The sequence below is a fragment of the Syngnathoides biaculeatus genome, chromosome 2 (assembly GCF_019802595.1).
Source record: "Syngnathoides biaculeatus isolate LvHL_M chromosome 2, ASM1980259v1, whole genome shotgun sequence".
Classification (NCBI taxonomy): Eukaryota; Metazoa; Chordata; class Actinopteri; order Syngnathiformes; family Syngnathidae; genus Syngnathoides; species Syngnathoides biaculeatus.
This window is the reverse complement of record NC_084641.1, coordinates 7,422,142-7,709,343: the sequence shown is the minus strand read 5'-3', so window position 1 is coordinate 7,709,343 and position 287,202 is coordinate 7,422,142. Positions and strand designations below refer to the sequence as shown.

Here is a 287,202-nt window from a genome sequence, read left to right as displayed (position 1 = left end):
ATTCAAACATGTTCTTTTTCAAAATATTCAAAACAAAAAATAGATAGATAGATAGATAGATAGATAGATAGATAGATAGATAGATAGATAGATAGATAGATAGATAGATAGATAGATAGATAGATAGATAGATAGATAGATAGATAGATAGATAGAGATAGATAGATAGATAGATAGATAGATAGATAGATAGATAGATAGATAGATAGATAGATAGATAGATAGATAGATAGATAGATAATCATTCATTTTTTTAATTTCGCTCTGATCTTTGGACTGTTTAATTTTTTTTTTGTGTTGGGACCTTTATCATTGTCTTACAGCATTTTGTTTTTTGGTCATTTCATAAATGAGAGGCCCTGTAGCTCAGTGGTTTAGAGCACTGGTTTGGTAAACCAGGGGTTGTGGGTTTGTATCCCACTGGGGCCTCCATTCCCTGAGAAGGGTTGCGTCAGGAAGGGCCACTGGGGCCTCCATTCCCTGAGAAGGGTTGCGTCAGGAAGGGCATCCGGCGTAAAAATTGTGCCAAACATATATATGCGTTCATCTGAGATGACACGCTGTGGCGACCCCGAAAGGGACAAGCCGAAAGAAACTTGCTTGGTCATTTCATAAATAAAGGTGTAGACAAATGAAGTTCATTTTACAGCTTCTCAGTTATTTTCACCTGTTGCCCTTTTTGCTTTTTTCTCTGAAAATGTGAATTTTCTAGTTGTTCAAATAAACGTAGGACTGCTACAAGATAGTTAACTTTTTCAAACCTTAAACCTTTGCAGAGATGAAGGAAATGCAGAAAAAAATATCTTTGTTCTAGATCCATTTGGGCGGAGGGCGTTGAATCAAATCAAATGTTTTACCTGAAAGATAAATTCAAACATATAGACGGTGGGACTCGTGGTGCTTTTAACAAACCCTCGTTTTACTATATTGCAAGGGACATTTTTATTGCACTTTATGGCAGTAGTCTGGTCACACTACTTTAACCTAGATCGCCATCTAGAGGTCATGCTTGGTCCATCTCCCAAGAAAACAATCCCGCCGAGGAAAACCGCACTTTGTGTGCGCCTATCTGCAGAATGGACAGGAATATTTTATTGATGCTTTGTCACTCCGTGTGTTTTACTAGTGTATGTTGACTTGGGCGGGTTATTTAATGGTACAGATTTATATTCCAATTAGGCCAGTATTATCTTTATTTTTATGTTTTAATTTAATTGCAGCAATTAATGACTTGGAAAAAAAAGTCCACATGGGACTTTGTGTGTGTGTGTGTGTGTGTGTGTGTATTTAGTAAAAATAAAAAAAAATCAGCACCCTTAAACTCAAGTAGGCTACAAGTGCGTTGAGAAAATACACTTGATGCATGATGCATGGAATTGTGCACATGTGCAATGTTTCCAGAGGCAGTGCACCTCACCTCTCTGTAATGAAATCACACGGGTCAGCAAGGCCGCAAGGCTCAGGCAGGTCACCCAACAGATCGGAACTAAGCTGCTTTGACCTGGCCTGGTGCTGCATGCCAAATTTACACACACGCCCAAACACACAGACACACACACACAAACACGCTACACAATGGAACATCAACTCCAGTCAAGTGCTTCGCACACATCCGAGAAGGCTGACTTTTTTCAAAGATATATTCTTTTTGCCATTGGGAAGCTGTCCTTTAAGGAGAAAATTAAATCACCAGGCAAAGTGAATCATGTGGTTGTGCGCATAGAACTGCAACATCAGATTGGAATACAGCAACTTGTATTCCAGTAGGGTTTTTATGAGCTAAGCTTTAATCATTCCTCCTCTATTAGTCACGTCTCATATTTGCTCGGGGACCTCAATTAGAATTAAATTAAACAGTGGAAATGTACATATTGACAGCATGCACATTATTTATTCCATAAGCAACAAGATCAGAAAATTGCCACTGCATTGTGCTAATATGAAATATATATTTGCATTACGTGACAAAGTAAACCACGCATTACCAAATCCACCTTTACGGCCTCTTTGTGTGACTTTTACAGTCATCAGTATGTCTGAGGTTAGAAGTCAACAACTACAAGGCCATGCTACTCAGAAGCTTTGACGATTCTGGAAGAGAATAATCAATTACCACAAGGCGGATCTTGGCCGTCACGTTGCCGCACGGATCCGGCAGGTCCCTATAAATATGAATGGAAAACAAGCTTAGCAGTTCAGGGTTAAACACGTAATTAGTTGGGACAAGTCGATGCAAGGAGCAGCTTTACTCGGCAGCGGCCCTCCGAGGCATCGCGATCTCGCGTGGAGATATTAGAAATGCAATTGTCCTCTGCAGACGCCTGTTTGTCTGCAAATTGACTTTTTTATTATGCACTGGGTGCAATAATTAAATATTCGATGCCCTGGGTTGGCACAGCTACTGAACCACACCGGGGAGAGTTAACAGGTCCTGACGTTTGTTTGAAATAATGTTTATTTATCAGTACTAATATAAAGTGCCACAGTCCCGCTCCGCATTTCTGCAGGCTTTGCATAAACCACATGCATGCGACTACGCTGAGAACTTGACAAAAACTAAGAGTTAGCTTTTGTTTCCTTATTGTCTCCATGAAGCCACGTCTTGATGAAACAATTTGGCACATGGCTTAAATAATAAATGAATACATGAACACCCAGACACTATCCAGACAGGGGAATTAATACATAAATAGATGGCCATATTTATTCATAATCTCAACATGGATCAGATCAGAGAGGCTTAATAGACCAGATACGAAATATTCTGCACTATGTGTTTGCATGTGGACTTGTCTACCCCATTCAGCATCATGGTGTGATTTGCAAGTCATGCGGTTCGGAGGAGCCACCAAGGAGAAGATAAAAGTCCACCGAAGAATAGGAGGGGGACAAATGGCGGACTGAGAATGGAACGGCTTTCACGTAGGTAAGTCCTCTTCTCTTCAGCACTCTTTCTGTCAGTTTCTAGAGTAGGAGAAACTCGAGTCACGCAAGCCACAGTGGGTCGAGGTCAGGTTTACACCTGTTTCCATGCTCAGCCTCACGCACAGTTGGGTCTCTGGTGTTCATTTTTTCCACCGGGTCTATTCTTGAGACAAATATGGTGAGGAGGGAGGGCAAAGTTGTTGGAGTGCTATTGCTGACAGGAACCAACAACTTCTAATCGTCCTTCATTGCAGTGTTTGACAGATGTGAGTAGCACTTATGAAAGTGTGGGGGATGGAGGAGGGGGTGTGGGTGCATGGGGGCGGTTAGGACATGGGGGGGGCACGAGGGTGTCAATGCGGGGGCTGAGGGTGTGTGCGCGAAAGCACTGAATTAAAAAAAAATAAACAAATCAGAAACAATTAAGTGTGAACTCTCATGGAATATTCATAGGCGAGCAGCCTTTGCGTGACAAGCCATCACGCCACCTCCCGTCCATTTTTTTGGTTCCTGCTCTCCATGTCCTGTTTGTGGAGATGTGGCTGCCACTTAAATCAAATTAGTCATTAGCAAATTGAATCAACAATTAGAGCAAAAGAGCTACATGGAATTAGCGTCAGTTCAGTCACGTTTGTCAGCCTATCAGAAAAAGCTCTATTCTTGTTTTTCCTGCGGTCCTTTAACTCCTCGCCGGTGCGTTCAAAGTCACGGCTGTAGCTCAGGGCAGAAGGCCCCCGCACCCTTTTTCTGCCACGGTCACCTACCGTCACAGCAGCATTGGCGCCTTGTTTCTTTGCCAAAGTGAATTTGTTCCCTTCGCCGACTCTTTGATGGATCCGGTGGCTGCGCCCCTCTCACATGATTTCTATCGACATCTTTCACTCGTCGCCACTGCGACATTTTTGTCAAAAACATGGCTGGCGGAAAGGAACCCGTTCTCTTTATGTAAATATCACTGACAACATGTTCGCTTTTATAAATCAGAAGTCAAGTTGCATTTGAGGACCTTTGGAGATACTGTCAAGACTATTTCAATGCAGTTTTGCTGTTATGCTGACATTGAAACTAATGGAGTTTACTTTGAATGGGTTCATTTGGTGTGATGCAATATACATTTTGGGTAGCAATTGACAACAACCACAAGTTTTACAATGCATTTGCAAAACATTCTTAGAAGTCTCACAAAAATTTACAAGCTGTCCATAAAACGTCCTCAAACATGGCTGAAACAATGAAATAAATATTTTATTGCACCATACTGTATACAACAAATATGAATGAATAATGTTAGTATCACAAGACATGGATAACAATTTGTAAAATTATTATTCATGGAACAGTGCCATTAACCAGAAAAGGCTTTCAATATGTCAACATTAGTTGAATTATTATTTATTACATGTGAGGATTTTCAAATTTTGGTACGGATTTTGGCCAAAATCATGGAAGTTGACATTTTTTTTTTGCTTTCAGGGGCCAAGTAAAATGATGCGGAAGGAAAGATATGTTCCCCGTGCCTTGTGTTTGAACCCTTTGCCTGAAATTCTCAATACATTTAACATTTTTTAGATGTTCTTCAAACTGCAAGGTTTGAGAAAATCCATCTAGTAACATAACTTAGTAGTATTCAATTTCCTAATATGAGGACGACTGCCTTTCAGTACAATTCTGCATCACAGGAAGTGATTCCTTTGTGAGTAACACACCAGAAATTCCCCAAACCTCTCCTTGTACGCTTTAGTTCATCATCCCTGCTACAGTGTGCTTTTGCCAATGTCCACAACTGTGATGATTTACATTTTGTAGTATACATGTAAAAAAGTGTGACTCAATAATAATCATGATGACTCTTACTTTTTGCTCTTTGTGACCAAAATGCCAAGAAGAGGGGTAAAATTTGGGGGCTAAGGGTTTTCACTCCTTCATCTCTCAAAACAATACAAGAAAAGAAATGAGCGATAGTTAGAATAATAATAATTTTAAATCATAAAATGTTTCTATGGCCAATCATTGTCGCAATGAAAAACGCTAAGGAAAAATTATGCCTGGCTATTAGTCGGAAAAGCAGAAAAAGGAGAAAGTGAGAAAATAAAGAAAAAACATCAAGAGTTGATTTTAATATTCATGAATTTTCTACCAGCTCAGTTCAGCAGTTTCGATTAAGCATTAATTAAGAGCCAGAGGCGAAAGCAAACAAAAATAAGGAGCTGAATGACTAATGATGCTAGTGTAACTGTGGATCCGGCACAGGCACCAGCACCAGCACCGGCACCAGCGGTGTGGGCGACCAAGCATCGCTCTGACCATGGAAAGAAATTGTGGTTCTCACAGGCCACGAGCCTGCTGCACATTAAAATACAACTACATGAAATCTCTTCGTGATTATTATTTTCACTCTTGCACTTGGTCAAGACTTCCAAAGATTTTGCAATTGGTATAAAAGTGGGACTTCATTGAGTGTTTATTAGTATTCTTAAATGAGCCATCCAACATATTTGAAATGTAGGTCTATTATCTCAAAACACTGCTTCTAATTACAAACAAAACTAAGCTAAAATTAAAAAAAGCAGAAAAGAAAAGGCAATAAGATGAGCTGGTAATGGTAATGAATCCATTGCCATTTGGCGAGGGGGGGGTGTAAGGATAATTTTATTGAATCAAAATTGTCCTCTTTACAAAGGCAGTCCATTGAATTACATAACCAATACTTAATTCATCTGTCTTCATATATGAAAATATGTAAATGTTGTTTGTACAACATTTCTTGTATTCCATTTGCAAAATCAAACCTGGAGCTAACCTTTATCATTTTTGTTTGTTTTTTTTTTTTTTTGCAATGATCTAAAAGTCTTAACACAAACAAAATATGTAAAAAAAAAACAAATTCTAATGTTAAATAATATTTGATGAAATCAAATGAAGATGGCATTTATTTTGTATTTTCTATTCGTTCCAAATTGCAAACCATCAATTTGACAAAAAAATAAACAATAGTTTATTAATTGAGATATACACAAAACTCCAATTCCTTTCGCGTTAGCAATAATGTAAAAATGCATTGGCAGTGTACTTGATGCAGAATAACATATTTGCAAAATATGAATTTACATTCAAATCGTTCCTGTCATTGCTCCAAAATGTTAGTGCAGCCACATTTTTTTTAACCTCTTCCTAAATTGAATTAAAGTTATTTTGTTTTCTCATTCTGAGAGATGGGAGAAAATAAAAGTGTTTGAAAAAAGGCTTTGCAGTCTATGCTGCCGCAGAAAGCAGGGATGCAGGGAACAAGGAAAGAAATAATTGATATTGTTGCAGCGGTGTTACCCTTAAGCCTCCCCCTGATACTTGATTGTATTGGTGAATTGTAATCAGGTATTTCAGCTCAGCGGTGCCGGTGTCACACGCCCACCAGCTGGTATTGGACCGCAGTGTGACAGGGAAGAAAAAGCCGTTCTATCCCAGCTTGTAAATCTACACATTGTGATGTGTACGCACAGACAGGAAATGCCGAGCAAACGGCAGCTACGAGAAGCACATACGGATGGGGCAGCCATTTCAATCACGGCAACAAAATGGCAAAGCTCCAGCTTTAAAGTCTTCACATTATTCTTGCTTTTCTTTTTTTTTCAATCTTTGAGTCAGGATAAAGTTAATGTGTTTCAATGAATATAATTCAGTTCTGAGGTCATTTTGTGGGTTTGTGAACTTTACCTTTTTTTGGGGGTGGGGGGGTGGAGAGCGCCTCACTAGAGCATACACAGAGAGAGAGAAAATAAAGCATTGTCAATTTTTGCAAGATTTTGTGATAGAAAGTAACACTCTTACATATTAAAATATTGTCATTGCTGATTATTCTGTTAAGGTAAAACCCAAACATTGCTGAACAAATGGTGTTAGGTGGGGGAGCATCCTCACCACCTTTCACAATTCATTACCACAAATTAGGGTTCAATAAAATTGCTATTCAGAGATAATTAGGATTTCTTTTGGCGATAAGCTACAGGAGTGTGTGTGTTGGTGGGGGCGGGGAGGTGGGGCCTGCGGGATATCTGGCACTGCCAGATCAATGGGGTGGAAGGACATAAACCGTGTGACCCAAAGCGTCCGTGCGGAGTCACACACAGAAAAAAAAGGCCTTTTGCTCACCTGCTGAGCTTTGGAGACATTCTAAATTCAATGAATTATCTTGGGCCTCCCATTTTCGGCAACGAGCTGGAACATAGAGGGTGGCTAATAAGGTTGTACAAGAAGGTTGTTCTTTCAATAATTAACACTTTCCGCGGAGCACACGCTAACTGTCGTCACGTTGCAGCAGGAGCGAAATGTCTGCTGGGGTGACAGAATCCAACCAAGAGCAACTAAGTGTGCGAGACTGTGATTATTTGCAACCACTATGCTTTATTTTCTCGTGCTCTCTCCTTCATATTTACAGGTTAACCCATCAATTCATCTTTGAAGTTTTAATGTGACTAATTGATTCTCTGAAGCACGTAAAATAAGATAGAATTACTTTTTGGTCTAACAGACCATCCAAGAAAAAAAAAGTGGCATGTGATTGTTATTTGGAAGAACTAATAACAACTGTGTGGTCCTTAGTTTTGATTACTTTCAAGTGTCTTTGTCTGCTACTGTCATCTACTTTTTTCTTTGGGCTGTTTGTGCCCTTCATCCTCATCATTTAGTTTCTCCCTCTCCTCGGTCGCCTTAACGTCGGCTGCGGCGCCGATGCCACTGCGGGGGCCGTGTGAACCGGCGAGTCCGGTCACCTCGCATCAGTGTCGGCCCGGAATGTGCCGTGGACTGGCTCCGGCCATGGACGCCGCTCTGGGAGGGGGTACACAGGGAGGGGGTCGAGCAGGTGCTCAGTATAGAGTGGGCAGTCGTGTGGGGGATGGATGATGTTGACGTTACATCCCTGCTACCCATTGTGGTCGGGGTGAGGTGGACAGAGAGAGCCTGTGGGTGCCCCCCCTGCATAGGTCACCGTGCCAGATCGGAATCACAGGGTGTCTTTGCTCATTAAATGGCCTCCCGATGGTTCGCCGACACTACATGACAACCAAGCCTGGTCAATTCTTGAAAAAAAAAATAGAAAAAAAAGAACCAGGTGAAGGTATTTCCGCTCTGCTGTCATTTTGATCCTTTGGACTCATATGAAACCAGAGGTGTAGGATTACTTTTTTCCACTCCTTTTGGAATGAAAGAAGCCTTTTACTGTGGAAACATTGTGCACACTCTCTGATCAGCAATTATGCACTTTCAAGTTATTAAATACTGTTGGGGACCCTCTGGGGACCACCACAGCCTGTAAACACACTTCTCTCTACAACATGAAAGGAAGAAAACGACCATTCATACACATTAGGCGTAAGTGCTATAGTCAATGATATTGCATGCCTTTCCCTGATGAGTGTGAATGTCTGACAGCTATCACCGCGTATGTTTCTATGCTTTCCCCATGTATTAGGAGGCTTCTCACTAAAACGGTTTGGAACCTAAAAGAGAAATCGCCATTTCCTCCATCAACATCCGTGAAATGATGGTGAGAATATTGAAAACGATGCAGAGCCCCGTCATCGCCAGTTTACGTTCACTTTTGTGAGACGCACCGAGTGGACATACAAGCAACATACTGGAAAACATATTCACGTATGACACACGGGGGCTGACATACAAAACACGGAGGAGGTGAACGCACCCACACGGTGGGAAAGAGATCTGTTTGACCTTGACCTCACAGGAAACCCCAAGGAGCGCTATCAAGGTTGCTCTGGGCTCTCCAGAAAACACATTTATCTGCTGTTTAGAACGTGGTTACATAAACTCTATTTCCATCTTTTTTAGACTAAGAGCACATTAATAAAGCAAATACTGTAATCAGTTTTTAGTAGATGCCAGCACAACCGTTTGATAGGTCATGTTTTTCAAGGAATGATTTAACATTTAATGGCGTTTGAACTCAAATAAAAGTGTGCTGTGGTGCCCCTCACGTATGAGATGGCAATGCAAATAACCATTATGGTATTTAATGTTTTCTGCAATGTATTCATGCATTGAAAAAAAACAGCAATCAAACAATACAAAACAATTAAAAAAATCAAGTGAATGAACTCTCGATTTGAGCTGTATATTTCTTTAAAATAATAATAATAATAATTTTCTTGCCATTTTCCGCCCATCAAGTTACATGATACATGACATGACATGACATAATAGAGGCATCTATTTATTCAACTATAAATGGATGAATGATATCTGGTATAAAATGCAAATGTTTTTATATTGGTTGTTCACAGGTTACATTGGCGAATGAAAAAATGCTAAAAACGCGAAAAAAAAATTAAAGAACACAACCTCTCAAACAGCAACACACAATAAAAGTTCATTACTGTATTAAAGGACAATAAGAACATATACGCTATCTTTTAATCATCCTCTTATCCTCACGAGGGTCATAGGAGTGCTGGAGCCTATCCCATCTGTCAACGGGCAGGAGGCAGGGTACACCCTGAACTGGTTGCCAGCCAATTGCAGGGCAGACTGAGACAAATAGGCACACTCACAATCACACATAGGGGCAATTTAGAGTGTCGAATTACTGTTGCATGTTTTTGGGATGTGGGAGGAAACCGGAGTACCCGGAGAAAACCCATGCAGACACTGGGAGAACATGCAAACGCCACACAGGGGGCTCCGGGATTGAACCCGGGACCACAGAACTGTGAGGCCAATGCTTTCCAGCTGAACCACCGTGCCGCCTATTTTCATAGATATTTTTTAAAATCCTAAATATAATTAAAATGTAGATGCCGATGTTTTTCAAGTCTGTCATTGTTAGATATGAAACTTGTTAATGAATGACAAACTACTAAAAACCCTTGACAACCACCTTTTAACACAGAAAACATAGACAACAGATTCAAATGTTAATAAATATCCTATTAACATTGTGAAAATGAAAATACCATGTATCTGGCTGATTGATTTACTGATCACTTTCTATTGGGTTTGGGGCAAATTTATTGATGTGACCCAAAGAACTGTGTAAACAAGTCGAAACAACCAAAACTCATCAATAATGTGAGGAAGATTAGAGAAGGTTTGCTTGTTGCTGTTTTTCGGATTGTCCCATTAGGGGCCACTGGTATAATTTGTAACATTACAGTAATGACATGAAGAAAATGTCCTTTTCTCAATTTTACATATTTTGACATGTTAGCCGTTGAATTGAAGGCAATCTTTAAAATCTCGCCTAAGCCGCCACAGTGACCCTAGTTGCGAGTAGCCGAGACCTCTTCAAAGTTCACATGCCCAGGCCGTACAGCCAGGGTGTAACAGCAGGCTCAGGAGGTGGAGTTGGGGCGCTGACGTGAGGTGAAGTGACAGCTGACAGTTGCTGCGTACTCCATCAAGCTGCCAGTGTCACACCTGGCAGCTGTCAATCACAACGCTCCCGAACACCTCGCTCCCCGCCGCCGCCGCCGCCGCTGCCAAACACGCCGGGAGTGTTGACATCCATCCACACGCTAGTGCTGGCCTACTCCGACTGCGCTCATCTTGTCAGGGCGAGCAAGAGGGTTGGCGGTGGGGGTTAGTCCGAGAAAGGGAAGCGACCAGCTATTTACATATCACACAGAAAGGTCACAAATAGCCTGCAGGCACTGTGCTAATTACAGTACGTTACAAGAAGAAAAAAAAAAATAAGGCTACATTGAAAGACAAAAACAGAGTTATCTAAGTATGTGACGAGATGAAAACAGGTGATGAGCTGAGTGGAAGCAGACACCGAGTGGCAGCACCTCAAAAAAGGTACTCACTTCGAGGTCACAAGTTGGAAAAAAAGTATTTTCAGTGCAAATGTAAACAAGTGAAAGACTGTCGAAGCGTGGCAGCGGATGGATGACCACCGTCCCAAAGCGAACGTACGGGCACGGCCCTCCCAAAGTAGACGTACGCCATATGACACTGTTCAGACAGACGAGCGTGTGGGATCTCCTGTAGCCGAATAAGCGAATGAACCTTTATAATTCATTGTGACAAGCTGACAAGGAAAATGAGTGTAAAATTTTATACTTACATGAATTTTTGTGTCACATCGCCGTCTGTGCACTTGTTTTTCCGCCTGGCCATAGCCGAGGGCTTCTTTCTCTGTGGGCTCGGCGGACCTTGTTTCTAGGCCTTCAGACATATCGCCCTTCGCCCTAGTGAATTTGCTGATTAATTTTGGATGCAACCCTTAATTAACACCCCAAAGGAAAGTGTAGACTTCCTAGCCTGCATTTGCTGCAGAACAGACAAACTGAAAGAGTCTGGAGAAGGATGACCTCGGGGAGATAGTAGTGCTGATGTCCGAACTGACAACATGAAGGCCGAGTAACGCCGGGCCGAAACCTAAGCAAGGGCAATGCCTCAGGAGCTTCCAGGCCTTTTAATCAGCGGCTGGAAATGAGTTCCCTATTAGTCTCATTTCATTTGCTTTAGCCTCGCTAGAGAAGCAAAGCTCGCATGATGCCACCCGACGCTTGAAACATGCTGCTCCTGTGCCAGCGCTGGGGACGCCTCCGGCCCACCGTCATTAATTGGTGCCACTCTCTTACTTCCAGTGAAATTGGCAGGTGACGGAAAGGGGTGAAATAAAAATGTGATTTCACTCGTGTTGTTTTTTTTTTTTTTAATACCTCCTTCCGCCTCTCGTCCGAACATCAGAGCGGATTTGGCTAATTGGGTTGAATGGCACCCATCTCGCTTTGTGACAGCCAAGCACGATGCATGTGAAGCTGCGGGCAGCTTGGAGAGCTCTCACCCGGCTACACTGGCTTGAAAGCGTTGGAAGCGGGAAGTGTGTGTGTGTGTGGGGGGGGGGTCAGTCACAGGGAAACAAAGAACACAGAGAGGAAATGGCGGTCTCACTTTTGTCAGACCTTGAACTAACAAACTTGGGCTTTGTCTCAGTGAGATTGGGGGACGCACGCGTCTCACAGACAGCAAAAAATAAACACAAAGTGAAATGGGTGTGCGACGGTCCCCACACAGTGGGAGAAGCACTGACTACAGTATCCATATCTGCCATATCCAATTTGTGGTAATAAACACGCGTACCACCCACCTGTCATCTTGTGGGTATTCGCCTCAATTCCGTTGTGCTCCCATTCAAGGAGAAGAGGCAGAAAAGCAGAAATCCACTTACAAAAGGACAAGAAGTGCAGGTGTAATTGGGACGTTTGAGCGGTATCTGGTTTCAGGAACAGCAGTGAAAACCAAACCCGTAAGATGAGAGTGTCAGAGTGGCCAGAAAGGAGACCCTCATCACTTCAGTTTCAAGTCTCATTTTGCGTACATCAACTCTTGTGCACGGTCCTTGGTTGCAATGATCGGGCGACTATATGGGACAAATTTAAAGATGATATCAATTAACGGGACTAAAAGGGGCTCCTATTCAAGAGTCCAGTTGCACTAAATGATCTCCTCATCTTTTCTTTCCCTCCATTTGCAATCTCGCCATTTTCTAGCCCAGGACAATGCAGCTGATTGTTGCCAAAAGCCCGCACGGCCCTACAAAAATCTTTACCATCAGGAGTCAAGACGGTATGCGAGCGGGGTGTAATGGATCCATCCAGCTATCCTGCCCTTTTCTCTATGGCCCTATCTCAACATGATTGGTATCAAATTTGCTGCTCCTGATTGTCGATGACAAGTCATCCAGTAAGATCCCTGAAAGTGCACATTCAACATAGGATGCTCATGATATTACGGAAATACAGGTGCATCATATTGCATGAAAACATATGTCGAGAGGTGTCAAATCACTCAGCACTTTACCAGAATTCCTCTACTCCGCATTCCCATCTACCCATCTCATCAGAGTTTCTCAGGTGCACCTATTTTCTTTTCTTGGTCACGCTCCCAGCGAGCTTTTTTGGAGGAGTGCCATAAACAAACGTGGGAGAAATCACCAGCGGTTGTGGCAGAGAGGAACAAAATTATCAGGACCGAGCGGCTGGTTTAAACCTACGCAGTGAACCCTGATGAACGTCCACCATTCCATCCGTCTGCAACAGACACACAGAATTGTTTACGCTCCACCTTCCAATCACACAGGCTCCGCTGACAGGCCGCCATTCGCTCCGGCAGCGGGCCGGCTGCAATTTAGCCTCGAAAAAGAAATGTATGTATGAAAGGAAAAGCGGTGGGACCTCTCTGATACCTTATTGATGGAGCGTCAGCCCTGTTATCTTTGGGCCCAATTTGATTTCAAGAACTGTGATTTACATTTCACTGGGATTACACCTTTTAATGCTGCACCAGAAGTGGGCAGCGGCTGAAAGGAGGTGGCGGCAGGAATGATGGGATGAAAGGTGGAGGGAGCAGTCGGGGGGGGGTTCAAACGACGTGTTTCCAGGTCCTCAAGTGGAGAGGATTACAATTACAATTAAAAATCAAAGGCCTCTGCGTGTCCATCAAACAACTGTCCGCTGCTGCCAAGTGGCCGCAGATGTAAAACCGCTTTGCAGCTAATTGTTCTTTATTATCGTTTGTTGGGATGTTATGCAATAAGTGTTATTACAGGCAAGGTCCAAATAACATGCTCATGGGAGCGGGATGAAACAAATCCACACATCAACAGCTGTGCCACTATTCACGTTGAATGAGATTGTTATGTGGTCTGGTCCTTGACAACTTCAGCAGATCTAAAGAAATATGTATTCCTATTTGACGTGACATCTGCGTACCATGGGAAACCTCAATTGATTGAGCATTTTTGTTTGGTTGTTTGTTTTTTTTGGGGGGGGTGGGGAGTCTATTTTTGCCTCAACCACTGAAAAAAAGAGAAATGTGAAGAAAAGACTTTAGCATCATCGATCCTCTCACTGGGAAGTCGACATGTAGGATTTTACAGTAATTTACATTTAACCTTTAGTAGCAAATAAAGTATGAATACTTGAAGCTTTCAGATATCAGCATAATACTTTACTTTTACATCCTGCATTTGAAAACAGTTATCTTGACATTTTACCACTGAGTTCTAGCAAAATTTGGTGATTACTTGTTTCACCCTCCACAGATCAAAGAAAGTATGATTAATTGAAAGTTGGGGTCTTACAAAGCAGAAAATATAGGGATAACGTTCAGAAGTCATGTGTCAAGGGTGGGGGTAGCTTTTTCATACATTTTTCTATCCTCCCTTCGCCCCAGAACCCTTGGACAGTAGTCCACTTCACTCCCCTGCCATGACTGTTGCAAAGTCCAAACTATCTAGCAGAGATGTTGTTTGACCTAAGAGATTTCACTGTGTTATTATAATATTTCTGTTGAAATGTATTTCTTTATATGACGTTGCTCGTGGTCCATTTAAATTTTGGGGATGGGCTACGTCATATTTTTTTAGGGCACTTGTCAAAGTTTTGGTATCATCACAGAGTTTCAAATATCGTTCAAAGTTGATTACATTTACAGTAATTAAAAATAGTGTACAGAGTTTGAAATATTCCGATGCATTGCAGTGAGTTAACCAAATGATTTTTCTCAAATTAAAATGGAACTGATTGGCCGTCGGTGTCTTTGTTTGCCCTCTTTTTGGGCAAGAGGCCTGCCTGCTTACGACATCGTAATCATGCACATTAATTTTGTAATTTTGATCACAACATTGCACAGAATTTTTATTTATCTTCTCAGAGTCAGTGAAATTATGGAAAGCACTCTGTGTGCAAAACTACACGGATTATTATAATGATTATTTGTGATTCTGACACATTTCTTTATGCAGAGGCAAACACACCAAAATTACACTTAAATGGCACATAGTTTTATCCAAGTTTATAAAAATTGTTATAACTATATCCAAAATGTGCATTCTGAACATGGGCTGCAGCAGCTGGGAGGCTTGTGACAGACTAACACGACGCAGGCAAGTAGAGCACTATAAGAACTCCTTTCCTGCAAATGAAGAAAAACATTAGTCTTTGTTGAATTAATTTCTATCATTAGCTGAGCGTTCCAAGTAAGGCTGCCATGACCGCAGCATCTTGGTCGCCAACAGTCTATGATCCAATCATTTCTGAGCCAAGTTATAATAGCAAAAAGACGCCAAAACAAGGTGGTGACAGAGAAGAGTGAACTTATTTGCCACGTTGACGGCCCTTGTGCACTGTGGGTGAGCTTCTGTCTTCAATCAATACCCAAAATAGGCCCGTGTTGTGTGAATTAAAGAAGATTTCAGGAAGTAGCGTACCCAGTCAAAAACAAACAGCATGAGACATTACATGCCGAGGACGTCTCCCATATGGGTATGCGATGTGCTAAACGCAGGATGGATTAGTTCCATACAGATGTTCACCTCTGTTTCAGCAGCAGCCGAGTCCATCTGTCTTTACGGTGTGCTACTTAGCACGTCGCCATTGCAGGCATATGGACTTTTCACAAAAGGTTACCCCACATAAATTAGGCTGAATGGCAAGCTGTTGATGACATCCGTCTCACTTTCTCTATTGTAGGACTAAGTACATCACATTAGGGTGTACTGCTACAGGTGATAGAGGCTCCGCTGTGTAACCAATCGAAAGATGCTGAGATGGGAGGATACGGAGCAGTCAAATACCACTGACAAATAGAACGGTGCAAATAGGTTAATTAATACCGCTCTATTATTATCTTTTTGAAGGCAGAATATTTGATACAGCTCTGGTGAATATGAGATACTGTTGAGTCTGCTTGAAAATGACACAAAAAAGACACCCGCACCTATGCACAATTTAATAGTTAACTGATCAAGTTCTCTTAATTGTAAAACAACAATTAAAACATTGAAAATGACATTTGCTAGGATGGCATGCTTGTCTAATCATGAGCATCACAGCTACCACATACTTTGAGGAGCTTCTAATTTGAATTATACTTGATGGATTAAAAAAAAACAAGAAATGATAATATAATGATAAATGTTGATTGCACAGCTTCGCAATATTTTAAAAGCAAAATTAGGCTGACATCTAGTGGACACTTAACTCATGACACGCACGTGACACGCACCAACCACACTTTTCGAACAGTGCATCCTGAGTTTTGTTTTTTTCGTTTGAAAAAAAAAAACGAAGTGAAATCCCCTTAATGTTTTTTAAACTTTCTTAGGCATTAGCCACACCGTTATCACCAGAAATAATTCATCTAAACCTATAGGCCTGCAATCAGAGATGCATTGAGCGGGAAAGTTCCACCTCCTCCATCGCCAAGTGGTGGATTCATTGAGGTTTTGTTACGCAGATCAGTGTGGGGGAGGTTCAAAGGATGGCGCCGGCTATTTTGGGGTCACTTGGCGTCTTTCATGTGCTCCTCTTCTACCCAGGCCAGAAACAAGAGGTCATGGCAGCACAGATGCGTCATACCCACGGGAGAACCGACCACTAGAGCTCAAGTGTCTCATCCACGTCCCTATTCATGCAAAGATCAGATACAGTTGGTTTAACCTGGTCCTGGATGGCCAACTTGGCTGACCGGCTCAACGGCAGTGAAGGAAAGATTTTAACCATTTTTTTGGCTCATAAATATGAAACACAAATCACCATTGATATTATGTTAATAACGATAAGAATAAATCTGTTTGCAAAGTCGACAGGGAGCTTTGAAAATAAACATTTTATATCCAAAGCATGCAAGAGAATATTTGCTTAATGTTGAGTATTTTACAGAGATAATAATGGGAAGTGGCAGCATGGTGGTGGAACTGGTGAGAGAGTTGGTATGACAGTTCTGAGGACCGGGGTTCAAATCCCCACCCTGCCTTAGTGGAGTTTGCATGTTCTCCCTGTGCCTGCGGGAGTTTGCTCCGGGCACTCTGGTTTCCTCCCACATCCCAAAAACATGCAACATTAATTGGACACTCTAAATTGCCCATAAATGTTGTCTGTTTCCGTGGCCCTGCGATTGGCTGGAAACCAATTTAGGGTGTACTCTCCCTCCTGCCCGTTGACAGCTGGGATAGGCTCCAGCACTCTCATAACCCTTGTGAGGATACGCGGTGAAGAAAATGGATGGAGAGACAGTATTGAGTTAATGATGAGTAAAATCAACATGTTGATTTCTGATCTATGACACAACTTCCTGTTTGGGGGCAGCAACGTTTGCCATTAAGTCTGATGAAATTGTGACCTGCACAGCGTAGCCCTGTACAATCTAAAAGATATATTGCTGTGGTAGGACATCAAACTCCAGCACCCCTCCAGCCAATAATTTGTCATTGCGAAACAACTCCACCCCCATGAATGGAAGCCAAGTTCGCTGTATTGTTTTTTGTCCCATTCTTGCACCAGCTAGGGTGCAGCATTTGAGACCTAGAAAATTCCATGACTAAGAGAGTCAAATAACTATGTATTAGAGACAAGTGGACAATTTCAAAGCCATTTTGGAGGTAAGACACGGGGATAAATACAATTTCCACATTAAACAAATTGATTCTAACCAAAACCACAGGCCGCGGCGCTCTTAGATGGTCGAGGAGAGCATTCCAGACTGCGTGTGGTGGAGCAAAAGGTCCAGTCAACCGGAAACTGAAGCGTGGTCCTCAGAGGCTGGAGAATTTTAGCCTCTCCAAAGCAGAGCTGATGGGTGGAGAAATAGGAGCTAAGTAGTTCTTTGTGGAAGACGATGGCAATGCCATGGAGGCACTGGTGGGACAGCAGGATGACCTTGAATTCGATCCTGTTTTGGACAGGAAGCCAGTGGAAGGATATGAGGATGGGTCTAATGTGATCTTGCTTACGCACTCTCATCAGAATGCTGGCAGTGCTCTTTGGAAATTATTGCAGCTGCTTGTTGGGGATCCTGATGAGAAATGCATTGCAGTAATCCAGCCTGGAGGAGACCAAAACATGGAGAAGTTTTTGAAATCGGAGAGAGTGATTGTGAAGTGGAGTCTTGCAATGTTTCTGAGGTGAAAGAAGGAGGTCTTCCATAGGTCTACGATGTGGTTCTCAAAAGTCAGGTGACCTAGAGCATTGTCTAAAAGCTCAGGACGAAAATGTGTCTGCATGACATGCACTTGAAATTTGGCCTGTTTTTTGCCTAATTCCCACCTCGATAGTCCAATGTAATCATCACACACCACAATTAGGTGCCTTCTTTGTGGAGTGTGTCGCGCCGTCTCCTCGCCATGTAATTTCCTTGGAAAGAAAGCACCACCTCGGCAATTGAGCCTCTTTTTCAATGGATCATAATAGCCCCCAATTTTAATCAGTTTGATTTTTTTCTGAGCAACACAGAACAATTGGCCTTGATCTTTGCTACTCACATACTTGTGACCCTCCTCGTTTTAAGGCATCAATAAAGGAGCGCCCTCATTTGAAATCTACAGAGTTCATTCCGTTTAGAGGGTGATCTGGGAATACAAGAAAAAAATCTATTGAAACAATAAAGGTGGTTTTGATATGAATCTATGTAATGTACCACCAATAAAAGATAGAATAATATTAGCGTGACAGCTCTGAAACTGGAGAGTTGTCTTTTGGGGTTGATTTAAATTATTTTCATTCACCAGAATGGGTTCAGTTCCCACTGAGTGTAAATCTGAATTTGAATTGTCATCCAGCTCGATATACGCCTTGTATATAAAAATGAGAACGATTTGAAATGCATAGCAGCCAGTTGTTAAGACATCAATTAATAAAGAAACACAATATGCAACTGCCTGTTTTCTAGGGCCTAATCTATAACTAAACCCTGAAACGTGACTCATTTCATTTCTGGGGTTTGATCTCTCCACTTCAAGATCATGGAGAGCTTAACAGTTGTACGAATGCGCCTCGCACAAGCAGCTGGGTGAGCTGCCTTGTAAATTTCACGTTTCTGACATGTAGCATTTCCTTCAAACCTCCATATTTGACAAGTTCCAGGTTGAAGTTCTCTCAGGCTCTCAGTTTCTTATCTCTGCTCCTCCTGAACCAATCAATGAAGCACTTACTGGGACAGGGAGGCTTATTGCCCTATTTTGACTTCCAACGACAGTGGGTGCCAAATGATGAACAAACCATTGCAACTGTTGACACATCATTGCTCTTGATATGAATATGCATTTGAGGAAAGTCTCATTTGTCATTTCAGCACAATTTCCACGATAAAGGTTCTATTTGGGGGCACAAAAGTGTTTATAAACGCTGAAATGAGAGCAACGGGGTGGAAAGGCAACGCGGATGCGGGCCGATAGGCAAACACCTGCCTTCTTCTATAGCTCAAATAGATTGCTTTGGAAGAAATGCACCAGAGTAGCTTCACTTGTCAGAAATTCTACTGAGAAATTTTACAGAAAGAAATATCCAATAAATAAAAAGCTGTTTATAGATACACCTCTGAAAATACAATACTCTTTTTGCGACCTGGCAACATACTTTAAGATCATAAGAAGATTATGGAGATGTAAGAGATTTAAGATGGTGAGAGAGCTTCCTGATTGGCTGACCCAGCGGGCTTACAACAACCCCAAAGAACTGAAAAACAAACCTTTCTTATTTAACGACTACAAGGCTTGTCAAATGTTCAAACTCTTCAAAAATGTCAAATAGGTTCTCAGAAGGCAGCTAAGTCGCGAATTCCGTCTTGAACTCCTTGTTGGGCAGCACTCAAAGCATAAAGCAACAGTGATCACTTCAACCAAGCAAAGATGATTTTTGTTGTAGTATCAGAGAAGGATTATCTCTGACAGCACATTTTCCCTGCCAAGTTCTACTTTACTTAGGTCTGTTTCTTTACCAGGCTCTCTTCCTGCTTGGCACCTGGACTAATTTGGAGTCTTTATTTACCTACGGCGTCACAAACAGTTGTGAGGTAGTGACAAACTCAGTTTAGTTTGCGGGCCACTTTCACTGCAATTTCATCTCAAGTGGGCAGGACCAGCATACAGTATTCGTAGCCTGAGAAATAAATAGTTCCACCCCCACCCCATATACACTCACACATACAGACACATTTTTGGGGTGCAAATAATTACTAGTACATTTGGAAATACCGTATTCACAATCATCAGTATCCTATACCTTGTCCCCCCTCATTCATAATTGCCTATAGATGCCACAAGACTGGCAAATTACTGCATTTGTTAAAATTACTTGCCTAACATATGGTATGGTATGAGACATATGATACCAAATATCACAGGGTGGGTTGGTGATTGTTTTTTTATATTTATAAAAGCAATCACAAAAAAGCATGGTGGAGCAGTTGGAAGGTGTTGGGCTCACAGTTCCTAGGACCCGGGTTCAAACCCGACCCTCCCTGTGTGGAGTTTGCATGTTCTCCCGGTGCCTGCGTGGGTTTTCTCCAGGCACTCTGATTTCCTCTCACAACCCAAAAACATGCATTCATTAATGGGAGACTCTAAAGTGCCCCTATGTGTGATTATGAGTGTGACTGTTGTCTGTCTCTTTGTGCCCTGCGATTGGCTGCCAACCAGTTCAGGGTGTACCCTAGTTCACCCTAGTTCACCATTAGGTGAAGCTGAATTGAGGCTCAGATGAGGATCAGGTCTAGTTTATTCCAAAAGACTCAGACCAGAACACTTTCCCAGTGTATCTTCTTGTTTTCTCTTCTGAGTGACGATGGTTCATTACATCACTGCACAGGAAGACAACCCGTAAGTCTTTGTCACACATGCTACAGCAGAGATTATGTATTTTGGACATATTTGGAATCTCTGTGTGTTTACAGAGTACATCAGCACCCTCCCACCATTGGCTAATTCTCACCTTGCTGATGAATTCCAAGGCTGGCTGACAAATCACATAAGCCCAACAATCTCCAAGAGGTGGTTTAAGGCGACCAGACCGGCTCAATCAGCAAGTATGAAAGCAACATTAGATGTTAAATAAACATTAAGATGATAGACAGGTGGAATTCTGTCTCACAGCTTTTCTTGGGAGAAGGCCTTGTCACCTTCCAGGTGTTTCATGAACTACTAGTGATGAGAATGAAATGCATTTTAAGAGCAAAAAGAAGGACCATCCCTCTAAAACCTAATAAATGCAAAGAATATATTTCATCCATTAAAAACTATATATTTAGCTGTTATCCAGAAGCTCCGCCTCTGTTTTGTGATTGGCTGACCCATCTGTATGAGAGCGCAGCCTCCATCACAAACCTCCCATCCGAATTGTTTGGTCGGGAAATCTAGGCTCGAAAATTGTATTCCATCGACCATGGTTTCTATCAACACACAATTATCTGGGTTAATCATGTGGAACTGTGGTCAATTCACCTGGGGCTAAGGAACTAATGGCATTGGCATCCGGCCCTGCTTTGGCGGAATGGCACCTGGAGCAGGAACACTGAGATTTCCAAGGAAAATTTGGGCTTATTTTGTCCACCTTGACGCTTCCTCGCCATCCAACCCCTCCTCCTCCTCCTCCTCCTCCTCTCTTGCTATCAATATAATATAGTCACCCTACACCCTTCACCGTTTCCTCCCATTTGCCTTCCAACTTGTTCATCCTCCAGTTTTTATCCACATTCCTCCTTCTGGCATTTTTCTCACACGTTCAAGGACATGGCGCCCAATCTTCATCACAACAAAGTAAAAAATATATTCACACCTCATCTACTAAAAAAAAAAAAAAAAAAAAGCCAGCCTCACCACCTGTGTCACACTTGTACCAGCAGTAAAGGTGATATGGAAAATGATATCTCACAAAAACAAGTTAGAGACTCCGCTTCCGGAGAAACATCATCTTGGATTCTCACTGCATAATTAATAAGGTGATTGAGAGCAGTCAGGCGGGTTTGATGCGCATGCTCTCACCGACGCGCTCTTTGTCTTTCCAATGTGATGCAGACTCAATCCCACCAACTTAGAGGACACCAGGACTCATCATTAGACATCAATATAAACATATGTTTTCCAATCACAGATGTCAGCCATGTGTGAAATGAGTGTCACGCTTTTTGAGGTCTTATTATTTGGCCGCTGGTCATAGAATCTATGTAATGTACCTCCACCCCCTCTCAGGATCTCAAAACGTGACGGCCGGCGTGAAAGCCTCACACCGTTGGACGGTGGAAGATGGGTTGCTCACTGTTTTTATTCACACCTGCATGACAGATGAGACTGTGTCAATCTTTCAAGGGAGACTTTGAACCTAAAGCTGTAACCCCCCCCAAAAAAGTTAACGAATTATTTGTCGAACTCAGACTAAATTCATGAGGAATGGGAATGTTTGGAATCCTATCCGGTTGTTCCAGAAGTCTATTTGTACCCAAATATTTTGAAAGATAGATATTGATACTTGATTTATAATGTTAAGCGAGAAATCACGTTAAACCGGAAGTAATGCAGGATTTGCTGCTTTGATGAATTTATTTCTTAAATGAATTACATTTTATTCAAATGCCAATATACACTACAACAGTCAGCCATTTTGTTTTTTGTTGTGCGTGAGTCCATAGAACAGAGAAACTTCAAGGAAAGTTAATTGTTGATGAAACACAGTGACACCAGTCTATTCATTCAAATTTGGCAGGCTTGTTAACAACACAATTCCCCTTTCTATGTCAAATTTATAATATTCTTTTCATTTTAAAGGGATTTTAGGGAACCCTTCCAAAATGTGCCTAACTATACTGCTTTGTGGAAATTGAGTTTTATTGCAACCTTGATAACCAGACCATGATACACCTGAAACCAAGCAAGCTAGCACTCATCAGCCATACAATTTTACATTGTTGTTGCAGCTTTAAATAAAAATGTCTCCTCTCAGATGACACATTTGGGCACGGAGCAGTTTTGGGGACTAATTGAAAAACACTAAACAAAATAATCAAATTTAAAGCTTAAAGTTGCATGGTGTGCCGATGCACACAAACTAAAAGGGCTTGGCTCTTCGCTGTGGCGTCTGACATGGTTTAACATTCTCACAGGAGCTGCAAAACGCCCCTGAAGGCTCAGTTTAAGCTCCCCTCCTTTTACTGCCTATTAGGAGATAATGCAAGTGTGAAGCCCAATGAATCAATATGCAACAGCAGCTTTAGTTTGATAATTAATACCAGTGTCAAAAATAGATTTGAGATTTGGCGGCGTGGGCCTGATGCGACGGTAGTCTAATTCTCCACTCAATGGTGCTGATTCTTTCTGCTAAAGCCTGTTAGCTCACTTAGGCCCTGCCATAAGATCCAATGGCATTCTGACATCTGCACTCTATCCCATCCAAATTAGTCCTGACACACTTTTCAATGAAAAATTAAAAAAAGAAACAGTTGAGATAAGATGTCAAATATCACACAGAGGAAGGGATGGTGCCTGGGTGTGGGTGATTTGAAAATTTTCTACTCGGTTTTGTGGCATTTTGGGTTTGTGTGGCTCTGTTCATATTGCATCGAACTTGGCGACTTTTAGCCATAATGGATTTCCAGGTGGCAGGAAAATGACTGACTACAGCAGACTTAAACTGAAACAATGACAAAAACTTGCTTTGTATGGGGTTGCACCACCAGATATGACCTAAATGTTGTATTTTATTTATTTTTTTTACTTTTTTAATTATCCCTTAAGCATAGCAGAAAAGTATAAAGTATAGCAGAACATGTGGCTGAGGAGGAAAAATGTATTGGATATCGAAAAAATTCCAAGACTGTGTAAAGGCATAATATCTTAACTTCTAAATTTACTGGATGGGTACCAAACCTCCATCATTGGCTTTGTGGACATTAGACATTCCCTCAATGTTACACTAGCTACAGTATCTAAATTTCCCCCACGCATTGTTGAATAAATTTATCATTTAATATGTTGCAGTAAATTACAGCTGGTATACTGTTTCTCTTTAAAGCAAATTAACACATGTAGCTTATTATTTTTTTCACATATTCAAACTCAGTGGTAGAGAAGAAGGCTAAAATCATTTTTCAAGTCAATTTGCATCTGGGCATTCTGTCTTGGACAAATGACACACTGTAGATGCCATAAGTGCATGTAACTCTCACTCCGGCTCCCTCACAAGGCCTGTCCAATCGGATGAGCAACTGTACAAATACCAAAAAAAAAAAGAACAAAATGAGGAAAGCACTTAATAGGTGGGAAAAAACTATTCAGTTAAAGAATTATGGCATTATGACAAGTTGACAGTGACCAAATTAAGATAGTGTTCACAAGTCAGGCAAGAGCCATTCTAATAACTTGTATGTACTCCAATTTGTATGTCCTGTATATGCTCATTTGACCTCCTCCTTCTTCATTATCTGTTCATTTTTGTATTGTTTTAATCTTGCGCAGCTGAGCATGATTTTGGCCTGCTTGAGCTCATATGTATGGAAAAGGTTTGGCAAGGAGAGCCATTAGGGGGTTGATCTTCTCATAGCATCAGTCTGAGGTCAGAGACGAGGTTAGAACGTCTTCGATGAGCATGGGAGGCTAATTCTTCAACTTGGTTGAACAAAGTCCTGAATAATTGTGGCCCCTGGGTCAGCCTGCGGGTAGCAGAACACGATGGGAGGAGCAAAGGGGAAGGATTTTACAGCAGATTCTGTCCAGCTTTTATGTGTTTTAAATTTACATCTAAGTATAGTAAGTGGCATTTCTCACAGGGAGGATGGACAAAGTGCTTTACATGGTTAAAAAGCAATCACAAAGATTACAGGAAGTAGTAAAAAAAAAAAAATGTTTGTAACTGCTTGATAAAAATGTCTCCAGAGGAGGAGGCTCTGGAGTTGAAATGGAAGTGCAAGCCACAATTCTGGGCCCAAGAGTCTCTACCATAGTTTCACATCTTGTTTTAGTTGCACTAAGGTAATGGCAGTCAGCAGAACACAGTGAAGTAACAGGAGTGGACAATAAAATGACGCAAGAACCACCAAGTATAGAGGAGCTTGACAAATGAGAGCTTTGTACGTGACAATAAAAATACAAACCAGTTGGATGGAGATGATCTGCACAAAAATAAAGACATTTTGTTGAGAGGGGTCAAGGGAGAATTGCAAAAGTCAAGATGTGAAGAGGCAAAAGTATGACTGACCAATGAGAGGGGTTACAGTTATAATGTTTATTTATTATTTTGCAGCAAAGTTTCTCAAAGTTGGATGCACATTTTTAAGAAGTGCCTTCAAAAAGATGTTAACTTTAGGATCCAAAGTGCCAACAATTAATACTTCTAGTTTTCATGGCATTTGTTGCTGCCAATGGAGGGTCAAAAAATCCAAGTTAAATCCAAGAGTTACACAACTTTTACCTTCCCAGTCCTGTAATTTTTTACATTTCAGTCTCATTTTTGTGGGCTGTAAACACAAATCCTTTTTGAAGTATTATATTAAAAAAGAGGCAAAACACTCCAAATCTAATGGTGGCTTTGAACTTTTAGTCAGTATTGCGGTTTCAAAATACGTGCAAAAACATCACAAAGCAATTTCTCAGTCTTTGTTATCTGTCAATAAAGTTTTGTAGTTGTGTGCAACGTTGGCTCACATCCTGGGCCACTAACCCCTTTAAAACAAGAGTGACGACGCTGTATCGAGGTATCCATTTAATACTAAGTTTTATTTTAGGAGTTCTCTTTTGCAGTGGTTAGGACCTGGATTTAGCACTGTACTTTTTGAATTGGATCTCATCAGATTGTGTTGGTGTACTTACTTTTAAGTGTGCAGCAATATATAACAGCAATAATGGAGCTATGTTTTTTCCCCCTTCGTTTTCTTTGTCTTTTTTTGTTGGGGGGGGGGGTTGCACCGCCACACCCTCCCATGGACTCAGAAAGTCATCATGATGCATGTCAACAATTGAAGTTTGAGACGCATGTGGATTTAGATGACAGGTGTCGTGAATGTGTGTGGCACACTCAGGTGTCATAACACTCACCCAGCTCAGACAGCAGATTAAAAGCACAATTGAAGTGATGAAAAATGTCTTGAGAATTGCGTCTAACGGCCTGTTGTGTGGCTGTTTCCGAGTATTCACTTGTAAGATTCCCCTCATTCCATCATCCAAATTGCACTGAACTTGATAAAATGGTATTTTTGTGAGGGAACAACAACAAACAACAAATACAATGATTTCCATTTTACAGTTCTCGCGTGTTCGGTCCTCTGATGGCTCTCCAATTTTGGATGCCAATAAGGACAATTAGGACGAGGCAACACTGCTCTCTAGCGGCAGCGGCATAACGTACCCAATGCGTCGGGAAATGGATTGTGACAGTCTCATTTATTATCTCCATCCCCGTGACCCAAGCATCTCTCTCATGTCCGGATCGTGTGCACGTTCAAGCGCGGCACCCGTCTTTTCAGCACTTCTGTCAAATCCAATTGATCATTTACAATGAAGGAAGTGTGGCTCTATTCATTAGATATATATAAATATATATATATATATTTAAACTGAAAATTAAGAGTTCTAATTATCTTTAGTGATGGAGGTCACAAGGATCCTGTGGTTTATACTCGGTGAGAGATGGATGATGTTTGCATTTGATGATGCGATGTCATTTACACAAAGTTTGATCTTAAAAACAACAAACACTTTGGGCAGAATGATGCTAAAGAAGTGTAATTTCAAAATTATGCTGTTTATATCTTACATGATGTTCTGGTCAAATTTGATCCATTCTTCAATAAAAATAATCACCAAAAAAATCCCCAAATGTCTTTCTTTCACCATAAATTTGATGACTTTTACCAAAGTGAACCACATCTCATAAAAATGCAAATATTTTGTACAGGTCGTTCAAACGTTGTATATTACTGACAAAGAGGCTTTTCTGGGTCAATTTCAACTTCTCCCTACTGAAATGGATGTTAGATTTACCCATGTGTTCCAGAAAATCAAGAAGAATTGTGGGAATGATGGCTGACGAGTGGGTAGCACAGTGGATCAGCTGGTAAAGTGTTGGCCTCACAGTTCTGAGGTCCTGGGTTCAATCCCAGACCCGCCTGTGTGGTGTTTGCATGTTCTCCTCGTGCCTGCGTGGGCTTTCTCTGGGCACTCCAGTTTCCTCCCACATCCTCAGAAAAACATACAAAATGAATTGGACACTCTAAATTGCCCCTAGGTGTGATTGTGAGTGTGGTTGTTTGAGTCAATGTGCCCTGCGATTGGCTGGCAACCAGCTGGGATAGGCTCCAGCAATCCCTGCGACCCTTGTGAGGATAAGCGAATAAGGAAATGGATGGATGGCTGATGATTACCTTGCAATGGTAATATTTTACATGTTGTAGTATAAAATAGCTGTGTTTTTTTTTATGGGACAAAGATAACATCTCCCGAGAAAAATTCTTGAGTACTGACCGAGTTTCCAAAACATTTGTACATGTTCTTGCAGAAATATGTATAAAGTATAAATTAATTCAATCAAGAGATATTTTTCAAAAATTGGATCATAATGTATTTAGGGCCTTAATCAAGCAGACACCTCAATGACTCAGGTTATAACATATGGACAGTTGCTAGGAGATGTGGTTTTTTTTTATGTGATTGAAACAAAAAAATACACTTTCCCTTTTCTCTTACTCATTGATTGATTATTGATCATTACTTTATGATTGCCAAAATGGGCAAAAACATTTGGGGGGAAAGGATCTGTAATTTACAATTTGAAAAAGACAATAATTCTGAGGATGTTCTTGTTCGACTCGTAACATACTATATGTGCATGGAAAAGGAATAGTGGGCAGTACTTAAGCCAGACCACTCTTTACTCTTGATTGGACTTGAGTGACCTTCTGCTATTAATGGGGAAATATTTGTCTTGACTTGCCCCTCTTTAAACCATCTGGTGATGAGTTTCTTTTAGCACGACAAATTGAGATCCTGAAAGTCACAAGTCACAAGTCAGTTTGGAGCTCCGGCAGCTAGGGCATCTTGTCTCCGTGCTGTGGCCTGGGAGAGCGAGCGCACTGCGCAATGATGATGAAGAGCAGGCCGGACAGCATGCTAAAGAAGGAGGCCACGGGAGCCAGAAAGAACGACAGTCCGTGCTGAATGCTCAAGTGGAAGGACCCGCAGCCACTCACAAGCTGCCCTTCAGCAAACTCCTCCAGAGTGTCCAACACTTGGACCCATACCAGAAACATTAACACCACAGCCAATAGACACACACCTGCAGGACAGACAAACGGACAGATGAAACAGGGTGTGTGTACTTATAGTATTTGTCTTTTTCACTGGGGCAAATCAAGTTTCGGACACAACCTCCAACCAGACATGCACAACATCTGCATGAGCACACAAGCTAGGACGTGCTCACATCAACGTGGCTCAAATCAAGACCTGACCTCGAACAGACTGCGTTTTCCCTCACTGAAATCAGATTTATTATTTTTTTTTAATTCTGGTATTGGAAAATATTTTCCAATTGACTTTAAAATGAAGTATGATTTTCTGCAGTAAGTCCATTCTATTAATCATTGACATGTGTAAGGTGGCGCCTTACGTTTTCAGAAATGACTATTTTCAGGTATCCCGTGTTGTTATATATGTATATCATATCTGATTGCTGTATACAAATTTAATAAAACTAACTGTGATGGTTTATTTCCTGGCCAAATTAGTTGCAAAGTCAGTCGGTCATTAAGTATATGTTGAGGCAGAATCAAGTTTCCTGTAAAAACTCTCTTTATGGGATATCATAGAATCAAGCATAAATTGCGGCATTTGCGGAGGGAAAAAAAAGGATAATTATACGTACCACCGCAAAGGAGAAGGATTCCACCTACTTTGTAGAGCGTGTAGTTGGACAGAGAGGCAGTACAGATAACTAAGAGCCCACCAGTGAACACAGTGGCCACACCCGTGATGAGGAAGATGCTCCAAAAAGTTCTGAAAACTAAGAAAGTGCCACTAAGGTACACTGAAGACAGTGTGTGTGGAACACACGTGAGGGAGGAGATGTCCCACCAATGGCGGCGTGATGCTCATAGGGTTCTGCAGGTGACTCCCCTGAATTTACCCAAAACGGGTCCTTGGCAGGAAACGGGAAGAGGAAAGCAGACTGGCACACTTTGACATGTGGTGCTTTTACTGAAGAGTAAAAAAGGGGGAAAAAAAACATTATATAAAAGCTGAGTTGAAATTATGCTGGGAGGGTGGAAAATGACCTTACAGATCCAAACATCCCAAAGATTGTATTTAGGAGATGTTGCTGGGAAGGAGCAGCGCCAGAACAGACCCTCGTGGAAGAGTGTGTTGTCCACGGCCTTGGATCAGAACACCACTGGTTAATTATCAGGTATATGAATGGACATTTGTACAAACGTTTTCTTCCCATGACCTCACTGAAAAACTGAAGAATGCAAGGGCCACACTGAAATTCTTTGACTTAGTTTGAATAAAAACACAAAACGGATAATTGGGCGCCTATATAATATGTGCAGTATAACATTATAGTACACTTGTTCAGGCTTTCTGCCCAATGATAGCTGGGATAGGCTCCAGAACTCCCGCAACACTTGTGAGGATAAGCGGCTCAGAGAATAGTTGGCTAGATGAAAAATTGCTCCATCTAAGCTTTCTGTTAAAATCAAATATTTCAGGATTTTTCGGTGGCCCCCAGCCCTATATCTCACTATAATAGATCCGCCCATGCAATAAGCACATCAGCACTTTTAGAATCGAAAGCAACAATCTGCATAAAGACAGCTTTTACTTGAGGTTCATGAACAGGATGTATTCACAAATTGGATCTTGACACTAAGCAGAAAGTAAAAAACGAAATTCTTGATTCTGAAAAGGAATTACTATTCACTGTGATAAAGACACATTTTGTCACTGTTTTGTATTATTCATCCCATAATGGGCCCATTTTATTTTCAGTATTAGTTACAGTAGTGGTCAGGGGCATTGGAAAGCCTTGCAGAGGATACTTAATTTGCAAATAACGCCTTTAGATTAGTTCATCCGATTACCAGCAAAGGTTTTCCATCTTTCTGTAACAGTGATTTTCAATTGGTAGATCCCGGGCCCATTTTGAGTGGGTGGCTGATAGCTAGTGCCAAAATTGCATGTATTCACTTACCAAGTTACAATGGAACACATAAGGGAAGGACAAAAAAAATACTTTAATTTAACTTGTAATCATAAAAGTGCAACTCAGTCTCTGGGTAGTGGTCATCATGGCTAGCAGCATGCTTTTGGCGGTATGCCAGAGATGTTTCAAAACAACAAAAATCTTCACTGGATTAATTTTTATAAACCTGGGTCACAACTTTGCAACAATAGGAAAATGCAGGTTCTAGGGTGACTACAGTTGGGAACTCCTGGTCCAAAAGTATGCTGCACACTACCTCTGTCTGGATTGATCCACTTCTTGGACGGCAGAGCACGGCAGAACCCAGCAGCCAGTAGTCAGTCGCACAAGAAAAGAGCGTGGACAGAACTCCAAGTGCGCCGAAGAACAAAGCAAAGAAGAGAACCACACTTAAGCGGACATTCAGGCTCAAGCGGCACCGTTCTGACATGTTGACAGAAGCCTCCACGTGTTTCCAGGGTTGGGAGTGTAGCTACAGGACGTCTCCGTCAGTCGAGGGATGAAAATAAACACTCGGATCATGTGTCAGGAAGGAGAGGAGCAGATGCCACAACTAAATATAATGACATGCTAAGCAGAAAGTGTCAAAACATCTCAACTTTTATTGGAATGGCAGCAATGACACCTGGATTCAAAAAGTGCTACTCTACGTTAGTACATGAGTGCAACTGGTTTTAAGATGTCTGCCGGAAAAAGAAGAAGTTCAGGAGCGGAGTGATGTTGATTTTGCCATAGACAACTGCATTGGAGAATGGCTGGCTGCTCGGCTCATCATGGTGATTATGTCCCTCCCCAACATCAGAAAGACTTATTATTCATCTACTTTATCACTAATTCTTTGTATTGAAGTGTTAGGAATTATTCTTGTTCCAACATTTTTTGAAGGAAAATATTGCACATTTCTTTTCTCATCTTTTATTTAGTCCCACCTCCTGACAGACATGCTGACGCAGGTTTGTTCAAGCAGACTTATGTCGCGTTCGCCATGTTGCAACGCTGTGAGCACAAATTAAATATTTACCAGCGATTATTAAATTACTTGCAGGAAACGCGACTGGAGTTGTTGCTTGTCCCTTCTAATTGATGGAGGACGTCGCTCCCATTGGTGGCAGCTTGTTTGGTCCGCTGTCACTCGATCTGAATGAAGAGGTCTATCGGCGCACCAAAGGCTCATGAGACCGCCACAAATTTGCTTTCTCCATTTCCCCTCCAGCTCCACTCAACACGGCCCCCATGCCTTAAGACATGACCCCGAACACGGGGTTGTGGCGGCATATACTTGGACCGATTTCCTCATAGTCTTTCTTGGTGTGGCATACTTGGTAGAACTCGGGCTGCCAACACAAAGTCAGCATTAGGGGAAAAAAAAAGGAGGAGGGAGTGGAATGGGGAGCAAAATAGTTTTACACTCACTGTGGATGCCAACATGGAGCCCCCGAACCAGACAGCGTATCGCTGCATGTGATGTGTGATGACCTGCACATCAATGGGTTTTGGCTACAAAAACAAACAAAAAAATAAACAAATCTTAAATCAATTATCAACTCATTTGAACAGAAATGTTTTAAGTATTAATTGCCCAGAAATGTTCCCAGAAATAAATGAGTGATTAGCGCACCCCACAAAAAGGTTTAGAATTACTTAAAGATGTTACAAGATGGCTTCAGAGTACTACTTCTGCTTTGGTCCCATCTTGTGGAAGATGATACCTAGACTAGACGACAGGAGTTTATCTTAAGTTTTATTTTAGTTTAGCTTTACTGGGCCAATTAAGCCATCACAGATGATTAGCCGGGCATTTTGTGGGAAACAACAAAACTTCTTGTTGTGTGACATCAGTCATGACCAATGTTAAAAGTATGTGAACAAACCTCAAGCAATCCATCTTTCCAAACGTGCTCTTCTGATCACCCCACATTTTCCCTCATTTTGCTACCTCACATATTTTACAATTGAAAGATCTCATCAAAAAAAAAAAAAAAAGTGGATACATTAATTAGCGTGTGTATGTCCACATTTGTTGTCTGTCACAATGCCTGACTGGCATAAATATATGAACAAAGAAATTATTTCTTAGGAATCCAATTTTTTGAGCAATAAAGTACACAAGTATGTACAGCAAATGAACAAGTCGTTTAAACAGACTCATTGCAAAGCCTAGCAATTTATGTGAATTTGAACGTGACATTTAATGCAGTAAACTTTTCTGTGCTCTATACCTTTAACTTGCCACCACTCAGTTCCTCGCTGATTTTCAGCCGTGCGTCCACAGTGCGCTTGAGATCCCTCTGCAGGCGTCGACCGAAGTCTCGGAACATAGTGGAGCCTCCAGAGAGCACAATGTTCTGTGGGATAGTTGACATTTGAACACAAAGCGGATGCACATATTCCTCTTATCTGACTTTTCCATACCTTGTAAAGAGGGCGGCGGACATCTATAGGGCAATTCTGAATGACCTCATCCACTACCTCCGAGATTGGCTGTGTGAAATCTGGGTTGGCAAACTGCGTGAGAAGAAACGATTGTGGATTGCGTCTTTTGTGAACGCACATGCAAGCAGAGTCAAAGGCACCTCGGGGTGGAAGAATATCTCTGGTCCGAGGAAGCGCTCATAGCCCACATCTATCTGGAACTCTTTTTTGGTGATGGCATTGACACCTGTGTACTGCTTTATCCACTTGGACCCGTCTGTGTCGTACTTGTTAAACTCCTTTACAAGGTCAGGGCAGACGTAACTGAAGCGCTCCTGTAGTGACACACAATGGAGAGCCAAGCAGGACAAACTTTACAAAACACTCAAGACTGTTAATTAGATCGCCGTGTGATATTATGTTGTTGTACTTTTGTTCTGTTTGTTGTACTATTGAATTAAAAAAAAAAAAAAAAAAAAAAAAGTTGAGTTTTGCCACATGGCCTAGTCCCACGGCAAAGGTGAGAAACAGCGCTCCAAATTGCGCTCTGTTTATTGAATTTGTAAAACACTAAAACTCACATGCATAATGAATGCATGAGAACGTAAAGGGACATACTCAACTTGCAAGTTAAGGTCCCAATGTGCATTAACTTCTCTTTTCTCTTTATTACCATCAGAGTCACTCTACTGCTTTCTAGCAACCCAGCAGGGACATGAGCAGAACAGATGAAGAGAATTTTGAAATTCCAGGAAAGAAAAACTGACCTTGACAGCTTTGGCCGTCTCCAGGGATTGCTCAGGAGGGATTCCCACCTCTCGCTCCCTCAACAGCTGTTGGATGAAGTACGTGATATCGCGGCCCGCAATTGGGATGTGCTTGATGCAGCTGCCTATGACGTAACCTTCAGCCTGGAATGGAAGGAGGAAACAGAATGAGGATGGCAATGTGTGAAAATAATCAAGCACAAATACAGCAGTAAAACAAACCACTGGGATAACGTGGGTGACGCCATCGCCGCTGTCGATCACTGTCCCCGTCAGTGTCCGCTCGCCGACCTGCCGGGACGTCCAGGAGGCTGCCAGCGCCAGGACAGCCTGCAAACGATAATTTTACCATCATCTTGTAGTGGTGAGATTCCCCAAAAATGAAGATCTTGGTCCTATTTCGGTACCTGAACAGCAATGTAGAGACCTGGGACGTTGAAAGACTCAAACATGATCTCTGCTGTATACTCTCTATTTTCTGGTGTGTTTAATGGTGGTTCTGTCTGGAGGACGAGATGCAGAACACATTATCACAGAATAAAACAATCTAGCTATCTGTATGCTACACATGTAGGAAACCGAGGTTTTACCAAAAGGAAGTAATGATCTTCAGGTTCTGCCCGCAGATACTTGAAGATGACCTGCTCCATGAATCTCTCCATCAGGTCCCAGTCTTCCACTATTCCATGACGAATTGGCCACTGAGAAGGAGGAATGAAAAAAAAAAGTGTCAATCTTCCACTGATGTGTGTAACCAGGCTACTTCTGCATGGTCAAATTTCACCTTTGTTGCATATGACGGTTTATCGATGGCTTCATCCCCAATAAAAAAATCCAGATCATCAACACCCTTCATCATCCGCCGCTGTGCCTGGTCGCCAACCTTGGCTGACTCTTTGATTGCAATGCCTGACCATGAAATAAATGAGAAAAGAAAATGACAAAGCTTGTTCAGAAATGAGCTACTATGAGCCAAATGATAAGATCAGGGATTTAAAAAAAAGAATGGATTTAATTGAACCCATTATGCTGATGGATTTTAGCTACTGTGGAAAAAAAATGAAAATATGTATTGTAAGAAAATATTTTGAAATCTTATTGTTAATCTACAAACCTCAGACTGACCTTTTCAATTCACTGAAATTTACAGCCCCCACCCCCACCCCCCCTCGTTTGAATGTTTCCAAAACCAAAACAAAAATAAGACATCCAGCATTGTATTTTTATGCTCCTTCACTGTAAAACAAAACTTACACAATACCTGAGATTTGGTCAAACCATTGGCAAAATGAACGTGTTCTGATATTTTATTGCACACTGCTTCTTTTTCCATCAATCAAAAAGATTATTCATCATCTTACTCTTGTCGAAGTTGACTTTTAACGGGTGCTATACAAATAGTCACATCATTCAAATGGAGTTCTTTCACGTCTTTTGACTTACATGATGGCATAATGAACTGGGGTTCCGTGTTTCCAGCATAACCAAGCTTTGTGTACCTAGATGGAGAGGAAGATCAACAGTCACTGTAAATGTGCATTTCCGGCATTCAATGGGTATGCAGCGGCAGCTAAAAAAAAAAAAAAGAAAAAAAATGTTGACGTCGTGGTTTCCTGGGTGGAGAATGGACTCGGAAGTATGGTTAGCCTCAATAGCTCACGAAAGAAAACTGTTATAAAAGGCAGCACTATCCTACAAAGCAAACCGTGTCAACTTGGGGTTCCTCGCCCTACCCAACTTGTTTGGAAACTTTAACGGAAGATATCAGGGGGGGAAACGGCACCACAAAAAGCAGGGCGTTAGCCGGAAAAATGACACGCAAGCTGCAGCTAACAAGCACTAGCAAGTTCCAGACCAGACTTACCCTGTGCCACAGTCCACAACGCAAGCCGGCAGTCGACCAGCCATGCTCGCTCGCCTTCCAGCCAAATGCGAGGTTAATAGCCCGGGTGCCCGATTCCGACGGACGTGCCGATTGCAGGTTATTTTAAATCGCCGCTGCCTCAATGGACTCAGCAGCAGCCGCCACAATCGACGGATGAGCGCTTCCGGGTTCCCACAGGTTTGCTGCCCGCACAATGAGTACTCAAGGGCGCAATACTGAACTCCAGAGTATGGAACTAGTTACTGCATCAGGTTTAGTGCGTTGAGGTACGTGTTTGATTCTCCATTAACAGCGGACACACTCAAAACATACTCGTTGATTGTGTTGTGATTAAGAGTAATGCAAATAAACTTGACTTGACTTAATTCAATGCGTCGTGGGGCAGCGGGTGAACGAATTCAGTAGTATATTGTTGTCAGTCTTTACGCGTTTTCACCGCTTACCTTTGAACATATTTTTAATGTTTAGGAGCATTTACTTCAACTTCAAATGTTTCCAATACTACTAACTGTTACCATGTTAATCGGTAGTTTTAAATGGACAGTTTGGTTGTCTTAAAACTTTCTATACTTATGCTAATGAACTTCACAAACTGTTGATTTTGAACTGAATTTGTATTTTCCAACTTCAGCTCTTTAAACATGCAAATAATGCACATGAAATTATCTATCGTAGCCACTATTTGTTTAAAATAGTTTAAGAAGTGGCGATAGCCTGTGGTGACAATGGGCAAGAAATACATTTTCAATTAATATGACGATTCCCTCTGATGACTGTAGAAAAATTAAAAAGCTGGTGAATGAGAATATATTTTTAAAAAATAGTTTATGTTTTTTTTCCTAAACTGCACACTGTGCAAACGAACAATTTTGCAGGGTTAGAAAATAAAAATGACTGGATATTTCACTGCACACCAATGATAGAAATTGATATGAATTATGCACTTTAAGCAGGAAAAGTGACACAAAAAAAAAACACGGAAGACGTTTTTTGCACTTTGCAGTTGTTGTTCTGACTAATATGACGGGGTAAAATATGACGTCAGAGAAAGCCAGCAACCCATTATTTAAGGAATATGTTAACACATCAAGTACAGAGCAACGGTTTTTTCATATACACAAACGACTAATTTGTCCACATTTGTCAATTTTGTGGAGGGTAGCCACAATTTCCCGTGTCAAGTATCAAGGGCTCGTTCTAACAATGAAGAGTTTGAACGCTAGAGAGCAGTAATGTACAAGCCATCGTTTCCCTTTTGTATATTAAACACTGAATGCAATACTACAAAACAGTGATTCCCAACTTTTATCGTGCCGAGGCACATATCTTACATTTGAAACATATTACGGCACATCACCAAACAAAAATGTCAGAAAAAGTCGATGCACAAGTTGATTATGCACTTTTGTCCATTAAACAGACAAGAATTTACATGTATTTGTTCTGTCTGTCTTTATATGCCCCTGCCATAGATGGATGAACAAAGCTCCATTATTTGTGAAAATCAACAATATTTTGACCAACAAAGTGAAATTTGATCATTTCCCGCAGCCCCCCAGAAGAAATCTGATAGCATATTAATGTGCCACAACACACTGGTTTGAAATCACTGCTCTAAAAGACCATAGAAGCCATAATGCCAGCCATTTTGCTGAGGAACGATACATTTTACATTAGTCTGCAGCTTTCCTGGATCCGCACATTCATTTTCCTTAATCTGCCCCTGTAACTTATTCCATTCAACTGTCTACCTACATTTTATTGCAAGTAGTAACGGTTAAGTAGCTTTTAACACAGCTCGGCCAGTAGATTTAGGATCAATGTTAAATTGAGGAGCTATTTCATGTAGTTTATATCTATAGACCACAGATGTTTGACTTAGTCACAAATGGTGTGGTGATACACATGCCTGAATTTGCTGCGGGCAGTGTGGTCTCTATTCCTGCTCAGTGATGCTGTCAATATGTGCCCTCTGATTGACTGGTGACCAGTTCGGGGTGTAGTCACCCTTTTACCCGATATTGGCTGAGATAGGCTCTGACCCTTGTGAGGATAGGCGGCTTGCAAAATGTAATTGCAAAAAAAAAAAAACGTTTGAGTTATTTCACTTTGGCTCCTACTGTAGAGTTTTGAGTTAAGAGTTTATGTCTTTCTGACTGGTTTGTGAGCACATCATTAGAGCCAGTCTTTAGCTTCACCTTACCCTTATTATTTTTAATAATGTGTTCCTTTTACTCGTCCTCATCCCCTCTGGAGGTGTGCTGTGGGCTCACTAGTGGCCTATGACGACCTCCTCTGTGCTCTGTCCTCGTAGAGCCCATGTTGAGGCAGTATTAGAGCTGCGCAGTTGTTTTTGTGTAAACCAACTCATGTGATTTAACGAGTCATCAGAGTGCTAATAAGTCATCTGACTTGTTTCTCTACTTGACCCATCAAGTGGGAGCGGCTCTGTTGTGCCTGTGGCGATGCATTCCAGAATGTGGTTTGTGACAATTTTTATTTGCCCCTTTTCCACTTAATAGCTCAGGATTTTTGACTTCCTGGTAAGCAAAAAGGTTCCTATTATCCAAATGCATGACTACTGCCTGCACTTATGAGTTCTGGGTAGCTTATCCAAATGAGTGTCTGTTATTACTGTCACATGGTATCTTATCTTATCTGTCTATCTATCTATCTATCTATCTATCTATCTATCTATATCTATCTATCTATCTATCTATCTATCTATCTATCTATCTATCTATCTATCTATCTATCTATCTATCTATCTATCTATCTATCTATCTATCTATCTATCTATCTATCTATCTATCTATCTAACACACATGAATAAGTTAGTGAATGAATGAATTGATTAATTAAAAAAAATCACTCATACATCTTTTGTACTGGTTATCAACACTGGGTTTGTGGATGTGCTGGAGCCTATCCCAAGTATCTTCTGGCAAGAGGCGGACTACACCCTGAAGAGAACATGCAAACTCCACTAAGGCAGGACCGGGATTTGAACTCTGGTCCTCTAAACTGTGAGGGAGATGTGCCAACCAGTCACCCACCTGTCTACAGCAAAAGCAACAATAATAATGAAAAAAAATCAATATAATAATTTTATTACTTTTTCTTTTTTAATATAATAATTGCGGCACGCTGCCGCAGCTGCAGAGAGTTGGCCTCACAGTTGTGAGATTTGGGGTTCAAATCCCGGCCCCACCTGTGTGGAGTTTGAATGTTATCCCCATGCCTGCACGTGTTTTCTCTGGGCACTCCGGTTTCCTCCCACATCCCGATAACATGCAACATTAATTGAAGATTCTCAATTGCTCCTATGTGTGATTGTGAATGTGCTTGTTGCCTGTCTCCATGTGTCCTGTGATTGGCTGCCAACCAGTTCAGGGTGTACCCCGCCTCCTGCTCGTTGGGCTATTCAGGACACGAGTGGTTATGAAGCTGGTAAACAATTGACCCCTCCATGGATATTGCGCAATCCGCGTCACTGACCAATCAGAGGCCAGAGATCTGCATAGACCAAAGCCCGTTTTTGCTCCCGCCATTTTCTCTGACAACATTGAATGGTCCAGTATAGGTTTAGTTAGCGTTTTATCGCGTATTTGGGTTATTTAACAAAAAATATGGTTAAGAGGTGTAGTTACGGACTTTGTAATAGTGACGACAGGTATCCTGAAAGGCTAGTTGGTGGAGTTCGATTCGTACACTTTCCAAAACCGAAGACCCAGTACGAAAAATGCCTTCGATGGATCAAACTTTGTGGAAGACCGCATCATCAACTTAATCCATCTAATATCAACCGGAACACATATGTTTGCACGAAGGTATGCCCTATATTTGATTTTTAATAGATGTCTCGTATAAATGAATTCGAAGTTCTTCGCTAGCATAACACTGCTGCGTGTGAACGATTGGCACACTTATTCTTTGTTGAGCGATATTTAGCGATGATCGGACTGCACAAACGTATTGATTTCTTGCTGGCTCGTGGCCAGAAGCTTAACCAGACTCTGTTTGCACGAAGATATGCCCTAAATTTTATTTTTAATACACGTCTCGTATAAATGAATGAGACGTTCTGCGCTAGCATAACATTGCTACGTGTGAACGATTGACACACTTATTCTTTGTTGAGCGATATTTAGCGATGATCGGACTGCACAAACGTATTGATTTCTTGCTGGCTCGCGGCCAAAGCTTAACCAGACGGTGTTTGCACGAAGATATGCCCTAAATTTGATTTTTAATACACGTCTCGTGTAAATTAATGAGACGTTCTGCGCTAGCATAACATTGCTACGTGTGAATGATTGAATGAAATTAGAAGCATGGCGTCTCTCTCAGTTAAGAATGTATTGTATTTAGAATCTATAATATATCGTTGATTTGAATGAAATCAGAAGCATAGAGTCTGTCTCAGTTCAGAATGTATTGTATTGTATTTGCCATTTTTACTGTTTGTCTTACGTGAGCGCACGTGGCGTGACGTCACTTCAGGAGGCGTGGTTAAGTGCCCTGTACGGAGGGGTCAATTCCCTGCAAAAGTGCATGCTAGATAGCTTTAATGTCACAGAGTACAGTACAGAAGTGGTTTATCTATTGGGTTTATGTTTGAATTCTCTCTTCACCCTCCTGAGGTCACCATGAACCATCACGTAGTGTATGTGATTCTGCTCCCGACAAACAAGCTTTGTTTGTAGCCAGCTGAGGAGGAAATGCAGAAAATAATCAATCAAAGAGTAATTGGATGAGCTAAACATTCTGCGTATCTCTATAAATGAGTACTTTCATAACGCTTGGCTCTCCACCCTGACAGCGGGAAGGTTGAAAACAATAAGAGAACTTCCTCAGCAAAGATTTGCAGACTGAGACATCTACTCTCATATAGTTAGCCTTATGTCCATTTTGATGTTGTTGGAAAGTCCACTTGTGTCATTCAGTCACTCTCCAAAACGTAACTATAATGCTCTTCCTGCATAAAAAAAAGATTTTGTAAAATAAGATAAAGACTATCACTCTCCTGCATTTATGGCCTGAAAATATCATTCAAGTGATTGTAAATGCCATAAAAAGATGTTTCAACGCAACATTTATTGATAACTTAAATCAGAAGCTGTTTCACTCTTCATAGAAGAACATCAGAACAAAGCATTTATATTTTAGCATAGAAGCATCTAAACAAACAAATCTCTATGCATATTGAGGAAAGAATTTCATGCTTGCATGAAAGATTCATTGATTATGAAATGACTGATCAGTGGATCCTACACCAATCTGCCTATTTGAGCTTTATCTATTTCTAAGCACTAATAATATCCAGAAGCCTCTTTCAAGTGAAAGTAATATTGTTCTTATGGTCCTTGTGCTGCCTTCACCCAATTCCCAATTGTTCTTCTCCAGGTTAGGCTCCTAAACCAGGTGTAAAATACAGCAGCTGAAATAAGTATTGAACACGACACCATTTTTCTCACTAACTACATTTTCAAAGGTGCTATTGACCTGAAAATTTAACCAAATATTGGGAACAATCCAAGTAATCCATACATACAAAGAACGTTGGAAAAATGAGATCAGAAACTGAGTTGTGTGTAAAACTGTGGAATGACATAGGGAAAAAGTGCTGAAAACACGAAGAAAGGGAAATGCAAAAAGGCATGGAGAGCCAAGGCAACACCTAAGAACACTCAAAATCTATCAATAATCAAACAGTAACCCAGCTCCTTGTCTTTGAAAAGGAATATACAATGGTTCAGTTTTAATTGATGGCCTACAAAAAGGTCTCATTGCCAAGGTGTGAGTCAAGACACGTTTCATGATTTGTAAGAGCAAAGAGCTGTCTCAAGACCATCATTAACTAGCTGCTGCAAAACATAATGAAGGCATTGGTAAAGGTCACAAATTTAAGCTTCTGAACATTCTAGAGAGCACGGTTGGGGCCCTAATTCGTAAGTAGAAAGCCAATCATACCATCAAAAATGGCCCTCGTTCAGCTGCTCCTCGCCAAGTTTCTGACAGAGAAGGCCAAAGGAAAATCAGAAGAGTTGCGCAAGAGCAAAGGGGCCACCTGTGGATGGCTTTAAAAAGACCTGGAATTAGCACGTATTGTTATCCCAAGGAAAAGCAGGAGTAATTAGTCTCCTGCCCTTTGGACCACCCAGTTAAATATTGGGAGAATATATGCTAGTGTGATGAGAGCAAAATTGAACTGTTTGGATGCCAGAATGCACACCACATTTGAAATGGCACTGCACATCAATCTAAAAACATCATACCAACAGTGAATTTCTAAGGTGTGGGGCTGCTTTTCGGCAAATGGTACTGGTAAACTTCACATAATGACTGGGCTAATATACTGAGACATTCTTGACAAAAAATTGCTGCCAATTATGAGGATTATGATAATGAAATTAGGGCGAACATTTCATCATGATGATGATCGAAAAGATACTGTCAAAGAAACTGTCAATTGGTTTCAAAGAAAAACAAATAAAACTACTGGAATGGTCAAGTCAATTGAAAAACTATGGAAAGAACTGAAAGTCAAGGTCCTTCAAAGAAGCCCATGTACTCTTTAAGATTTGAAGGATGCTTGTGTGGAGGAATGGGCCAAAACCACAACAGATCAATGCAAGCGACTAGTTTCTCCATACAGGCAGCATCTTGAAGATGTCATTGCAAACCAAGGCTTTGGTAAAAAGTATTAAATAAATACCAGTTGGCATCTTCAATGCTTTTCCCCTGTACGATTTCGCATTATTACACACAACTTTATTTCTGAGTTTATTTGTTCTATTTTCTTTGTGCGTAGGAGTCGTTGTGTTGTGGTTGTGTATCTGCTTTGCGCGCACACACACACACACACACACACACCACACACACACACACACACATAAACAGTCAGCATTTTAGGCAGTGTCCATTATACCAAAAGATAATGTACATTTTGTGCATTCATTTGGCAAGTATAGAAGAAACACAACATGAAAGATAATTCATAAAACATACAGTAGCTGTGACAAATAATGATCAGAGCAAAATTCCACCTCATATTTGTCACACAAAACACAAAGTGTGGAGGATTCTAGTCCGCAGTACAGAAGGGGATTGAGAAGGTGTGTCCACTGAGATTCCCACTGGCGCTGGCAGGGTTCAGGATGTTCCTAAAGTACGTTTTGGATGTGTGCAGTAACAAAACCAGCAAATAAAAACCAGCCACAATCCCATGGTTCTGATCAAACAAGCATGCATGCGACGTGATGGAGGCAGTGTCTACGCCTGAGAAACAATCAGCAGAAGGAGAGCGAGGATGACGCTGATCTGTGGCCCTTGCGTTGCCATCGAGGGAACGGGCCGCTTCCTCTTGGCCCCATTGCAGAGTGCTGTGTTGCAGCAAGAAATGCAGACCGAGTTCAGCCTCCCAGTGCAGAACTGCTGGTAGCCAGAGGAAGCGATGAGGCACGCTGCGGACGATGCGCATGACTTCCGATAATGAATCCCTGCGAAGGAGGGTTGGTTGAATTGTTCATTTACTTCTTCTGGAGCCGATCAATTTGCTGCATAGTCTCATCACATCAAGGTGACGATAATTTATTTTGTTACTCTACAGAGCCAAGGTACGGTGTAATACAAAATCTGGAGCACAGGAACGAGAGGCGATTATTGTTTTCCTGTTTTTTTTATGCACTTGTCTTTGTGTCCATTTTGGCACGATCATCTAAGGCCCGCTGCACAGCGGGGGATGTGGCTGAAACCACCTGACCTGTCACGCAGTGTGCTGGGTTTGGCAACTAGTTTTCATGAGTAGCTTAACGTCACCCATTGGTGTTGCTGTGACCTGAAATTTGGGTTGCAGACGAAAGGCGTCGCAATGTCGTAGAATTTCTGTTGCAGTGAGTTGATGTATGTATGCCACCACTGGCGTCATTTTTGTAGTAAAAAAAAAGTGATACAAAACAACATTTTTGATTGGCCATTACCTCTGTGAGTGGCGAGACCATTCAAAATTTCACTTTGCATCAAAACTAGTAGCAGACACTCAGCCGCTCCTAAATAGTACTTGCAGAACAGTTCAGTCGTGTTGGGTGAGATTGAAAAGAAGTTTGCATCGACAAATATGATTTGTAGTGCTGTTGCCACGTCAACAGGGTGCCGTAATAGCCACTCACCATCAGGTTTGACAAGCACCTCCTTCTGGCACATGTCCTGCACGTTGACGGTGCAGTTGACAATGTACTCAGGCGTGGAGCAGTCATTGTGTTTCATCTCCTCACACTGGTAGCACTGGATCTGAAACGTTTCTCCTGTAAACACCAGTAAGGAAAGTGAAAACAAGATTGTTGATTTCTCCATAAAGGGAATTGTGTTTTGAGGGCTTGGGCTTCGGCCATGATGGAATCTATTACATGTCGATGATGATCTAGAATAAATAATGAACAGTGTATCCAATAGGTCACGTAATATGTACCCTATTTTGACAATGTGATGTTAAATCCTCTCTCATTTAGTAGTGTTTTGAGAAGATTTTTATCGACAATTACAAATTTTCAGGAGCGCTGCCATTTTCGCGAGTCACATGACCTACGTGCGCGGATGTGATGTGTACCGTGCCGCAACAAAGGCTCGATTAGATGGGACACCATTTATGCCCAGCGCCGATTTCTTTTATTTATCCTCATCTGATGAAGAAATAGCAGTATCGGTTGATCGGGAAGACGAAGGAATACTTCCATACAGACTTTAACCTGTGGCTATAATTAATTTTGAATATGCGGATGGTTCTTCAGGCGGAATGGCGCGGAGTCTGACTACTCGGAGTGTTACGCGCGACATAAATGCGTAAACAAAGGCCCCTGGAGCTCCGGGCTGGCAGCCGCAGATGGTTCTGTGGACGAGAATGACGCGGAGTCTGATGAGCGAGCTCCGGCAGCAGGCCTCAAGCCAGGCTTCCAGGTGGCAGAGGCCGTTAGCCCTGATGCCGAAGCTTCGGTGGCAACAGAGGCCTTTAGCCAACCTTCGGCAGCGGCGGAGGCCTTTAGTCGAGCTTCGGCGTCTGGAGCTAACGGGCTCTGCCGCCTGGAAGCCTGGCTTGAGGCCTGCCACCGTAGCTCGCTCGTCAGACTCCGTGTCATTCCCGTCCGAAGAACCATCCGAATATTCAACATTAATTACAGCCACAAGTGCAAATCTGTATGGAAGTGTTCTTCAGTCTTCCCGATCAACCGATACTGCTATTTCTTCATCAGATGAGGATAAATACGAGAAATTGGCGCTGGGCATAAATGGTGTCCCATCTAATCGAGCCTTTGTTGCGGCATGGTACATGTCACAACCGCGCACGTAGGTCATGTGACTCGCGAAAATGGCAGCGCCCCTGAAAATTTGTAATTGTCGATAAAAATCTTCTCAAAACACTTCTGAATGAGAGAGGATTTAACATCACATTGTCAAAATAGGGTACATACGACATGACCTATTGGATACACTGTTCATGCAAAGCACTGGATTTTCCCTTTAAGGTCCGGATTGAGGATACCCTCCCCCCACGCCACCCCCAACTTTTTGCTGCTGTTGACATTACAAGATTGTGTTTCATTTTTCCACATTTTCCTCCTGTATGACAACATCCAGGTTTTAGCAGGACCTGGGTATCCATGAAAGTTTGCAAGTCCAGTTTCATTTTCATTGTGGTTTCCTTTGTATTTATTCTGTCTGTGCTTGGTTTTCCTCTGGTGCGCGGGCTTCCTCACACATTCCCAAGAAAATTAACACTAAATTCTCCTGGTTTTCAGTGAGGATGTGAGTCGGTGTTTGTGTCGGTTCTGTGACTGGCAGGTGATCAGTCTATGCCACAGGTGTGCCGAAAGGAGGGACGTAATGACATTTTAAGGCCCCTAAAAAAAAAAAAAAAATCTATTTTCAATTTGGCACATTGACATGGTAGAGCCCTAGTGATATTCTTTTCTCAGGGCCGACAAGCACGGCACGGCTTTATTGTGACCCTGCACGGTGTAGCTACATCAAAAATTGATAGATGCATAGACAAAAGAGGGGGACTTACTGTATGGATAAATCTGGGATCTGATCTGGGCTGTCATCCACATGGTCATGCATTTTTTTCTCTTCATTTATTGTCACCTTGCTCTGGTTTCAGCACAAGTCATGTCTGCTTGCTTGTTGTCACACTCAAACGCCCCCCCCCCCCCCCCCCGCTCACAGTTTTCAAAGTCAAACCAAAGCCAAACAAAAGGTTTTGTTCCAGATGGGTCCAAACAAAACTAATGGGGTCTTCACTCTTACTGCTCTACTAGTTTGACGTCACCTTGAGCTGGAGGGCAGCTGAAGATTTTTGCAAAGGACGCTGAGCACATAATGATGGCTATGTCCATGAAGTGAGGAAAGGCCATAAAGTCACAGCAGTGGTATTTTTGACAACCAGCTTTCTTTAAGGTTGGTTAAGTTTCATTTACAATGCAAACAGAAGGAGCTTGATGCCGTGCCTGAGGGAAGTGGCACCATGGAATCTTGCAAACAACCCTTCTACTGAATATTTTTTTAAAGCTATGATGTATGTTTGTTCTAGCAACACCTCCGCAGAAGCCTGGGTGACTGTGGCAAAAGCACACGTAGACAATACATCCTGCGTGTGCACTGCATAACAACATCAGCGAACCGTGAGAGTCGTATACTTAAATTACTACCTCTAATGTGAACCAATCATGGAAGCCACACTCAATCAAGCCAATCACAGAACACCTGCTCAATGGTGTAATCATGGGAACGGTAGAACCCATTCATCTGTCACGTTTGTAATAGATAAACACAAGCAACATCAACAGAAAGCGAGTGAGTGGCTCCATCTGTCAATTGGGATCAGATAGTGGATGCAAGCGGCTTCTCATTATTTCAGAAAAACTCTGTCATGCTGGGAGGAAGAATGCTGCTTATCAGCATGAACAAATGGTGTTCAGTTATTCAACAGGGAGAGTTCAAATGGATAACTAAATAAATATAGTTCCTTCAATCCATGAGGCACTACAAAGGAAATTATTCTAATCAAACAGTAGAGCTTCTTTCGAAAGGAGTAGACCATCACTCTGATTTCAGTTATGAATAAAATAATACAAAACTCATGTTTCCATTTTGAAAAGCCATCATGCAATATTTCTTTTTTACACATATGCCCAAACTGCGCAAACGAGGCTGGGACCAACACAGCTCCAACTGTACGCATAGGTCATGTTTAAAAAACAAAAAAAAAACACACATGCAGCTGAGTTAAAGTTATGTCACACTGGTCACTCTTGTAATGGAAGAATAAAGATTTAAACATCGAGAACAGACATATTACAATGTAGAAGGCAGACGGTGTACTTGCATTTAAGTACAGTACAATAAACATGCACGTGCGCGTGGCTCCCCGAGATAGGGATTGGCCGCACCCACCTGCGTGAACCAGGACTCCAAAAAGAGTCGCCAAAACGAGCAGACCCATGTCTCCAGGGAGGGCATCCGACCGGAGAAAGTTGTTCAGAATGCAAACCAAGGGACGGAGCGCCAAAGATGAAGCGCGCACACGCTCGCGCTCGTCAGCATCCTCCACGCTCGTCGTGGGGCTCGGCAACCTCTGGACGCGCAAGGCGAGCGCGGGACCCTTATAGGGCGCCACGTGACGGAGGCGCGCATCGCGTCCCCGCTCTAAATTGGGACGTAAATTAGTGCGAGAGGGGCGAAAAGTTGTATCCATTTCTGAGTCTCCTGTTTGTTTCAATCAGCGTCAAAATTACTTTAGTGGAGGGGTGTCCAAATTAGCGAACCTGTTGCGGCTCACCATCAGATTTTCGATGACCTTTGCGGGGGTGATGGGGCAGAATATAAAGGGTGGGTGTCGGAAATGAGTATGTGGGGGGTGGACTTAGAACTTGGTAGTGGGGATCGTTGCCACACACACATCCATGGGTGCAACCCGCATAAGTACTACGACTACAACGAGGATACTCGTATGACTACCACCACTACTACTTTGGTTTTGTATACAGTGAAGAAAATGAGTATTTGAACACCCTGCTCTATTGCAAATTCTCCCACTTAGAAATCATGGATTGGTCTGAAATTCTCATCATACGTGCATGTCCAATTTGAGAGAGATAATCTAAAAAGAAAAATCCAGAAGTCACAATGTATGATTTTTTTAATGATTTATTTTTTTGATACAGCTGCAATTAAGTATTTGAACACCTGAGAAATCCAATGTTATTTGGTACAGTAGCCTTTGTTTGCAATCACAGAGGTCAAACGTTTCCTGTAGTTGTTCACACCAGGATTGCACAGGATTGGCCCACTCCTCCACACAGATCTTCTATAGATCAGACAGATTTCTGGGCTGTCACTGAGAAACACGGAGTTTGAGCTCCCTCCAAAGATTTTATATTGGGTTTAGGTCTGGAGACTGGCTGGGCCACATCAGAACCTTGATATTCTTCTTAAGGAGCCACTCCTTGGTTTTCCTGGCTTTGTGTGTCCGTTTATGGTCATTGTCATGTTGAAAACCCAGCCACGACCCATCTTCAATGCTCTGACTGAGGGAAAGAGGTTATTCCCCAAAATCTCACAATAAATGGCTGTGGTCATCCTCTCCTTAAAACTGCAGTCGTCCTGTCCCATGTGCGAAAAAACACCCCCAAAGCATGATGCTACCATCGCCATGCTTCACAGTAGGGATGGTGTTCTTGGGATGGAACTCGTCATTCGTCTTCCTCCAAACACGGTTAGGGGAATTATGACCAAAAAGTTCCATTTTGGTCTCATCTGACCACAAAACTTTCTCCCATGACTCCTCTATATCATCCAAATGGTCATTGGGAATCCAATGGTCCAAATCCATAAGGTCATTGGCTATTGGGAACTAACAGGTCTTTGAGGGTCAGATTTGTAGCTGTCATTAGACAGGTGTACAAATACTTATTTGCAGCTGTATCACACAAATAAATTGTTAAAAAAATCATACATTGTGATTTCTGGATTTTTCTTTTTAGATTCTCTCTCTCACAGTGGACATGCACATAGGATGAAAATTTCAGACCCCTCCATGAGAACTTGCAATATAGCAGGATGTTCAAATACTTATTTTATTCAGTGCAGATATGTAAAATAGGATGGTGGATATGCAAATATTAAATTGAACCTTTTACAAATAAAATAATAAGACCATAAGTGCATGTATGAAATCTCATTTTCACAATTTGCACCAAACCATCCATGTGAAGGGTTTCATTTCATTGAGTAATTTACTTATTTATGTTTGAATGGAATTTACCTTCAATCAGTCCGAGCAACTCCATTTCATCCAATTCCTTCATTTTGGTAGCTGTGTGCATCAGTGTAGTCGGTGTTCCAGAAAATGTTGCTCGGACGGATTTTCTATGTTGTCTGAAACAAAATGCAATTAAAACATGATACATTTTTAACTATTTAATTTGTCTGTAATACAGCTTTTCACGGAGCACAACTGAAGAAATATGACACTTTGCTCCAACGCAAAGTAGTCAGCTTGTATTACAGTGCGCATTCACTTTCCCCTTAAAATTACTCAAGACACATCCACCAGTTATAAAAGTGAGTAGATCCTAAGTGAAATTGTCCACATTTAGACATTTTGCTTCTCTGATGTCACTTTTTATTATCTCAGGTGTAAATGAGGAGCAGGTGTGCTGAATTTGATGTTTTTGCTCTCACTCACGCTCACAAATTGACTTACTTGGTGTGAAATTAAAAGCCTGTTTAATTAAAAGCAAATCTGATACACTCAAATAAGCCATGGTTATATTATATGATTTTTGACAACTGGATACACAGATTTAGTTTGCCATCTGTCATCTAACGAACAAACATTTCATTTGTTCTGCCTGTCACGATACATCATATGCCTATGGAGCAGCTAGATGACCAAAGATATATTTGTAATTTCTAAAATATTTTTCGACAAATGAAGTGCAATTGGGCACTTTCCCCTGTACGCCCGATGAGCTCCGAGAACACGTGTTTGAAATCATTGATTGGCGCAGGCTGTTAGATGTTGGCCAACACCCTCGAATGGAGCTGGGGCACAATGGCCAAGGCCGCATAACATTCAGAAGAGGAAGAACTTGGGATGCACTCACATTTGTAAGATGCTGTATTGCAGAGGTACAATAACAAAACAGACAACTACAGTGGTGTTCTGCATTTTGTACGACCTTGGCTGCCATTTTGTTTTATTTTTAGGGATGGTGATTTGTATACCCTCAGGGGCATTTAACTCCAGGTGTGCCACAACATTTTTGCTCTGTTTCTCTTAAAAATATTACACTGGGTGCTAAACCAAGAGAGATTAATATTGTATTCTGCTATCTCTCATTCATCCGTCCATGTCCCACTTATCCTTACTAGGGTCGTGCCCTGCTATCCGCCATTATCCTGATATCTCTGCTCTTGTTATCGTCTGAAAGGAAAAATTTCTCATTAGATCGTGAAGGTGTATGGAGTACAGTCCATATTGCGGTGGCACTGTGACCTGTTACCCCATGTCCAGCCTGCAAGCAGTAACTCTTATTGATAAACAAAGGCACACTTGAACATTCTATTGTCGCAAATGATCATTGCAGCACATTAGACATATTATGGTGCAAAATCACCATGATGGAGAATAACTAATTGCATTTATTCAAGCACTATAATGAAGCATCATGGGACCGCTTGCTTGGAAATCCCTGCACACTTGGCTCAAACTGTCTCCTCTTCACAGATTGTTAGTAGAAAAGTGATTACAGGCGTAGTCCTTTGGGGTTCTTTCGCTTGCTTCCTGGAAGACTCAAATGTGCATTCTGGGACAGAAACCTGGCTGCACCAGAAAATATTTTTTTCATATTTATTTAGGAAATAGATACATAAAATAAAGCATTAGTGTAACAGACAAGATTGCACACAAGAATAATTATCATAATGAATAATTAATAGTATTTAACAAAGTAACACTGCTGGTAATCATTTCCGAGAGAACATTTAAGGAAAGAGGTGAATCACACTACAGTCTCGTAGTACAAAAACATGGGTATAAATAGTCAACAGCTAGAAAAATACTCAAGCTTTCTGCACTCACACAATATCAACAGTTTCATACAAAATAATAATAATAATAATAATTGCGACACGCAGTCGGCTGTATTGATTAGCACCAGCTGGTCAAGTTCCAGATAGGAATTTGGCATAAAATCACATTTAAAATAAAATATTTTAGCTCTTTTTGATCAAAATAAAGATTTGTATTCAAACAAGAACCCTAAATGAATTCAATAAGAGACGTTACAAGCAATTTTTCAAATGCACATTTGAAATAATGGCAAAAACAATGCATGTTTCTTTTTTTGTGTATATTTGCATATATAAATCAGCAATGCCCATTCCAATATTTTCTCATAGCACTTTTATTTACAAAATAATCATACATCTGAGAGGTGATGTTTGGTTCAGGTTTGCTTCAGAAAATCAAGCATGAGTTTAACTTGGCGTCATGGAAACTGAGAAACAAACCATTCATGGTGTTTGTATATGTGTCAACATTTTCCTGATGGTACAATCAATTTGAGTTTAGTTTGTTCCCTGAGCTACCAACAGTCTGTTAATCTGCGCCAAATGAGGAAATGAGTAAGTAAAGAATAAGTCCTCATTTTTCTCAAGAAGATACGAGCTGAGAGACGTCAAAACTATTTTTATAGATGCATTTAGAAAACAAAGAACGTGTTGGGAGACACTTTGACCAAGTCAAACCAAGTGTCCACTTCCTGAATATTGGAAGAACTCATTAAATTAGTAAACAACAAAAGTGAGCCAGTTGCACTGTGAAGCAGCAGATTCAATTTCCTGGAAGATCCAAAGCAACTGCCAGTCTAGTCATTGGCTGGACGCTGCCAACAAACCGTGCTAACCCAAAGGTTGCCGGAAGTCTGAATGAGTAATGCATTGCTACCATCAAACTACTGGATTTAACTTTCGCCTCTAAGTGCTTTTCTTTGTTGGGCTCTTCATTTGCAGGAGAGGTGCAGGACTGCAGTCACTCAAATCAAACTCGATTCTTCAAGGCCGCAGCAGACAGCAGCAGCGCTCACAGCAGTCTTAAATCTCTGCTGGTGGACACCCAAATAATCACACATTGGGAAAAATCCTTTCACACATCGTTGGAGATCTGGCTGGTGCAGGACGAGAAGCTGTTGTAGAGCGAGTCACTGAGGGAGCCTATTGGATCAGCGCCAGGCTTGCCGGAGAAACCACTGGACGAGGCAGGCTCGTCCACCTTGCTGCCACACAAATCATCAAGCCTTCCATCATCTAGGATGGCCTCTTTCTTGACACTGAAGCTGCTGTGATTGAGCTTGTTAAGAGACTCCAAGGCGAAGCCCTGGGAGCCCGACTGTTTGGGGCAGATGGCCATCTTCCCCGACTGGATTTCCTTCTGTGGAGAAACAAACGTTTGAAATCCTCAGATCTCCTTACATTAAACAAGATCACACATCAACCCAAAGGAATTTTTGACATCATTTAAAGGTCAAGTGTCATGAAATGGATGATTTTTAGTATGTTATTAATGAAAAAACAGCAGCCGTTATGGACCCATAATTTTTTTTCACCACAAAACATGATTTTGACGGCTATGGCTTCTTATAACTACTGCCATGAAAATCTTCTCGAGGAATTTTTTTCGAGAAGAAGCAGGAAGTGATGTACGGGGCAGGAGCACCCTCCAGCAGACTTGTTTTTTTCTATTAGTTTTACCTGCGGGAAGCCAGCTCGTTGTTCCTTTGTGTTAGCCAAAATGCCGGCTTGTTGCATTGCTGGATATTGCTCGAACACTTGGGAGGATGGATTTACCCTTCATAAGTTTCCAAGAGACCCGGTTCTTCGTGATAAATGGATTGCCCGGGTACAAAGGACGAGAACTTCATGGGTTCCAAATGACAGATAGGTGTGTATACAGCTACAAAAAAATAGTTTGGGGCAGACCACGTAATCGGTCTCTCATAACGTAACAAAAGATCCGCGTACGCATGATAGGCGTGCTAAATGCGTCGATGTGCACGTCAGACGGCTTCCGCGTCGGGCTCGCTGGTGAAGGCTGGTGCGTCGGCTCGCGGATGGGTACAGCTATGAACAACGCTGCCGGCAATGGCGCACTCAGCCGCGTGCAACGACAACGCTGTAAAGTGGCCCAGCTCGGCGGTGTTGTTCATCGCGGACGGAGGCGGCTATGAACAACGCCCTGGTTGGTGGGGGCTATGAACAACGGCGTAAAGCTAATGATAAGCCACCTCGGCTGACAAGGCCGGCGGCCGGCTTGGCCATGTCGACAAGGCTGGGAAGGCTGCCGGCCGCCAGCCTTGTCGGCCGGGATGACTCATCGCTATCCATATGAATAAGGCTAGAAACAATAGGGTAATATTGCCCCGGTAACTTAACTCAGTTGTGAGATGTTTTCTTCTTTGAAAAGAGCTTCTGTGTCAGAAGGGGCATGTTCGTCTCCCACAGTCGGGGCCACAGCATGTTTTCAATGGCGAATGTCCGGGTGACATCACGGACAGGAGATGCAGCCAATATGGCGACCACTTGGATGTCGAATGACACTTCCGCAACTTTGCGGATGGATGACGCGCTCTCCGCTCATATTTATTTTTTCATATAGACATTGAAGTGAATCATGTTATATGTATTTTTCAATACAATATCCATTTTAGAATGTTTATAGGGATGACACTTGACCTTTGAGGTGCTTTGGAAAGCACCAGAACAATCATGCTTTCTCTTGAGGAGCCAGTAAATGAAACTTGGGAGCAAAAAAACAAATTACGACGGCATCGAATGAAACAAGTGGATTGGGTGGGGGTGTTTGAAATGTTCCAGACTACTACTAAATATGGGCTAGGGGGCTTTTTTTCACCTCCCTTAAAAATCTGAACAACAACCTGAAGCAGGAACACATTTTTACTGCAGCAACACATGCCTGGTGTTGACTTGCAGAAAGTCATTAGAAGTACTCTCCCTAGAAAACACTTGGGTATGTGCAAGGTAAAACAACACTTCTGTCTTACCCAGTCAAAATTACTATTTTTTCCCCTCGAATGAAATCTAAATAAAGAGTAAAATATTCCACTGTTTTATTTTTTTCTGATAATTTTGACTAAATTTTGCAGCTAATAGAAACCCCTAAATTCACAACATAAACAAGTTTGGATATTACAACAAAAATCAAATGTTTTTAAATATAAAAAGACCTTCTGAATTGTTTTCTTCCCCATGTGTTGAATGAATCAGCATATAAGTGGTACGTTTTGGAAATACCTGCTGAAATGGATGTTTATTACGATGCACCTGTATCTACTGTATATACAATTAATACTGCATATGAGGTGTTGTGGTTTTTAACTCCAGTTTTGGTCTTAAATCAGTGCAGGCAACTCATATTTCACGTTTTATATTGAAATGCAATGTTCCCTTTCAATTCTACATCCAGTCTAAAATTTCTCAAGGCAATGCAAAGCCTGCATTTAGATATTTTGTCTATTCCTTTGGTCCAAAACAACCAGGAATCTCTCCAACTCTATTCTTCCTGAGGCAATTATGTTCCCCGTCACTAACAAAAGGGAAGATGGGTACGAGCAGGACAAGAATGAAGGGATGAAAAGTCCAATGGGAGGAAGGATGATGAGCTGAAAACAAATGTCAGACAAACAGAAAAGAAAGACATAAAAGTGAGAGGAAGACAGCAGGAGACGTTCCTGAAAAGGAGGACTCAACGGAAAAGGGAACGAAGACACGGTTAGCAAGATTGTCAGGTGCTGTCAGGATGATGAATGGGAGGCCAACGTGGGCCATGAGGGCTCTGATGAGAGCCATTGAGCTTTGCATTGCTCTCCAGAGTGTTTGTGGAATGTTATTAAAGGGGCTCAAATCACAGATCTTTGACACCAGCCACCAAAGTTTCCCAAAATGTGGCCAATGGTAAGGCCTCACAAATGTGACGCTCCTGTGCTGCACCAGGTCTGGACGTGCATGAAGAAAGGCAGCAAAGATGCTTGCAATGCACTGATTTGTGTAAATAAAACCTGATGGTTTGCTGCATCAATTCCCACACAGACACTTGGAACTCATTTTACAATTTTGTAATTTGTGACTCCAACTAACTGTTTTGCAGTAGTTATATGTTCACTTGTCTGTTGTGTGTTTGGTGAATTTGACATTGAAAGTGCCTGCATTACTGCTGTCTGGTTGACAGAATTACGATAAAGTTTGATTTGATTTTAAGTCATTTCACTTGAGTTCATCAAAGGTCAAGAATAAAATTCACTGAACAAACTCGAATGTGTTGAGTCAGATGTTTTCCCCACTCCAGAATATCGATTTTCATGTCAGGGCCGGCATTGGGGCAGTCGAGGGTAGCACGGCTGTCCTGTGGTGGCAGCTGGAGGCCATTTCACGGTCTCTGGCCCTCATTTGTCATTGGGCGTTGTTAAATAAGGGTAGGCAAATACCCTCTGACACGAGATGGCGTGTTGATCGAAAGCAATTAGACAGCTATTGCCATGAAAATTTCCCAACATAAAGACTCATACTGAGCATGTCTCTTGTGTTGAGGGGTCTTTCTTTGTGCAACAGGTCATACTGGCAGAGCCAGAGAATTTTCCATGCTGGCACTTTTCAACGAATTAACAGAAGGCGAGTTCTGCATTTTTCACAAGTCTCAGTTAAATGAAGCAATGAAGAAAAGTGGGAAATGGGACATTGGGATTGAATGTTTTGCATTAATGATGGGCATCTGCGTGGGCATTGCCAAATCAGTGCATCCTGATGAAGCTAAGGCGGATCAACTTGGCCAAGTTCACTCGGAGGCAAACTTTGGGAAGCAATACAATTTTCTTCATTGGAGGTCTGAGAGGGCGACTTCCCTGTTTTCTACAAAGAATCACAATTTCTGACGGTTAGGCGCCTGACCTAAGGTAACCGTTTCGCTGCAGTTGATCCTTGAGCTTTGCAGGGGGCTCAAAGTGAATCCAGGTCGCTCAAGTTCAGTCTCAGTGTCACTGGCACTGCTGCTGCCTGAATACGTACACAATTGCACAGCTCTCTCCTGATTGAGAAACACTAGGATGATAAAAAGAAATGATGCATGAAGCATCTTTTAACATTCAGTCATTTGTGTTGTCACTACTAGCAATAATATTATGGCGAGTCCCCTTGATAAAAGAAGTACACAACCATCGCATATAATTTTGAAGCCTCATCCACTTTTCTCTCACTCTGTCAACTTAAGATATTGAGGCAGATGGCTGCCCTAACCGGAGTCTGGGGGTCTATTAAAGGTTTCTTGTTAGAGAAAAGTTCTTTTACCATTTTGGGTGAAGTGCAATGCATAGAGTGTGGTCCTCCTGAACCTACTCCATTTTGAAAAGTGCCTTTCAAAATGTTTTCGTGCACTAAAATAGGAAAGTGTAAAATGCAAACACAGGAACAGACCATTGTTAACCTTGCACGTGTATTCTATGCATATACATCACTCTAACTTACGGCAGAAATGTCATGCTCCTTCGCATTAATCCTTTGCCCAGTTTCATCGTCTTTGTCCTCAGTTGAGGGTGAACCACTTGTTTGTAGGGTAAACATACTAGATCTCTTGCTCCTGATTGCACCTGCAAGTCAGAAGGAAAAAAAAAGATGAGAAAAGATTGGTGTTGGTACTCATCTGTAGAGCCATTGCTGTGTGGGAGTGAAACAGGCTGCTGCATGAATCAGTCATCTGACTGCACCCTATGAACCATGCCAAGAGTGAGGCTGGAGATGGTTCACGATCCACATTGACACACTCAGTTGAATGCATTTGTTTGGTGTTTACAGAACACAGCGAGCAGCAGGAAAACATGAAGGTCCCGTTCTATTAGCATCGTGTGCTTAAGTGGCCAAACAAGCAGAACATTTAATCTCAGCTGCTCAGGCCTATTGGCTAGAATGTAAATAGGTAGGGAGGTACAGTAGATGCTTTATTGATCACATGGGAATTTCTGGATGGTGTTAAAAAGGATGGCATCAAATCTTTCCATTTAGTGTCCAAGAGGTACCTCCCGAATAAAATAATTCTGTTTGGGCCTCTAAAAGATGAAGGAGTTGATGACATACATAATAACAACTTTTTGATTGTTAGTTGCTCTTGACTTACCGGCTGGTTTACGCAATCGGGTCGGGGCATCCTGGTTGGAACCGCTGTAAGTAAGGGATGGATCAGAGAAGGAGTGACCCAAGATTCCAGGAGCATGCAGGCTGGTGTTGGGTACGGAAGGCACTTTGACACTGAGTTGTGAGCATTCTGGAGAAGGGGAGGGGGGCTCAGCTTGGAGTTCGGCAGTCACCCCATCCGGCCTGGAGTCACATTTTGGCACGTGGCGTCCGTTGGCCCTTGTGACAGGGTCAGGGAGTGGGAAGGTGCCAATCCCACTGTCCAGTGTTCTCATCTGACAGCTGGAACCTAGAGTGACAAGGAAATGTGACGACTAAGGGAAGCAAGGGTCAGCACAGATGAAGAGGAAAGAAGGGTTCACATGCAACGGAAAGGCTGGTGAGAGTACAAGCTATCTGTGGGGGGTTCAATCATCGGTACAAAGAAGAGAGAAAAAATACATTTTGGTCATGTTAAGAAGAATCAAATGAAAGGATGTGGCATTGCAAGGTTACATACTTTGCTAAACATGAACTGACACAGAGCAAGTTCCACAACAACCTGAGCGCACACTGGAGTGATTGGTCACAGCTTACGGATGCAATCAACAACATAAGGATCTTGTTGAGTGGGTGGCCAAAGGGTACATCTGTTCTGCTTATTAACTTTTGATTTTTTACCACTAGGTTGAAATCAAAGGTGTCACACTCAGAAACCCATTAAAAAGAAAAAAAAAGCCAAGGAAGAAAGTACACTTAACATAAAAATCTGAAAGGCAGATTCTCTGCAGCTAGCAAACCAGCATTATAAAAAGATCTGATGACAGAAGTGCATATTTTTGTTTTTATATTGATTGAATTCCCAGCAGGGTGTGTAGCCTCACAAACACATGCAGGGTTACAGGCAGAACCAAACAAAAAAATAATCACACATTTTTAGACTACAACTACCGGGGGGGACTTTATCTCTGGTATAGTTTCAAGTAAACATTTTAAAGGGTCGATGTGATGAGTTCTTTTGACTCCAAACTCATCAATGCATGCCTGTCTGGACCTTACACTGCGCACTGTAACAGAAAAAGGTCGTTACCCAAACTGCTCCTATATAACTGGAAGAAGACACAGTATTCAAAAAAATGTCTTACAAAGATGAAGATGAAGACATTAAGGCAAAACTAAATCGTCAGGCCAACCTCAACCGAAGTCTCATGCGGACTTGCATTCAAAAAATTTTGCCCAGCAAGGCTTTGGGAGTTATTCATTTGAATAACATTTGTGCCAGATGTACAACTGTGTACAAAAACATTGATGAGGTTGTTGCTGAGGTGCAGATTATACATTTGACATCTACAGATACGAGCAGCACCTACGAAAATCACTTGATGTAAACATGCACCGATAACCAGCTTGTTGCTTGACTCACTTGACGACACTCGCTGCACAGCATCAAAATTCAGAACAAATAACACAGGGGAAGGGTGTAAGTGTTGAGGGGATCTGGGGATGGGGTTGGTGGGGGTCTCCTTATATGTTGGAGGGAAAGCGCAGAGTGCAGGCAACCATAGATTACTAAGTCGTATAATCGAATGCCAGGGCTGACAGTTCAAAATGCCCTCTATAAGCAAACTATAACAAGTTCTACCGTAATTCCAGCCGGAGGCAACAGTGACTGGACGTAATGTAGTTTTTCATGAGCTGCTATCACATCCAGGCTGCATGCTTGGAGGCGAAAAGGCTGTGGTGATGATACTGTCTGATGGTTAGCCTTTATTTGTTTTGATGTATTCATTCTAATTTTGCGCTGGACCGTAAAAAAAACGTTGATTTATTGCTTTTGAAGCATAAGTCAAAACAAAAACAGACCTTCCAATTTACTGTCTTGCATATCTTTTTTTTAATCTAGATTATTTTGTGTAAAACATCACATATTAATTCATCGATCAATTCAGAATTTCGGTTTCTGGTTTGCTGCTGTTTCCGCTGAGGTTGTAAGCAGCCCCCAGTCTTCTCTTGACCTCCATCAATCTCCTCACTTCTGTATGGTTGTTATTCCTTTGGTCTCAAACATTTCATTTTCATTAATAAATGCTCAAGAACAGAATGACCTGAGATTTATTTTTTTTGTGTGTGTGACTGGACGCAATTTAAAATCTCTTCCATTGAAGGTGATACTTCATAAAGGCTACCTTAATACTTTCTACAATAAAAACTGTGATAATACAGCAGCCACTCAGTCATCACGACCTTTAAAGCTGGATGCCCAAGTGACAAACATGCTGTACATCCCATCTGCTGAATGAGAGTATCACGCTGCAATCATTACAACCATCATTTATAAGAGAATACACAGAGTTGTTCCCCACTTCATTGGCTAGGAAAGCATTGCCACGTCACGTGGCTTACTGTCATTCTGAAACACTCAACAGACAACAGACAACAGTAATGATCAACATTAACACTTACCCATCACATGGTCTTGACCAGCAACATCTGCCATGTGTTCCTCTTTGTCAACCCTTATGTTGAGCTTCTCACTCATTAGAAGGGTCTGTGAAGTTAAAATAAAAAAATGACCTCAGCGTGCAAAGACTACATGCTACACTTTCATCGTCAAAGTGGGTACATTAGTGTAGCTAATTATTTAGTAGTTGATATAGTGAAGTTGGGCGGCATGGTGGCGGAGCTGTAAAGTGTTGGCCTCACAGTTCTGTGGACTGGGATTCAAATCCCGGGCCTACCTCTGTGGAGTTTGGATGTTCTCCCTGTGCCTATGTGGGTTTTCTCAGGGCACACTGATTTCCTCCCACACCCCAAAAACAAGCATTAATTGGAGACTCTAAATTGCCTCTAGGTGTGATTGTGAGTGCGACTGTTGTCTGTCTCCATGTGCCCTGCGACTGGTTGGAAACCAGTTCGGGGTGTACCCTGCCTCCTGCCCAATGACAGCTGCGATAGGCTCCAGCACTCCCGCAACCCTCGTGAGGATAAGTGGCTCAGAAAATGGATGGACGGATGGATATATTGAAGTTGGCAACTGGGTTTTTTTAAGTGTGAGGCAAAAAATGTTGCAGAGGTCATAAAGTGTGTCTCTTTTGTGGTCTTTTGGGGTTAGAAGATGGATGGAAGGCTCATGGCATGGTATCAAATGGCCCCTTGTCAAATGGACTGCTTCTGATAAAGAGCCACCAGTGCTATCAAAAACCCCAATCAGGATTAAATTTCCTGTATTATTCTGAAAGGCTCTCTCTTTGTCCGTATTCAGTCCCACCTCATCCATGATTGGTAAAGAACAAATTAAATATAAAGTTCCAAATTTTAATTTACAAAGTAGCGTAGTGGTAGACAACCGGTTAGCACATTTCCCTCACAGTTCTGAGCTCTGCAGTTCGAATCCCAGCCCCGACTGTGTAGAGTTTGCATGTTCTCTCCGTGCTATGGTTTTTCTCCAGGCACTCTGCTTTCCTCCCACGTCCCAAAAACATGCATTAATTGGGGACTCTAAATTGCCTTTAGGTGTGAATATGAGTGCGACTCTTGTCTGTCTCTGTGTGCCCTGCAATTGGCTGGCAACTAGTTCTGGGTTTACCCTGCTTCCTACCCAATGATAGCCGGGATAAGGTCTAGCACTCTTACGACCCTTTGTGAGGATAAACGGCTCAGAAAATGGGTGTTGGCATGTGTCCTGAAATTTTAATTCGTGATAGATGTGAGCATATAAATATAGTGCCATCTATGAATTTGTGCTCATCCCAACAAAGCAAAATGTTCACTCACAGCAGCATCTGGACAAATCTTCATGTCTCCCTTAATCTCAGAATATTTCTTGGGTGTGGAGATCCCTGTCGGCAATGCAGTAACTAAGTTGCCCTTTCCAGCAGTCCTGTGAAGAGGTAACAATTTATCTTTATTTCAGGGTCTAGGCTGCTTAGAGGCTGCTTAAAATTTTGTCTGTTTGTCTGTGTGGACACAAAATACCCCAAAACATGCTTCTGAGAGGGTGTGAAAAAACAACAGATCAATGGAGTGAAGTGTGTGGGCTCATGTTTAAAGAGCCAACCTACAGTATTTGTTTGGAGGACTGGATACACTCGATTAAGAGACAGGAAGTAATCAGTAATTAATTAAGAGTAATTCATTCATTTTGTGATTGTCTTCTTCTTAATATACACACCTGCCAAGAAGCTCCTTCACAAACTGGTCTTTGCCAATGAACGCGGTGGTGCACTGGATCTGACTGGCGATCTGGCCCATTTGATTGTTGCAGTGGTCCATGATGGAGCTCAGCTTGTTGTTCATCTCTGAATGATTCTGCACCTCCAGAATGTCATTTTTCTTCTTCTCCTTCTTCTTGTCTAACTTTGTCTGTTTGGCTCCAAGCACCAATCCAATCTTCATCTCTTTCTTGTCCTCTTTGGCTTTGGGCAAGTCTGCCTTCTTTCCGGTTAGAGCTGGAAGTTTGCTCTTCCGAAAGCCAAACCAGTTTGCCAGCGAGGGACCCGTCTTTTGTTTGGCCTCACTAGCAACGACCTTCTCTTGTTCTTGACATTTTTGCAAATTTTCTTCAATTCCCATCATGACCTTCTCTTCAATAGTGCAAGCCGATTGGCAGATTTTTTTGTCCTCTATATCTGGGGGTTTGTTTGGTGAGTCTGTCTGGGTTTTTACTCCTGAGCTAAATTCTTCCTCATTAGGGCTTCTTGCTGTGCCTCCTGTCTCTTGCAGCAGGTTTTCTGAATTACAAGGACAAGAGGCTGGAGGCTGAAAGTGTGAGGTGATGTATCCAGGTTTACATACGTTATTCAAACCATTTTTTTCATTGATGGACAAACTGCATGCCTCTGACTGAGAGGGTGATGTAACTATCTGTCCCTTCACTGTGCTCTGAGATTCCTCACCTTTAGTGATTAATTTAGAGGTTCTCTCAAGTGGTGCATTTTGATTGTTGGGCCTCATCCTGACGGAATAGATTGGACTCTCTGCCAATCCACCGTTGGGTACCTCCAGGGAACTCTGTCTAGACAGAGAGTTTCCTCTTTCTGTTGAGTTGGTGATGATCTGAGTTCTGATTTTTCCTGGACCCTCCAGAATATTGGTGTTGGGTTTCTCAGTGTAATTGGTGCTGAAACTCTGGCTCCGGGCTTTGGCCCCATTCATTCCCAAGGCTGGCTTTAGATGGGATTTAGTACTAATGGATGTGGATCTAGAGAAAAGTTGACTACTCCTTCTCCCTTTATCACAGACATCCCTCTCCTCTGGTCTCAGCACGGGATTTACTGCCTCTTCCAGTAAGATACAGTGAACATCACCTTTCGCCTCTGTAGCAGACATCTTGGTTGGAGAATCAATACCGTAGGCAGACTGCAAGCTGTCACACTGACTAGGGGTGTTTGAAGTCACGGTCTCCTTGGAAACTAAATTGATATGATCTTTCTCTTGCTTGTCTGGCATAGAGGGACTATTTTTATGGCTGGGGGGATATTTTAAAAATGCTTTGAACCCCATTGAGATGCGGGTCTTTTGACCCTTTTCTGATGAGTTGGGGGAAGTCACAACTGGGTGTGGAGCACTGATAACATTTTTCAAGTTTTGTAGCTCTTTTTTTGCCTGAGAGGCTTCCTGAAGTGAAACTGATAAATTAACTGAGGGTTTCTGCACAGACTGATGGTCATATTCATGGGAGGACCCTCTCTTACTTGCAAATGAGCTATAAAGAGAGGACCCTCTGACGGCACTGTATGGAGGAGGGACATTCTTTGAGCTTTTAGGTGCATTTTCAGAATCCAGGTCAAAGTCTGAGTTTGTGGGAGGGAGGTAGTCTTTTGCGGTGATCTGCGTGGGAGGGCCTGTCATAGGTGTCATGCCAGAGGACTTTTGAAGGTGCTGACTGGTTTTGTCAACCAGTTTCTGAGGTGCAAGTGCAGTTCCATAGCCGGCATCCATGTCGACATCTTTATCTTTAATGAGCAGTGTAGGTTGCATATTTGGTTGGAGAGAGGTGTAGTAACTTGGAGGAGGGCCCCTCACAGTGGTTGGTGTGGGTGGCTGAGCCACCCCTATTTTATGTGCTTGAGGTGACCCCTCGTAATTTGGTTTTATCAGTAAGGAGGTGGAGCGACCAGGGGGAAGGGGTGGTGAAGGGGACCTGAGTTTGTTTTTTATGCTTTCACAGTGTTTATCTCTGGTTGGATGTTCAGAATTGTCAGCAAATTCTAAATGTCTCCTTGAGAGTCGAGGAGAACTGGGAGAAGAGCCCTTACTCCATTCAGACCTATTGGGAAGCTTGGAGTTCACCACCTTTGGGCTCAGGGAGCTCTTGATGAACCTGGACATTTTAGTTATTGGAGGTTGGGGTGTTCCCTCCTGAGTAGGAGTTCCTGAGTTCCCACTGTTCAGCTCAGTGGTAGTGGCCTTCGACAGTCTGATCGGGGATGCAGAAGGTTTATTACAACCTCGTAGTTTTGACCCAACAGATATAGAACTGGCAGGATCATTTAGAGGCGGGATAGAATGTCCTTTGTTAGCTCGGTTGCTGGGGGGTTTGATTAACTTTTTCTGTGAAGCAAGCTGCATTGAAAAACGATCTGATTTTCCCCGTCTGCTATTATTAGTTTTGCAAGTCCTGAGCTGATATTCAGATGGCTTCTCTGGAGAATCAAGGACTGTGTAGTTTCCTGTATGTGTTGATTTCTGCTTTGTGGGCTTCACCTGAGGGGCTAATTCGTTGTATTTATCCACTACTTTGATAACTGGAATCCCTATTATAGGTCCACCACCCTTTACAAGCTTCTGAGGACTTAGTTGAATTGGCTCCCCTTGTGCATCAAATACTGCCAAGATGCTCTCCTCGGACAGATAATTATTTGTCTCTTTAGGTGCCTTGACAGGTTCTGGTCTCCTATCTGCAGACTGGACTTGTACTTGGTCCCTTTGCAAGCATTTTGGCATGAGCACCTTGGTAGCATCTCGGGAAATTGTCTCCGCTTGCTCTATTCCTTTGCTTAAGGGCACCTGCAAATTCCTAGAATCACAGTTGAGTTCTTCTAGATCGTCCACATCTGAAAAGCAATTGGAACCTCCAGGGTCAGAAGGGGTAACAGGCAGCATCGACACTCTAGTGAAAGCTGATGGCCAGCCACTCTCGGTGAGACAATTGCTGATGAAACTTGTGAGTTTCTCCGGACGCTCGTTTGAGTCAAATTCAGCGGGGGGCTTTGTCTCCACACTTTCGCCTAAACTATTTTCACCCACACCTCTGCTGTCTTGTATACCCTCCCAGCTACACAGAGTGTCAGAAATACTCTGGGAGAGCCTCTTGCAGTAAAACCAGTTGTCCTTATTGGGGACGTCAGGTGCATGAATAGATTGCACAAGCTCATCATCTGCATCATCCGAATCATACATGAATTTTCTTTCGACAAGAACCGATGCTCTTCCAATAGGGGTGGGCTTAGTTAGACCTTTGCTGCAATTCTTGATACCAAGTGAGTAAATGCCTTCATTAGAGTTCATACAGTCTTTGTACCCTGACTTAGAGAACCTGGATGAAGATGAGGACCTGTGGTTCCTCCTCTGTAATTTTCTCAGTCCCTCGAGAATGTTAGTCTCCTTGCGCCTGGTAGGTGTATGTTCCTCCAGAGGGACGCTGATGTTACCTGGGGCAGATGAACCCAGACTTAGCCTCTTATCCCAGGTGAGAGATGAATGCTGAGAGTGGGTCAAATAAAATGAAAGAATATTAAAATCCTTATCAAAAAGGCACTTGAAGAAATAAAGAAAATATTTTTACCACTTTCCCACAGGAGCGCCCATCGTTCCAGGTGTAGGAGCCGCTTGAGAGTTCACTGCATGCACTTGACAGGGATAATTCACTGCTGCTACAGCTGCTGCGTGGGTACACTGGTATTGGCGCTGTCAGACTCAGCTGGCTCAGACACTTGGTGATTGGCAAACCTAACTTTCCGTTCAAAAGGATCTCCTGTGAGATATTAAAAATTAAGATTGTGAGATTTAGAACACCGAAAGCCTCTGTTGGACCAAATGTTTTTTTGTTGCTCTAAAAGAAAATGAGTTTAACTTTTATGTTTTGTATGTATAATGTAAATTTAATTGAAGTAAAACTTGGTAACCTGTACATAGATAACATAAGTTAAATGACATTTTGAGCATTGCTATTTCATAGCTGACTTCTTTTCTTGCCTTAATGCATAATATATAAGGTGAATAATACAGCATATAGTCCCATAGTCATCTTTAATCACAACCATCTCAATCGATTACTTTCTAGTAACATGACAAGGATTTATTTCTCTTAGTGTTAAGTGATACTATGAGCTATTTCTGCTAAGAGTGGGTAGGGGTCAGGTCTTGGGGTACTAAGTGCTGTATTTTAATATCATGTAATGATTTCTTCAGTAGCTTCAGGGCTCTGTTTCAGCACCAGTACCAAAAAGAGAAAAGCTGATTCTATTAAGCTTACAGTCGAAGCAGAATCTGTGTTCCTGGACAGTACGAAAGACTTGCTTCTCTCGGGCTCTTGGAGCAAATCAGTTGCAGACAGATCCATGATCCGTGACTGGAGTTTCTGGAACGCAAAAGTTTTGACCATTTGATGTCTGGGATTCCAGAGAATTAATAGGAGTCTTGAACTGAATTTTTGCAGCACATAGCACAAAATGCATGTTTAGCTTGAATGGGTTAATGTCATACAGTATATTAACATTATTTCTTCAAAGGGTCCGTCGGGTCCACCCTAATGGTTTCATGCACAGCCTGAATTCCAACTCAGACATTGAGTTGGAATAAAAAAAGAAGTGAACAAGAAGTAATTGCATCAGGGATTAAGGGACCCCTTTTAATATTTTCCCCCAATTCATTTGCTTGAGTGTGAAGAAGACAAAACCAAATAAAGCTCCATGTATTAATCTTACAGTTTAATTAGTCTGGCTTTCATACGATCAAATTAACTTAATTTGAATTTCCTCAAAGAGCGTAGCACAGTTTGTTTGTTACGATATACAAGCAACTGTTACCCTAATTTTATTTTTTTCATATGCCCTGAACATTAAAATGCTACTATTGAGACACCAGTCGTCTTTCATGAGCAAACGCCAATGACTGCCTGAGGTGAAAGCACAAAATAGTATATTTAAAATTCAAGATCACCAGATGCAGTTCGACATTTTCTTTTAATTTGAATGCCATTTCTATCACTTCCTTTTCCTAAATGTGTGTGTAATATAATTAAGGCAGCTTGAACGTTTTCATTTTTTAAGTTTTGATGTCAATGTCAAAGTGATCAAGCCTTCCTGGGACATGAGATGGGAGTGGCTGAGGTGTCACAGAGTTTATGATCTTATCGTAAGGTGTAAAATTTCACCTCCTCAGCATCCTCATCAAGGATTCAGTCGATAGTGTCACAGGGTCAAGGGGGGGGGGGGGTTGTTTTCAGCCAAAAAGTCGAGTGGATGGCATGCCAGCATAGATTTTTCCCTTATTAAGGTTGAAGGCCAGAATCAAAGTTGAATAAACTGCAAACATTTATAAGCATGCCATTTTTAATGTACTTATGTACTTCTATCTATCTATCTATCTATCTATCTATCTATCTATCTATCTATCTATCTATCTATCTATCTATCTATCTATCTATCTATCTATCTATCTATCTATCTATCTATCTATCTATCTATCTATCTATTGTTTTATTTTTATTTTCATTTTGTGTGTGTCCTGTTTGGCTGTTAGATCAAACAGAATGGGGAATCTCCCTCCCCTTTAAGCAAGAACAGTTTTACTGTGTCACGATGGCGTTTTCGAGCTTGCTCTGCAATTTCTTTGTATTTTAATTGAAGATTTAATGAGGATCAGTGTCGATCAGTCCAACAGAATTTCTAGAGGGGTAAGACAAAAAAAAAAGACAAAGCACTAACTGTAAACAGAATGAAATAAAGTAAATCATCGACAACAAAGGAACTTAAATTTTCCACTCATCCATTTTCTTCGCTGCTTATCCTCATGAGGGTCGCGGGGAGTGCTAGAGCCTATCCCAGCTGTCAATGGGCAGGAGGCGGGGTATACGCTGAAATGGTTTCCAGTCAATCGCAGGGCACATTGAGGCAAACAGCCACACTCACAATCACACCTAGGGGCAATTTAGAGTGTCAAATTAATGTTGCATGTTTTTGGGATGTGGGAGGAAACCGGAGTGCCCGGAGGAAACGCACATATGCAGGCATGGGTAGAACATGCAACTCCACACAGGCGGGCCGGGATTGAACCCGGGACCTCAGAACTGTGAGGCCAACGCTTTACCAGCTGATCCACCGTGCCGCCAACTTAAATATTAATATATATATAATGTATTCATATTAAAATTAAATATGGATGTTGCATGAAACTGTTGCGCTACACCCTGTGAAGTAAAAACAGGACTGGATAGGACAGGAGAAGAAGCATGCAAGACAAGGATTGTGATCCTGGCTATGGGGCTCATGCACGTGACGTCACCATTTTCATGGCACCATATCGCCGCTCAAACAAAGCTGCTCGACATTTCGGGAGACATTGAACCGGAGGAGAATATTTACAATGCCCGAGACCTCTTGTGCTGTTGGTTGTCACAACAGCACAAGATAGATATTCATAAAGATCATTCTATAGCATACCTGCTGAAATGACCAGAAAAGATTGATGGATTTCGGCAATTGAAGGTGATGGATGGTGCCTATCCAAATACACACGCCTGTATCGCGATCACTTCATTTGAGATAGGAATTATTCTTAATCTCAAATGACCAATTAGTATTTATAATGCCAAGTTGACTCGTTTCAGAGCAATGCGTATTTAAAAAAAATAAACCGTCTGCCACAGAGAGGTTTAAGTGTGGCAGCGATATGCTTCCGTGTACAGAGGAGCCAACTTGCTGTCCTGTTTTTTTTTTCTTTTCCAATCATCGTTAATGAATGCGAGTTTGTGTAAAACCAGGGGTCATTTATTTAAATATTGGTATTTGTATGGAATACCATCTGAAAAGAGCAATAGAGATCGATGGATTGCGGCAATTAAACGAGATAGATGGTGTCCAACCAAATACACATGCCTGTGTAGCGATCATTTCATTTCAGGTAGGAATTATTCTTCTCAATCTCAAATTACCAAGAAGTATCTCTAATGTCAAATTGACACATTTAAGAACAATGCATTTAAAAAAAGTTACGTGCGGCAGCGATACGCTTCCGTGTACGGAGGAGCCGACTCGCTGTCCTTTTTTTTTCCCGATCATAGGTAATGAATGCAAGTTTGTGTAAAACCAGAGGTCATTTACTTAAATATTGGTATTTGTATTGAAAAAAAAATCTTGAGTGGGTCCATCACTATGTGGGATTTATTCTTGATTGAGACCAGACCCAGCAATGAAGTATTTATATGCGTCCAGAATTTCATACACTTTCAAACTTTTCAGTGTGAATCTCGACAACTTACTCACCAGATACATGCGTATATCCAATTGTCCAAGAAAAGCGGAAGTGGGTTAACAGTCCACTTTCTTCTCAGCGAAAACATCGACTTCGGCATTAAATATGGATCCTTTATGCCAAGTGTTTCTCATTTTTCCACGCACCTTTGTTTATTATCACCTTATAAATGTTTAACAGTATCAGAAAACCCTGAATGTCATGCTTTAAGACGTATTTTCGTTTCGTTTCAACAGAATTAACTTGCAACTTGTTTGATCGGCAATATGGCGAGTCACGTGATTTTATGACGTAGGTGCACAAGCTCAATACAACTGGAATTTGGTGGGACTGACTATGTGAATTATAGAAGTCTACAGAATGGGAATAGAAGTTGGGTGAACATTTCTAATACAGAATACATGTTGAAGAGAAAAAAAAACTTGCCACTCCACAGTGATCTGTCGCTATATATAGCAAGATAAATCTGAATCACTCATGACAACATGCATACAGAACTCTTACGTGCTCCTATTCATCCTTTTGCATATGAATAGCAGCACGATACAGTACTTAGGAAACACTCTTTGGCAATAAAGTGTATACATCTATGTGGTCCTATTCAGCCTTTGTTTGTGATAATAGCAAAGGAAGATAAAAAAAGAAACAATTATCAAACAATAATATGCAATGCGCATACTCCTTTGCGGTTCTATTCAGCTTTTGTAATATTAGCAAGCAAACGGTGCTGCAAGTGTTATAGCAGCAATGAGGTCATGCTCTGTCCTTGAGGCCCAGAAGCAGTGCAGCGATTGTCCCAAATAATGGACACTTAATTGCCAATTGCCTGCCATATTCGATAAGCGGTACAGGCTGGTTAGGGCTGGCCGCACACCCATATGCCATCACTTCTAACAGAGAGAAACCATCATTGTTTTTTACTTTTTTCAAAAACCCCGGCCAGGTTGTTGTTGTTACAGAGCACAAATATGCAGCCTAAACTGAAGGCAGTGAAAGTGTGCAGATGGCGACGACACCATCAAATTCATGGTGGCTTTTTATCAGGGAAGCTCAAGATGCCTGTGGGGAACGAGAGACCAGTTTAATTACTGATAAGCAAAAGCTTCAGACCTGGACTTCAAATACTGTAGCACACAATTAAATCTCGAGCACTTGAAGCTACAGTAAAGAAGAACGTTTTTCAATGTTTTACTAAATAATAATAACAAGTCTGCAGAACAATGTGGGTTATTCATCCCGCTGAATCCTACCCATTAATTTCAATGAAGAAATAAAATACATAATCTCATGACTGGGTTGTATCTCAAACATCTTGGATGGCAAGAAAATCACTGCAGATGCTGCACCAGCTCGACCTCAGTAATGTGATTACTGTACCATCCGCTTGAAGCCTTTGACACGTTTTGGACTGACAACACCTCCACTGGACTTGTTTCACTAAACTGTCTCTTTTTGTCTCCTCCTCTTTCCCTTTGGCACTAGAGCTCACTGATAGCTTCATTTTCAACTCGCCGCTCTTCCCATCTTATCTCCCTCACCTCTCCCTTTATGCCTGTCCCCCCCCCCTCCCTGTTCTATTCAACTCATTTTTTCAGAACTGACAGTCCTTCCCCTTTTTTTTTTTTTAGCAGCCTGTTGTTTTCATATTGACAGTGTGGAGCCCTGTGGCCCTGGTGCTGACCTTCCATACCTAGAATATTATACCACCACTAACAACAGATGGATGGGTTTGCCTCATTTCTTCTCCTTCAGCCTAGTGCTTTGCAGTAAAGCGCTTGTGTTCAAATCGAGCTGCAATGATCTGAGGCAATTTCCAGCCAATCTAAAACCACATTGCTTTAGAAGGCAAGAAGTGCAAAGTCATTTACTTCTCAACCTCAAAGAGAAACTTATAATATGAAGATAAACCAATCAGCAATTTGCAGCCCATTTTTTCCCATCAAATTTTCTTCATTATCAGCTGAAACCAAGCAGCTTTATAAGAACAAACCAAGTGGAAAATACCTTCCGTTCAGAAAAGGTTCTTTGCTGTTGGGGTGACGCAGCCTACCTGTAGGAGCAGCTCTGAGGTGGGCTTGATACGCTGCTGGAACAAAATCCCCAGCACCCGATTCTGCTGCTCCAAATCAGAAACTCGAGTCCGCAACTTTAGACATTCTTCTCTCAGGTCCTAGTGGCAACACAGAGCCAGAAAAATAAGACACTGTGCATGTGAGCATTCAATTCATGGAGGGAAAATAATAGACAAACCTTCTGAGTAACAAGCGCTTGCACAACTTGATTGGCGACCTTGAAAGGGACACAGACAGGGCAAGGTCAATCATAAGGAGACATATTATGGAAAACTGACATTTTCCTTGGAAACAAATGCCATCCCATCCAATTTGAACTGATTCAACCAAGTCAATCTTTTGAGAGCTGCCTATATGTAACAATGTATCTCTGAGGAAGCCGTTAAGAATTTGGCTGTACTGTGCTGTCTTTTTAAGACACCACGCCCAGACCTCGTTTGACTTAGCAGCTAGACTGGGTGAAGATCGGCAATTTGCAAGCGGCGGTTGGACTAAAAAGATACGCTAGCATGTCAAAGCCAAAAGGGAGCAGATCTACAGCATTACGATGGCTTAACATTAGCTAAGAGCCTTATCTACATTTCTTGGTTGACGACGTGCATGTGCCCCCTCCCCGCGCACCATGAATGGTTCTGCACACTAATTGACAAGTGTAATTGATGACTTGGTTTGTATTGAAAATAAAAACGATTTTTTTCTTCCTTAATTAAGGAGCTCGTAGTCACTCGTCCAGTTGTAACACCCAATTATGGCAACACAACCTGGAGTCTGCATTGGCTCCATGATACATTTGTGGAAGAGACTGAGTGTTTTCAAGAGAAAATTATATGTGCCAAAGTACATCATGTGCTCCTCATGCTGTTACATAACATTTACAAAGTGTATAAACTCATGCTAAAGAACACAATAAGAAATGTATTTCAACACAGACAAACCAAATAGTTTAGCTATAGAATGGGACATGGGAATAGAATGAATGGAAATTAAACATCGAAAATGGAATATATACTGGCAAACTTCTGTGCTTCTGTTTTTCTGGCAAAAGGTTGAGAAGGCCCCTATTGTTATTAGTAATGATGATGATTTCTTGCATGGCTGGTGTCCCAAAAGTTGTCAGGTACTTGAGTGAAAGAGGACTGTTCTTGCTTTAAAAGTACAATTCCCTACCAGTGAAACAGACTATTGTAGTACTAGACCAGTGGAGAGGTGTTTGTAGCGTAAATGGTGTTTGTGCTGGACTATGTATTTACTCTGACCACAGTGTCAGTAGAGAAGCGGCTCACATTACTGCTTATCGATCCCTCATTAAGTGCAAGTTGGCTCTGGAGTATTCTCAGTTATTGAATGAGGAAAGTTGAGCGTAAATATGGCCGGTTGAGCCTTAGCATCTGATTGTGCTTGTCTCTTATTTGACTGGCTAATGTGTTTGCCCACACACTCGACAAGCTCATGTAAACAATAATCTTGTTTAATCACCCACTTCCATCTCCAATGGACTCCACCCTCCAGCAGAGGCTGATGCTGTCTCCTTGCGTCCCCCCGCCTTCCTTGGACCATATACTCCCACTCACGGTGATTCAACAAGCAGCTGTACTGATATTCTTCCCCCCCCACGAGACTCCCTAAGCAGCTCTCAGCTCGAAAACAACCACAAGGCAAAGATAATTGTGATGTATCAAAGCCAACATACAGCTTTATGGACATTTTATCTTGCACAGACAGCATGTGAACTGACCTCAGGTAAAGGATACACAGTAGAATACTAACATTCTAACTATGCTTCGGAGACCATTGGTGGCTAATCATCTTTTTTTTTTTTCTTTTTTTTTTTAGCAGCTTAGGGCACATACTAAAAATAACCTTAGATACAGCCCGCAAATTTATTAAAAAAAAAAATGGGGGTGGGGGACTAGGTGTTGGATTAATTGGATATAAAGTTATCTCATATTTGCTCTCTTGGTTGTTTTTAGTGCTTCATTGCTTATGTGATGCGATGCAATCAAGAGTTCCATTGGGTGCCATGGAAACTTTGCTATGATGTCCTTAAACAATGCGATGCAATCAAGTTACATTGGATGCCATCGAAACACCAGACAGTGATGCAGAAGACAAAATAAAGACTGACGATATCGAGAGGATGGTGAAGACATCGCAAAGACTCACATGTGAAAGAGACACATCCCATGTTTTCCTCACGAGCCAGAAGTTCCTCTTGTCTTCCTTCCTTGAGAAATTGTACTTTAAATGTCCTAGGCTGCTAAAACCTAACACTAAGAATATGACTACTGCTGCAGTTATTACAACTACAAGAACTTTGACAACCACAGCATTACTAAATTGTTTTTATATTGAGCTTTTCTAGGTATGCAAAGAAACTACTTACAAATAAAATGGTAAAATGTCCCTTCATCACACGAATTAATAAATATAATTACATTTTGAGAAGGTAAATTGGTTAGCTCTAATTTCTGCACTGGCCAAGGTCTAATTTGTGAACATATCGAATTTAAACATCCTCAAGTAACTTTAAAAAATGTCAGGTTATTACAGATTCGTCGTGTTTTGCTTCTGAATATAGACATCTTTTCAGTGCAGGGGTGGATCTATTCCACCAGGATACAGGGCTATGGGCCACCCTCAAATTTTGAAACAATGTCAAAACTATTTACCTTTCAATCACCTATAATGGAAAGCTTTATGTAGCAGTAGTTCAATATATGATTTTATTTTCATTGATGATTGATTTTAGTGTGTTGAATCATTTCTGTGGGTTTTGCATCACTTAGTTTTTGTCTACATGGTTCTCAGAGGAAAAAGTTTACACAATCCTGCAGTCGAACAGTCATAGTGAGAAGGCCACTCACCTCATCCAGACAGCGTTCATACTGCTCTCTCTGGCTTTCGTTCTCCGACGCCAGGACAGAATTTCTCTCCTGGAAGGTAACACGCACTCTGTTCAGTGAGTGCTGTCATTGTCGACATTGTTAATATGATGTAAAAACAACAACAACAAAACAGTGAAGGAGGCGTACACAACATTCATGCCTGGCTTTAGAAAGGTCAATAGAGCATTGGTGTGGCCAATAAAACCCTCCAAGGTACCGCAGAGGAAAAGGTCACGGGGATGCGAGTCATGATGCTGAACTTTGGGGTTCGGATCTAATAAGAATATCTCCTTCATTTCCAGAGGGACCAGTGACAGTAGTATTGATCTCTGGGGGTTTCCAATTTGTCAGAGGCCAGCAGCGTATTAGGAGCTGTCAACCAGCCTGGCGCCACTCACCCTCTGCCCTTTAGGAGGAACTTGCCATTCTTCCTAGGAACACGAGAGACGTAATTATAGCCCCCAACATTCTGGGGGAGGAAGGTAAATGAAATCCCCAAAGCTTAAGAGATGGATGCAAATATAATGAGGAACAAGTGATTCTCTCCAAGAATGCTTCAACTCTCATTTCTTTAAGCGTTTTTTTTTTTTTTTTAAGGCAAGCTGGTAGGTGGAGATAACTGCAGGAGATCACCATGGTTACCGTAGCACATCATTCTTTCATCTGTATCACTCACTGTAAATAACACAACATGTAATCTAAATCATGCATTGCTCAAGGTATTGATCACAAATTGGGGTGACTGTATGAGCTTTTTCTTTTTTTTTTTAAACAGGTCTTCTATCAAACTGCACAAACGTACCTAATAAAGTGATCAGTTCCATTTTGCTTAGCATATGCAATCAGCCTGTTCGTACAGCCTCGAATCAAAATCTCATCATTCACATATGCATGTATAATATTTATTATTCATGTAGAGTTGACTGATATGCTGCTGCTCTCATTTCTGCTCATTTTAATGCCCTGATGTTGTAAATATGTACATAAAATATCCTTTTGCTGCTGTGGAACTAATAATACTGTTTTCATACATATGTAAATAATTAATATTAAAATATGAAATCAATCAATGTAATTAATAATGTATTCCTTTCTGCTTAAATAGCAAATATTTGCAAGAAAGAATAATACTCATATGTAATACAAATACAAATCTGCTTGTCTGACAGTCTGCTTGCACTTTTGCTGCAAGAATAATTGACATGCACTCGTTATAAGGCATAGCAATTATTCCATAGTGCTGTGTTGCGTATAAGGACAAATACAGTACAAGGAGCACCCAATGACTCTGACTGAAAAGCCAGTGCAGATGTAAAAATTGAAAAATCTGAAGAGATCAAACCTATACTGGGCTGTGTTTGGTATTTTGAACAGTTTTCATTTATTTAAATAAATGCTATCAATGACAAGATTTGTATTTGGAATTTGGGGTTACTTTTTTGTCAGTGGTTTATAGAGCAAAAATAAATTAAATAACTAGCCAAATCAGAATAATTGATATTTTTGCAGTGGTCTTTTAAATTGATATTTTTGCAGAAGTCCTTTAAAGGTCCCATATTTTCGCTATTCTGACCTTCGTAGAGTGATTCTCTAACTTAGACATTGTATAAAAGTGTCATTTTCATTTCATTGTGCACTTTGGTTTTGCCATTCAAGTGTCCATCTGTTTGACCCAGTTGAGTATCCGTTGTGTCCATATTTGGCCAAGACCAACCCCTTTCCTCTGATTGGTAGCCTCTGTGTGGAAGACCCACTTGTGACAGCACACGTATTTACGTTGACAGCGCTGATTTAGGAGGCAAAGATCCTCGCTAGTGATGAAGATAAGATGGAGAAATTCAAATGACCGGATTTCAGGCCTCTCGACACAAAAATATTTGCCACTTAGGAAGTCATGGATGATTTTAAATCCATATCCATTGTCCAAGCCGCTGATCCTCACAAGCAGAGCCTGTGCCTATTCCAGTTTACATTGGGCAAAAGGCAAAAAGAAATGAACTGTTCACCAGTCATGCATGGGAAATGTATTAACAACATCACTGGGTGGGAATCAATCCCACACTGGCTCGACCAAAGGGAGGCGTGTGTACTACTACACCATCAATTACCGTTTGATTTTAATTCATATTTCACATATACTGAAGCACCAAAGAGACAATAGACCCGAAACACAAGAAAAAGTTGTCTTAGTAAAATATGGCACCATTAATTCTTTCCAGAGCTGTATATTCAGAACAGAAACATGCCCCAGTGAACTGTGAGAATACACAATGAATGGACAGATGAGATGCAATTATTGTCATACTTTTATAAATCATCTGGTGTGAGTGCTGTTTGCCATTTTTTTTTTTTTTGTATAGCTGTAGAGCTGCAGCTCCAACGATAATCAATGGATTGACGAGTGATGTATAGTATCTGCCTTGCTCCTGCTGCTCCAGCAAGTGGTGCATCAATCACATTCTCTTGCATGACAGGATTAAATGGCATCTAGCTTGTGATAAAGGTATTTCAAATGTAATTTGGAGGTAATGTTCTTCATCAAACTTGAAGGATGAGCAACAGGAAATCATCTTCCGCTGAATAATTATCTCGGGTGCTTTGTGTACTTCCTGTTAGTGGAGCGCTACAAAGTCAGTCGTAAGTTTGTTGACAATCAAGTGTGGAAGAAGGAAGGTGGTGTTGAGGGGGGAATTAAAAGGGAAAAAAAAGCTATCAGTGGAGAAGTTACCTCCAGGGTCTTGAGCCGTTCCAGCAGGAGCTTGGTTCTGTCATCGTTATCGTATGTTTGGCCGGTGTCGGCGTGCGGCCGCATCCCAGACTCGGGCTCCATCTGAGTCAGCGGCAGGGGGCTGCTCTCTTCTGGGCAATCATGCTGCTTTTGCATTTCCTCTGAGAGTTTCTCCTGAGGTAAAAACAAAGAGGGCAGGTTTGAGGAGGTAGCACACGGAGTGTGTGTGTGTGTGTGGGGGGGGGGGGGGTTGTCAAGAAGAAGCCACAGCAGATGGGCTGAGAACAAAAAAAAACATGGATGACTACCGTTTGCAAAGGGAGGAGGAAGCAGTGAAAGGGAGAAATCACAGAAGAAGGAGAAAATGACATACTGGATGAAAGGAAAGAGAAAGAGGAGAGCGGATCAAATGGGCAGATGGGCTGACGGGGAGGCAGCTTCAACTAAACATCCCATAATCCCTAATCATGTTTCTCTTGTTTTCCAAATTGTAGCAACGACCTTCACGGCGCTCCCGTTTGGCCCTCCTACATCTCTTTGCCAGTTATCTAGTGGGGGAGACGGGGATCTTTCTGGCATCCCGTAATTAACGACTGGTAATAATAAGCCTCTAATTAGACACTTTGTGACTGGCTCAGGGAAAGAGACGGGCAGTCTGCCCGCTCCACAAAAACAAAACCAGAGTTGCACACAAATATTCTTCATTCAAAAAAGGCAAACCCACTTTCCTAGCATTTTTGGACCCGCACCTTTTAGACAGAACTCACAAGCCACGACTTTGCCGTGTCTATTCTGGAATTTACACATCTTCTCACAATCTGATAACTTGTGTTAGTGTCTGTTGTGTTCAGGTTGGGCAAGACTAAAATACACATCACCGCCTGAATTGGATCCCTACGTGGAAACATTATACGTATATTGCAACATACATTTGGGTGTCAATCTATGATGAAAGTTGTTCTGAAAGTTGTTTGAAAGAGTTTGTGTAGGTCATCATGTACATCAACAACGGAAAGAATGATAAGAGATATAATGTAGTTTTAAGTACATTTGTTGATCATAAATTCAAAATCAAAACTAACATGGAACATTGCTGATATTGTATATATTTAATATGCTATATACTGTGTAAATATAGTACTTTTGTCATCATTGGTTCTTCCTTCTGATGACGTACGTGTTAATGTACTTGACAATTTTCAGACCTGCGGGCTCACGGCATGTGTAGCCGTTGTATTTTCTCTCTATAAACATGATTTGCTTTGTTTTATTACTGCTTGATTTCAGTTGTTGATGATGAATGTGGGTTGAGGGGGCTTTTCTTTTTCACACAGGGTCAGATAGTTTTGAATAGTTAGTTTTTTTTCTTAATAGAGAAAACTATTTAAAAACTGCATTTTATGTTTGGTAGTGTTATCATGGATATTTACATTTGTTGATACAACAATACGAAAAATATTAACTTGACACCTTTTTTTACAGTACTTTGTAAGGTTTTCAATCATATACAGTGAAGGAAATAAGTATTTGAACACCGTGCTATCTTACAAGTTCTTCCACTTAGAAATCATGGAGGGGTCTGAAATTTTCACCGTAGGTGCATGTCCACTGTGTGAATGATAAACTAAAAAGAAAAATCCAGATATCACAATGTATGACTTTTTTTAATGATTTATTTGTGTGATACAGCTGCAAATAAGTATTTGGACACCTGAGAAAAATAATGTTAATATTTGGTACAGTAGCCTTTGTCTGCAATTACAGAGGTCTAACCGTTCCTGTAGTTTTTCACCAGGTTTACACTCACTGCAGGAGGGATTTTGGCCCACTCCTACACACAGATCATCTCTAGATCAGACAGGTTTCTGGGCTGTTGCTGAGAAACACGGAGTTTCAGTTCCCTCCAAAAATTTTATATTGGGTTTAAGTCTGGAGACTGGCTAGGCCACGCCAGAACCTTAATAGGCTTCTTACAGAGCCACTCCTTGGTTTTCCTGGCTGTGTGCTTCGTGCCATTGGCATGTTAAAAGACCCAGCCATGACCCAGCCTCAATGCTCTGACTGAGGGAAAGAGGTTGCTCCCCAAAATCTCTCAATACATGGGCCCGGTCATCCTCTCCTTAATACAGAGCAGTCGTCCTGTCCCATGTGATGAAAAACACCCCCAAAGCATGATGCTACCACCCCCATGTTTCACAGTAGGAATGCTGTTCTTGGGTTGGAACTCATAACTTGTCTTCCTCCAAACACGGTTAGTAGAATTATGACCAAAAAGTTCCATTTTAATCTCATCTGACCACCAAACTTTCTTCCATGACTCCTCTGTATCATCCAAATGGTCATTGGCAAACTTAAGACAGGCCTTGACATGTGCTCGTTTAAGCAGGGGAACCTTCCGTGCCATGCATGATTTCAAACCATGACATCTTAGTGTATTACCAACACTCACCTTGGAAACGGTGGTCCCAGCTCTTTTCAGGTCATTGACCAAGTCCTGTTGTGTAGTCCTGGGCTGATTCCTCACCTTTCTAAGGATCATTGAGACCCCATGAGGTGATATCTTGCATTGGGCCCCAGTCCAATAGAGATTGACCGTCATGTCTAGCTTCTTCCATTTTCGAATGATTGCTCCACCAGTGGACCTTTTTTCACCAAGCTGCTTGGCAATTTCTCCGTAGCCCTTTCCAACCATGTGTCTTTGGACAGCTCTTTGGTCTTGGCCATGTTACAAGTATGAGTCTTACTGATTGTATGGCGTGGACACCATCTTTATGCAGCTAACGACCTCACACAGGTGCATCTGATTCAGGGTAATACATGGAGTGGAGGTGGACTTTTAAAGGCAGACTAACAGGTATTTGAGGGTCAGAATTCTAGCTGATAGACAGGTGTTCAAATACTTATTTGCAGCTGTATCACACAAATAAATTGTTAAAAAAATCATACATTGTGATTTGTGGATTTTTCTTTTTAGATTATCTCTCTCACAGTGGACATGCACCTACGATGAAAATTTCAGACCCCTCCATGATTTCTAAGTGGGAGAACTTGCAATATAGCAGAGTGTTCAAATACTTATTTTCTTCACTGTACGTATTGTATGATTGTGTCTTCAAATTTTGCGGTGGGCCCCATATGCTTGTTTGCAGAGGCTGCTCATCAGCCGCCGTTAAAAGACCCCATAATAGCTTGAGCAGAGAGAACAATGTCCCTCGTGCTGCCCTTTCAAGTTATTGAGTTTGTCTGCTGAATGCACAGAAAGCAACTGCGGAGAACAGGCTGGGGTTCTCTTATTCAGCAACTGGGAATTGACTAATAGCCCTGCATGTTTGCTCTTGTCCACAAAGTCCGCAGGCGACTGATCACAAGACCAAAGGAAACCATTGTGAGAACTCAGTAAAATAAGAAGACAGTTCAATCCTTCCTTTTATCTAGATTCTACATCTCATCCTCAAATGAATGAAATCTGTCATCCTTGCATCTCCATGTAAACCAAACCATCTCCATATCCAACCATTTTTATTCCTTCTATATGTTATAAAAAACTTTTTCGCACCTCAGGCCAACTACCAAACTATCAGTCAAACTGGCTGCTAATCCTCGTCGGAGCACATTAGCACTGACATTTAGCCGCATTATTCTGCCCTCGTTTTATTTTCCCTCATCACTCAATGGCAATGCACAACAACGAAAGCACACGCTCACGGAAATAATCGGATGGATGACCTTTTCTTTGAATCCCTTGATCGCTTTGCACATTTGAATCTTCAAATAATTAATTGGGTTGGTGAAACCAAACGAAACCCTGCAGATCTGGATGCAAAAGCGTTATTTATTTATTTATCTATTTGATTATTTATTTATTTATTTGCTTATTCACTCTGCAATTTTCTCATTTTTAAAGACAAAATAATGGAAGACAACGACGGCCAGTGTGAAAACAAAGTCTCACCTGTGACCTAAAAGGTGACCCTGCAGATATTACACATTTGTTTTACATCCTTGCGCCATCCCAAAATCTATTTCTGCTCAATAACAAGGTCAGCCATGATTCCTTTCCTCCTCGCTAAACTGAAATAAATACAACGAGGAACGAAGGAACCTATTCACATGAGGTCCTCCCATCAATTCAGTGTTACTGATATTATAAAAATTAGCTACAGATAACATTTCTTAATTACATGAATACAATGTTTACTTTGTAGGCCTTCATGATGTCCACCGTGTCTGTTGCCGTCTGCTCCACGACTCCTTGATTCTGCAGCAGTGACCGCACCGTCTCTTCCATCCTGCAGAGACAAGGCGTTGAGGGTCACTTTGAGCCATCCCCTCTCAGATCTGCCATTCAACAGTTTTTGTAGTATTTATTTCTTTTATTGATGTTGTCAGATTTTCTATACAAACCGGACCTTGGATTAAGATGGACTCCCAAATGTTTCTTTGTAGCATAACGTGCTTTTAAAAGAGCAGCTGCATGCGCAAATAAAAGTGCAATCACAGCAGCAACCGCCGACCGAGTGACTTTGACCTTGAGGGCTCGGTCTCCTCAAAACAATCATCCGCCAAACATGCAGCCTGCATGCTGAGCAGGCATCGAAGAGAAGAGTCAAAATGGCCTCTATATTAGCATCAGACCTCCCTTGACCTGCAGGCTGAACTTTGACACTGTCCTGCATACTTTCCGCTTCTGTAAGGTAAAATAAGCAGCCCAAGTTGACGTGCAAGTTTCTCTGCCTTTGTTGCAGCAAGACCTATATTTTACATTAAAATTTCACAATCAAACATATGCAGTTTACTGAAATCATGTCTCATATTAGGGGCCACAGTGAGCGACTGGTTTGCTCAAGTCCTTCATGGTTCTTTGGACCGGGGTTCAGATTAATCCTCATCTACGTGCAGTTTGCATGTTCTTTCCGTGCCTGCGTAGGTTTTCTCCGGGTACTCTGGTTTCCTCCCACAGCCCAAAAACATGAATGGTCGGTTGATCGAAGACTCTAAATGTGATTAGGAGTGGGAATGGTTGTTACTGTGTGTGTTTACGTCCTGCGATTGGCTGAAGATAGCTGGGATAGGCTCCAGCACACCTATGACCCTAGTGACAATAAGCTGTATGGAAAATGGAATGGAATGGAACTTGTGAATTTACTCACAAATTACTGGTTGTTAAAATTTAGTCCTATTTAGTAGAAAACAATATTATTCTGTTTGATGAATACTAATGTGGAAATTGCCCCTTGGTCCAGTGTGTTCCAGGAACAAGTGTAAGTGTGTGTGTGTGTGTGTGTGTGTGTGTGTGTGTGTGATGGGTAAAAAGGAAAAAGGTGGATCATTTCCTGTAGTACACCTGATGATCTCTCACAGTAAACTCATATGGTTGGGAATGACTGATATAAGTCAAACATGAAAGTGGATTCTACCTGAAACATGCAGCAAGAAGAAGGAGTATTTGTACACAACGGGGTGCGCACTTTGTCACATCCAAAGTGTTGCTAGTCGGCTGAGCTGCCCAGTTCCATCTGATGAGTAAAGTTAGAAAAGGTTTTCCCCACCATCTGTCCAGGATGCGCTGCAAAGCCGCTCGTAATCAGGCAGCGAGTGAACGTGCGAACAGTCGGCGAGGTAGACGGCTCTTGTGAGCACTTTAAACTGGCCTGAGTCAGCCCAGTGAGGAAAAGGATGCGACATTGGCGGCCTGCAGTGGGTCATCTCAAGCGATGCCGAGATGTTTGCGGTGATCATGCCACAAATACAAACGCAGTTTGAATGAAACAAATTCACTTGCAATCCGAAATCCCTCGCTTACAATTCAGAGCTGCGCTTCTAATCCAGAACAGATGGCAAGTATCTTCGCTCATTTTGAATTCAAATAGATGAGCATGTGGACAAGGCAATCAATCACCGTGTATGACTACATAATGTTACAGCCTCATTGACGGACCGTGCTTTGCATATTTGAAAACAGCGTTTCAGAAAATAGGATTTAAAAATGTGTTTGGCCACACAAGGACAGTGTGGCAAACATAGGCGCTTGTTCAATGTACTTTCTCTTTTAGGGAGTATTGTGGTGTTAAGATCCCAAGAGGAGTAATTTGGCGAAAAAACTGGGGCTGTGTCCAGGGGAAGAAAGTCAAAAGAGAAATGTTGAAACAAATTATGTAACAGCATTGATTTCTGCAATTCCCTTCACTTCCAATTCTTTTAAACAAATCACTGATTACAATGACCCCCCCCCCTCCCAAAATTCCACATTACCGACAGCCTGGCAAGAAGAAAACACTTGAAGATTGTGAGACTGGGGAAGGACAAATGGCTATCGAAGAAGACAAAACCAAAATATGACTTGCTTGACCCATCGCAGCCTGAGCTGAATTTGAAAAATGCCAGCAGTCCAGGAAATACAATTACGGGGGCAATCAGCTTATGGCCTGCGGCCTGTCAATTTTTCCAATCATCTCGCTCCCTCTGTCTCTCTCTCTCTCTCTCTCTCTCTCTCTCTCTCTCTCTCTCTGGCTCTGTCGCTCTCAGTGAGACAGAGATTGTGACACCAACCATTTTCCCCGAGTACCAACTATTTACCCCTAGTTGGAATACAATTTATTTTGAGCAGTGATGCTGTTATTTAGGAACGCGTTACATACTCCAAAAACCCACCATTTTGTGTAACAAGCAACTACAGTCACTTTTTCGATCCAACAGTAGCTAGATTGGCATCAACGGGGATTGGAACCGCTTAGTACTTTGCACATGCTGAAACAAACGGAGAGCAGTCCAAGTGGGCCGAAGAATTTCACCAACCACGCCAATTTTACTAACTAAGAGAAGAAAACGATAAGGCAGTGATTGTGTGTTCAACAATGCACAATGACGGCGCAATACCATAAAAGTCCAAAGAACTGCACAATTTCACTGCCTCTGCACTAGTTTTGTTATGTTCCTTAATAAAAAGTGCATTTGATTGTTGCTCCATTTTTATCTACACATTAAGAATGCAGTTTTACTGGCGTTTTAAACACGCAATGCATTGTGGGTTCATTATTCACACCGAGTGCGCGGTCATAAATCATCGTACAATAACGACCGACTCACTGAAGGGCTTAGTGAGAACTTTTGTCTGTGAGCTGGTTGAACGCACCACACGGCTGATGTCAAGGTGGTGAGAAAAAAAGTTTTATTGCTCATTGCAGCAAAATTACTATGGAGGGAGCAATGGTGTGTGTGTGCGTGTGTGTGTATGTGTGTGTCACTCATGCACAAAGCTACATACTGTACACCAGGGTTCTCAAACTCAATTTCCCTTGGGTCCGCTGGAGGTAGCGCCCGGCTGAGGCTGGGCCGCCGCCTCGGCGCACATGCACGCGTGGGCAATTTCAATTTGAATTTTTTGGAAAAAATCCAATCTTCTCAAAAGTCTTTTTTATTTATCTTTAAAACAAAATAAGGTAAACATGGATGCTGGTGTCAACAAGTTGTGTGCAAACTACTAATAAAATGCTTCATTGCAACGCTGCTGTAATTTTCTCGCTTGTTGTCATGCCCCCCAAGAGTGACATACCCTACCGTGATTGGTTGAGGTGTCAACTCTGCACACAATACTGTGAAAGTGGCATTCATACAGAACTCAAGGGCCACACTAACACTTTCATATTAAGGCGGGGGCCACAAAATATCCTCTCACGGGCCGCCAGTTTGAGACCCATGTTGTACACCCACACACACAATCGGCAGTGTACTGTACTGTGTTTGTTTATGTTTAAATTACTGATAGTTTATTGTATTGTTATATCAATGCTGCACTAAGTTACTGCTTAATGTGGTTTCAACGACACTAATATTCAAATTCTTGCTTCACGTTGATGACATCATTCTATAACTTGTATGGTGTACATTACCAAGTAACGGGTAATACTTTTTTTGAACTGTGGACACGATGATGTCTTACATACAGACAAACCAGTTCAAAAATGCTCTTTTTGAAAATCATTTCAGAATTGCCAATTAAAGTAGATGAGAAAAACTGATAACATATGTCACTCTTGTAATTCTATATTTAACAACTTCAATTAAAATTAAAAAGTCACATCTATCCTTGCAACTGGTCATTTTTCAAGTTTCATGACTTAGAAATGTGGAAATGTACTTTTTTAAAATCAGAAACATTGACACAAAACTTCAAACAAATATATCCATCCATCCATCTATTTTCTTAGCCGCTTATCCTCACAAGGCGCAGGGAGTGCTGGAGCCTATCCCAGCTGTCAAGGGGCAGGAGGCGGTGTACACCCTGAACTGGTCGCTAGCCAATTGCAGGGCACATTGAGACAAATAGCCACACTCACAATTACATCAAGGGGCAATTTATAGTGTCCAATTAATGTTGCATGTTTTTGGGATGTGGGAGGAAACCGGAGTGCCTGGAGGAAACCCACCCAGCATGGGGAGAACATGCAAACTCCACGCAGGCGGGTCCAGGATTGAACCCGGGACGTCAGAACTGTGAGGCCAACGCTTTATCAGCTGAGCCACCGTGCCGCCTCAAATATATACAAACTATCACAATTAGACTGCAACATATTATAACACTCAGAAATTAAGATCAATTCTATTGAATGAATTTTATTGGGGATAATAATTCAATTCAACAAAAATTTCAAGCTCCTTCTCTTCAGTTTTTGCAATCAAATTTTATATTTGTTCATATTTATCATGGTAATTACTATTTATTCCTTTACTTGATGTCCCTTAATGTGCATCAATTCTTACATTGCAGTGTATCGTAACAGATTTTGTCTTTATGGTAAATATTGACTTTTTTTTCTCAATGGCAAGGAATCAAAACATACTGTATCTTTGTTCATGTGGACGTCTATGTTTAATTGCTCGAACCTTTTGTAAGTATATAAGTGGAAGAAACTGATCAATTTGGGTCTAGTTTTAACACTGTCAACCGAAATATGGCACAGAAAATGCTTAGCCCATGTGTAAAGGCCTTGCCGTACTGCAAAAAAATCTGTGTCGAGACTAAAAAGGGCACACTGTCATCAAGTAAACCCGAGTGCTCAAAGCAAGAACCACATGCAGCGAGGTCAGTCCATGTTTCTGAGCCAGCCTGAAAACAGATCCTGTACCAGTTATGGCCACACTGTGTCATTATCCCACAGTGCCGCTGTCGACTGATGTGGCCGAGACTTTCCCATATGGCTCATGTAAATAAGTCGTCTCCCGCTGGGATGCAAACCGGCTAGTAGACTTGGATCATATAGGAAACAAGAAGAAGATTGCTGGGATGAATTGTTGACGTGGCTTGCGCTCTCTCATCAGTGTGTGTGTGTGTGTGTGTGTATGTGTGTGTGAGATGGCTCTTAAATGCTCAAATGCTCTTAAATTCAATGAGGCTTTGGCCTCATTTAAGTCAACACTTAGTTTGTATGCTGACATGCCAGGACTCACTCTCAAGGCGCCATCATTTATTGTCGCTTCATCTTCTCGCAAAAAGTTTCACCTTTCCACACTGATACGTACTGCTGGTTGGGTTACTTTCAGTGATAGCCATCATACTGTTGTAATGTTTAGACCAGGGGTCGGCAACCTGTAGCTCCAGAGCCGCATGCGGCTCTTTCATCGTTACGTTGCGGCTCTGTGAGGCTTGGGAAAATAAATTACAAGTGTCTAACTGAAGTGTATGTTATTGGTCTCAAAAACTTGTATCATGTCTTCTTATTACTGGAATTTTTTTAACTACTTTCTTCAGTGATCACCGTTGACCTACGCCAGAGACATTTGACACAACTCGACGTGTAAACAGGCAGATTTGACAGCCGTCATGCCCGGAAAGCCCAGCGACACCAAAACTGCACAATATCTGAACTTCTTTTTCTTTCGGCTTGTCCCATTAGGGGTCGCCACAGCGTGACATCTTTTTCCATCTAAGCCTATCTCGTGCCTCCTCTTCTCTAACGTCCACTCTCCTCATGTCCTCCCTCACATCTAGCAACCTTTTCCTTGGTCTTCCTCTTACTCTTTTGCCTGACAGCTCCATCCTCACCACCCTTCTACCAATATACTCACTCTCTCATCTCTGAACATGTCCAAACCATCTAAGTCTGCTGCCTTGTCTCTAAAACAGCCAACTTTGGCTGTCCCTCTAATGAGCTCATTTCTAATCCTATCCAACCTCCTCACTCCGAGCAAGAACCTTAACATCTTCATTTCTCCTACCTCTTGTTCGGAGGCTTCCTGTTTTTTCTTCAGAGCCACTGTCTCTAATCCGTACCTCATGGGCGGCCTCACCACTGTCCTATAAACTTTGCCCTTCATCCTAGCGCAGACTCTTCTGTCACATAGAACACCAGACATCTTCCGCCAACAGTTCCACCCCGCTTATATCTGTTTCTTCACTTCCTTACCACACTCACCATTGCTCTGTATTGTTGACCCCAAGTATTTGAAGTCGTCCACCCTCACGATCTCTTCTCCCTGGAGCTTCACTCTTCCTCCTCAGCCCCTCTCATTCACGCACATATATGTTTTACTAATAATAATACTAATAGTAATAATAATACTATACTCATTTGGACCTGGTTTCCATGGAAAAGACAACACTAGGAGCCGGAAACACCTTTTGACATTTGAAATGAAGATTTAATTTTTTTTGTGTGTTTGTGTCCATAGACACTCTAAAGAATACATATATCTGAACACTTATAAAATAATGTGTTGCTAATGAAATCCATGCAGTCCAGTCATGTTTCAGAAAATCTTGCTTTATTCATTAGATGCACAAATTTTGAACTCTTACAAAAAAAATAGAAATCACAGAGTTGAAAGTCAAATGAAATAAAAAGCTGAACTTATATTATCGATCTAGCAAACAAAAAGGCCCTGCTCCCTGCTTTCACTGCGGATCGCAATATCATCTGCAAACATCATGGTCCAAGGGGATTTCTAGTCTAACCTCATCTGTCAGCCTATCCATTACTACCGCAAACAGGAAGGGGTTCAGTGCGAATCCCGGATGCAGTCCCACCTCCACATGAAATTAATTGTAGCTTAAAATTGGAAGATTATTGTGATCTCAAAATATAAAAAAGAAAAATTTTGTATTTTTGTATCGCTCAAAATATGCATCACACTCTCCGAGACGCCGACGCGCCTCCCAGACGGCATCTTACAGTTCTGCTTAAAGATGAAAGTGACTTCTTCCAACCCTTATTTGCAGACGCTGTAAGTGGACATTCAGGAGCAGAAGTCCCGTTAACCAGGGAGTTATTTTGCAAATATTTATTTTCATTTTTCAGTGAAATAGTGCTCTTTTTTCTCTTGTATTTTTAAATCCGTTACCCACTCCGAAAAACCATAGGATGATGGCTGAGGGCATTTTTGTTTGGTAGATCGATAATATAAGTTCAGCTTTTTATTTCATTTGAAAGAGACCTCCAACTCTGTGATTTCTATTTTTTTTCGTAAGAGTTCAAAATGTGTGCATTTAATGAATAAAGCAAAATTTTCTGAAACATGACTGGACTGCATGGATTTCATTGGCGACACATTATTTTACAAGTGTAAAGATATATGTATTCTTTAGAGTGTGTATGGACACAAACACAAAAAAATTAAATCTTCATTTCAAATGTCAAAAAGTGTTTCCGGCTCCCAGTGTTGTCTTTTCCATGGAAACCAGGTCCAAATGATTCTTTGAGCATTAAAGGTTGCCCATCCCTGGTTGAGTCAAAGCGGGAGCGACCTGATTGGGCATTTGGGCTTCCACTATATTTTTGGGGAAAAAGCTATCACCTACATTTATAAGCGCTAGACCAATATAAATGTAGCTTTTTAAGATAAGCACACTTTAACACAGGAAAATAGTGTCCAAGATGCCGTTACCTTTTGACACCAGTGAATGACAATAGCGAGTAGATGAGAGATTTTTCTTTGTCCAACTAAACAGGTCACACTTTCACTTTATCGCCGTTGTCAGACATTCAAGTTGACCACAGCCATTAATCACATTTGAAAAAAAGAAAATTGCAAAACCACAAAGCTGAAGCGATAGCAAGAACAATCACCTGGTTGTGCGTCTGAATTGAGGCCATCGGGGGTGGATTGAGGTTTGTGTGGGACAAATCGCCTTATGCGGCTGCAGAAAACCCATGCAAAATTGTGTGCTTTGGCTCAAGAATATTCTATTCTTCTTTCCACTCCTCATGTGAAGCAAACAGATGATTGCCTGGCTTATCCTGACGCTAAGCTATACTGATCCTCTCAGAGCTGTTGTGCAGAAAACATCCAAGGAGACCCTTTCTTCGATGTGACCTAAATGTTGGTGTGCCGGAACTCAAAAAGCGTCTTTTAATCCACTTTCCAGAAGCATACATGGAGGTTACAAAAGCTTAATTACCACCAAGTCTCGACATTTGACCACCGCTATTTTTCTTCCTTCCAACAAATGATGAATGAATTCAATAAACTGCATGATGCCAGGTTTGTATGGCAAGCACATGGACAAAAAGACAGAGAGGGAGCCAGATCAAGGGTCTTCCTCTCACATCCTGAACACATTTGGAAGGACTTAAAGTTCTCCACATGTTCACCTCTGGCCAAAGGAAGCAGCAAACACTGAGGAAAACCGTTGGTGGCCAACTACAGCATGGCCGCAGCCTCTGAAGACATTTACTGAATAGATTGCAGACGTGGGTGAGATACTGAAGAAGGTGTGAAACCTTAGTTACAGTAAGTAGACAGTTCACATGTGCATGCATGGAGTAAATCAACACTAATACCAATTAAGAAACACAAGACATATAAATGTAATGGCAGTCTAAAAGATATACTATATGGACAAAAGAATATGGACATCTTCGTGGCCACTTCACCCACAAGAATGGAAGAAACTATAGAGTGTGAATTACGAAAGCTTCCACTCAAGGGAAGACTTTCAGCAAGAAATCTGGATGGAATTTTTATCTATTAATCCAGAAGAACATTTGTGAAGTCCGAGGTCAATGATGCTGGCTCAAAATCTCTATTTTAGTCCATCCCAAAAGTGTTTGATCACTTGAGGTGAAGGCTCTCCAGTTTTTCCTCAACATCGAAGCATTTCCTTTATGGACACAATTTTGTTAACTGAGGCTGTAGTGCTCGAATAGAAAATGGCCACCCCCAAATTGTGCCCACTATTTGGTGAAAGTTCATTTTTCACAAATGAAGAAACATGATTGAGGGGGAACCAAGAGGTCTAGTAGTCCAACCAGTGATTGGTCATTTCATTGATTGGTAAGACTTCATTTTGTACATATAGAGTAGGTGAATTAATGACTTAACAGTCAAAGTGTGAGATTGACGCAGTGGTTTTGTTTATTGAAACCAGAGCAACTGCCAGACAACCAAATCTATACTGCAATCATGAGGTCAGTATGAGTTACAAGCTGTTTGGCTGCAGGCGATAATCAATGAGGAAAGGATTCGCGCGCCGTGGAGACCAGACGAGCAGTTTTGATTTGAGGATATGCCCTACATCCGCAAAGGCTTGTAATCTGACCTCTTTCAGCATGCTTTGAAACATCAGAACTGGCCTGTTTAATCTGTGGTGGAAGTCATCAGGGTGGCGTGCGTCTGTGCGCATTTACGATCATCTGACACAAAAGAAGTAATAGGTTAAATTTAAGAACGCAAATCGGAGTGATCTGTGTTATCTTAATTCCCTGTTCAAGTGTGGAGGTTCAAAAGAAAAGTGGTGCTAATGAAGCTTCTAAGTGTGTGCTGTGCTGCTTCTAAAATAGGGCACACTTATTATCTGTATAACAACCCTCATCATCATTTGGAAGGACCGGTAACGTGCCTTTAAAAGATCCAGACCAACCTCCTCGTAATGACCCCAGGTGTGCCGTTTCGAAAAGAGGCTCAATTCATACTGAAGCCTCCCAAGCATAGCAGGAGGCATTTGCCAGTGTTCCAAATTAAGAGACTTGGTCCAGGCATGGCTGGCTACTTGAATTATTAGAAGAATGGACATTGATCAGTATACGGAGAGACATCACTCTGCTTGCTCTTTGAGACTGCTGTTTTCTGCAGGTCAGCCTCTTGCAGGCCTAATGAGAATGAATAACATGAGCACACGTAACGGTCAAGTTCAACTCTTAAGTTTGCCCAGTGGAGGCATTTCAATTTGAACATGATCGCCTGTACGACAAGTTCAGTCTCGACAAGCCATTCCTCCCTGTTTGCATCACTCATGCACACGTGTCCGAATGCGCTGAATAATGTGCTGAAAAGGCTCCTACAGCATTGTGGGCGTCAACCATTTTCACAGAGAACGCCAAGCAACAAAACCATAGGGGAGGTTGGTCAATCATTGTGAGTCCTGATGCTGCAGTACAATTAAGTGACACTAAGGGCCTTATTTACTAAAATCCTGAATAGTAAGCGCTGGATTCCATGATCACTCTAACAGATTGGCCATCCTGTTCTTAACAGATGTAAAAGTGGTAGACACAGCCTTATTTAAGAGGGTTTGGGACTTTAAGTAGCGCTGATGGCTTCGCCATGGAAAATTTGTGTCAGCACAGCAAGTGCAAAATGAAGATGAGGTGAGAGGAGATGGAATTGGGAGTGTTTGTTGAAGAGGAAAGCAAGCATAATACATAAAAGGAATCTATTGCTCCTTGGGGAAGTCAAAAAACCGCATAAAAGCCATGCTTTTGATTATATTTTTACATCCAAATGTGTGCAAATTGGATGTATCTGTCTTTACTGCAGAACTTTTAATACTGACTCCTTTGTGGGACGTGCTCAAAGTCACCTTATTGATCGTCCAGAAGCTTCAAAAGTGCACTGTCAAACAAATGACATCTCGTGATCATTTTTGTTTCTGGCATTTCAGAAATATTCACACGCCTTGCCCCAGTAACAACAGCACCATTTTGCACCTGTTTTTCAGACACTGTATTTTAAAGACTCAACATTATCTACCACAACTCGTATCAGGTTTGATAAATCCCATTGCACGTGCTAAACTATTCTATCAATCTTGCACACATTCCTCCTAGAAAGTGCAAAAGAAACTGCCTGCAATTTTGCCCATTTGGCAGATACAATCCAGGTTGCACGCACTTAGTAGATCAGGTTTCACATCTGTTTGAATGAGCAATCAAGTTTGCATCTGTTTTTGCACACACACACACACACGCACATTTATACGCACGTCTATTAACCCTGGCCCCAAGTTGTTGTTTTTGGAGTGCGTATATCTTGCACACATGGCCCAACAAATACAGTAAAGCCCAGCACTAAAAACGAGGAATAGTTAAAAATTAATTGGAATAAATAAGGCACACAAGATGTTCGACCCATTACCTGATGTCCCCTTCCATCATCCTTGGGCAAGAATACGTGAACGGGCACCAAGCAGCCGGCACACCTCTGCCAGCCCACCAGTCATCCTGTATGTGCGGTCTCAAGGCCTCATTGTGCCCTTGCAAGATCCAAGTCCAAGTGTTGTTGTTAGCTGATTATGTTGCTCTCAGTGCACAGTTTTCCTTCCTCTGTCCCTGCTCTTAAATATCGCAGCCCATATGGAACAAGCGACGTTACGGGTGGGCTGAGCAGGCTGCAGGGCTGTGGGCTGCAGTCCACCGCTAAGCCGTTGTAGTTTAATGACAGCAGGCCACACCAAGTGGCGCTGAAGCTCTGGGGGGTTTACCCAAGTCAGGAGGGGTTGAGCATGTGACCCACATCAAGCTTAGAAGCCAGGCGGGGGGAGGGGTCTGCATGCTGCCATGAAGTGTGAACCTTCGTCTGGAGCTAAGTGGCCAGTCACTTGAGGAATGTTTGCGTTTTTGTTTTACTTTTTAATCGCAACCATGGAATCATGAGCAAAGTGGGATTTTCAAGCGCTTAGGTAAACAAGTAACGGCAATTGTCCCAGGGGCAGATGCCAGTTCTGAACACCACTCCCAAATGTACATGTAAATTGAAGCAAAGTATTTCATAAGTTATTTCTTATATTGCAAAAATAAATAAATACAAAATAAAACAGTGCTTCACAACTCAAAGAAGATGCAAACATGCTTAGGTGATATGGGCAGAGACATCTTGCAGCATGTTGTATGCACTTGGAAATGTGCACTATCCATCCAGCACATCTTTTATAGCACCTATCCTCATTTGGGTGAAGCGTTAGTTGAAGCCTATCCCAGTTGCCCAAAAAGCAGGGCACACCCTGGACTGGTCACCAGAAAAATCACTGGAGTGTGGAGGTAACATACTAATACAATGTAGGATGGTCCGAATTTGGATTGAAACCCCCACCTTGGGAACTATGAGAGGGATAAGCCAACCACTCGAGCACTGAGCTGCCAAAAATGCACCAATTAACTGAAATGAGCAGAGCAAACAGAAGATGCCAGTGGGACTAAGGTTCATGGGAAGAAATCAGAAGCCTGGCTTTTGGGTGAGCACCCTGCTCTCACCCATCTGCCAACCTCGACTCTGCCCCGTTGAGTATTTGTCTCCCATTGTATCCAGTGAATGGCCAGGTTTAATTCAAAACAACAAAAATCTTTTTGGCTTCTTTCCGTGCAGTCGGATGAAGCTGGTAGCCCGACCTCTGTGAGCCCTCCCCACTCCAGGTGTCTTGAGGCCAGAAATTACAAAGATCCAGTATACTGAAAATGAGCCGAACCCTTGCAGGATGACAACAATAGTAGAGCAGGCCACGGAACATTGTCCCTTTGATAAGCACCTTCTTCCGAGGCTATAATGGAATCTTTGGCGAGACAGTTTCAGTAGGCTGGCGCCGAATGAGAGCCATCCATCCAGATGACCCTGCGTCATGGTGACAAATTCATTTGGGACCTATGCAGGACCCAATCAGGGATAAGCTTCTGTCTTATTAGAAAGACTCTTTCTGTAAAGCTGCCACACTATCTATGTGAATCTCACTCAGAGAGGACGCTAACTGCTCTGCTACAGCACTCAAATTATAATCACACCTCTCACCAAACGGTGGCCTGGATGAATAATTTCAACACAATAAAAGCCAGACAGAAGAATGCAGCCGGCTACTAGGTAGTAAACTGATTCTGATTTGACAGAAGTCAAAGTGAAATATCATAATTTGAGCAAATGTGAGCAGAAATATCAGCAGTGCTGTGGTGCAAGAATGCCGTGCAGACAGAAGAGAGAGCAATTGAGGCCATTGTTGCATCAATGGCACATTTTAAAATATGCACTAATCATCAAAACGTCTCTTTAAAATATTCCAACCCTCCCCTGCCGAAGAGTCTGCGGCTGCACGCTGGGATCATTAAACTGTGAAGCGCTTTTCTAATGAGGAGATAAGCAGCTAATTTGAAGTTAGCTAATGTGAGGACTCCTGCTAGACTACTGACTGTCTATCTGCAAATTTTGAACTCCAGACCGGCTGGGAAAAAGAGGTGAAGGGAGGTTTTGTTTAAGCAATTTACATTTGGTCTTCTTACTCGTAGCGCAACTGTCACAGAAGATAACAAGGTCAAGTGAACATATTGAGTTTTAGGTGCTCATTCACCTGGAGAATTGCTGCTGCAGGGAGACGATCTGTGCCCGGCCCAGCTCAGATTCCTCCGTCACTTCTCGGAGACGCTTCTCGCTCTCTAGACGCAGGCGTCGCTCTTCCTCTAGCTCATGGATCAGCTTTTCTCGCTGCGGAGGCAAACATAAACACATTGGTTTGAACATGACTGCGTGCCAGCCCCACTATGGTAATTTATAATAATAATTTAAAATCAACTCTCAAACACATTTTTTTTTTTAGTTCAGAGAAAAATCAAATGACCTCACCAAAATTTTAGCGGTCCATTCCCCTCCAAAAGTGTGGAAACAGTGACGCCGATTCCTTTATCTTCATTAAGCTTTTAATTCCAAAAATTTAAATCTTGATCCGATAACTTTGTTTTGTCATACAATTTAGATGGAGTAGATTTTGGAAATATATGTAATATGTCTGTTGTAATTTGATTCTTCTTTTTTAAAAGGGTTTCTGCTTGTTAATGCTTTTTCTGAAATGTAGAAGTGCTTCACAATTTGTCTCATTGTTTTGAACTTCTAGTCCACCTTAGAGAGGAACTAATTGTCAGTTTAAAACATTCCACTTCTTATTCCTGATAAGATCCATTATTATTTTGGTGTAGAGTTTTGGGTTGCAGCATGATGAAGTATCTCAATATCAACTTGAGTGCATCTTACTGTATTGGTAACATACTACGGATATTTGCACAGCTCTGCACTCTTCCTTGAAAAGCATAGTGAATAAAGTGGGGCTTCACTGAGTGAAAATGTTCTTAATTGCCTTTAGGGACGCTCATTTTTTTCCGCATTGCTACCGCAGTATATGTGGCAAGGTTAGACATTTATAATTCTCTGACTAAACTGCAGTACTTCTCTATACTTGGCGTGTTTGGAAGAAACACATTAATAAGACAGCCAAGAATTGTTTTGACAGTAATTGCGGAACAAATAATCTCCTTTATAATGTCTGTGGTCTTAGTCAATATTGCTGCTTACATCAATGAAGATAAATGAGCCCATGCTAAAATAAGCCAAGCTAGCACAAGCTATGACATCGACTCTTGTGTCACAGATACGTTTGTATGCATGCAAACTTTTACATTTCCAATTGTTTCATCAGTCCGTAAAACCTATTCCCATCATTTTTCAGGCTCGTTACGCCAAATAGGCCTACCTGTTCTTTCTGCTCATGAGTGAGTTGCATCTATTGGTGTAGCTGCTGTACTTTTGGTCACGAAATCAGCTGCAAACAGTAGATTGCGATACCTTTACTCTTGCCCCCTGGAGATTCTAACTGATGTAACCAAACAGTTGTTCCGGGGGGTTATTGAAGCGTTCACAATCTTTCTTCCATCAACTGCTGCTGTTTTCTACCCGGGCAACAGTTTCTGCACCTTAAGGACATTCAAAGCTCTTGTACTCGCTATGACAAATGTTTGGAATGACTCATATTCATCTTTTGATGTTCACAGCAAAAAAGGGAGTTATTAAGGGGCGAGCATATATTCTTGGAAGAACTCCCACCGATACCTCAAAAAGAACCTGAGTTGACATCAAATACATTAGATGGAAGTTGCACACAAACAAACCAGCTGCGATGAAAAAAATACCCTCCTTGCCAAAGGTAAAAATTCTGAGATGAAAGTAAATAACGATGACATTTAATACTTAGTGTTGCAAGTTTAGCTGTTTTTAAAGGGGCTCACTTTGCTCCTATCAAAGAAAGTTCACACAAAATGTCAAACTACATCACAGCTTCAATCTTTCACTGCCGTGGAGGCTTTGTGCTGCACTTCGGTAGGAAATGCACCCTCCCCCCTCCTTGGACTTGATATTGACACAGAAGCTCAAAAGGGCAAAAAAAAAGACTTGTTGCATAAAGTCCGCTTTGTGCCGTCTTAACCAGTTTTATCAGTCTCTCTCTCACTCGAGACATGTCTGAAATTAAATCTTTGTTCCCCCTTTAATTGGATTTTTCTGTCAGATGGCCTGAGGTATCTGATGCCCAATGAGAACCATCCTCAAACTGCTCTTCAGACACTCCTCTGGTTGAGCGTTTGAAGTCATCTGTTAATTACTGTGGCAGATTGATGCTGGGAAAATTTTCCGGCTTCTCGTGGCTTCCTTCACAAGCGGCATCCATCTGCCCTCAAGGCTGGCCGGCGCTCCTCACGTGAAATTCAAGTATTTAAGATTAAAACAAAAGACTAATTCACTCGATTAATTACTCAAATCATAAAATAATCAGTTAACTACAGCTGATTGAGGGTTTGACTACATTGTTTTATTCCATCTACCTTCTGGTATTTTATCAACCATCTTTTTCATGTACCTTCTTAGAAATGTTCTATGCACATGTGAAAATTAGCAGTAGTGCACTTTAAGCAATTCACCCCTCGCCTCGTATCTGCAATAATGATATTAAATGTATGAGTAAAAAAAAAAAAAAACGTCACCAAACCTTGAAAGATATGTGAATTTGTACTGTACTGTTTAATTCCTCATCTTTGTTTGTTAAATCTGCGAAGCAAAGTGACAGTGAGAGATGAAGAACAGCACAAACTGCTAAAAATACATAAGTATGCACTGCATATAGTGTAAGAAAATTGGTTAAAAAAAGGGAAACAAATTTGTCAAAGAACTAACTTAATAAATTAACCTTTTAAGACAATAATACTTTTTATAGTCGTGTTCTAAAATCATGTTCATATTTTATTACACAAGCGTTTGAGGGAATTACTGCAATTCAATGTTCCCTGTAACTCAATCATTGAGACAGACTACCTGTACTGTACTGAATGTTGTTGAAGTTTAATTTCCTGCAATCTGTTAAAAGCCTTCGCAGAGCCGTTAGCAGAAAAGCACGAGCCCGACATCTAGCGGTGAAATTAAGGAGACGCACGTAAATTTAGTGAGGCCAATGTGGCTGCACTTAGACGTGAGAGGGTCATCCATACATCCATTTTCAATACCGCCTATCCTCAATTGTGTCACAGGCGTGATTTAGCCTATCCCAGCTATCATTTGGAGTGAGAGGCGGGTCGCCAGCTAATTGCAGGGCACAGACAACCATTCCCAGTCACATTCACACCTTAGGGCAAATTAGTTTTGAATTAACCCAGCATGCACATTTGTGGGATGTGGGAAGAAAACCCAGACAAAGACGGGGAGGACTCACAAACACTACACAGGGAAAATAAGGAACATCACATTCCAATTCATTCAATTCTGCAAATTACTCAACGTGCAGTGGCCTGTTTTGCAGTAACCACACAAGGCAAATGCCACTAATGTTGTGTGGCGCAGAACAGTTCACTCACAAAGGCACTTTTTTTTTTCCTGTGGAATCCATTAGGGCATGAATACTGAACCCAAGACACAATTTAAAACCATTGTGCGGTCTTGTCGCGGTTGTAAATTGGTGGCTACTACAGTACGTGTAACAGCTCTTTACACAGCACAGATGCTCGCCCTGTCGAAAGTAATGGCTGTTATAAATCCAGATGCAAAAAAAAAAAAGAAAAGAAAAAAACCTGCAACATCACCCATGCCTTACAGCGAAACCCCTGCACCTGAACACAGAGCAAACTTCTTCATTTTGTTATGGCGCACAACAACTTCTTTGCAAACGTGCAAGAAAGCGAAACGGGTGAAAATGGAACTTGAAAGACAAAGCTGCTCATAATACAAAAGACAAAAGCCTTTTCTTCATGTATTAAGGTGCACTGTGTTGTTGCGCGTCCCTCATGGAACAGTAGCCTTTGTTATTTTTTGTTGCCCACATGGCCCAAGTGAAAGCAGCCATGTCTACCGACAGACTGATGCCAAGAATCTCAATAACAAGGCGGGATTTACAGTCTTATTCCAGTAAAAGCTCTCGATAGCTTTACTTCAATCTATAATTTTGATGGTTTAACCAGGCAGGGAGGCTGTTAAAGCCGACATTACCATATCTTTATGCTGTGGCCAGAAATCCACAGCAATACATCAGACTGAAATGTTTTATGCCAACGCCCTACCATGACTTTTATTCCTTGGAGTATTCGTTAATGGCACGCAGCTAACCTGTTTGAGAACATTTATTTCAGTTCAACCAACGACAGCTACAAAAAAAAAAAATGCTTTCGCTCGCTGTCGTCATGTGTAATATTGTCTTCTGCCTGTAGAGCACGCAATTTTGCTGGAGTAACAAATCCCCCCCTAAAAAAAAAATCCTCCCAAACATCACAGGGCGGTGAAAAAAATAAAAAACACATCAAAGCAATTGGAAAAGCAATTTCTAAACTGGCCTTGGGATGGCTTTTTATCTGCTAAGCAATATTCAGAAGTTTCAATAAACTCAGCTTGGGCCTTTGAGGATCAGATATGACCTCCATCACAGACAAGGCCAGTTTCATTTCCGGGATGATAAAAAGGCACCACCCATCTAGAGGTGAATCAATTTATCAGTGTGACCATACAACGCTCAGAATTGAACAGACTGCACGAGGACGCAGATTACGTATAGAGACCCTGCTGGTTACGTTGTAATTGTATTAGCTGAAGCAGGGGCCAGCATGAACTCTGCATCTGAAACTGCTCTACATTAGAAGGTAATGGTGCCCATCCAAGATGAATTACTACAAGGCACAACAACCCCTCTTCCCCCACCTCACCCCAAGTGCCCAAAGAGCCACGGAGCATTGTAAATTAATTAGAAACCCTAGTCTCTGCCTGTAGTTCTGAATCCCATTTAGGAAGAGCTACATCAGCATGATCAGCTCAAGTGCACCGGCAGGCCCAGAATGTCCATCAATTGCTGTCTATCATCGAGTCCTAGTGTGTCCTCACTCATGCGGCATGCGGGTATAGTTTTCAGGGAGCTCAATAATCTCTTCATTACCTAGACCTTCGCCTTCACCCCCTCATTCAGATTCTAATCAAAGGGCCTGAAGCGGTTCTCTGGCTCGTTGCTAAAGCAAACATCAGGGACACAATACACCATAAAGGTTCTTAGTTCATTAATAATACATGCCAGTGGATTATGGGTGCGTGCATACGTGCGTGTGCGTTCATCAGCAGGACTGAATTCAAATGAAAGGGTACAACAAGGAAGATTTGGGGTGGCACATAGAATCTATTTGAATAAAGAGAAATCATCATGCTGTGATTTTATTGTTGCAGAAACTGCATATCAATTCAGTTCATGACTTTGAGGATAAAAACACGAGTGGACCGTCCCATATCATTAAAACTAGCTGTGTCCTCCTATTGTTTTCCATCTAAGCAAAAAAGTGCATTATTTTTGCAGCTCATGTATTGTCGAATTGTCCTAAATATGTGTTCTGTTCAGGGACGCACAGCATTAGGTACACTTGCACAATCTCAGCAGATCCAATACAGTCAATAAATGAATAAAAAAATCACGCTCACCAAAAAGCAAACAGTCAAAGAGGTTGTCATAAATTTGCATACTGAGTGTTGTCCTTAATATATTGGATACCTCTTTTAGGAAACATATGGGAGTCCAAATATTAGACACACCTGACAGTGTAATATAAACTACAACTATGATAACAAACAATACTTTATTTGATATTCTTCTTATTTCATATTTACTTTTTTATTTATTTTTTTCTTTGTCAAGACCTAGTTTGGATAGAGTTCCCCTTGGCCAAAACCAAGAAAATCTAATTAAGATACAGTACTGGACTGCACGAATAAAATGCACCAATAGAAATGGACAAGAATCATTATTTACTCAAAATAGCAAGGCTACAAACAATTTTTTTTTTACTACGAGTAGGAACTGTGAGTTGCACTTTCATGGATTTACGTCAATTCTTAACTGTCTCAAGGGGGCATGGATTCAATTATCACGGCAAGCCACTCCAAGAACAAGGAGCACTTCTATGAAACAACTTCCGACACTATATTATGGGAAGAATACACACTCCTCGGGAATACTGTATGCTAAATTATACCAGTAGCCATTTATCATTGCCAACGAGCGACCTTCTTCCACACCCACCCACAGGCGGGGGGGGTCATTCAGTCAGTGCCGTGACTGAGGGTGACGGCGTGCAGCGGCTGTCAGCGCTCGTCCACCGGTCAGGTCGATGTTTCCAAGGGGGAGGCAAGCTGAGGCCTGCGCTGCCCCTGGACGTGGATGATAAGACTCATGTGCTAAAACAGCACCTGAGTTCAACACCCCCCCCCCCCCCTCCACATACACACACAAGGCTACACTGTCACACATTTCAGCAACGGCTGTCAGAAAGATCACGAAGCCCTGTGAGACGTGTCTTTATCGACTCGACAAAAGAGCTTCATCTTAACGGTGCTGTTAATTGTCCTTTATTATCACTAAAGGACAATATATATATACGGTGATTAATCATGCTGTCATTGCTCATTTAATTACTACAAGTTACAGCGTAAGGAGTGGTTACAGTGATGCCATACTAATTGTTTAAAATAAACTCATGCAGTTGCACTTTTAGCCAGAGTGTTTGTACAATTTAAAAATGATTTGTAAAAAAAATACGGAAATAAATTAAATAAAGATTGCGGTGGCAGGAGACTTCTGCCTTTGACTGCACATACCAAACGAAAGAAAAAGCCTCAGTACTCGTGACAGTAATCATCACTAATTAATATTCCTGCAATGACTTTTGTTTTCCATCCATATGGACATGGAAGTAGTGGGGGGGGGGGGTCTTACCATTATGCAAGCACAGACAACTGCCTGGGGCTTTGAGGCTTCCAGGGCCCCTCAAACATTTCAGAAAGTCTGATCAATAAGGTTTTCTTTGTATGAATGCAATTAATATCATTTAACTTATTTCACAAACTTAAAATCGTATCAAAATTCATAACTATCACACTGTCATTAAGCATACGGCCTGAGGGCCGGACAACACAATACAGTAAAAGTTATTTCTCAATGAACGTAAGTGTTAGTGTTAATTTTGTCCTCTGGAGGGCAGAGTGACCGTCACTTTTTATATGATAATATGACCCAACTGCCCCTCAGAATATGACTGAGATGTGGAGTTGACTCACATGACTTGGACTCAAGTCATGAATTTCATGACTTTAGACTCGACTTGACAAAATGTCAAAAGACTCGAACTTGAACAGCAAATGACTCATGACTTCTCTTAGGGCAGAGCCCACCGACTTGGATGGAAAGACCTCAGCTTCCATCCATCTTCTCTACTGCTTATTCTATAGCTCAACATACCAAAGGTTATATTTCACTAAAGGAATTTCAGAATGATGTAACCACAATATTGATGTTTTCAATGGATAGCACTCAAGTGGAAGCGCCCCACCATATAAAACTTTTATTACATCTCTTTTCTTATCACAGTTACGACTCTTCTGGGCACACACATGTAAAGGAATTGACCAGGAGGTCACTCTTTCATACACTACCGTCTTGAATAAATGGCTTCATTAAAAAAAAAAAAAAAAGAGTGAGAAGGAAAAAAAAAGGTGTGACATAAATTAACAATAAATGTGGCAGTTGCATAAGTTGTACAATCCACAAAGTACTAATAGCACGACAATGATAGTTGATGTAACATTAAAGACATTGATTATTGTAATCTTGTTTTCTCTTGTGTTTTCGGAATTGAAGAAGACTAAAAGGACTTTGACAACTGTTATCAATCATATTTGTTTCGAGTGCCCCCCCCCCCCAATTTCTTATGGATTGGATACAGTCATTAAGAAAAACAAACCAATTTCGTGATAATTTCAACATGTTACTTTTATGAAATGAAGAATTTGAACTATCACAAAATGTGTTCTAGTGGCAAAGCATCCCTTTTTCACATCTACATTTGTCTTGACATCTTTTATTGCTCAAATTCAGTCAAGTGCGGCCTCAACCGTCAGGCCAAACCTTGACAGCAGCACCTGTGTGTGTATGCTGTCTCTTCGGCTGACGTATCAGCGTGTCCACAGACCTCAAAGAAAAATAAAGCTCCCGAGGTTGAGATTGTTTCTTTTCACGTGTTGTTTACACAGCCGTTTCCAGTGGCCATAAACTTAGCTAACAGTCCAAATGCCTTTTTAATGGGGAGACACCCCCCCCCCACCCAACCCCAGCAATGCATGTAACACTCTCTTTATGAGTCTGCATGTGTACATGTGTTTTGAGGCTGACAGGAAACCTCACATCCTGTCCCCTCCCCAAATCGACTCAGACTGTGGCTTAAAAAAAAACAGTGGCCCTGCCCAGCACCACGCCTCTGGGAAGAATTCCAGAAGAAACCTAGAGAGAGGATGAGCCTGTTAATCAGCAGTTGGACTCAGAACAGATGAGCTTTTTAGGCACAGCCCTCAAAAAAACAAAAATGACCTCTGTCAAGATCTGTTTTTCTTGCAGGAGTTTTCAATTTGCATTACCAGACTGTGATGAAGTTCCAGCTGAACTAATATCAAATCCCTCTGGTGTGACAATAAAGTTTGCGAGTTCGCACCAGCAAATTGTTCAATAAGCTTCCAGTGATTCCCCCAAAAGATCCATAACCACAAGTTTTGTAAGGAGGTGCAGTCAGTAGTCACGTCTCACAACAGGAGCTCCACCTGAAACACAACATGCACTCAAGAGACCCGCATGATGTGCCGCTAACTGTGTGATGTCTCTACAGAGACATCCAGCGAGGTGACTACTATCTGCCTGGGATCTGTTCCCAACGAGGAGCATCACACGTCCTTTACTATTTAATCTTCTCTATTTAGCAGAGGAAGACGGGAGGGGCAAAGGATGGAAGTGGTTCACAAGTCGCTGCTGGCTTCCACTTTTCACCACGCAGCTATCTCCTCCATGCACCTTTTTTCCCCTTCCTAGTGCAGAGCTGCGATGCCTCCCAGGAATGCCAGAAAGCGACAGAAAACGAATGCGAGGGGACTCCAACTGGGATAATCCCAATTTCAAATGGTGCTTAGTGATACCCCCCTACCAGCTTCTGTCTTGTACAGATAACTCATCCCCCCTCTTGCCACCATGTGCATGCATACAACACACACACACACACACACACTCCTCCTAAGACATAATTAGCATGGTATGCGCCCGCTAGAGTTTGAGCAGCTCTCCGTGGCCAATGAGATGTTTTCCTTGGCGGAGGTCGGCGAGGTTAGTGTTACAGGAGGAGGCAATGACATAGATGCCACACAAAGAATTGCAGTGTGTGCACGTACACAGTGAGGAAACAGCAGCCGGGACACAGCTCCTGTATAGACTGACAAGGACAAGTATCCATTTGATATAGTTTGCCCTGAAGCAAAACCTGGAAAAAGCCTGTATAAGTGCATATGAATTTAATGGCCATGTATATTGCAAGATGGAGTGGCATGATGGCATGGAAGGGTCAGATAGAGGTCAGAGAAGGGTCAGAAGTGTGGGAAAACGACTCAATGTGACCTTGCTGGCATCAGCATTCATCTCCTTTTACGACATAATTAATGCTCACATTCTAATGTATATATGAACTTCCATGGTGATCACAGTATGCTGAAGGGCTTTTAACTAATACTCTGGTTGTGTGTATTGAAGTTATCAGCTGAACTGCATTGCATCACGGGGTTTGTTGGCCCTACGGTGTGACCTCCCCATTTGCACTGGGAAGCATTGCCTAGCATCAGGATTTTTGTCTGTAGCGTGTTTTATTTTAGATAATTTAATTCCCATGATCGTCTCCTATAGAACCAGTTGATGAGAAGGCGCCATGTGACTGACTCATGCAAAGTTGCTGCAGGGTACTTTACCATTGTTCCCTCACTCTTGCTCCGCGCGACTTCCCTCTGCAGGCGAGCCACGGCCAGTTTTTCCCTATACAAAAATGAGAGAAAGTGGGAAATAAGCAAAGTGACATGATGATTCCCCCACCACACATCCCCCAAAAGCTATCTTGCATTTTCCATTTATCGTCATTCAGAGGTCAGTTGATTTCACTAATTTAGGTCATCATGGATAATTAGAAACAGCAATCAACTACACAGTTCTTGCAGCTAAAACACTGTGTTGGCCTGTTTGAGTACATCAAGTAACTTTGTACTTTGTCATGAAAAAAAAATACTTAGAAAGACCATGGCACGCTCTCCTTCCTTCTTAAACATCCAACACGTGAACAAACCCAAAGAAAGAAATGAAATGTGTGGGTTAAAGCCGTTGTACACGTGGGACCATTCCAAATTGTTAACGGGATGACCGGGTAATAAAGCTTTATGTTTTACGGCCTCTCGAGAAGGCTAAACCGAATCAAGGTTCTGCAACAGTTTAGTCACGTTTTGTCTTGCATAGTCTTGGGTAGTCTGACTTTAAAAAAAAAAAAAAAAAAAAAACAAGTGTAGTGCAGAAATGAGTATCCAAATGATTATTGTTCCCCAAACATGTGACTTTAAACACTGAAACACTGAAAGAACTCTAAACTCAAGACTTTGCAAATCTCAACATGACCTCAGAGTTTCTCAGCTGTCTACATACCTGCCCGGGCAGAAACACCTGGTGATTAAAAAAATCAGCCGGGGAACTTTGCGACTCATTGATGAATGGTGTGTCTGGACTGAAACAATGAGGCTCCCTTTAAATGACAACAGATGTATTCCAGCAATGGCGGCATTGTTTAAAAAAAAAAAAAACAGTGAGGGAGTGACTAACCAAAGAAGAGCTATGGTGTAGAGTCTAAAGTGTGTGTGTCTGGGTGTGTGCACACTCATATCAGAGGCCTGAGGCAATTAAACTGTCTGCACCATGAACAACCTCAAAAAAAAAACAACAAAAAAAACACTTAACTCTCCAAGTACCACCATAATGAGGGCATTAAAATAAAGTAACAGGGCAGGCCTAATCATTCAAAATGAGCCATGTTTTATTCCTGAAAAAAGTAAATGTACTTGGTAGATATAGAAACATTTGAAAATAAAACGACCTACATGTTGATTCAATTAAAATCAATTGCTCTATAAGATCAAAGTGGAACTGCCCTTAAACTTAACTGTACGAAAAAATGCAGAGCAGAGCTAAAATGCTAATTATGTTTGATTGTATTATTAGATTTGAAATATATTTTATTTGTATTTAATTTAGCGATTCTTTCGCACATATGAAGGTTGTTGCAAATCCACGTGGCAAATCATGAAAGAACCAAGTGTGACCAGTTGCACAATGCTTTAATGATCCTGTCCACTTGTTCCACAACATTCCGTCTTGGTGGGGACCAGACGTCATTTCAACAATCTTGCAGTTTTTGTTTTGTTACACCGAGCTTGGCCTGGCGTCAGTCCACATTGTGTTACGTTCCAAGCTTAGCTCATGTGGGACCGTTCCACAAGCACCAGCAAACATCAGGTAATTGGAATTTAAATCTGTTTAAAGCCATTGTTGGCTCAAATAAAGATTTCCTTCCACATGTGAATGGGACTGATGTGGGATCGTAGAGCTCAAGTACAGTCAGCACTCAAAAAATTTGCTGGTCCAGGGATTCAGAATTCAGTTATCAATTCCAATAAAATCTATAGTATGCACATGAGCCAACACCACAAGTATGGCAAAGAATCACCAGATTGAATAAAACCAGTTCGTGGAATTAGGATATTTTCGCAACTAACTTGATTTTAATTGTATAAACAAAACGTGAATGTTTGAGTTTCTGAAATAAGTAATTCAATCATTTGTAATCTGTTGTTGTCTAGTTAAAAGTATGTATGTAGGAAAGTTAAATGCCAGCATTACCCAGATGTTTTTTTCTGAAAGTAATTCAAAACTAACACATAAGCAGTTTAACGTAGTACAATTGCAATGCAGTCATATTATTCATGAATGAATTACTTTCAGTGAAAAACAACTAAATGTAAGTTTGTCACAAAACATAAAAGTAGAGTTTTTATGTTTTACTTTTTACTCTTTTCCTACATTTGGGAAGGTTAAAATGGCATAAACATTGTCTACACTGTTCAGTAATATTTAGAAAAATGTTTTTAAAAATATTCCTCCAACGTCTTGACCCTGTTCTTTAATTTCAGTGGTTGCAAGCACCAGTACTTCACTCCTAATCTTTCTTGGTCGAGTGGCTCATATGTAGTTTGTGTAATATGGATAAAAGTGAACAAACCACATGACCACACTGAGAAGGTAGATCCCCATACACGTTCTTTGGATGTGGGCTGGTGGGTTCATCAATTTCATCATTATAATTCACGACGCCCAATTGCATCCATCATCAGGGTAATGACAACCGATCACAGCAAGAATGTAGACATATTGGACTTTGAACTGCATTGTGGGAGGTTCGCAAATGTTTCTGTTGCTGTCACTGCTTGTTTGTTGTTAATGGCAGAGAAACCCACATGAATGCACTCATTTAATCCCCTTTCGACAGAAAGAGGCTGACAGATTAAACATTGCAAAATGTTTCAGGCATATTGTACAATGCCGGAGTGTATATTTGTGTCAGACCTACAGAGAGGTATATCTCAAAATGTAGAATAGCTGATAAATATTTCCTCTATATTGTCACAGAGTTTGCAAGTGACCTCAACCTGTCATTTTGAGCCACAAGGGTACACAGGGTTGCACAAATGATTACACGTTGGCTATCGCTGCCATGCATTTATGTATTAGTATCTGTGCCCCCGCTGGGTTAAGAGCTCTGACGTGCACGCAATCCTGTGGCCCACATAGAGGTACTGGCTACATACTGGCTCTGGTTCAGCACCGGTCATTCCCACCCTTAATCGGCTAGTGACTGTTTACATAACTGTCAGATCCCATGCAAGACCCTCTTTGTGTGAGCCAGCGAGCCCGCCGAGGCATCCCTCACGGCAGTCAGTTAAATATCAATTTGTTTTAAACTTCCTGGTTATTTGGTTCTTCCTTGCCCAATTATACTTGGGATAATACGCTTGTAACACAGTCACAGCCCACTATCCAATGATGCTTAACAGTTTCCAGGAGCTGGGCAGAGAAAGCATAAAGTCAGCAAACACTCTTCTGTTTCAAGTGTCTGGGGGCTGGGCGTGTGGGGGGGCTCACACATCTGTGACCGCTCAATTGGTCCAAACCATCAGTGAGATGCACAATCTTAGACGGAGCCTCACCCGCAGCTGGACACCTCCTGTCTCCTGATGCTGACGCTGTGTGCGCTGGACAGCGGCAGAGAAACAAACGGGAGCCACATGTCAGCGGTGTACACACCCTTGCGGCTGGCAGGAGGGGCCTGATAAAGAAGGGCCTTACCTCACAGTAGCAGACCATTAATTATTGACTTGGTGAAATGTGAGGAGCGAGTGCACACAAAGAATCTCCTCATGCTAGAGGCGAATGTCTTTAGTCTGTACAGTAGCACATTCTGTATCATCATGTCAACTGTTTGTGTGCCCAAAGGCAAAGTAGATCAGGCTCTTGAGCTCATGGCTTGTTGCGCGGAGTCACACGGTGACATGATCCACATCAAAGGAGCTCAGAATTGTTTACACTTTTCTCACAGTGATAAAATCTGTACTTTCTTGACACTGGCTCAATTGATGATTTGCTTCTATCCATAAAAGATGCACTGACAAAGAAACAACAACACCATGACATTGATTTCAATGGTGAACCCTGATTGTTTTCCTCATGGAATATTGACCATACATATATAATTACAGGCAGAATGTTTGACTGACACGCAAGATAAGGATGAACCAATCATGGACTGCAATGTGTCTGGTTCTTTGGCTCCTCCCTCCTGTTGACATCAGAGAAATAAAAGATGCCAAACAGTAGTATGGTTGGAAAAAAATGATTTATGTACCGTATCTTACTGAATTGAATCATACAGATTGGGGAAAATGGGTTTCAGTTGATGAATGAACTAAGGAGAAATGTCTCCGCTTATGAAAGTTGTAACGCAATCTCAGCAAATTATCTGCAACATTAAAGAAATTGGTGGGCCCAACACAGGATCAAACAGATACACCAACCTCTCCAAAAACCACAAGCAGCAAAATACAAAAAGCAGGTACTTCTCCAAGACATCTCCTGAGTTGCAAAGCATGAGCTCAACTCCTTGTCAAGCGTGGCTAACAACCACCTCACTGCCCGTCCCCCAAATGTTTTCTCATACCGATGCAGCGCCAAACCTCAATTGTTTCCATGTCATGGACGCATTCCTGATCAGATGGAATGAAACGCCACAGATGAGCGCATGCCCAGATGGCTGACTCACGGGGCCTAAGGATTGAACTAGGATGCCAACACATAGTCTGAAGATTCGAATTTCTAAATGTGGAACGAGGAAATGAAGTGGACCTGAGCAATGATGAGATGAGATGATAAATGATTAAAGATTTCAAAGACAATAAAGTGCCTTCCAGACGCACCTTGTTGTGACACACAAACATTCCTGGCCTTAAGATGAAGGAATTATCTTGTGCATGCGTTTCATCTTTTCCAATGAACATTATTTCACTTTTGTGCTTAACACACCTACTATTGGTTGACTGAGGCACGAGTAGGAAATTGAATTCTAATGGCAGATAAAAACTGCATGGTGTGAAATTTCTGTTAAACAAGAGGATACCTGAAAATGTGTTGAATGAATTTGTCCTGTAATAAATGCAACCATTGGGGACACATTCTTAAAATGTCTTATCGACTCGCTTGCCTGCCTTGACATTTGAAGAAGAAGAAGCGATTAACTCTCAACGCTACTGTCTACACACAAAACCTAAAACGCATGTTGTCTTTTTTTTACGTTTTGTTTTTTGTTTTTTTCTTATTTTTGGGGCTGATTTGCACTTTGCATTGGGGCAAAGCCAAGCCTTTGTCTGAAGGAACATTTAAAAGTTCATTATAACACTCACTGCGTGCACTGTAATTCAGACTTTTCACGCATTGTTCTGCCTGACCTGGCTTGACCCAACTGGGCAAGAAGGACTCATATTTACTGGAATGTTCTGCTGACTCATGGAGACCAAGAGGGTAAAGTATATTTTATGTTGTATGTCAACACATCGTTTCCTGAGCGTTGGTCGTACGGTACTCTTTACAGTAGTGGATAAACTGCTTCACATACAATTGGAACATGCGTAAACAAGAGGACTTGAGCTCAGGGTCTGCTATGCAAACCCTTTCAGGAGGGGGAAATTGGCATAGCAGCCTCATGTTGGACTTCTGGCATGCCGGCACTTAAGTCATTCAAGGGCTTTTACTTGCAATAATTCACTCTCAGCAAAGACAAAAGGCAAATGTCTAAAAGGTTTAAACAGAGCACAAGAGGTGTTTGGAAAAAGAACCGGACTGTGAGGTTCTCCAGCTGCGTCGATACCTCCAACAGCTGGACTCCAGCCATGCATGCTTCTGTAACTATTACTTGCTGATTTATAGCCCAGATAGTCCGAAGCTCAAATTTGTTGACATTCTCTGCCCCTCCACTGATGCATATAAGACCCCTCCTTTTTCAGCAGCTCACCCTCATAACCTGACCTCCGTGACAAGTTCAGAATTCTGAAAATATTGTCTTGTTTCTTTGCTGGCTTGGTTCCAAAAAATCTGTATGATACATTTGGTTGTGAAAGTGTGCCAGCACCTTAGAGCCGTAAACTAGGATGGCAACATATGATCTTGCTCGAAGCAGGAATGTGGGACAACTATGTGACCTAAAAACATCTTGTTAAGGAGTTAAGACTATCTAAGGCATCGTTATAATATTAATCAACAATAGAGGTTTGTGTTAGCCACCCTTTTTGGAAAGTAGGCTGTTTACTTGCACACCTTGGTGCCCTCACATGGTGCCAGCCTGGCCATTCAGAGACCACAAAAAGATGAGCATCCTCGACAAAGATGTGTTTCCAGGCAGTAGCATCTTTGTATGCAACAGCCAAATGACTGCAGGCAAATAAAAGCCTTTCATTGTTCATAAATTTGGTGTTTGTGTGTGGCCAATTGAACTTAATGCACCTTCCTGGCCAAGCCAACACAACAAAAACCACATCGTCCTGATTTCATTTACCTTCAGTCTGCTGTGCCAGCATAGATGGGATGGTGGTGGGAACCCTGTGGGAAAGTTGCCTGGAAGGAGGACACCCCCACTTCCCAACAATTGGCTGTCAAAGAAAGGGGAAGACTTCCATGTTGAGGCCCACTAGACCATCCATTAAACGGAAGAACATTCCTCAATAATTCACTTTGAGCTGAGCCCAACATGCTTGCTGAGGGTAAACAAATCTAGAACATTATATGCAGGCGGGGGGGTTTTGCTTGGGTTGTAAAACTGCATGAAGAGGACTGAAAAACAATGTGACGAAAAGGAAATACAAATGCAGCCAAACGTACAGTGTATGGCAGTGGGCTCTTCGTAGTGATGTGTCTTCTGACCAAACATTGAATTCTGGGTAATGATTATCCAAACAGTCCCAGTGGTGGTGTTTCAATTAGACTTGGTGAACTGTTACGGACAAATTGTCTTTTCTAGTAACCCAAAGGAATACCAAAATAAAAATCAAAATGACGGGGAAACATTTTTGTAGCATGGCCACAATGGAGAGAATTACACTTTTAATTCAACAAAATCAAATCCCTCCATTTGCCAATCCTCTTACCCAGTAATCCCCAGGTAGATTTCACATGGAGGCAGCCTCAAAGTGCCCAGTGTGCCAACACATCTGCCTCAGGCACAAGTGGACATATTCCCCAACTTCCCCGAAAAAGGCACAAGTGGAAATGGAACTTGCATGCAAACAAAGCACTGTACATGTTGATGGTGTTCATCTTTCTCTACGAAAATGGCAAATTACTTTTGTCTCTCGATGGGTGGCTTCTAAGCAATGACTTCATGGAAGGATCTATTTTTTGCTGTCAAAATTGGATGTCGCTCATTCCCATGGTTTTTATTTCTGGCATTTTGTCAAAGCCAACAAGAGTGATAGTTCCAGTCGACTCTCCCATGCTTCACTATCATCTTCTCATATGGTTCTGTTTTTAGAGATAACATAATAAGTTAAACTGTCCATTCATTGTACTGAAGGGCTGCAGCAACCACATGCATGTCTGTGGTCTTTAAATATGGCTGGGCTTTAGCAGACTGCCAAGAAAATCTTAATCTGTTTGAGAGTGTGAGGGGATGGAAGAGGAGGTGGGCAGCATTCCTGTGCACATAAATCTCCCTGCAAGCATAGTCTACATGACAGCTATCCGTTTCCTTCTGCTATCAATCACAGTCAACGTGGTTAATCACGCATATTCTGTTGCCACTAGCAACAGGATACGGAATTCCCCCCGTCCACTCTCCCACTAACCCTCCCAACTGTCCGGGTAGATCCGAGATTGTTACTTGCACATGAATATTGGTTGGTTATTCTCCACATATACTCTTTTGTTTATATGTGTGCAAATATTGCTTTAGTGAACTGTGGACCACAAGCATCAGCCATCATGAATACTGAGTCTTACCCTGGTGGAGATGCAGCATTCTGGCGCAGTCAGAAGATACTCATGGTAATCCACCAGCTCGTTTGCCTCCCTCTCTGCAGCTGGCCCCCGCTGTTCCCCGTCGATGAGAAAGTTTACATCCACACCTCGTCACAGCTCCCTCGCCTCCCGACTGGACATAACCCCAGGCGCCCCACTTTCTTCGTGACCCCTCTTGTAGCTACTCTGTGGTTCCCTTTCTCCAGCCCTCTCTCAGGCTGCCAACATGCATGGACTCTCCTCTCGACACTGCTTTCCTACCTCTCTCTACATGCGCTCTGACTCTCAGCTGTGGTCTCTTTCATATCAACACACAGCGATGTGAGCCTTCCCCCTGCCCGCCCCGCCCCCCGGGCTTTATCTCCCCTCAGTAGTATTGTACAGCTCGGGTTCTGTCTCTCCCTCAGACCTTTTCTCTCCTCTGAGCAGGACACTGAACATGTGTTCACTGCTGCATCTCTGAAGGTAGTGCCTTGCAGCAGGGAGAGAGCCAAGTGGGGGTTTGCAACGAGGAGGAGGTGGAATTTTTGGGAGGGAGTGATTGCAATGTGGGGGTGGATAAGAACGAGCTAGCTGGCTCCTGTATGTGATGTAGGAATAAACACTATTTAAGATTGCTAGGAGGAAACAGGAGGGTTTGAAAAAAAAAAACAAAAGCTTGTTACTCTCACTTTAGAACAAGCACCAATTCAGCAACATATGAAGTAACTGTATATAAACCATACAAAAAAAGTCTGTTTCAAGTCACAAGAATGGGCCATGTTAGAAGAAAACGAGTTGAGGTCAAGCAATGCTTACTGAAGGAGTGAAGCACTGGGGAAGGTGAAAGGCAGAGTGAGAAAAGGGGGTCTGACCGGACTGAGCTCATCCATCTGCTGCAATCATAATCAGTCTCAGCTGAATGGCTGTGACAAAATTCAGCCTCCACCAGGCCTGCGAGCAAGAACGGAGAGAGATGGAACAAATGGGGAGGAAGAAGATGAGGGAAAAAAGGAATGGGGGGCATCCTCTTTTGTCTGCCTCCCAATGGGACCAGTGAGATGGGAACCGGGAAGGGGAGGGAATAAAGGGGGAATTAAAAGGGTCCGGTTGACAGAAGCAGACAGTTAAAGAGGGAAAAGAAAGGGACCGGTCTGACTTGGAGTCGAGGCCACTTGGCCCCACATTCACTGCCACTAATGTGCTGAAAGAACAATGACACCAACCATGTGAGGAAATTAGCCTGCAGGAGAAGGGAGAATTCTGGAGGGAGGCTGGGGGCAGGGAGGTATCTAGAGAAGGTTGATAAAGAAAAAGGAAAGATGCTTCACGTTGTTAGGACCCCGCTGCCTCATTTATCATCATAAAAATCAGAAAGATTCACAATGGCTGATGATGATGAGTGTTACGCAGCAAGATAATCGTGTTTAACATTAGCGCAGCTGTCTCGCAGGAAGGTCTGAATACTGAGCCAGCACGATTTAACTCTCAGAGCAGGTGGCTGCCAATTAGAAGCCATTGAAAAAAATGACAAATGGCTGGCTGAGTCAGCATTAACACGTTCATGTTTGGCATAATCAAAAAATATCGAAGGCAGTGTTCTATGGTAATTACATCAGCAGTAAGCGGCCAGTGATGATGGTTTTCTGTTTTTTTGTACTGACCTCCTGCACGCAATCTGCCTCTTCAATTTAGGAAAAATGATGTGGTTGTTTAGTTGAACTTGCAAAAAAAAAAAAAAAAAAAAAGCATGTTGCTACAACTTGAAACATAAGCGTCTCTCATGCGCACGTGTTTATAGTCTGTCCCATACCGGTGGATGCAAAATGGTCCAGATAAATCTGCTGCGGTCATTCAAGCATTGCAATCTGTACTGTTAGTTGTGTCATTGAGAAATTCCTGTGTTTGGAAACATTTGGCTGCTCATACAGTCAGCCTGGCTCCACTGATGTCACACGTAGACATAGACGCAATCAGGCTAGGCTAGCATTCCACAGGGAGCCTGTAGGCGAAGGGAAGGAGACAGGACGGTGCTGGGACAGTCGCCGGCAGATCGATATGGGGAAGGGTGAAGGGCTCTCAGAATGCAAGTGCAGTGGAACATAGCCTTGTTCAAGGAATGGTTAGTAAAATTCAGATATGCTAGTACACAAACAAATTAAAGATGCCATGTTGACTTGGTGTGTTGAGACTTGTTTTCAAAATCAGCATGATTTGCTTCAGCTTGGTAGAGTACATCGTAATGTGTGTTCATTTAAAAAGGTAACAACATATAGGACTTGCAAAGGATGCACTTCAACACCCTTTTTTTACACAAAATGTAAGAGAAGACCATGAAAAAGCACGTTATTAAAAATGTATTCAATTAACATAGTTTGACTAGCTTGTTTATGGATAATGTCAGCAGACACCAATCTACAAGGCCCTGTATTCATACTAATGACAGTTATGTTTTTATCAACCCAAATCTCATTTATTTTTTGCATTGCTGGTTCAACTTCTCGACAAGTTCACGTATCGCGAGTCTATTGTCCAACTATGGTGACATATTCACAGTAAAGGCACTTCGCGACAATGTCCTTCATTTCGTGAACAATTTATGAACAGCTAAGTTCTTTGAAAGTATTCGAAGTACTGAAGCTGGTCTTGAGTTCAAACAGAGAAGACTTGGAATGCTGTAATCTCCATTTTTGTTGAAAACTCACTGCGCAGTATATTCCTAGTTAACATTGACTTCTTACTGAAGTCAATAAGTCACCATCTTTTAAAAGGAGTTCTCTAGGAAAGTTTTTCTTTCTTTCTTTCTTTTTTTTTTGTCATTTCAGCTGGGTGCTCAATTTGTGGTTTGTTTACTGAGGTGCGAACAATGAAGTGCCAGAAAAAGAAACATAGCCAATTTTTATAGTGAAACACTCATGCTGCATGTAATGCTTTGTGCCAAAATGATCTATGGTCTGGTACTGGGCCACAGCCTGGTGGTTCAAGACCCCTGCTAGGGTTCATTAAAATAGTTCATCATAATGTGTGAATGTACTTTATGGCAATCAGTGGAATTGCCAGAACCATCAGCCGCACTTTCCCTCTGTGACATTAATCCGTTGTGGTTTGATCACAGAAGAGAAACCAGAGGCACAAGGGGGACGCTAGCATGCATCATTGGGGTTCGGAAAATGACTGTTCCATTCAGCTGTTTAGGTGTGTGTTCTAAGAGACCTCTATTAACACGAGACGTTTGTCATTGGAGCTAACTAGTCGTGTCACTGAAAAAGCTTAATCATTTCAGCACGGTTTTTAAATGTCAAGAGGAAGCATGTGGTTTGCATGCAGCAGACATTTTAAGTGTCAAGATGGCAACTCTCATTTCCTGCAGCAGTATGAGCAAAGGAAATACCAGAATGTAGACACAAAGCCCGTTTGTTTACCCAACACAAACCCACTCAGATCTGCGAGCGGCCCGACAGATGCAAATCACAAGACGGTCATGCTGACAGAACCCATGAGTCTCTTTGTTTGAAATTGTATGTGGTGAGACGAATGTGTACTCGGACAAAAATGTTCCTGCCCCGCAGTCTCTTCTAATTGAGCAGGAGTGGCTGGGCTGGGTTGTGCGTGTTGCGATTGAAATCTGACAAGATATCATCATCACAAACTCATTTCCACTCTGGAACCAGGAAATGCTGAAAGTATTCCATTAACAGAATTAATTCTAATTGGGTTTATCCAAAGAAACATTCAAGGTGAATAATAATTTTGGGGCTTCCAGTGTTTCAGTGTCATTACCATAAAAACAAAACCAACAAAAATGTCAGTGATAGTTGTGATCTCTCTTTGATCTCAAAATTTGTAAACACATTAAAACCTGAAATGATTCATCCGGCAAGATTACATGGGATTGTTTTGCATTTCACAAATTTTCTCTCCTTCCTGTTTCCACTGGGACTAAGGGATGTTTTCACAAGGCCTCCAAGGTGTAGGTAAGTATTATGGAAATGACCTCCTATCAGGCTGAGCTACACAAAACACTACATAATCATAAAAAAAAAAAAAAAACACACACCCACCGCCTCTATGGGTCTTCATCTTTGCACAGAGGATGTTTTGGCAAGAGCCGCTCAGAAGCTCAGGAATCGGTCCAAAAAATGTCACGCTATCATGAGCACCAAAGGGAACTTTGCACACTCCCAGTACTGTACTGATAAACCGGATTTTATTTCAAGTAAGAGCTCAAATTGTTGAAACCACATGTACTGACTTTCTTTGCATCTCAAATCTTCAATAAAAGCTGAACGTGCAGAGAAAACTTGTAAAAAAAAAAAAAAATTATCTTTGTGCTTGACCGTGACACAAGCTGAAAATGCTTGGACGGACATTACAATACAAACGCTTAACCTTTGAAACCCTCCTTTCAAACCCCAACAATATTTTGAAACAATACTATAAAACCCAAAGCTTTAGGAATTGTAAACCTTCACCTGACTTAGAATTCTAACCCTACTTTGAAAACATACTTTGAAACCCTAACCTTACTTGGAAACACTCACCCTGGTGATTTACTGCCAGATGAGGTGGCTTATCAATTGTGTTCTGCACGTGTGGATTTGAATTTCATTCTCATAGATATTTAGAGTTACTGTATCCCATGTCCTAATATGAAACCTGCCTTGAAACGCCTAAACCCTACTTTGTAACACTAACACTATTTAAAAAAAAATTCCCCCTGATTTGAAATCCTACTTGGACAGGCCAATCCAGCTTTGAAACCCTAACCCTAATTGAAACCTAATCAGGTTCAGGGTTTCAAAGTAGAGTTGGGGATACCAAGTAAGGTTTGGGTTTCCAAGTGGGGTTAGGTTTCAAAGTTATTGTTTTTTTTTACGGTTTCAAAAAGTCTTGTTTCAATACAGGTTTGGGCTCAGGTTTAGTGTTATGACAGGGTGGGGTTCAAAGTTGTATTGTTTTTTTTTTTTTTTTGGTATAAAAAAGTCATGTTACAAGACAGTTTGGGGTCAGGTTTGGTGTTATGACATGGCATAATTCAAAATGTAGACTTTGAAGGTGTTTAAAGCCACGGATGCAAAGCACAATTGATGAGTAGTACATGGCCTTAAATTCTCAGCCACCTCATCTGAAGTTCGGTCACAAGGGATTAGTGTTATAAAATATGGTTTTGAAGTGTTTTTTTTTCCAAAGGTCAAGGTTTCGAAAGAGTGGGAGTTGTTTAGAGTAGTTGTAGGATTTCAGAATTGGGTTTGTTTTTAAGACAGCAAAACCCTAAGTATGAACGAAGATGGGATTCAAAACCATGTATGCATAGCACAAAGGATTAGCAATCCATCACCTTATCCACTCAGCCACCTCATTGCACACAAAGTTATCAGGTTCAGGGTTTTAACGTATGGTTAGGGCTTCCAGACGGGTTGGGTTTCCATGTAGGGTTAGGGCTTCCAAGTGGAGTTGGGATTCAAAGTTGGATTTTTTTTTTTAAGTTTAAAAATGTCGTGTTACAAGACAGGTTTGGGGTCAGGTTTGGTGTTACAACATGACATCAAGCAAAATGGTTGGCATCAGGTGAGAAGGTTTAGCGTTTCAAGGAAGAGTTAGGTTTTTCAAGCAGTTCTTAAGAGTTTTAAAGTAGGGATTGGGTCCTATAGTAATGTTTCAAAGTAGTGTTATGGTTTGGTATGGTTAAGCGTGAAACAACATGGGGTTGTTTTTTTAATTCAAACACCCGCTAACATTCCATCAATACTTGAAGTTTCTGACAAAGGTTTTGCAGTTTTACTGTCTCACCCTGAAGGTTATTTGAGGCATTCTGAGACAGCAAATTGACCTCAAAGGGCTTTATCAGGCAAGTCATTCACTTCAGGAGCTACACATACAATTTAGGAGTCTGGTTTCTTCTGATTTCTTTGGCGCTTAGTACGATTAAATTATTTCATAAAACTCATGAAATTAAAGTCGTTTAATGCATAGCTTTGGTCTGAACAAAAGTTCCTCAGAGGTTGACGTATACCCGCCTCCTCATGGATAAAACAGGCGTCACTACATACTTGGATGAAGGATTAGGTTCTTTCATGGTGCTCAGAAAGCCGCCAGCCCACAGGCGTGTTGCCAGCCTGTTATGCCTTGTAGTAACATCAGGAAGGTCCGACAAAGTAAAGCTGTTTCCCAGTTTGGAGCTCCTGCTATGTTAAACATTCATGCTCTTCACGGACATTGTCTTCAAAAGGCATCCCCTAGCTGTCTCATTCAAGGTCATTTTTATGAGGATTGTTTTTCACTACTTAAGGAAGAGGTGGTTATAAACAATTACATGTAGAATATTACATGTAACGGCAGGAAAATTCCTACATTTAACTCTTTCATTACCAAAATTTACTTAGATTAATACAGATCTATGTTCTCTCTATGAACATGGAAATGGTTATTGAGCCACAGATATGATTTTTGGCTAGGGTCAGCCTAAGAGTAGACCTCCTTGGTATCCTCACTGGCTTCCAAAAGGTGTGTGAATTCTGAAGAATCATGACCCCTAACCACCACAGCACAAGAGTGGTAAATAGTTAGAAAGTACCTTAATCCACACAGAGAATTACACAGCAGCTTGTCATAAATATAATGTTAACTTCCCTTTGCCCAATAATCATGAATGTTCTCCATCCAAGCACATTTCATTCTCGCAATGAACATTGTTGTTGTCAGAGAAAATTATAAAAATGAACATGAGATGTCAAAAAAGGACAAATGCTGAGTTTGACCATCTGACTTTGTCAGAAATGTCCTCATATTGAATAGACAAGTGCAGGGAGAACTGACCCCATCCAACTGTGCATCAATTTTTAATGCTGACAATTTCACAGCTGGCTCGTCACACAGTGAATACAGAGGCTTTCAATTATTATTTTTCAGCCGAATACTGAAAACCTTTGCTTGAATCTGCAATCTTGCAGCCACAAAGCCTCTTATAAATACCCGGCGTTAAAAAGAAGCCATAATTGTCCAGTCTGTGTATGCCACTAGTGTGAAAGTATCCTATAATACGGTACAATGAATGACATGAATGCACCGGGTCATAAGGTCATGAAGTAGAGGACAGAGGAATGTAAGGGCATGACGGATTGATGGGCCCCATTAGGGTCCAGTGGGAGATGTCTACCACACCACGAGTTGCTGCCTCATGGGAGTGTGTTTTTTTTTGTTTTTTTTTTTCATGACCATGCAAATTTGTAAAATCCTTGTTGAATAAATGCAGCCATTTTGACATTAAACACTGAAGGGGAAAGGATCTTTAAACTTCCACACTTATGGGGTATCTGTAGGAAAAATACAAAGGTTAATTAAAGAAAATGAGCCGCATATCAAGAAACAGAGTGGGAATCAATGTATAGATTATCGGGGCTAAGGTTCCCTCGCATCAGGTCTCTCAAGTCTATAGCTGAAACCCGATCAGGCCTTTTGGCTGCATGTTATACTCATTGTCTGACTTGTCACGACACAGGGGATTTCAGGGAAAGATATGATTAAGTTGCAGTGCGAACTAAGACAGTCACAAAGTTCACGCCCAATCTAAAAAGACACATCAGGACCTTGTGAGGACATCGTGGCTATACTAAGAGCCATTTAGGTCACCAAGGATGACCCTCTTGTGTCTTAATAGGGGTGCGGACGGCATGGACAAAAGAGTCATTCCTTTACGTATCCTTTTCCTTTATTGAGGGGTGGGCTCGCCTAGTAAAGGGGCTGGCCAGTGGTCATCCACCTTCCACCCCCTTCCATCCACACACCCCAAGACCCCTCTCCCCAAGCCTTTCTCTGCCCACTCAGGGGAAAAATTATTTTGAGCCAAAAGAATACAGCTCCATTGAGATGGAGAGAAGGTTCATTCATAACAGGGTGAAGTTTCAAAACAATTTCTCACTTGTCTTTGGAAAGAAGATCTAGAAGTACAGAGGTTACAAGGTCATTAGGTTGGCATCTCCATCAGTGCTGGAGCCCTATTATTTTGGAAAATCCTGTCCATGAGAAATGCCCCCAGCCAACCCAACACTGGACTCAGACCTTTCCTCCCCCACCCATTGTTGTCAGACACAAAACATGTCTTTTTGAGAGAGATGTGATGCAAAGCTTGTCTTGGGCTCAAAATCAAACAACATTGTTCTGCTGCCTCTGACTGGAAATGGATTGCAAGCAGCTGCTCACATCCCTCATTTGTAAAACATCTGCCCTAAAGTCTCACGAAGGTCTTACCTCCGAATGCTGCGACGCTCCTCCTCAAGCTGGTTGAGAAGCTCATCAATGCATTGGTTGGAATCCATGTATTCCTGTCAAGGGTATATAAGAAGAGTTAGAAATGGAATTTACTTAAAATGGAATACTTGAAGACTAAATTAAAATATCCGGACATTTGAATGTTTGTGTGAAAGTTTGTTTGCCTATATACAGTATGCTCTATAATTGGTTGGCGAGCAGTTCTGGGTGTACCCTGCCTCTCGCCTAAAGTCAGCTGGGATAGACTACAGCTCACCCACAACCCACAACTCCAGTGATAATAAACAGTTCAGAAAATGGATGGATGAGATGTCCATCCTAACCATAATCATCAAACAGCAGCAAGATCAGCACATCACAGACAAAGGGACTGTGTCCACTTCACTTTGCTTCCACCAAAAAGGTGGCCAAGTGTCAAACTCCAGAAAAACCTCTGCTTCCTCAGAGGGATGCATTGTCAACTGGAAATAACTCAAGTGGAAAAAGCATGTGAGTACTCTAACTCAACATGAAGTTCTATTACAGTAAGTCTCACATGTGAGGTGATCACAGCTCTGCCGAGTAATGCAACATGGCATAAATCCAGTCTATCTGTAAAAATGGTAGCTACGGTAATTTTGGGTACCAGCATTGGCCCACAATTTCCAGTCCTCTTTTAGATGTCAAAAAAGTTGACTTTATTGTTGAATCAAACAATGGGTCAGAAATAGAACAAGTAATATTTACTCAAGCATTTATCCCATTAGCAACACAATCCCATATTCATTTCGACTGCAGCACAAGGCCCATGTTGGCAAAAATTTGAGGGTACATCAAATATGAAGTAAGGCTGCCTGAGACAGTCAGTGTTGTCATTGGGCTGGCGTTCCTAATGACAGGGTGCTAGAACACCCCTCAGCTCACATGTAGGAATGCCAGGAATGCCTGTGCTTGTTGCCATGCAGAGGGCATTTAAAGCGGAGATTTAAAAGCATTTGCAGTACAAAGTGTTATATCCTCACTGGTTGAACTCTTTTACAGGACAAGAGAAACTGACAGGAGCAAATAGACATTCAACATCACAATCAAACTCACGCATGGGTCTCGAGGCCAAAGATCCGTTCTTGTCCGCCAGTATTGATATCGATATATGGTGTTGTTGGGAAAGTATCGAAGGACGTGATGTCGGTATGAATTCTTAGCCACCCCAAGCTTCTACACTTTAGCAGACATTGTGATATAGATCAGAGCCAAGCTGTTCTGCATATCTAAAGTAAGGAAGAGTCAATGTTCAAATTTTGGAGAAATCCAGGTAATTTTCAAAACTTCACATGCTTTTTGAACCCGAATGCTTTTGACCCAAAACAAGCACCTAGATAAAACTACACTGCATGGTTGCACCTCACATGAATTTATGAATTTTAACGCTATTGCTGAATTCATAGTTTCCCAAAACTGTTGATAAACTTGTGAGAAAAAGCAAGCAAACATTACTTAAAGAAAAACTTTTTACATAATGACAAGCCATAAAGCTTCTAGGCGAATGTCCTTTAATCAGATTTGCTTTTCTGATTTCACCGCAAGGTGCCTTGAATCTGTGCAGGGTACAATGACACCTCAAAACCAGCAAGACATTCTGGAGAAAAATGTGTTGTCCAGTGTCATAAACCTTGGTCTCGGCTACCCGCGTCATTGGACAAGATAATGAACTAAAACAGAGAGGTAAAAAACACCCACACGAGACAAAAAAAATGTGACTCCTCTAATAAGCTCTTTTTTGAAATCGTATTGCTCATGTATGGAAGGATTTGAAACATTTAGTCTGGAGAAGGTAAGCCTAAAAACGGAGATGGATGGAACAGTTGGTCCAAGAGAAGTAAGCCTTAATATTGTCGACAGGTGCTCAAGTGTTATTAAAATTTGAAGAAATTGACACCGAAGAAGAAATTGATTGAGTGACAATCTGCAAAAAGTGGGCATCCCAATATCTATCCATCCATTATCAAGCCGCTTATCCTCACAAGGGTCACAGGAAAGCTAGAGCCTATCCCGGCTAGCTTCAGGAAAAAGGCGGGCTACATTCCTGAACTGGTCATCAGTCAGTCACAGGGCAGATATCGACACCATCACTGCGCAGGAATCGACCCCACGCTGCCCACATCAAAGTCAAGCGTGTGTACCACTACACTATAAGTGACCATCAGAATATGACATTACTATTATTATTTTTCAGGACAGTGGCATTAGGTATTATTATTATGACTATTATTAATTTTGTGTGATCCAATTTCAATTAACTTCCAGAAAAAAACAATTGCATACCTTTCATTTACAATGCTTTTTATTCAGTTTTGACAATTTCAAGTTATTTTCATAAACACTGGATTTTTCTTTCCTTATTTAACAGATGGGTATCACGTATTTTGTCCATTTGTGTACAAATAAAACAGCAGATCAGACTAAAGACAAAGTTTCAACTTCTCCTCTCTCACCCTACAACCCTGCCTGCCTCGCCTCACTGGGATATTTCTGAGCTCTGGGATTGCAACACCAAAAACCATAAATTGCTGCTTTAACAAAGAAAATGCTTGGGCAAGTCAGCGGTCCAGCCAATAGAATGCATATATCTGTTTTTGTGTGTTTGGATGACAAACAAGAAAATGTCTCTGCTGTCTGCAATTAAAGAAAACAAAAAAAATCAAACATTCACAATGGACAAGATGATTTTGAATAAGAGTGGTCTTCTACCAAAGTGTAAATGTTTTTCAATGTGAAATCAATGAACTCAAATCTGTGCACCTATTAACAAATGATTTATTAGACTTGGAATAATTGTGCTCATGGGATTTTTATTTATTATTTTTTAAATTGTTGTCACATTAACTTTTATGCAACCTTTATTTCTTGCAGATAAAATCTGGTTTGACAGACACATTGACAACAGAGATAGGATTATTTGAACAAACATCTACCCTTTTGTCTCTGTTTACTGCTACTACTACTAATAATAATAATATATCCATCCATTATTGAAGCCACTTATCCTCACAAGGGTCCCAGGAGTGCTGGAGAATATGCCAGCTATCTTCGTACAGGAGGGGTGAGTACACTCTGAACGGGTTGCCAGCCAATCAAAGGTCTCACAGAAACAAAAAACCATTTGCACTCACAATCACACCTGGGGGCATGTTTTGGGGTTGGGGAGGAAACCCGAATGTCTGAACAAAATCCACACAGAACTGTGAGGCAGACGCCCTAGCCAGAGGTCCATCATAAATCGGTTTTGTTTTCTTTTTTTAAAGCTTAGTTTTCATAATTTGAAAGCCATATTGCTTTAATTGTAGGTCGGAAGTTCAATCAGTAGTTTCACAAAGTCGCCTTATTCAGCTGCAGACATGCAGTGAATAAATGTTTTCAGTTCATTGGACATTTTTTTTCCTGCTTATCCAGCCCAAATGCCATGGTTTCAGCCAATACAGATTTCCTGAGAGACAAAAACGACCCTGTTCATCATTTTCAGTGAGTTTGGGCTATCTGATGTCCCGACTCTGCCAGCACCTTTGGCCGTGCTCAGGCGAAACATCAACAACTCACCAACATCAAGAATCGTTGGCGGATTATCTTTCCAAACATGAGCCACCGGCAGTGCACAAAATAGCTCCCCCTGTGTTTGAGTCTTTATCGGGCTCTTTGAGTCGCACAGAGCATCCTATTCATGCCTGGAGGGAACAGTGGCAAAACTGTTCACGGTGCAAACCGCATATGTGAAATATGGAAAAAAAGAGCTGAGTGGAAGTGCACATAAACCGTGGCTTTCTTATAAGATGGGCACTGCTACACTTGGAAACTGCTTATCATTAAATGTTGATTGAAATGATTCAAAGCAGCTGGTAACAGAAACAGTACGGTGTTGCGAATTGTGTTAACAAAGCCACACTTCAAATGGGGTTGTTAGAAACACCTGTGCTATTTCTTCTTTGACTTGGAGTAATGGCTCAATTTACTCAGGATAGTATGGTCTGTATTTATGTGTTTCCTTCAAAAATATGTGTGGAACCAATCTCTCTGTGGAAGAGGACAAGAGTATTAAAAGCCTGGGTTTAATGACCATGCGGGGTCTTATATTCTGCCAGGTGTAGTCATACAGGGAGAATTTGGGACGGGGGGGTGGTGATGAAAGAAATGAAATGGAATCAGGGAGCTGGAAGGGGCAAGGAGTTCAGAGGTTGCCGAGGTGAGGCTGGCTCCTGGTACAAAGAGAAAACTGGTCCGAGAGCAAAGACAAGAGAATGCTGACTTCTGCTTGGGCCCAAACTAGACGCCATCTCAGCATTCCAGTCATGGCTTGGAAAGGAGTGGAAGACAAAAGTGAAAAGGGCAGACTGAGCTGAGTGATGGCAAACAGATGATTGCTTTTTCGCAAGTGGTCAAGAGAGCTTCTTTTTAGCTTTTGACCAGAAGACGCCACACCTCATCAACCAGGTCAGATTGGGGGATGATGTGATGTGATTAGAACAATAGCGTCATATTTCTAACGTTGAGGGTTCTAATCTGTGTTCTGACTTCCTGTGTGAAGTTGGTATGTTCTCCCCATGCTTACTTTAGTTATTGCTGGTTACGCCATCTTGCATGCATGGTAAATTCAATGAAGACTTTAGTTTGTCCTTTGACATGAATGTGAACGGCTCATTGTCAAGTGCTCTGCGATTGGCTGGTGACCAACCCAGGATGCACGCTGTCTCTCAACCAAAGTCATCCGGCCTTGGCACCATCTCACCCGTGACCCTCGTGCGGTTAAGTGCTACGCAAAATGGCTGGATAGGCCTCAGGGGGTACTGCCAAACGATTTTTACAAGCCAAGGTGAAATGCAGTTGCTGCAACAATCACAACACCAAGCATATCTTCTTGCAGGGTAATTCCCAACTGAGCTTTATCGTAGCCTGCTTCTTTTCCCTCCTAAATTTGATTGATTGTCTCAGCCCATTTAAGCACCAAGCCCGTCGACCCAGGTGTCGGGCAGATGGTGCGGCTGCTCAAGAACATTCACGTCCTCTCCTACTTTACACAACTCCTTGCCTTGGAATCAGGGTGCCTGTATAAGTAGCCAAAACCTTGAAAAGGTTAGTGGGGAAAAAATGCAGTGTCGCGCAGCTGTCATCACCTGTGCTATTTAAGATTATTATACTCCCTATCCTGGCTGACGAATCTGTAGACGCAACAGTTGTGAGATTTTAAAAAATAAATAAATAAATAAATCAGCAAGAAAGAGATGGGTTGTGCTGACCTCTGAGCCACACAACAAGATAGATTGCAGTGATTAATCCCGGCATCACAAATTATTTCTTATCTATTTTTCTCCAACTGTGGAGGATGCTGCACCCTCCAGGTGTGCGGAGGCCTGGGCCAAAAGTTTTGAACTTGAATGGAGAGAAAACCCAGAACAACAATGCACACGTGGCTGTTGTAAATCCATTCTTCCTCTAGACCCCAGGTCTGACACCATCTTCAGTGAGCTGTCCGTGTTGAAGAATACACGCTTTTGTTTACAACCTTTGGTCTATGTTTGGCAACGTCTTTTTGTTTTGCCGTCTGTGTAGCGTTCCCAACGTGCACAGCGCATACAATATCCTGTCTTTATACAAAGGTTGCAGTAATTCAGCAGCTTACTTAGATGGCAGTTTTGGAATTCCAAAGTGAATCCAGAGCCAGAAACGTGCTGTATTTCCACTATTAATGGCAGTAAATCCTTGTTATCGTCTCACACGCAGGTTTATTTTTAGCAGCTAAGCCATTTTTAATGTTTCCAGATGCATACTGTTGAGGAATTTGACATCAGCACTGGTTCTCATTAACCCTTTCAAACGAATGACATCAGTGGACTTCTTTTCGACTTGGCAATAAATCACATTTTTCACTGACGCGTCAAATAACATTTTTTTTTTCAAAAATCCTTACTCGATTAAATAACCCACTTCGAGCAAAGGAACCTGATTCGGAATATCATTTATGTTTCAAAGTGTCACTTTTTCTTGAATATTGTAGAGCATCACAATCAGGTAAGTTCGCCACTGTTGTGGGAAAATGTTGCAACAGAAGGACCTAAATTTCCTTTGCTTAGGGCAGCTATTTGCGCTTACAATAACAACACTGTTCTATCATTACTACATGTTTACTCAGCTAACCCTTTTATCTGGGACAACCCCCTCATTGACCTCCCACCACCAGGCCCTTCTAGCGATTTACTCTCCCATTCTCTGAAGCCTCTGGAAGCTATTTCTCAAGCGGCAATGGCCAACGGGCTGATTGAAGAGAGGTGGTCGCTTCTTTCTAAGGGTTTACAATAGCTCACCCATCAGATGCCCTCTACCCCTGAAAGCATTACCTTCAGCATGAGCTGTTTGCCATGGCATTGTGCATCACACACTGGGCCATTCTGCATTGTTCACTTGTAGGTCACAAGTTGCATCGACCACATGGTGTGTATTATTTATGGATTCCGCCAAACATGCACGCCATTCACGCCATGGTGAGCCGGGAAACATGCTCGGAACATACTGTAAGGATGGTCTTCTGCGCTAGAGAAGAGCTATGTATTCTGTTGATAGAGGTGTAGAGGTCTCATTGATTAATTAATTTAGTCCCCCCTAAAACAAAACAAAACCCTCACTACCTTGTCTTTATGCAAAGAGGCGACAGAAATAAAGATATCTGTGGATATTTGATGCATAGAAGTTCACTGGCAGTTCCAGCTGGAGTACCAGATGGATGTTGGGCCGCAGCTCGATACCCCTTGGGTCCTCAAAATTGTCCCTCAGTGACCGCTGCCTGTGGTCATGTAAAAAGACAGCCATTGACCATTGACTCCATACAATCAGTCGCTGAACATCACCCCATCCCACACACAGCATTCCCCCCGCCCCTCCCAACTCATTCAAAATGTTCACCTGGGGCCCAGCCCGCCTCATAAAATCCTAATCATGGTTCTGACATCGGGCCGCAGCAAGCGAGCGCGGCAGGAAATTATTGAGTGCCACGAGCACATCACCATAAACATGAGTTATAATCATGACGGGCACGCAGCTCATGTCGTGTCCTCTGAAACTGACTCCATAAAGCCCATTTCAACAAATGCTGAATGGTATTGATTGTTTTCTTGGATCTTGAGCCAATATGCAGACTACACACACGCACATACATACACAGAAAGTATTATTCTATTGGTGCAAAAACAAAAACAAAAATGGCCAGGACAGACTTGTAAGTTTTACCATACATTTTGTTGGTATCGTCATGGCAATTGACGAGATACGTACCTGTGTCACCTCCTCTGGTTTTGTTCCTTGCATCTGACATCAATTTGTGGTTGTCTATTTATATACTGTCTAGGGTGGCCATTAGAATGGGAAAAGGTAAGTAGTGTGACGTCAAAGAGAAGCGATGAATACAAGGTTTCGAACTGAGTGGGAAAGCTTTTGGAGGTTTTGTGAACGCTACACTGCTGTGACCATTGAAAGTAGCCTCACGACTGAAAAGCTATTTGATAATGAAAACAGCGGAGTTACGTCAAAGCTACTGATAATTATAGTTCGACTAATAAGACTCCTACTTGTAACACTGCTCCTGCCTGATACTGTTTAAATATGTGATGCTGTTAATTATTGAAGTACATCTCCTATTAAGACCTGTGTGATTTACAGTACGGTAAAGCCATGTGATTTGGCCCTGTTGAAACTTTACATTTACTGACAAGCCGCACCGACATCTTCTTCTTTTCCTTTCGGCTTGTCCCATTAGGGGTCACCACAGTGTGTCATCTTGGATGAACGCATATTTGTTTGGCACGGTTTTTACGCCGGATGCCCTTCCTGACGCAACCCCTCTGCATTTAGCCGGAGAGAGAAGCTTACAGCACCTGGTATTCCCAGGCAGTCACCCATTCAAGTACTAACCAGAGCCAAACTCGCTTAGCTTCCAAGATCTGACGAGATCGGGCGTTAACAGGGTAGCATGGCCCTAAGATCAAGCCGCACCTACATGAATTTTCCTGTAATAATCAAATTACTATTTAGAGTCATTGCTGATTTTGTTGAATGATTCGCTGCCGCCACGTTAATGATTATTGCTGTAAGGTTTAAATTTTAAAAACAAAATGGGGGAAAAAATGAATTCTTACCTGCAACAAACTGGAAAAGCAGGAGATTAGTGACCATGAAGGGAGAAAACCGTGTTCTCTCCAACACTTTGTTCGATGACAGAGGTGGCACACTTTGAGTCAAGACAGATGTCAAAACCAATGTTGCCTCAGTTCAACTGCTTAGCATAAAAGCACTTTAGCAAGAAATTGAGGGAGTGGCTCCTGCTATGAAAATAACCCCTTTAAAACAGGCCAGACAGGATTATAACAATTTTCCTAAAATGTGCAAGACGGGCCAAGTCTGCACAAGCTCAATCAAAAACATGCAAATGTGCACTGTATGACACATCCTACAGCAACGCGGGCAGGTGATTTCCTGGGCACAATTAAGTACTCCCAATGTGCGCCTGAAAGGCAGACCTTCCCCGTCGTGCAGAGGTGAGAAGAGAAGTGTACGTATTGTGAGAATGGCCCTTTGAAGCTGTCACCAATGAAAAAGTACACAACCCCCAGGGACGGCCAGTCAGGGCCACCACAGGGACAGCTGGAGGGGACACAGACGCAAATATAGTGAGCTCCAAGCCCCAGGGATGCTCACAGGGAATCTCTGTCCTACACGTACGTATTTTCGCCCATAGTGCACATTTCACGATTGCACGTGACCTACTCACACTCAAACCTGACGAAATGGATGTATTTGAATCATTTGCTCATTTCTGTATGATCACATGGAAGATGACAGGTGAGCTGCACAGTCATCATAAAGTAATTGAAATCACAGCTGAGGGCAACAATCATTTGAAACAGTAACGTCTTCCGCATGAAACAAACACCGTCCTCCAAAACTGACGCTTTAACAAGCAATGTTGAGCAAATCCACTATGGCACTACAAACAACATGGCCTCAATATTTGGGAAGTGGGCCCGTGTGTTGGGCCGAGAGCTAATCTATGCAAAGCTCTAAAGCAGAAAGACAGTGTGTTTAAAGCCAATAAGGCGCTATCAAAACCAGGGCAGAGTTAATTAATCATCTCGGCATCCTTTTTATGGCCCTCCCATGACTGTCCCAAGGGCGCGTGTATATGCGTGTGTATGAACACGTGGGTGCGTACGTGTGTGTGTGTGTGTGTGTGTGTGTTCGCACATGTAGGGAAGCAGCAGGGTGGTGCAGCTTGCAGCTGGGGGATATTTGCATAAAGTTCAATGAGGTAGCAGATTGCAAAATAATCCTCAAGATACTTTTAACTTGCAGTAGTTTAAAAAAGGAGGACTATTGTATATGTTTCAGTAATGTTACCTTACTCAGATGAAATTAATAATTTTCTGCATTAACACGTTGTCACTCAACCACATATAATTTATGGCAGATTTCATATTCAAACTTTAATGCTTTTACAACACCTGGTATTGGTTGTGGGGGGGAAATATGAAATATAAACTTCTCAAATAACCTTTAATATCATTTAGATGAAGATAGTTGATGCCAAAGGATAAGCATGATAGACCCATTCCATATAGACCCATCAAGTGCTTTAATTTTGCAAGTTTGAGGCAACGGAAGATGATGAAAAGTAGGCCTACTTGCCAAAAAGCACATGGAGGACATAAATATCTGCAGTCACTTACACCTTTAGTGTGCGTAAAACTTTCATTGGGCTGTCAGTAAAAGCAAGATGAAAATGGCTCTGGAGGCTCGACAAAGCTTATTTTTTTATCCGGACTCTGGAGAAATACGACATCAGCTTTGATGTCAATGTTTGTGATGTTTGTTGCTGCATGGAAATCCAGACTCTGTGTGTTGTTGTCTGAATATGTGAGGAGGTTAGAGTTGCGAGCTGGGTGGAGGGTTCTGAGGAGGTTTTTTGGGGATGAGACGCTGAAATAGGATGTAAAGATTCAATCGTACATCGCAAGCCTCGTTAATTTCTAGCTGTTTATCGCGTTCACTCTCTCTTCCTGAGCCATTAGTGACTGTTCAGTTCCCGTTAATGTAACGTAGACAAAGATATATGGCTTCTCAGGGCTCAGCAGAGACTTAGGTCTGTTACGTATATTGCGATACTGCAATCCACTAAACTCTGCTCGTACAAAAAGATTTGAAACATGAAGATTAGAAAAAAAGAGATTTTTTTTTTTCAACATTCTGCCAAAATGTTGGTCACGGTCCAAACTTCAGGTCAACGTGCACAGATGGCAGCCGGGTTCTCTAATCCGTGCAGCCTTGTCGAGATATGGAACAACTCAGAATGTAGTGCATAATTAGCTGCAACACAGCTCATCTGCAAGTGACCTAAATATGGCACAGAGATATTGTTCATTTTTCACACAGTGCACGATGGAAATCAAATAGCTTGAAGTACTGTAGAAATACACAGACACACACACATCTTAACCCTCCAACCCGCAACGGTTCATTTCTGGCCCAACGTACAGTAGGTGGTTGTAAATTTGCCCTGGCCGGAGGGCAACCTGATTATCGGCCAGCTCCCCCAGTCTGACGACTGCCCCAGTTATCTCTCCTATGGACGGGATGGAGGGGTGACACTCACCGCCAGCTGCTCAATCAGGGCAACGTTGCTGATCCTCGGCACGGCGTGCTCGACAAACTGCTCATCCTCGCTCATCCTCGGTCCTCGGTCTTCCGCCTCATTCCACACTTCTGCCCCAGCTGAGTCTCAGCTGCTGTATGCTGCAGCATGTGCATGCGAGTTTTATGGTGTGTTCGTGTGTGTCTGTAATACTCTATATACATGCAGTGTGTGTGTGTGTGTGTGTGTGTAAATGGGATGTAGCAGGCAGCCAACTGTATTGTCTAAAATTTTGTCTGACCTCGAGTAGGCCGCATCAACTCTTGTCAATATTTAATCATCCCTGTGTGTGTGTGATTTAAGTGTTTTGATGTTTCCAGCTCAGTGAGCGACTACATTGTGTGTGTGTCGAGACAAACTATTCAATCATGTTGGACTCTGCTTTTCCTTCTTGCAGTTCCGCATTGGGAATTGTGAAGACATTTATGATCATTCCTGATATTCAGAAGATGCTCTTGGATGGCTTAGAACGAAAAAGAGCGAACAAAAGTTGCATGCACGTGGAACACATTGGGACAGTAGGAAACCTAGCGCTCACGGCTCAGTTAAGATGTCTTCATCGAGGACACAACAGTCATAGCTCCAGAGTGAGATTGAGGTGAATGCTCCAAGTTCATGTCTCTGTCAACACTTGATGGAGTTCATGTTTTGTTTAATTTTGGCCTCATTCTTCTGCCAGGCGAGGACTTGAACTGAGATCCCAATGATGCCATGCAGTGATCTGAACCACTTGTTCATAGCTACACTTCACCATATCTCAGAAGTATTTTGCTCGGTCTTGCTCTACCTCTCCCCCATGTTCTTGATTACGCTGCTCGGCGTGGATCCCTTACAGTATGACGTGAGAGATTGTCGCTTGTAAAATAAATGTTCAAATTATGCACTTGGGAAGTAGGTTATCATGAAAATGCGTGTCACCTATAAATGCTTTGAATCGTGCATCCTCATCCTCAGAATAGAATTTCTCATCAGTAAGCAGAAATCATCACATTTTTTTTTCTAGTGACCCCGTGTTTATTTTGGGTGCAGATGTGATGATTTATCTGGAATTTATTTATTCTTTCATTTTCCAAGTAACTTATCCTCACAAGGGTCACAGTGGTGCTGGCGCCTGTCCCAGCTATCATCGGGTAGGAGGGAGCATGCACTCTGAACTGGTTGCCAGCCAAATCGTAGGGCACAAAGAAACAAAAGGATTCACACCTAAGGCCAACTAAGAGTCCCCAATGAATGCATGTTTTGGGATGTGGGAGGAAACCAAAGTGCCCGGGGAAAATCCACACAACCACAGGCAGAACATGCAAACTCTACACAGGCGGGGCCAGGAGTTGAACCCTGGACCTCAGAAATGTGAGGCCAGGGGTCCAACCAGTTGCTCCACTGTTTCACCATGCTTTATCTTTCAATTATTCAAAATAGTTCAAATAAATCACGGAAAAATTATGGGATAAGGAAAGTTGTGTTTTACAAAGGCTGCTATATAAATAATATAGATAATTGGACAAACTAAAGAGAATGAATGAATGAATGAATTAATGAATGAATGAATGAATGAATGAAAACACACACACACACACACCACCCTCATGTTTTAATCTGCACATCCAATCCTGTTAGCCGCCTTCTGCCACTTGCAAACGTCAACCTGTGGTTGGAAGACATTACCCCATCTCCGTACTCTAAACACCACTTTCGTTCGAGACTTCCTGCCAGAGGAGTAAGTGAGGTTAACACCCCAACGTAAGCTCTCGACAGATTGAACAAGAAATTCCTTTGAGCACAGAATTACCACAGGCAGAATACAGCAGTTTCAAACTTGTGACTCTTGATTCCAGGCAAAAAAAAAAGATAAGGAAGGTCACGAGAAAATTACACTGGTCCAATGGAATTTTGGATATAATCTCATCAAGAAATAATAAAGATGATAAATGTGAAAATCAAAGAATCTTTGTCAGTGAGGTCACGTCAATCTCTGAAAAAAGTTACACAACATTAACAACAACTTGAGTGTGCGCTTTCTTATCTTCTTACGCACTGGTACTACTACAACCCCACTGCTTTCTTCAAATAGTACCTCTCATAAGGTGTTTGTGACAAAATCTGCGACCCCCCCCAAAAAATTGTAACTAGGACTTAATCAAGAAACTATTCAGGGATCCATGTCGGGATGTGTGTGTGTACTCAACCGTAACAGAATCTTCAAAGATTGAGTGATTGATTTCCACAATTAGTGATTTGTTAATGTGGACAAGCAGGTTTATATCAGCTCAAAGATCCGCCCCTGGACGCATAAATTCAAATGAAACTTATTTTTACACTTATAATGTAAGCATTCACAGAAATAATGTCTTTTTTATCTTCAGCGGTCATAGTCTGAAATGTAAGTCCTTGGCGAGTTCGGCAGATCGTCCAGTGGATAGCCCCCCACCCCAGTTATGTCCTGGTGGTAATTTTGGGGGGGCTGACACTAAATAAAGATTGAAGTAAATGCTAACATTTCCATTCGGGGACACTTTCCGTGCCAACTGGGATCTTCGTTCTGATTGAAGGAGTTGATAACCCACTCGACTAATCAGTAGACCACACTGATGAGCATAGATGGCAGTGCAACCGCGAAGGAGACAATTTTTAAAGAAATGATTTAACATTTACAACAATAATACTTTGTTATTGTGTATGTATTTTTAAGGAAATTGTGTCAATTAAATAACTGCCGACTTAATTGCCCTGGGTGGGTAAGTGGTGTTTTGTGAATAATTTTTACTGAGCATCATTAGCGAGGTGCAACACGCAACCTGTGACAAAGGTCACAGATTTCAATGCCAGGAAGTGGAGTGGGTACACACGCCAACCAGGTCAGTCAGAAAACTTGGCCGCAACCCGAAGCAAAATGTAGTGCGTGTAATCACCTGGAATCTCCACTCAAGTCCCCATGAAACAAATGTTGTGTTCACGTGAACCTTGGCTAGCTGTAATTGGTCCAATAAAAGCGCAGGCGAGGGACGACTGCCAATCTCGCAAGTTGGAAAAACATGGCTCACGTCAAAACCGGCGTGACAATTATTAAAGCACTTTTACAAGCGAATGGGGAGGGTGGAAGGCTGGGGGCCTAGGGGGCGGGGGGTCCCATAGAGTAAAATGCCATCTCAGAGAGCGTGCTTGGTTCCCAGAGTGAGTGTCTACACATAAAGCTTGGACGAGTTTAGCTTTACACGAGTTCACCTGCACACTGGCCAGCATGAGTAACTCTTTCCCACTCAACTTGGACAGCCCCCCTCTGACAGTGTACTCTAGTCTCAAGTGCAAGAACTTAACTCCGGAGCTGTGTCGGGACCAATAATGGGCAAAAAAAAAACAAAAAAAAGCAGTGTGAGAATACCATTGTTTCTCTTCTACTTCTTTGACTGCAGAAGCCAGTTGGGTCTAACCAAGCATTTCTGCTGCAAACTCACTTGCTTTCTTGGTTTTGTCGCTTTTCTTTAGTGGAAGAGGTGATGACTCAACAATTAATTAATTACTGTGGAATCGCTGTTTTCATATGTCCAAGTTTTTGTATGTCTTGGTTTTTTATTTTTTTATTTCTTTTTTGGGGGGCGGGGGGGGGGTGTTGGGTGGGTGCATTTAGTCCAAAATGTTTCCCATCAAAAAAAAAAAGAAAAACATTCCTCAGACAGTTAAGTGTATGCCACAATGTCATCTTTGATTAATTGTTGAAACAATAACCCTCCGAGTCTGCTGTACAACGACCAAGTCAACACCATGTGCAACGCCAGACCTTCAAACAAAGGGACAGAGTTTCACAACAATGCCGGACTTTGGCTACATGGCACCTTATTTATCAGTCGCACTCAATAAACAGGTACAAAATACAAGTAGTTGGAGTATGCCAAGTGAGCCAGCATTGGGTCAAATATGTGTGGTGAAACTAATCTTCTACTGGTGTGCTTTTTTTTTTTTTTTTGGAAGACCAGACTTTAAAAAGGATGCAATGCCGATGTTGCCTCAACGTTTCTGAGTGTTGTCAAATTGACCAGGGGGCTTGCTATTCCCTCAACTTGCTAATAAAGCTTCTCTTGTGGATTAGGCCTTTGTGTTTGTTGAACCCGGTTTGCACAATACAACAGAAAGATCCAGGTGCCACAGCCATTCGATCAATACGGCCAGACGCACTCTAGAATTCAAGAAAGAACTCGGAAAAAGGTTCCCCTCTATCCCCTCCTAGCTGTTTACATCATCAAGCAGCTTCATTAGAGGTAGAAACAAAGTTGAATGTTTATTTATCAACGTCATTAGACAGTTCTATTTATTTCACGTGGTTTTTGTATGCAAAGAAGCCAAGCTATTCTCAATAAAATATACATGTATTTTTTTTTTTCTTACATGTTTTTGGGTGTCTGGAACAGATTTATTGGATTTACACTATTTCCTAAGGGAACTACTGCTTTGGATTTCATAGAATTAATTTTAGTCACACTTTCCGAAACTGAGGTTCCACAGTAAGGCTCTAATATAATGTGATTGAAACAAATGAGGTATTTTTATTGTTTACATTTTTTATCATTGCCCCCTGATATAAAAGCACACAGGGCCAATAATCTAGGGAAAAAAGGAGAATGGTTTAGTATTTCTTATAATCAGCAGGAGGTCCCATGATTATAGTATGAATTGCCTCCCATGTCTCTTTATCTCCCAGCATGAGTGCATGGCTGCACACTGGAGGCTAGTAAAGACAAAACGAGTGCAGATAACAAAAGATTAAGTGAGGATATAAAGTGCTGCTTTTTGCCATCTTCAGGCAGATGACTTCACGTTTGGAGCAAATGCATTTGTCACTCCAACACTTGTGAGCGGCCACATGGCTCTTTTGGTGAGACATTTACAACAATGACAGTTTGGTCACTCAGTGGAACGTGTGACCTCTCGTATAAGCCTAAATGTAGGCCATTTATTTCTCAAGTCGATAATCATTGAAAATGTCAAGAATATCTTGTAATGTTAACAAAAAGGAAAACTAAACTAAGGTTGCAGAAGCTCCACATTCAAATAATTGCTTATTGGGTCCTTGCTTGAACCCATTTACCATTTCATGAGATTTTGTGAAACGGTTTGATTGTGTTTTGATAACCTGTCAAATTGAGCAAATAAGCAATGTGATGAAAACTCATTTCATCATAAATTCCATGTGTACATTGCAAGAGCAAGAGGTCAACTCCACAAACCTATTTCCATTTGTGGAAAAAAAAAAGTCTGATTAGATTTGAATAGTACACAAAAAGTGGATAGAGCAATTTGTCTGATCTTCTTACATTTTGAGTCATCAAATCCCCGCCCCAACCCCAGAATGCAATGGTACAGGCCACCTAGCATTTGATGACATTCTCCACAAACTAGAAACTTGCATACGGACAGATAAAAAAAAAAAAAACTGAGCTGAGCTCTTTTCACGGTTTGAGTCACAGTGGATGCAAATCTAATTAAGATGGATACAACGATGTTTTTCTGTTGTCTGTGTGTTCATGGGTGTGCGTGGGTGCGCGTGGGTGCATGTGTGTGTGTGGTGGGGGGGGTGATTCATCCAAACTTCATTTTACAGTAATGCAACAACGGCAAGATAACTAAACAATAGATTGGGAATGATGGTGTTGTTTTTTTTTTTTTCTTCAAACTGCACCCAAAACCTTGCGGACTCAAAAAGATCCCCAAAACGTTTTTTCCTCCTTAGGACTTTTGGCCAACGGAGTCAGTTTCGGCCACGCTTGACCTCAGGCAACACTTTGTCGGTGACCTAGTTTAAATCTCACTGGCAGCCGCTCACCGTGCACATCCCCGCGTAAGCGTCTTCACCACAGGCGGACACGCAGTGATAAAAATAAATAGTGCCGTGGAATCAACCCAGCAACACTGCTCTTATGTAATCCCGACAGTGCCCCAGTTACTCTGCACCCACGCAGGGTCCGTTCTGAGCTGCACAACCTGATTCAGATCTTTTCAAAAGGATGGAAGCAGCATGGCTAAACACAACAAGAAAATGCAGACACCGCTGACTCACAGTCCACTCCCTTCACACCTTCCTCAAACACAAAGACTCAAATTCAATTGTGAATTTCAAGGAAGCTGCATTGGACAAAAAGAAGGCGTCCCACACTGGCACGCACCAGACCAATACTCCTCCACGTGCAAATTGTATCTCAGGTACCTGAAATCTGACTTTTTGGAATGCTCCAAGAGAATGAAGCGTTTGCACTTCTTCTTCCTTGAGTGGGTTTCTGGTTTTTTTTGTTTGTTTGTTTGTTTTTTGCTTTGATAATTTTATATTTTAGTGTAGCATTCAAGAACTAAATCAGTCCTTTGGCATTTCTATTTTTGGGTTTTCAAGGAATTCATTTCTCCAGCCTACTTTTTGGCTAAAATGGCCTCAGAGTTAGTGGTTAATAGCATCTTTTTTTATTTAACTTTTTAACCTTAGATGGGGGAGGATTACTTTTTTAAAAAAATACTTGTCTTGATGTGCAATACTAAGGTGATTCTTTTAGGCTGGACACTTCCACTGAGGACAAAATGATTTACTAAACGGTGAAAATAAATCTTTATATCCACCGCAGTTTTATCCAGATCCTCAGCAAATTTTAATAGACAAGGAATTACTTCTCTGATGTTTACATTTTCTCAACTGTCTGAAAAAATAAGATCATGTTAGAATGAGCATCACTCAAGCTATCGTCCATGTATCTGTCCATCAATACTACTGTATATATTTTTCAGGTGACGCACTAGAGAACACCAGCATAGATGATTAAGTGAACAATTGAGAGCATGTGAAACCATAAAATGTATTATAAATATGAGCTAATTTTTTTTCCACACTGTAAAAAGTCATTATATGCACTCTGGGTATAGATGGTTGACTTGAACTGATAGTTGAAAATGTGATCACTTATTGACAAGGGAATAGGAAACAATAAATCTGGTATTACATTATGCTTCGCTGACACAACAACTCACAAATGGTGAATCACATTTCCAGTGCAGCAACTATGTAGATGTGAATGGATGGGTGTATACGGCTTGTGGGTGTATACATGAGACAAAACAGTGCATGGCTACACTTGACATTTTAAAGAGGCACTTAGAAACAGGTTCACCTTCAGTCAACCTCCGGCCGCAGTAAGTTTCCACCTCTGATAAGTGTCTGTCAATCATCCAGTCACGATTTCGCCGTGTTACACAAACGTGAGGCTTTTAATGAGTGACTGACTGGGGCCCAGAGCATATGTGACAGAATGTCCTGTCTTTGCATCTGCCTCATTCTCTCCATGGATGCTTATTATTAAATGTATTAATTAATTCAGATCACTACGACATCATTTAACAGTTTGTTCACCAGTTTTGCTAGGTGAACCGTTTCAGACAACCAATAGCAGAATAAAAAAATGCTAACCCTCTGAGAACGCATTTTGAACAGGATTGGCCAAAATAACTGTCCCATCATAATCTACTTTAATTTATATGGGCCAGCACTGTTGATTCTAAAGCCCCTGGGTACATTAGATTGACTTTTTTGCAACATAAGAGGTTGACGTATGGTTGGACAAATCAAATCTAACATCCGGACTCACATAATCGAAGCAGTGCAACTAAGAGAAATGCGACAAAATGAAGAGAATGGACAGCTAAACAAATAAAATTTCATGGAACAAATATTAGAATAAGCTTTTCAATGTTGTTAAGTGCTTCAGATACTGTTAGCGCCAACAGAGAAGCCCTTGCTGGCCATGACTCCTAACCGAGGAAGTGAAAAAGTGGTAAACTAAGCAAAAGATATTTGTGCACGAGGCCTGAGCATTGTCAAAATGTAGAATTCGCAAAACGGTTGCTGATCCTTAAACCTGTTTCAAAAGAAGAGTGATTATAGAGGTACTTACCAGTCCGTTTAATTGCTCGCTCCTCTCCACATGTTTGCTCAAGCTACCGCCGTTCAGCTTTGTCTCACTCACCTGGGATGCTCTGTGGGGAGGGAAAAAGGCATCAGAAAGCGTATAAGCACCTGGTGTCCGGCAGCTTTTCACTCGTGTTGATGTTTTCACCTTCTGCACAAGCTCAGGCTCCAATTTCCCTCCCTTTTTCCCGGCTTGACAAAGCGAGATCTTCCTGCCCTTTCCACCCACCCTGAGCCCTTTGTTTTTCTAGCCCTTTCCAAACAGCGCTGGGAACCAGTTCGACCTGGCTAAGGCCACAGCCGAAGACAAACACTCCACTTTATGCATACTACTCCTGTACAAAGGGACCCAGCAATGGCTGAGCAAAGAGGAATCACCGCACTTCCTCACTTGCAAGTGAAGGGTCAAAGGTCAGCTGATGGATGCCCTAGGTTCAGATGCCTTAAAAATGTAGCTTCTACTCTGCTTATGGTAATGGTAATTCATTTGGTAATTCATTTGATGTGAGGCTAATTAGAAACATTGAAAAAGGCTTCAATTCAGGTCATTTAAATGTCGAGGTTTGGCATGTGCTGGGCCAATGCTCTCCACGAGGTGTCCACTGCATGAGTCCACGTGTCAAACATCCTCACACATCAATGTGACACATCCTGTTCGGCGCCATGCAACCAAATCCAAAATGATCGACGTGGAGTCTCAATACATCTGACCAACCATGGTGGGTTTTCAAACCCACTGCCCCATTTCTAAATGTCTGCAGGCGCTTGAAACGAGAAGGAAGCCGACTAATCAGTGAACAGGATGTGAAACGCATAGCCTTAAAAGACTAACTACACGTGTCTTGTTTCACGTGTAATTACAGTACATGTTTAAAGCTTAAATTACATACATGTAAATGTAACTGAACAGCCTGCAGCTTCAGTCGACGTGGGCGGTGGCGGGTGGCGGGGGGCTTGATAGGAAACTGAGATCAAAAGGTGTCATCACTCCACCTGATTGGCACCGCTTTAATCAGCTCATTGGAAAGAGCTAGGGAGGAGCTCGCAAGCCGATCGGAAGTGGTAAGTAAACACATTAATGTGCCCCCTCAGATAAGGGAGCCGATAAAAAAAGTAATAATAATAATCCGACCTTTGTTGAACAAACCAAACACTAATTGGTGTTTGCCGCTTCACTAATCTGCTGGGGTTTGAATGGGCAACAAGTTAAGATGGCCAAAACTTGAATTAAAATGATGGTTTTAAGTTAATAAATAACAACACCACCAACAACAACATTTCTCCTACTCAGTTTTGAGTTTTGTAGTTATTTATTGCGTCATTCAGGACTGTCCTCCCTCCCTCCTGTTTTTGCTTTGATTTACACCTAAAGCAATTACTGGTATGTCCGGTGCTGACCTCCGCAGAGTGACACGCGTCGACGCCTACAGCTTGCTCAGCCTCCAGCCGGCCATACAGCCAGTCTGCGGTGTGGAAAGGAGGCAATCAAAGGAGGCCAGGAGGACGCTGACATCTGGGAGTCTTTGTGCTGGAAGCCTAATTAGATACTAGGGTGATCGGCGCTAGTTTGTGTGTCTGCGTGTGTGTGCGTGTGTTAAAGGTCAGAAGAGGGGTCTCTTTCTTTTTTAACATCTGCTGCAGGAACAAGGGGGGAGCCCCAGACACCTTCAACACAACGATGAGGATAATGTGAGGGGATAACAGCGTAATGAGAACACTTGGGCCTATTGAGCGCTTGCTTCTCTGAAACAGACCGGGAGTCTTTTGGATAAATGGTGCAGAATCCATGAATATGGATTGTCATGGCTCGGATACTGTTCTTTTGTAAGCTATTCATCTTCACACTTTTTGTAAGCAACATTTTCCTATACAGTTGATTGTTGCGTATTGCACCGTCTGTCACGGCCACAAAGGAGTGTACGATCTTAACACGATGATGCTTTGTGTGTTTAAACACACATCAAGTGGCATACATCCACCAAAGATTCGCATGTTTGGATAGCTGTTTCCTCGATAATGGCCTTCGTCATCATCCATAATACATTTTGAAATGGCCATCTGGGGGAAACCAAAGAGGAAAGTGAGAGCTCCACAGTTTCAAATGTTAGCACTCATAATTACTAAAACATTCTTGGAGAGGAAGCCAAATAGTTGTTGAGGGGGGGAAGACAATTGTGCCAGGAAATTAATTGTAAAGATATCAGACATTGAATGGTACAGCCCATTCAGAACGAGATTCATTCTTTATGCCTCCTTTGCAACTGTGCCCGTGGCAAGTCAGCCCGAGTATCCTGAATGTTTTATCCTACATCGTGAAATGTGAATGACTGCAGTGGTTATCCATTGGACATCTTTAATTCTCCTGCAACATGGGAGAAGTAGGAGGGGATCCAGAGATGGTGCGTGGGGGTTAGGCTATTACTTTCCATTCAGTGAGAGTGTGACACAGGGTTTAATGTGCAGAGAGAGGGTTCCATCTGCAGCAGGACAGATGGTCTGCACCGATCGGATGTTTCGGGTCCCTCTGCTGGCCGACCCTTCTGAGCCTCTGAGCCTCTCTTGGAATCATGGGTGCCTCCAACAAAGCTTACAAAAGCTTGCTTTGGGGAGCTTTTAATTACTATTTTATTTGCTTTCTCTGTAGGTAACTGAAGCGTTAGACAGGATGTTGGCTCTTTATTTTTTTTTTACAATAAGGCCTTTAAAGTAGGCCTCCGCACAGAAGCAACTATAATTCCATTTTGGTATGTAACGTATAAGGTGGGTGTGAAAATTGACCTTAACTGGAAAAACTGATGAGATTGAAGAGCTGACTTTTTGATCCAGTTTTTACTAATGACATACTTCTTCCTAAATTTACAGTGCAGAGAGCTTTCTTTGTGCACCATTATGTTGTTTCCAAAAGATTAAGTTCACTTCTATTGCCCGAGTGTGACAAAATATTGAAGACTAACAAGACTTTTTGCTCCGTACTCAGAAGTGCGGCAACATTTCCATAACTTTGAAACTACAAAACAAACACAAAGACAAAGGTGACATAGTATCTAAACAAGGAGATAAAGGTGTGATGATAAATAGTGGTATCCCACACAACCAGGCACAGTTAAGAAATGAACTAGGCGAGGTGACATGGGTGAGCTGTGAACCAGATCCATCCATCCATTTTCTTAGCCGCTTATCCTCATGATGGTCGTGGAGAGTGCCGGAGCCTATCCCAGCAGCCAATGAGCAGGCGGCGAGGTACACCCTGAACTGGTTGCCAGCCAACCGCAGGGCACATCGAGACACACAGCCGCACTCACAATCACAGCTAGGGGCAACTTCGAGTGTCCAATTTATGTTGCGTGTTTTTGGGGTGTGGGAGGAAACCGGAGTGCCTGGAGAAATCCCACGCAGGCACGGGGAGAACATGCAAACTCCACACAGGCGGGGCCCGGGATCGAACCCGGGTCCTCAGAACTGTGAGGCCAACGCTTTACCACCTGCTCCACCGTGCTGCCGATACTTGATATAATAAACAAAAATGAAATGTGACATATGAATCTGAATGGGCGACACGGGTGACAGAAGAAACAAATAAGAAGACTCGGGTAAGAAAACACTACAGAAACCACTCACAAGCATGATAAGCAAACCATGCAAGGACAGAAGAAGAGAATTTATTCAGAAAGGTGAATTCACGAGATATCACCATGTGCTGAAGTGTTCAGAGACTATTATAAAATCATTTGACATGTTCACCTTTGAATCAGCAGCTGCAACACTAACCATTGTGCTTCTTCATCAAAACACAAAGGTTCGCTTTTAATCTCTGGATTACATCATCAATCTCTCAATATTTGGTCATGCCCGAAGCTCCACTCAGATGACTGATTGAACCAGTTCTTGTGCAAAAATCCTCAAAGACAAGATCGCCTCCATACAAGAACACGTTAAGTCGTGTTCAGTTAGCAGGATACAGACTGAATTGAGGCTTTGAAGGTGGAAGGACGTGCAACAGAGGTAGCAACTGAAACTCTCTACGCTCCAGGCAAACAACATGATTATGACTTCAAACAATTAAGGCCTTAACACAGAGAATGTGAAGTGTTGAGCACAGAAATCAGCATGCAACTAGTTAGCTGCACACATGACTAAAAGAAGATTAAACTCATACCATTATTTGCTCAAAACATTCATTCAATCTTTAAGGATGTTTACATTACGCAGTACAGTTATAAATGAGCATGTATATTTCTATTCACAAGAAGTCAGAAAGTCAACTAGGAGAATGCAAACTTACTCGGTGCCAGCAGGGTAGTTAGGAGCGGGCATCTCTACAGCGCCTTTACTCTCAGAGGTGTTTGGGTTCGGAAGACAGAGTGATGAGGTGGAATTTCCTTTGAAGGCAGCTGGAAACATGCTGCTGCAAATTCTCCAGGAAGTGTCGCAGGGCTGTGGGCCTGTGGAGTTGTCTGCAGCAACACTCAATAAGACTTGTAAATACACATGGGGAGGCGGGCTGAGGCGGGCTGGGGCGGACGGGCGAAGAGTTCCACATGACATCATCAGCAGCTGTTGACAACTGTTTATTAACTCGAGCGTGGTAGAGGTACACCGCAAACTGACAGATATAGTATAACGCTGTGCATGTTTACCAACATGTTTTTTTTTCTTTTTTTTGTAAATAAACACACTAAAAGCATTATATTATGCACGGAATTCCTTGACTGGAGCACAATATGTTTTTCTTTGTGATCTGAGCTTTCCTTTTGGGGAGTGCTATATGTTTACACAGTCTGGGAGCTGCTGAGCTGTTTTCCTGACTCACATGGCCGCCGCTGCCGCCGCTGCTGCTGCCGCATTCCTCAAGTGTGTTGGCTTGGCAGTCTAAGCATGTCTGTCCTGCATTGCCTTCTCATTTAAATGGACGCACATGACTCCAAGGTTTGCTGCCAAGGAGATCTCTTCACGCCGGCTGGGAGCCATTGGAGCTTTGCTTTTCATTGGCTTCTCTGCAGGGCCCTGCATTCCTCTTTGCCATCCACCCTTCACGGCCACAAGGATGTGCAATGAATCTCATCCCAGAAGTTATATTTAGTGTCTTTTAACTTCTTTGAGGATGCACATTAACTTGAACTCAAATTACATGTTTGTTAGTTGTTGCTGGATGACAGAAGCCTCGGTCTCAGCTGCCCACTGCCTGACTTGCACAACCGCAGCAAACAAACGGTCCACTTGAGCCCGTCTTTGGCACATTCCTCTCAGTCATCAACACAATCACTCTGACCATGTTTCCATTCTGTTGTTGCATTCTTGACCGTGAAGCTCACTGCATTGTAGCAATATTAAGTCAGAGTGACAATAGGGAAGATACAATGTGAGACTTGGCGGAGGTCAAATGTTTTTTGTTTTTGCAGATATATATAAGCATAACATGCATAGTTTCTGAGTTTAGCCAGGACAAGCAAACAATTACGGGCTATTATTAGCATTTGGTTCCAACTTAATGTCAGGACCTCATCATATAATAAATGTTGTATGACAGTGACTGGAATGTAGTCAAATAATACAGAGACAAACAACAACATTGACCATAGCCTCTCCAAGTCAGATTTACTGCAAACTTGTTCTTTTTAATAATATCGTTTTCTGATGTGGTTTCAAGATTTTTCTTTTTTCTTTTACATAACTAGCTTGCTGACTGAGAGCAGAAACATTCGATTTCTTCCATAAATAATGTTTAAACTGTGTTGTGGTAAAACATTTACATGCGACAAAGATGTAGTCTGCTTTATCTAAGCACATGCTCGGGCTCATCTGGTCAAGAAACACAAATCCATTCTCCATCTTAAATCACAAGCTGCATCTGTCTCCCCTCACACTTGCAATCTGACGTTAAGAATGAGAAACAATTGATCGTTTTGGCGTCAGGGAACTTTCCTTCACACGAATATGGCCACAGTATGGCCAGTTTGAACTTCCCTTTGCACGAATACGGCCAGTTTGATGCTTGAGGTTGCATTTCTAACTACACTTACATGTGTAAACAGACCCATGGCAAAACACATCAAAAGGTCAAACACTTTCATGTTTGCAAAAAAATCAAGGTCTCTGGATAAGCAAAATATTTAGTTGTCTTTTTTTGTTTTTTAAGCTCTGACTGATAATCTTGATGCATTTGGTTGATGTTGTGTTTGACAACAGGACTGCTAGTAAGGGGGCCCCATTTGCGAAACATTTGAATCCAGAGCAGAGGTGTACTTTCAGTGTCCACAGGGGCCTCCAGCTATGTTGTTGATATGGACCAATATGATCCGCTTTGCTGGGGACCCTGCTATCCAGAATGCAGTAAAAGCTCGTAAGGGGTCATTGATGGTATAGTGGTAGTCACCAATCTTCTTCTTTGCAAGCAGCGTAGGTTCACTCTCCTCTCAGTGACGTTGTGAATCCGAGCGTGAATCGTCGTCTTTATTTACACGTGCACTGCAAGTGATTGGCGACCAGTCCAGCGTGTAGTTTGCCTTTAGCCCAGTGGGCAGGGATAGGTTTTAGCTCCTTGTGATCCTGAACAGGCTATGGTATTGATGGATGGATACTACTGCCTTGAAGCCAGAACCCAAGATAATAAAACATCTATAAAAATAATGACCATGTGTAGATCTGCCCGCTAAAAGGCGGAATTTTGTGCTGATGTCAGCCACTTTCACATAGGAGACCAAACTGAGATTTACAGCAGTTGCAGTAAGCGGAAAGAGAGCTCTTTGCAGTCTGCCATACATTATTGCAATAAATCAAGGATGCCGTTACGGTGTTTCATCTGCATATGAAAAGACTTTTATATCTTTTTTTTTTTTTTAACAGAGGTTCTTTAAGTGTGAAATTAGGCTGGGCATCCTGCCAGAACTTGACTGCAGGTTGGCTTTATTCGATTGAGTAATGTTCAATGACTTCCTGAAATGGACCTATTTGTGTGAATGAAGGAATACACGGCATTCTAAAACCTTCATCTGCTTTCTTGTGCCCCCCACCCCAAACGTCAGATACTATGAGAGTCACACATGCCTTGTGTATTTTTGGATGAAACATCAGCAAATCTTGTGAGACTTCACTTCAGTGAGCAGCAAATTGGTTAACTTCACAACTGTTTTTATTTGTTTTCTTTTCTTCATATGTAAATCCTTTCTGTGTTGCCACCACAGCAGGGTACCACTGAATGGCAAAGAGCAAAACTAACAGCTAGTAAAAGAAAACCAACAAATTCAACCTAAATGTGACGCTGGTACGAGACACATGTGCCTGTCCTGGTTACTTACTGCAACGTACCCGTCATAATAATAAGAGAGGAATAGGATCCAAACAGCAAAGTGACGTGCTTTTAGTCTTGATGTGAAACAACTCACAATAAGTAGTAGGTTTTAAGTTTTAATTTAAAGCTTCTGGGACACTTTTTTAGTTAGGCTGCACAGGCACACTTTGATGGTAACAGTTTGACCCTAGAATGGATTGTTAGAATCTATTTGCAATAGATTGTTTTCCCAAAAAAAAAAAAGACATTCAACTGGGGCAGCAAAGAAAGAGGCAGCCAAAAAGATGGGATCATGGCCTTTAATTAGTTACAAAAGAAGAGACTGTCACACATCCTCGGCTATTTTGACATGTATTGTGGTGAAGTTGCTTGTTTTGTTTATGAAAAGGATTGAAAAGGATGCGTAGTGGACAATTCCCTGCGATTGGCTGGCAACCAGTTCGAGGTGTACCCGGGCTCCTGCTAGTAGACAGCTGGGGTGGGCTCCACGACGGTTTTGAGGAAAAGTGGCTCGGATATTGGAAGGATGGAAGGATGGTGAACAATTTTAACAACATATTTCTAAATGTAATTTTCAATTTGAGTCACTGATGGTATGGTGGTACACTGCCTGACTTTGGGGTGGGCAGCATTGGTTAAGTTCCCAATCAATGATGGTGAAAATGTGAGTATGAACGGTCGTCTTTATGTACACTGCAAATGATTGGCGACCAGTCGAGGGTGTAGTCTGCTTTTTGCCTGAACTCAATTAGGATAGGCTCCAGCACTATGTAAGCAGTGCTGACAATAGATGGATTTTGGATTGGATCTTTTTGTGCAACTAACACTTTATGTGCATGTGGGACAAAATATATTACTTTCCACTATTCTGAAAAACTGTTTGGCAACTTATAGCACATTACTTGTACATTTTGGCATTTCATTCTGAGTTGGAGGCATACTCTCCAAAATGTCTGAAAAAGATGAAGGGCTAATAGATTTCTTTTTTAAATCTTCAGCCTGTAACAAAATCAAGGCTACAAGCATATTGACCCACAGGGGCCATGATGAGTAATCTACAATACTTCGTGTGAGGTTTTACACTACTTGACTTGGTGTTGTAAATCTAAAAACGTGCGCTGTGCTGTCTGGCTTAGGGCGGGCCACATGTGAAGAAAAAAAACACAACCAAGAAGGGCTGAGGGATGAGGTTTGGCTGAAGCTCTGCGACATGAATTGAGACACGTGATAAGCCACTGTGAATAATAATCTAATTAAATAATGGCTAGTAAATTTAAGATGAATGTGGAAAGTACTGAAAAAAGTACAAACATTTTGGTAAACTAAATTTGAAAACTTGAAACTTTAACGGAGCATGCATGCATCTCATTTGTGCTACTTGTTTCTCTGTGTATGAATGTAGAGCTCGGAACATCTCAGATGCAGCCAACTACACTGATATAGTAATTATTTTTTATTATGAAAAGTAGTCACAATATCAGCAGCAGTACTGAGAATCGTAGTTACATAATAGAACTGAATTTATGTTACAATATATGATTTGAACCCTAGTCCTCAGAACTGTGAAGCAGATACTCAAACCAGTGACGCCATCATCTCACCAAAACTTGATGCATCCATTACCTGAGCCGCTTATCCTCACAAGGGTCACAGGAACACTGGAGCCTCGCGTGGCTAACTTCGGGAGTCGTCTCACCTTAAATGGGTTTTAGATTTACCAGTGAATTCATCAAAGGAAAATGGGAGGTATGCTGGAAATTCTAAAACGGACATGCCATTGATGTGTTTTTATGGGATAGTGATAATAGTATTCAAGAAGGATTTTGAAATTCCTGACAATTGTCTACGTTTCTACATTTACATAGGTTACCAGAAACATGTACCCGTTGGTCTTAAATGTTGATGGCGGAATCTCAAAATATCCATCTATTTTTTTTTTTCATCCTCAGTGAAGTGTAAAACAGTATTTGAATTGCTATTTTATTTTCAGGGGTTAAGTAAAATGGGACTTTGCGAGCCATTTTGTTAGGAGAGGTTTTTATTGAGAGAAAAAAATAAAGTCATGTAAAACAAAATGCACTTCCCCTTTTCTTTAAAACAATTAGTTAAGTTTTATGGCAGACAGGCTGATACATTAACAAGATCTATAGCTTACAATGATATCGGTTAAATTTATGAGTGTTATGCAATAAACTGGAAAGTGTGCATGTATACTTGGACACATGGATCCACACATATTTCTGGTTTTGTACTGGCTTTTGTTTTGTGTTCAGAGAAGAACTACCTTAATTTTCATCCAGCAACTATCCATCCATCCATTTTCTTAGCCGCTTATCCTCATGAGGGTCGCGGGAGTGCTGGAGCCTATCCCAACTGTCAGCGTGCAGGAGGCTAGGTACACCCTGAACTGGTTGCCAGCCAATCGCAGGGCACATACAAAAAAACAGCTGCACTCACTATCCCACCTCAGGTAAATTTAGAGTGTCCAATTAATATTAATATTGAATGTTTTTGGGATGTGGGAGGAAACCGGAGTGCCTGGAGAAAACCCACGCAGGCACAGGGAGAACATGCAAAGTCCGTACAGGCAGGTCTGGGATCGAACCCAGGACCTCAGAACTGAGGCATACGCTTTGCAGCTGCTCCACTGTGGCGCATCCAGCAACTCTAATTAAACTAATGTGAATAGAGCGCCATCCTGTGGAAATCCGATTGAACACAAGACAGTATAAGGCAACTGAGTCCACTACTGTACTGTACGGTATTCTGTAAACCTGCCTGCCACCTTCTAGGTACAGTACCGACATTTATGGTGATATAAAAAAAAAAAAAAAAAAACTCTACAAACAAGACCAAACCAGTGCAGGGACATCAGCAGATATGGTTAAAAATGTGTATTTTATAAACTTTTAGGTCCATCTCAATTTCGCTATACATATAAATAAACGTAGAGTACAACACTGAACTGGCTTTCTTAAAATATTGGGATAATTGGGCCCTCAACTGTTTTGGAATAAATGAGAGAGTGTATTTTAAGAAAATTGTATTTATTCCATTACAAAACAAGCACAATTGGTTAAAAACCTTTGATATATTGTATAAATTTGTGTAACGAAGATGCAAGAGGCGTAGCATGCATTTACATGAACTTCTTTCATCCACTGCAATACAACAAGAGATAAAATAATAGAGTGGGGGGGGCTGTCCGGGCATTCCCTTAGAGTCAATGGAGACTCATAATTTGTGATAATCTGGCTAGATCACTCATCCATTTGACTATTTAAGGCTATAGAGTACCTGCACAAGAACAAGTTTTATTGACAGTAGATTATGTACACTAAAACAATATAATTATATCCAACACGAGAGCTGCACTCTTGGGAACTACTTTGAGTTAAATAATATTTTAGACACCGTGGCAGTACAGACTAAGCAGAGTAATGAGGACATTGTTAAATTAAAACCGAGCTGACAGGTGTGAATGAAAACTAAATTTTACAGTCATTGGAAAGACAGCTCTCTTATTGGATAGGATTATATCGTGCAAGTGGTCATAATGTTGTTGGTGGTCCTTGGATAATGCAGATATATATGTATATATTCAGGACAAAAGCTTGGAGGCTTTGTGAATACAATGAGTCCATCTGTTTTGTGAGTGCAGGTCATCTTGCTCTCATTCCACAGGCAAATCGACCACAGTGGAAATAAAACTAGGATTTAACGGCAGAGCTTTTGGAGAGTAGTTTGTGATAAATCCAGCCATCACCCTAGAGGAGAGAAATCTAGCTTTAATACATGATGCATTGTCTGCAGGACAGTGAGTAAATGGGAGATTCTGCATTGAGTTATTATTGCTCACCTCCCTATCAAAGTATCTGGTCCTCCAAGAGGTTTCGGTCTCAGCCCGGTGTCTCTCCTCAGACCGCTGTCTCTCTTCGAGGATTCTCTTGTGTTCGGTGGCTTTGTCGATGTCTTTCTGCCGCAAGGCCTCTGTAACGTGCTGCCACAAACGCCTGAAACGTGTAAATATATTCAATTAAAAGTCAATACAGTCCCGTAGAATAGTTTGTGACCGTGAAGAATGTTATTGGACAGCATTATCAAATACCTCTCTGCCAATGTCAAACAATTTATTATGGGTCACGATGGTCTCCTCAAGCCCTGACCTCCCCGTGGTGGAGGGATTTACAATTTATGTTTCCCAATGACTCCCAAAGTCAAATTGTCAGGGTCTTTATTTTTTTAGGGGCCTGCATCATGATGCCCATCCTAGCACAGCTGAAGAGGCTTATGTCCTCTTCATCACCTGTTGAAATGTCCATTGGAGTCAGGTGATTTGTGAGCTGGGTGGTGGCCTAAGGAAGGGACCTCGACTGTCTCATCCCAGGCTGCAGAGGCTGGCTTTAGGGACATCCTTATTCTGCTTGCAGAGCAACTCCACAGAATTCTGAGTAGTAATGAGTATGTGTAGCAGCGTTGATTTCCGAGCTTCTCTAACAAGATGCATGCTTATGCGATTACGTTTGTGTGGAGGCACACAAACGTCTTGATACATCAGTTATGATTCTTTCACTGGAATATTTTCTAATTTAGCAAATGAAATGAAAATTATTTTCAGGGGCATTTGGCACTTCCACTTGCACCACACAGCAATCGCAACACCTGGGTCACTAATTATCAGTCCTTTCCTGTCCTATCTGCTGACCATCGTGACCCGTCTTCACAATATGCAGCACGATAAACACTGTAAATAATACACCATAGTATATAATGTTGTTGAGCATTTCAATATCAATTGATTTAATTAATTGGTTATTATTTTGTCATCATCTATCTTCTTCTGCTTGTCTTTATTTATGTTGTTGATAGTTATTATTGTGCCCATTGTTCTCTTGTTGTCCTTCACCTAGTTTCTCAAGCCCTTCAAATCCTTTTTCTCTCTTCCTCAACTTCATCTCAACCCAACTACATGAGACAGATTTGGGTTCTGTTGAAGGTTTCTTTCTAGAGAGGGCGTTTTTCCTTGCTTCCATCGCAAAGTGCTTGTTCATGTGGAGGTCAGCTGCTGTCCTTATCTATATAAGGAGGATGTTTTTAGACCTGCACAATGTGTAGCGTGCCTTGAAATAACTTCAGTTGTTAATTGGCACAATATAAATAACATTGACCAGTCTCCCTGATGATGTGTTGTGAGCAAGGAGGTAGCAGAGAAGACCACTTGTGGAAAGACAGTGCCTCAAATGGCCAAGGAATGCCATGGTGTGCCCTTAGAAACTCCGGACAAAGTGCCTGGGGAGATGATTTATGCTTCCGCCCCTGTAACCCAACACTGGATAAGCAGAAGAAAATGCATCCACCATTCGATTATGCAGGCCTACTATGGCCACTAAATGTTTGGACCTGAGGGTGTCTGAACCTCCTGTTGTGTGATGGGTAAAACTGACCCATTTTAAAGTTAAAAAAAATGTTATTTTAATAAAATTCCTACTTAAGAATAATCAACATCCATCCGTCCATCCATTTTTTAGCCGCTTATCCTCACGAGAGTCGCAGAGAGTGCTGGAGCTTATCCCAGCTCTCAACGGGCAGGAGGCAGGGTACACCCTGAACTGGTTGAAAGCCAATCGCAGGGTACATAGAGAAACAGCCGCACTCATAATCACACCTAGGGGCAATTTAAAAGGCCACTGTCATGAAATGGATGATTTTTAGCATGTATCAATGAAAAAACAGCAGCCGACATGGACCCATGTGTTTTTTCATCAGAAAACATGATTTTGCCGGATACAGCTTTTTGTAACTCCTCCCATGAAAATCCTCTCGAGGTATTTGTTTTTGAGAAGAAGCAGGAAGTCACGTACACGGCAGGACCGCCCTCAAGTGGACTCATTTGTTTCTATTAGTTTCACCTCCGGGTAGGTAGCTCATTGTTCCTTCGTGTTAGCCAAAATGCCGGCTTGTTGGATTGCTGGACATTGCTTGAACACTAGGGAGGATGGATTTACCCTTCATAAGTTTGCAAGAGACTCGGTTCGTCGTGAAAAATGGATTGCACGGGTGCAAAGGATGAGAGCTTCGTGGGTTCCAAATGACAGGTAGGTGTGTATACAGCTACTAAAAAAAAATAATAGTTTGGTGTGGACCACATAATCCGTATCTCATACTGTAACAAAAGAGCCGCGTACGTATGACAGGTGTGCTAAATGTGTCAATGTGTGCATCAGACGGCTTCCGCATCAGGCTCGCCCACGAAGGCTGGCATGTCGGCTTGCAAAGGAAGACTGCCGTGACGGCTTGCCGGCAAAGGCTGCCGCTTGCTATGACAACGCCGTAAAGCGGCCCGGCTCGGCGCCGTGATGAGCCACCCCGGCAGACAAGGCCGGCGGCTGGCTCGGCCTTGTCGGCCGGGGTGGCTCGTCGCGGCGCCGAGACGCAATGGTTCATCTCCGCCGCGGAAGTGGATCAGATGGGGACGCGGTTTGGCCGTGATCGCATATCATCTGAATATGGCTCGAAATAATAGGGTAATATTCTTCACTCGGTCGAAAAGAGCTTCCGTGTCAGAAGGGTAGTGTCCCATAATAGGGGCAACAGCGTGTTTTTAATTGCAAATGTCCAGGGTGACGTCACAGACAGGAGATGTATCCAATATGGCGACCACTTGGATGTCGAATGACACTTCCGCAACTTTGCGCATGGATGACACGCTCTCCTCTCATCTTTATTTTTTCGTGTAGACATTGAAGTTAATAATGTTATATGTATTTTTCATTTCACTATTTTAGAATGTTTATATGGATGACACTTGACCTTTAAGAGTGTTCAATTAATGTTGTATGTTTTTGGGATGTGGGAGGAAACTGAGTGCCCAGAGAAAACCCACGCAGGCACAGGGAGAACATGCAAACTCCACACAGGCGGGTCCGGGATTGAACCAAGGACCTCAGAACTGTGAGGCCTACACTTTCCAGCTGAACCACCGTGCCGCCAATAATCAACATAATACAATTGATCATTTCACTTAGTTATGTCTTAATTTAATAATGAGAAAAAAAAATGTTTATTGGTATTTCTTAATTTCTGATGCATCATTTAACCTCATGAACAAGAATATGCCGTTTACGTGTTTCGAAACAAATAGGTAGACTAGAATGTTACTCAGCGATGACAGGAGCCCCCCTGAGTCCATGTACTGACCTGGATTCAGTTGGTCCTTGCTTCTCGATGGGCCGAACCCACTTTTTTGTTACAGGCAGTTTGGTGACGTCAACCACCCTGGTCTCCCCATTGGTATAGGTAAATTCCAGAGCACCATTCCACTCACCCTGAATGCGGCACACGACCACATTGGTTGGGTTGTGCTTCACCTCTGCTGTTACTCTACATTTGGGAAACAATGTCATTCTGTGAGATTTTGTCCTTGACTTAAAAGTGAAACAAAGTCCTTACTTGTGCAGTTTTCCACCATAGAAGGGCTTTGTCTGGAAAGTGATGACTGCCGCGTAGCCAGTCTTGGCGCAAGAGATGTTGACTTTGCCTCCCAGTTCTACCCAAGGAACCGTGAGGATAGAGCGTGCATATGCGCATGGCAACGTGAAGCTATACTCTTCATGATGTTCCAGCAAAGTTAGGCAACCTGACAAATATCAACATTAAAACACAGCTGCTTTCTTTTCTGATATAAAATTAAAAAAAAAAAAAATGACCTGCTGACCTTCCCCGATCATGGAGACTCCGATGGACATGCCCATGAACTTGCTCTTAGTCCACACGTGAGTGTTCACACACATGCGCCTCTCCTGGCATTCTGCGTAGAACCCAGACACGGGGGGGTGATGGGATACTTGCTCTGCGACAAAGCGCACTTGGTATGAATCCTGTGAAGCAGTGGGATCAGTGGTTCCTTGTGAGGGCTCAGCAGAGGATCCCTCTAGTGTCTTGGGGAATTTCCAGGAGCAGTGGAAGGTCTCGCCAATGATAGGGTTATAGGGCTTCTTGGCAATGGCACCTTTGCGACCTTCGTGGAAGGACGTGAGGTAGTACTCCACAAACCGGACCATGCGGTCCTCTGGGGTGCTACCGTCAGTGATAGCCACAAAGAGTTCTGGGTGCGACATGAAGTCTGCGTACATTTCCAACAGAGAACGCTTCTCCAGAATGAAGGTGGGGAGAACAACCTGTAGGACAGTCAAAATAATTTATTTTTTGCTTATATGTATTATATTTACAATTTTCATAACATTAATGAATCAAATCCATCCCATCCATTTCCCATAGCACTTGTCCTTGCTAACCTCTTCATGCAATGTAGGAAGAAACCAGAGTACTCGGAGCCCCGTGCCTTTGTGGTACAGGGCACCCGTGCCTTTGCTCCAGCACACCCAGGGAAACCTCGTGAGGATAAGCGGCGAAAAAAATGGATGGATGGATGGATGGATTAATGAATGAAAAAGTCGACCTTAGAACTTCAAGATAGTTTAGACTGCACAGATTTGAGCGTCTTTGAAACTTCCACCGGCAACCAGGGCGTAGAAACGGACTGTGTCACATCATCGATCAGTTTCTGTGAAGATGATGTGCACCCACAAAGACACTTTGAAGGTTCGAGAAAAACAAGCTGTGGTTCATACCCAAACTTTACCAACTCTGCCAGGCTAATGAGGAGGCCTATCAAAGTGGGGATAGAGCCATGTATAATCGTGCTAAAAATCAGATTAAAAAAATAAAATAAAAAAATCACAGCGAAATTATGCAGAAAAGATTAAAAAAAAAAACGTTTACTGCTAACGACTAAGTCAGTCTGGCGTGGATTACAACATCTAACCAACTACAAGCGAGCATGCCCTCAAGCAGAGAACAATAAATGACGAGTTTAGGACTTGAACACCTACTGCCGATTTGAAAAGGACAGTTTCAAATTCCACATCCACCCAGCTGCACCACCATCATATCACTCACTCCCTCTTTTCCGTTGACCCTCCAAGAAGAGGAGGTTAGACGTATCTTCAAAGAAAAAACAATGTTGGTAACCCCCTACTGACCCTTGAGAACTTGCACGCTGTAAAATAAAGACAGGAGCAAGCAAAATCCTCTTGGACTATCCATATCGTCATCCCAACCTATTCCAGCTCCTTCCCTCAGATAGACACTATCGATCAACGCAAACTGAAACAAGCAGACATTCCAACAGGTTCTTTCCTCTTGCCATTAACTTCTTAAAATAGTTAATTTATCATCACATGCTGCAGATTATGCCTTTAGATTCTTGTCAAATCTCTGTTGGGCCAATTATACATTGTTCATCGACTCACTGTGTCACCCTGCACTATTTGCATATCAGTTGTTGACCAATGCCAGCCCGTTATGCTTGAGAAGTACCGGCACCATTTGCACAATTGTCACTGTTCCTTTCCAGATTATCACACTTCTAGTCACTTTAAACTGCTTAAATTTCTTGAAATCTCTGCAGAATTTGCACATTTGTTACTGCGCTAGATTATCGGGGTATCAGGCATTTCAAACTGCTCTGAATTGAGAGAGGTGTAGGCATTACCTTTCATTGCTCAGTGACTTTCCTTACTGTTTTTTATGTTTTTATGTCTCAAAAGTTTTTTTTTGTGAAATGGCTGTCTGTAATAGATCAGGTCCAACTACCTGATGCAAATTTCTCATCTGTTGCTGACATACTTGGCAAATAAACGTGATTCTGGTTTTGGTTCGGAAATTTGTCATTAGAACTTCAGATCCTGCAAACACACATTTAAATATTCAAAACAGATTTGGAATGGCTGGTGATTTTTGAACAGGGAAATCGGTGAAAGATTACCTAGCCATCAGTAAGTAAATCATTCTAGGTTCATGCTTTAGAAGTTGCAAACAACCCCTTCCTAATATAAACACAGCCTACGACCAGAGAAAATAATCAGATGCACTTCACAGCACATGGTGGGCAAGACTAACCCTGCTTATTATAAGTTAGCACATCAGAAATTTGTTTTTGTTATCTGTCAGCACAGGGAACTCGACCTACCCGCGTGAGGTCCATACCCAGCTTTAGCTGCGAGAGCAGGTGTAGGATGACACTGCGCTCCTCCTCCACAGCACACAGGTCCTCCTCTTTGTCTGTGAAAGAGTCCATTATCTCATCCTCAGCATCAATGTCTTCCTGCTCCTGAAAGAGCAAGACAATAATGAATTCATTAATCCATTTTGTACTGTATTTTGGTCCATCTTGGAGAAGACTAGCTCTTGGTGTCTTACCCCAGAGAAACTGCAGGACTCCGGGCTGCTGACCTCCAGACATCCTTCCTCCAGCATGCCCTCGCCTGTTGTGAAGCTGCCCATGGAACTGCTGCCATTCTTCAGGATGCCAGACAGCTTGGGTTCCAACCACTCAATGGTGGCTCCTGCCACAGGTGGGGGGGCAGAGTAGCAGGTTTAGAGGTACTTATATTAATTTTCCCTACTCCTAAGGTCTCCCCGACACTCATAGCTGTGCGTGCACGCCAATACACACAACACACACACACGTCGCTCTCTTGGAACCTACCACTTGCAATACAACAGCCACAACTACCTGACATGTGGTGCACAGATGGTTGTAGTTCAAGATCAGCAGAGTGCAACTCGACCCTTCAGACAAATTGTGGCTCACAATACTTGCCCTGCCGACGAGAAACATCCCCGTCCTTTCATTGGCTTAGGCCTGCCGGTGTGGCATCTTTTTATGCATGTTTAGGGGTGGGCTGATCCTATTCAAATGCACCCTGCATGGTGCAGGGGAATTTAATCTGATTGGTTGTTGCGATTGGTGCTGCCTGATGAAATATGCATTGAGTAATAAGATCTGCTTCAGTAAAGTGGGACGACGTAGCTGTTTCAAATGATTTTCAACAGAGAGTGACTTTTAGTCAAACATGAATCTGACATGAATACTGACTGTAGTACGTGTGTTGGACACGGTACTTCAAAAAATCAAATTAAAATTGCTGTGTGTCACAGCGCTGCATGGATATTGTAACTACCTGAGGTCCAATTACTGTTAAGACAGGTGGCAATAATAGGTACAGTTCCCTATCAATAATGCAAAATTATTCCACTGTTTGTCTGGCATGGGTGGAGTCCTGCTGAACAAGAACATCTTGACTTGTAGGCCTACTAAATACGACAAATTCTGTTTGGGTTTCATCACAATTGTATAATATGGAAAGGAAATAAGCAGGTTACCTCCCATCGAAGCACTCTGCCTGGCCACCTGCTGCAGGTTCAGGATGTGAAGGCACTCATTGAGGCAGGTCATGGTGGCCATGGAGGTAGCCTTGAGCATTAGGAGGTCCTGATCCAAAGGAGAAAGTCCAGGAGCTGCAGGTAGGCCCTCTATCCCTTGGATCAGGTCTTTGTGCTGGCCTTGAGCCTGGCTCATCATCTAGATGGCAAGGTGTAATGTGTTTGGTTATTGGTTATAGTAAAAAAATATCAACAGAATAACATGTATTTGACAGTTTTTGACATAGCTTTCTTTTGTATAAATAAAAAATACACATTTCTGTCAATCAGTGTAGTGTGCTTAATTATTGACTTCTCTGGCATCCATTAGGTGGTCTGGCAGCAGGGAACGCTTGCTGGAGTACAGTGATGAGCCCTTGTGTATTTGCCAGTTGAATAAGGAGGCGGGATTCTGGCTAGGTCGGCGCAGAGACATGGGTGAGCTGCTGCTGCCTTGAGACACCATCGAGTAGCTGCGTGACTTAGGTGGAGGATTACTCTAAGTAAAGCGAGGCAAGGTTTATTTAAATCAAGTGAAATATTTCCCAACCCGTTTCAAACAGTCTTACCTTCCCCATTGCCTCAGTGTGATGCTGTGTGCAGATCTGCAGTCTGCTCACCCAGTGTTGCCTCTCTTTGGCGTCTGTGGCTGAGGATTACGCAGGAATATTTTACAAATTAGGGTTACTCTAACAATGTCAAAAACAACGTTAAGACGTAATCCAGCAGGATGCAGCAAAGACCAGAAACATATCCAGATCAATACTGCATGAATGAACAAACGAGACAAAATCTGACTGGAAAAAACAGAGAAGACAGACAGCAATGTGTCCAACACACCCCTGAGCTTGTACTGTTCTCCACTAATGGCATTGACAGTGAATGTATGAGAGTCCTCATCACTGGGGGAGATGACTGCGCCGGCCAGGGGGAGCATGCCACGGGGTTTCTGAGGTCGGGACTGCTCATTGACAAAGTACTCCAGCAAGCCCGCCTCATTGTTTAAGACAAAGAACCTGAAAATAACAAGATAAAGTGTACAACTCTGTAAATTTCTGTGACAAGACAATACAAAGTTGAACTTCAACGGTTGTGCATTTGAACATGGCACATCACCTGTACTGCCAGCCTGTAACAAGGTTGGTATACTTCATCAAGTAGCCATCGATATTCTCCATGTGGTCACTTGCAGCCAATGGTATCATGCAAAAGGGGACAAACAGAAGATAAAAACTATTGGGACTGGGGACCCAGCCATAAGGTGACATTTTTACTTTCTTGTCATTTGTCTGGTCAAAAGTAAGGCAACAGAGGGTCAATGCAAGAACCGAAATTCTAATCAAGAAATAGTTGACAATCTTTCTATGACACCTGTGATTCTGTGTGTGTGTCTGTGTATACGTGTGTATCAGACTTTAAGCCGATTCGATCGGCCTGACCGGATACTCGATCATTGCCATTTTTTTCTGATCACTTTTGATGTCATAACTCACTGATCCCAACAGTGACGTCTTTGATCGGCTCTGAAAAAGACATTTGCTCTGTGTCGCTGCTGTGCACAGTATATCTGAATCTAAAATCTAGTTTATTTTTATAAGGCCTTGTGTATGAAATGCGCTATATAAAAAAAATTGCGTTTTTTGTCTCTTTTTGCGTCATACAATTACTATCTGACGGCCAATAAAGTTAAAAAAAAAAAAAAACATCGCAGAATGAGAGAGACAGGGTGGCTGACAGACAGCACGTAATGCGCAGATCAAGACACATTTGGTCTTTCACGATTACAATATGGCAGACTACTACAATAAAATTGTGTATTCTCGGTAACACCGCATCCTGATTTTGTCATCATTGGGCTTTATGTTATAAACGCAAATGCGACATGACTACACTCTTTACCATGGGAATGATAACACAAGAGCATTGCGCCGACTATATTATAAGAAGAAAATGGGGAGGAAAAAAAATGTGTTGTGGTCACCGTTTTGCCGGGCAGGAAAGGACCCATTGTAAGGCTTCTTGAGGTATGTTGACATACTTTTAATGCGATACAGCATATATATATATATATATATATATATATATATATATATATATATAAATTCAGGACTCCCGTGAGGATAAGCGACTCAGAAAATGGATGGGTGGATATTCAGTGTTCTCCCGTTATTCGGGGAAGGGGGGGGGGTCTCCATTTCTTACACCCCCGCAAATATATATCATTATTATTAATACACACTGGTTACACTGTCAGCATGCATGCCAGCATCTCTTTTAGCATGTATTTAAGCTATTGTTTATTATACTTATTGTCAAGTAATCGCATGAAATTGCAAGTGGCAAATGCCCCTGAAAATAATTTCATGTGTCAAATGAGAGCATATTCCAGTAAAAGAATCATAACGGTATTGTAAAGAAATCACGTGTCAAATTTATTATCAACTCCGGACGTCCATAGTGCCACAAAGCATGCTGGGACGATGTAAACAGTGCATGTTTTGTCAATTTTTTGTGGGTCATTCTTTAATTTGTTTTATTATTACTAGTTATGCTACTCTGTTACAGCATCGTCAGTAATGATCTGGCTACACAGGCAACATGTTGGTCAATGTAATCTTCCTCTGCTTAAAGATGAGAAATGCAATTGTTCCTAACTGACCTAACATGCTGGCATTCACGCTAATAGCATTACCAGTGCGTTTAAGATTACTTTGTCTGACAACTCATACACATTTGCAAATGTTGGAACTAAATGTGTGCTTAAGGTGCACCACATAGTTAGGCGCCATGTCTAATGTGGCGCCTCATCTATTTAGAAGAGACCATTACGATCATAAAAATATGATAAATTAAAAAAACAAAAACTTGAAGACCAAAATATGCGGCGCCACAAATCGCGACTGGGAAAGGGCTCTCACTGTCTGTGTAGATACATATCCAAAGGCACTGCACTCGTCTACCTGAACTTTATGATGACTTCTGCTGAGGATCTGTATGGATATGCAGATTTCATCTTCCAGTGGGACCTGGGCCCTGTCCTTACCACTTGTACCACCAAAACCAACTTTTATGCCCATGCCAAAGTGCTTAACTGGCCAGCCAACTCGCCGGATCTAAACCCCATTGCGAATCTAGGGCTTCTATCAAGAGGAAAATTATGGGCACTGGACCCAAAAACAAAGCAGCGGTCAAACCATCAAAGAAATCTGGGCTTCCATAACTTCCAGGCTATGCCACAGGATTAAAGTACACTTTAGACCGATCTGATTGGCGTTATCCATATGGGGCAATATTGAACATTTTATGCTGATCGGCTTTGATGACCATATTAGCCGATCCGATCAAAAGGCATTTATTCCGCGTCACCATCATGCACAGTATATTTGAATCCAAAATATACTTCACAATTAGTCTTGTCGTGTTTTTTGATGTAGTACTGCAAATATCTCACAGCCAATAAAGCTATTAAAAAATATAACAACAACAACAAAAAAAACGCCAGCAGCGTGGAGCAGACAGCACATCTGAGACAGACAAAACATAACGCCCAGGTCAGACTACAATACAAATTTGCTCTTTCACAATTGCACTGTCAGACTACAGCTATAAAACCTGAGCTTTAGCGTCAACTCAAATGTGACCACTTACAGTTGTTACCGTGGCGATGACAACAAGAGTGGATTGCGCTTAGTGTATTATAAAGGCAAAATGCGGAAAGATGTGTGTTGTTGGTCACTGGTGCTCGGGAGAGGACTTTCGTTTCAGGTTTGCATGAGGTATTTTCACTTACTTTTAATGTGATGCGTCTCACAAGCAGGCAACAAAACGTGATGTAACTTAGTAAGCTATTGGTACCACAAAGGCTTGTGACTGACTAGAGCAGTGATTTCAAACCTTTGTGGAGCCAAGGAACATATTTTATAAAAATATTTTTTTAAAAAATTACAGCACACGTACAAACAAAAATGTCACAAAAGGTGGCTACACTAATGACTGAATGTACTTCCTGCCATCTGATAGAAAAACATTAATTTGTGCAGTTTCTATGCCTCACTGCCATAAATAGATGAACAAAGATGCATTTTTATTGATTTTATTTATTTTGAGCAATTAAGTACACAGAGTAAGTTAATAGGTCGTTTAAATAGCTTTAATTTGTAACTCGAATTGCTATCTTTTTTTTTTTTTAACTCGCTGATCATGTAAAGCCTAGATTAAATCAAAGGGATTCCCAAGCAAGTGCTGAAAATTAACATTATTTTGAAAGTACTATATTTTGACTGTAACTGACATCTTTTTTTTTTCGACAAAAACGGAGATGCATTCACAGTATTCTTTTTTTTCATTCCCAGTTTTGTGGGTTTTATGACGAAGAAGCCCCAATTATGTAAAAAGAAACACATACTTGAAATTGTTTAAAACGTGGGCAATTTATTGACAATTATTGAAAGTTTAACTTTTTGAAGGGAACTATGGAAATAATATTTTGTCTCATAATATTAGGGGGGGCCTGCATGTGTATGATATCGTAAACACATGACACAATTGGATTCAAGAAGCTGCTAAATAGCGGCATAAATCTAAAAAACAAAAGACTCACCTATACTGCCAGCTCTTGGCACTTGCTCTACCCGAGCTTGGAGTCCTGTTCTGGGGGAATACATCCAGTTTGCCTTCGTTTTCTGTGATTCGTATTGACGTGGTTTCCCCTTGCATAGTCACTGGCAACACTAACACTTTTAGCTTAGCCGCAGTCTACTGCTGGCCTTAAATTAACCCGTCAAATCAAGACGTGATTAAAGAAGACCTTACTTTAAAATGCACATTGACAATCCATTTCGTATTGATAACAAAACGTATAGAAAGCCATTTGTATATTTGCTATTTTGTATAAAACCTGATAAAACATGTCTAGCTAAACTAGCTTGACAGTCTTCCTGGTCGCTCGACCGGAAACATATCACGTGACTCATCGTCATTGAGTCGCATCAGAATATTACAAAATTAAAATCGACAGCATTTTCATTATTTTTAAAATAAATTATTGCTTCTTAAGAATATAAAGCTATTTATAGTCTATGTCTTAGTGGACTTCGAGAAGAAAATTATGTACTACTTAATTCAGTACCGCTATCATGTGCATGGGTAAAACTGTGTGTACAAAAGAAAAATTCAAATGATCACTGATTACTGACGCACGTGGACGAATCCTATGTTGGAAATAAACCAATAAACAAATAAATAAATACATACATACATACATACACACATACATCGTAGGATGTTTCCACCTCAACGTTTCCGGTGTGACGTCACACAAAGAGAATAATATATATTTTATTTGCAATTATTTTCCTTTGCAAATTAATCAATGTGATATTTGATCTTATCGCTAATATAAAAAAAACAATTGCCTTATTGTGTAGCTATTAACTGCAATGACCCTAAAGAGAAAAAATGGCATCGAAAATGTCTCGAAGGGGTGAGTTACTGTTGGGAAATGAATATTTGGAAGAGTTACTGCTTAATGAGTGATATTTGTTGTTTCGGGGTGGGGGGAATCACTTTTTCAGTTGCAAAATATGTTAGCATAACGTGCACCTGAATCATGGGGCGTAAGAGGAAGTTAGTTAATGCGGAAGACAGCATTTGAGAGACCACGACCATAAAGCAAAAATGCCTGGGACCAAAGTCTGCATCTTGGGATCGGGAAACTGGTACATTTCAATTTTACGAAGCCTCTATCAGAATGCTGTTTTACATTAATAGTTTTCGCTACCACGCGTGATTTCTTGGGTTCCGTTTTGTGTGTGTGTAAACTTAGATTTGTTTAATCCATCACATCGGAGAAGAAAAACGAAGTCAAACTGATTGCACATGGAGTCCGTTTCAGGCATTACATTAGAACAGTTGTCAAACTTTCAAGAAAAAAAACACTTGAATTAAAGTCTTAGCTCTCAGCGTATGTAGTACCTACAACCACATTGACTATCAGGGCAGTAAACCCTTGCCCAAGGTTTAATATAAAATAATATAGTAAGCTACTTTAACGCTATGCACAATTTTAACAAACACAGTACTGTATGGGGAACATTAAAAAGTAGTTAACGTATATATATATATATGGCGGCACGGTGGGGCAGCTGGTAAAGCGTTGGCCTCACAGTTCTGATGTCTCGGGTTAACCTGTGTGGAGTTTGCATGTTCTCCTCGTACCTGTGTGGGTTTTCTCCAGCCACTCCGGTTTCCCCCCACATCCCAAAAACTTACAACATTAATTGGACACTCTAAATTGCCCCGAGGTCTGATTGTGAGTGTGGTTGTTTGTCTCGTTGTGCCCCGCGATTGGCTGGCAACCAGTTCAAGGTGTACCCCGCCTCCTGCCCGTTGACTGCTGAGATAGGCTCCGGCACTCCCCGCAGCCCTTGTGAGGATAAGTGGCAAAGAAAATGGATGGCTTTTTATATATATACACAGACACATACTGTATGGGCTACTGTATGTTTACATAAAAAAAATTATTTGTATTGCCACCTGTTCACATTTTAGCATGCTATCATACACGTGTATGTATTTTTACTTTTTTTGTTAAGCGACTATGACTGTAAGGTTCACACAAATCCAATTTCACTTTTTTGCTTTGTTTTTAAGGGGTTCTTCGATTGCCAAAATTGTTGGGTCCAATGTCAGATCATCTAACCGGTTTGACCCAATGGTGAACATGTGGGTTTACGAAGAAATGATCGATGGGAAGAAGCTTAGTGAGATCATCAACACGGACCATGAAAATGTGAAATATTTGCCTGGTCACAAGCTGCCAAAGAATGTGGTAATGGTCCAGTATAAAAAGAAACCATTAGTAAATAATATATATATTATTATTAATTTTTTTAATAGCTCTTGAGAAAAAAAAAATAAATCAGATTAACTAATGGTTAAAAAAACATTTGACGCTTCAGTGCAGTACATGGGAGAAAGAAAACAGAAATCACAGCACAAAACAGTTCTGATAGACTACTGCTTTCCTTTTTTAAATCACAATTCTTGCAATACAGTAATATTGGAAGTAAAAAAAAAATCAGAGTAAATATATATATATATAATATATATATATATATATATATTTTTTTTTTAAATAGCATTAGAACTTATGGTTTAGATGTTTTAGCAGTAGAAATAAAGGTATGTAACTTTGTCAAAATTATTGTTAACTACAAAATAAGGTTATACATTTGAACACAAGTGTCAAGAGACCTCAAACCAAGAGACACTCACTGGTAATAGAGAAGAATTTGAATCCATGTGTAATTGTAGACATCTATTTACTCTGATCAGGATTTCTGTATTGTAAGAATTGTGATTAAAAAAGGGAAAGCTGTAGTCCATCAGAAGTGTTTTGTTCTGTGATTTCTGTTTTGTTTCTCCCATGTACTCCACTCAAGTGTCATATCTTTTTTGAACCATTGGATAATTTGACTTACCTATTTTTCTCAAGATCTATTAAACACTGCGATTGGCTGGTGACCACTTCAGGGAGAACCCTGCCGCTAACCCAAAGTCAGCTGGGGTAGGCTCCGGCACACCTGCAACCTCAGTGAGGATAAGCGGTATAGAAGATGGATGGATGTAACTTTTGAATGGTGTTCATAACCTCACTTTGGCACTGTTTTTTGTAGGTGGCTGTTCCAGATGTCACGGAGGCTGTGACAGGAGCAAAGTTGCTGGTTTTTGTGACCCCGCACCAATTTATCAGCTCATTATGCGACCAAATAAAACCTCACATTGCAGATGGGGCCATTGGCATTTCACTCATCAAAGTAGGAACCTCTTTGCATGTTCAGGTGGGGAAAAAAAAATCAAATTTGCTTGATTTTTGGCAATTACCCTCCTGTAGGGCATCAACGAAGGTCAAGACCAATTGCAGCTAATTTCAGACATCATCAGAAAGAAACTGAAAATTGAGGTCAGCGTCCTGATGGGGGCCAACATTGCCAGCGAGGTGGCAGATGAGAAGTTCTGCGAAACCACCATTGGTGACTAGTTTAGTTGATCACTTCATTCTGTTGCTTGCAGGTGACATTTGTTGTTGTTTTTCTTTGCTAAATCCAAAACCCATAGGCTCAACAAATGAGGCAAATGGCGTTATCTTCAAAGAGCTGCTTCAGACTCCCAATTTTCGCATCACTGTGGTGCAGGAGAGTGACACAGTAGAGCTGTGTGGAGCCCTAAAGGTAAATGTGCAGATGTCCTGAAATCATCTTACAAAGGGAGATAATAATTGTGTCCTCATTTGGCGTACCAGAATATAGTGGCATTGGGGGCCGGGTTCTGTGACGGCCTCGGATTCGGCGATAACACCAAAGCTGCTGTGATCAGGCTGGGCTTGATGGAGATGGTTGCCTTCGCCAAGTTGTTCTGCAAGGGCCAAGTGAGCTCCGACACCTTCTTGGAGAGCTGTGGTGTGGCAGATCTCATAACGACTTGCTACGGGGGACGAAATCGCAAGGTTGCGGAGGCCTTTGTCAAAACGTCCAAGGTGACCACACCATTTCCGCCCTCTTGGAGTCCATCTCACAACATATACACAAAATACACTATACTAGTCATGCATCATTTTTTTTGTCTGGGTTTATTAAAAACCCAAGCTCATAGTAAACAATAAATTGATGCAAAAATGTACAAACTGAATGATGAAACTATATGAAAATAAAAGCATACAACGCTAAAAATTGTAAAAATGTAGAAACAAAGGATCACATATTCAGCCACAGAGAGATACTACAAGAAAATGTGACCAAAAGAAGAAAAGAACATAAAACAATAATTGTGTTCTATTTTTGAAAACATTTCTTCTTGATAAGTCCATTGCAGAGCTGGAGGCTGAAATGCTAAATGGTCAGAAACTACAGGGTCCACAAACCTCGGCGGAGATATACAAGATTCTGCGAAAGAAGAAAATAGTCAACAAGTAAGTCACCTGGCCTCCTTGCCAGACACTGAATTGTAGTACCTGTTTGCTGATTAATTTTTCAGAAATTCTTATCTTCCCCCTTTAGGTTCCCACTCTTTGCATCCATATACGAGATCTGCTTTGAAGGCAAAGAGGTGAAGAAGTTCATCACCTGCCTTCAGAACCACCCAGAACATTTGTAGCCTAAAGTGACGACAGTAGTGTGCAGTATTGTCTTTCTTTGGAAATTTTGGACTACAAGGGATCCAGAAGACTCTTGAGCTGAAACTGTACGGCCAGACAAACCAGCACTTTTAAGTTATTATGGATGAGGTTTTTATGTCTGATTTTTAGTCAACATTTCAAAATTAAAGCCTTATTCAATCTCCATATGCTACTGCCTTTTTCTCTGATTTCAAATGTGTGTGAATATTCTCCTTCAAACAGGTCATTTTACAGTATATTCAGACCATTGAATCAATTGCAATTACACTGTTCTTGTCTTAGAAAAGTTGTCACCTCTCATCCATTTAGGCCCCATCAGTCCATGCACAAAATGGAAACCCATGGGTTTAGGTAAACCCTTTAAGTTCTAGGCATGCCCCAACCCAAAAGGGTTTCTCTCTTTTGGAATGCAAAACCACATATATTGAGATACACTGGAGAGGGACCAAGAGTTGTCCTAACTAAGGGTGTAGGTACAGGCATGCCTTCAACCCAGACGTGATTCACTCTTTTGGAATGCAAAACCACAGTTGTTAAGATGTATTGGAGAGGTTTTCTCTGAACACTCTGGTTTCCTCACACATCCCAAAAACATGTGTTAATTGGAGACTCTAAATTGCACCTAGGTGTGACTGTGAGTGCGACTGTTGTATGTTTACATGTGCCCTGAGATTGGCTAGCAACCAGTTTTGGGTGTACCCAGCCCTCCGGCCTCCTGCCCAATGACAACTGGGATTGGCGGCTCAGAAAATGAATGGATGGATAGAGTAACATTCACAAACACTTGTTAGCATTTCATTCACTTGTAACAATGGTTGTGGGTGACTGAAGTGGCTGATTGTTTTCTTTTTTTTTTCATTTGTTAGAGGCTAAATTATTTAATATTCTCATAAAGATTAGCAGTGTTGTAATCTGCCTCTACTGCTTAAAGATTGTTTCTCAACCTTACCTTATGGTTTGCCTCTGATTCCAAAGCAGCATTAAAAACATCTTATTACCTTTGGAAGTTACATCTTACCACACAACACCTTATGGGAAGTTACAGGATCACCTGGGCTATTTCAAGATAAGAGGATTTTATATGATTGTCATTAGTTGCAATTTAATTGGTGTTATCTGCGTTTTAAACATCCATCTTTATTTACCTACTGCACGCTTGTATTAGGGGGACAGACCAATAATTTCCTTATCATAACAGAAGAACAGTGGCCTACAGTAAATACAAAAACATTACGGTAATGCTGCAAAGAACAAAATACGTAACTGCACAAAGAGGCCGCCTACGTCAGATCATTCCCTTTCGCAGAGAGACAATCAAGAGAATACCTTCCCACTCAGAGGCTATCATTGTTTTTCAGTTTTCCTGCCACATATGGCATCTTTTTCCCACATTGTTTCTGTTCAATTACTTTAGACGGTAGAGAGTGTGAAAATGGATTATCAGTGAAAAGGAGAAAGATGTGGTTGTAGTTTTGGCAGCGCCGAGTGATTCATCTGTTGTTCATAAACGATCTCTTGGACTACACGCACGTACACACACACACACACACACACACACACACACACCTAGTCTCAACACCAGCATCATCCCATCTCGCTGATTTGATCAACTCAAGCCCCACCCCACAACAACCCCCCCTTTTGGCCTCGCTGTCGGCGGTTCGTTATGTCTATAAACATATATGTTTCGCCATGCCCAATGCCGAGCGCCTCTTGACTGCATTACTGCCGCCGCCGCTGCTGCTGCTCCTTGTACGCTCCTTGCTTCTGATTTATTTTGATGCTCCAGTGGGAGCTGCTGATGAGGGCGGCGGCCTTCCCCCCTCCTTGCCCGGGGACAATGGCAAAAGCGCCGCCGCCACCACTGGGATGTTTCTCGTGGCCTCCGCTTTGACTGCAGGTGAACATCTGAGCCGCTTATTGTTGCTAACGTCATCGCATTTAGATACTGTCTGTCATGTATTTTCTTGTTAGTGATGCTATTGTTTTGTGACGAGTAAGGCTGAACTGCATCTAATTAGATGATGCATCCATTTAAAATTAACTATATTGTTGGCTAGTAGGAATGCAGTGTAAGACACAGGGCTCAAATCATCTGATATGTTGATGTAGGCATCACATTGTAATCCTGCTCTGCAGATAGGGAAGTGTGTGTCAGCAAAAACAGCAGTAGCCAGAATAGAGATGGGGTGTGGATGGGCCTGATTCAAATTAGTTCAGTTAAATTCTTCTCTATCAATTCTAGAGCCCCAGTTTCCCCTAAAGGTTCTTGTGAGAGACATGGTGACACGTCAGCTTTTGCCAGGGGCCCTGGTGGGAATTTATGTGAACCACAGCTTGAGCAGCTCCACCTGGACAGGGGAGGAAAGTGAAGTACTTCTCTGGGTTCCATACATCCCGCTGCTAAGTCTGACTCTGGTGGCCACTATGGAAGGTTATGTCCCCAGCTCACTGCCTTGGACCACTACTAAGAGACCCAGTGAGTACCATCTGCTGGAATGCTCCACATATATTTAATTGAAGGGCATCTTGAGAGGTCAGGAAGAAAGAATGGAATCGAGGAAAGGAAAATAAGTTAAGAAATATCAAAATAATGTAAGACAAAGTAATATGAAGAAATAGTCTCTTTTATTCTATTTTATTCGAAGTATCACTTTTTCACTGTACACTCAGTTACAAAAATAAGATTTTCATCAACTGGAACTTCATTGTAATACACGCATTGACATCAAATAATAGACTATTTGTAAGTATTTGGCATATGTTTTATGCAAGAATGTGTTCATAATGTGACAATCTCATTCCAGTCTTTTCTGCTGTCACGTTGCTGCTGCTTCCTCAGAGGCAAGGCAACATCTGGCTATTCGAAGACTCTGTGGTCATCACAGCCAAGTTACCAGGTATGGTAAGACATGACTTAAATATTAAGTCTATCCATTTTCTGTACCGCTTATCCTCACTAGGGTTATGGGTGTGCTAGCGTCTATCCCAGGTATCTTCGGACGAGAGGTGAAGTACACCCTGAACTGGTCGGCAGCCAATCGTAGGGGACAGATAAACAACCATTCACACTTACATTTACACCTACAGGCAATTTAGAGTCCTCAAGCAACTGAGCATAAATATATTTTTGGGGAAAAGGGAGGAAACTCGAGTGCCTGGAGAAAACCCACAGGGAAACATGCAAAGTCTACACTGGCAGAGGCGGGATTTGAACCCCAGTCCTCATAGCTGTGAGGCGCCTGTCCTAACCACTCAAGAACAATGCCCCCAAATTATCAAGCCTTAAGATGTATTTAAAAAAAAGCAAATCTTTTTGTCCTGCTTTATTTTTATAGGTAGTGCCTCTCAGCCCAAGATAAAGATTCCCAAGAACCTACTCACACTACCCGACAAGAACAACATGTCATCATTGACAGCTTACCTGACTGTGCCACAGTTAGCGAAGGACTGTGTCAACTGCACTCCAGGTGAACCCCAAATAAAAATGCCCATCAAATATCTTGGACATTAATTTTTGCTTGTTTGTAGTCTTGTGTAGTATAATAAACCTGAAAGTCATATTTGGATGAAAATACAAACAGAGAATAGAAGTCATCTTGTAATTTGAATCTTAAAAGTATCTTACCTTTGATGAACTTCAAGGTGTTATTTGCAGTTTTAAAAACAGTCATATAAAAGTTCTGTATGACTTGACAGTAGAATATTACTAAAATGGTCATTTTAAAAATAATCTCTCTGTCCCCATCTTATACCTCTAATTTAAATGTTATTATTTTACATCTGGATATGACAAGAATAGCCAATCAGAAAACCTAGTGACAGGAGACATGACCAAATAGTCTATCAATCATTTGCACACACCTACCACACACATGAAGGCTCACAGGAACATACTGCACAGAGTAAGCTATTTTCGTTTCTTGGCCACATTATTTAACTCTGGTTAGGAACAAAAGTTAAAATGAAGGAATAGCACAACTGTTTATTTCAAATCAAAGGTAGAGATACAGTCTATATCAGTCCTATAAGCGGACACCTCCATAGCTGAGTTTGGAAAACTACTGTGTTTCATATAAAAAAAAAAAATAATAACATTTTATCAAGGAAATGGAATGGAGTAAAAGTTGCCTAGAATACAAGTAAAGATGATCCAAATATGTGGAAATTTTACTTAAGCATAGTGACTGTTTGCGTTCTTGAATAAATTACCAGACTGCTTGTTTGTGCAGGCTTTAGAAGCACTGGGTTGAAGCCGGTAGCAGCAGTCAGTGTCCTGCTCTATGCAGGAGGTGAGGAGCTCCAGGTTCGAGGGCCTATCCAGTTCAGCATGCCTCTGGGAAGCAGCACCCACCACCGTGCCTCTGAGACCATTCCAGCCTGGTCCTTCAACCTACAGACAGGTAGAAGTCATAGAAGAAGCATGAGGTTTGAATTATTACATGATTCTAGGATCAATTGCTGTGCTTAAAGGTGCCTGGGAGAATCAGGGTCTGGGAATAGTGAAGACACTCGGTGAGGAGTTGGTTTGGACATACACTGCTTCCCACCTGGGATATTGGATCGCCGCCCCCCTGCCTTCAAATGGTGAATATCTGTGCAGAATTGCTGTGGTGTTACGATACTAATAATCAATCGTAATACATCAGATCATGGAAGCTCCTTGGATTTCCTTTCATATCACACCCTTCTCTCGGTGGGAATACTGGCAGGAACTCTGGTAGTAGTAATAGGATTCTTGTCTTTGCTGTTGTGTCAGTGCGGGTAAGTAATCACACATTTAATTTGACAGAACAAGCCTGGATATTCCTGACAATTATCAATGTAAATGTTTCTCTAGAAGTTCCCACCGAGAGCCCAGGGGGAGGCGAGCCCGCTTTTCCAAACTCACAGTGGTGAAAAAGGACCAAACCACCTCCATGCACATGGAGGAGGGTCTGCTCTTCCACTCAGGTGAGAATATCCTGGCCCCCTGTAACGTCCACTGTGACCCTTTGTCCACCCCAAGGCACAAAGCCAACTACAACATCTACGTGGAAGACCCAGCCAGTCAAGTGAAAGCTCCTCTATATGAGAATATTTCTACCGATCATATCAAAGTCCCCAATGTACATTCTCATTACATCAACAACGAGGAGGTATCTCGCCTTATGGAGCAGATGGAACTGAACCGCAGCAACATAAACTCCGACAGCTTCTTTCCTGACAAGCTGGTTCATATCTACAACCACTCAGTGGCCATCATCCCAGCGCCAGATATTTTCGGCAATCAAGAGCCGCAAAAAGCTGGCTGCAAGTCTGCCACGTTCCCCCGCAATGGAAACGAGTTTGACACAGAAGCGGCAAAAAACGACAGCTATGGCCAGACGCTTGGCAAAATGCAAGGCAGCCAACAGCAAAGCAACCAAGATGAGCCCCAGCCTCTGGAGACTCCTCCCCCGAGCCAAGGGCCTCCTGCTGTATGGGGCCACTACAGTAACCTCCTTGAGTCCTCCGTCTCGGTGCCAGGGACTCTCAATGAGGCAGCAGGGATGGAAGGTTTCAGTGGTGCTCACGGCATTTCAAGCGAGCTTCAAGGCATCTCTGAGCGCACTCTGTTGGAGCTGACCAGGGGTAAGTCTTCGTCATCCCACCCGAGGGCCTGGTTCGTCTCCCTGGATGGGAAACCCGCAGCTCAGGTGCGCCACTCAATCATTGAGCTCCAGAGCCGCCGCCGCCCTCCCAGCAGCAACGACACCAGCCTGGACTCTGGGGTGGACATGAACGAGCCTCAACAGAATATCCGTGATATGCGGCGGGAAAGGACTTCAATGCGGGCTTCTTCGGTTCCGCACCACAGTAGAAGCGGGAGGTATGGCGAAGACCAAGATCTGAGCAGCAGCGAGAGTGGCACTACTGCCACTGACACCCCAGAGGACCACTCTCTCAGGAACATTCTAGATGGAAGCAGTGGGGCTATTCCCAACATACCAGAGGAGCAAGACGGGATGGACACATCCAGCACTCAGGAAGACAGTGAGTTCAGAGAGACACCCCCTCCACGCCGCCTGAAGAAAGGAAAGGAGAAGATGAAATCAGAGAAAAGAAGTACCAAGCACGTTCGAGAGGGCCGACCTCTGACAAAGAGACGATAGAAGAAAAGATAAATCCGAGCATTTTTCCCTATGCTTGATTTTCCTCTGCCAGGCAATGTTGTTGTCGAACTGTGTGATTGTACAACTTTGCCAAAGTTTGCACAAAAGTTCTGTTGAAGCATCAAGTACCCGCAAACACTTTGAAGATCACCAGCGAGATTCCTCCCATGGACCTAATGTCCCACAATCCCCGCACTGAGGGTGCCTTGAAACAATGAAGTGATGTAAGAGGGAGTTAATGCTGGTGAGTCTGCGGGACAAATACGACACAGGACAACATACAGTATTTTATGCGCTTATCAACACCTGCCATACTGCGCTGATGTACTGTTTTTTTCTCCAAAAGAAACTCATGAAATTATACCCAGAATCAACCTGGAGTTTTTTTTTTTTTTTTTTTTTTCGGGTAGTAACATTTGTAAAGCTGCCATTTTTTTAAATGCATGAACAATAGGTTTACTTGTTTTTTGGAGAAATACTTCTCACTATAGTGCAAATATCTTATTGTGTTATTCATCCCAGTGAATTCAATTTCAACATCACAGCAGCAGTCTTTTCTTAGTTGTTTTTTTATAGTTACATTTTGTGCCTTGCTTTACTTTGAAAATGTTTTTTTATTTTTTATTCATTGTATAATTAATAGGATGCAGACAACATCACCCATTATGATATCCAACATGGGATCCATTTTCATGCACAATGCAGAATCTAGAAATATTTGCAGCAAAATTGATGTTTAAAGCTGAACAGTTTTGCCAAATGTAGTCTTCCATTATAGATTCAGGATTGCCATGAATTTGTGTGTAAATTTTCAAATCGCTTCTGTTATGTGACTGTGATGTTGTTGGTTGTGTGGTTTTGTTCTACTTCTACACTTGAAGTTTCATTGTCAAAAAATGTGGCATTTAATTGTTTTGGAGTTTATGACAAGTGGAGCAGAAAAGTGATCGATGTTATTTTTAAATGTAGCAACAATATGAACACTTGAGTCTGGAGGCTTCTATAAGAACAGAGCAAACATTCACATGTAGTTGCTCAATGTATTTCGCTTTCTTTGTCAGTCAAGCCATGTTTCTTTGCAATGTACTGTACTCTATTATGTACTGTATTTTGTGCTCTAAATTATTAAACGTACTTGTTTAACCTCTTTTCCCGAGGCTTTATCACAAATCCTTACAAGAAAATATCTGTTCATTGATATATTTTTGTCCATGCCAAAAGCCAGTTGTACAGTGTTGGGTCATTTTCTGGCCACAGTTGAGCACATTACATTTATCCCCAAAGAATATCAATAACCGGAACAAGAGTACAGTAATCAGTGCACACTGCTCTTGATTTTTAGGGCACACCACAGATTCTGGACCTGGAACACCTTCCGCCAGATGAAAAGAAGTGTAAAGGAAAGTGTAAAAGAGAAGAAACGTTGCCGTTCAATTCCACCTTTCAAAAAAATGAATTCAAATACGCCCTAAGTAATTATGCTGTTGCAGCCTTAAAACCTGATTGTCGTCTGTGCAAATATAAGTAAAATACAGTTGCTGGTAGCAGAAGAGGAACTGGAAGAGAGGCCACAGTATAAAATCAAAACTGGGAACAAAATCATGAATTTGGACACAAGAGGGCACTGCTTGGCACTAAATATCACGTGCATGCGCGTACGTGCGTGAGTGTCGAGCAAGGCCTTTATTTCTGTTGTAAACTGAAAACATTTTGAGTTTGAAATCAAAGGGTGACCCTAACCCATATCTGAAACAAAACTTAAAAGATTGCACCTAACCAAAGAGCCTCCTATTACATTGTTTTTCATACAAGAAATAGCACTCTATGGGTATAGACAAAGAAAAGTACATTTTGTACAGTATGTCACGTTTTAAAGAAAGACACGACTAAACTGAATAGCCGCTCATTCATCATCCAGCATAATATTGACCTCAAACACACTGCCAAAACACCAAAGGAGTTCATCGTGGCAAAAAGAGGAACTCTGTCCAGAGACTGGAAAAGTCCAAATCAAGGCGCTAACCTTATAGAGTATATATTTTACCTGCTTAAAACGAGACAGGAAGGAGTAACCCACCCAATAAGAGCTTGCATCACCAAAGAAGAAAGCACAAGTTTGGGACGTCAGTGGGCCAGAAATTTAACGCAGTTATTGCAACCAAACACTTTGCAACGAAATATCACGTCTTGTTCACTTTGATCTATTGTGCTTTCGGTCCATCTATTCCAATACTTTTGCTAAACTAAACATTTGGTGTCAGGTTAGGAAAACTCTTCTGAACTGTGTATCTGATCCAGATGTAAACATCTGGAAATAAGAGTTGGCATGTCGAAATATTTGCATACATACACATTTAGATGAATATAAATATGTGTACATATCTTGTATAAACGCTGTACTCCGTATATAGTATGTGCATGCATACTGTTATCTCCTCTGCAGGGATGTCCCATTACGCCTCCATTGAAGGCAAACACATGATGTCATCCCAGAAGTGTCCTTATCAGGACAGCTCAGTGTTGCCTCAGACTGTGGAAGGTAACATTGCAGACACGCAGACTCCTCACGAGCAGAGCTCAAATCTTCATGAATTCAATGACAGGAGGAGGCCAGTCGAGTCAAAATAGCCCAGTCACCTGCTAAGGTAAGATCTTGCTTATGCTTCCAATCCACATTGATGTGATTATAAATTGTGTATACATGATGCTTGTTTGAATTAGGCAGGATGGATTTACAGAGATTATAATCAGGGACAATGAAATATTGACACGACATAGATTTCAAATATTGTAGCTCAAAACAATAAATACATGTTTACGTTGTATTGAGATTGTTTGAGTCATACTAAGTATTTTAAGGAGTCACACTTCAGGTGAAAGCAAAGAGTTAAAATAGAAATATGGTCAATGTAAGGCAGTATCTCCAGGAAGTAAATTCAAAGATTGAGCCGCATTGACATTCATTTGGCTGAACTTGCTCAACATGTTGGCCAATAAACTCAAGCAGGAAGGAAACCGGAGGCCAGGGGAAGAGACAGGCTAAATCTAGTATTAAATCCACCCATTACACATGTGAAAAACTTTGCATTTTTCTTTTGTATTGATTCCACAAGTGATCATTTTTATTACTATGCTAATTATGATCCCTGAGGAGAATTCAAGGTACACTCTGTTGTCAGTTTTTTGTTGCACATAAACGGAGAACCAAAGAGAGTGAGCACCGTGCAAAGAAATGCTCCAGGATAGAAGGGGGTTTGAGTGTCTTGCTCAAGGGTACAAAAACACTCACTTATCTGAAGAAAACAAGAAACATGCAACTGGCAGTCAGAAAATGTGAATCTCAAGAAATGCACTTTCACAAAGGCATAGTCTAGAAAGAACATTCTGGTGAAAAGGGTACCTCATTTTTTTCATTTCCAATCTAATGGCAGAATAGCAGTATGGAACAATCTGCAATCAATAGGTCAAAACATGTACAGTATGAAGCTCATCAATAGGATTTAGTGCTATGTGTCAGATCAGGAAGTAAAAGAATCAGCCTTTCCAAAAAAGAGGTGGGTCATTGCAAAATCCTCCAGATTCACCAAAAGTAAATGATAACAGAAAGACAGCGTATCTATCCCTTTAAGTATGGTCTTGTTGTTACGCTACAGGTCCAAGATTGAGAACATTTCAAGTGACGCAGATCGGATTGCAGCATTTTTACATCCACCAAATACAGGAAACAAACCGCAGACACTCGAACTGCACGAGAGTAACCTCAAAAGCCCCAGAACTCAGCAGTGACAATACAGAAGTAAACAATAATGTAAAAATAATACAAACATTTCACACTAGTTAGTATATCTGTGCTTATTCCCACCCCATTAATTCAAATGAGGGTAACCCACTGTGACATTGTTGCTATTTATTTCCGTGGCACATCTGAAATGTACCTTATTAACACCAAAATTAACCGTCTACTTTTGCTGTAGTTTAGATTTCCAGCAGCTGTTTTTTTTCCCAAACTTGTTTATTTGTGTCATTTGAGCAGATCTTCGTTTATCCTTACCTTTTCAATATGGCATCCCACATACCTCTGGGTGGCAACAGCTTCAATGGTGCTAGTAATCAACCCTCAAGATGGCTTTTGAATGAGGCAGCGTGATTAGAAAAATGTGAGATGTGTCAGTCAATTGATGAGATAAGATGCTGGTAAGGGTAATGTAACTCATGCGGCTATTTACATTTTGGCAGGTAAATTGGTAAAACGATGGGGTGGAAATACAGACATAGACATGATGGTTTAAAGAATCGCTAGTTCTTTCACGTTTCTGTTTCTCGGATGACTGGCACGTTGTTTCCAATCTGAACCTATCTGATTCCAGACATTTATTTTCTATTCTTGTTGCCACCACTTCAGAGAAAAAAAAGATGGCTGTTAATTCCAGCCTAATATATAGGAAACATTGTAAAAGAGAATAAAATCATAACCTCCAAATCTTCCAGAAAGTGTGCCACTTGATTGAAGTCATTAAACTTCAAACTTGCTTTCACAACAAAGAATACTTGACTTCAAATTCCTTGTCCATCTTCCCTAGAAAACGCATCAGTACAAATGGACTGTTTCTTAATTCTCCTGGTGATGTGCGCCCTCTGTAAGGTAGTCAAGATCCACAGATTGTAATAAACCTGTTTCCATGCTTGAACTACAGTCGTAATAAGGCAGGTTGTGTTTCAGTCGAGTCAGCTACTTGTGGCTGAAAGTTCTGAAGATGACTATCAGGAACATCTGAACCATTACGGGGAACATCCGGCAACAATCGCCATGGCCCAGTACAAGTGCTTTCAGCGGATGATGAGAGGAGACAATCACCGCAAATCCCAAATAAAGGGTGAGGATGATGATGATGATGATGATGATGACGATGATGTAGAAACTCTGCAGCATGGCCAACGAGGCAAAAGCGGTTTTGGTTAATTATTTTCCATTTTGTCTGCAGGACCAATGTGCAACATGACATGGGATGGTTGGTTGTGCTGGGATGAAACCGAAGCAGGACTCATAACAGAGCAGAGCTGCCCTGACTATTTTAAAGACTTTGACCCTTATGGTAATATTCTTTATTTTTGTCCAATTATCTTGGGTGACTTTGATGCCATTGTCATAAATAAAATAACACAACAAATGCAACGAGGTATTTCCACTTATAGTGTGAATTGAAATGCAGTGGGACCTCTTGAGCACCCGTGAGGTTGTACATTTATAGGAATTTGACCAAAATATATATTATCTATTTATTGATGTTCACTTTTTTTCTTCTGCATGGTCTACATGGTTTATGACAAGACTCATTAAGAAAAAATGGCAAATACAACAGTTATTATTGTGTTGCAGCTTACCAAGGGTTTTGTTGTGGATGTAGGTGTGGATATGCCAGCAGTGTTCTCATTGATCCCTGGCCTTTCTGAAGCTAAAAAAAACCCCACAAAAACATAGAAACTCAGTTATTTCTTTTGACAAAATATTTGGGAAAAACATCCCTCTAAAGTCTCATAAAACTTACAAGCTGCTGTTATTTATGATGTCAGATAAGAAGAACGTGTTGATGCAATGGGTTTGGTATGCTTCATGCGCCACATACTCTGATCTGCGTACTAAAACATAATTCATCAGTGTGGTGATAAAGTACACCAGTCATTGAAAACAATACTAAAATACTAATACTGATTGAACAAAAGTACGGAATCAAAATTCCATTTTGAATTATATATCATACTGTATATGGTGTATACATATACATCATAAATATATCCCCTTTATGCTACCTTACATGGTTCCCAATCTGAGGGTTGAATGAACTCATTTTGACAGCTTTTAATTTGAAATATCCATTCTTACCTTTCGGCGCATGTTTGAATTTCTCTTTAAGTCTGAATTTTGTCATCAGCACTCGCATCCAAAGTCTGCACGGAGACAGGCAATTGGTGGCGCCACCCAGAGAGCAACCGGACGTGGACAAACTTTACCAATTGCCAAGCCAACACAACACATCATGGCACAGTGAGAACAAAGCAAATTTCATTAAACGTACGTGGATTCTCTGGAATGTTCTATTGTGAAATGTTGTCCTTGCAGGTGGCAATGACTCATTTCTACCTGGTCATGATTGGTCACGGGCTGTCATTGGTCTCATTGCTCATATCACTGGGAATATTCTTCCATTTTAAGTAAGCGCACGCTAAAAAGTACAACAGCAACATGTGACTGTATTTTTTATCATTCATTCATCTTTATAGATTTGATTCATAAAAGTCAAGATGTTTAATTTTGGCTCTAAAATCTTCAAATGGATCTGTGATGACGTGTAGATATAAAGCAAAATCTTTCCTTGAACTTTGCGCTGTAGGAGTCTGAGCTGCCAGAGGATCACGCTCCACAAGAACCTCTTTGTGTCATTCGTCCTGAATTCAGTCATCACTGTTGTCTGGCTGACAAAGGTGGCCAAGAAACAAGGGCACACGTACAACGACTCGGTGAGTGAGGTGCTCTCTTTCTAGAAGCAGGCCTCGGAGTTGACCACATGTCATTGTTCTCCTGTTTTTAGGCGAGCTGCAAGCTGCTCATGTTCATCCACCTCTACCTTCTGAGCTGCAACTACTTCTGGATGCTGTGTGAGGGCATCTACCTGCACACTCTGATTGTGGTAGCCGTGTTTGCGGAGAAACAGCATCTTATGTGGTATTATCTGCTTGGCTGGGGTGAGCATCGAGCGGAAGAATCTTGTGCAAACTTTCTGCGGACAGATGACATCTGTGCTTTTTGCTCCAGGTTTCCCACTGGTGCCGGCACTGTTGCATTCCATAGCACGCCACTGCTACTATAATGACAAGTGTGTTTTCGTCATCTAAAATATGAATGTGTTGCTTTCATCCCATATTTGAAGGATGTTTTCTTTTGTCAGGTGCTGGGTTAGCTCGGATACATCCCTACTGTACATCATCCATGGGCCGATTTGCGCGGCATTGGTGGTCAGTGGAAAACACTGGCTATCTATCTATCTATCTATCTATCTATCTATCTATCTATCTATCTATCTATCTATCTATCTATCTATCTATCTATCTATCTATCTATCTATCTATCTATCTATCTATCTATCTATCTATCTATCTATCTATCTATCTATCTATCTATCTATCTATCTATCTATCTATCTATCTATCTATCTATCTAATCTAATCTTCTGCTTTTCAGGTGAACCTCTTTTTCCTTTTGAATATTGTGCGCGTTCTCATCACTAAACTGAGAGTTACCCACCAGGCTGAGTCCAGCCTGTACATGCGGGCAGTGAGGGCCACACTCATCCTCATTCCGCTGCTCGGCATTCAGTTTGTGCTGCTGCCTTACAAGCCTCAGGACCACTGGGTCTCTGAGATATATCTCTATGTCATGGAGATCCTCATGCACTATCAGGTGAGTGCTGATTCAGTCTCTGAATGCAATGTGTTGCAGTGGTCTGCATCTGCAGCAAAACGTTTCCAGCTTTTAAAGGATTGTGCAATTTTATGACTTACTGAAGAAACTCTCCGACATTTTCAGGGTCTCCTTGTGTCCACCATATTCTGCTTCTTTAATGGGGAGGTAAGCCACGCACACGTCTTTTTGAGGCTAATGATTTGGTACGGATTTTAGCTGCAGCAGAAGGACATTTCACTATGACACACATCACACATACGGTACATCTGGGTGACAAAAAGAAATTCAGCTTTCGGTTTATTTCTAGAAAGTAGTATTACATGTCAGTTGACCAAGGTCGATTTGTGCGAAAACAGGTGAAATGTATTGAGATTTAGTGTGAATGTGTGAGCACCGAGTCAAAAAGAAGATGAGACATGAGATAAACGTCTTGCAAGGGTGACAGAAATAAGATATATATTTTGAATAGAAAGTTGATTCAAAAACGGACGCAGTGGAAATCCAGTCACAGTTGACATGATCATTGACAATTCCCAGCATTTTGGAACCCCAAATAGGTCAAAAGCCTTTTTTTAAAAAACATTAACCTCTACCCTACTTTCCTGTAAGGTTCAGAGCGTTCTGAGGAGACACTGGAATCAGCAGCAGATGCAGTTTGCCGGCACATTTGCCAACGCCGACCTCTTCCGCTCGGCCTCCTATGTGGCGTCATCGCTCACCGAGGTCCACCGCTGCTACAGCATCGAAAGTCACACCGAGCACACTAACGGAAAAACCTATTCGGACATATTCCGATCTGACAGCCCATTTGTGTGACAAGGACTTTTTTTTCTCAGCAAGGCATTCAGATACCTGAAGAGGATTCAAAGAAATTAGATTTTTTATTTTTTTACATATTTTTCGTTGGGTGGACTGTTTTCTATTCGCAAAAAATTGGCTCTGAGATGTCTTTCTCACATCAAGGGGATTTAACAATAACACTTTAACAACAACAACAATGTATTTTCAGACATTTTAAAGGTCCAAAGAAGCTGCTCATCCTAGTGTCAGTTTTCAAAGAGACCATCTGATTTACATTATTCATGAAAATCTAGGGGTATTCGGCCTTCGGGTGAAATATCAGTATAAACCTAAAATACACTACAACCTTTCCAGGTTCACTTAATTTGAGTTTTGGCATGAGTGTATGTGTATTATGCTAATTGTTCAAGAACGGGAAGTTGTGCGGAATGCACAGTGAACTTTTACACGTCTTCTCATGCAGTGCATTTTAAGTTCATCCTGAAATTTACCCCGAAATTCAAATATCCCTCACTTTTTGTGAGGACATATTTGTGAAGGGATGTGGCGTTGTAGTCACATTTTCCTTGTTGTTGACGTTTTCTTCTGCTTCCTCATTTTTTTCGAGTGTGGCACATTTTTTGTCAGTTTTATTATTATTATTTATGATACCTTCAATGCTCAACAATTACCAAGGTTCATATTTTTCTTATTCCAAAATGCTGGAGAAGAGATAATGAAATAATGATGATGGTATTGTATATAACTGAAAACCTGTATCTTTACTATTTTTAAAGTCTGTTTTCAAAGTTGTTGTGATGGCAAAAGTTTGAGGAGCTGCAGGTTTCAGCCTTCTAAAACACTATCTGTTAGCCTCCACTGGATCGCGAGTCTGAAAATAATTTTGATATTTGTTCATTCATCCTCATGAGAGTAACGGGCGTGCCGGAGCCTGTTTCATATTTGTTATTTTTCTTTCCCAACCATTATGAAATAAATAAAAGTCATGGTGCCTCGCTTCTCGTGTAGGTAACATTACTTTGTATTGAACATTTACATTGTATTGATATTGCTGCTGTAAATAAAGACGGCTGTGGAAAAACTGCTGGTACTGTTTTGCAGACATTTGAAAGATTTCTCTTTGACACCTAAAAGAAAAGGTGTGACTTCTCTTTCTGATCTGAGAACTCACGATGGGTTCCAGAAAAAGTAAATGCATGTTGCTCTTTGCTTTACATCCAGCATGTGAAGAAAGACGAAGACCCAAACGAAACACCTCGCATCATTTAGCAACCTTAAACCGAGAAGCTGAAAAATCTATTAATGTGACACAGTTTTTACATTGTAGTTCATGAAGCAGGATGTTTACCATTTGTTTGTTGGCATGCTCCTTCCACCACCCCTCCCATATTTACCCCTGTGTTTGAGACATCCCTGACTTCCTATTTCTAAGAATACTTTTGAGCTGAACCAGTGAAGTCCGCCAGAATTCACTTCCTCCGTCTCGTGACCAACAATTGTTTACTGCCTTTACTTCCACATGGAATACTTTATTGCATCTGTGTGAATAATTTGGTACTATGTTTTGCTTACGTGAAGGACATAAAGTACCTTAGCTTGTTGTGAAGAACACTAGTGGTTGTTCATCCATTCATCATTTTCCAAAATGCTCATCTTCACTAGGGTCATGGAAGTGCCGAAGCCTATCACAGCCAAGAAACTTTGGGCGAAGGCGGACTACACCAGGAACTGGTCGCAGGACACATATAGATTCTGTAATTGAGTGGAAAGTGTAGCCACACTGCCTGCACCAAAGCCAGGCGAGTGTACCACTACACCAGGGGTGCCCATAGTATTTTACCCAACCCTCTCGCGAGCTACTGACGGTGGGGAGATGATGCTCCCAAACCGTTTTAAGGTTAATGTTATGTTGCCTCCTATATTTAAAATACAGAATTTGCTTTATGTCCATTGTAATGTCTGCGCTTTCATCCTGGATTATGCTGTGCCAAGGTGCAATTTTAAAATTACACACCATCTCATCCTGCACTTTCTACTTTGGCTTCAGACCAGAACTTTCCCGCTCGGAAAAGAGAAACTCTCGTCCAGTTAAACCACTTTTTCTTTGATTATTCATATACTCTGACAGTCAGTGTATCTTAACACAACAGCATTTCTTTTTTAACTTTTTTCCATTAATATTGAAAGTAAACATAAACAGTATGACTAGCTCGTCTTTGCTCTACGTTGCGCAGACTGTTGATGCTGTCATTATAAAACGCATTGATGGGCTGCTTAAGTACTGTAACATTTGTAATTATGAGTGTTCGTCTTTAAGAGTGGGGGTGGGGGGTTGTAAGGTAAACTAGGAAAAGAAGAGTGTGGCAGAGCAGCAGTTGGTGCTAGAGAAAGTTCCGTGTGCTGCCCAAAAGAAACCAGTGGCTTCTTCTTTTCATATTTTACAGTATGTATGTAAATTGTGCCATTGAATGTAACAACCAGTCATCCCTTAATCATTGAATCACATTGCAAAATGCCACAAACGGATTAGCTGTATGTTATACTTTTTACTTTTACTTTTTTTTTGCGCGCAACGCAGAATATCTGCAAAGAGACTGCATCAGCAGTGCAGAATTGCGCACGCGCATAGTTTAGAGAGAACATTGGCTATTTCTTTTTTTTTTTTTTTTGGCATGCCGTCCCGCGATCGACCAAGAGTACCTCACGATCGACCGGTAGATCGCGATCGACACATTGAGCACCCCTGCACTACACCATCAGTGACACCCCTAGTTTAGTGGTGAAATCTTGCTTGATCAAGAGACACACCTGTTGAGCTGTGCATTTACTACACCACTGATCCTGTTCAAGGTCACAAGGATGTCTTCCCTAACTGAGATGACACAGGATAAAAGCTGGACCATATCCTGGACTGGTCACCAGTAAGTTGCTGTATAGAGACAGACAAGGCTTCACTCTCAGATTCACGCTGTCAATGTGCAAAAACATGGTTTTATTGCCCTTCTGACATCCCCTCACCTTCATTCAGACACCAACTATTCTAAAAAAACTATATCCCAAATGATTGTAATAAAACGGTCACAATTTAGGCTCCAATTTCGTTAGAGCTTCTCCTCACAATGGTCAATGGCATGCTGGAGCCTACTCACCAATCTTTGGGTTAGAGGCGGTGTACACCCTGAATTCGTCGCCAATAATAATAATAATAATAATAATAATAACAGGCAGCACAGTGGACGACTCAGAGCGTCTGGCTCACAGTTCTGAGGACCAGGGTTCAAATCACAGCCCCACCTCTGTGGAGTTTGCATGTTCCCCCCATGACTGCACGGGTTTTCTCTGGCTACTTAGGTTTCAACATTCCAAAAACGTGTTGTAGGTTAATTGAAGAATCTAAAGAGCCTGTGGGTGTGAATGTGAGTGTGAATGAAAATTTGTTTCTATGTGCGCTGCGGACGTCTGGCGATCAGTTCAAGGTGTATCTTGCCACTCGCCTGATGGTAGCTGGGATAGGGTCCAGAACGCCTGTGACCCTTATGAGGATAAGCAGTAAATAAAATGGGTGGATAGATCATTATACCTATGAATAATAAATTCACAATATTCGTAAAGGCACTTGTTCCACATAAACACTAACACACAAATACAGACATCTTAAAGTTATCTTAAAGTGCCAAACAAGAAAAGAAAAGAAAAAGCTGGAATGGGGAGTAGAAAAAACTGAACATTACCATGATGAAAGTGAATCAAATGAAGAGGAGGTGTTATAGTTATGAGAAGTCTTTCCACATAACACACATCTCACACATCTGACTCATGCCACGATGTAGCCACTTGAGTCCTGGAACTCTTGAGAACAATGGAACGAGTTCTTGGCCACACTTGAGGGTGTGGAAGGCATGCGATTCAAGGGTGAGCTATGTGGCCTGCCCGTGTGGATGTGACCCGGTCTGGGTGGGGACACAGGATGTCCGCACAGCCCTCCCGCACTCTGAGAGCCTCAACACGGGGTCGCAAGGGTTGAGGTGTGTATCACGTGATCATGTTCAAATATGAGGCTCCTTGTCATGATCCAAAAATCAACAAAGCAAGTCAAACTGTTTACCACCCAAAAAATATACATATCTCTTCAGTATAGACAGTAAGTAGATATTAATCAACATTTAAAAACAATAGTGTTGCAGGCCTAAATGTTCATCTAAAAAAAATGGGCAAAAATAAAAATGTCTAAAAATGCATTTACAGTAATATTGTCCCAACATTATGTCTTGTTTTATATGTGTATATACATGTCATGGTCAATGTTTTGGTTGATTTAGTTGTTACATTTTCCCATGTTCCATGTCTTATGTGCTCATTGTTAGCCGTGCCCATCTGTTCTCCGACCTTGTGTTGATCAATCAGCTCCACCCAGCCACTTGTGCCTTGTCCAGGTGTTTGTCATTGTCTAGTACAGTTCTTATCATTTAGTTACTCCAGCCCTCCTGCCTTGCCAACCTGCTTCCCATCTATCTATCTATATCTATCTATCTATCTATCTATCTATCTATCTATCTATCTATCTATCTATCTATCTATCTATCTATCTATATCTATCTATCTATCTATCTATCTATCTATCTATCTATCTATCTATCTATCTATCTATCTATCTATCTATCTATCTATCTATCTATCTATCTATCTATCTATCTATCTATCTATCTATCTATCTATCTGTATTTAGTTCACTGCAAAGCAAACGACTCACTGGCGACCTGTCAACGACCACTGAACAATCCCCCAGCGCACACAGCGTGTAACCAAAGTGAAACGAACGTCGTTTGGTGTCCATTGAGCGTCATCCCAGCGTTTCCCGAACTTCCATGCATATGGGTATATAAACCGATGCTTTGTAAAAGCAAGGTCCATTTAATATTAACCTACAGTAGAGAGCACCTACTGTGGAAGATCCAGAAAGCAACAGTTCATTTTCGCGGGAAAACTCCACCAGACTGTCCTCAACAGCCCGGTCCAGGATCCTGCAATCCTTTCTCTGCTTCTTTTGTCTCTTTGTCGGAATGTCCTCACTGGGGTTTGCAAGGTGTTTAGGGTCCCCAGGGGGTGTCACATAATGCGTGACTTCGTGGACGTGCTCTTCCTCCTGCTGTTGTTTTTCCTCCAAACACATTGCATTGATTGCACATTGATGAAAGAGGCTTAGCTTTCTTACTAGCAGCGCTAGTTATTGAAGTCTGCGCCCTAACTTTTTTTCTTCTCGGCGGCATGATGCTCACTGTTCTAACTCACGACAACTGAAGTGACTATGAACTTTCCAACGTTTTAGTGCCGGTTCCATTGTAAAAATTACACGCCAGCAAAACGCCTTTCTGTCGTTATCCACCCATTGGTCACACGCTCAACACACTCGTCTTACCTTGACAAATCGCTCGTCGCGCCCCAATGACGCATTTACACATGCTAATGGTATCTTATTTGTTCACTGTTACACACTTTTCGTGCGTTAGACACGCTTTTCACACGTTAATCACACGCCACATGTGTCGTCCGCGTTTGAGAACGCTGAAAAATAGAACGATTGAAATGTTCAGAGGACGTTGACCAGAACGTCATGGTGTGACAGAGCCTTTACTGGCTAGCTCCTCTGCCTCGCTGTTCTGATGACCCGGCTTAAAGTGGACTTTGAATGTTCTCCCCATGCCTGTGTTGGTTTTGTCCGGGTACTCCAGTTTCCTCCCACATCCAAAAAAAAAAAAAAAACTATACACTGTATGCTAATTGGAGACTTAAAATTGCCCGTTGGTGTGAATTTGAGTGCAAATAGTTGTTTGTTTACATGTGGCTTGTGATTGGCTGGCGACCCGTCCATGTTATAGTGCCCCTTTCACCCAAAGTCACCAGGAACAGCTTCCAGCGCCCTGTGATCCTGAACGGGATAAGCGGTGAAAATGGGTTAATACAGTACATATACAGTACTGTATACTGTGCACAATGCATGTATATTATATAGAGTACCATACCATATTGCCTGGCAAGTATGATTTTTGTTTTTATTTTAATGTGTAGAGCTCGTCCACCTACATCACCAAAGTCACATAACTGGCCATACTGGCGGTCTAACAAAGCATTGCTCAATGCTAAGTCGGTTGGAGATGACACGAAAATATGTCCTATAGCGCGATACCAAGAGTTTTGTCTGATACCATTAAACATTTAGAAGGTGATAATAAACAAAGGTACGTGGTCAAATGAGACACTTGGCATAGAGGACCCATATTTAATACCGAAGTTGATGTTTTCACTGATAATGAAGTGGAGTGTTAACCCGCTTCTGCTAGTCTTGGACAACTGGATCTACACATGTATCTGGTGAGTAAGTCGTCGAGATTTACACAGAAGAGTTTGAAAGTGTAGAAAAGTCTGGACACATACAAATACGTCCTTGCTGGAGCTGTTCTCAATCAAGAATAAATCCCACATAGTGATGGAGCCACTCAGATTTTTTCAATACAAATACCAGTATTTAAATAAATGACCTCTGGTTTTACACAAACTCGCATTCATTAACTACGATTGGAAAATAGAAAGACAACGAGTAGGCTCCTCTGTACACGAAGTTTGTTGTGACCACACGTTAAACTTCGGTAAACCTTTCCGCGACTGACGTTTTTTTTAAATATGGATTGTTCTCAAGTGAGCCCAATCCATATTTAAAAAAAAGAAAATAATCGCTGGGATAGCCTTCAGCCCCCTTACACGGAAGCGTGTTGCAGCCACATGTTAACCTATGTAAACCTCTATGACAGACGGTTTATTTTCTTTTTTTTTAAATACGCATTGGACTCATTTGAGAACAATGAATATTAAAAACAAAAACAAGAAAACGCCTGTCGGGGAGAGGTTTAGTGAAGTTTAACGTGTGGCCGCAACACACTTCCGTGTACATTGGAGATGACTCCCTGCTGTTTTTTTTTTTTTTTTAAACACATTGTTCTCAAATCACCCAACTTGGCATGATAAATACTTCTTGGGGATTTGAGATTGAGAGGAATAATTCCTACCTGAAATGAAGTCATCGCTACTCAGTTGTGTGTGTTTGGTTGGGCACCATCTATCACGTTTAATTTCCAAAATCCATTGATCTTTTCTTTTCTTTTCAGCTGGTATTCTATGGAATAACCTCTTTGAATATCTGTCTCATCTGTTGTGACAACCGACAGCACAACAGGTCTCGGGCATTGTGAATATTCTGCTCCTGTTCAATGTCCCCCACACTGTCAAGCACCTCTTTTTGGTTGCCAATATAGCACTGTGAAAATTGTGATGTCACGTGGACAAACTCTGTTGGATCATTCAGCTTTTGAGGAGTTATTGAGCATGTTATGGTTAGGGTGTCAGTAGTTAGAGCATTGGTTTGGTAAAGTTGGGGTCGTGAGTTGGTTTCTCACTGGGGCCTACACTCCCATAGAGGGGTTACGTCAGGAAGGGCACCCGGTGGAAAAACTGTGCCAAACAAGTATGAGCATTCATCTGAGATGACCACTAATGGGACAAGCCGAAAGAAAGTTGTATGATTGAGCGTGTGTGTGTGTGTGTGTGTGTGTGTGTGTGTGTGTGTGAGTGTGTGCAATTCTGTGTCTAGTGCTTCCAAATACATCGGGAATAATTAAAGATTTTTTGTTTCTTTTTTTGTGACAGTTTAGCATACTAAATATGTTATTAAACCTTCCTCATATATCATGAAAGTTCAAAGAGATTGATTTTTTAGTATCGTGTACTGTAAGTATTGATATTAAAATAACATACCATAAACAGGTTTTATGATGCCAAAAACGGAATGAATGTTAACTATACTAATTTTAAATTGGTTAATCTAGAGCTTGGTTGCTTCAATTTTGAGGTCAACCAGTGCAGAAAAACGATTGTATTCATCCTCCCCTGTGAAAAATGAAACTAAACAATGTGGTCTATAACAGCAAAAGGCCACCAACAATTCTGCCAGTGTGAATGTAATTTGATCCTTCATGATGATGTTCAGGATTGGAACAAAATACTTGAAAACACCATAACCAGTTCCAGTATTATAAAGCTGAAGTTTTCAGATTTTTCGGTTCCTTTACTTCACCAATATATGTGAGACGCATGATCAGTCTCGTCTTCAGCATCGTCATCTGCCAACAGGAACACCCTCGGTCTTCTTCCAGTTTCCTGCCATTGTTCTCTGTTCTGCCACCAGACGCAGGCTCCACCCAGGATCTTGGTAAAAGGTGGGATGTTAAAGTTGATTTTCCCTTAACAGTTGTGGATGGGGAAGGTGTGGTTGTATGAAAAGAAACTGTGCGACATTAAATATCAGCATCCATTTTCAGTAATGTCCTCTTCAAAATTCACAATTTACTTTAGATTCTGTTATGGATGTAATTTTCCCTGCCAGACAGAAAATTACCAAATGTGTGGCAAATAACAAATTCCCACAGTTAGCAAGCCATTCAGGCATAACCTGACATGAATGTAAAATATGAATACTGCAACTCCTTTGATCGTTTCCAGCGATGTTCCTGAAGCATTATGGAGCAACAGTGGTGAGACGCATTCTTGTATGATGTGTAGGAAGGAAAAGGAGTTGCTGGGAAATCTTGCATGGAGTCTCCTCAATGAGAAAAGAAGACACCCCAGCTGGGCGTTACTGCTAAGTCAACTCAGGGTCGCAGGGGCCAGGGGAGCTTGCCTGGATAAAGGATTTGCTACAATATACAAACTTTTACCATGCAAGTGTAGCTGTGTGTGATAACGTAAGGTAAGATAAAATAAAAGTTAAGATAAGATATGAAGATACAAAATTCAGATGTGACACTAAAGAGGACACAGCGAAGTATTGACAAGAATAACAATAGATAAATAGAGGAGGAGGAGTGATACAGTGTTAATGACTTTTTGTAGCAAAATATGGCGATGTGTTTTTTATGATGCAGATAAAACCGAGCATTGAGTCTAAGCAGCCCATTTTTGTGACTGAGGTAAATGTGGGAGAGAGGGCCATTATTGTGTGCAGGGGTGGGTTAGACTCAGTTTTTCATTGACCAGTGAGCCCCGGCTCATCTTGAAGAGGAACTTTTGGTCTGTTTTAGGAGTTAACACAGAGGATTTCAGTAATCGCAAATCAAAGCGACTTCTCGCGAATTTGCATTAGCCTCCCATTTCAGGGTTTTCTAAGGGTACACCAGTTTCCTCCACTGCAGCCCTACTGGGGGCACAATCCAAGGCAAACTGAAGGCCGGTCCCAAGCCAGGATAAATGCAGATGGGTGCGTCAGGAAGGGCTTGTGGCTCAAAACTTTGCCAAATAAATATGAGTCTTCATTCAAAGAATTCTATAATGGATTAGGCATGGACTGGGTTAACACCGTCTGCCACCGGCACTGTCAATGTTCAGGGCGCTGTTGGAAATCCTAAATCAGATGGCCCAGCCACCTCACCGGGCTCCTCTCAATGAGGAGGAATAGTAACTCTAATATCAGCTTCACACCAATCTCAAAGAGAGAGCCCGGACACATTGCGGAGGGAACTCATTTCGGACGCTTGTATCCAGAATCTTTGTTCTTTTGGTCATTACCCACAGCTCGTGACCATAGGTGAAGGTAGAAATGTAGATTGACCGGTAAATTAAGAGCTTCACCTTTCAAGTAACCTCCTTCTTTACCATAACGGACTGATACAAAGTCTGCATCACTACAGAAGCAGCACCAATCTGTCTGTTGTTCTCCTGCTCCATTCTCCCCTCACTCATGGACAGAATCTCTAGCCCAAGCCAAGGGGTAGAGGAGGTCTGTTTTGATGGCCTCAGTATTGCATCTCTGCTTTTTGCAGGTGATGTGGTTCCCTTGGCTTCGTCAAGCACTATCCTCAACTCTCACTGGAGTGGTTTGCAGCTGAGCGTGTATTTGTATAGCTAGATGAAGTCCATTACAAAGCACTCAGAAAGGAACTGTGCTACTGCATGCGGAAGTCTGCAGTAGAAGCGAAGTCCATGTATGAGAGCACCAAAACAGTGGTGAGGTGCCCTGGAGATGTTACAGAGTTTAAGGTGGAGGCGTGACTGCATCAGCGAGCAGTCCTAAACACCTTCCTGTTTCCATGGGTGATTGACATGCTGACAGATGAGGTTAGGTTGAAACCCCTGTGAGCTATGATGTTTGTAGATGATGCTGTGTTCTGCAGTGAAATCAGGGAGCAAATGGAGGAACCATTAGAAAGGCGGAGTCATGTACTGGAAAGGGGAAGAATGAAGAATATATGTGCATGACAGAGGGGTGGAGAGGGAAGAGTCAGGCTATAGGGAGAAGCGATATTAAGGGTGGAGGACTTTAAATACTTCGGGTCAATAGTCCAGAGCAATGGTGAGTGTGGTCAGGAAATGATGAAACGTGTCCAAGCAGGTTGGAACGGGTGGAAAAATCACATCATATTCCTAATGTTGAACAACCACTCACTACGTGAAAATAGCAAACTATCTAAAAATGACCTGCAAACACAGATGCCTGGCCTGGTTGCAGGAAGAGGCGAGAGCGTGCTCTCTTTCAGCAACAGTGTAGCCACAAGGTCGACCCAGAAACATGTGCAGGCTGAACTTTGGCTTTTGTTCTTCCTATAAGGATGCCTTCACTCTCTCGAGCTCTTTGTGCTTGCTTACACACCCCAACATTTGCACACGTTGAGATTTGCGGAAACGCCTGCCTTGTCAGCATGTGTTCTCGAGCTAGAAGGGCTCTTTTGTGGCCTAAAACAAATAATTTGTGTGGACTGGTCAGTTTCATTTCAGCCACCCAGTGAGCAACTTGCAAATGAATGCTCCCTCCTCGAGGAGGGATCCTCACAGCTGTGTAACTTTTCATTGGGCGTACTCTGCTATTTATGAGCGTTCAGTACATGTTTATTTTATTCTTGTGCTTTTTTTGTGTGGAATGAGCTCAGCCACCCCAGAAAAAGACATTTATTCTAAATCAACTGTCATCAACAAACAAATAAATTTAAATTTACAGTCAAGCATGTAGCATTTACAGGTGACGTTTTAAGAGTTTTTGGGAACACACACACAAACATTTTCTTTGAAGAACGAAATACGTACGTTTTTGAACACAAATGAATCATTTAGAATCAAAATATTTATTTTAACCAGATTGAGGGCTACACATGTAAGATCTTAAATATGAATTTTCAGTCTTGAAAATATTAATCTGTAATTTTCTTAGTCTAAATGCCTAATAAGGCATTTTCTTTCTTAGCGTTAGCCATTTGTTTAGAACCTATTTACTCGAAAGTCTATATGAAGGTTTCACAGGAAAGATGAATAAATAATGGTGGCCTTCTACCAGTCACACGTCTTTTGCAGCCACGTGTTTTGACTGCAATGATATAAATTTCATCCACAGCGCTCACAGGAAGTGGAGTCATTTTCACAAATTCTCATACAATTTTTTTTCCTTATCTTGAGTTTTATGAGAAACACACAGGTCCAATGTCAAGGCCGAACTCCTGATTGGCCTTTCCAATGTCCATGGGCGCCACGTCCGCAATGGGCAGCCTGATTGGGGTTTGAGTCCTGTATTCCAACACTGTCTTAGCCCAATTATCATTGGACATCTGTGGAGAAAGTAGACAAAGAAAATGCAACTCTTTCCTATTTCTGATCATTTTTTCCTTTCATTTGTTGAGGACTTACCGCACAGCCATCTTCAATGACGGTGTATCGCAGACGGTTATTGCCTTGTGCCCTTAGCTCCTGACCATTGGCGCCTTTTAGGATCAGGGCTTTCTTCATGGTGCCCTTGCTGTCTTTATAAGCCAGGCTGTTCTTGCAGTGGTAGGTGAGGCTCTGGTGGGACTCTTTGGAGAGAAGCTGGAGTAGCTTCAACTGAACTGCCACTGTGTTTGGCTGCTCCTCGTTGTTTCCATAGTTGAACTGAAACAGTTTGACGTATTTATGCTCATTTATTCCCAAGAAAACTCACAAAGTATGAGTGATCTCATTGAAGTCGCAGCAGGACACTCAATTTATAAATGTGCTTCTTAGCTATATGTTTAAACCAAACAATGGAAAATGGTGGCATGACGAAAAATGTGTCCAAAAATGTGTCACTAAAGCTAACTTGGTGCTGCTCAGATAGACCAATTTAGCATGACGTCACAAGTACTTCCAAGTGATAAAAGGCGCAACTAAATGGCACCAGTAATAAACAAACCCAGCAATGAAATGTGTCAGAAATGTTCCAGGACAGGTACAAGAAATCCCTGCCTGAATGTCTGGCCCACATGGCAGGGGAAAAACTAGCAGTTCGTAGTTTGGATTTGAAATACAACTGCACATGTCTTTTGAGATATGTTCTGAAACTTTTCTGACACACCTCACTTTGACCAGAGCACTGCAATTGAAAAAACAGAGGAAAATGGCTGCAATACTGATTTTATTCTTCTTCTTTACTACCATAGTTTGAATGTGAGATGTGTCACTCCAAAAGAAGATGCTACGTGAGGTAAACTGATTGGAAGGGAGAACTGGTGGCGGCCATAATTTACATTTGAACTAGTAAATTGATTATAAATAGACAAGGGTAGAAATTCAGACATACTGTAGTAAAAATAATCATTGACGGACTGGTCAAGTAATTCACGAGCAATAAATTAAATGCTTTTAACTTGGTCATGGTTGATGTACAAACATAGTTTATAAAGCATAGAGCATATAGCACATTTGAGTGATTGATGACTGTTGCAGTTTGACTTATATCTGTTAGGCTATGGTCACGATCCATGTCGCTGTTATCTAACAAAGGGTATGACCATAACTTTGCTTTTAATGACACAGTGGTCCCTTTTTGATGGTGATGTTAGAAAGGCTATACTTTAGCCGTCAAAGAATTCACTTAAAGTGTGACTGTCATGAAATGGATGATTTTTGGTATATTATAATGAAAAACCCACAGCCAATATGGTCGTATGTGTTTTTTCACAACAAAACATGATTTTGACGTACACAGCTTTTTGTAACTCCCGCCATGAAAATCCTCTCGAGGGATTTGTTTTTTGATAAGAAGCAGGAAATGACATAAAGGACAGCGGCGCCCCCTAGTGGACTCGCTTGTTTCCATTAGTTTTACATCAGGGAAGGGAGCTCGTTGTTCCTTCGTGTTATCCAAAATGGCTGCTCATTACATTGCTGGACATTGCTTGAACACTCAGGAGAATGGAATTACCCTTCTTAAGTTTGAAAGAGACCCTGTTCATTGTGAAAAATGGATTGGACGGGTGCAGAGGACGAGAGCTTCGTGGGTTCCAAATAACAGGTCGGTGTGTATACAGCTACTAAAAAAAATAATAGCTTGGGGCGAACCACGTAATTGGTCTCTCTCATAACGTAATAAAGATCCGTGTATGAAATGTGTTGATGTGCACGTCGCCCAGCCAACAATTTCTCACTGAGCCTCATCTCGATAGAGTTCATCGGGTACTGCGGTGGGTGTGAACAACCCTCTAAAAGCAGCACGCCTCGGCTCCATTATATGCCACCACGGCGCCAAAAATCAGCCACACCGGCTGAGGCGCCGCGTTCGGCGGTCACAGCTTCTGCGAGGGCTGCGTGTCGGGCTTTGCGACGGGGGCGGCTCTGGAGAACCCAGCCGAGAATGGGTTACTCAGTCGCGTGCGTGCATAAAGCTCCCCGCTCGACTATGTTGCTCAGTACTGCGGTGTCTGTGAACACCCCCCTAAAGCAGCACTGCCGGCTGTGATGAGCCGCGATTGCTCATCTCCGCCGCGTAAGTGGATCTGACGGAGATGTGGTTTGGCCGTGATTGCATATCATCTGAATATGGCTCAAAACAATAGTGTAATTTTGCCCCGGTAATTTCACTCGGTTATGTGGTGTTGTCCTTTTCGAAAAGAGCTTCTGTGTCAGAATGGGCGTTGGAAAAATCCGAATATCTCTGTTGTTCGGCTTCCATAGCAGCAGCCACTGTGCGTTTTCAACGGCAGAAGTGACGATGAGGTCAAGGACAGAGGCCACGACCAATATGGCGACCACTTGGATGTCGAGGGACACTCAATTGTGCAACTTTGCGCATGGATGACACACGGTCCGCTCACATTTATTTTTTCGTACAGACATTGAAGTGAATACTCTTATATGTATTTTTCATTGCAATTTCTATTTTAGAATGTTTATAGGGATGACAGTCCCACTTTAAACTCACTTCAAACGTAATACAGTTTCACCCTGCTTCAATGTCAAATCCTGTGATGGAGGTTTGGTTTGTCGTCCATGACTTTTGAAGTTGCCACTCCGCCATACTTTTTTTTTTTTAAGAACTCAAAAAAAACCTTAAACATTTCTGTACGACACAATCACAATGTTCTTGGTTTGGTTAGTTTAAATTGGCAATTTTTGCTTTTGTTCCACTTCCCAAAAGTAGGACGCCTATTGTTTACAACCATTATAAATTGCTTACATGAAAGTAAGATCAGTACGCAACAACAATCATGTTATCTGCTTACTTTGGTTAAGCCATACATCTGGGCTCCAAACCAAATGGGTTTGTTGACCGTTGGAGTGGATTTTGTCCACCAGGATTTGCGGGAAATATTGGCAGGATTAGCAGAAATGCAGGTTTCACCGCTATCCATGTTGCAGAAAACCTTGATGGCATCTTTGGTACTTCCTTGGTTTGGATCAATCCAGTACTCACCTGGACACAAAAAGAGAGTAGGTTAATATTGGAGTTTTTTTGTTTTTGTTTAAGGTGTTAATGAAAGGACACTCACCACTTGTTTTCTGTGGATAGCATTGTTTGATGTCCTGACATGTTTTTGCAGGGTTCTCCTTAGTCCCATCTGGACTGCGAATGTTCTGCATATGCCTGCTGAGTGTCTTCAGAGTGGTATGTACGATGATGGGACTCTTATCAGGAAGAGCCTCATCCTTATTGAACTCTGGAAGTGGAGGAGGGTCGGCCGCTACATCATCCTTGAAAAACTCAACAGCTTCTGGCACGCCGTCCTCATCAAAATCCATGGGAGCTGCAAAGTATTCCCTCACAGCAGCAGTGGGAGGACCAGGTGGGCCTGGAGGACCTGGAGGTCCTGGTTCTCCAGGAGGACCCTGACAATAAAAGGTAAACAGCATTGAAACATTGATCAACATGTAGACAGCTGAACATTGTATCAATGTGCTACCTGAACTCCAATGTCCCCACTTGCTCCTCTGCTTCCAGGTGCACCCATAGCTCCTGGCTGGCCAATGTTACCCTCCTTCCCGGGAGGACCCACCACGCCTGGAGAACCCTGTGAAATTATAAGTTTATGTAGTGCTATTGGGTTTTATTTTTTGTTCTGAAAATATTTTATGCACCTTACCCTTGGCCCAGCTGGTCCAACAATACCTGGAATACCTGCATCCCCTGTAGCGCCCTGAAGGATTAAAAAACAAAAAAGTGGTCTTTCGTTTTTGTTTTTTTTTCCCCTCTTCAGAGACACATACAAAGCTATACAGTCCACTTACAGCAATTCCAGGCAAACCATGGAGTCCAGTAAAACCTCTGTGACCTTTCTGACCCCTCTCTCCTTGTTCACCTTCTGGTCCTTTCTCCCCTTGTGGTCCTTGAGGGCCCTGAGATTATTACTATTTTAATCAGCAAATCCTGTTTAATGATAGAGAAAATGAGATTGTGGAGAGAGTCTCACCACTTTGCCTCGTACTCCAGGTGCACCATGGGGTCCAGGAGAGCCTTTAGCACCCTAAACCCAAAACACAAATGTGTAAGGAAATTAAATTATATGTATATTATATGCTATCAAGATGTTGTTGGCATTCTTGCATCTCTGAAACTCACAGTTTCACCTCTTGGTCCTGGACTACCTGTAGCTCCCACCGCACCCTCATTTCCTGGAGAACCTGGACCTCCAGCTAAACCTTCAGGACCAGCATTACCTCTATCGCCCTGTAAAGTCCCAGAGTGGTGATGTGCACCCTGTGTAAGCGCTCATCACATGTCTACACCTACCCTTTCTCCTAAGAGTCCATCGGTACCCGGAGGTCCTTCTTCACCGATTACGCCCTGATTGAACACATAACAAACATTACAAACACACTCAACCAAATAACTTTCAGAATAGCCACCTGCAAAACCCAACAACCTCAGGGCCCGGATCTCCTCTCGACCCGGTGGCTCCCTTTGGACCAATTCCTCCAGGGGGACCTTTGCCACCTGGAACTCCCGGAGCTCCGGGTTTTCCAGGAAGACCCTACATGAAAAAGGAAGATAAACTGTAATCACAATTCACCTACATGAAGTGGTTGCCAAGATGGTTATTTCATACCGCAGGACCAGGCAGGCCTGGGATAGCACCCTCTCCTCTCACACCAGGATGACCCACAAGGCCTCGCTGTCCAGTAGCACCGGGAGGTCCTGGGGGTCCAATAGGACCCTATCAGATAAACACAAGAATAGAAGATAAACACAAGAATAGTCAAGGACTGTGTACAGTGTGTGTGTGAAGCAGGTACAGTGTATGTGTGTGTAATAAAACTATTTTCTACTCACTGGAGAACCATCCTCTCCAGAATCACCCTTCTCTCCAGGGGTGCCTGCTGGGCCTGGAGCACCCATCTCGCCTTGAAGTCCAGGGGCCCCGTTTTCACCATGAATACCAGAGGGACCCTGCTTTCCAGTTTGACCAATAGGCCCTTCAGCTCCAACAGCACCCTAGCACAAATGCCAGAGCGCCAGTTATGAACAATTTAACCAATCAGAAAGTACCATCCTTCCAAATGTGGTCTAAGTGGACTCACGAGAGAACCTGCTGGACCGACGCCTCCAGGTAAACCAGGAAAACCTGGAGAACCCTGTGAGAAGGGAATAGTAATATTTAGACTTGTCAACAGTGCGTCTGCCGTTGGTTCAAGATAAAAAGATGATGGGGGTTGCTAAGGCCCACTCACCGCTGCACCCTGCGTTCCTCTGCCACCTTTGAGTCCAGTCAGACCGACCGGGCCCTGAAACATACATCTGCATTACTTCAAGTAAAATTCAGTGAAAAAAATTACTTTGAAATTGCTTGTAGATAAAACGTTACCTCTCTGAAGTGTCAGCCAAGAAATGACAACCAAGTACATCTTTTGCTAACTACCTACTTCCAAAAAACTACCTACGTCTGACAATGAGCTGTTGTATGTGGCTATATTTAAATATAGGCTTATTAAGACAGATGGGGACTGTTAAAAAATGTGAAAAAAGCATACTATATCTGGTTTGATGTAATCTTGTTACATAATGCACACCTGTACTCCCGGTATGCCAGCCATTCCGGGTGGTCCAGGTGGTCCTGCCTCTCCCTTAAGGCCTGGTTCTCCGGTCTCACCTTTCACGCCAGGTTGACCTTCAGCACCCTGAGGAAAAAAGAAAAGACCTCTCAATCACTCATACAATAATAGCCAATCAGATAGCCGCATAGTCTTAACCCCTGGCTTGACACGTCCCTCTTGCCGTATTGTCCCACAAGCAATGCTGGTTGTCAGTAGCGTGCGCTTGGAAAAGTTAATGTTTCGAAGAAAATGGTCCTCAGATGCACTTGGGCACTGTACAATTCTGATGAAAGATAGGCTAAGCTAGGTTACAAGGGGCCCAGTTGATTCATTTTCCAAAGCCTAAAACATAGTTGACGTAGTGTCTACGATGGATTAAGGCTTGCGGAAGACTGCACGTACAAATAAATGTGGACAATATCAACAAACACAAGGCTGTATCATTATCAGTGCTTTATACATTGCAGGAGAACATCTTTCACTTTGTTAGTGTATCATTGACCTGCTGAGTGAAGTGTGTAATGTTTTATGCCGAAGAGTCGGGTTAGGGTCATGCAAGTCTATTTCCCTATTTGTATCACATCAGACTTTTAAGACAGAGCACTGGATTCGATTACGAGCCAAGTCAAATGAATACACCCACTCACTTATGAAGACTACAATGATATTACTCGTAATCTTTCCAAGTAAAAAGTACTTACACTGCTTTACATGCGCAGTACAATTTCAGTATTTTATCTTGTTGGATTTCAATATGAAGTTTGTGAGGCGTCAAACTTTTTTGCGTGGATCGCCAACATTTCGCTGCAACTCTGACTTTGCATCCTGGTCCGTCCAAAATATTAATTCCGTGTACATATCCTTGCGTGAAATAGTTGAGACCTCTCCGTAGAACTCTCTTGGACAAGTCTAACGCATTTGGCAAAAAATATACCCCAATATTATCTGGAATACGTGATAGAGAATCGACTTAAAACATGTTCTGTTCAATCGCCATTTTATTAGCTTGTGGGACATGGCTCAGCGGGTGTAGCTTAAGATCGCCATTGGAAAGGTGTATTGATTATTTGGCATGCTGATTGGAACTGGTGACTTACAGCAGCTCCAGGGAAACCTGCAGCACCAGTTGCACCTGGCTCACCAGCTGAACCCTGTTTATATCACATAATAGAAAGTCAGAAGCTGAAATGATCATTCCTCATAAATTCTAATTGCACAATTGCTTTACTCACAGGTACTCCTCGTGTGCCTCGGCGTCCATTAGGTCCTGGTGAGCCTGGTTCACCCTGAAAAGCACATACCGCACATAGAGTACATACCAAAGTGGGCTTTTGCATTTCCATAATCAATTAAAGTCAATAAAGTTGAATGTCTTTGTAGTGTTTTAATGGAAAACTTAGATGTCAGGAAGTCTTACCTTGGCACCATTTGCACCAACGGCACCCGGAGGTCCAACTGGACCTGGCACACCCTTTGATGGACAAATTTGTGAGAGAATTGTATGAATAGTTTTATAATACAAACATACTGTTTATCCCAAATCCATCAATCCCTCTAAATATTTAAGATAACACCATACTGTCTCTACTTTCATTATTAAAATTATATATTTTAATTATTATAAAAAAATATCTGGATTAATGCATCTGACTCCCAACTCCATATTCAGAATCAAAACGAGAACAATCTGTTCTAAACTGAGCACTTTAATTGGAAATGATATCTATCTATCTATCTATCTATCTATCTATCTATCTATCTATCTATCTATCTATCTATCTATCTATCTATCTATCTATCTATCTATCTATCTATCTATCTCTATCTATCTATCTATCTATCTATCTATCTATCTATCTATCTATCTATCTATCTATCTATCTATCTATCTATCTATCTATCTATCTATCTATCTATGTTTATTAGTAGTAATAGTAGTTGTTGTAAGGGGGGGATGTGGGTGTCAACCCCCCATACCCTGACTATTTTCGACACCCACCGTTTTCATTAAATCTGTGGGACATAAAAACTCACCCGAGGTCCATCAACTCCAGCTTTGCCTTCTAGTCCCGCATCACCAACAGAGCCCTGTTGGACACATTCCTCATCGTGACTATCTGTCAAAGACTGAAATTGCTTTTATCACGATGACATTGCAAGCGGCACTTACCACATCCCCCTTGGGACCTGGGGATCCTGGAATGCCTCTTTCCCCAGGCATCCCTTGAAGTCCTGGACTTCCTGTTTCTCCAGCAGCTCCCTTCACACCAATTTTTCCCTAAAGTACACAAGTACTCTGATTAATAACATTAACTATAACAACAGTATTATTCCAACATGGAAACATTAGTAGCATTTTTGCCTCTGATACCTTGAATCCATCTGGGCCTGGACTACCTGGACTACCCTTGGGTCCCTGTAGACCTTTGGGTCCGGTTTCACCTCTTGCGCCTGGAGCCCCTCTTTCTCCCTTTTGGAAAAGTAATGTCCCATGACGTACAACGAATCAATTCAAACTTGACACTATAAAAGCAGAAGAAGAGCTGCCAACTTACCCTGAGTCCTGAAGTTCCAACAGAGCCTTCCTCCCCAGCAAGTCCCTGAATACAACATTAAATATATGGTATGGTATTAAATAATTCATTCATGGGTCATTACCTACCATCTCTGTAGAATTTTATCGTATACAGTTAAACGTTTTACACAGTAATATGTAATACACTATGTCTTCTGTGTTTTTCATACCTCAGTTCCTGGTTTACCAGATTCACCGGGTGGGCCTGGCACTCCAGGCAAACCCTGAAACATACCCACATTTCTATAAACAAGGATGTTTGTGTATAAGTTAAATATGACATTTTTGTAGCAGTTTATCACCTGGAACCCGATGGGTCCCTGTGGTCCCTGCTCTCCTCTCTTCCCTGCAGGACCCTGCACAAGAGAACATGGGATGAAGAGTAGCAAAGTTGCAGAACATTTGGCAGATATGTTTTGGAAATATTAATAAGTTATATAAAGTGTAGGCTTGGAATTGACTCAAATGAATATTGTATTGTGTACATACCAAACGATCATTTTTAAAAATTAATATTCCATATGACCCGTCAGACAGCATGGTTAGAGCATCTGTGTCAAAGTCCTGAGGACGGGGGTTCAAACCCTGGCCCCCGGCTAAGTGGAATTTGCGTGGAGCTTTCCCCATGTTTGTGTGAGTTTTCTCTGGGCACTCCGGTTTCCTCCCACTTCACAAAAACATGCATTAATTGGAGACTCAAAATTGCCCTTAGGTGTGAACGCGGTTGGGTTTTTTTTCCATCTGCCCTGTGATTGGCTAGGATTGGATTTAGGGTGTACCCCGCCTCCTCCCTGAAGATAGCTAGGATAGGCTCCATCACTCTTGGGACCCTTTTGACTATAACCAGCTCAGAAAATGGATGGATGGATGTGACCAGTCATCCACTGTGACGCCTTCCACTCAGCACGTAAATCAAAAATGTTTTTGGAAAAAAAAACATTTTGAACATAAGTTATTAACATTGCATCAGCCCAGTTTATCAATACTTAAACTCTAAATATCATTAACGCTATCAAATTGCAGGATGCCTTTTGTTTTATGAAGAGATTGAGTGATAATAAATGTTTTTCAGCTAACTTCTGTGCCTTCATTCAATAATATCATCTGATGACAGTCACCGCATGACGTCCTTTTTATTTTCACAATTCTAAAAATTTCTGGTAGAAGCAGTCAGCTTTGCTGGCAATCATAATGTAATGCACAAGGTCCAATTCATTTTAGAAAAATCTATCGTTACAATTTGAATTATCTTGGAAAAAAATTTCTCTTTTCCTTAAGTGCCCACTAAAATATAGAAAACATCATATACTGCCTGTAGATGCATCTCAAGCATGCTTTTATCAAAGGGATTTAGTAAGAGAGTTTACCGCTGGGCCAGCAGGACCGGCAGCACCTTCCTCGCCATCTTTTCCATTCACTCCCTGGATGATGTTTACAATATTTTATCATGACTTCAGCTCTTTGTTGGACTGACAAGAAGTGTACTACTGTTATTTTGAATATCATACTCTTTGTCCTTGTGAGCCAGTACTGCCAGCATCGCCATTCTTCCCAGGATCACCCTGAAATAGGAGTCAATATTGTTTATATGGTAAGATGACTTTTCATTCCAAGCAAAATGAGTCAAGTCAAACTAACAGTAAGGCCTTTTGGTCCTGGAAGGCCCATGGGTCCAGCTAAACCTCGACCTCCTGTAGAACCAGCTGGGCCTGGTTTGCCATCATCTCCTGCTGAGCCCTGTCATGAAAACCACAAAAATGAGGGATTGGCTGCAGAAAGACTTATAAAGAACTATTCCTACAAACCTGTGGTCCTGGCTTGCCATCTTCTCCTTCAGCACCGATAATTCCAGATAGGCCCTGTGAGATAGGATGTATCATGAGGACAGGATTCATGAACACGTGTTCCGACAGGCTTAATCTACAATTGTAGATCTAAAAAAAAGGCCTTACTCGAGCACCGGTTAAACCGGGCTCTCCAGGTCGTCCTAGATCTCCTGTCAGCCCCTTTGTGCCTGCCGTGCCTGGCAGCCCTCTTTCGCCCTGCGCTCCCTGTAAAAGCAGAGTAACGCATGCTGAAAATATGTCAAAAGGGACAACAATCGCAATGGCAAATGGATTAACGGCGATTGGATTTGCGTAATCAGACAAGGCAAGTAAAGGCCTGTTTATTTGTTTCGAACCATTCATATACAAGGCTATTCCGTATTACTTTATAGAGCCCCCCCAAAATAACAATAAACACAAACAAGATTACATTAAAAGATACAAACAATATAAACCTCAACATATAAGCAATATAACTAAAAGATGAAGGGAAACACTAAAAAGTACAAAATAAAACTAGGATGGTGGAAGAATAATTTTGATAATGGAAAAAGAAAGCAGTAAAGTAAGTTTTCCAGCCATATTTATATTGAACAACAGTTTGAGTGGAGACTAGCGCGTATTGCCAGGAAGTTATCTTATAAATTCAGGACTGCAGAAACAGAATGTTACTTTTGTCACTCAGTTATCCTATGGCTCTGGAAGCTTGAAAGGGAACTATTTTGCACTCACTTTTGCACCTGGAAAACCATCCGTGCCAGGGAAACCACGATTGCCAGGGACGCCCTAGAGTAAAACCATAAAATAAGATTATGTGACTATGATGTCACAATACACAATGTCACAATGTTTGCCATTGTGAATGACATTAGCAAACAGAGCATACTTATTATGACACATCAGGTCAACTCACTGTCTCGCCTTGGGGTCCTGGGTCACCGACAGACCCTGCATCACCTCGGGGTCCACGCTTCCCTTCATCTCCCATGGGGCCTATCAAACCTGGAGCACCGTGGTCGCCCTGACAAGTTGGGATCACACAAGTTTAACCTGCAGTCCACTAAGATACAAAAATACAAAGGTGAGTTGTAAAAGAAGTATTTAAAATATTTTCTTATTTGTTTCCCATACTCTTTCGCCTTTAAGTCCAGCTTCTCCCTTTATGCCAGGCACACCGACGTCACCCTGGAGAGAAGATGACTCTTTTCAAGTAAGTGCAAAAAGGCACAGAGAAAGTGATGTCACTTTTACATCTTGCCCCTTTGGTCCTTGCGCTCCTGTGGTTCCCTGGGGTCCTGGGGGCCCAATCGGGCCTACAAGCCCAGATGGGCCCAGGACACCTGCCAGACCCTGGAAAAAAGTCACAGAGTCAGTTACAAAATTAATTGATGCCATGACAAGGGGTGTTGTTAGTTGGATGACATACTGTTGCGCCTCTGGCTCCTGGTGCACCGTCAGGTCCCACCGCTCCCTGTTAGCAGCCACCAGTGTACTTAGTAACAATATCAAAATTCATTTATTTCATTAAACAGAAAGCTGCTGTTGCTTGCCTGCTGTCCGGTAGGCCCTGGTGGCCCAACATGACCTGCATCTCCTCTGGGTCCCTGCTGACCCGGACTTCCTCTCACACCAACTGGTCCGACTTCACCCTAGAGAGATTCAAAGTGTCAGATGAAAGGTACTTAACTCTACTAGTCAACTTTTTTCATCAAATTTCAAGGGAAAACTACAACTGCACCTTCTGTCCTGGGGCACCTGGGAAGCCTGGTACACCAGGGATTCCAAGAGGACCCTGTAGTTGATCATCATTATTGGTCAAAGATTAACACCAGCTTTGGAAAATGTTTGATGCACTTTAACTTCATTCTGACTTTGTAATGACGTGAAATAACAGTGAAATAATTCCACTTCATCCTTACCAAAGGACCTGGTTTGCCAATATGTCCTGTTGTGCCACGTTTTCCCTAAATCAGAAACAGATCAAAGGTCTCAATCTGTCAACTTTTGTTTTCCACACTACAAATGAACATAGATGAAGGATGATTTTTCCTACCACAGAACCAGGTGGACCTGGTCTTCCTCTTTCTCCCATTAAGCCTGGTGGCCCCTGAAAGAGATTGACTTCTCAATACCTATCTCATACTAATTGTGGAGTGCTTACTGTTGGTTTTGCCTACCACTGGGCCAGTAGCTCCCATAGCACCAGGAGTTCCAGAACCACCCTGCAAAACACAAAGGCAAGGAGCAAGTGAAGGTAAAAATCATGAGCCCTGATCATGATTTTGAGTTTGTCAGTAATATTAAAATCCTACCTTTAAACCGACAGCGCCGGTCTCACCTCTGGGACCAAAAACTCCTGTCTCACCCTGTTGGACACCAACTTACAAGTTCTTCACTCATATCCCAAAATGTAAAGAAAAAAAAACAAGGAAATATCAAGATACCTTGTGACCTTTTTGACCAGGGACACCTGGAGTACCCGGCAACCCTCGCGCACCCTAATGAGGCAGCATCGTTAAATATGAAATAAACTGCGCAGAACAATTCGCCAAATTGGAAGTGCATGTGGGAATTATTTATTTACCACTGATCCTGGGAATCCCAGCTCCCCTGACGCACCAGTGGGTCCAGCCTCCCCCTAAACAAATTAGAATCCATAAACATATCGTCAAGCTAGTTATAACCGTAATACCAGAACAACAAAAGAAGATGATAAATATAAATTTATATATTTTTATGATGTGTTGTTTGATGTGTTTTTTCACTGACATCAGGACCACTTTTTCCTGGCAACCCATCTGGCCCTCGAAGACCTGGTTCACCCTATGAGCAAACACAAGGAAACGCCAAAATTTGAGATGCTTTGAGCATATCTGACTCCATTCCGTAACTGCAGGCTTGGCAGAAAGGTCAGAAAGGTAGCGTGAAGGTATTCATACCATATGTCCTGGCTCGCCAAGCTCGCCTGGGAGTCCCTGACCGCCGCTTGGTCCCTGAAAAAGAACACACAGGTATTGTTAACTCTTTTTACCAGGCAAATATCACTGTTTTAATACCAAGGGATGAAACAATCATGTACACAGGCCCGCTGTAACACCTTATGTGGTGCACTCCTGCAAATATAGTGTGTTTCTGCCTAAATAGATGTTTCATTCTTATTTTGTCAAAGAATCTGTACAGAAATTTGTAATTTGCGTCAGAGCGTTTTTTTTTTTTAATAAACAGTAGCTGTAGATTTCATTACTTGCATGAGACTGTTTTTCAAAACTTATAATTTCTCTATGAATTGGTCGTAAAATATACATGTTATAATATTGTATGGTATATATAATAAAACATGTGGTGACTATATATATTTAGAAAGATAGTTTTTTAACAGTGATGATTGCTCTTTGACAGAAGCCCTAACTACGATCTGGCTAGTGACAAAAAAGAGTTGGATAACTGAGCTGTATTAATCTATTCATGTGTGTGATGCCCAAACTTACTGGCGCTCCACTTGCCCCAGGAGGTCCTCGTGGTCCTGGTTCACCCTTGAACAGTAAAAGTTCAAATACTGGTGGGCCGCATCATAGGATTCCTAAAAGTACACGGACACACTCGGTTGAACTCACCCGTGATGCTGATACCATTCCGGTTAGGCCCGCTGACTTCTCATTGAAACCCGATGACATTTGTGACACGAAGTTGCCCTACGACCATCAAACAAATTGAGATTAAGATCAGTGTTATCGTTTTTTTGCAATTTGAGCATTTTTTGTTTATTTTTTGCTTGGTTGTGGTGAAATGATGGGTGAAGAATCAAGCTCACCCCAGGAAGGGAAGGGAAACCTGGGGGGCCCGCCTCGCCTGGATTACCTGGTATGCCAGGCTCTCCATCAAAACCTGGGGGGCCTTGGAATCCCTGGAGATTGTATTATGAACATTTAACATCAACACAGTTGTAATCAGTTTTTATAACCCATAAAATGTTTGCACTTTTTCTCCTTCTTTTTTTTTTGAACATTAAAAGTTACAGTAATTGATGCAATCTAATAATTTAAAGACAAAAGTGAAGATTATTGCTAACTTTCCCAAGTAATTAATAATAATGTTTCTCCCAAGGTCAAAATTCAACGACCAAACCTGTCACAATGGTTTGGACTTACCCTTCTGCCTTTAAAGCCTCTGTGTCCAGTTCTCCCCTGAGCACCTGGAGGACCCTGAAACGAAAGCCCCACAGATATATATATTTTCTAAAATACACATGCACATATTAATATTGTTGGTGCTTTTATCCAATAAAAACTCACCGAGGGTCCTTTAGGTCCAGGAATTCCCACCAGCTGTGCAAGAAAAAAAAAAAGATTGTAAAATATCACAAAAAAAAAATAACACTTTAAATGCATACATCACTATTTTTAACTTACATGTGGAATATCCCCTGGTTCACCCTTCTGGCCCTATATAAGAAAGAAATCAACATGAACTTTAATACATAGGGCACTCATTTAATATTTGAATATATTTGATTTTCATGTATTAATGAATGGATGATCTTATAGAAGGCAAACTGAGTATATTGTAATTATACATATGTGATAAAAATACGGCTCTGGAAATATTGAAAATACAAAAAAACACAGTTATAATAGTACAGTTACTCCAAATTACAATATTTGCTTTGGGAATTTTTTTATTTTGATTCAATAAACTGACAACATTGAAGACATCTCTTTTTTTTCCAGTGCTGTTTGTTTGTATCTTTATTTCCTTCCTACTATGCTTTTTGTGGGATTGGAAATTTAAAAAAAAAAAAAAAACAGTTACTTACCCTATACCCCATGATTGCTTGAAGAGAAGGCAAAACAAAAACAAAAATATCATTTAAATATATCGTGTACTATATGTAATGTATTTTCAACCATAAATGAAATCTCTTATTGTCGCTTATGATTCCCGTTTGAACTTTACAAAGCAGCGCATCCTTGTGGGAAGAGCGTAGAAGTACATGCAGTATTGATCCGCGCGGTCTCACCAATGTGCCTGGTGGCGCTGGCCAGGTTGTCACACACTGGGCAGCACTCGCCCTCCGGGGTCACCATCTTGTGGCAGTTGGGCACCACATCGCACTGCACGTCGCTACAGATGCTCACGCCGTTGTCGCACACGCACACGCGACACGGCACGGGCTTCCAGATTTCGTTATGAGCGTAGATCTCATCCTCCACCTCGCAGCTCGAGCCCTCTTCCGTGGGAGCTGCAGCGGGTTGAGCGCGGAAGGAGTCATTATGGATATGATCTTGTGGATACCAACCACAATAAATTATTTACTGTATATTTGTTCATCTTTCCATCTCAAGTGGTGTATTGTTGTGAAGCTTCTTTTGGAGAAATGCAGTGCCTTGTGGCCGTCTTGTGTTATCTTTGTACCAAGGATAATGATTAAATGAGTTTAGGAATTTTATTTAGAAAAAAAAAACTGTGCTGTGCCAACTTCTTGTGGTATCTTTGGTCCAAGGAACTACGTTGAGGTGAGTTGATGAGTATCATTTGGGCAAAAGTACCACTTTGCCACCATCTTATTGACTCTCTGAGCAAAGGGACTATATAGGGGCACCTAATTTAGAGAAAACTAGTGGTTTGCTACCATCTTATGGTGTTCAAAGACAATTAAAAACGTTGTTTAGGAGCTCGATCTAAATCACCCTCCAATACCAGAAAATACTTTGTGTGGCATTTTTATGTTAAATAGGAGCTTTGGCTCAATAACAGTTAGGTAACTCTGACATAGGAACACAGCTTGGACATGAACCTGCAGACGGGTTTTCTCTGGGAGTCGCCACTGGGGCGATGCACACCGGGCAGCACTCGCCCTCCGGGGTCATCGACTCGGCGCAGTCCCCGAGGTCGTCGCAGGCAACAGTTTCACACAGAGCATTGCCGGACTCGCACACACAGATCCGGCAAGGTTCAGGGCTCCACATGGCTTTGTTGGCGTACACTTGTCCATTGTCAACACAGGTTTCTATATGGAAGAAGTCAAATGTGCAGTTATTTAATTACAACTGAATAGGTTTGTTGCCGAGCAGCATGACAGACTACTGGTTCGCACGTATGTGTCACAGTTCCACATGTTCAGGGCTTGCATCTTCTACATGTGCCATTTTAGTTTTTCAACTGGGACCCTGGCTTCCTCCAAGATTCCATAAACTTGCTAGCTTTTAGGTTAATTGAAGATTAAATTAATTTAAGAAAATAAAGTCTGAATTTGTTTGAGTGTGCCTTGTGATAGGCTGCCGATCAGCCCAGGGTACACCGCCTCATGCACTCGCTTGGATAGGATCCAGCTCATCCACAACCCAAATGAAGCCAAGCGATATAGAAAATCTATGGCTGGGTGGACTTGTTACCAACAGATTAGAGTTGCTCAGACACCAGTCGAGGCTAAAATCGTGCAAAGAAATTTAACATTGCAAAGATAGTACAATGGGAAATATAACTACTTATGGGAAATAATGATAGAAATGGAATGGAAAAGGAATTTTTGTGATTTATTTGACATGTCACGCTGACAGAATCAAAGTTATTGGACCTGATGCCCCTTACTTACCCTAGCCTCAAATGACCAGAGACGATAACTAATTGGTAATGAAAACAGTGACAGATACATATTATATATTATATTGCATTTTACTCAGGGGTAAAACCAGGAATTGTTTGGTGGTATGGCCCAAAATTCAATGGCCTGGCCATGAAAAACAATCATCGATTGTGTGTGTGTGTGGGGGGGGGGGGGGGCAATTTCTTTTTGTCTTTGCAAAACTGATTGTCAACGAGGAGGCACTGATGGAAATTTGACATGGACGAGAGTGGTGGTCAGCAGTGTTGCTACGTTCCTGTGTCGGGTCGCCGCGGGCACCCCCTTGCTCCACCCCTGGATTTACTCGATTGTGCTGATTTGTTTATTGCCACTCAGCAGTTATTTTAAACGCTATACATCTAGAATTGCATGGTTGATATCACCACAACATACCCCATCAGATATCATGTAATTTTTCCATTCATGGTACATGAAATCTCAATGTCCTAATACTAATTTAACAAAACTACCTAGAAGTACTTAAATAATGTCAGAATTTATTAAAATGAAATTATAGTTACAATAAGACGGGGAAAATTGAACTTTATCAAAAAACATACAAAAAAAAGGATCAATTGGTGGTGCAAATGTAAAGGGTGCGTTACTGTTCCCAATAACATGATATACAGTAAAATGCATCCCGTGAACTATGCTAAACTCCTCTGAGATATTGTGAAAAGGTGCTTCCCAGCATCATTCACTAGATCACTGATTTCCACCCAGAGAACTGAGGAACACTGGTGTGGAAATGAGAGGTCAGGGGTGGCACAGGAAATAATTCACTTTCACGTAATTTGCGTGAGAGTTATTATATTATTAATTATACTTTTATATTTGTCAACTGGCACGGTGGGCAGCTGATCACAGTTTTGAGGACCCGGCTTCATATCTGGCTTCGCCTGTGTGGAGTTTGCATGTTCTACCCATGCCTGCCTAGGTATCTCTGAGTACTTCAGTTTCTTTCCACATCCCAAAAACATGTGTGGTATGTTAACTGAAGACTCTAAATTGTCCATAAGTGGGAATGTAAGTGCACTTGGTTGTTTCTTTATATGTGCCTGACGATTGGCTGGCGGCCTGTTGAGGGTGTAACACGCCTCTTGCCGAAAGATAGCTGGGATAGGCTCCAGCACGCTTGCAACACTAGTGAGGATAAGCAGTACGGAAATTGAAGAGCTGGATATTTGCCCACATATCTTTGCAAGTGACATATAATGACAGGAAGAACCATTAAATGGTCTTCTATGAGCTGACAGAAGCTACAGTAAACCTTTGCATCCACCAATTGCCACTCATACAACCAAATAAATCTTGGCTTATGTAGTGTATCAGACCTTTGTGTTCAATTAAACAGGCCAAGTTCCTCTAAAGGTCATTTTGTGTGTATATTAATACAAGATTGTCCTTTTTTTCCAGTATTTATATATTTTGTGACATTTATGTTTGATAGTGTGCAGTGAGATTTATTTAAATGTCAAATGGGTACTTTGCCTCGATAAAGTTTGAGGAATGCTGTACGTGTTTGTGATTTGGGAAGTGGGGTTTGAACTTCAAGATGTTCAATTATTCATGGTATCTTTGTTTTAAGTAACCATTTTTTATCTCATGGTAATACATACTTTTGTGTACTACAGTACTACATACTGTATGACGAAGACTCATAAGAGAGAGTGTGCAATGGTGAATTCGAATGGGGGTTTCCACTGCAGAGTATGATGGCACTTAGTCATTAAGGAGCAATTAAGGTGCGGTTCCTCACATGTATCATCATGACAAGAATTCAACAAGTGACAATAATCAGTTTGACTAGACTATGATTACGACAGCTCCTGGCTGCATGAAGAATGCAAAGTTGTGAAATATATTCAAATGATTTTTGATGCAAACTTATTTTTGGTCAGCAATTCTCTTGGTGATGGATCTAAATGTAGAGGTCATTTGAGCCACTTTTGTTCAGAACGTGGCCACCTGCTGCTGGCTTTGTGAGCCTTTCCATCTAGGATATAATTATGCGGTGAAGCCGTTCCCCGCGCAAGACACTCCTTCTCACTAACAGCAGTTATTTTAAGGGAAACCACAGTAGATGTTATATACGTTGGCTTTGGTCAGAAATGTGTGGTTTGCCTTTATTTGGGGTATGCCACGCCTGCAGGAGCCTCCTGCAAGCCCTGCTGCAGAACCAAAGATTTGTCTGGATGTGTCACATTTGAATTATCTTCCTCCTTGTTTGCAAATTCAAAACTGAAAGTCATCTTGTGTGTTTCTGAACAATTGTACAAAATGCTAACCCTCTTTTCCAGACAATCCTATGAAATGAAAAATAAATATTCAGACCCAATGTTGAAACCCTGGTTTCATCATTTTGATTTTCAGCACTAATTGAGGTGGTTGAAGGCCAAAAATAGTCACACAACACTCCAATCTAAATATTTACAGCCGATCTATTGCAGAAATGTGGAACAACTGGTGACACCTGCTCGAAACGCCCACATACATTTTAGCAGCACAAAAGCAACAACGAGTTAAATCGCTAATCCATCATATTGAGGATGTCTATTCTAGTTGAGTATATTTCAGCATCCTTTCACTCAGGGTGTGTCCTGTATGCCTCTGGGCCCGAGTCTGACCAAAATTAGTGGCCTGTTTTTGTCTGTCCCATCCACAAGGCCACATCATTACAGGAGTGGAGCTCGGAACCCCTTCATTGGGTGCCGAGCTCGCACTGAAATAGACCATCTGCCCCGCACGCTCTTTGAGAACATGCTCCATTCAGTGCGGTCAGAGCAGGATTATTTTTTTTCGTCCATCTTGGCATCTTTTTTGATGAAGAATGAGCAGGGATGACCTAGTGGATGTGAATTAGAAGGATCTATATTTGATTTTGTTGATATGACGTCACAAATGACATCATTGCACCCTCAAAACAAAATCTTGTTTGTGAAAATATAATCATGAATATAAAATGAGTCTGAATCTTCTTTATCTGAACTATAGATTCTCTTTCAAACCTTGTCAGTTGCCATCCATCCATTTCCTACACCACCTGTCCTCATTAAGGTCACGGGCCACAAAAAGCCTACATTGGTCATTATGTGAATCTCATCCTGGGCTGGTTGCCAATCAGTCGCAAAGCACATACAGACAAACAGACAATCACATCACATTCGCATCTATAAATAATCGACTCTTCACTTAACCTACAACCTTTGGAGTGTGTGTGTAAGACAGAATACCTGAAGAACACTCAACACAGCAAGGCCAGATCTGAGATTCAAACAAAGAACCTCTTAACTGTGATCTGTGTGGTAAAATGTAACTGTCCATTGAAAAAAAAAAAAAAAAAACAGTAAGGCCTGGAGTCAAGAACATACTCAAAACGTGCAAAAATGGATGACTACCCGTGAGAACTTATGTGAGGCCCTGATATGAACAAAGGTTACTCACCATTCTTGGGGTTTTCCTGACAGGAGACAGTGATCACCTGAGTTAAGGAGATGGCGGCCAGGAGTACAGTAATCCTCATGTGCACGAAAGGACCCATTTCTACACGGGACCTCACGTACACACTTTAAAAAAGGGCCGATCCCGAGCTACAGCATTCAGCCCGAAGGTTCTGAATATCCCTGAGTGCACCGGACTCCCGGATGAGCTGAAGTCCTTCTCCTCCTCCTCACTGCGTCTTCCCCCCGCCTCCCCTCCCTCTTCATCATCGTTTCTCGTTCCACTTGAGGGCCAACCTCCCCCGGCAGACGCCACTCGAGTCTTTGAACAAGGCACATAATTAAAGACTACACCTAAATCCTCGGGCATCAGCTAAAAATTTTGAGGGATGGGAAAGGGAAAAGAAAAAAAAATAGATAATTTATTCCTTCCATTCATCCATTTTCCGAGGCGCTTATCCACATAAGGGTAGCGGGAGTGCCAGAGCCTATCCCAGTTATCAACGGGCAGGAGGCGGGGTACAACTTGAGCAGGTTGCCAGCCAACCGCAGGGCCCATGGAGACAGACAACAGTCACAATCCCAATCACACCTAGGGGTAATTTAGTGTACCTAATTAATGTTGGATGTTTTTGGGATGTGGGAAGAAACTGGAGTGCCAGGAGAAAACTGACGCAGGCCTGTGGAGAACATGCAAATTTCAAATTTTTTCACAAATCGATACAATGTTCTATTTCGTGATGGCTTTGCAAGGACTCTGCTTGACTGTGACGATATGTTCAATCACAAGATCATCTTTCTTCATAAATATAGTTTGGCTCTCAGAGGACCATAAAAACTGAAATTGCCTTTGATAAGAAAAATGTTCCCGCTCTAAGTGGTGTTGAGATGACAACAACATAAAAAAAGAAGCTTCCAATATATTCCTTGTCAGGGAGTCAAGTTAAAAGAAGAATCACGGAGAAAGGCAGGTTGGCTTAAATGCATTTAGACCACACACCATGAATTTCAAAAACAAAAAGGATGTGTAAGACACACACTTCAAATCTCCATCATTTCTTCCCCAGAAGATAAGTCATGTGACAGGAAGTTGCAGGCTTACAGTGACCTGGGTGAACACACATATTACCTTACAAACTCGCTGCATTATTTACACAACCGACGTGAGAAGCGACACGGTGATCAGCATGCAAGCTTAGACTGAGCTGCCGGTCCCACGTTAGACATGTTTGCAGCGGCCACCAAGAACTTCGTCAAGCAGGTGGGAGACACCGGGAGGTTGATCCCTGTACCGAGTCTCAGCGAGGCCGACCGCTACCAGCCTCTCAGCCTTGTCACCAGGAAGAGAAAGAGGCGCTTCTGGAAGAAGAAGAAGAAGTATGCCTCCACTGCATTCTCCCTCAAAGATATCCTTGTAGGGGAGAAGGAGATCACAGCAGGTACAGTCAGCGTGAGGAAGATGTCAAAAGTGTGATGATTCAAAATTCTATTTACTTTCTTCAGGCGTATCTTCTTATCAGCTGCTCAACTATGAGGACAAATCAGACGTGGCCCTCAACGGTCGCCTTGGAAACCATCTCATCAACGAAGTGGGCTTCAACATCAGCGGCTCTGACTCGGTGGCCGTCAAAGCTTCCTTCGGCATTGTGACCAAACACGAGGTGGAAGTGCCCACATTGCTGCGGGAACTCAACTCCAGGTATAGCGCAACTTTGAATCAGTCTTCGATGACGTTAGTGTTACAGCTAAAAATTCTCTTTAGTGTTTTTCTGACATGATATAGCTCACGATTTTACATTATTTTCTCACCTGAATTGAAGATAACACATGCACTGAAATGATTATTGACCCATTTGTGACTGAGGCAATATGAGAAAAGGAATGAATAAATGAATAAATGATAACGTTATTCAACACTGACATCAAGTGCACTAGTGTGTCAGTGTTGGATTCACAAGCAAAACCAAGACTTTGTAGAAAACCCCGACAGTACTGACAACTCATGGTGTTTTAGGAAAGTGGACGTGGAACACTGCCTGGTCCGTCAGTCCCGGGAGAGCGGATGGAGCGTCCTGTGTGTCGTCATGGAAAGCATCCGTACCACTCGTCAATGCGCTCTAACAGTCCATGCTGGAATGAGGGGGGCCACCATGAGGGTAAACAAAGCCTTCCCGGGAAAACGATTAAGAAAATCATTCTCAATAAAAAACAGGTTAAGCACACTCAATGAGGTCAAGCCAGTTTTTCTCAATTGTTTTACACCAAGTGCATCTACAAAAATGACCAAACTCATGAATACCAGCAATCCCTTGCTATAGGGCGGTTCATTTATTGCAGATGGGATGCATTGCTGATGTTTCATCTGGGTCGGTGTGGAACAGTTACTGACCTGCACTTCGATTTATTGGCTAATTGACGTTGATGTGGCAGCAACGACTCATATAAAGTCATTTGGGCTTTTATTCTAAGCAGAAAAGAGACCTTGGATACTAATCTCAACGCTTACATTTGGTGTGTGACCAAATTGCTGAAGAATACAAAGAACATGCCCAGGAAGCCACTAGGTAAAGCAGAAACCACAGAAAATCATGCATAGACTTTGTTCCGAAAAAAAATTAATATTGTTATTGTAAGCCACTGTAACACTGGCTACAGTTTAAACAATAACACTGTGCTTAAACATAGGGAAACAATTTGCTATAACAACAGACGAAAATATTATATAATGAGAGGGAAAATAAGAGCAATAGATAACACAAAAGTATAGAAAAAGTTGTAGAAATGAAAATCTGCAACTTAGCGGAACTGGGACACAACACCCTTCATATAGTACTGGATTACTGTATCTGTACTCCATAATGATAAGTTGCAGGGCCGCAGTGTTGCAGGGCTCAGACTCATTGTTTCAGACATGTGCATCCTAGGACTCAGATAGTCTCAAGTGTAAAATGGTCTATGCTACTAGTGGTACACATGCCACACTTTGAGAATCGCTCGGTTAAAAATTAAAAATAAGAATGACATTAAGCAGACAGTATCAATGTCCTATGTCAACGGCAGCATGCAAATGGACTAAAAAGGAACTTTCCTGTTTGTATTGCAGTTTCAGATTGAGGATGGCAGAAACCCAAAAGGTCGCGACAAGGCCATTGTCATCCCGGCTCACACCACCATCGCTTTCAGCATCTGTGAGCTGTTTGTTCGACTGAACGGGCAGCTCGGTAGGAAGGTCACGTCCATCATTAACCACGACAGAATCAAGCGGGCAAGTGCGCCTCTCAAGCAAAAGAGACAAAAGTCAATGAATCTCTTTGAGGATTAGAGAAGTGTTTTAACAACATAAAATTTTCAGTGCCATTTTTAATTCAAATCCTGGTGGCACATACTTACGTCCATACCTGGTGTCTGAATATTCTCATTCATCCAGATACTTTCAGACTGAAGGCATTGAACTGATCACAACGGAAATTTTCTGGTTGTCTTTGTAGATGTTTCTGCTCAGATGAGATGCAAAATGTCTTCTAAGACAAACAGAATCAGAATCACTTTTATCAACCAAATGCATCAAACACATTCGACTTGGCATCCAGTGCTTCATACAAAACTAGACAGACAATAAAAAGTGCATAGCTCTAGTAACATGTTATTTAAAACAACGTATAAATAAGAAAACAATAAAAGTTAAAGTCCTGAACAATCAAATTGCGATAGAGGCAATGGCCTCATGCATCAATTTCTGTCCCGCTTATCTGCATTCGACACTCCTGACTTAAAGGACCAGGCAATCTATTTAAGTGATTTAACTCTATGTTATTTTTCTGTATTAGATATCTGTGTTGCACCGGGGTCACAAGGTGGTTTTGAACAAGAGCAAATCAGGGAGCAATTGGGTGGTTTCGTCGGTCACTTCTCAATGGGCCGCCTCCGGCGCTTCCTGTCAGGCATCATCTACGGGAACCCCTTCAGAGCAGGTGCAGTAGCGACTGCTTTATTCACCGGTTGACTATATTTGGATCATATGCTTTCCCTGCATGCAGATGACAGAACATTTGAGGAGCTCACTCACTCTGATACCTTCATGGACGACACGATGACCGACTACTATGAGAAAGCCGCCAGCACGACTGACATCTCCACTGCCTACCTGAGGGAAAGCTCCCACACACGCGTCAACCTCCTCAAGCACAACATCCCCAAGGGGCCATGTGCACTGTGCGGGATGGGGAACCAAAGAAGAGAGACTGTTTACGGTTGTGTGGAATGCTCATTTGGTGGTCAAAAATATGTTCGGCTGCATGCGGTACCGTGCTTTGACCTCTGGCACAAAACTCTTAAGTGAAAAAGATTGTTTCCACTTGCCTGATAAATTATTTGTTTTTCTCACTAAATAAACATAGTTGAGTAGAGTACAAATACTTTCTTACTGAGCTGTAATTAAGAAGAATTATTTTGTGCATGTACTTGAGTAGCTTATTTATTTTTCAAATGAAATTTGACTTTTTCACGCTCCACATTTGAAAACATATATCCTATCACAAAGGAGTGGTGCACCGACAAAGATGACGCAAAGCAAATACAGTATATTGTCTTTAACCTGACTACAAACCACTGACTTCTCGCATTAAAAAATTCTCTAAATAGTCTGAAAAAACACATACTCATACTACAGTTAATTTTTTATTTTCCCTCAACATTTCTTTCTGCATATTCTCAAAATACACTTCATTCCGGTTCGTAATCATCAAGCTTCTAAATTTGCCAACCACCATCAAACCCAACGGAGGAATAAAAAAAACAAAACAAAACAAAACAAAAAAACATTGATCCTCCTTGTCGCCAGAGGGCGCGGGTTTAAAATTTTGCCACAACCTCAGGCGGAAGTTCCAAGTGTCAACATAATGTACACACGTGCGACTCCAGCATGTCTGTCGTTCGACCAGTAGTCAAACTTTACTTTACACTTGTTAGGAATTTGAGTGACCAAACATTATACACCACCCTTAAGAAATCTCGAGCAGAATGAAGTTCGCTTATAAGGTGAGTAACAAAGTTTTGCTCTGCAAATTAGCAAAAGAGCTTGCATGAGAACGTTTGGGCAGTCACAATCGATGGTACTGAGTTTTGTTTGTGCATTCACTTTTGCTTCACTACAAAAATACTGTTACCAAGTGCAGTTATCTACTCTGAGGTTCAGCTCACTCGTTTTTGATGAGGTGGATGTTAACAAACCCATCGGCTTCTACCTAAAACCCTGTTTCTTGTGTGCTGCTAACGTGTATTCATTGCTAAAAAGCTAGCAAAGGTACTCGCACTCTGGACACAAGCAGAAGTTGTACTTGTGTAAAAAAATAGTACAGAACTAATGTAACAATTTATGTAGAAGTAGATATGAACAAACTATGAAATGTACTGAATTGCAAAAAAAAACAAAAAAATCGATTTCATGCTATACTCGTTTTGATAACTTGGGACAATGGAAGATTGTCTCCACATAAAATATTTTCCCTCTTTTATTAATTTCTTTGTGGCGAATAATTTTCTTAAATAAGGAATATCTTGTTTCCCCAAATTGTCGTTGGTCCCTGGTTCACATTTTCACAACTTTTTTTTCACCTTATGAGACCCCAAGATTTCAATCGTGGTAGACTTTACGTCACTTTACTACGTGTCATAATTTGTGGAAGTTGAAAAGGTAACAAACCATTATTAAAGAAAAGAGTAGAAAGTACATTGTATACAGGGAGTCGGTAAGAAACAAAATATGTACAGTACATCATTACTCCCCATCACTGATGAAACAAACATTTTCCTGTGTTGCATTGTTGAACATTTTGAGTGTGAAATTAAATATACCTTTTCTTTAAGTTTTCAAATCTGCTTGGAGCCGTGTATCGTCAGGGGAATCTTAATTTCTCTGAGGATGGCAATGCTGTTATAAGTCCAGTTGGAAACAGAATTTCCAAATTTGACCTCAAAAAGTAAGTGTTGTGTGTAGTATTCCATTTATTAAACTTTGAAAAGGGAGGTAATATGTCTGTTCTTCAGCAACACATCAGAGACTTTACCTGTCTCCACTACAAAGAATATTACAAGTGTGGGCATCTCGCCGGATGGGAACTTGGCAATTGTGGTGGATGAAGGTCAGACCAAAATTTTAATTAGTTTTGTGTTTTGAAAAAAGGTGATTCTTGAATGTCAACAAAATCCTATATGTTTCCACAGATGGTGCGGCATTGCTGGTTAGTCTCATCACGCATGCCATCCTTCATCATTTTCACTTCCACAAACCTGTCAACAGCATCCGGTTCTCACCTGATGGCAGGTAAAAATGTCTTACGGGTGTGTGGGGTTACTCCAATCACTGCAATGTGTAAATACCAACCTCGGATTTATTTTTTTGTTTACAGGAAGTTTGTTGTCACAAAGGAAAATGTTTCATTGTTATACCATGCTCCTGGCAAGCAGCGGGAATTTAACGCCTTTGTGTTAGACAAAAGTTACTATGGTCCCTATGATGAAACAACCTGCATTGACTGGACCAACGACTCCAAGTAAGTCCCAGCCACATAACCACTGACATCACAAAAAATGAAAACCCACTGAAAAGTTTGTTGGTTAATGAACATTTGCACATGGAAAAACGGGCACCAACTTAATGTGCTCATGCAAACAGATGCGGAAGCTGATCTACTGATCTATCAACAGGGTTCCCACGCGCCCCTAAAAGTCCCTAAAAACCCCAAAATTTTCGAAGGTGCATTTAGGGGCTCCTAAAAGTCCTTAAAATCCACGAAAATCGGTCAAGCCCCCAAAAAGGCCTTAAATTATAAAAAATCAAAGGGAGCACCTCTAGCGCCAAAATTCTCCCGAAAAAAAATTATCTTTTATTTAAAAAAAAAATAGCGAAACGTCTGGCGTCTAAAACAGCCGGAAATTGTCAACGGAAGTCACCGTGTTGACAACGAGTCACCATCTTGTCGTCGATATTCCATTGTTTGTTTCCGTGAGTCGGCATTTCACTTCGTCTTCGTTACGTCTTTCATCGATCCAACTTGTATCATGGGGAAGTGCATTTTTCAAGATGCTTGGGTTGAAAGCAAGGAGTTTGGAAGCTGGGTTCGTTGAGATGCAAAAGATCGGCACATGTTTTACTGCCATCTGTGCAAGCAGAGCTACCACCTAGGAAAGACGGGCGTCAAAGCGCAGGAGTCGCACCGGAAAAAAAGGAGACACGCTGATTTGACAAAGACTCTCTCATCTTCCGTTGGTATGAATCTGTTTCTAAAATATAAAGATAGTGAAGCATTAACTTCAGGCGGTGGTACTAGTAGTGCATGCGCACCTACAGTTGTCTAGCCATCGACTTCAACCAGCCAGAAGTCAGGCTCTATGAACGTAGTTCAATACCCGAAGGCGGACTCGTTAAAGGCAGAGATCGTGTGGACTTAAAAAGTGATCTGCAGCCATTACAGTTACAAATCTTGTGAAAATAATGCGAAAGTGTTTGCAGTCATGTTCCAGACAGTGACATTGCTAAAAACTACCACTGTGGGGAAATGAGGACTTCGTACCTGGCTACATTTGGGATCGCTGCCCACTTTCATCTCTACTGCCTCAAAGCCAAAAGAGCCAGAATAGAGACTGACATATCTACGCTTATTGAGAAGGCTGATGGGTTGTGTGAGCAGGCAGAAGAAAAGAGGAAGCTGAGGTTTATCACCAAGGCCAATCCACTCAGAGGCAGAGCAAAGGACAAGAGAGCCTCTTTGGCACCTCTGCAGCAGCAAATAGGAGGCACTGGGTAGGCTCAAGGAGCTAGAGTAGGGGTGCTGAGACAGACATCAGTAGAAGACATTTGTGTATATAGTTGCAATTGTAGTTTGAATCAGTTTTTCTGTATACCGTAATGTGAAGACGTTGACAATGGTCATATCAATGTGAACTACCGCAAGGGGCGACAGGTGATCACTGTCACAGGTACTGAGGTACTGGAACCTTTGATGAACCAAGAACAGCCGATGGCACCATTGTGTGAGTCTTTATCCCTACTCTTGATTTCCCACGATGGCCCTAAATTTTTCGTGTCAGCCCTAAATTTTTTCCGTGTAAGCCCCTAAGAATGGCCCTAAATAGCCCTTAAATTTTTTGGGTCCGACTGAGTATGAACCCTGTATCAAGTGCATGTTAGCGCGCACAGTTTGATTCAAATCTCAGAGGAATTGCGGTTGCTAATCTTTCATCTTTAAATATCTGAAGAGTTTGCTTTCAAAATGAGACATATCCGTTTTTTTCATTTTGAGAAAAGGGCTTGGTTTTGAAGTGAAAACAATAAACTCAATTTATGTTTCTAACTATTGGGGGATGGAAAGAGATGCTAAAAAGTAACTAAACACCATACTACAAAAAAATATTGGCTTAATATTCACCAAGTTTTTTTGATGACAAATTTCATTTTTTCTCCAAAATGAGACATATCCAAACATTCTATTCTTGGCAAAGTGAGACATATCCACATTTCGACTTAAACCTTCAGGAGCAGCTGTATTGCAATCATGAAAACTATTTGCCTTTCAACATTTCAAGCATTTTAAAATAATATTTAAGACCATGACCACCACATTTAGAGAGTTAGGTATCAGAAATAAGGGTCAGTCACCAGTCACAATTTTCACAATTAGCTCACTAATGTCAGATGTTGAAAAAGAAGATGAAAAAAATGGGAATTTCTTTTAAAAAGGTGTTTTTCAGTTATTTAGAAACTGTTTGTTTGTTCAGTATGAGGTCTTGGAAAGGCTGAGTTTACATCATTGTCATTTTGTGTATCTGTATGCAATTCTGCAATCCGACATCTGCAGGCATTGTGTCACTCAGTTGATTAATTTTGTTTATAAGTTGATGTGAGATCATTAAGAAAGTAAACTGCTTCAAACCAGTCTACCAAGGTTAATATGGGTTGCGAGGGATACCAGCAGAAAAAAAATGGGTAGTCGATCTCATACACACATCTCCAAAATGAAATCAGTTTCAAACTCACAAATTCACTGTTTGAAATCTGACTCATTGAGTCTGCTTTCTTTTGATTTTATTTATAGCTGTAAAATCAAACTCGGCATTAGCATCTCTCTCAAGCGTGGGCGCAGCCATTTTGGATGATGATGTGGAAGATATCGGAACTTCCCTCTAGACGAATTCTGATTGGATGCTGCTTGCTTCAGCAGCGCACGCTGATTGATCGGAATTATGTCGCATTTTGCTCTAAATAAGATCTCGATATGTCGCATTTTGAAATAATACGCGATCTTCCTTGGCTGATATAGAATGGTATGTCGCACTTTTAACAAAAATCAGAGTATCCCGATAACTACCATTCGGAGCTGGATAATTTTGGCGCGAGTTTCGTAAATCTGAAAAAATGCCCATGTTGCGTTTTGAAAACAAACTCTTCATTCTCTTCTGAAAGGCAGGTGCAGGGTCTGACATTATCCCTCTTTGTGAGTTGACCCTGATAGAATGTTACGTTAAGTTTTCAGGTGTATGGTTGGCATGAGGTAAATCAAACAAAACAGTGCTTTTGATGCTGTTGCGGGTTTCACCAAAATCAGTGGTGCGATACATTTATTTTGTAACTCAGTAAAGTTTGTTTGTTTGCTCTCTACTTACGTCCCTGAATCCATCACTTCAAACTTCAACTTGTGCTTGTGGCACGCTCCCAAATAAATATTCAGTGATGGAAACCATCAGCACTACTTAAAGTGCAAGTTTGTAATTTAAATACGATGGTCTTCACCACTAGTACATTTTTTTTCCAACATTGCATCTTTTTTTTTTTCCACTAATTGAACACGTATTTTATCACCCACTATTTAGAATCTCTATGAATCAGGCCCACTAAGTGTTATTTTATTAAACTAATAACCTTTACATGTCACACCGCTAGGAGGTAGTGCGACTCCTCTTATTCTTATGTGGGGTATTGCGTGGGTTTTGACTGTGTGTTTGAAGTGTTCATACGCAAGGCAGTGGCCAAATAAGACATGACTGAACTTGAATGAAACATTATTATTGAAGTTAACACTATGATGTGTGCTTGTGTGTTTTCAGGTGTTTTGTTGTGGGTAGCAAGGACATGTCCACATGGGTTTTTGGTGCTGAGCGTTGGACAAACCTCATCTACTACTCGCTAGGTGGACACAAGGATGTAATTGTTGGATGCTTCTTTGAGAAAGACAGTCTGGATGTGAGTCTGTTAGTTTTTTTTTCAGTTTTTCCACAAAAAAAATAAAGACATTAACATGCATTATGTACGCGTGGGTCTGTAGCTGTACACAGTAAGCCAGGACGGGACTCTGTGTGTCTGGGAAAGTGACACCGAGCTGGATGCCCTCGTTTTGAAAAATAAACTCGACAACCCCAAGGTGCCGAGACAGGACGAGGAAGAGGAGGAGGAAGAGAAAGAGGAAGAGGAGGAGGCCCAAGAGGGACAGGTCATCAGAGGGAAAGCTCAAAAGTCCAAAGTTAAGGAGAAAACTAAGAATGTTCGATACAAACACGTGAGCAGGTAAGTATATGGCCACAGATTTCACATTTGCCAGCCTGTCACGGTGTGTCATTGACCCCATAGGATGCTTGTATGTAAAGCACTAGCTGAAAAGTTTGCCCTCTTCCAATGTAGGTATTTTTTTAACAAGGAGGGCGACTTTAACAACCTGACGGCGGCTGCCTATCACAAATCCACTCACATCCTGGTCACAGGTTTTGCCTCTGGAATCTTCCACCTGCATGAACTTCCAGAGTTTAACCTCATCCACTCGCTCAGGTCAGAGAAAGTCAATTTTCTGTGAAAGGCTGCATGTCGACATTTGAGTTCAATTGTCATTGTGTTTCTCCTTGTAGTATATCAGATCAGAAAATTGCCTCAGTGGCTCTAAACAACTCTGGCGACTGGATTGCTTTTGGCTGCTCCGGTGAGAAATGATTCATTTCATCATGGTTTGTGACATTTGGATGTTGCTCACTGTGGCTGTGGTTCTAGGTATGGGTCAACTTCTGGTGTGGGAGTGGCAGAGCGAATCATATGTCTTCAAACAGCAGGGACACTTTAACAACATGATGTCGCTGGCTTACTCGCCAGATGGACAGTACATTGCCACAGGAGGAGATGATGGCAAAGTGAGTGCAAAAGGAAACACGGGGATGATTTGACTTCTGAGTTGCGTTTGTTACGTGACTAAGCTCTTATCATTTTTTCTCATATATTGACAAAATTTTCCCCACTGAAATGAAATTGAATGATTCCATTCCTGACACCCACCAAAAAGTGTTTTATTGCGTTTTAAATAAAGGAAACTAGGGCTGTATTGTAAGATGATATACAATATAAAAATATACTAAAGCAGAGATAATGTTAAGATATCAACTGGTGTTGTAAAGTGGAATTAGTTGAACTTGTATAAAGACCAATTGAGCCAAACATCACCGAGTAAATTGCGGCATAGGCCTCATTAACTTGGACAATAAAACTGACGTGGATTTGCTGCAACTGAGCTGAAGATCTAAACAAAACGTATACGCGCGCAGACAATTAATCCGGATATTAGTTGACAACATTGGACGAACATGCGTTTGAGTTCGTTGTTTTGCTTTCACGAGCGTAGCCATGCTGAGGAACTAACACTAGTAACAGTAATGCCCCTCCCTTCACATTCTCTCAAGACGTTGCTTATTTTGTGTGGTCTTGACTTTAATTTACGTGTTTATCTCATAAACGTTAACTAAACAAGGCTGCTTCAAAAAACAACCGGTCTTCACCCGGAAACAGGGAATGCAAGTCAACCGTATTGAGAATGTACGGAAGCGCATGTTCAGAACTGTTTCACGTAATGCAAGCGCATTTACGTCGAAAGTCATCAACATTATGAGCCATGTCAAAGGAATTTCGGTTACACCAGGCAGGGGTGCTCTTTGCGTTGATCACGAGGCAGTGTGATGGCGTAAAAAAAAAAAAATTAAATAAATAAAAATAAAAAAAATTAGACTATCATCCACCTCGTCGCTTGATTCAAGTGTGGACAATACGTCGAGCGCATGTACATAAAGGAGCCTTCTAGCAAGCCAGCCTCCTATTTACGGCAGTCCCGTGGTGCGTGCCCCCAAGCCCCCACAACAATACGTCACGATTGCCAACAGGAATGTTTGTTACAATGTATCGCTAGCTTGTTGCCTCGAACACCGATTGTTGAACTAAACTTTCAGCATTTTCAAAACATTGCGAGTATAGAACGTTTGTGTTTATTCCTTGACAGGCCAGTGCATTTAACTTGTCTTCAGATCAAGTTTGGCAGATCAATTTGATTATTGATGATAATTTTTAAATACCGTTTTATATCATGTTCTACTAATATCAGTTGAAATTGGAAATTATCATTTCTAAGTTTTAAATTTTAGTTTTTTTAATTTTATTTATGTATTTGTTTATTTTATTTCTAATTTACAGTTAGGTTATATTAATCCAGTAAGTTATTTTAAGGCAATCCCTAATCACACACGCAACTTTACATGCGAGCATGACTGACCACACCCGTACATGTTTCAAATGTGAGTGACTGTGTGTATCAAAATATTAAAGGCAACTGATTATACTATTAGTATTACTAGATCTATATCTAAGCTAGTGAACAATGCGGTCGAGTGTATCAGTACAACGCGACGTAACAAGCTTGAGACTTAAACGTTAATAGTAATTACTACAGATTAACTTCTTCAACGTGTTTTGCTGTACGGTGTAGAAATTCTACAATATATTTTCGTGTATATTCTATATCTATAATATGTATAATGTGCGGGAAAGGATAATTTTAGATGTCTTTTTACTGAATAGTTCACTCAATTCATTTGTCTTGAGATAAACTGGCATATTTTAATGACAAATGTGATTTTGTACTATCCAGTGATAGGGGTATGGGGGGGCAAAAAAAATCTGGCCTAAGCCCTTGGGGAACTTCTGCCCAATTTTTTGGGGGGTCGGGACTTAGAAATTTTACTTTAAATTTTTGTCATTTTGTCCACAGATATCGCCAGAATGCACCACAACCATCCATTTTTTTCAAAAATTTCCCAGGGGGGGGGATGCCCTTGGACCCCCTAGTGCTCACATTTGTATTTTCAGGAATTTTCACGAAAGTCCACTTTCATCTGTATTACATACACGTTTAGCGCCACAAAAGATATAGGAAACCGAGTTCAGTTGTACTTTATTTAAGTATTTAACTATGTAGCTGTACAGTATAGCTGTATAGAGATACTAGCTGAAACCATATGGTAGCGTGTATGAACACTTTTTAAATACTTCAATAAAGTACAACCAAGTTCACTGTTTACAATGTTAAATACTTCATTAAAGTACAACCGAACTCAAGTTTTCCTTCCTAAATAGCGTGCATGGATGCTACCGTATGCTTTAAGCTAGTATCGCTATATAGAATAGCTACATTATTAAATACATTCGTACAACCGAAGTCACTGTGTATATGGTATATCCCACGGTCCTCGCAACTTCATTTTGCTTACCCTGTTCACGGTTGATGACCAGCGAATGAAGTTGGTTCCTTGTTTTTTTTTTTTTTTCATGGAGATCATTTGTTCTTTGTTAATTAATTCATTGCTTGTGTTGTTCTTCCAACTTGGGCCACCTCATCCTGTTTCCACTGAAATTCTTCTCGGCTTGGCAAAGCTTGTTTTCCTACTTCCTCAAATGGAAGCAGACACGTGAGCCCAAGCATCCACAATCCTTTCAGAAATTGGGGCGTAACTCGCCTAGGGCTGCCTCTTAATAACATCGTGTTCGCCGTTTCTCATCCATCACTCCCAACTTCACTTTTATTTTGTTCACGGCGATGTCCAGCGAATAAAGTTGGTTCCTTGTTTTTTTTTTTCATGGCAATCGTTTGTTCTTTAATTAATCCATTGCTTGTATTATTCTTCCAACTTGGGCCACCTCGCCTTGTAGACTCCCAGTATTACAGCAAGCTCCATGTTAATTAGCTGCGCTTGTTTATTCACGGCAGTTTTTTGTTCTTTGTCAGCATATCTCTTTGTTGGTGCCATTTTTGGGGGGCCTTACCCAAAGCTGTTGTTTAGCACAAAACACATAGCATTATGTACCTTCTGGGGGGGCGTGCCTTTAGCGTCCTCTCCACACCCACACTTTCTCCTGTAACTTCCACATGCTGTCGTTTCACAGGTCCGCTTTTCCTTTATATAGCTAGCGTGTCAGCAGGAGAAATGCTTCCGGTCAGTTACAAATTTTGGACAACGGGTCACGTATAAGGCGTTCCGCATTATAAGGCGCCTCATTCGTTATGGAGAAAATTCAAAAAATTTAAGTGCCCCTTATAGCTGTGAAAATACTGTAATCAGTTACAAAACATTTTGGGGGTGGGGGTTCACTTATATTTATTCATGCAGGGATCAGAATTTTCCACGGAATTTCAAATTTTTTCAGCTGAAAATGTTATTGTTGTGAAACGTGTAGATTCGTTGAGAAGATTTGCAAGGCGGGGGTGGGGTTGGGTAGTGGTGTGAGTACGGCTTGACATGGGGCGAGGCTGTGATCAAGACCGCCAGCGAGCACCTATCGGCAACGCTCATCGTAAAATTTCTCACAGCTGTGATAGCAGAAAACAGCATTGCTACTGGTTTACAGCATTGCCATCTGTTTGCATTAAATTTAGTGTTTATAACGACAACATTCCGATTTCAGGCAGCATTTTGGCAGTATTTCATCGGTATTTTCACTCTGATGTTAACATTTCTTAGAGAAGCATTGTGTTTACTACATAGATATAACTTATAGACATACGTACGCATATGTTATTGAGCAGTCTGCATGTTTTCCAGTATGGCGAATGTCTTGGAGTGAAAAGATGAAGATCGTGCCAGGGAAATTGATAAAAACTATGGGGTAAAAAACGGTTTCAGATGGGAATATCTGGAAAAAAGTGTAACCGTGCTGATAGAAAACGGTATCAACATGTCTAACCGAACACATACAAAAAGTGGACGTTCTCGGCAAAGTGCTGTGCACTTATCCAAGAGAATATCCAAACCAGGAAACACAAAAGTAAGTTGGACGTAAATTTCCCAAATATTATATAATTATATAATTCTGGTTGTTTGGACTCGTATTTTAAGTTTTCAAAATATTAGGATTGCGCTGTACTTACACTGTTAGAAGTAACCAGAGGTCATAATTTGTGTTTTATAAAAAAAAAATTTGTGCCCATCTGCCTTTGGAACCCCCCACCCAAGTCAGGCATTTTCAGTGTTTTTCCAAATTGGTCATTCCCATCCCTGTTTTTATTTGTGTAGCAATTGACTTTCATGGTGTTTATTCAAATTTTTGTAGGTCAAAGTCTGGAACACCAACAGTTGCCTTTGCTTCGTCACCTTCACTGAGCACACTAGCAGCGTCTCCAATGTCACCTTCACCTCCAGCGGCTTTGTCATAGTGAGCGCCTCTCTGGATGGGACAGTTAGAGCGTTTGACCTGCACAGGTAGGCAAGTGTCAGACACTACAGGTGGAAAAACTGGTCTCGTATTGTACAGAGTTGTGTGTGTTCTTCCACTTAAGGTACCGAAACTTTCGCACGTTCACTTCGCCCCGGCCTGTGCAGTTCTCTTCCCTTGCAGTAGATATCAGTGGGGAGCTGGTGAGCGCAGGGGCTCAGGATTCATTTGAGATTTTTCTGTGGTCCATGCAGACTGGAAGACTGTTAGAGGTGCGCTTTTACTTCAACGCTTACATACTGTTAATTTTCCTTCCACACACATTATACTCATGGTTAATTTTGAATTTAGCCAAGATTATCTTCGTGGTAATTGTTTATACCAAATTATGACGTAGAGATATTTTCAGAATGTAGTCATTGCCTGTCTGTATTAATAACTGGATGATTAACCCTTAATCAGCATTTAAAAAAAAAAAAGGTAAAAACAGACCATTCTCGTGATGGTTTCCAACACCGCTTAACACTATTTGCCGTTTCATAAAAATACACATACACAGTACATGACTTGGACTCTTTTACTGTTTCAAGATGACACTTCAAAGACCAACAGGCGCATGTGTCTGTGAACCTTCATAGATGTGTAGATGTGACTGTTTCAAACTCCCTCTTAATCGCTAGTGTGGCTGTCCCACAAAAAGTACACACATTTATGGGATGTACAACTTCATAGTTTCAAGATTCCAACTATTAACGCCATTTTCTTTCATTCCACACACATTCATTGAACAATCTTGAAATGTATTTTAATCTACACAAACTTCACCTGGAACAGCCTGTGTTCCCAAAACTCTTATGTAATTTGTAAGTATTTTTAACTTTTGTGTATTTTGGTCCAGATGAGGTGAAATAATGGGATTTAGGGTATTTTATTGCTTTGTCTTACAATGTATGTCCTAGGGTGTCAAATTTAAATGAATGGCAGTTAATTGTGATGTCCATACTTCCTGTTATTAGATTTTAGGTGGCCATGAGGGTCCTGTCAGCTGCTTGTGTTTCAGTCCAATTCAGTCAATCCTAGCCAGTTCCTCCTGGGATCGGACTATCCGATTGTGGGACATGATGGACAGCTGGCAAGTGAAGGAGACGCTTCACCTCACTGCTGATGGTAAACAATGATTTTTCACACATAGGCTATTAATATCTTCGGGTCTTGTTTGATCTTACTACCATAATTTCTGGCCTACCAGCCGCGACTTTTTTCACACGCTTTCATCCCTGCGGTTTATGCGGTGATGCGGTGTTAGCGTTAGCGCGGCGCTAGTGTTCAACTAGCGCTAGTGTACTGAGGTGTATAACCAGGTGCACTCTGTAGGCCAGGAATTCCGGTAAATTATCAGGTTTATTGTACCCATTGATGACACGGTGTAATCTGCCATTTTTAAGATTTAAAAGAAAAAACTTTTTTTGTTTATTTATTTTTTTTTGTTTTGTTTTCCTATTCCAGCACACAGTTTTAACAAACATACCTTGTCAGTAATCAAAAAGTCAAATTCCATTTCGTTTATACAAAGTGCAGCTAACGTTCTAAAACGTTTTTAGATGTGGTCAGTATCACATTTTCCTACAATATTGCAAAAGGGAGTTTTTCTACAGACAGCTACAGTAACTACTCGTTCTTGAATTAAAATTTCGTCATTCTCCATGCTCGGCAGTGGGTATCTCCATTTCAAATAAAAATGGCATCATTTACTTAATCTGTTGGAAGGCAATCAACCGTTAAACTTCTCTAAGAATATTTCATAAAATTGCTCCCTTATTCAAGCGTATTCTAGAGTTGTTTTTCCAGTGAAACCCATTTTACCCCAAATTACATAATTCAATCTAATAAATATTTTTTAAAAGATCACAAAAGATATCATTTGATTGAATCGTACATGATTGATTCAAAAAGCTTAAGTTAGATAAGACAAATCCAGAGAAGAATCCCCACCTTCAACTACAATTGTTCGTAAATGGAAGTAATCTGGACTCAAGTGGAAAGCATAAAGCCAAAAGGGGTTTAAATGAATTTTTTTTTTTTTTTTTTTTTTTTTTTTTTTTTTTTTGCTTTGTCACCTTAGCTTTGTCAGTAGCTTACCGCCCAGATGGTCAAGAGCTGGCGGTCGCCACATTGAATGGTGAAATCTCCTTCTGGAACCCCAACACGGCTGTGCAGATTGGCTCAGTTGCAGGACGTAATGACCTGGAAATGGGACGCAAGGAGACAGATAAAGTCACTGCCAAGCAGATGTCCAAGGCAAAGTGAGTATCAAGACAGCATCTCTTCTTCATGTCTCGTTGCTTTTGTGGATGCGAAAATTTCATATTTGCCCAATCTAGGTGCTTTACATCCGTGTGTTACTCTGCTGACGGAGAGTCCATTCTGACTGGCGGCCAGTCTAAGTTTGTTTGCATCTACAATGTCAAGGAGCAGATGCTCCTGAAGAAGTTTGAGATCTCGTGCAACTTATCATTTGATGCCATGGAGGTCTGACTGCACATCTTAAATGAAGATTTGTCGATATCAGAACACTGGTCTTAAATGGAGGCACTTGCATTCTACTTTCAGGAATTCCTGGACCGTCGTAAGATGACAGAGTTTGGCAGCCTTGCTCTGGTGGACGAGGGAGCTGGTGACAAAGACGGAGTCAACATTAGTCTCCCTGGGGTGAGGAGAGGTAAGAGTTTGATTACGCCACTTATCGCACATTCTTGTCTCTTTTCTCTGAAAAGGATGTGATGGTTCAGCTAACTTTGTTTGCAAGATAAAGCTTTAAAAACTCCTTAATAGCTTGCTTATGATGCACTGAAATTTGTAAATCAAAGTACCACCGTGATTTCTTTTTGTGTTTTATCTGTTTTTAAAATGAGGATGAAAGTAGATATAAAAATACACATTTTATGCACGTACTAAAAATATACCACTGATGTTATTGTTTGGCCATGGTGATGCTCTGAACTTAGTGGCCTTCTTGTTTTATGTTGTGACTCTGCCTGCATATTGACTCTTGTCGTTGTCCTCCCCACCGAAAGGTGATATGAGTTCCCGACACTTTAAGCCAGAAATCCGAGTCAGCTCGTTGCGGTTCTCTCCAACTGGTATGCGACAGAAGAATACATTTCTGGTGTCTGAATGGAAAATAATTTGATGAAATTTTTACCTTCTTCATCAGGGCGCAGCTGGGCAGCCACAACCACCGAGGGCCTGCTTATCTACTCCCTCGACGGATCTTTGGTCTTTGACCCCTATGACCTCGACCTAGACGTAACGCCTGCGAGCATACGCACACAGCTGCGGTTGCAGGAGTGGGCAGCGGCCATCGTTTTGGCATTCCGTCTCAATGAAAAAGCCCTCAAACAGGAGGTGCTGGAGACAGTGCCCCATGAGCAGAGTGAGTGAACTACAGCGAACGCCTCCTATTTTCTCCCTGCTTTATCGACTGCACTATGACATATTTTGATACATTATTTCTTCCAGTTCCAGTTATTTGTGGGACACTCCCAGACATTTATGTTGAGAAGTTGCTGGGTTTTGTTGCAACATGCTTGGAGCAGTCTGGTCACTTGCAGTTCTATATGACTTGGGTTCAGAACTTGCTCATGCTGCATGGGCAGAAACTCAAGAACAGGTAACCTGGTGATCCCAATGCAATCTTTAATTGATTGTAGATTGGGGTACAAGATCTTACTGGAGTGTTTGGTGTGCAGGTCAGGAGCCATACTGCCCACACTGCAAGCTTTGCAAAAGAGCATCCAGAGACACTGGGACAACCTTTCCAAACTGTAAATATCATCATCATCATCGTTGTCGTCGTCTACCATTTGTCAATAACATATACTGTGTTGGCAATACTGTTTACTTACCCATTGAAATCAGAATCAGGTGTTCCAATCCCTTGAATGGTCACACGTGTATAAAATCAATAACCTATGCTTGCAGACTGTTTTCCTACCCAATTTTGAAAGAACGGGTCGCTCTCGCGAGTTCGGTGAATTCCAGTGTGGAACCATGGTAGGATGTCGCCTGTTTAACAAGTCCAGTCCTGAAATTTCCTAGCTCTTAAACATTCCACAGTGGACTGTTAGCTGCATTATAAAAGGCCATGACCATGTAAACTTACTGAGCAGTGTCAACAGATGCTGAGGTGCATTGCAGAAGTTGCTAACTTTCTTCTCAGTCAGTTGCTACAGACCGCCAAACTTCATGTGGCCTTGACATTAGCTCAAGAACAATGAGCAGAGAGCTTCTGGAATGGGTTTCCATGGGCCAGCAGCTGCATCCAAGCTATTCATTACCATGTGTTATGTAAAGTGTTGGATGCAATAGTGTAAAGGGCAGCACTACTGGACTCTGAAGCAGTAGAGATGTGTTTTCTGGAGTGCTGAATAATTTGTGTCCGGTTGCAAGGAGAGCAGTACGTGTCTAACTACAGTGTGCCATTTTTAAAGTTTGGTGGAGTTGGGTTTTATAGTGTGGCATTGTTTTTCAGGGTCTGGACTTGGCTCCTTTTGTTCTCTCTGAATGCTCAAGCATCCCGAGAGAGTTTGGGCAATTCCGTGCTTATATGTTTCTGGGAACAGTTTGAAGGTAGTCCCTTCCTCTTCCAGCAGACTGCATACCAGTGCACAAAGCAAGGTCCATAAAGACATGGAGGACAAAGTATGGTGTGGATGAACTCGAGTTGCAAACACAGAATCCTGACCTCAACCCAATATAACACCTTTGGAATGAATTAGAGTGCAGACTGAGAGCCAGGCTGTCTCGTCCATTGTCAGTGTGTGACCTCACAAATGTGCTTCTGAAAGACTGGTAAAAATAAATAAATAAAAATCACACAAGCACACTCCTAAACCTTGCAGAAAGGCTTCACAGAAGAGTTGAAGGTGTTATAACTGCAAAAAGTGGAGCGACGTTATATTGAACTATATGGATTAGGAATGTTATGTTGCTCAAGTTCCAATGTGAATCAAGGCATGTGAGTGTATACTGTTGGCAATATAGTGTATGTGTTAATCTCGAGGCTTCTGGACTGGATTGCCTGGGATGTCATCTTTTCTGGCTAACCAAAGCAAAGTGAGTGCGTCTACTTCATGGAATGCTTTTGTTCTTTTTCAGAACAATGAAGAAACTATGTTGCAAAAATTTTATTTTTTTTTTACTTTTTAAACTGATATTACAAGTGTTTCCCCCCCAAATTCCCTCTCAAAATAAAACATTAACATACATTGCTTTAATATAATCGGACAGTATAGTATGTCTTGTCTCCGTTTACAAGAATTCTGATTTCAAACTTAGCTTGTTGTTAGAAAGTTGACAACCTGGTCTATAATACAGTATTACAATGAGATTTCCTGGCCAATTCTGATTTGTCTTTTATTTCACTCTTCAGCTGTGACTTCAACATGTACAACATTCGCTATGCTGTGGTACTGTCCAAGCAGAGGGGTATGAAGAGGGTTTCAGAGCAGGAGGACAATGGCAACGAGGATGACGACGACGATGATGAACAATCTGAGGAGATGAGCCAGGCCTCCTTGGGTGTTGAAGAGATGATACTGTAGGCTTTGTGTCAATGACACATTGTAAAAGCGTTTTTTTCTTTTTTCAATAAATGTATATCAAATAGTCTTGTATTTTGAAAAAGTGTTTTTTCATGACCTGCCACGTGACTTAGTGGAGCGCAGTCTGAACTACGATTCCCAGCGGCCCTTGAGGTTGCTGAGACCGCTGAACGTGAAAGGCGGAGCTGCAGGAACATGAGGGAAAATAAGAACATGTCTGAGTCCCCGTCTCAAGCGGGAAAAGAAGTACCGGTCAAGAAACACAAACTCAGCAGTGATGAGAACAGTAACCCAGATTTGTCCGGTGACGAGAACGTAAGTGGTCAACTGTTGTTGACTTTTCGACCGACATGAGGTCAAATCTTAACCGCTGTGCTAGTTAGCTCCCCTCGTGCCTGAAGTAGCCGAGCATAAACGGCAGCTAGCTTGAGTCATTGTCCATTTACTAAAACAGTTGGGTTCGTGGGATTGAAATCATTTACGTATTCACTTTCAACGAAAGGTATTAAAACCAGAACGAGTTGCGAGCATTTAGGTCTTAAGATACCATTGCTTTTGCTCTTTTCCATTATTGAATGAACACCGGTGGTAGCTGTAGCAATTAGCGCCAGGTAATACCCCAGTGCTAACAACATACCCCTTGATCTGATTTAGACATTCCGTCAACGTTCGGACGAGACATGTAACGTGATTCTTCATTGCGCATATAGGGTGCAGTTTTACCCAATGTATCCGCCAGCGTTAGTTGGATTACTGCAGGTTGAAAGCTCACTTTGTGTTATTTTTGGCGTGAATAAGGATGATGCTGTCAGTGTTGAAAGTGGCACCAACGCAGAGCGTCCTGACACACCCACCAACACCTCCAACGCCCCTGGTAGGAAGAGTTGGGGCAAGGGCAAATGGAAGTCCAAAAAGTGCAGATATTCTTTCAAGTGTGTCAACAGCCTGCGGGTGAGAGCTCATTCAAGACCCAATTTGATACTACGTGGTTCTCTCTCAAGAAATGTAATGATTCTTGCAGGAAGACCATGGCCAGCCTCTGTTTGGAGTCCAGTTCAACTGGCACAGTAAGGAAGGAGACCCACTGGTGTTTGCCACAGTTGGGAGCAATAGGGTGAGCAAACAGTTCCCTTTTGAAAACATAATACAATTACAGTACAGTGAACCCTTACTATGCACGAAAATAGGGATTGGGCCCTTCAATGAAAGGCAAAAGTCCACCAATAATCAAAGTCCCCCTTAGAAGTCAAGTATAGTTTGCAGAATAGTAAGTATAGTTTCACAGAATTAACAAACTTCAAATTCAGAACTGGCCATTCAAAATTGAAAAATACTGTAGTTTCCTGGAATGGGCATTTGGGATTAGCCTTTGAAGTAGGTTTTTGTCAATTCTTTCCCATAATGAGAGTGCTTAAAGAGTAGGATGCTCTTCTGGTGGCACAGGTTTAAGCAGCTATCAGGTGGAGGTGGAGATTGGGAAATTATTTATTTGTCTAAACATTTTAATCTTACATTTGTACATCAACATGTACTTGAGCAATGTGAATAGTTTTTCTTGGTGAAGAAAATTTGCTTATTTTGTCTTATTATATTGTATTCAAAAAATTCTTTACGAGGGCTCAGGGGATCTGTGAATATCCAGGGGTTTACTGTACTTTATTTTCTTTGGTTTAAGGTTAATAATAATAAATGCCATTTCCTCTATAGGTCACTTTGTATGAATGTCATTCTCAAGGAGAAATCCGACTCCTGCAGTCGTATGTGGATGCTGATGTATCCTTGCTGGCTTCATCCTTGCCATAATGTCTGTTCGAAAGTTGCATCATAAGCAGTCGGTATTGTTTTGCCTCGCAGGTTAATGTGGAGTAGCAATATTTATAGCCCTTTAACAGAGAGACAGTTTTCCTTCTCGTGTACTTGAAATGAACCAGACATTTTTCTTGACTGGAGTCATGCACAGGCGGATGAAAACTTCTACACATGCGCATGGACCTACGACACCAACACAAGTCACCCCTTGTTGGCTGTAGCCGGGTCACGGGGAATCATCCGAATTATTAACCACATCACCATGCAGTGCATCAAGGTTTGATTTATTTTACCTGGTAAACACTCACAATGACTATTCTTAGTGTTTATTTAAATATTTGTTTTTATTTTAGCATTATGTAGGGCATGGAAATGCAATCAATGAGCTGAAGTTTCACCCTAGGGACCCAAATCTTCTCCTGTCAGTCAGCAAAGGTACTGTTTCATCCCTTGGGCACAAAATATGCAAGTGTTGTTTATTTCCTTTAAATTGTGTCTGTCTGCAGATCATGCCCTTCGCCTGTGGAACATCCAGACAGACACATTAGTGGCCATATTTGGTGGAGTGGAAGGTCACCGAGATGAAGTCTTAAGTGCTGTACGTTTCGTTAAGTTACGCTTAATCAACTCATGGATACTATGAACTTTTAATTATTGTTGTTATTATTATGCAGGACTTTGACCTCTTGGGTGAAAAAATAATGTCGTGTGGGATGGACCACTCCCTAAAACTCTGGCGAATTAACTCTGAGAGAATGCTGAATGCCATTCGTGGTTCTTATGAATACAACCCCTCAAAGACCAACAGGTAATACCAGGAAAAAAAATGACAACATGCACATTTTTTTCAACCTTATCTTTTTTGTTTTCTTTTCAGGCCTTTTGTGTCACAGAAAATTCACTTTCCTGACTTTTCTACACGGGACATCCACAGAAACTATGTGGACTGCGTACGATGGCTAGGTGACCTCATTCTTTCAAAGGTACAAATCCTTATTAATGTAAATGAGTCGGGTCTCTCTTGCATCACACTCACCTGCTGTCACGTATCACCTCGTAGTCGTGTGAAAATGCCATTGTGTGCTGGAAACCAGGAAAAATGGAGGATGACATCGACCACATCAAACCAAATGAATCAAACGTCACCATTCTTGGCCGCTTCGACTATAGCCAGTGTGACATCTGGTACATGCGCTTCTCCATGGACTTCTGGCAGAAGGTGAAGTATAGTTGTTTTGCAACTTTGGGTTAGGGTTGCCACAGTGAGTTAATAGCTCGATTGGATTGGCACAGTAAAGGTCCTTTCATGCCTCATTTAAGTCAAGATACTGTATCTGCTTTATAATCCAATCAAATCAACACCTGTACAATATCTTACTTTGTGTACAGTATTCCCCATCTTTTTTGCCCGCACTGTCAGGTTTCATGCGACAGCAACCATCAGTCTATATTTATATGGACTGGTATTAAAAGGCCTGCATGGTAGTAGTTGCTCCAAATACTGGTAGCTGAGGTATTTTGATGTCAAAAATAGCACTGTACAATTTTATCTTTTTTTTTTTTTTTTTTAATAACCGGTATGTGGGTGGTGGTGGGCGTCTACGCGGCAGCCCTCATACAGTGTCTAAATGGCCAATACACAAAAAGTCAACACTCAGCCACTGACCTCCTGTCTTCCGACTAGTTAGCCCGTCTTTACCAGTAAGTGTGGTGTGAGGAACGACGGTTCTGTGTGTGTGGGAGCCTGGAGAATCAAATGGCTTCAGACTGCTGATAAGCTTCTACCGCCTGCAGACATGTTAGCAAGCATTTGCATTGGCCACCAAGGGATTACGAGGATATTTGAGTCATGGAAGCATGTAAAAGTAGGTTTTCCAGTGCTGTGAGGGAAAAATCGTCATACGATGCACACGAGATCTGTGTTAGGAGCAGGAGATCGATAGCATGGGACAACTTACTGCGGCTACCCGCTGTACAGAAGCCCAACTTGGAGCTCTCTAACCTGGATATCGGGTATACTTGACATCAGAGACCACTCCGGAAATTAATGAGTTTGGGATAGAATAAAAATCCCCCCAAACACAAAAGGAAATCTATCTAATATCCAAGTGAAACTAAAAGGACCACTTATCAAGTGTCGTGGTTCTGTACGCAATGAAAACAGTACAAGCCAACTGGCCACTGAGTAGGTGCACATTTTGTTTACAGAGGGAGAAATCGAATACAAAAATATTGGATAATAAAAGCTTATAAAGTATTAGGTATGAGTATAATGTACAGTAGTGATCAAAATAATAGCAGTCCAATGTGAGTGATTAGATTACTGTAATTTCCGGCCTCAAGAGCGCACCTGTTTATAAGCCTCACCCAGTACATTTGTGAAGGAAATACCATTTGGTGCATACATAAGCTGCACCTGTGTAAAAGCTGCAAGAGCCCACATTGAAACCCATATTCAAGCACATTGTTTACAAAGGAAGACGATACAGAGAGAGAGTTTTCAAAGTTTTAATACCTTATCTTATCTTAACATATAGTGAAGAAAGTCCTCCAGATTTTCCCGGAATTCCGGATTTTTAAATTTTCATGAAAATTGCTCCGGAAAATTGGGGAAAGATTGCCTAAAATTAATCCGGATATTAGTTGACAACATTGAGCAAACATGCATTTGAGTTTGTTGTTTTGCTTTCACGAGCGTAGCTATGCTCAGGCACTAACACGGGCAGCAGTAACGCCCCTGCCCACGCATTCTCTCAAGACGTATCTTATTTTGTGTGGTCTTGACATTAATTGACGTGTTTATTTCATAAGCGTTGTTAACTAAACAAGGCTGGTTCAAAAAAATAACCGGTATTCACCCACAAACAGGAAATGCAAGTTAAACGTACTGAGCATGTACGGAATATGTATGAAACGCATGTTCAGAACTGCTTCACGTAATGCGAGGGCATTTACGTTGAAAGTCATCATCATGAGCCATGTCAAAGGAAATCCACTTACACCAGGCAGGGGTGCTCTTTGCGTCGATCGTGAGGCAGTGTGACGGCGTGTTTTAAAAAAAAAAAAAAAAAAAAAAAAAAAAAACACACACACAGACTATCATCCACCTCGTCGCTTGAGTCAAGTCTGGCCAATACGTCGAGCGCATCCACATAAAAGCACGTTCTAGCAAGCCGGCCTCCTATTTACGGGAGTTATATATATATATATAATATATATATATATATATATATATATATATATATATATATATATAAAATGTGGGGGGAAAAAAGACAATTTTAGATGTCTTTTTACGGAATAGTTCACTGAATTCATTTGTCTTGAGATAAGATGGTATATTTTAAGCATATTTTAATGACAAATGTGATTTTGTACTATCTAGTGATAGGGGGATTGGGGGCAAAAAAATCTGGGTTTGGCCCTTGGGGAACTTCTGCTCAATTTCTTTTTTGGGTCAGGACTTTTTCTCTGAATTTTGTTCACAGATATCGCCAGAATGCACCAGAGCCATCCATTTAAAAAAAATAATAATAATAAAATAAATAAAACTGTCCCCGGACCCCCTAGTGCTCGCATTTTTTTATTTTCAGGAATTTTCACGAAAGTCCACTTTCATCTCTAAACATAGCAACAACACGGTAGCACGAACAGGGCAGGTTAAAAATACACACCTAAATCACTGAGACGTGGCAGTAACACAGCACCAATATGCTAGCGCGGCACTAACAGGGCCAATTAAAAAAAAAAATAACGGTTAAAAATCACTGAGACACTGCAGTAAGACAGCAGTAACACTAGCGCAGCACTAACAGGACCGGTTAAAATAAAAAAAAACAAAACATACCAGTAAAAGTCACTTCCTTGGCAGATATATTCCACCGGGTCTCACTCTTAACTTTTCCACTCGAGTGCCCCATGTGGCTGTTACAAAAACTGTACAAATTAGCCACATCACCGCATAAGAAAGTGTGTGAAAATAGTCGTGTTTTATAGCCCGGAAATTATGGTAATCCACGTTTTCAGTATATTTTTTCATTGCTACATGTCAAACAAGTTACCAGTAGGTGCAGTAGATTCTCAGGATTTTACCATTCCAGTACTTTTGGAGGGGAGTGGCCTAATTATATTACATAATTTTCCAAGTGAATCTTAATTGTAAGGATAATAATAAATAAAGATACAGAAGTATTTGAAGTTGTTTTTTTTTTTACCTCCCATGTCACTGTTTTTAGTGACGTTTTAGATGTTTTTATTTCTGTGGTACATTTTCAGTTCCAGTTTTGAGGTACTTAATGCAAGTATATTAAAGTGAGAATTTTGGTATCATGACATCACCATGTAGTAGCACATGACACACAAATGATTGGCTTGATCCATGGCAGTCTGGTCCGCTGAGTGTGGTGTGACAGAATGTTAATGTCATATTTCAAGGTCTGTGTTTTTTTTTTTGTTGTTGTTTTTTTTTCCCCCCAAGATGTGCTCATCTATGTTCTTTTGATTGACAGATGTTGGCCTTAGGAAACCAAGTTGGAAAGCTCTATGTTTGGGACCTCGAGGTGGAGGATCCACACAAAGCGAAGTAGGTTGATTTTAGAAATCGGTTGTAGGCGGTGACGTTGGCATCTGCCTTCGATATTATTGTCCTGGTGTCTTCTGTCCATTCCAGGTCCACGACGCTCACCCTCCCCAAATGCACGTCCGCCATCCGTCAAACCAGCTTCAGCCGCGACAGCAGCATTTTGATCGCCGTGTGTGACGACGCCTCCATCTGGCGCTGGGACCGGCAACGCTGAACGCTCAACTGTTCCTTTTATTTTTACTTTTTGCAGTGAAATCATGTCTTTTTTTTCTTTTTTTTAATTAAATGAACATTTTCCTACATTCTTCTGTGATGTTTCGTTCGCAGCGTGACATGGTGGAATAAGACAAACTTGTACTTTTTGCACAGTCTAGGTGTGCAGATGTCTATTTTCTTGTCTTGTTTCCAGAATCACCATGAAGTATTTTGAAGGATTCAAACATTGTTCAGATAGAAAATGTTTTTTTTTAATTTACATAGTTAACTTGTTATAATAAAATGAAATTATTTTCCTCTGTAGAGTTCTTGTGTATGTGGACTTGAATAAACTTATTTTTATACACAACTTGATGTATTAGCTTGCTTTGGCACAGTGGTGGGAAAATAAAGTGCATAATTTTAATACGCAGGTTTTTTTTTTTTTTGGTGTGTGCTTATTTTTCTGACTATTTTTATACTATACATTTTAAAACTGCTGTATTGTACTCCTTTGTCAAAATATACTGTACTTGCTAATTGTTAAACGCAAGATGTAAAATGGTCATAATGACGGATTTTGTCCCCCCCCCCCCCCCCCCATGGTTTCTCAGTTTATAATCTCCACTTTGGTTAAGTGTTCTGAAATTTAAAAATTAAAGCCTCATAAAATAAGTAGGCAGGACATTGATGCTATTTTTTTTTTTTAATTTTAAATCTCTAAAGTAATCCCCATGTGCTTCAATCTGAGATTTTTGAGATGGCGATGAACCAGCTGGTCAATGATATAAAACCGCCTAACCGCGGAAGTAATGCCTGAGGACGTTGACCACACTGAACCGGAGCGTCGCTCTTATCTGCACCGCCGCAAACTCCGCAATCGCTCGGACACGGTTGCGGACTTTTGCCCTCTCTCCATAACATGTAAAGACACGGCACCGGCATGCAGCGCCAGATCACCTCGGACATGTTCGTCTCCAAGTCGCCCAAAAGTCAGGCCAAGTATGACTCCGCAGAGCAGATGTGTATGGTGGAGTGTAGTTGCGAGAAGGAGCGCCCATATTGCGTGCAAACGTCTGAGCCCCAAGTGCAGGTAGGCCTGATCACGTTATCGCCTTAAGACCTCCGAACTGGTTTCAAAACACTTTTTAATTGACACCCCCCCCCCCCCCACATCGCCGTTTCAGAATAGAATAGGTTAGAAGACCTTTATTGTAATGTACGGCGGAGATATTGCGTTGTAGGCGAGCCAGGCACCTCCATGTTTGCGTTGACAAAGTAACTAAAATTGAATAAAGACTTTCACAAATGTAAAAGGTACATGTAAAACCTGATCGTAAACGTGACGTCACACTCACTTTTTTGGAGTCGCAAACAGCTCACAAATACTCGAATTCAAATTAGTGGGGAGAAAAAACTATATCGGTCTATATGAGAGGAAGATGGTTATCACAACTATTACTTACGATGACTTTCTGTAAATTGTATTTTTGTACACATTAATAAGTGTATATATTTTTATACTTTGTACATTTAGTGGATGTATAGTGGATTGTGCCCTACATTAACTGCATGAATATATGAAGATGTAAAAGAAATGTGTGTATTAATATTTACAAACTATTGCAGCAACGCCATCGAAGCTTCAAGGTGAATCAGTAGCAGTTTTTCATCGGGTTGACGACGGCTTCAATTGTGTTGTTCTCTGCCATGTGCAGCTGACACATAGCGTTAAACATCAGCTGTCTTAACAGCACCTCACTCGTTGGCACACTAGTAGACACAAATATTTGACTGGGACTATGCCACCTCTATACACTATCTCTATTCTCCAATGATTATTTCAGCAAAAACGTGAAAATAAGAATATTTAAGGCCTGACAATAGCAAGAGGTTTATTGAATGGATGCCAACGAGTCATAATTCAAGGTGCTGGTATTTCATCTTTCGCTGAGCTCATTTTAATCTGGAGTCTGAATACACTTACTGTTTATCACCTTGGACACAAAAAAGGTCTTAATTGAAAAAGGAAAAAAATATAATGGAAAACTGTGTGTGCACTGATCGCGAGCACAATTCACTGTTGTGATGTACCCATTGTGGATGGATGTTGCTGAATCTGAGCAGTGGGGGTCATTAGGATGTGCAAAAGAGTGTGGTGGCACAGGGCGGCAGACACGTGTAAAAATGGTTGCCAATTTTAAATAAAGATAAATAAATAAAGCTATACCACCCGTTGTTTTTTTTTTACTGGCTATGATGGGTGAAAAAAGTTTGGTGTCGTTGCCCTCTAGGAGTCTGGGGGGGGGGGGTCATTCAAGCCATCACCACCATTAAGTCTGACTGTGGTTTGTTTACACCAATTTGATCTGCACTTTGGACAGTAAAAGAGTCCTTTTGAACCTCACAGACAGCACCAGTATTTGCCATTTAATCAGCTGTACTGCTAAGCAAAGAGGACACAAGGGGGGGCTGCAGCGTTTAAACCCCCGTAGATGGATTCAGCGCACTATTGCTGCTGTTGAAATAACTTTTGCCTTATGTGGAACTCATGTACTCGCATGTAATGGAGCCCAGCAAAATCAATACATGCTATAAGCATTTTCTGACCTGTCATTTGCTCACAATCTGGCTATGGAGTTGACTTTCAGCCCTTTGTTGTGCTGCTTACTGACTTTAAGCAGTCACGTTAGAAATCATGTGAATCACTGGTCATGTGGCTTTAAAAGTTCCTTTTGGATAAAGGTGGGGGGGGGGGGCACCTTTACCACAGAAGTGTGTTTTTTTTTTTTAATTTTAAGAATAAAAAAACAAAATGATTTGGTTTTTCAATCCCCGGAAGGGGCAAATCCAGCAAATATGTAAGGAGGACAGAGGTGGGTGAGGCTAAAAATTGAACTCATTTTAATACTTTAATATTTAAAAGTAAATAAATATGACTCAAGGAATAGTAAAAAAAAAAAAGTCCTCCAAATAACAATGCAAAAAAAAAAAATGCAAAAATGATTAGACCCCACTATGTTTTGTGCGGCACAGTGTCTCAGCTGGAAAGCGTTGGCCTCACAGTTCTGAGGTCCTGTCTGGAGTTTGCATGTTCTCCCCGTGCCTGTGACGTTTTTCTACAGGTACTGTGGGTCCATCCCAACTTCCAGAAATGAGCATGTTAGGTTGATTGATGATTCTAAATTGCCCATCGGTGTGAATGTGATTGTGAATGATTGTTTGTTTATCTGTTTATCTGGGTGGTGACCACTTTAGGGTGGACCCCACCTCTCACTCAAAGATAGCTGGGATAAACTCCAGTACGCTTGCAACCCTACTGAGGATAAGTGTAACGGAAAATGAATGAATGAATGCAAGTTACCTTTATTTTCTTTTTCCTATTTTAACTGCTTATGAGAAAGAAAAGTTCAAACACTGATTAATTGGGACTGAGCTTAATGGTGCTTGTCTGTTCTCTTTCCAGCAAGGCCTTGACAACTTGGCCTATGAGTATGGCAGCCAAAGTGACCTCTGCCCGTCAATCAAAACCTCCGCAGAAACGTTTAAACTGCTGGGGCTGGCCCCAGAGCATCCGAGCCACGGCATCGTAGAGAGCAGGATCTCCGGGCTGAGCGGAGTGCAGGCTGTCAGTTCTGCATCCCCGAGGCGGATGATCAAGGTGGACTACTTAAGCTCTGTGATCACAGCCGCAGAGATCGCCCTGGAGCTGCGCAGGATCGGCTTCCATGTGGAATCAGGGGTGTGGATCAGGGTAGATGGCATGCACTGCCAGTCTTGCGTGCAGTCCATTGAGCAACATGTCGGCACTCTGCGAGGGGTTACGCATGTTCGCGTCTCACTCGAAGAAGGCACAGTGCTGGTTGCATTTCAACCACTTCACATCACTCAAGAAGACCTGAGAGACAAGATTGAGGATATGGGGTTTGGGGCTACTTTACTGGCTGATGATCCATCTCGCGCCATCAGCCACTGGCGGGGCGATACAACCCAAGTAGTGACTGTTTGGATTGGAGGAATGACCTGTAGTTCATGTGTACAGTCAATAGAGGGGAGGATCTCTCAGATGATGGGGGTCCACTCCATGGAAGTATCACTAAAAGACCAAAAGGGAACAATTACCTTTGACCCTGGCCTCACAGGGCCTGAGCAGCTCAGGGTAGCTATCGAGGATGTGGGCTTTGACGCATCACTCCAAGGTAGGTTCACTACAAAACGAGGTTTCTGTTTAATGCAAAGGAGTGAATATACTGTATATACTTGAATTGAATCTAATTATTAGACACTACTTGTTGATTCTAATGAAACAGAAATTAATCTAATGTCTTATTGGTAAGAACACCAACTGATTTTGTATTACTATTGTATCAATATTACAAGTGAAATTTGAGTTGTACTTTGTCATTGCTCATTTTATTGTAGTTATTTGCTTGAGCATAAAACAATGCAGGTACTTTGGCCCCACGACAGGTCCGGCAAAAATCTAGTTTAGTCTAGTATTGACAGAGCAGTACCAATCGACTATGAGAGTATGTCTCTCGGCTTGCTTGGAAGCGCCCCGGGATCCCTCCGGAAGAGCTGGAAGAAGTGACTGGGGAAAGGGAAGTCTGGGTATCCCTGCCAAAGCTACTTACCCCGCGACCCGACCTGGAAAAGCGGTAGATGATGGATGGAAAGATGGATGAATGGAGTATCGATCGATGAGCTCTGATTTTGAATTTGGTGATAGTAACCCTAACCTATAGCATGCAGGCTGAAAACTGCCCTGTTAAGGAGTTCAATTTGGCCTACAGGATGAATTTGAAAGTGAAAATTATACTGTTGTGACACTGCAGTGATGTGGCACGTTAGTAGTACTATAAATAAAATTATAACCCACACCTGTGGATGATAAGATAATAAATGGTGCGTTCTTTAGAATGAACTTTGGGTTGTTGTTAAAGATTTGAAAAAAGGATAGTTCAGTCCATATTAAGATTATCCTAATGTACCGGTAATTTTTCGTCTCACCCACATGACATAGATTTAGGTTATATGTGGCCTCTAACTACAATGACTTCTACCCCCCCCCCCCACCACCACCACCACCACCCCCTTTACCTTTGCATTAACCTGCTGCAAAAGTTACATCCTAATTCATTGGCTGCACCCTGAGGATACATCCAATCCAATTTATTGCTGAAATGGCTACGAGGCACCTACAAAACAAAAAAAAAAGTGTCAACCCATGACTCATACGTTTCCACCCTTACTCTTATGCTTGCTGCCTACATATTAACGACACTGTACTAATTAGGCAGGATCCAAAGCAAAAGTGTCTGAATACCGCAGTCAACAAGAATCAAAAACAGGATGCATGAGAACTGAATGAGCAACATTTTGCATTGATATTCTACTTTAAAAAGCTAGTGCAAGATGGAATGTGTTGAATGTCAGAGCCAGTCACCCTTACGTCGGCCTCACATCGGCTACCATAGAAACAAAGCAGCCATGTACACTCCAGTGTGACGAGAAGGGCTCTTCTGGGGGACTTTCTTCTAGGATTAACATCATCAGAAAGCTTTCCACGAAGTGGAATTAACTTCAGCAAGGTCAATCACAGTTTAAAATTTTGCACAGACGTGAAGATTTCCTTGGTTTCAAGTTTAATTTGGTATTCCAAGTAAGATAAAAGATGATTGATGTTGAACTTTTAGATGTGAAAACGAAGACATGTATTAAGCCTCAACTTATGGCCATCTTTCTGCTTATCAGAACCAGTCCAGACTCAAGAAGTGGCCGTTAACTATGAACTGTCTGACCTGTCGAACTGGTCATGTAAAAGAGAACAAAGCACTGGCACCGTTTGTCATTCCACCCCTACAAGCCAGCAGGCCAGCACTAAAGAGCAAAAGTGCTTCATCAGCATCAAGGGGATGACTTGCGCCTCGTGTGTAGCCAACATTGAGAAGAACCTGCTAAAACACCAGGGTGAGTTCTGTGATGATGAAAGCAACAACAGCAAAAAAAAAAAAAAAAAAAAAAAAAGAGGGTGGGGGACAAACTTGCCCAGTGTGACACAAATTTTCACTTTGGAAAACAGAACAAGAAATTAAAAAAAAGACATTGTAAAGCACTCCCGATATGATTTTAGCTGTATTACATTTTGTGTGACTCAGTCTAAAATCAGAGAGGTTAAGGTGTGTGTTGGTGTTTGTGGGATAGATGAAGAGGATTTTATCTTCACATGGTTTACCTGGTCTAATCCGCCAAAGTGCTCATGACAACGTCTATAGATAATAAGGAGAACAGATAAAGTGTGTTGTGAGGCTTTTTGGTAGATTGTGGTGATGGATGGATGCAAAGACGCAGGTAGTAGGCTGGATTTTTTTGTTAACAGTCATGTAAAATGTTATTGGGCTGTTTGAAGGACATACATTTGCAACTACCAGGTTTGTTAAGGCAGTAAAAGAGGGATAATTGCACAAATAAATTTGTTCATGAAACCAAAGCTACAATCCACTACAGTATATGCAGTCTATCTTGACTGAAGCCAATTGATGTGACTGATGATTGCAGAAAAGTATGTCAGTATAAATATTTTGAAAGGCTAGAAACGTGCAAAGACTGAGAACAATTTGGTCACGAATTGTTGAGATACAGCTTGAGTCTGTTTTTCAACTTCTAGGCTGGTCAGATTTTTTTTGAGCAGGTCAAAAACAGAGTCGCTTTGTCATAGCAGCAAACCACATGAGGACAAACTGTAACTATCAAATGCCATCTTTGGCTATTTGATGGAATTCACAGTTACTTTGTAGTAATTTATTGGCCCATTTCTAGCACCACTGGATCGTGCAATCATGCTATGGCTGCAGCTTGAAAAAAATGGGGAAAATTAATTCACGTCAGAACATAAAAGCTGAAATCTGAATGGACAAAAAAAAAAAATCTACACATAATGTAAATGACTGGAAGCTTGTCAGCCAAGACACATACTATCAAATGAAGAAAAAGACTTGGAAACATATATATGTATAGCATTAAAAATGTTATGTATTTTTATCATATTATATATATATGCCCTGCAATTGGCCAGCAACCAATGTGTACCCCGCCTACTGCTGAAGGATTGCTGGGATATGCTGCAGCACTCCCGTGACCCTTGTGAGAATATGTGTCTCAGATAATAGATGGATATTATATATATTATAGTGACTATTAATGGTAAATAATTGATAGTTTGGTCAATTTGCCTATCTAGGTCAGTGCTTTTGATAGTGTGTAACACAGTCTTAAGATCTTGAAGGCTGCAATGACTGCAATTTTTATACTGTACCTTTTGTTGGGTTTCATGCAGGGAAATCCACCACAGCAACAAATACAAAATGTTAATGTGTTTTGGATTAAAATTGTGATTTTTTTGTTGTTGTTGTTGTTTATACTTCTCAGCCAACATTACAGTTAGAGTAATTTTCATCTTAATTTTTAATTAATACTTTCACCAGGATGGACAGTGACTTGACTTTTCACCTGCAGGAATCATCTCGGTTTTGGTGTCGCTGATGGCCGGAAAAGCGGAGGTCAAATATGACCCTGACTTGATAGATGCTCTTGCTGTGACTCATCTCATAGAGGACTTGGGTTTTGGTGCCAAGGCCATCGAGGACAACACAGTCACACACGGAAAACTGGATCTCACTGTGAGTTGATTTAAAACACCAACAACCATAAAATAAAATAATATTAATGTACTGAAAATACAGAAGAATGGTTTCATAATGTACATACAGTATGTAAAAAAATATGTTGTCAAGGAATATTCTTTCTTTTTTTTTAAAGTGACATCAAAGCACATATTTTTGTGGAATAGTTCAATGTATGTGTGGCAAGTTGGGCATTTTATTAGCTCATGTACAGGTAATCCATCTGTCCATCCATCCATCCATTTTCCGATCCTCTTATCTTTCACAAGAGTTCCGGGTGTGCTGTGGCCTATCCCTGCCATCTTCAGGCAGGACGTGTGGTACACCTGAAATGGTTGCCACCCAATCGTATAGCACATACTGTATAAAGAAACACCAGTTTGCACTGACATTCACACCTACGGGCAATTCAGAGTTTTCAGTGAACCTACATGCATGTTTTTGGGATGTGGGAGGAAACCATAGTGCCCAGAGAAAACCCAACCAGGCACAGGAATAATATGCAAACTCCACACAGGCGGGGCTGGGAATTGAAATCTGGTCCTCAGAACTGTGACGGAGACGCTTTCAACAGTCGTCCTTGATGCCACCAAATAATATTTCACTTGTGAAATGATTTTCTCAGTCAACATTGAAAAACAAATTAAACAAAAATCAAATTGACCTCGATGATGACTGAACAACTGTCTCTTTACGTGCGACTGACAGTTAAAAAAAAAAAACAATGCCATGAAAATGCATAGCTGGAGAATAACTGACCCAAAACAACAAAGGACTATCAGACATGGAGAAAAAAGGTGGCATGTGTGTTTTTCTAAACTTCCCAAAAAATGCAATGGCTTTTTCTTCAGCCCATTTCAGCTGCTTTTACAGTTGTAATTTATATCCTTCGCTTGACTTTCAGATAACTGGAATGACGTGCACTTCCTGTACCCACAATATTGAGTCAAAGCTCAGCTCAACCAAAGGGATCATTGGTGCCTCGGTGGCCTTGGGAACCAAAACAGCGAACATCCAGTTTGATCCAGATGTGCTGGGAGCTCGAGATATAATCATGATAATTCAGGTGAAATATGCAGAACCCTTTCCTCTGACATCTTCTTCACCTCTATGTTGAGGTTGCGTTCTTTCTCTCTAGAGCCTTGGTTTCGATGCCCATGTGAAGAAGTCAGGATTCAAAAGTAATCTCGATCACAAAGAAGAGATTCGACAGCAAGTATCTGGTCCCAGCATATTTTTAAAAAGTTAAAGCTCATTTTAAAAGGAAAACACACACACACACAAACACACAGACATGGGGGGACGGTGGGCGACTGGATAGAACATCTCACAGTTCTCAAGACGTTAGTTCAAGTACTCCAGTTTCCTCCTACATCCCAAAATCATGCACGATAGGTTCATTGAAGATTCTAAATTGCCCATAGGTATGAATGTGAGTGTGAGTAGTTGTTTGGTTATAGGTGCCCTGCAATGGGTTGGCATCCAGGTTAGGGTGGACCTGCCTCCTGGTTGCAGTTAGCTGGGATAGGCTCCAGCATACCCGTGACCCTAGTGTGGGTAAGCGGTGTAGAATACGGATGGAAGGACACACAGCATATACACTGTATGTTTGTTTGTGTATGTGTGTGTGTTTGCTTTTGTTGGGCGCAGATGGAAGACCTCTTTCCTGCTCAGCCTGGTGTTTGGCCTGCCTGTCATGGGCCTCATGATTTACATGATGGTGATGGACAGTCAGCACCAGGAGCATGGAGGCTCCATGCCGGAGGAACAAAACCTGCTGCCTGGCCTCTCAGTCCTAAATCTGACTTTCTTCCTGCTTTGTACGCCTGTCCAGGTGCTCTTCTTACCTTTTACCCTTATTAAAATCATTCTCAAAGCGTATTATGCATGACACTAGTGACAAGCAGGCATCTCGATTCAAACTGCCATTAATGTGACAAGGACTTGTGCTATTTTTTTCAAGTCCAACACATTATAGGCATCAAGTACAGTTCACTTTTTTATCTTTTAAGTGAAATACATTTGTATTTAATCTTTTAAAAATGTTCATTTTTAAATATTGTGAACACAATTTGTAATTTTCATGTGCAATACATTTTAATGGAATCATGAAGTACAGTTTTTATTTCTCTATATTTAAGCGCAGAGTTAATGTGCAAAGTATTATAATGCTGCAGTGCCTTACAATATTAATGCTTTTTAGGAATATCACCTCCACTTTGTTTTTGCTGAACATTTATGCCTACTATGCTTTATTCATCATGAGTCATGTACAGTACTTGGAAATCTTCTAAGGTCATTCTTGGAATAAGAAGCTCGAGACCACTGGTCTACATTTTTTTTCAAATTGACATCCTGCCTCGTTTCCCACCAGGTCTTCGGAGGCCGGTACTTCTATATCCAGGCATATCGCGCTTTGAAACATGGGACAGCCAACATGGATGTCCTTATTGTGCTGGCTACCTCAATTGCTTACATCTACTCTTGCGTGGTACTCATCGTTGCCATGGCAGAAGGAGCCAGTCAGAGCCCAGTCACATTTTTTGACACACCACCGATGCTCTTTGTGTTTATTGCACTGGGGCGATGGCTGGAGCACTTGGCCAAGGTAGGAAATAAATTGTCCAGTTAATATAAGCATGGGATTCACGCTATTCGCAGGGAGTAAGGTTAGGGTTAGGGTTATTGTGAGAATCCACAAATAAGCGACACTACCCTACTGTAATCCAACAAAAATGCTTTTATAGTGCAAGCCAAGCATATATGGGTCACCCAAGTCTGAGTGGGATGGCTCAGTGTATGAGTGGTTAGTACATCCATCATACAGGTCCAAGGTTGGGGGTTGGAATCCAAGTTCCAAGTTTGCAGGTTGACCCCATATCTAAGTGGACTTCCGACAGATATTTTGGCTTCCTGTCACATTCCAAAAACATGCATGTTAGGTTAACAGATGCTGTTCAAGTCAATGTGGTTACCTTTTAGCTGATAAAATGAAACAATCATCAAACGATGTGGAACCTTGTGACCATATAAAGATTAGATCAGGTTATCTGAGAAAAAATAATACATACACTGTATGACAAAGTCCTCTGGGTACAAGCCAAAACAGTAAAGGATTTCACAGTTGTTTGAAGAGGAGACTCCACTACATTTCCTCTTGTTACCTGTAAAGCTCAACGTCAGGAAATAGATCAGCTTTTCTTGTTATCTCTTGTTTGTAAAGATCAAAATTCTAAATTTGGTACTAAAACAATCAATCAGCCCTAACACACTAGTTGCTTCTTCATCATTAGAGTAAAACCTCTGCGGCTTTGGCCAAGTTAATGTCACTGCAAGCCACTGATGCGACTGTCGTCACCATGGGACCTGACCACTCCATTATTAGGTGAGACTTAAGCATGCAGCTAAAAAATGTCACAGGACTTGAGTAAGTTGTTTCATATTGCTTTGCTTTTCCTCAGTGAGGAGCAGGTGCTGGTGGAGTTGGTGCAACGGGGCGACGTTGTGAAGGTGGCCCCAGGAGGGAAGTTTCCCGTAGATGGGAAAGTGATTGAAGGAAGCTCAATGGCAGATGAGTCTTTAATCACAGGTACTTTACTATTTAATACAAAGAAATTAAAAAAAAAAACTGTTTCATCATAATAGGGGTGAGCACATTTACTCCACAGTCAAGAGATCCAGCGGACTCACTATTGAATAATCTCTGTGCGGTATGTCCTTTATTGGCTATTTTCAGTTCCATCCCATATTCCTAAAAAACTCTTCCTGGTTAATTAAAGACTAAATTTCCCTTGGAAGCGATTAAAAGTGAGAATGTTTGTTTGACTGTGCACGTGTACCCTGCACTTTATTGGCGATCAGTCCAGGGTGTATCCATTCATTGGTCAGCAGGAAGAAGCTTCAGTTACATAAAACCCGAATGACCACAAGAGGTATTAGAGATTGGATGGATGGACTCTTCAAGATCTTGAACTCTGTTACCTGATAGAAAAATTGTAAAATGCCCAGGAGAAAATTTAAACAGCTTCATCCAGCAATTCACTTGTAAGTTATTGATGAGGGACAAGTAAATGACATATTTAACCGCTGCAGCTCATTCAGAATACTGCAACTTGGGTTCTGATCAGAATAAAGAGGTCATAACATACTCCTACAATTCTAAAGTCTTTCCAGTCAGCTTTAGAAAATATTTCAAAGTTCTGCTACAGGTCTAAAAATCACAAAACACTTGAGGTCCTGAATTCATGAAAGAAATGCTGATAGAATATAAACTCAGTAGGCTTTTGAGATCAACATACTCATATCAAATCGTGGCAAACATGGCCAAGCAGCATTCAGCTATTATGCCGTACACAAATGGAATAAGTTGCCAACAGAAGTGACAGCAGCACCAAGTGTCAATGTTTTTAAGTCCAGGTTAAAAACTTCTTTTTTCTCATGCTTTTTAGAACATTTTCACTTCTAAACATTATTTTTTGCACTGTACATTGTATTAATTGTGCGTTTTCTCTTTGTTTTAAATGCTTATTGGGTTTTTTCCCCTTTTGTTTTTAATGCTTTTAATCATTCAAAGCACACTGACTTACCTTGTGTAGTGTTTCCTTACATCAGGTGAGCCGATGCCTGTCAACAAGAGGGTGGGTAGCCCGGTGATTGCTGGCTCGATCAACGCTCATGGTGGTCTTCTTGTGGAGGCCACCCACGTCGGTGCAGAGACCACGCTGTCACAAATCGTCAAACTTGTGGAGGAAGCCCAAACATCTAAGGTTTGTCAACATACATTCTTGAGTGTATCTTAATCATAAGTGAGTGATTTTCCCCAAATATGTAAGTCCGTTTAAACAAATTTTATTCTTGCAAGAAAATTAGATAGCGTGTAAGGGAATCTAGAGAGTGACTGATACCAAAAGACCAAGAACACTGTTCATGCAGAAGTAGGAGAACGCAGGGGGGCACTTTGCTCACACACGCAGTAGCTACTTGCGCAGTTAATGGCCTGCAAGTAGTGCCCAAAGTAGACTGCAAGTGTGTGTCTGTCTCTAAATTTCTTGCGTTAGTGAAGCTAAATCTCTCTCTGCTCTTTGATATCTGCAGGCTCCCATTCAGCAGTTTGCTGACCGACTCAGCGGATACTTCGTCCCCTTCATCATTGTGGTCTCTCTGCTAACTCTGGTGGCGTGGCTCTCCGTTGGCTTTGTCAATTTTGACATTGTGAGAGAGAACTTCCCGGTGGGTGTGGCTCCCTGCATAATTAACTTGCAATGGTGGGAAGAGGATGTATAAAGTGCAATTACTTATGAAGGATTTTCAGGAATCTGTTCTTTTTGTGTCTATTTTTTATTATTTTATTCCATTTATTTGAACACAAGTACAGAATCTCTTCTTTATTATCCTTACATTGTAAAAACATAGGACGGTTACTTTTTTCAAGCTGTGTGAATAAAGATTAAAAAAAAAATCTATATAGGAACACAGAAAGTCATCCACAGATGAGGTGTTGGTTGGTTGGGACACGGGGGTCTTATAAAGTAGAGAAAAAAAACTGAGACTGCAGTGACATGGAAGAACGTGAACCAGAGCGCTTTAAAGACAGTAATGCAACTTTTTCAGAAAAGCACCACAGTTTATTCCCCATCTATGGCCTTAATCTTGAGAAATATTTGCTGTTGTCTGCTACAAGAAGGATTCAATGAACGCGTGGTCTTGTGCCACCTTCCTGGGTTTAAGAGTTCTCTAAATAATCAGAAAAAAAGATACAGAAATTGTGTATTTTTTGTGTTATCCTCAACTAATTTTGAATTTTTAGAGTCAGCACACAACATGAGCAAAGATATAGTAACACATTGTTTTGATAGGATAAAAACCTGAGCCAGCACTAGCAAGCTGTTAGTTTAAAACAAAAACAAGTTCATTTTGCCAAGTTGTTAAAACTGTTGTTGTAAATCATATGAAACCTTTTTTTAAAATGTTTATTACTTTAGAACCTAAGGCCATTTGAGAGCCTGTTTTTTTTCTTCAAGTTCTTACTCGTTTTTCTTTCTTCAAGTTCTTACTCAAGGCTAGTATTTTTTTCCACAACTCTGTACTTCTACTTAAGTAGAGTGTGAGTACTTTTGCCACCTCTGTTCGCATTTAGTACAAGCAAAGAGTATGTTACAGTTCATGGTATGTTCTTCGCAGGGTTATAACGCCAACATATCCAAGGCCGAAGTCATCATCCGGTTTGCCTTTCAGGCGTCCATCACTGTTCTTTCTATTGCATGCCCTTGTTCTCTGGGCCTGGCCACCCCGACAGCAGTCATGGTGGGCACTGGGGTGGGAGCGCAGAGTGGGATCCTCATCAAAGGAGGCGAACCACTGGAGATGGCCCACAAGGCAAATCATATCTAAAGTGCCCTCAGTCCGTGTCCTACAAGAGAATTAAGACACTAACATGACTCACACTCTTCCTTCAGATTAATGTGGTGATGTTTGATAAGACGGGCACCATCACTAATGGAGTGCCCCAGGTGACGCGAGTCTTGGTGCTGTGGGAGATGGCCCGCATGCCTCTGAGAAAGATCCTGGCGGTGGTGGGAACAGCAGAGGCCAGCAGTGAGCACCCACTGGGCATTGCAGTTGCCAAACACTGCAAAGGAGTGAGTTTTTGTTCTTTGCCGTAGTTTTTCCAAGTCAATAGTATTTATGCAATGCCAATTCAATACAGACGTTATGTCAAGGCAACTACACTCGTCCCTCCACAAAGAAAACCAACTGAACCCATCTGAACAAACACTTGGCAAAAGAAGCAAGGAAGCTCAAAGTAGGAAACCTCAAACAAAATCCAGTCTCGGTGGAGTGATCGTCTGTTTTGGCCCATTTGTCTTTGATGGAAAGAGAATAGAGTGAGAAAACGGGATGGAATGGTTGGAATGGGACAACGAATATGGCACAACAGCCGTATCAACACTAGTAATGGTCCCAGAGTTACAGTAATACTGGTGCGCCACCAACAGTATCGTCGCTGACCTAACCACCCCTGTTGACAACTCGGCAAACATGCAACAGCACTGAGGCTGTCACACCACCAGAATCATTGATCAACAACCACAAGGAAGAGAGAGAAAGCCAAAGAAAAGCACTTTAATAACATAAGAGGTGGAAAGGTGAGGAGACAACAACACAAATTACAATAGCTGTATCCATAGTAATAGCTGTGATGTTAAACTGACGTTAATTAGATGGGTAAAAAGAAGAGAGGAGTAAGGAAAGCTCAGTGCATCAAAAAGCATCACTTGGCAGTCTAGTGTGAAGGCAGCATAAAACTAAGAGCTGAGCCAGGACATGCCTGAATCAACCTGTGAGTCTGCTTTATCAAAAAAGGAAAGTTTTAAGTTTAGTCCTTGAAGATTGTTCCACATGAGAGGATTCTAAAGGCACCACCTTCCATCCTACTTAAGTGACAGTCGTTGTTCACGTGTACAGGAGCTGGGCTCGGATGTCCTGGGTTACTGCCAAGACTTCCAAGCAGTGCCTGGCTGCGGGATCAGCTGCCGGGTTTCCAACGTGGATCACCTGCTCCCACAGCGGAGTCAAGAGGGGTTCCTGTTGCCTGGATCATCCACGGATGAGAGCAGCCTTGTTGGGGCCGCAGAGATATCAAATGCAGGTGTGTTATCTTGCAGGTTGAATGAGTCACAAACTTCACAAAAGCTGTTTTTAATGTTTTCTTATATTTTTTTTCTGTTGTCATTTTAATACGTAAGAACTTCATGTCTGCCTACTTTGAATATCACTCATTTTCTTACCACGCATCCAGGTGAGGTTTTGTGTTACTCTGTCCTGATCGGGAATAGAGAATGGATGCGGAGGAATGGCCACCATGTTGGAGCAGACGTTGATGCCGCCATGTCAAGCCATGAGGCAAAGGGGCAGACGTCTATACTCGTGGCCATAGATGGTGAGCAAAAAAAAGAACACGGTTAGAGGTATTATGAGGAGGTGCACCCATCCATTGTTTACTGTATGCAGGAGTACTGTGCGCCATGATCGCCATTGCAGACACAGTAAAGGCCGAGTCAGCCTTGGCCGTGCACACACTTAGAAGCATGGGGATCCAGGTGGTCATGATAACAGGGGATAACAAACGCACAGCTAAAGCCATCGCTGCACAGGTGAATGAGTGTACTGTGATGAGTCTGGAAAGTACTGAACATTTAACACCCACATCCTTTTACATTAAGGTGGGTTTGTCCTCCATAGGTAGGAATCGGGAAGGTGTTTGCAGAGGTGCTACCTTCACACAAGGTGGCCAAAGTGCAGGAGCTCCAGGAACAAGGCTTGCATGTGGCCATGGTTGGAGACGGCGTCAACGATTCCCCCGCCCTTGCTCGGGCTGATGTCGGCATCGCCATCGGCACAGGCACTGACGTGGCAATCGAAGCAGCAGATATAGTTCTTATCCGAGTGGGTGGTGTGCTGTTTGCACTATCTTCACATGTCATGATGTCTGTTGCTAGCATGACCCGACTGTGTGTGTTCCGCAGAATGACCTTCTCGATGTAGTTGCCAGCATCGAGCTGTCAAAGAAGACCGTGCAGAGGATACGGATAAACTTTTTCTTTGCGGTTATCTACAACCTTGTCGGAATACCCATTGCTGCAGGTGAGCACTTACTTTTATGCTATGACATAAGGGATAAAGGACAAACTGCAAATTACCCTTCAGTGATACATTGACATATGTTGAATTTATCCCTCTCCCGAAGCTAATACATCCATCCATTTTCTTTGCCGCTTATCCTCACGAGGGTTGCGGGGAGTTCTCGAGCCTATCCCAGTTGTCAACGGGCAGGAGGTGGGGTACATACTGAATTTGTTGCCTTCAGTCGCAGAGCACATAGAGACAAACAACAGTCGCACTCACAATCACACCTGAGGGAAATTTGGTGTCTCCAACTAACACATGTTTTGGGGATGTGGGAGAAAACCAGAGTGCCCAGAGAAAACGCATGCAGATACGGGGAGAACATGCAAACTCCACAAAGGCGTGGCCGGGAATTGAACCCTGGACAAACACAGCACTTGATTGGTGCCAGGAGATCATTGTAGATTCAAGTTGGGAGTTCTCCTTACGTGTTTTTTTTTTTTTTTTTGGTTCAAAATAGGATTTGCACAATGAGCTTCCATTGGGTGTATGAAAGTTTATTTCCATTGCGCCAGATCAACCATGATCATGACCATGATGGGGTGTGGCCACCTCAAGTGAAGTTGTGCTGCAAAGACTGAGTGAGAGGAGGTTCCCCTAAATTCTTTTGGGTTTCTCTTATCCATTACACCAGCGAGGATTGGATCCTTTCCTTTCCTTTCCTTTGGTTGATGGAAAGCCCTGTCTTTCTCTTTCTCGAGTCAATTCCCCACTTAATTTCTCATTTGTGCATCTCTGTCCAGGAATAGACTAGAAGTAGTGAGGATGGTTAAGTCTGATCAAAGTAAAATGATAATTCTATCAAGTAAAAAGACCCATGTCATTTATTTCATTTTGATGTTCTTTTATCAGCTTTGCAGGTTCATTTAGGTTGAAAATGTCCCTTTTCAAGCTATTCCAGTTGGTATTTTATGCTTAGCAAATGAAAGGGTTCTCTTTAACATTCAATATATAAATAAACTTTTGCTCTGATTGAATTTCTGCATTAATTTGGTTATGGAAAACACCTTTGCTCTGATTGGTCCTTGCCGATATCACAGCATCTTGTGGCGGCCAAGAAATACTTCACTCTGAGATCTACCATTCCGACGCAAAATTCATCAAGCATTTAATTGTGAGACCCGTATAGAAGAAAACTGATTGCGGACATGCTTTTTTTTGGATTGTGCTCGCCATCCGCTTCCTTGCACTATAATTGAACGTGTGCGTATGGTTTTGGTGACGATGAATCCAAGAGTCACTATTTCATCCCCAGTTAATTATAAATTTGACATTAAATACGTATTGTTGTAAAACAGAACATATAAAGGCTTCATAGAATGTACAGTGTTTGTATGGTTGGTATGACAGCTGAGACTCGCTTGCTTAAAACCCACAAATGCGGTGTTCCTGTAAAGCTGAGTGTACTATAAGGATTATTACTGTATGATCTTTTACATTTGAATACTTTTTATTAAAAAAAAAAAGATAATGGATGGATAGATAAATTTGAGATACCAGCAATTTGAGTGACAAGTATAGACACGGAATGAATTAAATTCCAAGGTCAAGGTACCATTGCATGCACCCTGGAGGTTGTACCTACTCAACCTTCTCATCTGTCCACTTTAGGAATGTTCATGCCTGTTGGTCTGGTACTCCAACCCTGGATGGGCTCAGCTGCAATGGCCACCTCATCCCTTTCTGTGGTCCTGTCCTCTTTGCTGCTCAGATTGTGAGTTGTGGTCTGTGATTATTTTGTGTGTGTGTGTGTGTGTGTGTGTGTGTGTGTGTGTGTGTGTGTGGTGTGTGTGTGTGTGTGTGTGTGTGTGTGTGTGTGTGTGTGTGTACCTGTGTGTTATTCCTCATGTGGAGTATGCATGTTCTCTTCATCCCAACCTCTTTCAAAGGTAAGCAGTATAAGGTGGATTGATGGATGGATGGATGGATGGATGGATGACCCAAATGATGTTTGGCACAAGTTTAGATTTAAAGCCATATTTTGTAATTTTTATCTTAGATAGAGAGATAATTGTCTGTATGGCCTGATCCTATTTATTATTAGAATATGCAATGTGCTAAATAGAATATGATTCAAATCTTTTGAAAAATCAACCCTCTTTGACCCCATCTAATGTCTTTAATTTAATTTTAACTGTTATTTTACAACAGAGCACAGCGCGACAAGAATACCCAATCAGACGCTGTAGAGGCAGGACGTGAAGTAGAGTCAGTCAATCATTTGCACATCCACATCTTTTTTTGTTTGTTTGTTTTTTGAGGACGTTTGTGATCACGAGTTTTGCAGGGGGCACCAGGCCGTATTATTTCACTTCGGTTAAGATCAGAAGTTAAAAAAAAACAGACTCGGACAGCTCTCTCTCACAGTGATTTTAATTGATTGTACATGACAGGGCGGCACGGTGAAGCAGCTGGAAAAGCATTGGCTTCCCAGTTCTGAGGTCCTGGGTTCAATCCCGGATCCACCTGTGTGGAGTTTGCATGTTCTCCCTGTGCCTGCGTGGTTTTCCTCCGGGCACTCCGGTTTCCTCCAATGTCCCAAAAACATGCAACATTAATTGGACACTCTAAATTGCCCCTAGGTGTGATTGTGAGTGCAGCTGCTTGTCTCGATAGGCCCTGCGATTGGCCGGCAACCAGATCAGGGTGTACCCCACCTCCTGCCTGTTGACAGCTGGGATTGGCTCCAGCACACCCCGCGACCCTTACCTGAGGGTAAGCGGCAAAGAAAATGGATGGATGGATGTACGTTACAGAAAATACAACATCCAACCATTTGCCAAATTATTGACCTGTTTCTTGCAGATACAAAAAAACCTCAGTGGAGCTATATGAGGCAAGAGCAAGAGGCCTGATGCGGAGCCTCCGGTCCTCACAGATCAGTACATATCCAAGACTAGAAGGCCACCGGCGCACTACAACTCCTTCCACTGGACCTTGGGAAGAGCACAGCACCAACGGCACACTCGTTTTATAAAATTGCGTTATATTTTTCTAAATAAATGCTTTCAAAGTAATGTTGTGTTGTGTGATACATCCATGAAAGCTGGCATATGCAGAAGAGAAAAACAGCGGAGCATTTTTATATCTGACTCACATTCAAAAGGATGTGGGTCAGTTTCCATTTTTATTTGCTCAAAAATATTTGGCCGGTTGACTATTTCAAATCCCCTCCCTTCTCCACACCGTTTATTCTCAGCAGACTACAGAGAGACAGACAACCATTATGACTCCCATTCACATTATAACTGAGTTGGAACTGAAGACACGCTGCCACCTCCAAAGCCAGGTAAATGTACCACGATAACATCAGTGACTACAGTATTTCAAATCCATTGTAGTGTGTAAAGCTAAAATAATCTGCTTCGGACTACTTCCTAATGTATGCCAATTCTTGATGAAAAATACAAGAGTATTTGTAATATGTACCATAATGGGAAACATATTGGTGATAATTAATTAAGACTGACTGATCTAACAACATCAAATTTATCAAAACCCCCAAGTTCTTGAAAAAAATCACGAGTGTGTAGATATTTGGGAATATTATGGGCTATATAAACAGTTATTCTGTATAATCAATGGAAGAGCATATCAATAAAGTTAATGCTTTAGAGGCTGGCACAGGGAGGTGACAACTAATGAATTATGCTTGTGGTGTCCTTATTTATGTTATTTAGAAATGTAGTGTATTTCTAAAGGTGTAAATCAAACTGACAAAATCATAAATCACACTGACATGATGCCTTACTGATTGAACCTGGTGAGCAGGTCAATAAGCCAATACAGTGTAGAGCTCAATGTGTTCAGTCACCTTGATTTAAAAAAAACAAAAAGCATAACACTGTATGCTATCTATACAGTTTATGATATCACGTGCTGTTTTTGTTGACCTATTAACATTGAACCATCAAAGAGAGCAAAATGTTTTCGTCATCAGATTTGTCAGTCACTTGTAAAAAACAAAAACAAATTCAGGTGGGGGACTCACTTATAGTCTTAACATGTGGAAAAATGTTAACAGTTCCGAGGTCTGAAGTTCAAATCCCAGCCCCACCTGTGTGGAGTTTGCATGTTCTCCACGTGTCTGCGTGGGTTTTCTCCGGGCACCCGGGTTTCCTCCCACATCCCCAAAACATGCAACATTAATTGTGTCATGCTCCTGGATTCCAGCCAGGGCTGGGCGTGGCCAGCTAATCTGAAGGTGCACACCTGCGCCTCATGACCTTTGATTAGACCCAGTACATATAGGACCCGGGGGACGACTATTACTCTGCTAGATCGTTGCTCTTCATGCCTCGTTCCCGCACTCCTGCTTTCTCGACTTCTGACCTCCGTGCACCGACCCACGCCTGTTCATTGACCACCCTCGTAAGCCCATTCGTACTGGTACTACGAATTGTTTGGACTGTCTACCTGATCTCAGACCTCGGACCGAATAAAGGTTTCCTCTGTACTCTCTGCTGTCTCTGGAGTCGTGCATTTGGGTCCACCCTTGAGCCCCGCATCGTGACAGAACGATCTAGCCAGAACATGGACCCAGCCGACTCTGAAGCCATTCGCCGTGCGCTGCAAGTGCAGGGCAAACGCCTGGGTGAGCAAGAGGCTGCTCTCCAGGGTATGACCCACCAGATCCAGGAGCTCTGCACCCAGCTGGAACCGTGGCTAGCCTCCCAAGCTAGCGCGGCCGCTCCTGTGTCTTTCCGTGCCACCATCCCTCCGCTCTCTCGACCAGAGCGGTTCTCCGGCGACTCCGGTAACGTCAAGCACTTCCTGGCGCAGTGCGATCTCCACTTTGAGCTGCAAGCGTCCGCTTTTCCCACGGACCGCTCCCGGATCACCTTCGTCATTTCCCACATGACAGGGAGGGCGGAGGCATGGGCCACCGCCGAGTGGAGCCGTAACTCGGAGACCTGCCGCTCATGGGCGAGCTTCGTCTGCGCGCTCACCCAGGTGTTCCAGTACGCGGCTCCGGAACGCCAGGCGGCGTCCTCGCTCATGACAATTCGCCAGGGACGTCGTCTACGCCATTGAGTTCCGGATTCGGGCTGCCGAGAGCCGCTGGAATGAGGAAGCCCTCCATGACGCGTTTTACGAGGGACTGTCCCCACAGATTCGTGGTCACCTCGTGGCCATGGATCTTCCGCCTTCGCTTAACTCCCTCATCGCATTGGCCCTCAAGGTGGACCAGCGCCTCACCGTGCAGAGACAGATGGAAGGTCTGAGGGAGGAGGAGAGGGAGAGTCGCAGTCCGGTTGCTTCCGCTTCCCGGCCACCCATGTTGTCTGCTTCATCGGAGTCCATGCAAGTGGAGGGCCTTGGCGGCTCAGCGGAGGAGCGCTTACGTCGGCGACGAGAGGGACGCTGTTTTTACTGCGGGTGTTTGGGACACTTGATCGCCCGTTGCCCGACTCGACCAGGGCACTCTGACATCAGGATCTCTGCTCCGGTGAGTGTGCGGTACACCGCGGCGGGGTCAGGGAGGTTCCTTCTTCACCTCACCTTGGGAACGGACTCCCATTCATGCACTGTGACGGCTTTCATAGATTCTGGGTCGGAAGCTAACCTGATAAATCCCCGCGTGGTCGAGGAGCTGGGGGCAGCAACCTTTCCCACGCAACGGTTTCGTCACGCCTATGCCGCCAACGGCAAGTTCCTTTGTCGGGTTACACATCGCACTCAGACGCTACGTATGAGCTTTCCGGACGCTTACTCGGAGCGTATTAGCTTTCATGTCTTCGACGCACGTAGTAGCGACATCATCTTGGGCAGCCCGTGGCTCAAAGAACATAATCCGCACATAGATTGGACCACGGGTCAGATCAAGACTTGGGGAGAGGACTGTCTCAGTCGCTGTGTCACTGTCCGGAGAGACAGGGGTATTCAAGTTGCGCCGGTTCGGCTAACAGAACCTAGTACCGCCCTGGACCTGACCGCAGTGCCCTCCTGCTACCATGACCTACGGGAGGTCTTCTCTGAATCTAAAGCAAAGTCTCTGCCGCCACATCGGTCATACGACTGTGCGATTGAACTCCTGCCAGGCACCTCTCCTCCCAGAGGGAAACTGTTCTCTTTAACAGGACCAGAGCATCAAGCCATGAGGGACTACATCGAGGACTCGCTGGCAGCCGGACTCATTCTCCCCTCATCCTCACCAGCCGGTGCGGGGTTTTTTTTTTTTGTCAAGAAGAAGGACTCCACGCTGCGACCCTGCATCGACTACCGAGGTCTGAACGACATCACAGTCAAGAACAGGTACCCTTTGCCGCTTATCTCTACAGCATTCGAACTCCTCCAGGGAGCCCGGATCTTCACCAAGCTCGACTTGCGCAGCGCTTACCATCTGGTGCGGATTCGGGAAGGGGATGAGTGGAAGACGGCGTTCAACACCCCCACAGGGCACTATGAGTATCTTGTGATGCCCTTCGGACTGACAAACGCTCCGGCCGTCTTTCAGAACTTCATTAACGACGTGCTTCGGGAGTTCCTGAACAGATCTGTCTTTGTTTATCTGGATGACATTCTCATCTTTTCAGCAGACCTAACCTCTCACATTCAACAAGTCAGAGAGGTGCTCCGGTGTCTGCAGCAGCACCAATTATACGTGAATATGGATAAGTGTGAGTTCCATCGGGCATCCGTGTCCTTCCTGGGCTTCGTCCTGGCTGAGGGAGAGATACGGATGGATCCCGGGAAGGTCGACGCGGTGCTGCGGTGGCCTACCCCCACCAACAGGAGGGACGTGCAGAGGTTTCTGGGATTTGCCAATTTCTATAGGAAATTCATAAGGAACTTCAGTTCCGTGGCCGCTCCTCTGCATTCGCTCACCTCGCCACATACCCTCTACGACTGGTCCGGGACCTGCCAGGAGGCCTTCAGCAGGCTCAAGGCAAGTTTCACTACTGCGCCCGTTCTCATTATTCCGGACCCAGATAACCAGTTTGTGGTGGAGGTGGATGCATCGAATTCAGGAATCGGAGCAGTCTTGTCGCAGAGGAGTCCCAGGGATGGAAGGATCCACCCGTGCGCGTTCCTGTCTAGAAAGTTGACCCCGGCAGAGAGGAACTACGACGTGGGAGATAGGGAACTGCTGGCGGTCAAGAGCGCGTTGGAGGAGTGGCGGCACTGGCTGGAGGGCCCGCAAGTACCGTTCGTTGTCTTCACGGACCATAAGAACCTTGAATACCTGAAGTCTGCGAAGCGGTTGAACGCCCGTCAGGCCAGGTGGGCCCTATTTTTCACCCGCTTCCACTTTAAGGTGTTTTTCCGCCCAGGCTCCAAAAACGGCAAGCTGGATGCACTCTCGCGGATCCACGAGGGAGGGCGCACGGATTCAGACGCCGCTACTATCCTGCCAGCGGGGTGCTTCGTGGCCGGTTTCACCTGGGCGATCGAGTCGCGGGTGAAGGAGGCCCTGGGATAGACACCGTCACCCGCGGATTGTCCGTCGGCCCGCCTGTTCATCATCCCATCTCTGCGGGGAGACGTCATCAACTGGGCCCATACCAACAAGACGGTCTGCCACCCGGGTATGGCGAAGACACGTTCAGTGGTCGAACAAAGGTTCTGGTGGCCTAACCTCAGCAGGGACGTAAGGGAGTTCGTCAACGCCTGCCCGGTGTGTGCTGCCAATAAGACTTCCCGCCTACGGCCTGTTGGTGAGTTGCAACCCCTGTCCATCCCCTTTCGTCCGTGGTCACACATCGCGCTGGACTTCGTCACCGGCCTGCCGCCTTCTCAAGGGAACACAGTGGTGCTGTCCGTAGTGGACCGTTTTTCCAAGATGGTCCACTTCGTGCCGCTTCCGAAGATCCCGTCGGCCAAGCAGACAGCCCAGTTGGTATTAGACGAGGTCGTCCGTTACCACGGCCTACCCCAGGACATCGTTTCGGACAGGGGTCCGCAATTCAGCGCCCGTTTCTGGAAGGAGTTCTGCAACCTCATTGGCGCTTCAGCAAGTCGGACATCGGGTCATCACCCAGAGTCTAACGGCCAGACAGAGGATTAACCAGGAATTAGAGACCGGTCTTCGATGTCTGGCATCCAGGGACCAGAGCACGTGGAGCCAGCACATCAAGTGGGTGGAGTATGCCCACAATTCTCTACCCTCCGCTTCAACAGGTATGGCTCCACTCCATGTCGTGCATGGCTACCCTCCGTCCCTGTTTCCTCCACTGGTCACAGACTCCGCAGTTCCGTCAGCCCTGGCCGTGGTGCGACGCTGCAAACGGACCTGGGAAGCAGCTCGGAGGACACTGCTGCGCATGAGCAGCGCCTACAAGGCCGCAGCAGACCGCAAGAGAAGGGCCGCACCAGAGCTCAGAGTGGGACAGCGAGTGTGGCTCTCCACCAAAGATCTCCCGCTGCGGTCGGAATCCCGCAAACTTGCTCCCAGGTTCGTTGGCCCGTTCCCGGTTTCCAAAGTTATTAACCCGGTCGCCGTCTCGTTGAAACTGCCCAGCTCGATGAGGGTGCACCCTACGTTCCACGTCAGCAGACTTCGCCCGAATCGCACGTCGTCGCTGGCTCCTCCGCTCAAATGCCCCCCCGCATGGTCGACGGTGGGTTGGTGTATACTGTGCGCCGGTTGCTGTCTTCCCGTCGCAGAGGAAGGGGGGTCCAGTACCTGGTGGACTTGGAGGGATATGGCCCGGAGGAGCGTTCTTGGATCCCCTCCCGCTTCGTCGTGGACCGCTCCCTCATCAGGGACTTTCACGCGGCTCACCCTGATGCTCCTGGGCCGTCCAGAGCCGGCCGTTTTGGGTTCTGTCATGCTCCTGGATTCCAGCCAGGGCTGGGCGTGGCCAGCTAATCTGAAGGTGCACACCTGCGCCTCATGACCTTTGATTAAACCCAGTACATATAGGACCCGGGGGACGACTATTACTCTGCTAGATCGTTGCTCTTCATGCCTCGTTCCCGCACTCCTGCTTTCTCGACTTCTGACCTCCGTGCACCGACCCACGCCTGTTCATTGACCACCCTCGTAAGCCCATTCGTACTGGTACTACGAATTGTTTGGACCGTCTACCTGATCTCAGACCTCGGACCGAATAAAGGTTTCCTCTGTACTGTCTGCTGTCTCTGGAGTCGTGCATTTGGGTCCACCCTTGAGCCCCGCATCGTGACAAATTGGACATTCTAAATCAGCCCTAGGTGTGATTGTGAGTGTTTGCTTGTTTCTATGTGCCCTGTGATTGACTGGATGTACCCTGCCTCCTGGCTGATGACAGCTGGGATAGGCTCCAGCACTCCCGGTACCGTTATGAGGATAAACGGCTCAGAAAATGGATGGATGGTAAACATAAGTAGGAGGTTTCCACCAAACAGTGACTTCATTGACAAAACACCTGTTTTGTATGCACAAGTGTTCAAAAGGCCTTTTCCTAAAATCAAGTTTCCCAAAATTCTAACCGAATTATTCTCATTACAAATATATTTTTAAACTAATTAATCCGAGATTAATCTCCTACAGAAGTCGCTCCTATCATTCCAATCCCAGAATAACATAAGGGCCTCCAGTCTGGTGACTATCACAAAACCTCCACCCTCCCATCTACTGCGCCCTCTGATCGACATTGAGATCTTGCCATCATGTATTTATTTTGTTTTCTTGCAGGCAGACACATTTATCAAGCCTGTGCTCTCTGTGCCTTTGACTTTGAGGAGCCCCCAAGGTCTTTTTAGCATAAAAATATTAAAGCCAAAGACATCCAAGTCATTGATGATTGAGTCAAGCTAAACTCTAACACCAGTGATTATATATCTGTTGACAAGAAGACAAAGGCACGCTGTCCTTTGCTCTTGAATGACCCCTCCCTTTTTTCTTTGAGGCAAAAATAATTGGAGACAAGTGCCAGTTTCCCTAAATATTTGCAAATGGGAATCACTGCTCGAAGGTTGAGTAAAGCCCCCGCATGGATTTTTTGTTTTTTTTGGGCTACTCTCCAAGCAGGATGGTTTGACCAGGGAACAGCGGAAGACTAGATTAATAATACTTATCTGTTTAACCCTCCTACTTTGGAGTGAAAGGCATAGCTGTGATGCAGCCGTTTTTAACTCTTATTTCACAGAATCGTGTAAGACAGCTCTTTTTTTTTTTTTTTTTTTTTTTTTTTTTGCTACAGTGTCCTGTGGCCAGTTTAAAATGCTGCATCAGCTTCTGATAAGTGACCTCGCCAGCCAAGGCACTGCGTGCTGAGAACATTTGCTGCCTCTCTGGTTGAGGCTGTTTTGCTCTTTTGCACAAATCTAGTGGCCGAATAAAAAAAAAAAAAAAAAAACAGCCTTACAAAATTACATATGTAATTGAATATAAAAAATCTTTACTCTGTTTTGTTGGAACACTAATGATGGTGCTCTATGTTGGGACACATACAGAGGGCCAAAAGTTACTTCAAAAGCTGTATGATAATATAAAAGGTTCACTGTCCTGATTCATTTAATGTTTTTTCACTGAGCCTCATCCCACTGTCATGCAAAACATGTGCTTCATGTCTTAAAGATTTATGCTGGATTTAATGTTCTGTCTTTGAGCAATAAAAAAGGAAACCTGGGTCCCATCAAACCTCCTTGTCTGCATTTCATCGTCTTTCTTGACTGCTCGGGCCCATTCGTGTGCTGATGCGGTGCAGTCTATCCGAGCTGGGCGAGCGGCGGGGAACAATCTGGTTTGGTCTCCACTCAACGGAGCGCACGTCTAGGCAAATATTTACACTCACATCCAAATCAATGGGCAATAAAATAGTTCATCTAACTTCTTAAATTTCCGGTTTTGTTTTTCACATTATTATTCAGAAATGTGTTCAGAGGGCATCGGGAAGTTAATGGAGGTGATAAAAGCCATGCAGTGAAGGATTATCATCTTCGATCGGCATAACAGAGAAAACAACAGTTTTACATTCAACATTGGATTTCGCGCATCATGGATGTTGATCATTCTTTGTCAGAGTTCACAAATTTTAATCTATCCCTGTTAGAAGCAACATATTTCCAAAATTTGAGTGCCAATTATTTTTGTGAACAACTCAGTGAGGGTAATTGCATCCGCAAATAAAAAAGGCTATCTTTATTTTTTTTTGTTATTGTTGTCTGTTTTTGTAATATATTCAAATAACTGCCATGTTACTCTATTGCATGATGACAATGCATTTCTCAAACACAAGAACACTGACTAAAATGTGCATCTGAGGTTTAAAAATAACGACATGATTTTTTTTTCTAATATGTTGCCCACTTTTATCCAAAATGAAATAAAATGTTCCCCAGTACAAATCAGTCGAGCGAAGGAGGAACACTTTGAAGACATGCATGAGCGATAAGTAAAATATAAGCATGATCTTTGACCATTGAAGGAGAACAATATATGTTGGCCAGACGTCTGTGAAGAGCTGTGAATTGTTTGCTTTCACCTTCATTCAGCACTAATGAAGCCACTTACAGTGCAGTAGGTGGTAGAGCTGCTGATTGCTTGAGCAAGCTAAAACTGATTGCCTGATTGCACCAAGAGGAGTGGAAATAAACAAAAAAAAAAGCTGGTAGAACAACACGGTAATCCAGCCATCCATTTCCTGAGCCGCTTATCCTCACAAGGATTGCGGGAGTGCTGGACCCAATCCCAGCTGTCATCGGGCAGGAGGCGGTGTCCACCCTGAACTGGTTCCCAGCCAATCGCAGGGCACATCAAGACAAACAGCCGCACTCACAATCACACCTAGGGGCAACTTAGAGTGTCCAACTAATGTTGCATGTTTTTTGGGATGTGGGAGGAAACTGGAGTGCCCGGAGAAAACTCATGCAGGCACAGGGAGAACATGTAAACTCCACACAGGCGGGACCTCAAAACTGTGAGGCCAATGCTTCCAGCTCCTCCACCGTGCTGCCATTCTAAGTATATATATATATATATATATATATATATACATTCAAAATAAACAAAACTCCCTAACCCAGAATATCACTTTGTTTCAAGTGAGAGAAAAAATGTTTGTGTTAGCTTACGATCATTTCATCCAACTGTCCAGAAATATCACAATATACAGTAATTCATGATTTATGCATTTGTCTTTTTGATATTTTTCAATTTTGTTAAAAGTCATTTTATTGAGGTGATGATTCAGGTTTAGTGGTTGGCCTTCAGAAAACTACAGGGGAGGAACAAGTAAATTCATTTAAAAAAAAAAAATCACACTGACGGAAGCTCTGGAAACAAAAATCATTATTGGTATACATATTTTTACATTTTTATATCTATTAGGACTGTTTGTGCAGAATCTATATCACATACTTGTACAGTTTCTGTGCTATTTCAATAACTATTATTTCCCACTGCATTTTTGCATTGTTTTAAAAACTACAAAACTTCAGTGAGTCGGTTTAGGGCTTTACAGCCCCAATGACTTCACTTAAACCAGACAATGATACAACCATTTATGCAAACACATGTTTGTGTCATTTATTGATGTTTTTTTAAGCCATTATACAGTATCTCTCCAGTCTGAACAAATTCTTCATGAACAAACCTATCCTTTTGTCATTGTATTCATGTCTTGGCTTTAAATAACTGTAGCAAGGATTTTTTTTTTGGTCTTAATTTTTCCCAGACGCACTGAATTCCACAATTTCCAAACAATGAATGTCATTTCAACTAACTACTTTAGTACAGCTTAGATTTCAGTTGGAGGTACATTGAGGACATCGTGGTCAGAAAATAAAACGTAACTCCTGAAAAACAAATAAGAGCAAAAAAAGGAGGGAAAAAAGCGCATCTCCAAGCAGCTGTAACAAAATACTGAATAAAGCTTGGCCCAAAGTCCACTCAGATTTATGGATTTAATTTGGTGGTATAATTAAACTAATTTGGAGTTGTAAAATGATTTCTTCCCTTAAGTGCAGCAGAAGACAAGTGTTCTCATTATTTAGTGCATGATGCAGTTTTCATCAGCTGCAAAATAAATAAAGTACAGATATGTAATCATAATAATCTTATAGATAGTTATTAATTGCTGTAAAATAGAAAAGACACTGCCTCCACTATCCTAATAAAAGGGGAGGCTTTATTTACTTATATACAACAGCATTAATAGAATAAAACATTTTCGCCGACTGTTTTATTTTTTTTTATATTTAACAGAAAGTGTACATAAACTCATTTATGTAGTCAGATCTTTCCCTTAAAAGTGGTTGAAACATTCTTGGCACTAGGGGCTATAATATTTCACCTATAACAAAATATGACAGCTATTTAAATACACTAAACAGCTCCATGTAATATGCACAGTATTCTATTAATGTCACGAATAACAAGGTATGAAGGTAATAGTTGGCTACTTAAAGACAAAGAAGTACTTAAAAGGGGGGAAAAAACATCTTGAACCCAAGAAAGTAAAATCAATATGCCTGTCATTTTGGTAAGACATAGACTTAATCGCCATTCTTGGACGAGAACCAAGTCCTGTACAGAGCCTTTTACATTTTAGCACTGTGCCGTTCATGAGCTGTGTCTTTCTGAAGACAGAGAATAATTGTAATTCTTTTCTTGCTCCATATTGCATGTGACCTGTGCAGCAGCCTATCATCCAGCAGAGTTTAATCGTAAACTCATAAGCCTCAAACATATCTCTGCCTGACTTCTTTATACATCGATGCACACTCATCTGTATTCATTGGCGCATCGTTTTTAAAAGACACTGCTGGCTGTATCGTAGTCCTTACTGATGTGGGAGCTGCTTGGTAGGGACTTGAGGTACTCCATGTGCCTCCTGGCCTCCTCCTGGTTGTGCCGTATGTAGTAGATGATGTACGCTGTCACCATGGAGAACCAGCAGAACATGGCCACGAACATGGCCACGTCCGTCGTCTTCTGGTGGAAGTTGCAAAAGTTGATTCCCGAGTCCAGGACCTGGATGACAGGTTGCCCTACGTATTGGTCCTGCACTGACGTGGAGCAGCTCACGTCATTGATGGTCTCAGGATCGAGTCTCAGCTCCCTCAGCACCTCCTGCAAAGAACACTCACAGTTCCAGGGATTGTGAGACAAGCGAACCCGAGCTTGCAGTTTAGTGAAGGTTTCCTTGGGCAGGCTGCTGAGGTGGTTGTTCGAAAGGTCCAAGGTCCTCAAGCCCTCGGAAATTCCTTGAAAGGCGCCGACCTCCAAGCTTTCGATGAGGTTGTGGGAAAGGTCGAGCTCCCTGAGTCGGTAGAGGTCGGTGAAAGCCTCCTTGGGGACGTGTGTAATCTGGTTGGATGAGAGCAAGAGAACCACGGTGTCTTTGGGCAGATTTGAGGGGATGTTCTCCAAGTTACGTGATGTGCACTGCACCACGGCGCCATTCCTTTCAGCGCAGTGACATCTCTTTGGGCACGCATGTCCGATGGTGATCGTGGTCAATAGAAGACACAGACCACCCAGGAAATAATGACAAGAGCAAGAGAAAAATTTCATGGATGACCTCTGAGCGGCCCCCATTAGTCTGGAAGTTACATCCCCAGGCCCATTTTCAGCCTTCACTCGCTCAACTGTCATCTGTCCCCTGCCAAGCCCTAATCTCGTACCCAATCAGTCCCGAAGTTTGCGTCTTTGGGAGATGAGACGTTAGAGTGGACCCCCGTCGACATCTTCTGCCAAAGAAGATAGCGGGGAGTCGGCAATGACTGGAGGAAAAAAAAAAATCAAGTCGCAACAGAAGGTTGTTTAATCACAACACAAACTCCCCTGTACGCACCTAATACTGCTTAACGCGCCAGACAATAAACTTCAAGATAACCACAAAAACAGCATCTTAGCACAGTGTGCTACTCAACTCAAATGCAAAGTTGGATTTTGAATCAATCTATATGATTAACAGTAACAGTGCAGCATACGAGAGTACTGAGAATCAAAATCCATAATTTCATCATCCATCAGCGAGAAAAAGATGATCATGCTTCTACATTGTTTGTAACTGGAAAATTGCACACACATACACAAAACTATTTGCCACAGAAAATGTAAAGTCATTAAAGGAGATGCATGTTGTTAAAAATCCCTGAAACATTTTTCAACCAAAGGTAAACAAATGCATACCTCAATATTTCGATAATATTACTGAGGTTATTTTTAATGTTTTTACATCCACTTGCAGAAACAAATCAGCCCCTGTGAAACAAAAAAGGTGAAATAAAGTGAGGAGTCAATACCTGGTTGTATCCTTCTCTTGGTCCGATCCTAATCGACACATGGGAGGCACTTTAAGGTATCTGAAAATCAATTAGTGGAATCAATGATATAGAAAAATCATCTCCATCGCGTGTCCTTAATTTCTATCCCAAATGATGAATTGCAGAAAGCAGCTGCAGCCGCCAAGATGCAAGTGGAAAGTGAGAGTTTGCTGGCTGCTCTCGGTGCGGCTTTGAAGGAATGCGTGTGTGTGTGTGTGCGTGCGTGTGCATGTAAATGCGTGTGCGTGTGGCTGTGTGTGAGTGACGACATTGATTCCATCTACTGGACAGGGTACTTTGTAGCAACCAAAAAATTCCAGTTGTACTTTGTGTACTATGTACCATGGTATTTCAATTCAATTCAAGTGTGAAAAATACGGACCTTACTGACTTTCCAATGTAGATTTTATGTTCTGTATCGTATTTATGTAACTGTATGATTAATGCAGCACATTTAAATACCATGCATATCATTTGGATTTTACCTCCCATTTGCACATATAGTTGAGAAATATGTCAATTCTGTGCAGCTACCAGTCATTGTAAAAGGAGCCACGGCACATAATGCAACTCATAGTGCCATTATCGATATGGGTTCCATCAAAGAGCCATTATGGCTGTGACATTGCATGAATACATAAACACCTCACAATATTGTTATAGATACACAACAAATTGGTGGGTAACACGTTTCTGCGAGCCACTGGTGTAGTGGTACACATTTCTGACTTTGGTGCAGGCAGCGTAGGATCGATTGCTCCTCAGTGATTGTGTCATAAACTGGCAACCAGTTCAGGGTGTAGTCCGGCTTTTGCTTGAAGTTAGCTGTGTTACGCTCCAGCACTCTCGTGACCCTGTTGAGGATAAGTTGATGAATAGATGGAGGGAAGTTTCTGCCTTTACCTTTTACTTCTTTTGCCATGGTTGAGGACCTTAACACGCTGACTGTCACGCCCATGCTCATAAAAAGACTTTTTGAAGGTAGTCCAACACCATCGTTATAACCACCTGGACGCGGCCCAAGCATCTGTATGATTAAATGGCAGCTATGTGCAGAGTTCATCACTGGCATTTTGCTGAAAGGCAAAATGATTGATTATATTGATGACTGGAGTGTTTTAGCACGCATGAGTATGCTTTATCCTTCAGTCTTCTTGAATGTAGCCCAAGTGTCCACGTACACTAATAAATGTCACAAACATCCCAAACGCAGTTTTGTCTTTCTGCTGGATAATCAGTCTCATAGAGTCACTTGACAGGCGGCAAGCATCTTGGAATTTGCCAAGGTATTTGTTTAACATCCTCACTCATCTTGTCAGAGTGCTGGCACTTTTCCTGCCCGCTTGCCCATTGTAGCAAAAGTGCAAATCCACTCCTGGACTGGCTTAACGTGTCACGCTACGTTTAATCAATGTTACATGGCTAATTGCTTCAAGAAAAAGAAAAAACATGTTTTTTTTTTAAGAAGAAAAAAAAAGAAGCCTTTTGCCCCATCCGCTCACACTGTCCACTTTATTAGCGGTATTGTGAAGTGGCTCGCGGTGCCCTTTCAAATATATTGACCATGCAAGTGCCGTCACAGTGCTTCCCACTGGATGAAAGACGTGAGGTGCTGATAAACCACAAAAAATGTGCAGCTTTCACCCTTTCAACAATTAATTGACTCAAAGTATGGATTCAGCCAGATCGAGTTTTAACTGGATTCCTGACAAAACAAACTACTTGATTAGACCATCAAAGCCTTTTGGTTCATCCTACAATGTGACAAAATAGAGTTGCCAAGACCAAATAGTTATTTGTGTTGTTTGAGTGACAGCACCGCTTCCTGAGTGCATTTACAGGCACCAATGTACAAAATCGTGCTCAAATGTCAAAGATCAGTGAGGATAGCGCAAAAGAAAATTAACAATCGAGAATTTTAAAGTGAGGAGAAACACTTTTACTGTTTTGTTTTTATTTCTGTCTACGGCAGCTATTCCTTTGAAATGTCATCCAATGTCAATCAGATTGCTGGCTACTGAGAATAGAATAGAATAGAATAGAATAGAATAGAATAGAATAAAATGAGCACAATTTACAATCATCAAACTGCAGTTTTTTACAAAAGAAAATCTACGACGTTATGACAGAATTTGTCTATGATAGTTTGAGCTGCTCTAGAACAACAGTCGTTTGACAGAAAATACTTTAAAAATGTAAAAAAACATAAAAGCACAGTACGGAGAGTCACTCTGCAAAGAATGGTTACCGTTAATAAGGTAATGGCAAAACTGAATGAATTGTCCTACTTTCCTTTTTTTTTTTTTTTGCATGAACTTAATCTTTCAAAATTAGATATAAAACATTTGCTTTATTTTACAGATTATCATCTAGCCTTTATCATTACTAGGAGCAAGTCTTGGAATAGTAAACTTGTCCACTGAATAATACGAGAATTGTTGCCGTGGCTTTTACGATTTGGTCAGTTGAAGCCCCTCCTAACACTGTGATTCTTCGGACCCTTCACTGCCGGCAGTGTGTGTTCTTTCTGACAAAGCAATTTGCAAGTTATTTCAAGACAGTGAAATCATTTTCCCGCTTTGGTTCCCCCAATCTAGCTCCCTGTTGCTGACATACACATTTTAACAGTGAGCTTGCCCCCACCTTGACCTCAGTACATTGTGCGGCTCACATCAGGAACCACCAAGAGTTTTTTTTTCTCCATTACTGTGTGAGGATTGAGGGTATTGACCTGCTCTATGCAATATGCAAAGCGCATTGAGTCACGTGCATACTAATGCTGTACTCCCCACAAAATTCACTTGACTTATGGCTGTTGTATCTCAGGACTAAAGTGACATAAGAGAAAAAAGAAAATGTCACAGAAAGAAAAACTGAAACTTTATTTGTCTTTGTACTTACCAACACTTTGAAATTAAACATAGTACTCACAACTAATATAGATCTGCACAGAGCAAATAAATCAAAAATAGTTACAAACTTTTCCCCCCAAACTTCAATACACACAAACAGAAGCTGAAAATAAAAATATTTTTTTAAACCTCCTGCCACATGGAAAATAGATTCAAAAAACCAAAACATTTTGCAACAAGCTACACAGCTCTCCTATCTATGAGTCAAAATGGGGGAAAAAAAACAAATAAATAATTGCACATTGCACCCTGTTATTGCATTAGTTGCAGTTTGCTTCAGTCATATACACAAACATAAATAAATACAGCTTTTTTTTCAAACAAATTGTACGTGAATATTGATGTCATTGAAATTACACTGCCACTACTTCAAGTTAATATTCCTGCTTTGCCATCTTGATCAACAGAATGCAAAGAGAACCATCCTTGCAAGAAAAGTCAATGCACTCTGCTCTTTTGTGCATATTTCTCAAACTTTGTAAAGAGTGACGGTTTGTCCTCTGACGTTCTGTTCAGCCCAAATAGTAGAACCTCGACTTTTGCATCAAACTAAGATTATTGCAGAATGACCACTGGCAGTATACTCTATCGGCCGTCGGTCCATGTTTTAGTCAAAGGCTCAGCGTGCTGCAAATTAAAGTTGCACATGGTGTTGGACATACAGTAGATCATGTGACCGGGACAGTAACATTCAATAGCTGTTTGTGTACATCGACACACAATTGAGCTTCTAGTGGAGTTGGAGCTTTGCTGACCAAATAGCATTCTTACCTCTCTCTCATTAGTTTACGTTTACTGATGAACCAACAAAAAAAAAGTGCATTTGTCCTCAGACTTGCACAAAAAACAAAATCAAATCCATTTACGTTGCTGGCACACTTGTGCCCCGTAAAAAGACATTCAAACCTAAAGCATCGAATGAACAATGAAAGCAACGTGACACAAATAAACAATCGTGAAAAAGAGACTGAGTGGTCATGCCCGCCCAGGCCCCCATGAGTCCCCCACCCCCACCCCACTTTACCCTACTTCCCGCCCCCCAACAAACCCCTGAACATTCTTTGGCCTCCAAACGCCGTTTAGCTCGGTCCAAACTCTTTTGGTGGGATGATTCAACCTTTCCCCTGTGAGCTGCTCTTAAGACCTTCCTTTTTCCCCATCAAAACGACAATGGAAAGAAGCCAAACGTTTTTGGACACATCCTGAGGCCAACTAACCCCTCGCACGTCAGAGGCAGTCCAGAGTAAAGTGTTAAATTGTCTATTGCATGAGCGCCGCGTAGTTGACGAATAGTCATAAAAGTCCTTGTACAAAACAAATACAATATGATCATAAACAATCATTCAAATTTCCAGTCAGTGTTAGAGTCACTGAGTTTTTTCTAATTTCCTTTCATGCACGTCTACACTAGAAATCGAAGGAGGCTACAGGTTTGGGCAGGGTGTAGGACTACAAGTGAGCGGCCAGAAAAAAAAGCGTAAAACAAGAGTGGAAAAGAGCAGGAGCACAAAGATATACAGTAACTTTTCAAGGTCCACTGAGCAGGTTCTGCTGAAATACACAACAACACAACACTTAACACATGCGATATAAGCAATAATATCCGTAGGTATAGGAGATCAACACAAAAAGGGAGGCTCCAGGAGTGATACCATTGGCTAAAAAGGGTCATGTGATGTAAGTTGGCAAAGATGCGAAATAGGACAGAAGTGGAATAGTCCAATATCGTTTTTCTAAAGGCTCTGTTTTTCTAGGATCTATTATAAAAATTTGGCTACATCCCACCACACTCTGCCGATAGCATCACTGAGCTGTAATAAATGCAAATAACTACTTCTACAAAATGTTCAACCTTTTACTTCTTAAATTTTCTATGACGCAGCACTGACAGAGAAAAATAGATGAACAGAAAGAAAAAAGTAACACAAGTTGTTGCTAATAAACATTCAACATGCTTCAACAGTTCTCTAAAACAAAAACGTACTCGACAGAGAGTTTTCTTTTTTTTTTTTAATTGGCTCTCTGAAATAAAAGTGAGCTCTCGGCCCTCACTAGTGTGTGGAGGACCAGGGCGGCCGGTGCTCAGGGTTTTCGGAGAGCCAGAGCCAGAGTCCGGAGGGTGTCGTCAGTTGTTGGAAAGGGCCAGACGGAAGAGCCAGTTCGGGAGTTCAGGATGTGGTCATGGAGGACGGGTCGTTCCACATGGCCGCCACGTCTCGGAACCTGGAGGTTGAACGCCAGTAAGTCAGTCAATTCTAATTGTATAGCACCATTTCACAGAGATGAAGAAAGGACATAACGTTTTCCATTTTAGTGAAGATCGTGGCAGGTGGAAAAATCAGGAACAGATTACTGGTTTACAGTTATTAGTTAGTTATAGCCCCCCCAAAAAGGAGGCTTGAGTTAAGCACAGGTACTGTAGCAAGGGTTTACCTTGCATTGATGAGGTACTGGGCCAGGCTTATGTTGGCGGGGGTCCCTGTGATAGTGATCTGGCGCTCCGATGACCCTTCCATGGCGTTAGCAATTTTGATCTGTGCCCCAGACATCTGACGGATCTCGTTGATTTTGGTTCCCTGGCGTCCAATTATGCAGCCTATTAGCTGGGAAAATAATGGGGGCGGGACTTAGGATGGCCAGGGCATGCACACGTTGGTCTGTCTACATTATTCACATTCCTTTTTTAGGTATTTAATTGACTGCGATAAATCCCTAGTTCAAGATCTACGCATCATAAATGCTAAAGTTAACTTAATAGTGATTTATTCGATACTCACATCATTGGGAATGGTGAGTTCATGAGTACTGGCCTGGTTACTGGCATCCAGACTTGCTGTTGACCGCACCAGCAAGAGGAAGAGGAGGAGAGGAAGAATACATAAAATAGAGTTTGACATGTTCGCGGAACTGGTGAACATTTTGAGCAATGTGCCACGTTGGGCCCACGAACACCCATCAGAACACTTGACTCTCTAAGCAGAAAGTCTGTGAGGCAGTTGCATCATTTAAAGAAAGGATGCTATGGGGGGGGGGAAACCTCAACATTAATAAGAGCAGACCACCAGCAGGCCATGTCCTAGGCAGAGCAAAAGGAGGAAGACGACAAGAAGAAGAAGAAGAAGAAGAAGAAGAAGAAGAAGAAGAAGAAAGTGTTGGAGGAAGAGAATACGTTCACTTCTACAGGTACAAACGAGAGAAGGAGTTTCGGTAAAGAGGGTTGTCGTGTAGGTGGGTACGTACCGGGAAAGGCAGGGGTGGTCTGTCCGAGGGGGGTAAAGGGGGTTTGCTGCATAGCCAACTGGTGGAGCTTGCTCAACTGCTGAGGGGGGAGGGGAGGAGGACAGCAAAGCTATGAGGTCATCGTTAAAAACACATTTGCGCACACACACACGTTTGCGCGCGCACACACGCACACATTCACACACGTACACACACGAAGGTCTATCCAAAAGGTTACAAGAGTCAAGATAGGATCTGAGGAAACACAAACAGGTGAAGGTGAAGACGTTCATAAAGGGCTTGGCCTGAGATTTCTGTGGAGATACAATTTCAAGTTTATTACAGCAAGCATAGACGTACTCTTTTGTCCATTTGCTTGTTTATTTGTTTGGTTTTGGCAGATTATGCAAAGAGCTCCTTTTCGTGGCTGAGGGATGGCACATGATGAGCAAGAACCCTTTATGTTTTGGTACAGCTCAGAATAACTACGTATCTCTCTGGCTAATTTCATGTCGATATTTAGTGGAGTCCTACTATCGATTCTATTCTGTGATGGATTGATAAAATGAGTTGTTGCTCTGGTGGTTCTGTTGATGGTTACTTCATGGACAAGCAGCTCTTTTTTGAGATGCAGCCAAAATGTTGCGCAGTGCTGATCCGAGCAAGCATTGAAGACGTCTTACACGCTGGCGTGCAGGCGGGAAACAGATCAACACTAAATGATGATACTATTTGGTAGCTTTGGGAGCCTTAGGCCAAGCCCCCAAGAGGTTTAACGGAGAACAGACAGAAGGGAGTCGAGAGTCTTCAGCGTCAGTAGATTTAGGAATTACATGTCAGATAAAAAAAAAAAAGCCATATTAATATTAGCATTTAATATTAATAAAGGAGGGCAGGGAGGTGCTGGTAGGAGCCTTTGTTTCCAAGAGAGATATTTGGACGCAATGTGGAGCGCCTGATGTGGCGAGCACTCACATCTGGATGTGGGATGGCATACTGTCCTTGGATGGTGTAAGCCTGTAAACATGAAATGAAGACTTTGTTTTTTTTAAACTGCATTGTTAAGGTGCTACCACACTCACAGAAAGTTGAAATTCTAATACATTTTGGTTAGAGTCTGAAGCTTTTGATTTTAGCCAGGTTAGGAAAAAGACATGCACTATATTATTGAATGCCGACATGTCAGTCTATCATCAATCAAATCCAGTTGAATTATATCAATATGGGGTCGGTGTGACAAAGGAGGGACGGAGGTGGAAGGGGGAGTTTGGTGACTTGGTCTCATGAATAGGTTGGTGGAGGGCTGCGGAGGCCAGAACTGAACTAAATTTCATTTCATCATTCAAGACAGCAACTGGAGTAGTCAAATAAATATGGTCTGCATTTGCGCGTAATTCTGCAGAAAACCCAAAACGAAATATGCCTATTTGGCTAATAACGTTACTTGGCTCCATAGCACTGAACGCAACTCTTATGTCCACTAAAAAAAAAAAAATCTCCTTTTCGAGTAACCAAAATAAGTCAAATCTTTTGTTTACATAATTGTATTTGAGTTCAGCCAATTTTACTTTTTTTTTTTCTGTCCTGCACATTCAGTTTTAGAAGAGCATGGGCATTTTTTCTCATCTTTTTTCGGCTCTCATCAATAATTTGGTGAGCTGGCCAGTCTCCCTGCAAACTTGATGGATTTTACCCAACCCAGAATAATCCACGGCAGAAGCAGCCAAATCATCCCTTAATGACTCCAGTGATGCCTTCTATCCCAATTCCAGGCTGATGGATAGCGGGGAGGCAGAGCAGACAGTGTGATAGTTTCATGCCAATCCAGGGGGCAGGTGGGGAGGTGAGGGTGGGTGGGGTATGTGTGGGTGGTGGGAAGCGGGGGTTTGGTTGAATAAAACCTGGTGCGACACTAACAGGCAGTGGCTGGTGCTGCAGTAAGAGGCTGAGGTTGGCTGTGGACGCCCCCAGTGGGTCTGCTCTTACCTGGCCACCTGAAAAAATGACAGGAGTGGAGGCAGGCTTGGGGCGGTAGGGGATTGTGGCACCTTTCGGTGGGGACTGAGGACAGCAAGGGTGGGAGAAAGAGTGACATGTGGAGAGAGTGTTAGAGAAGAAGAAAAAGAGGAAGAAAGAGAGCATAAAGTGAGACCGAGAGGGACAGTGCCTGAGGGAAGACCCGTGACACAAAAGTGCTCTTCACTGTGCACATGCTGACGTAAGGTCCAGTTTGTGATTCACCCGGAACACCACTTTCAACTGGATAATGATGACGCTATAAACACTTAAAACAACCCCCCATGAGCACTCTGGAGACTTACAGCCGTGTTGCATTTGTGCTGGCATCCACGGTGGGTGCCATCATGACGGCCCGCTGGACAACTGGCAGTGCAGACAGTTCAAATTTTCACATTAACGAAGCAAGCAACACAATGACCGCAAATGTGATTTGTCCCTGCAAGTGGTCACCAAGACGTCTAAACGTTAATCATCTGCCATGTCAGTAAATTAGGGGGTAAACTGTGGAGTTCCACACGAGAAGAGTCCAGCATACACAATTGAGGTTGCCGTACCTCCAGCATCACCACACATATCTGTTTGACGCATTGTATGATGGCCTCCGGCGCCCCGGAGATGGTCACCGCCCTCTCCGTTGAGTTAGGAAGCATGTCGCCCGCCACCTGGACCTGAGCGCCTGTAGACTGAAGCAAGAGTCCGGATGTGTTTGCGTTTGCTCACCACGATGTCGTGTGAGCTTTTTGCTACCTCTCTCATCTCTTTGATTTTGGAGCCCCCTTTGCCAATGAGCGAGCCGCACTGGCTGGCTGGGACCACAAGCCTGAGGGTCACAGGGGGTTTGCTGGTGGCAGGACTGTTGCTCATAGAGTTGATGATATCCTAGAATGACATTTTTGTTTTCATTTGTAGGCCATTTAAGAATGATCGCAAGCAATAGGTGTCAGGATACTTCCTGGTGGCAGAAAAGCAAGGGACTACTGCTGAGATCCATTAAAACCACGGCAAAAAAAAAAAAAAAAAAAAACAACTGTTTGGCATTGCACCAACATATACACCTTGAAAGCTTTACGTGTTTTCTTTGGCTTTCTTTGAAAAAAATATGAAAACTATTCCAGCAGAAGCTGTGGTTTTGGAAGCTACAAGGAATTGCTGTCATCAATAGCTGTATAAAGATTATCAGGAACTCTCAAGGCACTGGATCGATCACACTTGGACTGTTCTGGCTGTCTTAAAAAAAACATTCTCCTGTCATCTGAACAGCCTTCATCACTTCATCAAAACTTCTCCTCTTCTAATTAAGCCGTGTTCCACGAACTGATGAAGCCTGCTCGGATGACAGACGCAACTTCTTGTATGACGACCTGAACCAGTTTTCCAATTGTGATCGCTTCACTCCCCTGAGATCGAAATGACCTCATTGATGTAAAATATTTACAGGCTGGTATAGTAGCAACTTCTAACGGCAACCAAACGGCATCCAAACCTTCATCATCTGGTTTTTGGAATGCATTTTCTCACTGCTGTTTATATCGTCACATCATACCTCCTCGAACTTGTAGGCTATCATTGCGAAGGCCTTGAAGATGGCATCTGTTGGCCCAGTGATGGTGACTATCCGTTCGGGGCAGTTACCTTCCGAGATGTTAATACGAGCTCCACTCTGTATAGGAGCACAGTCTGATCTATGAACAAGAAACTACAGTGGTACCTCGACTTACGAGTGCCCAGTTTACCGTTGTTTTGAGTAATGGGGTGTCCCTTGATCGAGTTACATTTATTTATTTTGCTTTCTGTTGCATGACAAAATTTGAGTCGCAAGCTTAAATTGTGCTGCCGCTTAAGTGAAGTTAAAAAGAAAAGAAAAACAAAGAAAAGTTAATCATAGTTGCTAGTGCACATCCAAACAGGAATACAAAATGAAAACACTCGAAAGGAGCATGGAGGAGACACTAATAGTGAATTGTCAACGATGGCCAATGTGACTAAAACTAAGCACCTGATGTGTCACGACATAGGCCACACCCCATTGTGGCACCTATTAACATACGAATGCACCACAATGTGTGATTTGATTTTTTTTTTTTTTAACTAACATACCCGCTTTGCCACAGAGCTAATTAACCCAGTAAATCGAGGTACCACTGCATTAGGTTTCACAAGAAGATGCCTGCAGAAAAACTTTACTTACATCTTCACGCATTTTCTTCACTGTCTCCCCTTTCTGGAAGTGATAGTCAATTAGAAGTTACACGGATACTATTATTTCTCAATAATAATACAGTGAACCCTCACACGATAATTGTTCGGCAACCTCAGATTTTTTTCCCCAAAATTATCCATCCATTCATTTTCCTAGCTGCTTAGCCTCACAAGGGTCCCGGGAGCGCTGGACCCTATCCCTGCTGACTTTGGGCAAAAAGCCGGACGACACCCTGAACTGGTCGACAGTTAGTCGCAGAGAACGTATCAACACCATCACTGAGCAGGAATGGATCCCACGCTAACCTCCATGAATAGTGGGGGTGCACTGCATTGCTTTGAAAATGTTGGCCGATGACACTTACTTTCCCGATGATGCTTCCAACTTCCTGCAGAGACACAAGTGTAAAAAAAAAATGTTATTTCTTTTTCTAGGTGGTTTGTGATGTGCGATTGGTAGAATTCTCGATCTAAGCATCACACCTTGCCATGCATCAGCAGTCGAATGGTAAGGGTCACATTCAGTCCACCTTCTGACTGGACCTTGATGGGCTCCATGTTGGATGTGAGAGGAAGGGGCTTTGTCACTTCAGAGAGGAGTTTGTGAGCTAATGGGGGTGTAAGGGTTCAGTTGGTCAGAGGGTCACCTGAAAGGCAAAAGAAGGACAACATCAGACATGTTACAGATTTTTAAAAAAAATTTTTTAAGGATTTTTGATCTGTGAATGAGAAATTGCAGTCGGGAGAGTTCACAAGGCAAGAGACACATTGCGTTTTCTGCACCATACAATATTGAAGAGGAAAAAAAAAAACGCCTCACAGCCCTGCTTTACGTTTGCAGTGTACCATATAATGCGTTAACAAAACAAAAACAACAAAAAAATCCCCTGAAAATGTAGGAATTCATTTTTAAGAGAAGATTTAGCCCTGAAACGAGCCACCCAATGCATATTTGTTTTCTATCCCACTCTTCAGATGCAGCACCAATCTCATCGCGGCCACTGAGTGATGTCAGTTCCAAGGATGAACACGTGAGGGCGCTCCAGACCATATTGTCAAGCACCCAGTCAGAATGGACGCCGCAGGCAAATGACTGACATCCAATGGCACCATTTATAATTTGCCCCAAAAAAATAAAAAGGATGTTTTCTTGGACTGTACAGATATTGCTTACGAGAAAATGGAATTTGTAATGGAAAGTGCACATTTTTGTCTTTCTCATACAGACGACAATCCCTCATGGGAAATTTGATTCATACACTGCTGTGCATTGTTGTTGCACACCACACAGACACAGACACACACACACAGACAGACAGACACACACACACACACACCACACACACACACACACACACACACCACACACACACACACACACACACACCACACACAACCAGATCATTCATAAAAAGAGATGTCAGAGTGATGGAGAGACACTGAGATGATTCTCGAGGTTTGGAGTGTAGCTCTAGGCCACCTCAACTTATGTTATTTGTTTTGAATAGCAGGACTGGAGCCAAAGACCCACTAATTCTAAGGCCAAGGTGCTTATGGGTGATATTAAATTTAAGATGTAATTGAACTCGTGGTGTAAAATCTAGATTTTTGTTTTTCATCTTTTGGAGTTTTTTTTTTTAATGCATCATATCGTAAAAATAGCACTTGCCTAGAAAGTCCGGGAAAACCTCCAGAAGCAACTGACCCTGGCAATTTTAATCTGCTGATCAGAAGTGGAAATGAAAAGACTTTCTGTTTTCCTCTCACCTGCTTCAGCTTAATTTTGTTGCTGCATCTGTCTCCCTGCCTGCCAGCTGCTAATTAGTAGCATTGTAATTATTGTCATTCGTTGATGATTTTTTAATGGCAAGAAACCAAGTTGGTACTCGATTAAAAGAATGACGTTGCCAGCTGTTTGCAAATAACAACAACAATAATAACAATTATAATGTTGGTTTTCATTGCACACCCATCCATCCATCCATCCATCCATTATCTGAGCCGCTTATCCTCACGAGGGTTGCGTAATTGCATGACCCCATCCCAGGTAGCTTCAGGCAAGAGGCAGGGTACACCCTGATCTGATTTCCAGCCAATCACAGGGCAGATGGAGACAAACAAGCATTCACACTTGCACCTAAGCGCAATTTAGAGTCTCAAATTAATGAATGTTTTGTGGATGTGAGAGGAAACTGGAGAGCCTGGAGAAAACCCACGAGGAGACCATGCAAACTCCACACAGGCGGGGCCGGGATTTTAACACCGGTCCTTAGAATTGTGAGTCTGACGCTCGAACCAGTCGACTGCCGTGCCACGTTGATTGCACATCGCTTGAAGAACAATTGCTGGGTTAGATTTTGAATGATTAACAAACTATTTAATCGTTAATCATTCCATCCAATCTTGGAAAATGCTACCCTGACAATGTTGTGAAAAACTCTTGTTGTAGTTGCCGCAATCTAATTGTACTCCAACATCAGCATGTTGCGCTGGATCCAGAAGTCATACCTCTGCTGCATGCTGCATGCAAGGCTTGGTTAGAAGCCAGCAGAGCACCAAGAGCAAAGGACAGGGATTCTGTCGACAGCTGTCTCGCCAATCTCCCAGAGGAGACCAGATTACATAAAAAACCTTAATCCGGGTTTAAGAGTCTATCCAGTGGTGCAGGTTCCCACCAGGGAGGGGGGTGGGGGAAGAGCACTTTTGAGTGCTGCAAAGTGCACTTCTGTGAGTTGCTTTATGTTTAAGGTTCCCGTTCAGCTTGTATGTCAGTGTCCTCCCTACACACAGATCCATTTATATAATATCATATAATAGCACACCTTCATACCCTGAACACATTGAAAGCTGTAGATTGAGGTCAACCCGAAAAAAAAAAAAAAAAAAAAAACCTTGAATTTGATTAGCGTTTTGAGCACATAATAGAATTAGGTCAAGGCCCCATGAATCATTTGGCCCATTGGGCTAAAACTATGCAGCAAATGGTCCTTTCAATTTGAGGTCATCTTTTTTAAACCCATTTCTTAAGGCTTCAAAATGTCTTCTTATGAAACATTCGTTAAGAATTCGACCTTTCATCATATCTTGCAAAAATCCTTTTATATTTGCAAATGTTCCTCCCCCATTTCTGATAGCCCGACAGGAAGTTGGGGGGACGACACACAACGAGAGAATTTTTCATGACATCTGATGGGGAAAGTGGGTCATGCTCTGTGTTGCAGCGCTGCTAGCCTCCTCCTCCATGGAGGCTATTGAATTAATCACGCTTTACGGTCGGCTGGACAACGCAGCGCACAAAATGCACTGCACACCCAACACACACCCCTCGCCTCCCAAATTTCCTTGCATCTGATTTCCATGCACAAAAAAGACTTGCGCATCGCTGTTGAAGAAAGACGAACCTGAGGCCTTGTCGCTTTATGTCTTGCCTTCCAGTTCTGATCTTGTAACAACAGTTAGAAGCAATTTTTTATGAGGGGTTGCTGATGTGTGAATGATTCACAACCACCCCTGGCTAGAAACGACTGAGGTCATTTGATTCGGTGAGACCACCTAACTTGGTCGGATTGTGTTTAAAAGCATGAGGGATGTTCCATTGTGGCAAAGATAGTTTTAAAATTTCTGTATCAATGAGTCGTGGTGTAAATCTCAGTAAACAAGACACAACAAGTAAGACAGAAGAGCTGTATGATCCCATCCAAAGCTCTTTTCATCTGTTCCCACCTAATCCACGAATCAAGCGAGGGATCCCACTCTAACGGTTTGATGCAGGGATGCAAGATGGTGACTTCTTGACACTAGCTGAATATTCAAATTCAACCTTGAGCATTCAGCGAGTGCTCGTGGAAAGCTGAAAATGCCAATGATTTTACAGTCAGTCTTCCTGCTTAAATCCTCCACAGATGTTTACATCCATTGATGAGACAGCAGCCATCATTTGGCCTGAGGGCAAGCTCGAGTGTGATCAATATGTTTCCCCGTGTAACGGAGGTCTCTGCACAATTGTGCTCCAATTACGGGTGAAGAAAAGGGGGCAGTACAGGACTCCTCTGGCCGACCTCATTGATACATACTTTTTTTACTACAACATACTTTCAAGAGATAATTTGGCAACTTCAGTACTTCAATAAATCAGATTGAGATTGAAGATTTTCAGTACAGGACATGCTTACTTGAGAACCTCTTTTTACTGAGCAGCTCTCATGTTGTGTGGGCTTTTGTTGTATGTGGTACGATAGGATGGAAGTGGGAGGGGGGGGGGTGCATCCGCCCAATGCTATGCCACGATGACAGTGCTTTCAAAATCTGTCAGTCCGCATCAGCGACCCAGAATCCCAATATCTCAGCCCCGATCATGATCAAAAGCTTCCTCAAAGACACTCGCAGTGGAGCTAACTTGCACCAAGTTGCCGTCAAAGCAGCTCAGAGTGTGTTCACCTACAATTGTGGCGGCGGCAGGGGGTGGTAGCAGGGGGTACGGGTATCTGCGGTGCACTGGCAAAGGCTTAATGAAGCAGGCGCACCATGTTGTGCGGTGAAAAAGCTGCGCGTCAAGTCAGCCATTTTAGATTTGCCATAATTTGTATTAAGTGGAGAAAGTCACGGCTCCTGTGCGCTTTGAAGCTCTTTGACTTTGAGGTACTTTTGTAGCCCACGAAGAGGAAATGTACACACTTCCCAAATGTTGCTCATATTCATAAATAGTATTTTTACAACAACGAAGTAGCCATTGATCGTGTTGTGCAGCCCTTGAGCTGAGCGCACATTTCAGGCTTCACAAACATGGCAGCGCTAATATCAATGTGACGATAATTGCAATAACAACCACGAGCTAGCCAAGTGTCCGCTTCAGAGTGTCGCAGTGAAGGTCAAACCACCTATGGATAAATTCATACTAAATAAAAGCGATCATGCTTGAGCTGGACAAAAGATGTTCTCAATCTACTGACCATGGAATGAAATTCTCTAGTGAAAAACAAAACATTTCCACTTTGTATGGGTTGGACAATGACGATGAGGCAAGAAAACCTTAACAAGATCTTTTCCAAATTACCAGATAAGATAATGAATCATAACAGCGGAAGCTCATCGAAACGGTCATGCTTACACTAGTAAATTAATAAATTAAATTATAAAGTAGTGACAGTGTGAAATAATCTGACTGCGCTTCAACATTTCTATCAATCTAGCAACCATCATTTTCTCCTATGTATATAAATATTTCCCCCCCAGGGTGTAGATTAATTAATTTAGTATAAAAACATTTAAAAAAAAAACAACAAGCATCAGATGTTAGCCTTCTATTCGTAAACAAATGGTCACGAAAAAGAGTTTTACCTTTCTGTAGGGAAGGATGATGTCAACGACCACCGTTGGTATAGCAAGATTAAAAATCGCAAAAAGGAAAATGATCTCCACCCTCTTCCTTTTGATCTCGCCAGGACGAAGCGCCACCTGATTGGTCCGTGCCGAGGAGGTCACGTGAGTCAACATGTGACCAGTCTCGAAATTCTCTAATTGTCGTGAACGTCGGCAAGCAAGTTTGGTTGCTTCGATGCGATTTGTTTGCCGCACTATTTGTTGACAAGTGTACATAGGCCGTATGATGACACGTAATCTGGGCGAGCATCACCCACTGCCCTATGAAGACCCTCCGACACCACCCCCCCTCGTGTTTTTGCTGCAACAAAAGGAGGGCATGCATGCCCACTGAGGCACAAGGACATCGTAGGGACATATCTAGGGTTGAGGTGCTCTAAATCAGAACTTTGGCCTCAGGGAACTTTCATGTGCCCATGGGAGGGTCAAGAAGCTCAAAATCCACGGAGTCCCTATCACTAAAATAAACGGGTTGATTTCAAATTTGTCTTTTGGGATAGTTTAGGAACTTTTATTTCTAACCACCCTAAAAACTCGAGTCTGTGCTGCCATGACATGCAGATCATCTGCAGCTCCTCTGCTTTTTAATCTGGTTGGCCGCGTGTGTATGTGTGCAGAATTATAGCGTTTGGGAGGCAGCCCATCCAGATTTTCCAATCCAGCACAAATCCAGCCCTCATGTCAGATGGACATTTGTGCACAGCTTAAGATGACATTATTAGGCTTGGACGGGGATGCTGGGAGAAAGCAAATGTTTTTGGATTAGGGGCAACGCATACAATGAAGAACATGTTTTTTCCCCTCATTCTCAATATTTTCCCCGTGTCACCTAACAAACAGGGCTGATACGTAGATATCAGGTTCTTGGTTTCATACAATTTGGGCTTACCGACCCAACAGTAAAATGGGCCAGGGGACAAACTGCAAATAGAGCATTAAATTAGTGCTACATGAAATAATAAGAGGCATGGGGGTGTATAATGGGTTGCTGCACCTTCAATACTACAACTCGACACAATCATGGCCCACATCAGTGAGAGATTTAACC

The 287,202-nt window shown here is 42.0% G+C and overlaps 15 protein-coding genes and 1 pseudogene across 27 annotated transcripts; 7 read left to right on the top strand and 9 right to left on the bottom strand.

The window, feature by feature from the left end:
- Positions 1-26,702: 26,702 nt before the first annotated feature.
- On the bottom strand, positions 26,703-30,369 carry LOC133494658 (transmembrane protein 182-like). Its single transcript, XM_061808683.1, has 5 exons — positions 30,058-30,369; positions 28,980-29,073; positions 28,775-28,897; positions 28,566-28,703; positions 26,703-27,977 (listed from the first exon to the last, which is right to left on the bottom strand). The coding sequence occupies exons 1-5, from the start codon at positions 30,331-30,333 to the stop codon at positions 27,730-27,732; spliced, it is 879 nt and encodes a 292-aa protein (XP_061664667.1). The 5' UTR covers positions 30,334-30,369; the 3' UTR covers positions 26,703-27,729.
- Positions 30,370-30,485: 116 nt separating this feature from the next.
- LOC133506204 (actin-related protein 3) lies at positions 30,486-35,144 on the bottom strand. Its single transcript, XM_061830117.1, has 12 exons — positions 34,947-35,144; positions 34,526-34,581; positions 33,867-33,991; positions 33,673-33,783; positions 33,490-33,585; positions 33,305-33,412; positions 33,083-33,226; positions 32,477-32,650; positions 32,316-32,408; positions 32,123-32,248; positions 31,317-31,400; positions 30,486-31,237 (listed from the first exon to the last, which is right to left on the bottom strand). Exons 1-12 carry the CDS (start codon positions 34,988-34,990, stop codon positions 31,142-31,144), a joined length of 1,257 nt encoding a protein of 418 aa, XP_061686101.1. The 5' UTR covers positions 34,991-35,144; the 3' UTR covers positions 30,486-31,141.
- Positions 35,145-41,863: 6,719 nt separating this feature from the next.
- Positions 41,864-48,383, bottom strand: LOC133506253 (ly6/PLAUR domain-containing protein 1-like). 4 transcript variants are annotated; one of them, XM_061830234.1, is made up of 3 exons: positions 48,286-48,383; positions 43,139-43,273; positions 41,864-42,469 (listed from the first exon to the last, which is right to left on the bottom strand). In XM_061830234.1, the coding sequence occupies exons 1-3, from the start codon at positions 48,344-48,346 to the stop codon at positions 42,243-42,245; spliced, it is 423 nt and encodes a 140-aa protein (XP_061686218.1). In that variant the 5' UTR covers positions 48,347-48,383; the 3' UTR covers positions 41,864-42,242. The 4 variants fall into 4 exon arrangements, with proteins under 4 accessions (XP_061686218.1, XP_061686226.1, XP_061686205.1 ...); XM_061830242.1 differs by lacking the exon at positions 48,286-48,383 and adding an exon at positions 46,416-46,583; XM_061830221.1 differs by lacking the exon at positions 48,286-48,383 and adding an exon at positions 45,292-45,620.
- Positions 48,384-49,964: 1,581 nt separating this feature from the next.
- LOC133506120 (nck-associated protein 5-like) lies at positions 49,965-141,667 on the bottom strand. 3 transcript variants are annotated; one of them, XM_061829916.1, is made up of 18 exons: positions 141,513-141,667; positions 137,217-137,298; positions 118,572-118,645; positions 102,665-102,728; positions 92,904-93,037; positions 79,560-79,650; positions 75,362-75,535; positions 72,613-72,681; positions 69,927-69,965; positions 69,727-69,846; positions 64,678-64,782; positions 63,988-64,176; positions 60,373-63,905; positions 59,976-60,081; positions 58,665-58,749; positions 56,206-56,511; positions 55,560-55,681; positions 49,965-51,456 (listed from the first exon to the last, which is right to left on the bottom strand). In XM_061829916.1, exons 1-18 carry the CDS (start codon positions 141,629-141,631, stop codon positions 51,172-51,174), a joined length of 5,697 nt encoding a protein of 1,898 aa, XP_061685900.1. In that variant the 5' UTR covers positions 141,632-141,667; the 3' UTR covers positions 49,965-51,171. The 3 variants fall into 3 exon arrangements, with proteins under 3 accessions (XP_061685900.1, XP_061685919.1, XP_061685909.1); XM_061829935.1 differs by lacking the exons at positions 118,572-118,645; positions 137,217-137,298; positions 141,513-141,667 and adding an exon at positions 110,328-110,450; XM_061829925.1 differs by lacking the exons at positions 79,560-79,650; positions 92,904-93,037; positions 102,665-102,728; ... (1 more) ...; positions 137,217-137,298; positions 141,513-141,667 and adding an exon at positions 77,811-78,074.
- Positions 126,473-126,591, bottom strand: LOC133497386 (5S ribosomal RNA; annotated as a pseudogene).
- Positions 141,668-147,546: 5,879 nt separating the features above from the next.
- On the bottom strand, positions 147,547-162,171 carry LOC133506159 (oxysterol-binding protein-related protein 11-like). Of its 5 annotated transcripts, none has more exons than XM_061830027.1 (13): positions 162,000-162,171; positions 156,900-156,968; positions 156,624-156,799; positions 156,353-156,432; positions 156,097-156,282; positions 155,745-155,943; positions 154,779-154,924; positions 154,549-154,689; positions 152,233-152,695; positions 151,968-152,154; positions 151,716-151,898; positions 148,378-148,531; positions 147,547-148,285 (listed from the first exon to the last, which is right to left on the bottom strand). In XM_061830027.1, the coding sequence occupies exons 1-13, from the start codon at positions 162,038-162,040 to the stop codon at positions 148,229-148,231; spliced, it is 2,082 nt and encodes a 693-aa protein (XP_061686011.1). In that variant the 5' UTR covers positions 162,041-162,171; the 3' UTR covers positions 147,547-148,228. The 5 variants fall into 5 exon arrangements, with proteins under 5 accessions (XP_061686011.1, XP_061685995.1, XP_061686001.1 ...); XM_061830011.1 differs by lacking the exon at positions 162,000-162,171 and adding an exon at positions 160,385-160,761 and having other exon boundaries at positions 156,097-156,264; positions 156,900-156,990; XM_061830017.1 differs by lacking the exon at positions 162,000-162,171 and adding an exon at positions 160,384-160,760.
- On the top strand, positions 159,428-165,123 carry LOC133506216 (glycerol-3-phosphate dehydrogenase [NAD(+)], cytoplasmic-like). 3 transcript variants are annotated; one of them, XM_061830143.1, is made up of 8 exons: positions 159,428-159,559; positions 162,435-162,612; positions 163,460-163,600; positions 163,678-163,816; positions 163,902-164,014; positions 164,086-164,319; positions 164,645-164,751; positions 164,840-165,123. In XM_061830143.1, exons 1-8 carry the CDS (start codon positions 159,492-159,494, stop codon positions 164,934-164,936), a joined length of 1,077 nt encoding a protein of 358 aa, XP_061686127.1. In that variant the 5' UTR covers positions 159,428-159,491; the 3' UTR covers positions 164,937-165,123. The 3 variants fall into 3 exon arrangements, with proteins under 3 accessions (XP_061686127.1, XP_061686136.1, XP_061686140.1); XM_061830152.1 differs by lacking the exon at positions 159,428-159,559 and adding an exon at positions 161,109-161,265; XM_061830156.1 differs by lacking the exon at positions 159,428-159,559 and adding an exon at positions 161,301-161,500.
- A 1,387-nt stretch (positions 165,124-166,510) lies between these two features.
- On the top strand, positions 166,511-172,239 carry fam171b (family with sequence similarity 171 member B). Its single transcript, XM_061829948.1, has 8 exons — positions 166,511-166,858; positions 167,204-167,437; positions 167,766-167,858; positions 168,297-168,428; positions 169,191-169,361; positions 169,432-169,545; positions 169,608-169,722; positions 169,799-172,239. The coding sequence occupies exons 1-8, from the start codon at positions 166,651-166,653 to the stop codon at positions 171,090-171,092; spliced, it is 2,361 nt and encodes a 786-aa protein (XP_061685932.1). The 5' UTR covers positions 166,511-166,650; the 3' UTR covers positions 171,093-172,239.
- A 1,377-nt stretch (positions 172,240-173,616) lies between these two features.
- On the top strand, positions 173,617-180,445 carry LOC133506190 (calcitonin gene-related peptide type 1 receptor-like). Its single transcript, XM_061830092.1, has 13 exons — positions 173,617-173,737; positions 175,673-175,734; positions 175,813-175,966; positions 176,075-176,185; positions 177,023-177,135; positions 177,211-177,302; positions 177,482-177,608; positions 177,680-177,833; positions 177,904-177,964; positions 178,037-178,103; positions 178,330-178,548; positions 178,675-178,716; positions 179,161-180,445. Exons 2-13 carry the CDS (start codon positions 175,690-175,692, stop codon positions 179,365-179,367), a joined length of 1,392 nt encoding a protein of 463 aa, XP_061686076.1. The 5' UTR covers positions 173,617-173,737; positions 175,673-175,689; the 3' UTR covers positions 179,368-180,445.
- Positions 180,446-190,729: 10,284 nt separating this feature from the next.
- Positions 190,730-211,268, bottom strand: LOC133494652 (collagen alpha-2(V) chain-like). The gene is made up of 48 exons (XM_061808670.1): positions 211,172-211,268; positions 206,900-207,112; positions 206,123-206,344; positions 205,919-205,935; positions 205,515-205,547; positions 205,398-205,430; positions 204,917-205,009; positions 204,720-204,797; positions 204,594-204,638; positions 204,045-204,098; positions 203,875-203,928; positions 203,690-203,743; positions 203,550-203,603; positions 203,418-203,471; positions 203,283-203,327; positions 202,357-202,455; positions 202,237-202,290; positions 202,019-202,126; positions 201,838-201,891; positions 201,232-201,330; positions 201,085-201,138; positions 200,918-201,016; positions 200,788-200,841; positions 200,647-200,700; positions 199,582-199,635; positions 199,450-199,503; positions 199,367-199,371; positions 199,260-199,304; positions 199,076-199,174; positions 198,875-198,964; positions 198,122-198,175; positions 197,937-197,990; positions 197,802-197,855; positions 196,342-196,408; positions 196,192-196,245; positions 195,944-196,105; positions 195,720-195,827; positions 195,537-195,644; positions 195,404-195,457; positions 195,233-195,340; positions 195,084-195,137; positions 194,902-195,009; positions 194,757-194,810; positions 194,577-194,684; positions 194,166-194,502; positions 193,899-194,089; positions 191,071-191,310; positions 190,730-190,991 (listed from the first exon to the last, which is right to left on the bottom strand). Exons 1-48 carry the CDS (start codon positions 211,266-211,268, stop codon positions 190,845-190,847), a joined length of 4,230 nt encoding a protein of 1,409 aa, XP_061664654.1. The 3' UTR covers positions 190,730-190,844.
- Positions 211,269-212,392: 1,124 nt separating this feature from the next.
- On the top strand, positions 212,393-215,506 carry pjvk (pejvakin). Its single transcript, XM_061810959.1, has 6 exons — positions 212,393-212,606; positions 212,671-212,866; positions 213,182-213,323; positions 214,271-214,388; positions 214,995-215,138; positions 215,205-215,506. Exons 1-6 carry the CDS (start codon positions 212,393-212,395, stop codon positions 215,504-215,506), a joined length of 1,116 nt encoding a protein of 371 aa, XP_061666943.1.
- Positions 215,507-216,040: 534 nt separating this feature from the next.
- Positions 216,041-232,347, top strand: pwp2h (PWP2 small subunit processome component). The gene is made up of 21 exons (XM_061829892.1): positions 216,041-216,204; positions 217,033-217,145; positions 217,213-217,307; positions 217,390-217,489; positions 217,575-217,718; positions 221,269-221,404; positions 221,487-221,725; positions 221,840-221,983; positions 222,061-222,131; positions 222,200-222,336; positions 226,571-226,719; positions 226,797-226,944; positions 227,689-227,839; positions 228,795-228,975; positions 229,054-229,201; positions 229,283-229,391; positions 229,747-229,812; positions 229,887-230,105; positions 230,192-230,342; positions 230,422-230,496; positions 232,104-232,347. The coding sequence occupies exons 1-21, from the start codon at positions 216,187-216,189 to the stop codon at positions 232,273-232,275; spliced, it is 2,766 nt and encodes a 921-aa protein (XP_061685876.1). The 5' UTR covers positions 216,041-216,186; the 3' UTR covers positions 232,276-232,347.
- A 45-nt stretch (positions 232,348-232,392) lies between these two features.
- On the top strand, positions 232,393-239,288 carry eed (embryonic ectoderm development). Its single transcript, XM_061829903.1, has 12 exons — positions 232,393-232,590; positions 233,074-233,226; positions 233,297-233,389; positions 233,983-234,048; positions 234,236-234,361; positions 234,438-234,519; positions 234,591-234,682; positions 234,759-234,892; positions 234,962-235,067; positions 235,145-235,303; positions 238,593-238,666; positions 238,754-239,288. The coding sequence occupies exons 1-12, from the start codon at positions 232,471-232,473 to the stop codon at positions 238,878-238,880; spliced, it is 1,332 nt and encodes a 443-aa protein (XP_061685887.1). The 5' UTR covers positions 232,393-232,470; the 3' UTR covers positions 238,881-239,288.
- A 402-nt stretch (positions 239,289-239,690) lies between these two features.
- On the top strand, positions 239,691-258,208 carry atp7b (ATPase copper transporting beta). Of its 2 annotated transcripts, XM_061829883.1 has the most exons (21): positions 239,691-239,954; positions 242,328-243,060; positions 244,616-244,831; positions 246,377-246,540; positions 247,448-247,609; positions 247,682-247,755; positions 248,194-248,377; positions 248,918-249,151; positions 249,837-249,928; positions 250,005-250,132; positions 251,155-251,309; positions 251,638-251,772; positions 252,724-252,918; positions 252,999-253,181; positions 254,008-254,191; positions 254,342-254,482; positions 254,554-254,696; positions 254,785-254,988; positions 255,069-255,186; positions 256,840-256,942; positions 258,034-258,208. In XM_061829883.1, exons 1-21 carry the CDS (start codon positions 239,805-239,807, stop codon positions 258,203-258,205), a joined length of 3,870 nt encoding a protein of 1,289 aa, XP_061685867.1. In that variant the 5' UTR covers positions 239,691-239,804; the 3' UTR covers positions 258,206-258,208. The 2 variants fall into 2 exon arrangements, with proteins under 2 accessions (XP_061685867.1, XP_061685875.1); XM_061829891.1 differs by lacking the exon at positions 244,616-244,831.
- Positions 258,209-268,906: 10,698 nt separating this feature from the next.
- LOC133495346 (leucine-rich repeat-containing protein 3-like) lies at positions 268,907-269,752 on the bottom strand. Its single transcript, XM_061809878.1, has one exon. The coding sequence runs from the start codon at positions 269,750-269,752 to the stop codon at positions 268,907-268,909; it is 846 nt and encodes a 281-aa protein (XP_061665862.1).
- Positions 269,753-275,352: 5,600 nt separating this feature from the next.
- Positions 275,353-286,142, bottom strand: LOC133494340 (poly(rC)-binding protein 3-like). Its single transcript, XM_061808060.1, has 13 exons — positions 286,113-286,142; positions 281,259-281,422; positions 281,141-281,164; positions 280,765-280,797; positions 280,120-280,236; positions 279,324-279,455; positions 279,131-279,259; positions 278,475-278,618; positions 277,533-277,574; positions 276,579-276,654; positions 276,116-276,171; positions 275,772-275,941; positions 275,353-275,561 (listed from the first exon to the last, which is right to left on the bottom strand). Exons 2-13 carry the CDS (start codon positions 281,331-281,333, stop codon positions 275,507-275,509), a joined length of 1,053 nt encoding a protein of 350 aa, XP_061664044.1. The 5' UTR covers positions 281,334-281,422; positions 286,113-286,142; the 3' UTR covers positions 275,353-275,506.
- Positions 286,143-287,202: the final 1,060 nt, after the last annotated feature.

Coding starts and splice junctions, on each gene's coding strand:
- LOC133494340 (XM_061808060.1), bottom strand. CDS start 281,333: ATGGAGCCCATCAAGGTCCAGTCAGAAGGTGGACTGAATGTGACCCTT. Junction 278,619..279,130: donor TATGTGTGGTGATGCTGGAG/GTACGGCAACCT, acceptor TGCTGTCCTCAG/TCCCCACCGAAAGGTGCCAC. Junction 275,562..275,771: donor CAGTACCTCATCAATGCAAG/GTAAACCCTTGC, acceptor TTCAACCTCCAG/GTTCCGAGACGTGGCGGCCA.
- LOC133494652 (XM_061808670.1), bottom strand. CDS start 211,268: ATGGGTCCTTTCGTGCACATGAGGATTACTGTACTCCTGGCCGCCATC. Junction 203,744..203,874: donor CAGGAAAAAGTGGTCCTGAT/GTCAGTGAAAAA, acceptor TAATTTGTTTAG/GGGGAGGCTGGACCCACTGG. Junction 200,842..200,917: donor CAGGACCAAAAGGCCTTACT/GTTAGTTTGACT, acceptor CTCCTATTTCAG/GGTGATCCTGGGAAGAATGG.
- pwp2h (XM_061829892.1), top strand. Junction 221,984..222,060: donor AACCTCATCCACTCGCTCAG/GTCAGAGAAAGT, acceptor TTCTCCTTGTAG/TATATCAGATCAGAAAATTG. Junction 227,840..228,794: donor GCTTCACCTCACTGCTGATG/GTAAACAATGAT, acceptor TTGTCACCTTAG/CTTTGTCAGTAGCTTACCGC.
- LOC133506216 (XM_061830143.1), top strand. CDS start 159,492: ATGCGGAAAGATGTGTGTTGTTGGTCACTGGTGCTCGGGAGAGGACTT. Junction 163,601..163,677: donor TTGGCATTTCACTCATCAAA/GTAGGAACCTCT, acceptor ACCCTCCTGTAG/GGCATCAACGAAGGTCAAGA. Junction 164,015..164,085: donor AGCTGTGTGGAGCCCTAAAG/GTAAATGTGCAG, acceptor TTGGCGTACCAG/AATATAGTGGCATTGGGGGC.
- LOC133506120 (XM_061829916.1), bottom strand. CDS start 141,631: ATGTTTCCAGCTGCCTTCAAAGGAAATTCCACCTCATCACTCTGTCTT. Junction 72,682..75,361: donor AACGGCTCAAGACCCTGGAG/GTAACTTCTCCA, acceptor GTTACCTTCCAG/GAGAGAAATTCTGTCCTGGC. Junction 69,966..72,612: donor ATGAACGCTGTCTGGATGAG/GTGAGTGGCCTT, acceptor GTCCCTTTCAAG/GTCGCCAATCAAGTTGTGCA.
- LOC133506159 (XM_061830000.1), bottom strand. CDS start 160,499: ATGCAAGGGGAAACCACGTCAATACGAATCACAGAAAACGAAGGCAAA. Junction 156,800..156,899: donor GTTACAGGCTGGCAGTACAG/GTGATGTGCCAT, acceptor TGTTATTTTCAG/GTTCTTTGTCTTAAACAATG. Junction 154,925..155,744: donor GCAGAGTGCTTCGATGGGAG/GTAACCTGCTTA, acceptor CACCTGTGGCAG/GAGCCACCATTGAGTGGTTG.
- LOC133506253 (XM_061830221.1), bottom strand. CDS start 45,376: ATGGCCTTTCCTCACTTCATGGACATAGCCATCATTATGTGCTCAGCG. Junction 43,274..45,291: donor CAGCTGCCCTCCAGCTCAAG/GTGACGTCAAAC, acceptor TGGTGTTTACAG/GAGAAACGTTTCAGATCCAG. Junction 42,470..43,138: donor GGTGCTTGTCAAACCTGATG/GTGAGTGGCTAT, acceptor CCTCCTTCGCAG/GGATTCATTATCGGAAGTCA.
- LOC133494658 (XM_061808683.1), bottom strand. CDS start 30,333: ATGTCAGAACGGTGCCGCTTGAGCCTGAATGTCCGCTTAAGTGTGGTT. Junction 28,898..28,979: donor TCTTTGGGATGTTTGGATCT/GTAAGGTCATTT, acceptor TTTACTCTTCAG/TAAAAGCACCACATGTCAAA. Junction 27,978..28,565: donor AATCCTTCTCCTTTGCGGTG/GTACGTATAATT, acceptor TCTGTCCTGCAG/GTGTGTGTCTATTGGCTGTG.
- LOC133506204 (XM_061830117.1), bottom strand. CDS start 34,990: ATGGCTGGTCGACTGCCGGCTTGCGTTGTGGACTGTGGCACAGG. Junction 33,413..33,489: donor GTCTCTACATTGCTGTTCAG/GTACCGAAATAG, acceptor TATCGTTTGCAG/GCTGTCCTGGCGCTGGCAGC. Junction 32,409..32,476: donor AGATATTCTTCCACCCCGAG/GTGCCTTTGACT, acceptor CTTCTCACGCAG/TTTGCCAACCCAGATTTCAC.
- LOC133495346 (XM_061809878.1), bottom strand. CDS start 269,752: ATGACAGTTGAGCGAGTGAAGGCTGAAAATGGGCCTGGGGATGTAACT.
- atp7b (XM_061829883.1), top strand. CDS start 239,805: ATGCAGCGCCAGATCACCTCGGACATGTTCGTCTCCAAGTCGCCCAAA. Junction 239,955..242,327: donor CGTCTGAGCCCCAAGTGCAG/GTAGGCCTGATC, acceptor TTCTCTTTCCAG/CAAGGCCTTGACAACTTGGC. Junction 243,061..244,615: donor CTTTGACGCATCACTCCAAG/GTAGGTTCACTA, acceptor TCTGCTTATCAG/AACCAGTCCAGACTCAAGAA.
- LOC133506190 (XM_061830092.1), top strand. CDS start 175,690: ATGGACTGTTTCTTAATTCTCCTGGTGATGTGCGCCCTCTGTAAG. Junction 175,735..175,812: donor TGATGTGCGCCCTCTGTAAG/GTAGTCAAGATC, acceptor GTTGTGTTTCAG/TCGAGTCAGCTACTTGTGGC. Junction 177,609..177,679: donor GGCACACGTACAACGACTCG/GTGAGTGAGGTG, acceptor TCCTGTTTTTAG/GCGAGCTGCAAGCTGCTCAT.
- pjvk (XM_061810959.1), top strand. CDS start 212,393: ATGTTTGCAGCGGCCACCAAGAACTTCGTCAAGCAGGTGGGAGACACC. Junction 213,324..214,270: donor TGAGGGGGGCCACCATGAGG/GTAAACAAAGCC, acceptor TTTGTATTGCAG/TTTCAGATTGAGGATGGCAG. Junction 214,389..214,994: donor TCGACTGAACGGGCAGCTCG/GTAGGAAGGTCA, acceptor TTTCTGTATTAG/ATATCTGTGTTGCACCGGGG.
- eed (XM_061829903.1), top strand. CDS start 232,471: ATGAGGGAAAATAAGAACATGTCTGAGTCCCCGTCTCAAGCGGGAAAA. Junction 234,520..234,590: donor TCTCCTGTCAGTCAGCAAAG/GTACTGTTTCAT, acceptor GTCTGTCTGCAG/ATCATGCCCTTCGCCTGTGG. Junction 234,683..234,758: donor GAGATGAAGTCTTAAGTGCT/GTACGTTTCGTT, acceptor ATTATTATGCAG/GACTTTGACCTCTTGGGTGA.
- fam171b (XM_061829948.1), top strand. CDS start 166,651: ATGCCCAATGCCGAGCGCCTCTTGACTGCATTACTGCCGCCGCCGCTG. Junction 167,438..167,765: donor GACCACTACTAAGAGACCCA/GTGAGTACCATC, acceptor ATCTCATTCCAG/TCTTTTCTGCTGTCACGTTG. Junction 168,429..169,190: donor CTGTGTCAACTGCACTCCAG/GTGAACCCCAAA, acceptor TTGTTTGTGCAG/GCTTTAGAAGCACTGGGTTG.